We start from the raw sequence: 288,358 nt of genomic DNA on the forward strand, positions 1-288,358 counted from the left end.
GAATTTGTAGGAGTGGTGCTTTGTGAGGAGGAGCAGTGCTTTGTAGGAGAAACGGGGCATTGTTAGGAGGAGCAGGGCTTCCTAAGGATAAGCTGGGATTGTTGAAGAAGCAGGACTTCATAAGGATGAGCAGGGCTCTGTCAGAGGAGAAGTGATTTGTAGTAGGAGGAATGCTTTGTGTGAAGAACATTGCTTTGCAGGAGAAGCAGAGCTTTGTAGGTAGAGTGGGGTTTTGTAGGGGAAGCAAAGCTTTTTAAGGAAGATCAGGGCTTTGCAGGAGGAGCAGGACTTCACAGGAAGAGTAGGGTTTGCTGAAGGAGCAGGACTTTATATGACAGCAAAGCTGTGAAGGAGGAAAAGGCCTCTGTAAGGAGAAAGAGGCCTTTGTGAGGAAGAAGAGGTATCTGTAGAAACAAGGTTTTGTAAGATGGAGTAGGGCTTCGTAGGAGCAGTGGGATCTGTAGAGAGGAGCAGGGCGCTCTAAGAAGGAGCAGGACTTTGCAGGAGGAGCAAGACTTCCAAGGTTTCCTTGGGAGGACTAGAGATTCTTTGGAGGAGCTGGGATTCCTACAAACCCTACCCTTAGGGTTTGTAAGAGTAGGGTTTGTAGGAGGAGCAGGATAAGGATAAGCAGAGCTTTTGAGGAGGAGCAAGGCACTACATGCAGAAACAGGGCTTGTAGGAGGAGCAGGGCTTCCTACGAGGACCAAAATTTCTTTGCAGGAACAGGTCTTTTTAGGGAGGAGAGGCTTTTGCAGTGGAGGTGCTTCCTGAGGAGCAGCTGGGCTTTGAAGAGGGAGCAGGCTCTGTAGGGATGAGTGGGGCTTTGTAAGGAGGAGCAGGGCTTCCTAGAAGGATGGCTGTGTGAGAAAGGCTGGGCTTTGCTGGTTTCTACTGGTAGTGAGCGCTGCATATTTGACCTCTCCAGGCATTATTCTCTATTTGATTGCTAGGGGCAAATCCTGGCACTGCAAAGTCCACGACAAGGGTTGGAATGCCAAGTGGGGTGGTATATGGCTTTCAGCAAAATACTACCTGCACGTTCCCCAGCCACATGAAGAGCAGAGTGACTCCCAAGCTTCTCACGCCTGGCCTGGGTGCAAGACCCTTCTTTCTCTTTCCAAACTAGTGAAACTATAAGTGCTGAGTCTGTGTGGACAACACCCTTCTAAGACCTAAGGCAACTGTGACCTCTTTTGGCAAATGTAGGGCGTGGCAGACATTAGGAGGTCACAAAATTTTCCTCTTTCTCCTTGGGATGTGGCTTCACTAGGTCCTCCAGCTTTGCTTGCAGTTAGGTGAGGCCATGCTCTGGCCAGTGACATGTGATGAAAGCAATGTGTGCTATATGTTCCAGCACTTCCCATGTGCAGTCCTCCACATTCTTTCCCGTTCTGCAGCCTTGAAGAGAGTGGAGCTCAAATACAGAAGCAAGCCAAATTCTGCTCAGAGGAAAGCTGCTTTCCCTGTCTCACTGAAGGACTGGGGTTTCTAGCTACCTCCATGATTTCACTAACATAAGACAGAGCTTCAGGCATCAAAATCACAATGGGGCCGAGCTAGAAACCATCGCAGTGTTCCTGACATAAATGTCTTGCTTTGGCCTAATGAATTCCTGAGGCAAGTGTACACGGAAAGTATTAATAAACAACGCTTAGCTATCTAACTGGCTGAATGAAACAGTCTTTCTTTCAAGTCACTTGGGCCTGCCTTTGATTCCTAATTACTTTCAAAAGGCTTTTTTTGGATTTGATTAATCTAACAAAACAAAAAATTCTTTAAGGGTGTGTGTGTATACACTTTAAGTAGTATTTGAGGAACAGTGTGCCATTTTAAAATAAATAGCTGAAGAATCCTTAGAAAATATTTATGATCTCAAACACTCAATAAATTTCAATAAAATTTGCTACAGGACTAGTACTTAAAGGAGATATTTTTAATGAAGGCTGCAAGCTACAGCGACTAATATTAAAGATGACAAACAACAATAAATTATGCAATTTAATTTTTAATAACAAAGATACTATATTTTAACATGGTGAAATATACTTGGCTAAGTCCAGATTAAAAAAAAAAAAGTATCTAGCCCAACAGTACAATCATAAAGCTTTGTACAGAACATTCCATAGATCAACAGAAAATACAATTGAGCACAAAAATAAAAAATATTTAAAGAGAATCTCTAAGCAGCATTTTATTTCTGCAAAAGACATATCTTGTACTGATTAAATATCTACAAGTGCTTTTCCTTTACAAAAATACATATATTCTTAATAGACTAAGTCATTAACAATGACCTGGTAATTCTTTCACTTCAATTTGAATGATTTATAAGCTAAATCTTACAACCACAAAAAGGTTTTTATTTGTATTAAGATGTTACCACTTTTGACAAAAAGCTTAAAATATTTTATATTTCAAAGGAAAATTAGCAACATAACTTTACAATATATCCTATGATATTCTGATTGTGAGGGCTACTCTATTTAAAACTGATGATCTCTGTTGTGTTGCTCAGATGCAGGAAAGCAGCAGAACCCTGGTACTCCCCCAACAAGCTCCTGTCGCGGACCACAGCTTCATAAGGACACTTAGGCCCCCACCCCCATTCTAAAAAATACAACAAAAGAAAACCGACCCCAAACAATGCTAGGCTGATCCCATTACATTTTTAATGTGTAGAACTCCTGCTCCAGTGGACTGATGTGCAGAGGATGGATAAATAAATTTGTTGACTATCTCTCCATCACCCAGAAATATTTAATCTTCATTTGCACTAGATTAGTTTCTTATTCCATGAAGCTCCATAGATGGAAGAAAACTAGACTCAGTATTTAACATATCTGTTTCACTTGATTCTAGATTTAAAATTATCAAAATTAAAAATCTCTGAAAAATCAGTCTCAGTTTGGAACTATAGAAAAAGGGGCATAATGAGTATACAGACACATTTAAATGAGCATTTAAAATAATTATTTTTAATTTTATAACTTTCTGAAAGGAAGTGCTCAAGCATTTTAATTCTATTCCGAAATATAAGGAAAGCAAGTTAACATTATTTATGAAAACTGTATTACACTAGGAAGAGAATTACTTAAATTATTGGAAAAACATCACTGCAATAAAAACTACTGAAAATTGTATTGTACATTTAAGTATATCTGAATTAACTTTCGGTCTGACGTTCTCCATCAAAATGCTACTCAACTAGGTTTGTCAAGTAAATCCAGAAACAGTTATTGTGTGCCTTGAAAGGGTTTGAGTCTCTGGTGTATTTAATATTTTTCACTTTTTCATAAACTAGATCTAGCAGACATGTTCCTTATTTTTACCCAAACTGTGGGAATATATGTTACAAAATATTGATAATTGCATTTCAAGTTTTCATGTTTCTAATCCAGAAAATTAAAGTTATGGCAAATTCATTCATTTTTGAAGTTCCTACTACCAACCAATATCTTACTAGTATAAAGCTCAGCTTTCTGGAAAATTCCTTATGATAAACCAGAATATGTAATAGAGTGTGCATCCATTTTTACCCTATCCAAGGAGATTTACCTAGTGACCTATCAGAAAGACTTCATGAGTTTTACCTTTAAGGTAGCCCATAGCATGAATTCCCAAGGAAAATGGTACAAGGGGGATATGGAACTTCCTCTTGATGTACATGCTTGTTCTGTGACCCATTTTGTCAAAGTTGTCTGTATGGCTAAATTCTAATAATAATAAACTAAGTGCTGAGAAATAAGACAAAGAGTTGCATTTTTTTGGAGATGGAGACTCGCTCTGTCACCCAGGCTGGAGTGCAGTGGTGTAATCTCGGCTCACTGCAACCTCCACCTCCTGGGTTCAAGAGATTCTCCTGCCTCAGCCTCCCATGTAGCTTGGATTACAGGTGTGTGCCACCACACCTGGCTAATTTTTGTATTTTTAGTAGAGAGGAGGTTTCACCATGTTGACCAGGCTGGTCTCGAACTCCTGACTTCAAGTGATCCACCTGCCGCGGCCTCCCAAAGTGCTGGGATTACAGGCGTGAGCCACTGTGCCCGGTCTAGAGTTGCTTTTTAAGGGGGAAAAACCACAGGCTCTTATGAAATATTTTGAATACAGAGAAAGCCCTTACTTATATAAATTCCATAGAAGGAACTCTTTTCTATATAAGTAAGGGTGTTGGCACTTTTACCAAAGTCTGCCTTTAATAAAATTTCTCATATTATGAAGAATACAGGAGCTAAATCTAAGCTTAATTTTAGTTTACACTGCCTCCATGAAATAAAAAGCCTCTCAAATTAAAAATCTCAACTTTCTTTTCAAAGTATGTATTTCTCTCACTTTTCATGCAGAGGAAGGCTATTTGTTGTGTTTATTTCTTTCTCACCTTTGAGGATTTCCTAAGATCTGTTAGATGACGCTGAAAAACAATAAACATATTTGAAAGGAAGTGTGTCCTGATTATTGCAAGAAAAGCCTGCATTTGACTGATCTCACCAAGAAAATTCAGTTTAAAGCCTTTCTTTGGTGATATTTTAGCAATTAATCAAGGTTATTGCCTAACTATATAAAATTAAATTGCAATCTAAAAATTTCCAACCTCCAAACTGTTAAAACCGTCTCTCCAACATGGTTATTAATTTACTGTAAAATGTCTTTGGTGATATCTATATTTTTATGAAAATCTTCCAAAAAATTAACTTACAAGAGCCTATTTAGATATGAAACCATTCATAAGAGACAGGTACAGATAACTCAAACTTTATGCAGTAAATTTAAAACAGAAATGCACTTTAGCAATGAGGCACTTTCTCTTAAATATTTCAGTAAAGCTAAACAGTTCACAATATTATATAACACACTTTTTTTTTCTTGAAGAATCAGTTTAAATTTAGATTACATTTGAGTGTGTAATGTAGTTGAGCAAAATCATTACATTTATAAAATGTGGCACATTAGTATGGGATAGATGTTTAATGTATAAAGAAATAATATACTTCTCTAAGAGTAGTTAAAAGGCATTACCCAAGTTACCTGTACTCCAGACTGAGTATTACCTCATCAATGAGCATTTTAGTTTATTTTTTCAAACTTTGTAAAGGTGTTTTGCTAATCTAGAGAAAAGGCCATACATATTTTGATTTCTCTATTAACTGATGTGATTACTTCAATTAAAGTAATGTTTATAAACCACAGTCATTCTTTATATCTAAGTTCCTTGACCCTTTTATATTTATAATTTCTAAGGCAGATAAAAGAGATAACAAAATCTTTTATGGAAGTAAAGGTCTTTCAGTTTATTGCTTAAGAAACAACAGATTAAAGAAAACTTTTAGTTTTAGTCTCTGATTTTACAGATTCAGATGATTCCTATAGGTTATTTATATAAAGAATTCATTTTATAAGCACCCTAAATTTATAAAGCTAACCACAAAAGTTGCCTGTACATTTTTTTTCTACACCTAGTTTCTTGCAAATTCTACAACCTGACTTAAGGGGTAATTAACGGGGAATACAGTGTATTACTAGACATGAAAGTAGTCCTATCCTTAGAAAGCTGTAGTTGAATATACCAAAATAAGTCAGTTGAAGAAATCTGTGATTCTAGTAGTAATACTATATAACTTAGGACCATAAAAAAAATGTGTACCTTCCTCCAAACGACAATTGATGCCTTTCTTTTTGTAAGCTTTTCACATGTTTTGGCACATATTCCATTGCATTTCAATAAAAATGTTAATGCATTATCAGTAAATAAAAGAATTCTATATAAAACTATTCTGTTTCATAATTGTTTCCTATATATTTCCTTGGAAAATAGTGAAATTAATATGACAAGGCAACTGGCCAAATTTAAAGAGATTTTGTAAATAAAATTCATTTATGGCCATTAAGTTTTGGCTGCAGGGCCAAAACATCAAAGTCTCACTTGTGATTTTTAAAAATGCACTCAATTCGTTTTGAGTTAATTAAAATTCTATTTGCAAAACACTATTTTAATCACTGACCTAGGTGTGACAAATTTATAATAATTTGTAAAAGTTCTTAGGGATGTCTAGGAACTGAGTTTCACAGCACAGAAAAATAATTTCTGTAGCTAGATAGTAAATTCAGTTTTTTCAGCCATTTGTAGTTAACGAAAATCTGCCTTTTAAATTCTTTTAAGTGCTTGTGAGCCATTGCAAGAACAAAAACAATCTATCAAAACAAAGTTAAGAAAGTATTGCCTTAACCTTTTTCACCAAAGGTAGAACAACAGAAAAATTTAATAGACTTTTTGACTCAAAAAAAGATACAAGGAAAAGATAATTATGAAGTTTCAGCCTTTTACATAGTGAAACATATTAAGATTTAGCTGTATTTTGTATGTTTGCTAGAGTTGTACAATATCTTATTTCTAAGAATCATTTTGAAATTCAGAAGGCATTGATTTCTGATACATTTTACTGGAAAAGGTGGCACATTTACCACATATGCAGTATAAAAACTAAATGTGTGTAACACACAGGTTGTGCTCATGTCATATTTCTCAAATATTTTCCCTAACTTTAAAGATTTTTTCCTAAGTTTCAAAGGTTAGCTTGTTTGTTTCAAAGCAATTTCCAAATAAGTTTTTTGAAAATTGTAAATTTTAAAAGATTTAAAATGACAGTTTTCGTATAATTTAAGGTAACAAGACTTTCTTTGACTTGCAGACTAATCCTAAAATGAATGGAAGACTTAACAAAACTGCAAAATACATTTTGTATTTCTGATCTTAATGAACTCGTGTATAAAATAATAATCTCATTTCCCCAATTACTACAGGACTTAAAATAAAATACCCTTAACCTATTAATTTTGGTTAGCATAGTTCTATACTGCATTTATTCTATTTTATGCCCATAGTTTGGAAATGTGAAAGGTAACTAACAGTTTTAATCTACAACTGTTTTGCGACTTTTGAAATCCATAAAATAGCTAATGTTATGTGCTCTAAACATCCTAATATTTAAAATCATCATAACCCTCTGCATGCCACAATGACATATACCTAAGGCCAACTTAAAAAGAGAAATAATGCACTCATTAAATGACAGCAACAATGTAATGATACATGAAATGGGCTATACAATGACATTTCCATGAAGCAGCACCTGCTTGTCATAAGGCATTATGAAAGAAGATTAACCTTACTTACACATTAATTTTATCAAAAGTAAATGTGATCAGCTGCCAACATTTTGAATGGTTGGGATTCTAACTTCAGTTCAAGAGGTCACATACATTTTCAGTCTGGAGGGCTAACATGCCTTCCTTGTGCAATTGGTAGACTACACGGACAGATGCTTAGAATGTCTACAATTATGTTGTGCTCTAATGTTACAGAATAACTGGAATTCTTGGCAAAAGGACTTGCACACTCAATGAACTTTTTCACACAAAAAGCTTACCAAGAACAAGACAGTGGCTCAAAAACCACTTTTCTAAATATATTTCCATACAAAATAATTTCAAGATATAATTATTAGTTTCTTGTACAGTACGCTACTTAAACAAGAATAAAATAGTAAGTATGTGAAAACTGCAACACCACAAAAATTGAGCCATTTTACTAGTGTAATTAAACATTAGAACAATCTTGGAACAGGCAAGCAAAATATTCAGAAGGTTGAATCATGGCGGCACACCTAACTGATTTTAACCATGACTTGCACACTTTGAGACAACACAAATACCTTATGCAGATGGTTCAGTAGCAGAATGGCACTTGGTTTGCTCCTAATAGAAACAACATGAATGCAACTGACAATTGAGAGATAGACAATGGCCTTATTTGCATGCTGAAAATCTGGTTGTGTTCCTCTAGTCCACACACCGTTAACTGTGCAATCTGTTGACGAGTAAACAAATAGTGCAGGATTCATCTCAGTGAGGTCTGGGCCCCTTCGTCTAACCAAAATCAATTCTTGGTCGATACTGCAATACCATAGGGTATGACTACAAAATAAAGACAGATAATGAATAAGACTGTACTTGGATAAAAACAATACAGTTTATATACAAAGATTTTAAGAATTTGGGGTTATAATTTACAATATTTCCTGGTACTAGAGATTACAACAGTTAAAATTTGAGTTATCATTAAAACTCTATTTCTTTTGATTGCCATTATTTTTCTGTAATCAGTCAAGTTTTCAATAATATGCAGCAGAGGTCAAGTTTAAAGGTCTACAGACATGATGCAGATTGTACATATGACTAGTACTAGCACAACACTTAGGAGAGGCAAGACCTGGGGAGGACTGAAAGTTACATACCCTGCTTATAGGCATTCAGTTAGTAACCCTATGAGGCGAACAAGACAAGTCAGCAGCCTGGATTCCACTACAGCTTAGGCTGGTGAGAGCCTACTAAATCACAAATCAATGAAGAGACCCCCTCTGCTAGGAACCTGTAAAACTGGAGTAGTGTTCACAAATCACATTTCTTACAAGTTTGACACATTTTTTTAATTTAAAATTTATTTTAATGATCCTTTTAAAATATTGAAAAAGTAGCTAATTGTTACATGAAACATTTAGGTCACTGCCTCCTTTCAACAGTTGATACTAATAAACATTTGGATTTGACTATAACATAAAATAACCAAATGGTTCATATTGTTCTTCATGTCACTATGAAGAAAAGGTCTCATACATCTGGCTATTATACAGAACTAGAGAGAAAACAGCTTCTTTGGGATAAAGGCATATGGCATATGCCACGCTACCTCTGCGTTTGTTTTTACCTTGTACCATATCTTATAGAACCAAAACATCAGTGGTTTTTCCTTTCCTTAAATCTGCAGATACTCCCTCTTAAAATGAAATTTGAGGAGCTAATTTTATGGAATCAAGAAGGGGCTGAGATGGCCACTGAATGATGTTTCTCCATCTTAGTATACATGAATATAAAAATACAGTATAGAGAACTTTGTATTCTTTCATATAGATAAATGGGCTAGACTGAGACATAACAATCCTGAAAAAAGACCATTTCAGTGCTTACTATAGCTATGCTACACATTGGGATGACTCAATGTTGGAATCTGTAACCATTCAGCTCAGGATGGAACTAGAGGGTAGGAACACAAATGTCCTAGGTCTTGCTCTCCTAGCTGAAGTACAGCAGATGCTACTACAGCTGTCTAAGGGCTGAAGTAAAGGTCTCAGACAGTCTCTCAGGGTTTCCAGGATCTAAAACTTCTAAATCTGTTTTGGTTTTACTTGTTTTTATTTTAAACTTTATTTTGTTCCCCCTGAATCAGAATACCTGGGAAGGAGCAAGACACAGATATCTCCATTTTACTAAACTCTGGATGTTTCTGAAGCCCAGAGAGATTCTGAGATGACCAACATCCTTTCCATTCTACCTCACCTAACCCACAGCTTGCCCTTCACTATAATAACTGCTCTAGTTTTGTGTTTGATTCCCGATTCTATTGAATCTGCACACTCTGCAAATACATAAGCCACTCATTTTAGAATGCATTCATCATATATAGAAGTATCCATCATCAATTCTACTAGGGATAAAGGTACAGAGGGAAGTAAAATGGCTTGACTGGTAATGCTTGGGATTTTCTCAGTTTCGGGCTGAAAATAATTTTCTTTTCTCCCCCAAGTAGCCATTTGTGTGTGTTCTATAAGAACATATGAAGTTTAATAATTTTATTGAAATGTGTCACAACACTGAAAATTGTAAAGGTATATTTTAAGCTCTATTTGTGTTTCGGTTTGTTTTCTGAAATAAAATGGCACCACACTAACAATAATGAAATGTGGCATATAATTACCTCTTAGTGTTAAGTGACTGCACTAAATAGACCTACATTTCAGTTTCTAGTCCTCAAGTCTCATTACATAATAAAAATAAAGAACAGATACTTTCAGAGAATACATTTCAAATAATTTTAGAAAATGATAAAACTGTCTTTGATATACTTTTTTCCTTAAAGAATGAATTATTTTTGTCAAAACTTGTTTTTATTGTAGATTTGGAAAATACAGAATGGTATCAAGAAAAAAAAAGAAACATATTTAAATCCTACCATCCAAAGGTAACTACCAAAATAATTTCAGTGTATATTCCTCTACTCATTTTATCTACATTCGTTTTTTTTTTTTTTTCAAAACTGGAATCATGCTAAACATATTGTTTGGTATCATTTAAAATTTTTATCCATTTAGCAATTCCACAAACCTATTTCCATACCATTTGATATGGTCCTACATAATTTTTAACAGCTGTATATTATGCTGTTATAGAAATGAATTGTGAGTTATTAGTAAGTTTCCTTTTGCTGTACATTTGAGTTTAGTCCTTTTCTCCTTTGCTATTATAACTTAATCTTAACCCACCAATCTATTTCTTTTGCCCCAGGATAGATTCCTAAAAGTGGAACTGCTAGTTCAAACAGCATACACATTTTAAAGAGCTTTTTGATAAATACTGTTACACTGGTCTTCAAGAAGGTAGTTCTGGATGGGCGCGGTGGCTCACGCCTGTAATCCCAGCACTTTGGGAGGCTGAGGCGGGTGGATCACGAGGTCAAGAGATCAAGAACATCGTGGCCAAAATGGTGAAACCCCGTCTCTACTAAAAATATAAAAACAAAACAAAACAAAAAACCCTAGCTGGGCATGGTGGCACGTGCCTGTAATCCCAGCCACTCAGGAGCCTGAGGCAGGAGAATCACTTGAACCTGGGAGACGGAGGTTGCAGTGAGCCAAGATCGCACCACTGCATTCCAGCCTGGCAACAGAGCAAGACTCCATCTCAAAAAGAAAAAAACAAAAAAACAAAATAAGTAGTTTCATTTTTCTACATTTTTAAAAGAAATTTGAATGCCCATTCCTCTATTGCCTCATCAATAATGATTACTATCTTGTCCCACCTCTTAATTTAGCAATCTAATAAGCATAAAATAGTATTTTTTTTTCATTTCTTGACTTCTAAGAAAGTTACTCATTTTTATATGTTTATTAGCCCACTGTGTTTCCTTCTTATGTATCTTGCCTGATCATGTCCTTTGCTCATTTTTATGAAAAGTTGGGATTTTTCTTACATATTTGTATGAATTCTTTATGTATTAAAAACATTAAACCTTTCTCATACATTGCAAATATATTTTATGATATTTTTGCCATGTGCTTTTAATATTAATGTCAATTCAATTTTTTTAGGTACACTGTGAAAGGCCATCCCCACTCTGAGATCAGTTCTTCAACTATATTTTCTTCTTGATCTTTTATAGTATCATTTAAAATATTTACCATCTTGAGCCATCATAAACCTCTACTGATGTAAAATGTGAGGTGGAATTGAATTCCCCACCCACAGTCTCAGTATAATTAATTGAAAACAAATCTTACTAGATCTGCACCCTACATTACATTCCTGAGTGCACTATTATCAATCAGCCCCTTATGCACTGTCATGTTCCAGCCCCACTGTCCTCCTTGCTATTCTCAAACAACCAGATACAATCAATTCTTAGGGCCTTTGCAGTGTGTTCCCTCAGCCTTCAGTGCTCTACCTCAGATATTCATATGGCAACATCTCTCAATTTCTTTTGATCAACAATCACCACATCAAAGAGGGCTTCTCTTGGCTATCTTATCAAAACTATTCTATTTATCTATTTTACTTTTTCTTCTAACACTATACATTTTAACCTGTTTATATTTTTTGTCTGTTACCATCATTAGTGTAAGTTCCATGAAAGAAAATTTCATGTTCATTTTTACTTCTGTACCCTCAAAGGCCTAGAAGAGTGCCCAATGCATAATACTCAATAGATATCTGTTAATCATTTTACTGCATTAATTTGAAATACCCTCTTTAGAGACTCATACATACTAGGGTCTGTTGCTGAGCTATTCTTTTTATTCATGTGTCTATATTTAAGGCAAGACCCTATTTTAATTACTTCAACTTTAAAATATGCTTTAGTATGTGGTAGTACACATTCCCTCTCATTACTCTTTGTAAAAACATGACTGATCAGAAGCACCTGTTGATATTTCCTTATGAGCTTTAGAATGACTGACTTTGTCATCTTAAACAAAGATCTGGTAAAAGTGTTTGGAATTACATTTAACTTTATAATTTAATTGAGGGGTGAACTGGCATGTCTATAAAATGTAATGTACTATTTAAATTTCTTAGGTATAAAATGGAATTCTGGATATATATGAGAAGGTCTCTGTTCTTAAGAAATATATGCTGAAGTGTTTAGTGGTCAATTTTCCTGATACCTGCAATTTACTTTTAAATGATTAAATTATATGTATACACACACACACACACACACACACACACAGATTGATTAATTAATAAGGAGATGAGAAGAGAAAGAGAGGGGAAGAGGAGGCAAAAAATGTGGTAAAATGTTAACTGATGAATCTAGGTAATCGTAAAGAATATTCCTTTGTATAATCATTGCAATTTTCTGTTGTTTTGAAAAACTTTTCAATAGGAAAACATCAGGACTTCACATTGAATTTTATCAAATACCTTTTCAGTATCTACTGATGATTTTTAACCTAGAGTATATATGTATAAAAGATATGTATATTATATATATATATTTAAACCCCTTCTCCCAATATTAAATCATTCCTTCATTTCTGATAAAAATGATATTAGGCCTTGGTTTACTATTATCTTACTATATTAGTGTATTATTTATCATTTATTTATATTCAAAATAAGATTTGGTACCAGTTTTCTAATTGTGGGTTCTCTGTCAGTTTTTGCTATTAAGAATGGCAAACTGGAAGGTTTCCACCTTTTCTAATGATTAACAATAGATACAGCATAGGAATGATTTATTCCTTGAAAATTAGAGAGAATTCTGACCATAAAACCATTTAGGTATCCTTTCAGGAAGTTAAGAGTGCATCCTATTAACTACAAGTTCAATTTTCTTACAGGACTATAAGCCATTAATGAGGTGTTGAAGGAAGAAAAGGAAATTTGTATGGATTTAGGAATTTGGTCTCACTCCAGTTTTTCCCTAATACTTTGGATCATGGTTTAAGGACATCTTCATTTCTAAGGAAATACATAGACATTAACACCAAGAGTAAAAGCAGAAAGCCACGTATTGCACATGTTATAGCTACAGGCAGTGTTATCGTTACATTTCAGCATCCCCAAATCAGCCATGAAGCTAAAGCAGCTAAAACATCTATATACCTCGGATATACACAAATCTCAGCAGCTCAGTTAAACTATTTACCCCAGACCCTTATCTGCATAAAGAGAAGAATGATCTTTCTCCCTCAATGACTTGGCCTTCAGAGATGTTAAATTTACTTACTACATTGCTGAAAAGCTAGGACTTAAACAGTATGTATCAAAAAGCATACATTTTAATGAAGGCATGAGAATTCCCATGTCATAGCACTGACAAAAGGCTGAAGAAAATTCTAGATAACTGCTAATTAAATATTTTCCATTAGCAATTTCAAGTGATTCTTTTAATGCTTAACATACATTCATTTGTCCCAACTCCAAAACTGTAACACTGGAGGTAAGTATGCCAGTTAAGTTTGTTATATAATTACAATTATCCTTTCTCCCTGGCTCCAAGGAAATAAAGATGAAGACTACTTTAATTACTGAAATAAAAGAACGTTGGATTTTATTATTTTATTATTTATTTGTTTGAAACAGAGTCTTGCTCTGTCACCCAGGCTGGAGTGCAGTGGCACAATCTCAGTTCACTGCAACCTCCACCTCCTGGGGTCAAGTGACTCTCCTGCCTCAACCTCCTTAGTAGCTGGGACTACAGGGGTGTGCCACCACACCCAGCTAATTTTTGTTTTTTTTGTAGGAACAGGGTTTCGCCATGTTGTCAAGGCTGGTCTCAAACTCCTGGACACAAGAGATCTGCCCGCCTCAGCCTCCCAAAGTGCTGAGATTACAGAGGTGAGCCACCATGTCTGGCCTAAAGTTTATTTAAAAAATATTTTTTTATCTTGCTATATTGCCCAGACTGTTCTTGAACCCCTGGCCTCAAGCAATCCTACATCCCCAGCCTCACAAAGTGCTGGGATTACAGGCATGAGCCACCATGCCTGGCCCAACAACGGATATTTTAAAGAAATAGTATGATTAATTCACAGGATTAAGGTTGATCTTCAATCATGTCTGTACCCAACAATAATCTCTACTATCCCCTTGTCTGTTTCCCAAATTTTTAAAATGTATTTATCAGATAAACTTTCCTCAGACACATGTTCAAGTTTTCTTAATGCATTATTAAATCAGCTCACTATCATTTTTAAAGAGGTAACCCAAGTAAAGTACTAGGGAAGGGCTAATAAGCAAGCTCATAATTAGAATCAGCTGTTGCTGTTATTTAGCGTCACCTAATTTGGCATTTTATATTTCACTTGTGGTTGAATGATTCACTAAAAAATAACATTCATACAAAGAAAGTAACATCTCAAAATCCAATATGGAGCAGAGATTTCTCAAGGACTGAAAGTAGTAATTATTAAAAACTCTTGATTCATAAATGATAGCCTTAACATTTCCAATTTTTTAGTCCAGTAAAATTAAATAGACAACCCAGGAGAACTAAAATAATGGGAAATCTTGGGTTTTTAAGTTGAAAAGATAACTTTTTGTAGCTCCAGTAACAATTAGTTTTACAAAGTTAAATGTCTTAGGAATTGAGTTTGGGATGAATGTGCTCACCGCCATGGTGTCATGATGGTCATATGTACAGTCGTGAGTGCCTCTTACCTGATACAAAGGGCCATCCTGAGAGCAGACTTGCGAAGCTGAGCAGTTCAGACACCGAAACTGCGGAGGAGATGAACTCATCAGATAAGAGGCATCCACAACTGGACACATATTTAAAATTGATTATTTAAAATAGTTTAACGTCAAACACAAGAGTCAACATGATTAATGGTAAATAAACACTTTCCAAAAAAATGGTAGTTGTTTTTGAAAAAAAGATTTTAATAACTTAGTAACTGGTAAAATTTAGCTTGAAGTAATTTTAGCATCTAGATAGGAGTTTTAATATTCTGCAAATGCAAAAATGGTGGCCTCTTCTTTCTATATCCTTTAAAAATACTATTTCCTGGGAAAACCTCACTTCTTGCATACACGAGGGACATCCTCGTTCTTCCATCCCTTCCTCTGATCAGTCTCTCCCAGATCTCTTCTTCAGCTTCCCCTGAAAGTAATACTGTTCAAGGAAATCAGAGCTCTGAGAGGGACACGGAACTCCGCTCAACCTATAAGGCATCTACTTTCTGTTATATAGTAGGTTCTTTACATTGCTTTATATTGCTGATTATATTAGCATTAGATTGTGAGCTCCTTGAATCTATATTTTAGTCACATTTGTGGTCTTAATAGCTAAGGCCCAGAACTGGCATATATCAGCCATCAGATTTATGAGTAAAACAATGAGTGAACACACTTTAAAACTACTGAGTAGATTCATTTGTTAACCTACTACTTTAAAACAGTTTATTCACATTAAAAAACTCATTCCCAAATCCTAATTCTTCAATATTATGCTAAACTCTTATTAAATATAATTTTAATTGTAATTGGACTATAAAATAAAATGTATACTTTAAAATTATGCATATATGAATTCAACATTGCATACTTTTCAAAATGGAAAAATTAAATACATAAAAAATTAGGTACAAATTAACCAGGATATTTCTAACATAGCAAAGCAGGTTTTTAAAAGATATACTTTGAAAGATTTAAATAAGCATTGATTAAAATAAATATATTTTTAGGCTTTTAAATAAAAATTAAGGAATTTTCTATTTTCCCAAAATACTTTAGTGATTTTTTTCTCTAACAGTCAGTCCTTGATTTTGGGTACAGTGTGCATCAACATGCTGTAAGGCGGGCACAGCTCGGCTCTCCTTTAGCAACCTTCTCCTTTTGCTCTGAAGAGTCCCCAAGCTCTGGTCTATCAGACTTTGCGTAACATTGAAAATCCTAAACAGGGTTCAACAAGAGTAAGTTGGAAAGTGGCAATTTCACTAAGTGATTCTTTTTTTTTTTTCTATTGATCTCTTTGGTATCAGTCAAGATGTATATACTTGCTTTTCTTACAATTGCCTGCTAATGCAAATAAAGCAAAGGAAGACAAGCATGGTGTAGTAACTTTAGGTGCTGGACTGGCAGAGGATAAAACTAAATCAGAATGAGCTGGGAAAGGGGGGCTGTACTGAGAACTACCCAAGAAAAGGGGAGCAGGAAGAATGTGAGTCCATGATGAAAGCTAAGGCTAGATAGAGATATTGACAATAAACTCTCAGGGATGAAACTAAGTGAAGGAAGAGGGAATTATAATCATAATAAAGGTTAATATGCATAAGCTATTAATAAAATAATATTTATCATGTCAGACACTCTGCTAACACTTTAGTATGTAATATTTCATTAATTCTTAGTTTTACCCAAATTTTAAAGAATCAAAAAATTGAGGCAAAACTAGGAAGCAGGACACAATTGGAAGAAGATAGCTGTAACACATAACAGCAAAAGATTCACATTCAGAACACATAAAGAGATCCTAGAAGTCAATAAGAAAAAGACAATGATGAAAAAGAACCAAGGCAATGAATATGATAGGTAAGTTCACAGGAGAAATACAAAATAGATGATATGCAGTGTTGGTGAGGATGTCAGAAAATGGATGCTCTCATACATTATTGATATGTTTGTAAATTTCAAATAATATCCACTAAAACCTTTTCAGAGGACAATTTGTATCTACCAAAATTTAAAACATGCATACTCTGTTGAAAATCCACTTCTAAGAATCTAGCCAATGGATATGCTTGCATATGTGTAGTAGGTACTGGAACACCTTGCTTGTAATGTCAAAATACTTGAAAAAAATCTACATGTCCACCAAACGAGTGTGTTAATCAAATTATGCTACAGCCACACAAAAGGAATACTATTAATGTACTAAAAAATTGTTTCAAAGTTTACTGATTCTGCACAAGACATTATCAAATTTTTAAAAAGTTGTAAAACAATACATATGATTCCACTTATGTTTCAAAAAATGTGATGACCCCTGGGTATGAATAGGGTGAAGAAAGTCCAAGTATTAGATGGATGACAGATCAGACGACATAAGTCCCTTCCAAACTGAGATCTGATTCTGTAATTCTGCATTCTCAATTTATAGATGTGGAAACCACAGGGAAAGTCAGTAGTCACAGATCACATCTCTTGAAACACTATTACTCAAAGGATGGTTCAAAGATCAGATGCATTAGCATCTCCTGGGAGTTTGCTAGAAATACAGTAACCTGAGTCTCATTCCCAGACCTACTGAGTCAGAATCTGCATTTTACCAAGATCCTTAGATGATTTAAATTTGCATTAAAGATCAAGAAGCGTTTTTTTTTTTTCTTTTTTCTCCCACTAATAAGAAAAAGATTAATGCCAAGCTTGAGTATAGAATCGTGAGGTGGCAATACTGATATGAACTGAAAAAATTTTAAGAGCTAAGTCTGACTAGCTGTTTGTTTTGATTCCTAAAGATAAAAATCTTTCAAAAATGCATAACAATGGAGACAAGGGTCTAGGGAGGGCAGGGACTATAGAAGACAGGCTTAGCCTGAAGTGGAATTGCCCCAAGATAAGGAGAGCAGTGGCACAGAATCCGTGTGGTGCAGGGAAACACCCCACTATACTTGAGAAGTTGAGGCAAAACCAATTATCCTGAGATTCTTCCTAAGAGGCTAGAAGTAGAGCAAGGTAGAGGGGTAATCTGAATATGGAGTACCCTTGTCGGAGATGAAAGACTCCAGGGGTCTGAGAGTGGTATCCAATATGAGGAGGAAAGAAAATGACAGATCTATTCCCGTGTGTAGAATAGATGAGGAGACATCCCACAGCACCAAATAGAATAAAAAACCCGCAAAGATGCCAATTCCAGCCAAATCAATCTAGAAATATAACCCAGTGCCAGTCGCAATCCTATTCTAAAGCTTATCTGGAAGAATAAATGGGTAAAGTTAGTCAACACAATTTTCAAAAGAATTGGGGATTTTGCCCTAATAGGTACTAATACACATCATAAAGCAACCTAGAAGGCCCAACTATTTGCCTTATAAAACATGTTTAAACTTCATCCAAATTTATCCCAAAGAAAGTAGACAACTGGAGGGTTTCAGAGAGGGGTGTTACGTGATCAGATCTTCATAGAAGGTAGATGATGTGTAATGCTGGTACAGAGTAAGACCTGCTCACAAGAACAAAACAATGTCTAGGAACACACACACACACACACACACACACATATATGCGCACACACATATATACACACATATGCACAGACATGGTGACATCTCAAAACAATAAGGTTAAATATGGATTATTCAACATTCAATATACTGTATTTCCGATGTAAAAACAATTTGAAATAAATTAGAATCTTAACCTTGTGTTTTTGTATAAATAAATTAATCTCAGGTAGCCTTAAATGTTTAATACAGAAAAGCAATAGAAACAAGTAAAAGAACCACATAGTGGTCATTAGTTTAGGAAATAAGCTGACTCCAGCCCAAGGCAGAGCTAGTTAGCCAATAGGTAGACTAATAAGAGCTCTTCAGACATCCTGGCATCCTGCTGGCAGTGGATGATGAAATAAGAAGGGATGTGATCACAACAATATGCTTCAGGAGTTTAATCAGGAAATGATTGTTTTAGTGATACGGTTGCGTTCGTCCATGTCACTCAACTGTCAGAATTCATCTATTAATATTATAATAATTTGTAATTGGAAGCTGAAAATTGAAAATTTAACAGAAAGAAAGGAAGCTGAGATTCAGATAAATAAAAATTATCTTTAGGATATATTTCACATAATCATTACCTTATAAAAGATAACATTTTCATTCAATTTACTCTTTGAACAAGTATTGAGTATATATGCTGGGCACTGCCCTAGGTGCTGGAGATTTAGCAGTGAACAAACAAAAATTCCTGTCCTCAGATTATATTTTACTTAGGGACAAACAATAAACATATAAATAAGAGGCATAATATGTCAGAGGTGAAATATTGTGGAAAACAATAAGGCATGAAAAGGGAATAAGAATGCCATAGGGAGAGGGGGTTGTAGTTTTAGAGGAGGTCAGAGGCCTCATTGAGAAGGTGACATAGAAGCAAACTTATTTAGGTGAAGGGGGTAAAGGAAATGAGTTAGCTGGATACCGGGGGAGGTGAGGGTAAGTGGGGTGTGGTTGAGAAAACAGGCCAGTGTGGCTGGAGTGCTGTGGGGCCAGGGAGACAGAATAAATGAGGAGAGAGAGCATCTGGGGAAGGCTGTATGGGGGCCATATATGTAGGTCTCTAGAAAGATTCTGGATTTTATGCAAATTAAACATCATTTAATCATCTGAGGAATCAGAGAACGGGGTGGGCATGTTCTAACCTGTTTTAAGAGGATCGTGCTGGCGGCTGTGTGAGATGAAGATGGAGGTGGGGCAAGGGTGGTGGCACGGAGCCTTGCTAGGAGAATGGTGATGGTGGGCTGGACCAGTAGTGAAGTGGACGAAGTGAGACATAGCTGGATTCTGAATGTATATTTTGATGGTGAAGGTTACAGAATGTGCTAAGAAAGGATGGATGAAAGAAAAAGGCAGCAATCAGTGCTAACATCAGGCATTTTGGTCTGAGTAACTGGAAAAACGGAGCTACCAATCTTAGAACTACTGAGGTTGTGATGACTGAGGGTGAAACAGGTTTGGAGAAGGACAGCAACTAAAAAACAGGTTTGTCACACCAAGAAATGAAATGGGCTAATATATTATTTTACTGTTGCACTAAATGTAAAGGTAGTGATTTTTCTGTTTATTGGTTTAGTTTCTACCTGAATGATAAACCATAGCTTCTGAAGCACTTTTTGAACTTTTATTAAAATATGCCTTAAACAACCAAAAAATTTAAACTATTCACAAATATGTAATCAGAAATGTAATTACAATAAGGACTGATTTAAATCGTAGTCTCTTACTAAAAATGTCTATAAATTATCTCTTTCATATTTTGACATTAAAATAATGGCAGTTGGGGGAACTTTGGGAGGAGATCTTGTAAAGAACAAGTGAGCCACTTGTAGAGGTCATGCAGTGGATGACCACTTACATCTCTTTAACCTTAAGGCAAGTCTATTCATCATGGTGATTTCAATCACTAAAACACACTGCAATGCCCGCTAAACTATCAAAGAAAGCTGAAGTTACATTCAATACAATATTATGTGTAATATCATAATATCCATTCCTCAACAGTGGTGGGTAAGAAAGAATTTACTACCTGTGCAATCTGTACCTGGTACCTGGAACATTTTGATCGTAAGGATTAACTGAGGGTGACTGATATATGTACAGTCATTTAAAACATAAAATGTTACAGAAAGGCAGGTTGTAATGTACCAAATACAAAGGTAGTTAGATTTTTAAAAATATGAGCCACAAAGATGTTTGATGAGTTCTTCAAGGGCACACACTATTTGGTGGCTGGTATTAGAATGTAATTTTTTCTTCCTGCTTTCCGCTGTTAGCAAAAGTGTTCAGTCTCACAAGGAAGGCTTTAACCAGGGCTTTTACTACATCTCAAGAAGGAAAAAACTGCTGATTTACAAATGTAGGTGCTTCATTTATTATTATATAATATCAAGACATTTCTTCTGCAAAAGAACCAAATATCTTACCCATAAGGCAACAGGCAATGAGTTTTTGAGGCTTGTTTTGTAATAATTCCACAAATGTTTACATTTAATATAAATATGTTTTGGAAATACTGTAACATGACAACCCGCATTATATCTGGATTCTATATTGCTTATTACTGTGTGAGGTCAAATTTCTTAATTTTGTGTTTTTTTTTATAATTTACATTTTCATAAGAAAATGTAACAACCCTAGTTTACAGAATAAATTACACAGAGTATGGCATATTATATCATAAACACCACAGAATCTTAATGTCCAAAAGATAATCTTAGACATTATCTACTCCAAGCTTCTAGTCAATCTTAATTTATGTTTATTTATGCACTCAGATTATGAAGATAATTTCTGATAGCATTATTGCCATATTCCTTAGTTTCATATATCAGTCCTATAATCCCTAGTACCTCAAATTTGCCTAATACCCCATGCTTGAACCTAAGTTATAGTTACTACTATAGAACTTAGTAGAACCTAAGTTACTATTGTATTCCTTAGTCTCATATCTCAGTCTCATATATCAGTCCTACAAAATTAACCAGAATCAAAGATACAGTTCAAAATACAAAGTTCGCCTTTTGGGTTTTTTGGGTTTTTTGGGTTTTCTCCTTTGAATCATTTCTCCCATATGTTTAGGGCCTAAGGCACAATAATCTAATTCTGGCATCAGAAAGCACTGCAAACTCACTTACCCTTAAGTCCGAGTTTATATTTTCAATGAAAAGGAGGTACCTGAAAGAAGTTTATTTAGATTCCACCCTATCTGTCCCCTCTACCACAACCAAAAATATACACCCTTATCAACTATTAATCATATTAGTCAGGAGAGAACTTAGTTTCCCCCACTCCCATTCCATATACATAAATGTTCCAACAATTTATTGGGTTTAAAAAATATGTTATCTTCTCTGTCTTGGTTAGTAGAGTCCTGAACATATTTAGACAGGGTTTTAATCTCACTTTAAATCTAATACAATCACATTTACTACAGACCTTGATTTATACATAGGACCAATTTTCAGAGTGCTAGGAGAAACAGTAGCAAGAAGAACCAGTTTTTTCTCCTTCTCAAGCTAGTTTGTCTTTTTTAGTTTCTAATATTGTTAAATTTGAGTAACATAATGGTATACAACTAAATAAACACATAGGTAAATATAAAAGCAATTTACGTTTTCGCCTCTTAGTCGCCATCTTGTCATGTAGATGAATTCCATAGTATGATCCTTCCCCATAATTTCACCATTGCACAGCACATCCAACTTTAAAAAGAATAATTGTAGATCTATTAACATAATGTTGAATTCAAAAGTATTTTGCATATTTTTTGAAATTTCAAAAAATATTCAAATAGTTGGAACAAAAGTATTATCATTATTTTCAATAGGAAGCATTTATTCTTCTCCTAAAGCATTAACAATTTGGATGTGTTACTTATATGGTGTTACTATGCTGTATACTATATACAAGATACTGTTTATCTTGTGCCATATACCTGTATCTCAAGTTCATACACATAATTTACAAATGCAATGTAATCTTTCTTAGTCCAAATCTGTCATGTCTCTTAGCGGTTTAAGGTATAGTTCTGTGACTGCCCCTTTCTGAACAAGAACCTGCAGAAACCTCACAGTTCCTCTCAGCTCCTTTGGCTTCTCAATTTCTCTCTCAGAATTCTTTTACCTTCCCAAGATTTGAAGGGGTTACTTTTTTCTTATCAGTTTGGGGTTGAAGAGGGAAATGAATGAATGTAAATACAGTGATTTATGGGGCCTTAAAGGTATATGAGAATTTTCAGTAATTACCAAAAGTTATTAATTTGATACAAAGGTTAGGACTATGCCACAGGTCTGTGTCTCTTAGGGCTGTCTGGCTTCTCTGGTTTGCCTGGTTGGTAATTTGCACAATACTTACAGGATCCTCTTCCCACTTTGCACAAAGCTTCGAAAAAGCATACTTATCAGCGTTAACTTTTGCTCCAAGTTGCAGGAACTGAAAAACCCCTAAATCTTTAGGAAGGCTACAGGAACTGTGGCTATAATTCACTAATTCAAGAAAGCATAATTAAGCAAATGTTTATCATCGATCCCTATAAATAAAATAATATTTTAGTTCTCTAGCTATTAAAAACAAACTGGAAAGATTTCATTTGAAGTGTGGGAGGGGAAGAAGAATGAGTTTTAAATAATTCTGCATCTGGCTAGACAGAGACTACAGTTCTGAACTTTAAGATGAATATAGTTTCAGTTAATTGCATTAGACATGTAAAGCAAAATTATTAATTTTTTGATGATTTATGACTCATATGGACCTCAAAATGTTTTTCAGGCATTATTTTATTAACTTTTGAAAGAATAAAGGAGATAATTTCATTTTTTAAATCTTTTTTGTAAATTAATTCATAAGCAAAGTAAAGGGTCTTACTTAGGACGCATTTTGCTAATCAGGTATACTGCATCTGTTAGTGTCATTTAACAACTAAACTATCTTGCCTCAGTTAGCAATGCTGTTACAAAAGCTTCAGCTGTCGGGTATTTCATTAAACTATCCCCCTGCATGCTAGGCAGCAAAGTAAGTGGGGAACTGAAAAAGATTCCCAAAAGTCATAGGAAAAGTCCTTTGAATTGGGATAAATAAGGAGGAGTCAGTGTACTGAATCTCTCCCCCTTCCATCTTTGTTTAAAGGGAAATATATACATGCCAGAAGTAAGACTATGTAAGAGTAATAGTTCTGTTAGTAATAACAGCTTCCTAAAAATTAGAAAATGTTAACTCAATGAATCAGACTTAAAAGGAAATAAAACCACACATGGTATTTTGCGTGAAGAAAATAAAGTGCAAACCAAATCATAAAAACAATTTATTGTCTATTTTTCACTGTAGTTGTATCCATACATTGTCACTATCATTTATTTTTACCAAATACATTGGGCTTTGATACTTAACTTCCATAATATTTTCCTAAAAGTTGATGTCTCCAGAATTTTAAAAAATATTTGTAGAACCATGCCATAATAACAATTTTCAACCCATAGACTAGTTATCTGAAAGACATTTTCAAATAAGCTCAGGATCAGAGGCTTCCTCAAAACATGGACATAATACCTGTTAATGTCTATCACATTTTATTTCTCCTCTGATGACTCTTCATGATATTCATATTACTGCAGATAAGCCAGAAAAACTATGCTGTCTTTCCTTTGATGTCTTTGTTTATACAGGAAACTAGTCCTGGTCTTTAATTTTCTTTTCTTTTCTTTTCTTTTTGAGATGGAGTCTCACTCTGTTGCCCAGGTTGAAGTGCAGTGGCATGATCTCGGGTCACTGCAACCTCTGCCTCCCAGGTTCAAGTAAGTGATTATTGCCTTGTCCTCCTGAGTAGCTGAGATTACAGGCGTCCACCACCACACCTGGCTAATTTTTATATTTTTAGTAGACACGGGGTTTTACCATGTTGGCCAGGTTGGTCTCAAACTCTTGACCTGATGTGACCCACCAGCCTCAGCCTCCCCAAGTGCTGGGATTACAGGCATGAGCCACCATGCCCGGCCAGGTCTTGAGTTTTCTAGCTGCTACTATCAGAACTCGAAAGGGAAGAAGGGGAAATTAATGAGTTGTAAGATCATCATTTAGGCAGGTTGGAAATGATAGCCATATTTCCTTACTATGTTGTAGTCATAACTCTAGGATTAAAAACATTCTCTAAACATGGAACACATGACAAGCTTTGCTGTGATCAATATCACGGCAGTTTACCTCTTCTGTAAATAAACTGGCAAATTACATTTATGCAGCTATAATATGTTAGTTTCATCTAGTGCTAAACAAAACCACTTCTGCATTTCATGGAACTGTGATTACTTATGAAATTCCTTGTGATAAAAAGACAATGTTTTACATTCTGAAGAAGTCTATAAAGAATTGGTAATAATGGATCTCAAAGATCTCACATAAAAAATGACATACCCTAAAGCATGAATACATTTAGCTGGTATATTTATTTTGGGAGTACTTAATGTTAAGTTCTTTAAGTATCTCTTCCAATTATAAAACACTAAATGTATTAGTATCATAGTTTATTCAGGATATGTTCAATTAGAAAATACATATTACCTAGGTAGAATAGTACATTCTGAAAATTAAATTTTTAACATGAAAATATCCAATGTTTCCACAAAAATTAATTTGAATATATTCTCAGTTTTCACTTTTGTTAGAATTTTACTTCAAATCAGAATTATCACAATGATCAAGCTTAGATATTATTTAACTTACCTCATAAGAACTTGGAAGTTTTAGTTTTAAACTTAGAAATTTTTTAATAGTTCCCACAGTTACACGTGTAGAACATCGAATGAATTTCTTCATTAAACCCTAAAGGAAATAAAGATTACCAGTTAAAATGTTCTATCTTGCTTCTGGTGAAATCATAGCTACCATTTCCACTATCATTTTGAGTATTTTTAAAATGTATTGTGAAAACATTTCAATTTATAGCCTTTTAGTACTTGCGAGCAAAAATATTCCTAATTATTGGATACTTACATGGCATTCTTCAAGAATGTATTATCATGTGTACTAGGAATATCCTGGAAAATAGGCAATCTGCTTACCTCTAGACATTTTAGTAAAGAAAACATAAGTTTAAACTAAAATGAAAAAAAAGGTCACAAAAAGCATAAAATATTTTATTATAAAGTATAACTTCTGAAACATGAGGGATATTTTCTAAAATATGGTATCACAGCTTTTAAATAATTTTAGAAAGAGCAGTGATTTCAAATGGTACTCTGAAGAGCCATAGGGTTCAACAGAGAGAGGCTGGTTAGGCCACAGCATGCCCCAGAAATTAGAAGTTGCATAGTGTGGACCTCGTGTTGGGAAGAATCACGTCTGGTCAGTGTCTGATAGGCTGTGCCAGTACTTTACTGGAAGAACAAACTTCTATGTGCCTTGATGTGTCTAATTTGTAAAATGTGCAGAGCAGTACTAATTCACTCTTAAAGCCTGAATATCACTAAAATATAAGAACCAATCCAGAAGGGACACCCAAGCTGAAAATGAAGCAAAATGAGGTTGCAGACATAATAAATACAAACCAATATGTGAAACAAAATTACATTCCACAACCTCAAAAGTTATCAGAATACTAAAACACAGAAAACAATAGAATCTTTTAAAGATATTACTCCTATTTGTATGTATAGGAAATGAGGTCAGCATCTGGAACAACATCTCAGTGTTCTTAAATTCACTAAGTCATAACTATTCAATGTTTATTTCCTAGCAGATGTTTTCCTAGCAAAACATATTCCCTGGCCAAGACCAACAGAAATAAATTAACAAATAATAACCTGGTCACAATACAGATGATAAAGTATCCATTAAAAGAAAACAGAAAAGTTACATTTAAATCAACACATATTCTACCCATTTCAAATGTGAAGACGGATATTCTAGACAGCATGAAAGCAAAGGGATAAATGTACAAGTCTATCTTCCCTGTTAGCTGTTCACCTTCTCAACTATCCCAAGGTTTCCTGTCAATTTTCTTCTTGCCCCAAACAGCTTATAAAGAATCATTAGCACATTTTTACAAGCCTAAGTCAGAGAAGAATATAGGGGTGTAGGTTGATCATCCCAGTCTGAAATCTGAAATGTCCCAAAATCTGAAACTGAGGGCTGACATGACACTAACTCATTTCAGATTTGGAAGCTTCAGCTTTAAGTATATACAATGCAAATATTCCAAAATCCAAAAAACTTTTGGTCCCAACCATTTTGGATAAGGGATACTCAACCTGTACTGGAAGACTCTTAATTTGTGTATTTTTCATCTGCCAAGAAATCAGGAAGAATCTCCAGAAATGATGTTGGTATCACTACTCATAATCTTTCAGAGATTAATAATAGTTTTTATATTATTGACAAAGTTGTACAACCATTACTATGATCTAATTCGAAAACATTTTTATCATCCTTAAAAGTAACCCAAATCCATTCACAGTCACTCCCCAACGTTCCCTCTTCCCAGTCCCTGACAACCCTAATCTACTTTCTGTCTTTATCCTTGTCTGGACATTTTGTATAAATGGAATCACATAATATGTGACCTTTTGTATCTGGCTTCTTTCACTTAGCATGAAGTTGTCAAGGTTCATCCATTTTGTAGCATGTATCAGTACTTCATTGCAGTTTATGACTGAATAGTATCACATTTTCTTTCATTTTGCTTTTCATCAGTTCATAGACATTTTGGTTGTTTTTCACTTTCTGACTATTATGAATAATGCTATTATGAATATACATATACAAGATTTTGTGTGAACATGTTTTCAATTCTTTTATACAGTAGTCCCTCCTTATCTGCAGTTTCACTTTCCTTGATTTCAGTTACCCAGTCAATGTATCACTGTCCAAAAATACAAAATGGAAAATTCTAGAAATAAACGATTCATAAGTTTTAAGCTGCATACAATTCTGAGTAACATGTTAAAATCTTGCAGCATCGTACTCTGTCCTGCGCAGGTTGTGAATCCTCCTTTTGCCCAGTATATTCATGCTGCATAGGCTACCTGTCCATTAGTGACTTAGCTATCTCAGTTATCAAATAAAAAAAACCAGTATATACAGGATTATTTGGTACTATCTGTGGTTGCAGCATCCATTGGGGGTCTTGGAACATATGCTCCACAGATAAGGGGGGACTACTGGATATGATCACATACTTAGAAGTGGAATTACCACGTCAACTCTTTGAGGAACGGCTAAACTGTTTTCTGCAGTAGCTGCACTTTCACCTTCCCACTAGCAATGTATCAGGTTTCAATTGTCCACATTCTCTAACATTTATTATTTTCCTTAAAAAAAATTTCTGGCCATCCTAGTAGGTATAAAATGATACCTCATTGTGGTTTTGATTTGCAGAGCCCCAGTGACTAGTGATGTTTAGCAACTTTTCCTGTGCTTATTGGTCATTTTTATAACTTCTTTAGAGGAATGTCTGTTCAAGCCTTTAGCCTACTTTTTTCCAAATTGGGCCATCTTTTCATTGTTGATTTATAAGAGTTCTTCATATACCTGTATATTAAAGGTTTATCAGATACGATTTGTAAATATTTTTCCCATTCTATAACCTTTTCACTTTCTTAAGTGTCCTTTGATACACGAGAGTTTTATATTTTAATGAAGTCCAATTTATCTATTACTTTTCTTTTGTTGCTTGTGCTTTTGGTGTCATTTCTAAGAATCCACTGCCAAATCCAAGGTCATGGGAATATCTTAATTTCTCCTTCCTTTTGGAAAGTTATAGATTTTTGATGAATATAGATTTACTAGTTGACAGTTTTCTGTCTTTGAGCACTCTGCATATATTATCCTATTGCCTTCTATCCTCCACAGCTCTCTGTGAGAAATTGGCTACTAACCCTACTGGGGGTCCTTTGTGCATGAGTCACCTTTATATTGTTGCTTTCAAGATTTTCTCTTTGTCTTTCAATAGTTTATGATGTGCCCAGGTATGAATTTCTTTGAATTTATCATACCTGAAGTTTGTAAGCTTCTCAGATGCTTAATGATTTTCATCAAATTTAGTTGGTTTTTTTGGGGCCATTATTTCTTCAGATACACTTTCTGTCCTTTTTTCTCCAGTTCCTCTCCTTCTGGAACTTCCATTATGTGTATGCTGATAAGCCTGATGATGTCTACAGGTCTCTGAGGACCTGGTCATTTTTCTTTATTCTATTTTCTGTTTCTCAGACTGAATAATTTCAATTCATTTAACTTCAATTTTATAGGTTTTTTTTTTCTTTGGCTCAAGTCTGCTGTTGAGCCTCACCAGTAAAATTTTCATTTCAGTTGCTATACTTTTCAACTCCAGAATATTTAAAAATATTTAATATGCTGTATTTGGTGAGACCATTCTTGTATTTTCATATAGGTGCTCAGACCATGGTTTTGGTTCTTTGTACATATTTAAACAGATAATTTCAAATCTATGCCTAATAAGTACAATGTCTAGGCTTCCTCAGGGACAGTTTCTATTGACTGCTCATTTTCCTGTGTATGGGTCATACAATCAACTCTCTGTAACTGCAGTCCTGCATTTGGAAATTAATCAATCACAGATCAAAAATATTTTTAAAAACAATAAAAATAACAATACAATAAAAATAACATAGTATTAACAACTATTAACATAGTATTTACATTATATTAGGTATTAAAAGTAATCTAGAGATGACTTAAAGTATATAGCAGGTTGTGCACAGGTTATGTACAAATACTACACCATTTTATATAAGGGACATGGGATCTACAGATTTTATTATCCATGAAGGGTCCTGGAATTAATCCCCAACATATACTGAGGGACCACTGTATTTGTTAGTATCTCTCATATTTTGTTGTTGTTGAAACTAGACATTTTAAATGATACAATGTTGCAATACTGGAAATCAGATTCCTGCCTGCTCTTCAGTCCTAAACTAATTCCATAAAGTCTGTATTCTTTACCATATGTAGTCATGAAAGTTTCTGCCTAGAGGTCAGCTAATAATTGAACAGAGATTTCTTTACACATCTGGAGCTGTTAAGTTGCTCAGTCTTTGCCAACGGTCTGGGTATGTGTTTGGTGGCATACCACCAATATTCAACCAAGGTGTTGACAACTCTGCCTTAATCTTCACTTCCTACTCGTGCAGAGCACTTCAAGGTCAGGCAGAGGTGAGAGCTTAGGGCCTTCTCAGGTCTTCCCTGAACATACATACAACTCTACATATGCACATGGCCCTCTAGATTTCAAGGAATATGTCACATCTTTTTGAAGCTCCTAGGGACATCTCGCTCTCCAGCTTTTCCATTTAAGCTTTTTGGATAGCCTCTTGTTTGCTCCAAATGTTATCGATACCTCAGGCAGCTGTAAAGTTGAAACATTTGTCTGTAATTGTTTTTGACAAATGCTCCTTTCCCCCACCCACAGAGAAGGCTTTTTCCATGGGGGCAAGCTCCAAGTCAAGTTGAATACTGACAATCCTGTCAGTGGGGTCTCCTAGGAAACAACCAGACAGGTCAAATGATGGCCATTCTTTGGCAATGCGGCTTTGAAAGAGCTCTACCTCTGTTCTTTCCCTTTGGTCCCTGAGAGACTGCAATGGGAAAGCAGGCTGTTATTTTCAAGGCTACTGCAGAATTTGAGCAGGGGCTGGAACTAAAGCAAGTTAAAATGCCACAAAGCTCACCTTTTATACTGAGAGTTAGTCATCTTTTTGATAAAATGCTCTATAGGCATCTATAAGCCTTTGTTTAATATCAGATCTTTGAAAAAGCTGATACTGAACATTTTTGCCAGTAGTTTTATACTTTTATGGAAAAGTGAATTTTCAGAGATACTTACCCTACTCTTTTTATTGACATCCCACTGTTAACTTTGACTTCTGTATTACAAAAGCAGTAGGTATTCTGTATAAACGCTACATGCAACTACTGCCCCACCACACTTGTGAATCACACCCTACTGCAGAGGAATGAGATGGCTGAAAAGGCTATAAAGCAATACAGACATTGTGTCTCTGCCACTAAGGGATTTACAGTCTAGTATCAAGGACAACACACACATAAAAAAAGACAGTATCAGTGCCTAGAACTCTTAGGCACATCCTTAATAGATAACAAACTAATCCCTAATTGAGGGATAAATGTAAGTACTACAGAATTTCAGAAAAGGGATTCACTAGGTTGGGAAAAGCATCACAAAGAATAAAAATCTCTGGGTCTTGACAGAAGCATAGGATGGTGGAAGAGGAAAGAACACGCCAAACAGGAAGGGTTGTTCAAAGTTTTAGAGGTCTTAAATATTCGTAACACAAACTTTTATATATTCTAGATACAGATCTTTTGTCAGATATATGGTCTCCAACACACACACACACACACACACACACATGAGGTCGGGGGGAAGACAGAGAGAGAGAGAGAGAGAGAGAGAGAGAGAATGAACACATACATAAAGGAATAAAGGAATAATCACTTGTTTTGAAAGGAGGATTTACTAATGGGTTTAATGGGAGATAAACTTATTAAAAGAGGTGCTTGTTAATGAAGGGCCTTGAATGCTAATGTAAGGAGTTATGACTTAATTGTACAGGCCAAAAGGTGGCAAACTTTTGGCCTGTACAATGGCCATGTCCTCAGGCCAAATCTGGCTGGCCATCAATTTCTATAAGTAATGTTTTATTGAAACATAACCATGCCCATTCATTTACTATTGTCTGTGCTGCTTTAGTGCTATAATGAATAAGTTGAGTAAATTGCAACAGAGACCATACGGCCTACAGAGTCTAAAACATTTACCATCTGACCCTGAGATTGGTCACGGCCCTTACTCTGGGCCTTACACACACTCAGGCAAGTGGTCCTAGCCCTGGATAACAAAATAAAAATTAAGGGCACAGAAAACACTTAATAACTACTTTAAAAAATGTAGATATAAGGGTGAGCAGCACTAAAGTGGGGGGAATTTTGCAGGACTTGGTGACTGGCTGAAAGAAAACAGTAACAGGTCAAAGATGACGCCAAGCTTTGGAACTTATTTGATTGGCTGAAAGACAGTAGTCATAACTAAAACTGCATGTCTGGACCAAAATTAGATGAAAGTGTAATGAATTAGACAACTTAGATGAGTCAAGTTTCTGGTGTTAGTGAAACTCTCAACTGGTCTATTTAAAAACAGAGATATAATATTTGAGCTTGGGAAAAAAAGCAGGGTTGGAAATGAGGTCTTAAAAGTCCTTTGCATCAAGAAGAGAACAACACACACGAGGCTCTACTTGAAGGCGGAATGGTAGGCGGAGAGACAGGATTGAAAAACTACCTATTGAGTATTATACTTATTACCTGGGTGACAAAATAACCTTATACCACACCTGTGACATGCAATTTACCTATGTAAGAAACCTGCACATGTACCCTGAACCTAAAATAAAAGTTAAAAAATCCTTTGCGTAGTTGAAGCCACATAGAAAATGGAGAAGACTTTCTAAAATAGATATACGGAAAGTATTAGGACATACTCATATATATCAAGTAGAAGGCAAGAAGTAGAGCCAGTGGAGACAAAGCAGGAATGGCCCAGGAAAAAAAGGAAGAACCAGGGTAGCTTAGTAAAAGTAATTTATAAACTAAGAATGAAGGTACAAGGATGAAGAAAAGTTCATAAAGGAAAGACTGAATGGATAAAAGGTCGACTAGAACAGCAAAGTGTCAAAGATGTCAAAATGGAAAACAACAAGCAGGGGTAGTTAATTTTTCAAATAAATTTCTAAAGTTCAATATTTTGTACTTTCATATGAGAAATGATGCAGAGAAGTGGACTTTACATTTGTTTATGAGAAGATATTCAGCCTTTCCATTGATTTAACTTTCACTATGAGCTAACTCATGTATTAGAGAGCTAAAGGATGACCATGAACTCTATGAAAAAGAACTTTCCAAAAAGGGAGATGACTTTTGGGAAAGACCACAAGAAACAACTGAAAGTATTATAAGGATAAACAGGTACAGTGGTCATTTCTGTAAATACAGATGCACTTTATTACATGACCTGTCCAATAAATTCCCCTTAACAAAATGAATTACCTTATTTTAACTATTTGTATGTATAAGACCTAACCAAGTTCCTTGAGTGAAAGATGTTTTTTTCTTACTACTTACATCTTCACTGCCTACTATTCACATAGTGGATAAATACTCATTGAATTACTATGCTCATTAATATTGCTATAAGATGCTAGGAAAACTTAATCTGAAGTGAAAAATTGTTTTTCACTTCCTAATGGGAAAATGCCATTAAACATATTAGTAAAAAATTCAACCTACTAGCTTATAGATTTACACAGAAGAAGTAAAAGAAAATTAGAGACAATGAATATAGGCATTTGAATAAAACACAGAATACAGAGAGAGAAACAATATTCTCAGTGGCTGACATTTGCTAGGATAAAGTGGCAAAAATCTAACAGCTAAAGTAGTGAATATGTGTAATAAAAAGAAAAGCTGCTTGCAATAAAAAGGTAGAAAACATTATTAAAGTAACACCATTTAAAGACCAAAGAAAATCAATAAAAGCAGAGTGTTTTAAACTTTCTATAAAGATCCTCTAAGGAAAGATTCAATTAGCAGAGGCAGAGGAGAACAGTACCAGAAATGGAGATTCTATAGGAAATAACTGAAGGCCTTCAAGGAATTTAAAAGTTCAGAGGCATTTTACAACATCTAATTTTACTTCAAAACTAGTTGATTAAATTATTCACAAAGTATGTTAGCTCTGACATGGAAATCTTGTTGAGTTGCAAATAAAAATAGAGAAATAAAGGATAAAATTAGAAGAGAATGAATAGAATGGCTAGAACTACTAGTGACATGAAATTCTCTAAGTTGGTCACCACTCTAAAAAACAGAAATCATGCATATGAATTCCCAACAAAGGTATAAAAGGAGGTGGAGAAAGAGAGGTGTGATTCTGGGCATTAGCCACTAGATGGTGGCATTGGCCCAGGACGGTTCAGTTGTGGGACTTGTAACCATTTGTAAGCACAGGATTGTCAAAGAATGGTATTTTATTTAATTATGTTAATTAAAACTTTGAAAACAAACATTTTGAAGCGTTAGAAAATTTGTCAACAAATTATCAAGGGTTTACTATAAACTGATCATAAAAATACCACAGAACTTGTTCACTCACCTTTACTACATTGTCCCCTGATTGCCCATTATTTCGTAAACAATCTAGACAGATAGCAATTTGTGGGTCACTTCTGTGATAATCTTTATCATCTTCATTTTCATCACCTTCTTCATCTACTTTCGGTTTGTCAGCTTTTGAAGTATCATCTGTATAATTTAAACAAACCTAAGTTAGCTATAAACCAAAGTTGATTTTAAAGTTAAACAATCATACATTGATCATCGAAACAAAAACCAACTTAAAATAATTTCCTAGCAGTTTTTCAAGAACTTAGTATCTTTAAAATGTTCCAACCAACTCAACAACGGAAATATTTTGTAAAAAAAGAAAAAAAATTGGAAACTTACTAACATAGCTTAAGATTTCTAGGCTCATTGAGACATCCAAATGAAAGATTCAGGACTAGCTGAATTTAGCCAAAAGATTACAATTAGTAATTAGACTATGTTAGAAAGTGGACAGGATATATAAAAATACTTCCAAATTATATGTGTATATATAAATTATACTCAAGTTTATATATAAGTATATATTCAAATTAAAACCAAATACTTTTCAAATGTTAAAAGTTCTCAAAATTTCCAGCCAGTGAAAAAAACGAGCATAATGAATTAGTTTTTTTAACATGTATATAGCTATTAATATATAACGTTACAACTCCATTAAAGAAATCTGAATGGCATACTTTATATTATATACAAATGTATTTCACCTATTACATACCTGTAGCCTATAAATAATGCAGCTATATTTACCATTCATCTGTGGAGTAGCTTTAACTGTGTGTTGGATACACATCGTACAAGGCCTGAGGGAACAATACTGAAACTAGAGCTATCATCCTCTCTCTCACAGTGGTCAGGGTATGGAATGAAATAAAAGCAAATTAAAGAAAAAAAAAAAAAAAAGGAAAAAAACCAGACAAATATACGATGGGAGAGGTAAAATGGACTATGCATGCACATATAAAAGAGACAATAAACCCAAACTTTGGGAGTGAAGCAGAGCTTCAGGGACGATTTCCAGATGAGATATCTCTAAGCTAAAACTTGAAAAAATTAGCCAGCCAAACATTACATTGTAGAAAAGCCCCCCCTGCAAAGTGACAGGCCTGATCCTCCTCGATGACTGTAGTAAAAGCACTACAGGTGTATCATAGAGCGGGGAGATGGGTTCTCTTTTTTCTACATGTTTTCTTCTCCCTATTTATAGAGAATGTACATAGATAGGAGTTTGCCTTCTATGAACCAAACTCCCAGCTCCAACAAAAAATCCAAATTCTCCACCCAAGCTAAAGACCAAATACCATAAATACTTTAAAAAGGGAGAAACAATAGAAAAAGGGAGTTAAATTCACAAGGTAGGCTACAGCCCTTCACAAGTCAAGCTGTGATACATATAATCATAGGGTAAACCTACCACATAACTTCTGATGACAATCCCTCAGGCTCCTGTCCTCTTGAACAGGTAGTCAAAAACTGGAATATTTAATTAGCCTTATCTATATTTTTACTATACCACGACTATAATTGGTTGTTATTGTTTAATTGCAGTATACACACGGGTAAAACAAGCCCTAGTTAAGTCATTTTTTTGGTCAGGCTTAGCTTCTTTGCCATTTTTTTTTTTTTTTGTTATAGGTAAAAATAGTCTCTTGCTACCTTATTCTAGTCATCAAAACTATTCTCAAACTTCCCCGGCTCTAACAGCCTTGCACAGTTAAGTTGAACTAGTAAAATGATAATCTCCATTTTACAGATTAAAAAAGAGAGATCTCATCCACCTTAACCATGTAAAATTGACAATCCTATGATCTTATGGGAAAACCAAGACTGGGAGGCTGAACTCACAATTGACCCTATAAGAACCCACACACATTCCTGAATAACTTTAAATGATATTTAGGATATCCTAAATTAAATCTCATATTTAAAAAACAATGGGAATGATACTTTCTTATAATTTTAGATATCCCTTTGTGTGGATTATATATATATATGTATGTATGTATACTAAAAGCCTTTTATCTGCTCAGTAATGTTTGCCCCTTTGCTGAAATTATTATTAAAAATTACTAATTGCTGAGTCTCTTGGGACCCAGAGGAGAAATATGGACATGCAGCATAGGTGATGGGGAAAATTCCCATAAACACCCAGAAATACTTTCTAAATTTCCATGACATATAAGTTTGTATCACCTGAGCTCTACTTATAAAAACTTCATTCCAGAGTATCAGAGCATAGTAAAATCTCCTGATCTGGCTCTCAGCCACATCTTAGCTCCCTCTCCTATAGAGACAAACATACAAAATAAACAGAACAAAAAACTCTTCACTGTTTAGTTGCAAGCTGTGGCTATTTCTTACTTCAGCTTCCTTTAGCTCCCTAGAAATTACTACTATAAATATCTAGTCAATTTTCTTTTATCTCCCTTTTCTCTTCCCAAAGTTCAATTTCCTCTATTTCCAATTACCTTCAATTAAAGTGGCTTCAGATTTACATTCATTTATATAAAATCTCATATAGAAAAAGGTTCATAATGTAAATAGAAGGGTGCATGAATTTGGTGCAGGAAAAATGTGAGCCTGAAGAGAGATATTAGTTCACCTAAACTATGAAAAGCTGACCAATTTAAGAGATGCTATCAGAAACAGACATAAGAAAAAGTCACCTTGTCCATTTTCTTGAGGCTTATTTTTCTTCCAAAATTCAGATTCGCGCTCAAGTTCTTCTAATTTAAGAGAAAGAGTATAAAAGTCAAGAAATCTTTAATAGAAATGTTGATTTCATAAAACACAAACATCTGCAAGAACCTAAAGAGCCACTTACGTTCTCGTAGTCCAGGGACCAGCTTAAATATAATTTCCTCTAATGTATTGTCCAACCTTCGAAAGTGGGGAGAAAGAAAATACTAACAATGAAGACACAAAAATCTGACATGTAAATAGTCTGAGATGTGTATCTTACATATATATATATTATGAAATACATACACAATTTTAGCACATCTACTATACCACACTCTTCCATCCACGGAACACACCTATTTACAGCCTTCCCCAGTAGTAGACTGATAACAAAAATGGTCCCAGTCCCCAGCTGTATATCCACACTCTTGAGCATGACTTTGAAATTCCTCCCTTGACTAAGGATGGAGTCTATTTCCCTGCCTTGGAAATATGGTCTGGCTTTAAAACTTGTTGAGGCCAGCAGAATGTGGTACAAGTGACTGCTTGGTTCTAAGCCTAAGCCTTAAGAGGCATCAAATGCTTGTTTCTACTTCTCTCTCTCACAGAATCCTGCTGCCATGAGAACAAGGCTGGAGGATGAGAGACCACATAGAAGAGAGCGAAGCTGCCCTGAGGAGGCCATTTTAGACTAGTCCACAGACAGCCTATCCCCCAAGATCAGCACAGCAGACTACCCAATGCGCAGCTAACTGCATAAGTGAGCCCAGTCAAAACCAGAAGAACCACGCAGCTAACCCAGGAAACCAGGAGTAATAATAAATGCTTGCTTTTTCAAGTGTCAGTTTAGGGGTTGTCTGTTATGCAGCAACAGCTGATACACCCATTCTCAAAATCTCTACCACAGTTCTGGCTCTTTCCCCTAAAGGAAATAATCTCCATTCCTCTCTTCTGAGAAATTTAGACCACTTTATTGTTCTACCTTCTGAAATGAAAACTTTAAATATTTATCTTGACATTTTTCTTATTTTCTTTCCTGCCATATAACTCATCTTTTTCATGGCTTTTTGTCTTCAATCCCATTCTCTTGCCCCCACAACACCCGCTTCCCGCCTCATCTCCTTCATCCTGCTCAACAACATTACTCTTCTACAAGACTACAAACACACAAGAGGTTTCCCACATCTTAAAGAAAAAAAAAAAAACAAAACCTTTCTTAACTCATTAACTCTTTTCAAATTATCATTCTGTTTCTCAATCTTTTCTTCTAACTGGAAAAAAAATGTGAAAATAAAACCTACATTATTTCTGTCACATACTCTGTTTTGCTTCTTTTACTCTACTGAACTCTCCAAATCATTCAAAATTTCCATACTGAATAGGTTTAAATTTTTTTTTTTTTTTTTTTGATACGGAGTCTTGCTCTGTCACCCAGGCTGGAGTGCAGTGGCCGGATCTCAGCTCACTGCAAGCTCTGCCTCCCGGGTTTATGCCATTCTCCTGCCTCAGCCTCCCGAGTAGCTGGGACTACAGGCGCCCGCCACCTCGCCCGGCTAGTTTTTTGTATTTTTTAGTAGAGACAGGGTTTCACAGTGTTAGCCAGGATGGTCTCGATCTCCTGACCTCGTGATCCGCCTGTCTCGGCCTCCCAAAGTGCTGGGATTACAGGCTTGAGCCACCACGCCCGGCCAGGTTTAAATTTTTTAGAATTAAAATTTAAACTTAAAAATTCTTTTTTAAGTTTATATTTCTTCTATATTGCTCTGCAGCAGTTTGACAGTGTTGTCTAACACTGCCTGCCTCCCTGAAAATTTCCTTTTTTTTATTTTTTTAATTTTCAAGTCTGTTCTTTCTTTATTACTGAGTATTTTTCTTTTTCCCAGCTACTTTTAAATCTGATATTCTCCCTTGCTTTATACTCTGCACTCTTTGACCTTTTCTAAGTTCTGTCTTCCTTAGGGATTTCATCTGCTTTTGTGGCTTCAAAACTAACATATAGGCAGATTATCTATCTATCTATCTGTCTATCTATTTATCTATCTATCTATCTATCTATCTATCTATCTATCTATCTATCTATCTATCTATCTGCCTATATATCACATCTCTCTGCTGAGTTCAAGTTCCATATTTCTAACAGATGCTGAACATTTCAAGTACCTCCTTTTATTAATCTATGTCAAGATTGTCTCATCTATCCTCCTCCAAGAAAATACTAAGTATCCCAGTCATTGTCTCGCTTTTTTTAAATTAAATTTTTAAGTGATACCATAATTCTCCCAAATCAGCTCAAAATACGACAATGATCTTAACTTCTCTCCTTCCCTTCATTTACACATTTAGAGCTTCCCTCTCAGTATCTGTCCCACCTATTCCCCCATCAATTCTTCCATTCCTTCAATTAATTACCATTCTACTTTGAGCAGAGCAGAGATGTGCTCATAATGAATCTTCCTAAAGTACTAATCTGATTGTGTTAGTTCCCTGCTCAAGGACTAATTTCTCCCTATTACCTGGCTTCATGTGTTTATATAACTTGAGTTCAACCTACAAACCATAACTGGTACTATTTGCTCACTGTCTCTCTTCTCTAGCCAACTGGCTTATTCAATTATCCCAAGAATTCCTTATCTTTTCCAATTCATTTTTCTCCCTCATGTTTTACATCCTGGCTCAAATACTCTCTGTACTCTCCAATCAAACCAAATGCTACCTTATTCTCAAGACAAGGTCATTCGTAAAGTTTTCCCAGACTATTTAATAGTAGGAGTGCATAAAAAATAGCACTTCTTACTACGTACAAACAGATCAGGAACCAACTTAGTTTCATTTCGTTTCCTCTGAAACATTACTTACGACTTTGATGTCCTTTCTGTCCTTCCAGCCCAATTTAGGACTAATCTGTTCTACGGTCAGTCATTAAATCACTTCCTTACATGTACCCTTGATTTGTCTCTCTTACTTGCTCAAAATTATTTAGTACAACTCAGGTTAAATCCAACTTTCCATCAACTCTGCACTGGCACCCATGGCTAGATAAAAACACAACCACACTCCTTCAAATTCCTCTAACTACAACCCAAACATGCCTTTAAGTTTGCCAGGAATCACACTACACTCACAAGTGCACTGATTCTCTCACTCCCCTGGACAATATGCTTTTTTTCTCTCCCCAACTCTCCAAATCCCTTTCCTCTATCCTTAATTTTGGCCGACAAACACTTTCTTCTCAATGAAAAATATCAAAGCAATGAAAAACAAACTTCCACAGGCCCCGGCCACCATACCTACCTACAGCATCTGCACCATGTACTCGCTGTCTGTCTGCCTGTTGCTACAATTTTTTTGTCAATGCTCCCATTGAAAACCAGTGTCTCCTCTTATGCTGTGAGATTCCATTTCCTACTCTCCAACATGATTAACTCTCTGCTTTCTATGGATCATTCCCTTCAAATATGCCATTATTTCTCCCATATCAAAACAAAATAAAGAACCTTCTTGGCTGCACTTGACAGCAACCACCCCCCACCCCATTTCTTTTCTCCCATTTGTCGTAAAACTCCTTGAAAGAGTTGTCAATACTATACTCACTGTTGCTAATTCCTCTCCCTCCTTTCCTCTCTTAAAACAATCCAGTTAGGTTTTTGGCCTCACAGCTCTAAAGAAAGTGCTCTTTTCAAGGCTAATGACCTCCATTGTGCTAAATCCAACCATCAATTCTCAGTCTTCACCTTACTTGTAGCCATGAACAACAAATGACACAGGTGGATCACTCTGTGTCCTTTGACATACACACTATCTTCACTTAACTTCTAGGGCACCACACACTCCTGGATTTTACTCTACCTCACTGGTTGTGCCTTCTCAGTTTCTTGTGCTGGCTCCTCCTCTTCTCTCTGAACACTTAATGCTGGAGTTCTCCAGGGCTCAATCCTTGGTCCTTGACTCATGTCTCTTTGTACTCACTCCCTGAAGTGATCTCATCCTGCCTCACAACTTGAAAGATCTTCTATAAGTTGAAGACTACTAAATGTTTTTCTCCAGCCCAGACCTCTCCCTTTGAGTTCCAGACCCCATATATCCGCTTACCAACTTTCTCTCTTCTCTGAAATAACTCAACATGTCCACAATCGAAGTCCTGATCTACCCCTTCCTTGCTCTATTATTAATCTTCCCAACTCAGTTAACGGCAACTCCATTCTTCCAATTGCTCAGGTCAGAAATCTTAAAGTCATGTTCAGCTCTTCTTTATCTCATATCCTATATCCAATCCATCAGCAAACCTTGCTGGATCTACTTTCGAAATATATTCAGAACACGAGCATTTCTTGTCCCCTCTACTGCTACCTCCTCTCACCAGGGTCATCGCAATTACTTTCTAACTGTTCTCCCTGCTTCTACCCTTGCCTTGTTATCTGCAGGGTGTTCTCAATACAGTCATCAAAATGTTCACATCAGATCAATCCTCCAACCAAAATCCTGCAGGGGCTTCTCATTTCATTCAGAGTGAAAGATAAAATGTTTACAGTGGCCTAGATGGCTCTTCACAATCTGGAATCTCATGATCTCTCTGCTCTTGTTGCCCAGTATTCTGTCCTTCACTCACTATTCCCCAGCTGCCCAGGTCTCCTTGCTGGTCGTCCAACAAGGCATAGATACACTCCTGACTTAGGCACTCTGCACTGGCTGCTTCCTTTACCTGGAATAGGCATGCTTTCCCAGACCTACCCATGGTTAACCTCTCACAGTCTCCAAGTCTTTGATTAAATCTCACCTTCTCACAGAAGCCTATCATCACCATCTTATTTAAAATTGCCATCTGCCCCTCCCTTCACACTCTTGACCTCCTCACCCCACAACACTTTCCCCTTTCTTGCCTTTGCAATTTTCACTTTCTAACATACCATATAAGTTACTTATTATATGGTTTATTGAATGTCTCTCACTACAAAAATATTAAATCTACAAGGGCAAAGACCTTTATTTTGTCTGTGAATGGACCTCAAGCACCTAGAATAGTGCCCAGACATAGCAGGCATCCAGTAAATATTTGCTGATGAATGATTCCCCTCATGGAGCTCTCCATATTCCTTCTATTGTCTATATCAGTGATGTCCAATAGAAATATAATGTGAGTCAAATATGTAATTTTAAATTTTTAGTAGGCACATTAACACCAGTACTTTATACTTTTTATGTAAAACTAACTTTAATGTTTTGCTATATATTAAAATATATTTAATAATACATTTGGTAATTTTTATTTATTGAACATTAAAGTTATACTTAGTGGAAAAATATTTACACTGCTTCAGGTTTTAATTGAAATTAAATTAGAAATTCCATTCCTCAGTTGCACTAGCAACATCGAAAGTGCTTAACAGCCACATGTGGCTAATTGCTACCATACTGGACAGTACAAATACAGACTGCTTGTTCCCCAGGTCTGCTGCACAATTGTCATATCCCTTCACCTCTCTACTATGTTAGAGTCATTTATTCTTTCTTGGTTTATGCTCCAGCACATCTCCCAATAACTTACTGTGAACAAGTACATAGAAGGTAAATTTTTTCCTACATGTGTCACAGGCAATTTAGGCTTCTAATGAAGGAGCCTAAATTCCCCTTATTTCTGGCTAACAAAATCCAATTATGTTCTGGCTGCAATGTGGCCACCTTCAGGGATAATTCATGATTTGTTAAAGCATTTCAAAACTCACCATATCACTTTACCTAGAGACTGTCATGTAATCTAGTTTTGGCTAAGAAGAAGCAGCCTGCTGTAGGAAACTTTGGTAAAGATCTTCCGCTCCCTACAACCTCCTTACTCTCCTGGTATCCTCAGGCCTCTGACGTTTGCTCAACTATCACCACCACCAGTCTGCTTTCTAGCTTTCAGTTTCTGCTGACATCTCTTCTGCTACCATTTCTTCTTATCCTTTAAAAAGTGTTTATTGAGAACCTATCATGTTTCCGGAGCTATCCTAGGTGTCAAAGATACAGGATATCTTGTTTTTATTATATCTGAGTTTATGTCTTTAAAAAAATTCCTTTGTGGTAATTTCGGTGGAATTTTAGGAAGAAAAGATCTCTATAAAGGACATCATTAGATAAATTAAGAAAACTGGAATATGGAAGTTAGGTTAAAGTATTATACCAACGCAATCATACTGTGGTTACATAATATAATATCCTTATTCTTAGGAAATATACAGTGAAGCATTTAAGAGTAAGGGGCCATGATACATGTAACTTACCCTCAAATAGTGCAGAAAAAATAAAGCATGCAATGCACATATGCACATGATAAAGCAAATGAGAGAAAATGTTAATAAGAGGCTAATCTGGGTAAACAGAATGCACGTAGCTCTTGTACTACTTTTATTTGGGGGATTCTAAGTTTGAAATTATTTCCAAATAAAAAGTTTAAAAATGTATGATGTTATACTTTAGCCCAGGGAGCAGGTTTCATTAAACAGCGGCTGGATTCCTTCAGGTATCTAATGGTCAGAATCAAAAGATTAAGATAAATTGCCTTATGATGTGGTCCTTTAAGAACAGAAAAGGTAATAATTATTAACTGTTTGTTTTTATTAACCTTTTTATATTTTAAGAAAAATAAGTTATTATAGTTTTTATTAACAGTTGGTAATAATTTTTCATTACAACTGGATATTAACAGTTTTTTATTTTAAAATTAAAAAAAACATTATTTGAGAGAAAATGTTTGCTTTATTCAGTTTCCTTACTCCAGTACTACTAACATTTTAGGCTGGATAAATTTTGCTGTGTGGGGCCTATCCTGTGCATTGTAGGATGCTTAGTAGCATCCCTGGCCCCTGCCTACTAGATTCCAGGAGCACTCACCCAGATCTGACAATCAAAAATGTCTCCAGATATTGCTAAATGTATCCCAGGGGCAAAATCACCCCCAGCTGAGAGGCACTGATACAAATCCAACCAGAACAAGCCTTGCTCAGAATTACAGACCAGAGTTGACCAGTGGTTCCCACATGTTAGCATATATTAGCATCACCTAGAGAGCTTGCTAAACTCAGTGATCTCCAATCCCAAAGTTTCTGAGTTAGCATATCTGATGTGTGGTCTGAGAACTGTCACTTCTAACATGATACTAATGGTTTGGGGACCACACTTTGAAAACTACAGGGCTAGACATTTACCTGTAGACAAATGATCCCAAACAGGCATTAAAATTGAAAAACAAAAGGCTGAAATGTAAGATTTGCAAATCCAGATTTATAGAATGATGGCAAATATCACACAGATAAGAGAGTTATGAAAGATTCCAGAGACTATCTAGCTCTATCTTTAGACGAGTAGCTTTTTTTTTTTTTTTTTTAAGTTCAAAAGTACTAAAAAGCTAACTCTGGAATTGACCCCTTCTGTGCTTTTCACTGGATTTGAGACGAGTAGCTTCTTAAAGATCCCACAGGTGATCCACCTTAGAGCTATGGTGGGAACAATGAAATGAAAATGGGTCTAGTGGTGGGGACACATGGACTGTAGCTGGGAAGTGACATTTCAGGTATTCTGTGAAACCTTAAGTCAAGTCATATCACTTCTCTAGATTTCAATTTCCTAATTGGGAAAAAAGGGATTTGGATTAGAATCTCATAGACTACTTCTAGTTTTAAAAATATATGATTAGGCCAGGTGTGGTGGCTCATGCCTTTATCCCAGCACTTTGGGAGGCTGAGGCAGGCAGATCACCTGAGGTCGGGAGTTCGAGACCAGCCTGACCAATATGGAGAAACCCCGTCTGTACTAAAAATACAAAATTAGCATGATGGTGCATGCCTGTAATCCCAGCTACTCAGGAGGCTGAGGCAGGAGAATCATCTGACCCTGGGAGGCGGAGGCTGTGGTGAGCTGAGATCGCACCATTGCACTCCAGCCTGGGCAACAAGAGTAAAACTCTGTCTCAAACTAAATAAATAAATAAATATTTTTTATATATGTATATATATGGTTATACTGCTAAAGTTGAGGGATAAGTAAATGGTAGTCTTAAAAAAATCTTTTAAGTTTTACATAAATGTTTATGTACTTTTTTGAATATACGGTAAATTAAAAAATTAATAGTCCTAATATTAGTCTTTCTGTGAGTTCTCCCTCTTTCTACTACCATGTAGCTCAACATAATGTAGACTATTAAAATACTAAAAATAGGCCGGGCGCGGTGGCTCAAGCCTGTAATCCCAGCACTTTGGGAGGCCGAGACGGGCGGATCACGAGGTCAGGAGATCGAGACCATCTTGGCTAACATGGTGAAACCCCGTCTCTACTAAAAAAAACTACAAAAAACTATCCGGGCGAGGTGGCGGCACCTGTAGTCCCAGCTACTCGGGAGGCTGAGGCAGGAGAATGGCGTGAACCCGGGAGGCGGAGCTTGCAGTGAGCTGAGATCCGGCCACAGCACTCCAGCCTGGGTGACAGAGCAAGACTCCGTCTCAAAAAAAATATATATATATAAATAAATAAAATAAATAAAAATAAAATAAAATAAAATACTAAAAATACCTGTAACCTAAAGTCACTCTTACAGCCTAAGAGAAAGTTATACTTTTAGTTTGGAAATGTATTTCTTAAATATTTAAGATGTAAAACCTTATTTTTAATACTCCTTAATAAAATACTTTAAAATAAAATGCTTTAAAATAAAAATCATAAGACCTATATTAACTGAGTCAAGACAACATGAAATATTATGACATATAATAAAAATTAAGAGCCTATTCAATTTATGTAAATTAGATGAACTGTAAAATATAACATCCTTACCTCAACATTTCTAATGGATTTGTCTCATGAACTTGGTTGCCACACCTTGGGCAATCATTGCTATCTTCAAAGTGCTGAACAATACAAGTCTTACAGACTAAGAAGAAAGAAGACATTAGGTTAAAATGCATCATATGAATGCTCATTTAATGTTAAACTAAGTGTAATTAGAAACAGACCTTAAAATTACCTACTACAAGTAGAATATCATTATTTAATTAAACTTCAAAAACCTTACAACTGTTAATACTGTAATAAAACCCAACTGAAATAAAAGTCAACTGCCACAAATAAAAAGTATACACTATTTTGCTTATTGTTTTTCTTAAATACATTCACTCACCAAATACTACTCTAATCATCATCATATTAAACTAAAAAAGCTGGTATATTTACACAAAATAGGTTTTTCTCATTTAAGGAAGGACAGAAAAAGGTAAAAACTAAGTCTGCATTCATTTCCTTTGCTAAACATTTATTTAAATGCAACATAAATAACTCTTAATACAACTTGAGAGTTTTCAACCTGTTTGCATTACTTTTATTGGCAGGGTGCACCAGGGACAAACCGGGAGTTACAATGGACTTTGCTGGCCTTGGCAGAGTGTAATGAGTTTCTGCTCATAGGTACTATAATTCCACGGAGCACAAAGTATGAATAATGGTATCAAGTTTGGACAAAGGCATGAGGTAAATTGGAAGAATGACTGAAAAACTGACAGGGATAAATAAAATTTCAAATAAAGATTCTAAACAAAGACAATGGAAATATGACTTGTGGATTTGGGGCCACAAGGCTATATAGCCCACATTTCCTACAAATACTACTAATCTCTCTGGCTATAAATTTCTCTCAACTAAGCTTCTACTACATATTATGCCAATGTTTTGCCCCAAAATTTTAGACAGTATTTACCATACCTGAGCTATAAAATATTAATTCAATTCCTCATCCCAATACTCCTTCTCCATTCTATTAACCTGTATAACCTGAAATTTTCACATGGCATAGATTGGCTCTCCTACTCCCCATTCACAGCTGCATTTCAAGTTACTTCTTTCTCACTCCTCATGATTGACACTATCTAAAAGTTTACCAAAATGATTGGTCAAAACTAAACACTAGGATTCTTACAAGTGAGATTGTTTGAAAATCCGAATGTATCACATATACTGGCCAAAGCAACAATGGCCATGGAAGAACTCTGACCAGGTATCTAATTTTAAAATCATTTAGTACATACAGAGATTAGCAGAATTTCCTTTTGTTTATTTATTCATTGATTCAATAGGAATTTATTGAATGCTAGGCATTATATTAGGAGTTGGGGATGCAGGGGCCAACAAAACAAAGCCCAAATTCTTATGGAGCCTATACTTTATTTAGGAAGGCAAACAAATAATTTTAGTTAGTGGTAAGTGATATTTTTACCTGCCTGTCCCTCTGCCTCCAAAAAAGAAGGTAGAGACTGGGTGCTGGGAGGTGGCGGCTATTTTAAATAAAGTGATCAGGATAGGACCTCAAAGCAACCCCTAAGTTGGTGACATTTGAGCAGTGTTTTGTTGGATGAATGTACTTGAATCCCGTACTCTCTACCTCTTTTCACCATTACACACAGCTATTAGGATAACATTGCCTTCACGACAGTTCTCACAAAATGTGGGTAAAAGACAGTATAAAAATAAATAAATACCTTAAAAAATAAAACCTTAAAAACCTTAAAAAAATAAAAAGCTTAGATATAAAAAGCTTAGCCTAGACCTATTATGTACAACTGAATACTTCGCCTTCTTCCCAAATGTCTTGTCCCCAAAAGAGTTTCTAAATGTCTTCTCAAGTCAAAATAATCTTTGGGAAGAGAGGACTGCCTTATTATGCCATGTTGAAGTAGAAAACAGAGAAGCTGCATTCCTTCAGAAGATTGCTGGTATTTGCTCTTTTCCCAGGGATGCTAGATAAGTCTCTGAAATTTGGGAAAAAGGCAAATGAAAGAAAAGGAAAGAAAGAGAGAGAGAGAGAGAGGAGAGAGAGAGGAGAGAGAGAGAGAGAGAGAGAGAAAGAGAGAGAGAGAGAGAGAGAGAGAAACAAGAGTGGAGGGATTTTAAAAGCCTCCATTCTGACATGGAGCTCTGATCCTTGTGGTTCAAAAGGTTTATCATACTCAATGGGTTGGCAATCTTTGGTTGTCTACCAGGCTTGACCAAATAGAGAGGTATGTGACATGCCCAGAACAAGTCCTCACCTGGATCAGCCAAAAGGCTAAGGGTAGGACCCTAGCATCCTCTCAGAAGCTATACTAAGCTAGGCTGCTCATGAAAGAGTTGTAGGGCTCAAGCATCCAAAGGGGCACACATTAAAGAGTAAAGTTATGCTAATTGCTTAAGGTCAAAGCAGCCCCAGTACCCAAGAACAGTGATGGGAATACTAATCTATATTCTAGATCTGGACTGCCCAATACAGTAGTCACAAGCCACATGCGGCTACTAAGCATATGAAATGTGGCTAGTTTAAGTTCAGATGTAATGTAAGTATAAGATACACACTAGATTTCAGACATAACAAGAAAAGGTAATCTCAATAATTTTTATATTAATTACATGTTGAAATGACAATATTTTAGACATTGGATTAAATATATTATTAAAATTAATTTTACTTGTTTCTTTTTTAGTGTGGCTACTAGAAAATTTTAAATTATACACATGGCTCACATTTTATCTCTACTGAAGGGTGCTATTCTAGATGGAGACAGAATCCCTCCTATCAAGAGGTGAATTTATTTTCATACCAACAACTGAGATAGGGTATCTTATTCCACTTTTGCTGGTGAAAAAGAGGTTTCAATAGGCCCAGTCACCTGCCTATTCTGGTGAATGGCAGCACAAAGACCTAAATCCAGGTTTTCTGATATGAATTTTTGTTTGTTTTTATTTTTTAGATGGAGTCTCACTCTGTCACGTAGGCTAGAGTGCAGTGATATGATCTCGGCGCACTGCAACCTCTGTCTCCCGGGTTCAAGTGATTCTCCTGCCTCAGCCTCCCTAGTAGCTGGGATTACAGGTGCCCACCACCACGCCTGGCTAATTATTTGTATTTTTAGTAGAGATGGGGTTTTGCCACGTTGGCCAGGCTGGTCTCGAACTCCTGGCCTCAAGTAATCCGCCCATCTTGGCCTCCCAAAGTGCTGAAATTACAGGTGTGAGCCACTGCGCCCAGCCTTAATGTGAATTTTTGAAAACTTTTTTTTTCAGAGGCCAATACCAAAAACTGTTTTTCCTGACAATGTTTTTTTTTCAGATAGTTTTAGTAAAAGACAACTTTAAGATGCTAAACAATGTAATATTCTGACTTGCTTTCTTTTTCATTTGGATGATTTGGTGGTAGTTGTTAATTATTGTTATTATCATAGTTAACACTTAATGGGTTTATGTACCAGGCATTATCTTAAATATGCACATGTATTCAACCTATTATATCCATGTATATCCTAATCAACATATATTTAATTCAATACAATTTAATAATCTAATCCTTACTACATTCCTATTAATTAGCATTTGGCCTCTTATAAAAAATTGAGTAGAGAATTTGAGCAAGTTGTCTAAAATTATGAAGCCAGTAAGTGGTTAAACCCAATATTTGAATCCATTTTCTTAACCAAAGTATGTGTGATACATTTTCTTCACACTTTATTTACATAGATCTACAATATATAGAAAAAGAATGTCTTATCCCTTATTTTAGGAGCCTTAAACATGTCTAGTTGTACAATTAGATATCCTTTTAAACAGTCTATAGCCCTTTTCATAGCTTATTTGTTCCTTTAAAGAAAAAATCTCTAGAAGATACATCTCCCACATGGCTTTTAAGAACTGTTAAATAAAGCACAACCTTATGTAAATTAGAACCTGAGGAAATCCAGGCTTGAAGTTCAGTGAAACTGGGAAAAAGTAAAATGAAGATTTGGTTTCCCTTAGATGCTTAAAAAACTTCTCATTACTACAAAACTCACCTCTAATTCTTAGTTTATAATTTGAAGTCCATACTAGCAGTACAGCACATTTTAAAAATTTCTTAAAGATTTAACACCAGGCCGGGCGCGGTGGCTCAAGCCTGTAATTCCAGCACTTTGGGAGGCCGAGACGGGCGGATCACAAGGTCAGGAGATCAAGACCATCCTGGCTAACACAGTGAAACCCCGTCTCTACTAAAAAATACAAAAAAACTAGCCGGACGAGGTGGCAGGCGCCTGTAGTCCCAGCTACTCGGGAGGCTGAGGCAGGAGAATGGCCTGAACCCAGGAGGCGGAGCTTGCAGTGAGCTGAGATCCGGCCACTGCACTCCACCCTGGGCGACAGAGCAAGACTCCGTCTCAAAAAAAAAAAAAAAAAAAAAAAGATTTAACACCAAACTCTCTAACTGCTCAACCGCTGTAGTGGTTAACCCAATTGGTCCAAGAATGATGTTAAAGAGGTCCTAGTCTAAGGTTAAGACTCTGTATACAGACCAGGTACAGTCTTCGTTCTCAACAGCTACTCCACACAGATTCTATAGCCATAAGAAACACCTGGGTCAGAAAGGGAGTTAGGCTCACCAAAGATGTCCTCAGGTGGGAAAACACTTAAGCAACAACTTAGCTAACATTTAATGAGCACTAACCAAATATCAGGCTTGGGCTCAGGACTCTGTATGGATTATAGTATGGACAGTTACTATCCTCCTTTGGCAAATGAGGAATGTAGTGCTGGACAACCTGAGTAGGCTGCTCCCAGCTGCACAGCTGTGCAGCAGAGATAGTATCCATCCCTGGGCTGCGCAGCTCCAGGCCTAAAATCCAAGCCACTATGCAATGCATCTTAGAATTAATAACATTTGGTCCCTGGCATCAAAATAAAAAATTCATATAATATATATACTTATTATTTATTATTCTTTCTTTCTTTGAGACAGGGTCTTACTCTGGTCATCCAGGCTGGAGTGCAGTGGTATGATCATGGTTCACTGCAACCTCAAACTCCTGGGCTCAAGTGATCCTCCTGCCTCAGCCTCCTGAGTAGTTGGGACTACAGGCATGGGCCACTGTATTAGTCCGTTTTCACGCTGCTGATAAACACATTATCTGAGACTGGGCAATTCACAAAAGAAAGAGGTTTATTGGACTTACAATTCCAAATGGCTGGGGAGGCCTCACAATCATGGCAGAAGGCAAGGAGGAGCAAGTTACATCTTACGTGGATGGCAGCAGGCAAAAAGAAAGAGTTTGTGCAAGGGAACTCCTCTTTTTAAAACCACCAGATCTCATGAGACTTATTCACTATTCATGAAAGACCTGCCCCCATGATTCAATTACCTCCCACTGGGTTCCTCCCGCAACATATGGAAACTGTGGGAGTTACACTTCAATTTGAGATTTGGGTGGGGACACAGCCAAACCGTATCGGCCACCACACCTGGCTAATTTTTTAAATTTTTGTAGAGACAGGATCTCACCACATTGCCCAGGCTGGTCTCAAACTCCCGCAATAAAGGGATCCTCCTGCCTCAGTCGCTCAAAGTCCTGGGATTAGCCAGCACGCCTGGCCCTTTATATTTACCTAATCATGGATATCATTAAACTTTCACCTCATGTTTACTAAGTGAATTCCCTACTTTTACTACTTCTTAGATTTGAACTAGGTTGTTGGACAAATTAATAGAGAAATGGCCACTGCATTATCTAAAGCAGTGGTTCTAAAATTTAAATAGGCATCATGATCACTAATTAGAATTTTTAAAGAATTGACTCACAGGCTCCATCCCAGACCAATTAATTCAGAATATCTAGGAGATTAGCACCAGGACTATAACTCTACAAAACCCTCTCATGGATGCAGCCAAAAGATAACTAGGAAACACTGGCCAAGGGAGCCTAGGAGGTAGTCACAAAAATCTGACTGACTAGTACCATTGTTAGGCTGCCGATTCCAGGATTTGGCTCTCTGCTAAACCATCATTAGAAGTCACTTTATTATCACCATTAAGAAATCACTATGACAGGACAAAAAATAATTAAAGAATTTGTGATCAATGTACTCTCTCCCTATAATGCAGATATACATGAAAAACCAAGGTAGTATAGCATAGTTGTTCCAGATAATCTTGAGGCAGACTGCCTAGATCTGAATCCCAGTTCTGCCATTAGGCAAACTACTTTGTGTTTCTGTGTACAAAGGAGATAACAAAGGTACCTATCTCACAGGATTCTTGTGAGGCTTAAAGGAGACTATATATAAAGTTTACTGGTTTACAGTGTCTAGTAACTTCTAAGTATTCAATAAATGTGAGCTTTACCATAAATTAGATTACTGGATGAGCATAAAATGATAAGAAGAATCAGCATCAGAATACTGAATAATATCAGACTGTGATTAGTTTGATGCACTAATCATAAAAAACAGATATCGTGCTGATGGAACTTGAAATGCCTATCATTCACTGGTATTAATTCCCTGCCTCCATTTCTACCCCAGTGATAGTCTTGCAACTCAGGTTTGAAGTTTAAGACACATTGCTTCACCTGAATAGGAAGAGCCTATCTTTTGTATGTAAGACACTTCTTTTACTGGGATAGGGTGAGGTGTGTGTCCAAGATTGACCAATGCTTTTCTATTATGCATTCTTTCCTTCGCTTTATGTTTATGTTAAAAGTAAACATATGTTTAAATTCAAGTACACTCCCACTGGTCTAGAAGCTATCTTGCTTTGTCTCTTCCCAATTACTTAGCATATACCTGTTCTGATGCACTATTACATGTTGATTTCATAGCTGAACTATTATAGAGTTATCCTATTTCCTATTTTCAAGTTCTTGAGGGTGTCTACACAAAAGGTACAAGGTCATTTGTTGTTGCTATCTTAGATGTATATGTGGTCCCCCCAGGTCTCTTATGTATCACAGAGAGTGAGCCTCCCAGCTTTGATGTCAAAATATGCAAATTTCTACTCTTGAGTGCTAATTCTGCTATCACTGGCGATAAAACAATAATAATATTTTCTCTCATGTATTTAAGTGTCTTCATTCATTAGTAATGCTCTGTTTATTAAAACTGACCAAAGGCTGACTTCCTTTGCTAAAATCTTTTGGATGTGTTGTTATCTGTCAACTTAGAATATTTTTTCTTCCTTCCTTAAGCAATTCACAATCTTCATACACATTTCTTGATAATGCTCATTTTATATACATTTTTGTCTTGAAAACTCTTATCTGTTAACAGTTTGTAAGTAAACTGTGGTCATGTTCAAAGAGAAGAGGCATCAGTTTCCTGCTTTTGATACCTATTCTTACACGTGAAACTAACACTAATTTTAAAAATCCAGAATAGCTGTAATTTGCTTCCATGCATCTTCTTGTTTTATTTATATAATGAACTAATTTTTCTCTTATGTTATGTATATGTATGTATATATATTTTTTCTCTTATGTATGTGTATGTATTATATAATGTGCCATATATTGGCCCATTTCTTTCAAAGGCCTACATGAGTTGCAATTTTACAGAGAACCCTAAGGACAGCATTATCTTCTACTGAGTAGAACACTTTATTCTTTTTTTTGCTAAGACAAAGCAACAGGCAGTGAAGCACACCTTGCCTGAACAGGGTTAGGAAACAGCCTGGGGGGTTAAGCATGGTCTAGGGATCTTAGACTGACGAAGCCAGGAGACCCTGAAAGGTCTATGAAGGTAGAAAAGGTTACCCTACTTCTGTAGGTTGACTTGTAGAGTCGAGTGGGGCCCCCAAGGTCATAGAGGCTGGTAGTTCAGTGAGTGCTGCAATGGCCTCATTCCCCTTCTTACCAATATAAATTCCATGATCAATCAAAATAATCAACTCCTCACACATACCCTTGATAGCATCACTCTTTTGTACTTTGACTCCCCTTCCCCTCTCTTCTTTGGCCATACTTGCTTAACTAAACTCTACTCCTGGCTAACTCTATCTAACTCTCTATTTACTCTGCCTCTACAAGATTACAGTGGAACTTTGTGGAAGAAAAGCATGCAACCATGCTGACTGGTCTTTCACCTTACATTCATGACCATGAACCTCAAGTGAATCCTTCATCTGCCAGGCTGTCATACTCAATGCCCCAAGTCCATTACACTTCTTGCCAGTGTTTCATATCTTCTCCTCTGTCTTCAAACCCCCAACATATCCTCCTCCATCCTCACTCTCCACTGAGGACCTCACTTTCTACTTTACTGAAAACAAGAGGAAATAAAATAACTGAAACAAACAGAACTTTTACCACCACACCTATTCACCTACTAGCATCTATACTTTGTGTTTTTGCCTATTTCCAGAACTTCATGTACCTATCTAAAGCCATCCTCCACCCTATATGCCAGATCCTGTCACCATGACCTGAGAACATTGATCCAGTCCCCTTTCACTTACATCTTTTGCCATCTACTGAAGATTCTTAATGACATTTAAACATATTTCCCCAGCTCAAAAAGAACCCTATAAAACCACTTCTGTTGACCCTACTTCCCTTATTAGCTATTTATTTGCTTTCTTTTGCAGTAAAACTCCTTGAGATACTGGCACTTATTCTCTTTAATTCATCTTTTCCCATTCTTTTTCACTTTTTCTTTACTTTATTAAGATTAAATACTTATGTCTTCATAGTACAATATTCAAAACCAGAAAATAAAAAATTTTCCGTTTGCTGACATTATCCAGACTTTTGCTCCTACCACTCCATTGAAACTGCACTTGAAAAGACCACCATGACCTATGCATTACTATATTTAGGGGTCTATTCTCAACCCCACCTTACTCAACCCACTTAACACAGTTGATCCCACCTCTTCAACACTATGTGTTTACTTTGCCTTCCAGGACCCACTCTTCCTATTGTCCTCCTATCTCACTCATTTCTCCTTTTCATCCTGATAGGTAGTTGACACAGTGGTACCCCAGGGCTCAGTCCTTGGTCCTCCCTTCAAACTTTCATTGTTTAAATAATGATCCATATGCTGTTCATTCCAGGAGTCATAAGTCCAACTCTCAAATGGACATCTCCATTTTAATATGTTATAGCTTACATTCCTTTTTCTTTTCATGACCCACATACAATTCATTAGCAAATATGAATTTACCTTCAAAACCTATTAAGATTCTGATCACTTTTTACCACCACCTTGATGCAAGCCATTACCATCTCCTGCCTGGATTACTGCAGTGGCCTCCTAACAGGTCTGCTTTCAACACAGTAGTCTGAGTGATTCTTTTAAACATAAATCAGATCATATAATTCTTCTACTCAAAACCCTGCCTGAAATGGATCTTCATTTCTCTCAGAGTAAAAGCAAAATCCTTAAGATGGCTCTACAAGAACTGCATCATGTGCCTGTGGCCATGCCCATCCCCATCACCTCTAATACTCCTTCACTCACTGCTGTCCAGCCATATGGGACTCAGGTCATTTCTCAACAAGTCAGTCACACTCCTGCTTTAGAGTCTTTAATCTTGCTATTCCCTCTACCAGAAACACCTCTCCCCTCACATATCTGGCTAACTCCTTTACCTGGTCTTTGTTCAAAAGTCACTCTCTTAATGAGGCCTACCCTGAACACAAGTTTACTTGAAATTATAACACCTCACTGGCCAATTTCCTTTACTCAGCTTGACTTTCCCCTTTTCTACAGTATTTATCACCTAATATAATACACACTATGATTTGTTTATTGCCTACAAGGTTGCTTGATGAGTCTCAAGTGCCTAGAATTGTATCTGGAAGACAAAATGCTTAGTAATGATTTATAATATAAATGAGAACACAATGGTTAGGAACACTAAAGGGAACCAAAATTGTAGACCCTACACATGTTACTATTGCAGTCAAGTCAGAAAGCAGCTTACATTTTCAACTAAAGCAAGGGAGGAGACTGAGTTTACTAGTAATTTTTTTGACAAAGTAAATTAGGCCAGGCACTGGTGGCTCATGCCTGTAATTACAACACTATGGGAGGCTGAGGTGGGAGGATTGCTTGAGTCCAGGAGTTCAAGACCAGCCTGGGCAACATGGTGAGATCCCATCTCTAAAATAAAAAGGCTGGGCACGGTGGCTGACACCTATAATCCTAGCACTTTGGGAGGTTGAGGCAGATTGATTACTTGAGCCCAGGAGCTCAAGACCAGCCTGGGCAACATGTTCAAATCCTGTCTCTACAAAAAAAAAATACAAAAAAAATAGCTGGGCATGGTGGTGCACACCTGTAACACAGCTACTCAGAAAGCTGAGGTAGGAAGATCACTTGAGCCTGTGGGGGATGGAAGCGGGGTAGGGAGGTTACAGTGAGCCGAGATTTTGCCACTGCACTCCAGCCTGGGCAACAGAGTGAGACCTTGTCTCTAAATAAATAAATAAATAAGTTCAATATAAACTAAAACATAACATTGATCATTTTCTATTAATTGAGTGTCAGTGGTTCTGACATTATATATTCATATATATATATGAATACATGTATATTCTGAGAAAATATAGCTTTGCTCACTGGCTTTAACATTTTTGATATAATACTGGTAAAAACCAGTACATATAAAACATCAGTAGTTGTGAAGTCTTCAGAATATCCAAATGAAAATTATCTTTTGTCTTTTTTACGAAGTTAGACTAATTGTTTATAATGCTTATATTGAACCCTTGTGCTAGACTCTTAAACATACCTGTATACTGATGATTTCTAACCATGAATATTTGCATTTTAGGTTACATACTTTTTCTCAACCCAACACTGATATCAGTCCCAACTCATTCTGACCAAGATATATTCTCATAAGTCAATATAGAAGATTTTACTTTTTTACTTCTGTTATCCTTTGGTTTTGTGCTGTAGCGTCCACTGTGACGCTTTGCTCGACTATTTAAACATTCCCTGCTATCTAATTCATAGTTTCAAAAGCTAAAAGAACTATACACATAATTCTTCTTTAACATTATTACTAATAATAGATGACACCGAGATTAAGACCTATAATTATTATTTTTAAAAAGTCATCAAAATGAACACTATAATCACTTTCATGAATGAATGACTAGTTTCTGCCAAAATACTGTTTGAAATATGTAACATCAGTACACCAATGACATCATTTCTAGTATATCTTAAAATATTATATTGGCACCTACTGAGAGTATAAATATAATTTCTATTTTGGCCTTTTTTATTCCAAAATACGTTTTTTATTCTTATTAAGAATACATTATTGGAAATTCAATTTATATCTTTTTTTCATTAAAATGGCTATTCATTCAGAATAAATGCAGATCAGTATTGGGTATATAACAGTTACATAGTCAGGAAAACACAGAAGAGGTTTATTTTATAAACATTAACTAGAATTTTAAATTAACATGTTGCTTAAAAAAATTTTAGAAAATAAAGCTAAGCAGAAAGAAGAAAAATAAAATTAGGAAAATGTCATAACATATATGATGTTAGATGTACCTGAGTCACATATCCAGGATTCAGAACTCAACTTTAGCACTTACTGGCTGTTACTTAACCTTTCTCAGTCTTACCTCCGGAATAAGAATCTGAAATACTCTTAACCTTAAACCTTTTCATAGATTGATCCTATTATTTTAGTTCTTGCTTAGATGGCCACTCCCAAGAAAGACCTTTCTGTTTTTAACTCATAGCATTTGTCATGCATAGCACCTGAAATTCCACTTTACTTGCTTATTATCTGTCTGTCCTATTAGAACGTTAAGTTCTAGGAGGGCACAGACTATGCCTGTTCTATTTACTGCTGTGTTGCAGTGGCTAGAATAATGACCGGCACATGTAAAAGTTAATGAATATTTGTTGATGCTTAAATAATACCACCTAACTAGAAGGGTTCTTGGTTGGGTAAAATAAAACAATGAATGTAAAGCTCATGATGCCCCATATAACAAACATTCAATAAAACAATAGCTAATATTTCATTCCTTTATTAGCATTTATTTTAACAACTCTATGATTAAAAGTACAAACTGCCTACTTTAAAGGATGTCTGGTCCAGAGCAGTGCTTCTTAAACTTTAGTGTACCAGAGAATCACCTGCAGGGCTCGTAACTAAAGATTTCTGCCCTTCTCTCCAGAGATTCTGATTCAGTAAGTCTACAGTGAAGCCCAAAAATTTGTGCTTCTATCTAATAAGTTCCCAGGTGATGTTGCTGATGGTGGATGCAGCTAATTCAGAGATTTCACTTTGAGTAGCATGTGTATGTAGTGCAAGATTTTTAAATATTGAATATCAGAGCATCATGAGTTCTCTGTACCTTAAGTACTTGTATATTTATATTTGTTCAAAAACAATAAATGGTTGGTAGTACTTAAATTCTGTCATCTTATGGTTAAGTTATTCCTTCTTACATATTACCACATAAAATCGCTGAGTCTTTTATCACATCAACTATATTATCAATTAATCTTTCTTTGTAGAAGTTAAAAAATAAGTATAACAATGTGTTTTTGCAAAGAATTTATTCTTAGGTTAGGGATTACTGCCATAATCTCTGAAGAGCAGAAAGAGGAAAGAAAGCTTTCCTTTTCTGTACCACAGAATTCTGTCTATAAACATCCTTTTTTTTTCTGAGGAAAGAATCACTAGATTCTTATAGGGGCCTCTGACCACAAAAGGGTTAAGAACCAATACACTGTATTGGTCACATTTGAGCTGCTGGAACAAAGCTTCTTTGTCCTTAGTTTAAGTAAAAAGTCTTTCATTTTAAATCAACAACCTATACCACACCCAGCAGATACACTCTAAGCAGCTTTGAAGTTTCTCTTTTCACCAGGGTCACCTGGTGAAAGAGACAGAACATCCCTTAATCTAGGGCCATCAATTTCTAATCCCAGTCCAGAGTCTCTCCCTCTCCCTAAGACCCCAAAGATTCCTATGCAGATCCTAGGAGACAGTTTTTCTAAATTTGTAATTCCAAACCAACATTGCCTATATGCGTTTCAAGTTACCTATCACTGCATTTGAATCTTTGAAAGGAAAAATACACAATAAAATAACTTATTAGCCATGCATTTATTCATTTAAGATTTTATTGAGACACTTAACCCAAATCTGCACGTGGTATGGCATGTCTTAAAGGGGATGAGTTTTAAAGGATGGGTAACTGCTAGCTGGGCACAGAGGAGGCATTCATTTCAAGGAGAGCAAACAGTTGAACCAAGTATTTGTATGTGTGAGTGTTAGGTGGTAGGGGAGGAAGTGGTAGGCAGAAACCAGTCACCACTAAGTAGCTTTAATGTATCCTGAGGTCAACAGGATACCTTTAGGAAATTTTAGGGTAGGTTAAGAGTGATAATGATAAAGACAGTAAGCTGTTTTTAATTATTACCACTTGGACACAGTTAAGAATGTGCTGCAGTGGCTTTGGTGAGATGTAATAAGAACATGAATGAGAACAGTAACAGAGGGATGAAACTAAAGGGACAGATTTGAGAACTATTAAAGAGAGAGACCAGCAGGATTTTGCCCAGTTTTGTGAGGGTAGAGTCAAGCACGTAGCATATTTCTTGCTTGGATGACTGAGTGCTGGCATCCCATTTGATCATTCGTAGATATGCTGAGTTTCAGGTGGCTTCAGGACATCCAAGTGGACATCCAGTAGGATTCTGCAGCTGAGAAGAAAAGTGTAAGCCAAAAATAAAGATTTGAGAGTCCTCAGCATAGGTAGCTGAAGTCTCAGAATACATGAGTTTACACAGGAAAAAAAAATACATCTAAATACATGTGTTAGAAATTTCTTCTTGGCGTATAAGTTTGCTCAATAGTGTACACATTTCACATTTATCTTATTTACCACTGTACCCCCAGTGGCTAGCAAAGTGCTGATATGTAATTACTTAAATAATGAAATAATTATTTGTGCAAAAATTATGTGTTTATTTCCTTTGGTTTGTTAGGCTATTAAAATTATCTCACAGCCATGTAAACCATGGTTAATGTGGATTTAGTTCATCTAGTATTAAGTGATCATTTAAAGCTAAAACTCATTTGTGTTTGAAAATTTTAACTCATTTAAAAATTTTATCTATTTATCAAATGTCCCTGGCCTACTGAAGGGAAGAAGTATTAGTAGGTGAAAAGAGTCTAAAGATGTGGTTTTTATGATGCTGATTTGATCATGTGATCAAATGTGATCATGTGATATGATGACGTGATTTTTTGCATCTCCTGGCTGCCCCACCATCTCTACCTCCTATTTCCTTTTGACGAGCTCACTTTTCGGGCCCTTCTTTCTACATCTACCTACATCTACTGGGCAGCCCAGCAGTGCTGGCTCCAGAATTTCTCTCTGAGAGAATGGGGAAGCACCAACCTATCTGGTTTGAGATGGAGAAGAGAGTTGAAATGCACTTGCATAGTCATCTGAAAGAAGATTGAAGTAACTTCATTTACCCCTACCAAAGCAGAGGGATTATTAGTAGCTCCTGCCTCCAGCCCATATGTAGTCCTCTGCACCACTACTCAAGGGTTACTATCTGTCTGAGATGGCATATGATCTGTAGCTTTAGGAATTTCACAAAACACGAGTTTCTTCTGCATATCATTCTGCTCCAGTATCCTGATACACATCTGCTATTATATCACCCTCTGTCATTCCTCATTGCACTTAACAGCATCTTTTGTTTGTTTGTTTGTTTTGTTTGTTTGTTTTTACATTTCTTAACTTGATTACTCTTTCTTCACTTGACCAGAGAGTCCAGAAGAGCAGGTTCTATGTCTGGTTTTGCACACCAATAATAAAGCTTCATTTACGTATTTCACACTTGAATAGTAAGAACACCTTATATTTTCTTATGAGTCTCCATAAAAACTAGCATTTACTCATTCTTAACTCATTCTTTATAGCATCATAATATTGTAGACTTTGTATAAGATAAGTAAGATACTCTTTGTATATGCCTAAGTCAAGATGTAAAATATTATACAGTACTACAATGTCACTTAACATTTCTCACTTTCTGCCTTTCCCATTTGGTTATTTAATTTTATACCCATCCCAAATCACAGAACAACTGTATCTATCCTACATTATATATGAGAAAACCTTGTAGAAAAGTTGAAACCCAGGATATCACCACATATCAAAGACCCAACCAAAGGCTGAGGAATACTGCTTTGCAGTACAATTTATGTTATCAATATTTGTTTGTATTTATATTGAGGCTTATAGGCAAAAACTATCCCACTTGCAAGTGGGATATATTTGTATAAATATAGATTTGTATTTGTTTGTATATAAATATTTCTAATAAGGGATACCTTGCAAGTGGGATAGTTTTCGCCTATAAGCTTCAATATAAATACAAACAACATAGAAATCAAAGGACCTGACAGTATATAAAGATTAGTGCTACCGGAATCCTCAGATCTCCTCAGAGACGCAATGGAGTACCTGACTCCATCATTTACTCTACTTTTTGTGTTCTCTGTTGATGATAAAGGCCACATTTGGGACTTACCATTGTATTTAAATCACATTTCTACAATGTTCATTCTCTCTCAGTAAAGGGGCTTGATGGCTACCAAGGGATCTTTCAGGCCAGGACAACATGTGCAGTTAAACTGTCATTTAATTTACCCCTTTAGGCTTTAAATTGCTGTTGAGAATATATATATATCGTCTGATCTCGGAAGCTAAGCAGGGTCGGGCCTGGTTAGTCCTTGGATGGGAGAATATATATATATACACATACACCTTTCTTATAAGCTAATTGTTTATACTTCTATAATCTTTTGTTTTCCTTTTTTTAAAAAAAAGTTACAGTTAAATTGGGATTTCACTATGACCCAAAGAAAATTTTCTTCCAAAGGACATATATAAAATTTGTAGTATATAGATAGAAATGGGAGAGTTTTTGCTTTCTTTTCATCATCCAGAGTTGGCAGTTTTTGCTGGATGAATCCAAAAATTAAAAACAATGAACAAATGTTCAAAGAAGCAAAACAAAACACACTGTGGACTGGGTCCAGGTTCCACGCTTGGTGCAATGGGAAACAGGGAAGTAGAAGATAAAGTCCCCACTCTAGGGTAGCCAATTGTTTCTTCCTTCAAAATATGTCCACAACACAACCACCATTCTCCACCTCCATTTCATATCTTATAGCCTTGGTTGAAGGCCCTATAATCTTTTAGCTTTCCTACAGTAATAGGCTTCTAACTGATTTGCTGTTCCTTGACCTGGCCAAGTGTATTTCCATCTCAAGGCCTCTGTACTTGATTTTCCCTTTACACAGACTGCTCTTCCCATATATCCACAGAGCCCTTCATTCCCTTCAGGTTTCTGTTCAAATGTCATCATATCAAAGAGACTGACCCACTATAAAATAACTCCATGTCTCCTATCTACAATCGGGCTTTGTTCCTTTTCATACTACTTATCACTAACATGGCATTTTTTAAAATTAGTTTTCCTATTAGAATTATACTTCTTGAGCAGAGACTTTTTTACTATCTTGTGCCCTTCTGTATCCTCTGTACCCCAGCACAGTGCCTGACACACAGAAAGTACTCAATAAATGTCTGTTCAATGGTAGTTAATTATTAATTATTCAAGTTAAATAACAATACAGGGCAACAGCAAACTAGTAATACAAGATAGTTCATAGTTAACTGCTAATTGAATAAGATGTGCCAGTAACACCCCCAAAGGAGTATACATCAGCATCACTTGGGGAGCTTTTCCAAAATATACATGCCCAGACCTTACCACAAGACCCACTTTATCTCCCCAGGCAGGGTCCTGAGCATGTGTATGCTTAAATAGCTTCCCAGATGATTCTATTTTTTATTGTGGTAAAATAAATATAACATAAAAGTTGCCATTTCAACCATTTCCAGATTATTCCATCTAGCATCCATTTAAAACTACTGGTATAACATTATGTCAGTTCAGCAGAGCAAAAACAGCTGAAAAAAAGGCTTACCAAAAAAAAAAAAAAAAAAAGGTACCATGGTATATTAAAGAACATGGGTTCTGGAGTTGAATATAAGTCCACCACTCATTAGCTATGAGACTAGACAAGTTACTTAACTGTTAGTTTCCACATCTATAAAATGAAGATAATCTCTATACCTTCTCTCTCCCCCTACATCTACTCCAAACTGCTCCCAGGTCATTGTAAAGCTAAGATGAAATCAAGTATATCTCTATTTTGGTGCACATACTAGGCATTAAACTAGAACTTACTGGAATTACTTTCACTGAAATAAAAAATGAAATCATGCTGGCAGAAACACATAGAGTATGTGTAATCTTGGCATAAGTGGCAGTAAAAAATGTCTCTTCCTCTTCCAATGGGACAAGTGAGAATGAAATCTGCTAGGAGCTCCACAGGTAAGACACTACTAGAACAGTGATTCTCAAACTTAAGCATGCTTCAGAATCACCTGGAGGGCTTGTTAAAACAGATTGCTGGGCCCACTCTCAGAGTCTCTGGTTCATTAAGTCTAGGGTAGGGCCTGATAATCTGCATTTCTAACAAGTTCCTAGAACTTGTGATGACGCTAGTGCTGCTAGTCTAGGAATCACACTTGGAGAACCAGCGAATTAGAGTCTGCATATCCTAAAAGAATCTCTGAGATTAAATCCTTGAGTATAATTTTTTTAAATAAAAAACCTGAAATAGTTCACCTAAAAAAACCATAACTGATAATATGCTTATGATTTTTAGAATATTTTACAATGTGATAAAAGTCAACTACTGAGATTCAAATAACAAAAGCAAAATTTCATGCCACTGGCATCCCGATGACAACTATTCTGAAAATTAACTCAAAGTTAAAATAATTCTTAGAATACTCATTTCTTAAAAGTTACAACATAGATAAAAACAAAACATGGCAATTTTAAAGGAACAAATGTACATATAAACTTTGACGCATATAATAACCTAAACGAAAACTTACATGTATGGAGGCATTCCGTCACTGTTGTTGGCTTGATCAGATACCCTTTACAGATATAGCAGGTAATGTAAGGATTAAAATCTTTCACCAAGTGTTTCCTTTGGGTAGCCATTCGTGGCTAGTGAAGTCTGGCTTTATTAGTTCGGGCAAAGAGGGGTCCTAAGTAGATGAAAGTCTGATCCCAGGAGCTGGTATGTCGTTCCCAGTAGGATGTCCTGAGGCATGAGAATTAGCATCCAGATTTATCAGGAGATCGCTGATCATCACTCCTTTTGGTGGTTCTGCTTTCCCATGTCTGTTTCCAAAATCATTTCAAAAAGATGAGAGAAAAAGGCGTCAAACTCCTCATAATGTATTAATGTCATTCTATTAACAGCAAGTGTTACATGTTCCCAATTAGGTGACTAGGTGAATAGAACATAATCTTCATTGTATCATTAACTTGCAAATTTGCTATAATTTAATTCAGAATAATGACAAATTCATCCAGTTCTGGAACCTCAACTATCACCTCTATATTAATGACACCCCAAGCTATTAACTACAGTTTGGTATCTTTACCTCTTCGCTAATGCATTTTAACTATCTGCTTGACTGCTCTATTAGGAGTCCCTGCCAATACAAGTTAGAAGATTAAAAAGTGAAGTCATTATCCTCCCTTTCAAAATGGTCCCCACTTCCATTTTGAACCCTACATCCAGTTACGAGTCAAATCAAGTTGATACAAGTTGCTCCACTTGTATATCACCTTTCCACCTGCAGTCCATCTTATATTCTGTTACCAGACACATTTTATTCTGTGACACTTGGGTCTTCTTATCAACGAATGTCAGCGTCTTCTCTTTACAAACAGAAAAACGTTTCTCATTCTGTCACATAAGACCTTCTACAGGTTAACCTTAATATACCCTTCAACAACTTTCTTCAACCTGAAGGGATCACTCCTCTCCCACCGTCTCCTCTGCAGGTTCTACGCACTCTATCCAACACGCCCTTTCTCTCCTCTGTCTCCATGCCTCCTACCCTTCAAGCCCTTCTCCAATGCTATCCTCAGCGCAATCTTCCCCTAGTTTTTAATGCTTCTTTCCCGTTACATCTGCCTTTTATTTTGATTTATAGTTACATTCATTCTTTACAGTCTTTATTAGATCAAAAACTCTTCAACAGAAACTGGTCACATTTAGTAGATACATAACCTGGGTAATGTTGCCTTTCCTGTCTCAGTTTTTTTTTTTAAACTGTAAAATATGTATCCTCTCAGAAAACACAACATGAAAGGTGTTGATTTTCCTAAGTGCATTCTATAAACAGGAACTTCCCCCCATCTTAGCTGTTAACTCATTGGTAAGTATAAAGCAACCGGAAAGGTAAAAGGCATTCCATCAACACATAGCCACTGCGAATGTGCAGGGAATGCGTGTAATCATCCTATTCTCTTGGGAAATCACATTCGTGGGTATAACAGAAAGCAAGCATAATTAAAAGACAGGGAATCAGGGTTCTGGCCCTTAGCTCTGTATGACCTTCAGCAAAGCGTTTCATATCCTGTGCCTGGGTCTCAGCTTCCTCCTCTGTAAGTTGGGATTAACTGCCTTGCCTTTCCCACAGGTTTGCCATGAAGCTCCAAAGTAAGAGAGTCCTCTGGAAGAGGAAATACACGGTCCCGACCTGGGGTGGTGCTAAGATCCTAAGGCACAGAGCCCTGTGACCAAGACAGTTAAGGGAAGCAAGAACTTGCAATGACGGGGCGGGGGTGAAGGGGAACTTTTCTGCCTTCTCCGGCAGGACCCAGCGGCACAGCCCAGTGCCTTCCCAGCACCGCCGCGCCCGCCCGGCAGGTGCGCGGGCCCAGGCCCCAGAGGCGCGCTGCTCAGGCCGTGGAGAACGAGCAGCCTTTCCCGGGGCCGGCGTCCGCAGCCGGCCGCTCTCCCCGCCAAGCGAGGCACGGCTCCGAAGCCCCCGCCCCGGCCGGTCGCCCCCTGCACCCGAAGGGCCCTCCCGGCTCCAGGCGGGGCCGGCCAGGGCAGGTGTCTGGAGGTGTCGCTCCCGCCTGAGGCGCAAACTTGGGCGAGGAGTCTGGCGTCCTTGCCGCTCCTCAGCCTGCCCGGTACCTACCCAGCGGCCACCACCGCCGCTGCTCCTCGCCCGCCAGCGCGCCGGCCTCAGAGTGAAGGAAAGTGAAACAGAAACAGCACCCGCCGCGGCCTGGCCGGTCCCCGCGCCCCGTCCGCTCTCCCCCTGCAGGCGGGAGCGCGCCGGCTCTGTGGGGCCACTCGGCTCAGGCCCGATAGGGCGCGGCGGGCCTCGGGGCCCAGGTCCGGTGCCGCCTCCAAGGGCAACTCCACCCACTTCCAACCGGCGGCACCGCCCGCCCCGCCGCCCGGCCACGCCCCCACCGCCCGGCCACGCCCACCACCACGCCCGGAGGCCGCGCCTGCTGCCTGCGCTCCTCGCAGGTGCAGCTGCCGCCCTGGCTCCTGTGCTACACGTAGCTCTGGCCAAATATTATCTCGGTTCTTCTTATTCCACCATCCACCCCTTCGGTTGTTTTCATCATAACAATGACTGGCATATTTTTCCTGGAGGGTTTAAAAGCAACGGTCAGTGATGAGACTGACTCACCCTGAGAATTTGTCTCCTGAGCTGCGTCTTCCCCAAGTCTGTACCACCTGCGCCGAAGTGGGGACAAAGCCATCCCTTGATTTGCACCTTATTTGAAAATCACTAACAAACTTGTTACTGTAGCGTGCGTCCAGAGATCATGGTCGTTGACAACTATAAGCAAACGGGAACGTTGTGGAGGGTAAGGGTGGGGGGAGGGTGAGTGGTAAAGAAGCATTACTGTTTGCAAGGTTCAAAACAAACAAAAGCCCAGTACTCTTTCTAGTGGACTTTGAGACCTACAAGAGACCATTCACTGCAAAAACCTTCATTCAAAAACGTGTATTTTAGAAGCCAGAGCAGTGATGGCTTAAGAAAATGACAATAATAGAGGGTATGGGGAGATTGTCAATGCAAAGTAGTTGCTTTTTCTCCAACTGATAGGCGTTAGCTTCTTACTATAGTGATAGATGACTCTAAGTGGCAAACCAACAAACAACCGCTAGTCCAGCAGTCATACAGGTGTTCAAAGATCCATTTCAAGTTTAAAATGCATCAAGCAGTAGACCAAGGCAGCTTTTGAAACTATCCATTTTATAATCAAACTTTGACATAAGTTTAAAAATTGTCATTTCTAATATCACAGTAGGAGCAATACATTTTCTGAAACAGCTTTAAATGATCACATTCTTATAGTCCTTTAAAGAACCATTTTGCAAAATCATATATGCCAACGTCCAAGCTGGGATCAACTTCATAAGTCACAGCAATCACAATGAGTAAGAGAAAACAAGCGAGGTCAAATGACTTCATGGCAGTAAAATTACTCTTTACCCTTCATATCTTTCATTTCAGAGACTAAATAGAACAATGTGTGAAAAATCACCCCATTTCTAGTGTGTTTAAAATATGCATCGGAGGATATTACTGTATATATACCACAATATATAAAAATGACTTGTTATTTTCCTATTTTGTGTCTGAAACTATTTTAAATATATTTGAAAAGAATAAACATGAAGTCCAGGGGGCTTAAATGTGATTGGTGACCAATCACAAGTGCAGTTAATCAGTATTCATGAAGGAAACGAGTTTGAAGGCCGGTTTTAGGATGACATATGTTAGCAATGAAGGAAGCGGTCACAAACATGTGATAGAGCAGTACCTGAGGATGAATGTGGAGGTGGGGTTGCCAGATTGGACTTGGGATGAGTGAGAACTACAACCTTTGTAAGGCAATCTGTGCTTTGTATCTGGAGAGGCAGTAATAGTTTGTAGTAAAGTGTTATGTGGCTTTGCCTCTGCCCTCTTCAGCAACCATTCCATCTCTTCCACCCCAATTTAAAAATATGCACACATACACAAAATAAAAACAAGTTTAAAAACTCAAACATTTGGTTAAAAAAAAAAAACAGGCCTGGCACGGTGGCTCATGCCTGTAATTTCAGCACTTTGAGAGGCCGAGGTGGGTGGATCATGAAGTCAGAAGTTTGAGACCAGACTGGCCAATATGGTGAAACCCCATCTCTACTAAAAATAGAAAAATTAGGCGGGCATGGTGGCGGGTGCCTGTAGTCCCAGCTACTCGGGAGGCAGAGGCAGGAGAATCGCTTGAACCTAGGAGGTGGAGGTTGCAGTGAGCCGAGACAGCACCACTGCACTCAGCCTGGGCAACAGACAAGGCTCCGTCTCAAAATAATAATAATAAAATAATAATAATAACAAAAGTAATGGTAAGAGGGAATGTTGTGACATGGCAACTTTCCTGTGTGATGTGTATGCAGATTGTAAGTATTAAAACATGGGACTTTCAGCTGCTGTGCTGCCTCTCCTCTTCCCCTGGGGCTCCTTACCAGTTACTCATCCTAGTCTAGTCCCTTGGTACTGCCAGTGGGGGCAGAGGACAAATGATGGAAGCTATAACATGAGGGGGTAGCTCTGATAACAAATCTCAAGTACCAGGAGGACCCTCAAGTAAACAAAGGCCTGGAAGCAACTGGATATATAGGGCCCGGGGGGAAAATAAAAAGGCAGGATAAAGGAATCATAGCTGGGAGTCCCCTTATCAATAATGTACTCCAGCTTTCTCATTTTACAGATGTAGAAACTAAGATCCTGAGACGTGGCAAATTCATAATTACAGAGCTAATCCTGGTAGAGCCAAGACCAAAACAAAGGTGCCAGGTTCAGTTTTCTTTAACACCTCTTGAGAGTACTTCTCAAGTCCAAGAACTTAAGGGAGGTCTGGAAAGAAACAGATTAGGGCCGGGCACGGTGGCTCATGCCTGTAACACCAGCACTTTGGGAGGCCAAGGCGGGCAGATCGACTGCGGTCAGGAGTTCAAGACCAGCCTGGCCAACATGGTGAAACCTCGTCTCTACTAAAAATATCAAAATTAGCCGGGCTTGGTGGCAGGTGGCTGTAATCTCAGCTACTAGGGAGGCTGAGGCAGGAGAATCGCTAGAACCCGGGATGTGGAGGTTGCAGTGAGCTGAGATCGTGCCATTGCATTCCAGTCTGGGGGACAAGAGCGAGAATACATCTAAAAACAAAACAAAAAAACCACAGATTAAATTTTTTGTTGTTGTTAAAAAAGGAAGAAAGAAAGGGAAGAATGGATGAGGAGAGGGAGGGAAATAACTGTCTAGATGGCACTTAGGAGTGAAGTGGCCACTGGTGATTCCCTATCAAAGAAGCATAATCCCAAAGTGGTAACTGTTGCATTTGAGTATTGGCCCAGACTCTTTCAGAGAACCACAAATGGCTCTTAATAACTCCTAGAACTACTTGGAGCTATCTGTATATCTAACAAATGTTTTCATTACTTTATATGTTATGTCTAGATTTTTATTTCATTTATGGCTGGGCAATGGATGGGTAGGTAGTTCTATACTAAAAGTTCACATTCCTTTCCTGCCTAATAAATACATCATTAATTAACTGAATTTTAATGACATAATGTGGTTGAAAAATGTGGTTATATATTTACATTTCCCTGAAATATTAAATAAGATGAATTTTTCAGCCGGGCGTGGTGGCTCATGCCTGTAATCCCAGCACTTTGGGAGGCTGAGGCAGATGGATCACAAGGTCAGGAGATCAAGACCATCCTGCCTAACACAGTGAAACCCTGTCTCTACAAAAAATACAAAAAATTAGCCGGGCGTGGTGGTGGGTGCCTGTAGTCCCAGCTACTCAGGAGGCTGAGGCAGGAGAATGGCGGGAACCCAGGAGGCAGGAACTTGCAGTGAGCCAAGATGACGCCACTGCACTCTAGCCTGGGCGACAGAGCGAGAGACTCTGTCTCAAAAACAAAAAAAAAGTGAAATTTTCATTATTACAAATTATGTACGTAAGAATACTGTTTAATATTTTAACACAGAGAGCCTTTAACATGTAAACTACTCTCCATAATATAAAGGTCTTCCTATAGAGATTAGAGAAAATATTACAATTGAACATAAATGTCCTATAAGGCCCACATATATTTATTTTATGACCATGAATATTATAACTATAAATCTATGGTTGCCTAAAATCAACGATGGAGGAATGGCAGGGGGAATAGAGAATTGAAGAAAACTTTCAATCACCCTTGACCATGTCTTTCTCTTACTGCACCCCTCTCCCACAATCCAATAATTTTCAAGGACATCCCGTGCTAAATGTCTCTTAAATCCCTCCATTTAGCCACCCAGTTCAGATCACTATCATCTCTACTCTCTATAACTCAATGAACTCCTAAGTAGTCTTCCTATAGCTCTTTTCCGCCAAAGCATCTTCCACAGAACGGCCAGAAGACTCTTTCTAACTATATAAATTTGATCATGCTGTTCTCTGGCTTTAAAAAACCTCATTTCTAGAATAATGCCCAAACACTTAATAAGGCCATTTCAGATCCCTTTCACTTCTACAGCCTCCCCACCCCTACTTGAACTCTGTGCTCCAGCCATAATGTACCCCTTTACTCTCTAGTTAGCTAGACAGGTCTTCTTCCAAATGAACACCCTGTCTTTATCCCCTCACCCTTCCCCACCTCTGCTAAGTCTGACCAACCCTTATATATCCTTTCAGGTATCAGCTGATTTCAAAGGTCACCTCCCCAGGCACCTCAAAGCTGCCAAAGAGCCTCCTCTATACACACAGACCATATTCATACAAAACAACTCACATTTATCCTCTCAAATCAAATACCCCACTCTTAGATTATCTGATTTACTCATCTGTATCTCCCACTAGAGTGTAAGCCCAGTGGATCCATTGCTTGGCTATGCATATCCCTAGCAGAGTGGATGGCAGAAAGCAAGTGTTCAAATAAATATTTATTGAAAAACTGAATAATTGCACACATTCTAAGAACTGATCCTATGTGTTCTTTCTTGGGTTTCTTCTTGAAGGGATCTTTACAAAGGATGTGTAAAGACATAATCCCTGCCTTCTTGGGTTATTAATTAAAATCACACCAGGGAGTAGAGACTTATCCACAAGAAACAATTATGGCACAATATATCAAAATTTATTAATAAAGTGTTAAATGGAACATGATCAAGTGACAAAAACTCCAGTTGAAAGCAGCAGCACTATGGGTAGACAAGAAATTAGTCCCACATGCCTTCTCTGCCAGTTACAAATGAATGGTAATGGCATATGGTTGGTAAATAAGAAGGCCAGGAAAAAAAGTGTGTTAGCTGTCAACTCCAGCCTCACCATGGCCAGCATCAGCAGCTTGGATTGTGGTCTGAAAAGAGGCCCTGAAGGGCTGGGTGGTGAGACTTCCCCATCCCATCTCTTTTCAAAGACAGCAAACTCAGCAAAAGAGGGCACATTTGAAAATAAGAATATTGCAGCTATGGGAACTAGATCAGACCTGACAACTTCCTAAGGAGAAGGAGGTATGTCTTTATTTCTATGACGTTAAACAAGGGAATTTAAGCTGCTGACAGGTATTCTCCCTTTCTAGCTTTTTGAATGATTATTATATGCATATTAAGAATAATCTGTGAACAGGGAGTTTCAAAGTGCTTTTCACACAAGTCATCAAGGCCGAGGTCTGTTCACTAACTATATTACTGAATTATAAAAGAGGAGGCTTTGATACCAGATCATTTCAATATCACCATTTTAATTTATTAAATTAAGAAAACTGCAGAAAAATCCAAGGAAGAGAAGTAATTACATGTATTCATTTATGCTTTTAAAAAGCAAGTTCTGTCAAGAACTGTTGTTCCTGATTTGAACAACTTACAATGATATTTCACTTCCCAAAAATATTAGGAGGGTGATGCTTATTACAAGTACTGATGAGGAAGTTAATTAGAACTTCATGATTATAAATTCATAGATCACCATTTCCTTTACAATATTTCCATAACTATTGACTCTTTAATCCTTTTTACAAGTGAAGTCTGAAATTTTAAGTAGAACACTCATTTCTACTAGAAAAGGGAAGACTTTCTGTAATTAGAGCCTGAACTTATAAGCATAAATTGATTTTAAAATAACTATATTCTGGCTTATATCCCCATTTAGGGATTCTCTGCTCCTTCCTTTCAATTTAGTTTAATCAACCTTTCTCTGGATCCATTTCCTTCCTTGTCTTCCTCAGACCCAGTGCAATCATCATTAACTTTCTCCCTGTTTTGGTTATATTTTATCTGCAGTTCTTTAGCCTTTTGTTTATTCATCTGTTTGTCCTGCTCCTCTATCAGTGTGCTTGTCTGCAAATCAGTACTACTAAAAATATGCTATCCCAGTCAACTGGGTTATTAATGCTGCATTTTGTTTTGCTTTGTTCTTATAATTACTCCTGTATATGCCTGGACAAATTCTCTCCTATTTCTCATAGCCATGATTTTGAATTTGATCAGTTCCCTTAAATTCTCTAACCCAGAGATAGCTAAGTATAGTCCCTTCTTCTGGTAGCGACCTCCTTGGAGGAAATTTCCCCTCACCTACAACATGCAATTGTGCTGTTACTCCAGCAGTCCCATGGCCATCTTCTCTCTGTGCATCTATCTTTACATGATGTTCTCCTTGTCTGTATCTCTCTCCTTTTTATTTTTTTTAACATATATTTTTTAAGACAAAGTCTCTGTCTCCCAGGCCAGAATGCAGTGGTGCAATCACGCCTCATTGCAGCCTCGACCTCTCAGGCTGAAGTGATCCTCCCACCTCAACCTCCAGAGTAGCTGGGACCAAAGGTACACACCACCATGCTCAGATAATTTTTGTATTTTTTGTAGTGACAGGACTTCACCATGTTTCCCAGGCTGGTCTCGAACTTCTGGGCTCAAGCAATACACCCACCTTGGCCTCCCAAAGGGCTGGGATTACAGGCATGAGCCACCAGGCCTGGCCTTTTCCTCTTCTTATAAGGACACGAGTCTTATTGAATTAAGAGCCCAAATTGATTATACCTTCAAAGAATATGACTTTACCAAATAAGTTCATATTCACAGGCAGCAGAGGCTATGACTTCACCAGTTCTTTTTGAGAGACTCAATTCAACCCATAGCAGGCATTTAGAATAAATCTGTTTAATGTTTAACAGGTAGTACACAACACTTAACGTGGCACATTAAAATAATGAAGTGGCTGGGCATGGTGGCTCACACCTGTAATCCCAGCACTTTGGGAGGCCAAGGTGGGGGGGTCATCCGAGGTCAGGAGTTCAAGACCAGCCTGACCAACATGGAGAAATCCCATCTCTACTAAAAATACAAAAAAAAAAAAAAAAAAAAAAAAAAGGCCAGGTGTGGTGGTGCATGCCTATAATCCCAGCTACTCGGGAGGCTGAGGCAGGAGAATTGCTTGAACCTGGGAGGCGGAAGTTGCGGCAAGCTGAGATCGTGCCATTACACTCCAGCCTGGGCAACGAGAGCAAAACTTCATCTCAAAAAAAATTTTTTTAATAAAATAAAATAATGAAGTTAATGAACAAAGTACAGAGACATAATATCTGACACAGAACTAATTTGTGCTACATGTAGGCAAATAGAGATTACTTATACATTTATGCATACGTGTATACAAATACGTACATATATAACCACACATATATAGAGTATATTTTAAGGACTGCACAGACTAAGAAACAGACGTGTTCCTTCAAATACTAGTCATACTTTTGATTCATCTCTCTTACATTTTCTAAAACACAAATAGCATTAATACTAATTAATAACTATTCATGCCAGTAAATGCATGGCATTTTATTTGGAGTGCCACACAAGAAACTATTAGCATTTACAAACTTTGACCCTTGAAAACACTTAAATTGCGCATAAGAACACTCTCCATACCAGATATGGAAGCATCTATAATATTCAGAATTAAGATATAGACGAGCAGCACTTAGGAACTATAACTTATTGTGATTAAAATGTGAGTGTTTGTAATATTATCCTTTGAAGATGCTATTTCTTCATATAGTATAGCACACATGCCGTATAATTTTTCATAGTTTCTACCATGAAGATGAGTCTGAAGTACAACTTATTCAGATCTTTACAAAGAGAGAAGACATCAAGCTTAATAAAAATCCAAACGCCCCACTAGATGAATTAAACTTACTTCCAGCTAAGAAAAAAATCTTAAGATTTAAGAAAAACTTTAAGGAAGGGTATTAAAACAGAACTCTTGTTTTTATAGAGAGCTGCCTACCATTTTCTTACCTACCCTAAGTGTGAACACAATAAACAGAATTAGCAGGCATGCGTTATAGAAGTTAAGTTCTACAATTCTTCTAGGGATATTCATAGTTATTTTCCAGTTTGATTTATTCAGATTCAATTCTCTATCTCATTCCTGTCAGTACAGTAACCTCTGAGTATACAATATAAAATATTAATCAGGAAAAAAAAGCAAACCAAACTTCCAGCTGCTTCTGGTCAAATAAGTTGTTTCCTCTAACTGACCAGAATAAGAGTTATGTGACTATTAAGGGACACTCCAAATTACTCTGATCTAATTATTTCTCAATGACTTTTAAGCATGTTCATCAAATCTGTGAAATGGGGATGTAGTGAAAACAGAATGGCCTCATGCAATACATCACTTCATGTATCTTCCCACGCCTTCTTGAACAGTCTGGAAATTATGGTGACACCTCTAACATCCCATTTTCAACTGCCTGAAGGCAAAAAGCAACTCTATATAAAGTTTTCTCAAGCTTCAATTAACCTATTCTGAGTATCAGCTTTATTTCTCTCCCTTGCCTAATAACTAACAATGGAATGGGCTCTTCCAAGTACAGAGTACTTTGCTAAGCATTTTATATCATTATTGTTTCATTTATTATTTACAGCAACCCTGTAAGATAAATGAAATCATTGTCCTCATCTTGTAAATGAGGAAACCATGGCACAGAGAGTGTGTGCAACAACCAGTATCACACTGCTCCTGACAATGGAGGCAAGAGCGGAACCTGGTGGTGCAGCTCCTGAACCATTCTAGTGCTGCTCAACCACCTTCCAGACCACTTTGCTCTGCAGCACTGCAACACCTCTGGGGCCTGGTTCCAGATAAGCTCTATAACCTTGTCTCCACTCTTTCCAAGATAAAACCTCTACTTCAACAACTAGACCAGGCTTCTCACTATCCCTCGAACACAGTGTGAATGCCAACCTCTAGCTTCTGCTTACACTGAGCCCTACTAACTGGAATGCTCTCCCTCCTCCTCTTCCTCTTCTTCACCATTCAGTTGCAATTCTACATCTTCTTAAACTGTTCATTCTTCCAGCCTTTCTACCTCATAGGAATCTCTTCCTATGAAGATAGAAGAACGGCTAGAGACCCATGAACCTGATACCTAAGTTGGTTTTGTGTCAGTACTGACGTTTCACATTTATGCAGATCAGGTCTGATAGTAAATGACCTGAAGGCAGGGACAAGTATGGCCCCTGCAAAGGTCTGGGAACCTGGCAGGAGCTCAACAAATGCTGGCTGAATTTACAACAACCTCTATAGCAATACAGTAAGAGTAACACAGTACACTGTCTGGGAGTAACACTCTAAGAAATCACTTCAAGACTTTCAGACATTAAAGGCACCACCTAACTTTCCAGAATATTCTTTAACTTAACAACTAATTCCCCCAGCTAATCACATCAACTAAGTATGCATTTCTGTGTCTGGATAGAGCCAAGTCAGTATTATACATATGTGCATAAACAGCCAGGGACTGACATTTGAGCAATGTTCAAACACAGTATTGGAAATCTAATGAGGAATTTAAGTTTGCTGTAATCAAAATAATGCTTTCAAAAAGCTGATAAGATGGGAAATAAAAATAAAATGCACTCCATTACCATTCTTTTTTGCTTTGGACCACTTATTTAACAAATACCTTCTGGTACCTAATGCATGGTAAACACTGCTTTAGGCACTGTGAAGGATGCTACTACAGTCCTTCTGGGTTTTTGTGTGAAGCAGTTCACCTGAGAATTTTTTTGTGTCAGAAAACATAAGATATTCTTCTACATTTAAATGAGAGAATAGGTGAAACTTGCTCTCCTACTTACTATCTCCACAATACATACACATTTTTGAGACATTACAAACAGAGTTTTGGGTTAAAACTGGAAACATTTCTGATTTTCAGTGATTATTTTTAAATGTGGCTCACAGGAGAGAGAAAGGGAGAGACCAAACAGCAGAAAGCAGGTGTGGTCTAATTGGCACCAGGTGTCTAGCACTAGAGGCACTGAAACAGCCTTTCTGCTTTCCACCAGGTGTTGGCACCCAGCCATGACAAAGCGCCTGAATACTGTGCTAGTGGCCTCCACAGACCACAGGTTCTGCTGGCCCTGTGCTTCTATAGCAACCACTGAACCTCTGTGGGCCAATGATCTCTTACCAAGCTAAGCCAATTATCCAGTTTAACATTAGAGATCTTCAGGTGGCATCCTCTAACAAAGATGACTGAAAAGGTACCTACTTGTGTATCTTACTAGATTTGCAGGTTAGCATTTAGAAGTAATGTTTTCATAGTGTGGCTATGTTAAACAATCTTCTGTAACATATACATAATTGAGAGACGGAGAATAAAATTCATACTAACTCCACATCGTTCAATGAACACAAGTGTGTGCTGTGACCAGGAAGCACAAGAGCTGTAGCACTCTCTGGCAGAAGAAGGATCTCAAGCAGCAGGTGGACTGTGCGCAATAAGGGGAAGGGCATCCAAGTCTCCCAGCAGACAGGTGGGGTCCCAGCCCTCTAGGAAGAAGGAAGCGTTAAGGGAGAGCAGTGGGGCATATGAAGTTGCAAATCATTTATATGTCAGAAATTGTCCAAGCTTTACAGATGTCTAATGCTCTGATCTGCTACCCATCTAAATGCCAGAAGTGGCAAAAGACACAAATGGTAGAGATTAAAAGGAACAAATAAACAACAAACAAAAACACCCATTTGGAAATCTCAGTTTCCAACATGTCAATCTCATTGAGTTGACATGTGCATATTGGTTCCACAATCATTCATTCCCCAAGGCCCACTGGTAGCTACTAAACTAGAAGACTCTACTCCTATCAGCAGATATCCTCCAATTCCTTTTTCTTTTTAATCTAATTTTTCGTAAAGACAAAGTCTCACTATGCTGTCCAGGCTGGTCTCAAACTCCTGGTCTCAAATGATCCTCCTGTCTTAGCCTCCCAAAAGTTCTGGGATTACAGGTATGTGCCACTGTGCCCAGCCCCATCCTCCGACTTCTGACAGATGTCTAGAAGAGGAAGTCCCTCACTTGTAAAGTTCTCTTCTTCTACAAGGAAGATCCCATCAATTAACATAATTAACAGACTAAGGGAAAATATTAGTTAGATGACAGATGAGTAAATGAAATTATGTCAGAAAAAAGGATTAATGATTAAATGTAAATAGATTAAACGAAGTTACTAAGCAACACAAAATACTATGTATATTGGTAATTCTGAATAAATGAATTGAATGTAACAGTAACAAACTACAAATGGCCAGAGTGCCAATGATTTCTAAAGGGGAAAAAAAAGTATTTGACTAAAAGCCACTGAAACCTGCCAATGGCAGAAAGCTCACACTCCTGTAGAGCAAGAAAAATAAGAATTTACCTTTTGATTAGGAGAGCTCAAATTGCCTAACCTCCCGTGGTACCAACAGAGAAAACCAGTAGAGACACATCCAACACTGAAGGTGTCACTATTTCCCATGGTCCCAGAAACCAGGAACTGAAGCCAGCTCCCTGAAAGGTCAGGATTTCAAGAGAAATGCAAAATAAGCATGAGTGTGAGGCCAGCATTTCTCATTATCATGATTTCTGGGACTCAAGCAGGTGGGGTGCATGTCTTCTCTCCCCTATGCCTACCAGAGCTCATACATTTTCCAAGAGATGATTCTCTTCTATGATAATGAGGTGAATTTTTCATACTAATATAGGGAGAGCAATGTGTTTTGGCTCTTCCCGATGAGCCCATAGATGCCTGCAGCTTTGCTACTTCAGCCAGGGTTCACAGATCAGCATCAGCATCACCAGGAAGCTTGTTAGGAATGCAGAATCTGGGCCCTCAGGTGATTCATACGCAATTAGAATTGAAGCGGCACTGTGAATGGACTAAAAATGTTTCTTACTCCTAGGATTAGGTATTTATGTCCCCAGATGCCAAGGATCAGTGCAGTTAGGCCAACTCTAGGACAATCTGAGCATCAAAATGAGCAAGAGGAATGGATCACACACACTGAATTTAAAGAAAATACTCCATGAGTCCATATTTACAACAAGTAAGCAAATAACCAACTGGGAGAAAAAGAAGACTCCTTCTTTTCAAGAGAATGTCAACTTAGGAATGAAAGAATCATAAAATCACTATTTTATAACCATGTTATTAATTGATTCAGGCAAGAATCTCCAGGGATCCTAAAACTATTAAGAAAAAAGTGTTGGGGAGCAGGATATTTACATAGTTGTACAATGTCTCTCCATAGAGATAGTCTAATTTCATGTAATTAAAATTGATACTATAAATTTATGAATTACAAAGGGGAAAAGTTACCTTTACAATGGAGAAATCCACTGGATGCTCCCTAGACAGTGACTGCATTTAACAGCACTAATGATGGGATAATCCGACATTATGTACCTGCTGAGATGATGCTCTTAGGAGGATACATTATCACCTATGTAGTATTTCTGTCCAAAATGTCTATCCTGACTATAATCATTTGGAAACATAAAATAAGTCCACACTGAGGGCCATTTTACAAAACAAATGGCCTACACTTTTCAAAAATATTAATGTAATGAAAGACAAAGAAAAATTGGGAAAGATAAAAGAAACTTGATAACTAAATATAATGTGTGATTTTAGACTGTTGCCTGAATTGGGACTTCATTATTGTTATGGTTATAAAGGATATCATTGGGACAGGTCTGCACATTAGACACTATTATCATATTTCCTGAATATGGTAACTGTATCTCCTTTCTTAGGTGATACAAACTGAAGTATTTAGAGGTAAAGGGTCATATCTGCAACTACTCTTAAATGGTTCATTGAAAATTGTAGTAACATGTATATAGAGAGATAAAGCAAATGTGGCAAAATGCTAAACAGTGAATCTAAGTGAGAGATATATGGATGTTCATTGAAATATTTTGGCAACTTTTCTGTAGATTTTGAATTTCTCAAGAAGCTGAAAGTAGAAAAAAATGTGAAAGATCAAAAGCAATGCAATGACAAATGGCTCATCTCACAACTCTCTAGTAGAAGAATACTACCACCAGCTGCACATCCCTCATCAAAGTGGTCTTAAACTTAAATACAAGCAAATGACAGGCTGAAAAATTCCTCTTTAAAAGGTTTTTAGAAAAAGGGTCTTTCTATGCTAAAAGTTCCTTCTTAGAAAATGCGCCTCCTAATTCCTTCTACAGTGGGCCAGGCTATGTTCTCAGCACAGGAAATACAGTAGTGAACCAGACAAAGCCCCTGCTCTCACAGACCTTGCATACTAGTAGAAGGAAATAGGCAATAAACAAATAAATAACGTCATGTAGTGATCAGTGCTGTAAAAGAAAATAAAGCCAAGAGGGACTCTGGAGCAGTGCTATTTAAAACAGGGAGGTGAGAGAAGGACTTAATTAGGTGACATTTAGCACAGACCTGAATGAGGTAAGGGACTAAACTGTGCAGGTAACTGGGGGAAGAGCATACCAGGCAGAGAATACAGAATGTAAGGCAAAGGCATGGAGGCAGGATCACGCTCAGGTGCAGCAGAGAGAGCACAGGAAAGGAGGTCAGAGACCATGCAGTCCCCCACAGGCTGTTACTGAGACTTCACCCTTTACTCTAAGTTGATTGCTATCTCCTACCATTTCTACCTACCCAGTGTTCTTGTTCCAGACTGGCAAGGATGCAGTTGCATAATGAAGGGACCACTGTGGGGAAATGCAGCCAAGTGTACTCTCCTAAGTGCGTTGAGGCTTCATGCAGGCTTTTCTTGTCTGATAGTTCCATCCCAGGTGATATCTTCCTCATACTCTGCCTAATTCCTTTCTTCCTCCCACTCTCTTTTATTCCTCAAAGGCATCAAAAATTGTCTCTTTGGTTTGAGAGATTAAAAAAAAAGTGGTTTATCATTGCTGACATATTGAAGAGTCTTATTTATAACACCTAGTGCTTGTTTTCACAGAAGTCACCATCCTTTTCAAATGTTACGTTTGTACCTACCTTTCCATTCTCCTTTAATCAAACCTGCTTTTTCTCTGAGTTCTGCTGTTCAGCTCCTTGACAGCAGGGGCTACTCTGTTTACTCTTTCATTCCTAGTGACAAGCACAGACTTTGGCACATAGTAGTTCTCTGATAAATATTTGTGGCACTATTTTATAGATAAAAGATTAAAAAGCCAATTTCTTGTTAGGCTGTTGCTAAAATTTGCCAAAATGTTGGTATATCATCTCTTTTAGTTTTTTTTTTTTTTTTTTTTTTTGAGACAGAGTCTCAGTCTGTCATCCAGGCTGAAGTACAGTGGTGTGATCTCAGCTCACTGAAACCTCTGCCTCCCGGGCTCAAGCAATTTTCCCACCTCAGCCTCCCAAGTAGCTGGGATTACAGGTGCCTGCTGCCACACCTGGCTAATTTTTGTATTTTTAGTAGAGATGGGGTTTTGCCATGTTGCCCAGGCTTGTCTCGAACTCCTGACTGCAAGTGATCCACCTGCCTCAGCCTTCCAAAGTGCTGGGATTATAGGCTGAGCCACCGTGCCCAGCCTCAGTTTTATTAACTGTAAATACACCGTTGATGATTCTGATGGGTCCAATGCAGGGCAAGGAATTTGGCATAAAGTAGAAACTCTCTAGGTGTTTGATGGATAAATGAATAGTTAGATGGACAAACACAGATTAGATAGGACTTGTGTGGGCTGGCCGGAGAAATTCATCATTTATAATGTTCAAAACATTGTTTCTTCAGGAAAAATGTACTTTGAGCTTGGCACAAACAGTTTATGAATGAACACTGGAATATAGCTTTGTCACTTAAAATACTAATATCTAAGTCTGTGGGTGTGTAAAAACACAGATAATTCACAGATTATCTGTGAGATTTAGAGTGCCAGGTGTGACTTGGGGAAGGGTGGCGGATAATTTGCTCCATGTTAGCTGAGCTGTGCGTGTGTGTGTGTGTGTGTATTTAAAATGTCTAGTCATTTAGAAACCCAGAAAAAAGAAAAATCATTCCATAGTAGCCTTTCAAAATGTTTGGGAACAATTGTGCTCAAGGCTGGATGACAGGGAAAAATCAAAGAAATGAAGATTTTGCCCAATTTAGTGACTCTAGTGAGAGAGATAAATATATTTTAGGCATTTAAAATAATTGTATTTACATATCTAATCTCACTGGACCATAAGAATTAGGATCCTAAATTATGTTACATATAACTTAGTTTACTCATAAAATTTTAGAAAATTGTTTATGTAGATAAAAATTATAAGTTTACTAGATAGTTTATAGATATATTTCAATTTAAAAATAGCTATGTATTCCAAACTTTAAGAAACATTATTTCTGGTATTTTATGAGAAAGAAGTTCAAACTTGAACATCAAGGAAATCTCTCACCATTGTGCCCAGATAAAGGCATTTATTACATTTCTTGATCTTGGTGACCTACACAGAATCAAAACAATACCCAAAGTACTCATTTTCACAAAAGACAGTGAGGCAGTGAATGGAGGAAGGAATCTGAAGAAGAGAGAAAAAAGGGCAGGACACGGCAATAATGAGTTGGCAGTGGGGAACTTTTGCTATGTACAACTATTTTTATCCTCGGAGCTCTCCTTCTTCACATTTTCTGGGTTCTCATGTTTATCATCTTCCAAGACTTGAGAACCAAACATCTGTCTGGAAAGGAATGGCTCTACCATTTCATATCCACTTATTCTGTGTTATAGTAACTTCCAAACAGGTTGTTTGTAAAAATGTGCCTGGAATACAACAGTAAATAAAATAGACCTGGTCCAGTCATCATAGAGTCTGCATTCTAGAAGAATTAAATTAATACCCATGAAGTATTAGTTAAAAGTATACAAGACAGTTACTTGAGTGCAAACATCTAACAAAAGGAGGAAAGACCAATGTAAGGTTTTTAAAAATGAAAACCTTAATTCAGATTAAGGTTTAATTAAAACCTAATCCAATAAATTCAATTTATTATCCAACGCTGGAATCCTATCTAAGACATCCCTAACAGCCCACTTCCCTATCGCAAAGTTTGTCAGAATATTTTATGAGAGTAGACATAAACTTATGCAAATTAAACATTATATTCATAATTCTAAAAGTTTCATCTTTATAAAAGCAAATAACTATTCAACAACATGTTCTCTAAATTTTATCACTACCTTATCTGTAGTTCTGGTTACAGGAATTAGAACACTTTTATGATTTTGTGGTGTCATGCTTCGCAAACAATAAACAGCAAATAGTTGTACACTTATGAAAACTGCATAAAAGTGTTAAATTAGCTTACATTGACATAACACTCATTTCAGAAATGTGGGCCTGACTGAAATCATTAGGTTCACAAAAATTAAACAGTCTAAAACAATCAGGTTTAAAACTTTTAAATATATACAATTGTTTTTGTTGTTGAGAGATTTCCTATATTAAAAGAATAAAAGATCTATAAAATTTATTTCAATTTCAAAATTACAATGGAAATCAAAAATGTTAGAGAAAGGAGAAAACTACAGGAAAGAAAATTTCCATTAATATAGGTAATTGGTTTGTCAGGATGTAGCGTTCAAGAAATTAAAAACATGACTCTTGTACAAATATATATTAAGCAAATGTCAAAAATTTATTTTAACTCAGCAGAATGGTACATCTGGTTCAGTGTAACACAGGAAAGACTGAAGTGCATACAGTCAATGAAATACAGAATACTGAAATAAGATTGCTAATTTAGATATAAAACCAGTTACTATCCTATAGGGCAATAAAACTAAAATCTTTGGGGTTATCTTGTTTATCAGACAGAAATCATTTGCAGGTGATCAATCTACAAATTAACATCTAACTTCATAGAATCTGGATCCTAATAAAAAGTAAATTAAACAAAGGAACACTTTCCTAGAGAATTACGTGATCCTTGGCTGGTGTCTTAAGTGTTCCAAGAAAACACTAAAAAGACATGCAATCATCCTTGTGCCTTATTCCCAAATGTTGGATACTTTTTCTAAACATTTTAATATGCAACAAAACCTTGGCTACACAAAGCCCTCATGAATGGGTTAGTCTTGATAGTGGCATGCTCTAGAGACCTAAATTAGCCCTTAAAATCCTTAGTACCAAAGGGTTTGCTGGTAGATTGTGGCTGAACACTTCCCCTGCCCCTACCTCCATCAAGGCTGCAAAATCACCATTTTTGTTTGTTTGCTTTCTTGCTTTTTTAAATCATGTTTGGCCTATATTCTGCATCAGAAAATTTGCCGCTTACCCTCTATTGTTTTTAGTCATTTTCACCAACACATTTCTTTACTGTTTTTCCTCCTTTGAAAATATCCCCTCATCTGAACATTAATCATGTCAACCTTTTAAGCAAAGAATGATCTAACTCCTTCAACATAAATACATCTAAAAGTTGAGTCACAGTGATAATAAGCATTGTATTATATAGCATAAATGGCCAATCTCTTCGCCCAACTACCCCTTGCCCCAACATTAAGAAGCACATTGAAAATAACTTACTATTTAAGATCAATAATTAGTTAATAACCTCTATTTACTGAAATCAATTGGGTACAAGAAGGAAGTTTTCAAGGCTTCTAAGGAGTCAAATATAGTAAAAACTTCTGGCTGTATATTATAGTATCCCTCATTTAGACTCTTAATAATTAACAATAATGATTACTATGCAATGACTACTTACTATGTGCCAAATACTGTGCTAAGAGCTTACAAATTTATCCTATTAAATCCTCACAACAATCCTGTTAACTACTTTCTATTATTTGCCTCATTTTTCAGAAGAATAAACTGAATCACAGGGAATTAAATTAACTCTCTCAAGGTCACAACGGTGGGTTTTACTGAAATCATTAGGTTCACAAAAATGAATCAGCTTAAAACAATCAGATCACAATGGTGGTATATTCAAATCCAGGTTATTTTGCTTCAGAGTCTGTAGGCTTAACCACTGCACTACATCAAAAAAGACAGAAGAACTATAAAAACAGATACATTTACCATCATCATCATAGCACTTATATAGCTTATTTTATATGAAGGCATGGTTCTAAGCAATAATAAAAACATTTATTTCTCACAATAATCCTACGAGGTGAGTACAATTATTCTTCTCAATTTGGGGAAGAAATTGAGGCAAAGAGTGGTTACCAGCAGGTCACAATGCTAACAAAATGCAAGGCTTGGATATAATCCTGGACAGTGTAGCTCCCAAGTCCAGGACCCTCCCTTGATGCCATCCTGCTTCTTTTAACAATTTCAAAAGCACAGTACCAGTAAACAGTCCTAACTCTTCAGAACCTCTGAGGTTGGAAATCACCACATTAAAGCACACAACCTTCACTAAATGTTCATTACTATAATCAAAAGTCATCAAGAACAGATTACAAGGTTTTCATTCAGCCTTGTTAAGAAGGCAAAAAGTAACACACTTAAGCAAAATTTCATCCAAGATGGGTTTCTTAAAAAAAAAAACAACAACAACAACAAAAAAAAAACCCAAGGTTTTCTGGAAAATGAACTCAAAACATAACAAATGAGGTGTTACAGTAGTGTTAAAAAATCCTTCTGCAGACATTGTTTTTGTTCTTGCTGCCTTGGGGTTTCTCAGAATTCCTTCAAGGGCTGTGGGTGGAGGGAGGAGGAGAGAAGATAGTTCTCCACTCCACCTTCAAACACATAGCTCTATTGACGTATTTTTTTTACATACTGGGCTTCCCGGTAAGCTTTCACTTTGATGGGACCTAGGCTCCTGTTTATGATTTGAATGTGTTCCCCAGATTTCATGTGCTGAAAACTTAATCTTCAAATTCATATGTTGATGGCATTTAGAGATGGGGCTTTGGGAGGTAATTAAGATTAGTAATCTCACTGGGGGGAACCATGATAGGACTGGTGGCTTTATATGAAGAGAGACCTGAGCTGACACACTCAGCCCCTCACCATGTGATGCCCAGCTCAGAACGTTGCAGAGGGTCTCCACCAGCAAGAAGGCCCTCACCAGATATTTCGACCTTGGATGTCCCAGCCTCCAGATATGTAAGCAATACATTTCTTTCCTTTATAAATTACCCAGTCTCAGGTATTCTGCTGTAGCAACAGAAAACTAAGACAGCTCCCATGAATATGTGGTCTAAGTGGGCGGCTCTTCTCACTTTTATAAAACTTTCCCCATCACCTCCCTGGTGTCTCAGGAGTTCCACTTCACACTATTTTTCCATTTACTTCTTGAATCTTGTGCTTGCCCAAGCTCTGACCATTCTCCCACCTGATCCTCCCTTTCCACTTCCCTCTGTCAACAGTAATCACGAACACAGCTAATGTTATCAACCTCCTACACAGCAAGTTCTAGGTTAATATTTTTACATCAATTACTTCACTGAATGCTCTCAACACCCTTATGAATTGGGTTCTATAACTGGACCCATTGTATACAGGAAGAAACAAAAGCTTAATTTGCCACTGTCCGATGACCACTAAGTGATGAATATAGAATAAACCAGACGGCCACTAGAAAGGCCCCCACTCTTCACCAGTATACAGTCCTGCCTCTCAGTCTCTGTCAATTATGTTCAAATCTCCCACTGAGACTGTGTTCAAGACTCAATAGCTTAAAAACAAAACAACAAATCAAAAAGCACCTTCCCTTCTGGAACAGTCCCTTATAGCAGCACCTCAACAATGACAAATGAAAAGCACAGCTTTCAACGCAATCTCATCCATACCTGTTGATATTAATGCTTATAAAATCTCTTCTTCTTTCAAACATATATGTGCACTTCCCAGAAAGGGGCAACATCCCCTGTTCTTTCTATACCCTCACTCTCTCTTAACTAGATTACTTGAACAATTTTGGGCACTGAGTAGGAAGACATTAATAATCAGCATAAAGAACCTTGGTCAGTAGTCAGGATACCAGAGTTCTGGTTCAGTTTCAGGCAATCCCCTATAGCAGACACTGTCACTGTCTCCTCCTCCCGCCTATCTCCTCCACGCTCATCACTACATGCTGAAGGCAGCATTCTTGAATACCTGTGGCTTTTATTCTGACTCTGGGAGCAGGTTGGGCCCTCTCCCAGGGTAAGGCAAAAATGCAGGGAACTTACCATCTCCAGGAAACAGCCCTCAGTCAAGGAGGATGGATAGTTGATGGGAAAGTAACCAAATTTCTCTGTCCTTTGGGTAGGATAGCCTGAAGCATGTAGACTAGTTCCCAGAGTTACTTAAAGGGATTGAGCTCCAGTTGCCCAGAGCAGCAATTCTCTTGAAACTATACCCTTTACTGCCTTCTTTTTCCTCCCTGTCCCACTTCTCTACTTCCCTGCTGATATTTCCTGGAAGAACCTCTCATATAAACCACTTACTCTCAAATTCTTGTCTTGAGGTCTGTTTCTGGGGAAACTACACTAAAATTTATTCTCCCTTATTTATTCCACTTCCCTATCTGTCAAACAAGAGAGTTGCATAAAGGATTTTTATGGCTTCTTTGGACTCTAACATCCTAGGATTTCAATGAACTCAATCAAATTTCAGTATTAAACTAAAACTGGCCTTGGTTACTTCTTAACTAAAATACTGCATCATATCTTGGCGCTGTTGCTGAATTTCACATACATTAATGTGGAAGATGCTGGGAAGCAGAGATCAGATCCCCCTTCAGAGAAGCCTTTGGGCTGCACTTGATGGGAATATTGTTGGCCTCTTGCAGAGATGGCCTCAGCTGCAAAGATCCTCTTTGCCCAAGATCACTTTCCCAAGGATGCAAGGACTGAGGGATGCTGGAGTATAAAGGCCTGGCCATCTTGGCCCAAGTCAAGACAACTCTGAGGAGTCATTCTAGTTCCAGAGCTCCCTGGCATGCTGGCTCTACAGCTCAACTCCTCTTCTGCCCCTCTTGCTTCCTTCCCACCCTTCAAAGAGCATTCCCTAATAAACATGCTGGATACAAAACTATACCTGAGAGTCAGCTTCCCAGGGAACCCAACCTGTGTCAAGTACATTTTCAATCTTGTTTATTATGTCATAAAATTCACAGACTCTGGAACTTTGCTTGTGGAAGCACAAATGATCCTTTGAATGCTGTAAGACCCAGAAAGTAGTACAGACACAGAAGAAAAAACTAGGCTTTTAATGAAATGGGAGAGGCAGATAGAAACCAGCATGTATGTGATGCAGTTTCAGTTTCTGAAGAAAAACAACAGATACGTAAAAGGTCAGCATGGTCAGTGAAACTGAAAGCTAAGAACTCAGATGAGGCAATCACAGAGGGTGATGAAACACAGGAACATCTGAGACAGGAGGAGAACAAGAATGGCTTGGTGAGAAAAGGAAGAAGACTAATACCAAACACACGCAGCCAAAGATCCTGGGGTAGAAATCACCCATCTGAAGGCAGGCTCTTTATCGCACAAAACTACATCCAATCCCTAAGAGGTACTGCCCCATGGTATGACAAGGCCAAAATGTCATCCTGGGAATTGCCGCTAATTAAACTCAGGATTGAATCAACGCTACTGAAGAGGCCAGGGAGATTCCCATGGTGCTGCCACTAATCAGGGCCTTTACAGAAAACTCCCAACAAGATGGGAGGACAAAGACAAGCTTGAACTCTGCATCTGCCTTCTAGACAGAAAGCCAGTGATGCTGCTTTGCTAATGGTTATGCTGAAATGGTGGTTCCGGGTGACCTCCAGGAGAGTAGGGGTACTAGGGGTAGGTAAGGAGGGTGACTGAAATTTAAAACAAGGTGTCAGCAAAGGCATTACTGAGAAGATGGCATCTGGGTAAAGACCACAAAACAGGTAAGGAAGTTGGTCTTATAGTTATCAAAAGGATGAGTGACTACACAGAGAGAAAGGAAAGTGTCCTAAGCAGGAACGATGCCGATGTACAAGGTTCCCCCAGCAAGGAGGCCAGTGTGATTGAGAATGAGCAGATGGGACTGAGGTCAGGGAGACAGGATGGGTCATGCAGGTTCTTCTGGGCCACTGTAAGGACTGTGGGTTCAATTGAGAGAAGATGGAAATCCAAGGAAACATAATTATGTAAAGTGACGTGATCTGACACTTCTATTCCCCTTCTCTGGGTTTACTTTTCTCCATAGTATTTCTCATTGTCTGAAAAAGTAAAAATGTTATATATTTATCTCTACCCATTAGAATGTAAGCTCTTTGAGGGCAGGTATTTTTTGTCTGTTTTGTTCCCTGATGTAGATTCATTTCCCCAATGTCTGGCACTTAGTAGATAATAAATATTTATTGAATGAATGAAACATCTTGAGAACCAGGAGAACTCTTTCCTAAATGGCAAAATGAATGCAGACAAAGAAAATCTTGTTTCTATTTCCTCGGCAGGTCTGTTTTTAAATAAGTGTTATGAGGCTGAAACAAAAAACATTTACTATCTCTTTTAGGTACTTGGGAGGGGCCCTAAAACTAAATATGTTTCTAATTTCTAATAATTGGATGCCACGGTTCAGGGGGAAACCACAGAAGCATGAACAGTTTGAGAGATGTTACATTTATGGGATTCATTCATTAAACACATATTAAGTAACAGAATCTAAGAGATCCTCAATACTGAGATTCAAAATGCACCAAATTCCAGAGCTACTGCCTTTCTGGGTGGGGCTGCCAGGTCATTCTCAAAGCAGGAAGAAAGATGTGGTGGTGGGGAGGGGAGCATTTACTAAATACACTTGTTCCCTCCCTATCAGGATGAGGACTCTCCTTTGAAAACCACTGAACCAGGTGATTCTCAGAGTACCCCGACTGCAAAAAGTTTGGGATTCACTGGTAAAAGAAAATGTGTCATTTTTTTCATATAAAAGTTTCCAACATACCCATAGTTTAGGATCCAGAAAGTTTTTTGTAACCGGTTTAGATGTCTTTTCATGATACTTATGTTTCCAGATCAATCTGGACTCAATACATGACAAAAATGATTTCTGTTCACAATGGAAAAGGATGCAGGTAAAATACAATCGAAATTTAATACAACAAAATGAAAATGTATTGAAAATAGGAAGGAAAAAGGGGGATATGGTGGGAGAGGATGATGTCCAGTACCTGTTGACAGAGGAGTCAGTAAAGAAACCCATTTTCCCTCTGGAAGTAAGGCTCCCACGCACTCTACCACCATTAGCCCTTTCCCCAGTAAATTCAAAAGTTCTTTGTGAGCTCACACCAGTCATTTAACTTCGGTGAGTCCCTATTGCTTCACTGTACAAAAGGGCTACCTTACAAATCCCACTCATCGGGGGTTAGATAATATAATACACGGAGAACACTTAGCACAATGCCTGGACTACAGGAAGCCCTCACCCTCAATAAACGTTAGCAGTGGTGATAACACTGCCCATGGAGATTTTATTTTCCAAAGATATATGTCTGTGCAGTCATCCTCAGAAAATAATACATCACGGAACAGTCACACAAGAGAGAGGGACGTGCCCGAGGAGCCCAGGAGTCTCAGACTAGACCCAGCACATGAGAGTCAGCTCGCGAGCCTCCAGACGATTCCCCTAGACTTCCAGCCTCCCCTGCTGATGCCAAGTGGAATGGAGACAGGCTACGCTGCTTATCAGATTCCAAATTCCTGACTCACAGAAACTGTGAGAGATAAACGAATACTGTTGTTTGAAATCATTAAGTTTTGGAGTAGTTTGTCACTCAGCTTTAGACAACCAGGACATGCCATTAACTGGCTCGCTTGTTCACATCTAATATAAAAACCACATCATGTTAATTTTTTTGTTGTTTAAAAAGAGATTTGAATGGTTCCACATCAAGCACAGGATAAAAAGAACCTGGAGGCTCCTTGACAGACTGTGAGACTCAAGGCAGGGATTATATCTTGTCCACCAGTGAATTCCCAGTACCTCAGCAGTTCCTCATCTAGTAAGTGACTTCACTGGCTAGGATGAAACCAGATGACAGGGAAAGAGCAAACAAAGAAGATGAACTATGACAACCAGATATTCAACAAGTATAGACAAGGCTCCTTCCATGCAGTGCTGGGGATACTATTGTCCAGCTGCCCTCATAGAGTCTGTGAGGGGAACCAACAATAAATACATAAATAGCATTTGTCACCCTCTGAAATTCTGAAAAAACACATCCATGTAATGGAAAGGAGCTGGGTGAGTGTGTGTCAGAGGTGGGGGACAGGGTGGGATATTTTGTTAAGGTAGTAAGGAAACTCTCTGAAGATACAACATTTCTGCTGAAACCTGCATGGCTGTGAAGCCATGGAAAGATCTGGGAGAATAAAGGAACAAGAATGGCTTAGCAAGTGCAAAAACCCTAGGGTGAGAAGGGACATAAAACTCTGCTTTGTGCTTCCATGATGCTGTGGGGCTTGGGTGGTTCAATGTGCATGCACAGATTTCTTGCTTAGAAAGTCTAATATATAAACATTTGAACTTTGTAAACTGAAATTAGGGTCTGATTATGGTTTATTGGCCAACATTTTAACAGATACTTTTGTAATTAGTACATTTCTGCATTGGACATCTTTGCCCCACATCACTCCTCTTGGCACTGACATTCTAGCCCTTGCTGACAGAATCTCACTTCAACTGCACCGTCATCATGTGCTTTCCACTCTGGGCCTTCTCTGCCACCATGTGGAATATCTGTAGGAAACCCGTGAGCCATTCTGACAAATGATAGACTTAACTCCCCATGGGGCAACATTTGACCAGTAGGGCATGGGAGAAAGTGGACAAATAATGAATATCACCCACCCCAATTTATCTAGTAGCCAATTTTAAGGCACATTCTTGGAGGGTGTCCTGTGGGAACAAGTCCCAGTTGCCCACAATGGTGACCAAGTTGATGAACAAACCTTGGATTGGGTTTCCTTCGTTCCCTATTAACTCTTACCAGTCTCAAATGCTGTTCTTTGGGATTATTCCTCAAAATAAACTAATTGCCCCTAAGCCCCTGTCTAGGCTCTGCTACTTTAAAGAACCAGTCTAAGACAGCATTTAAATTTCATTTACAAAAATACGATTTAGGCTGGGCATGGTGACTCATACCTGTAATCTCAGCACTTTGGGAGGCCAAGGCAGGAGAACTGCTTGAGCCCATGGGTTTGAGACTAGCCTGGGTAACATAGTGAGAACCTCATCTCTACAAAAAAATTAAAAAACGAGGTGGAGGATTGCTTGAGGCCAGGAGGCCAAGGCTGCAGTGAGCTGTGACTGCACCAATGCACTCCCATCTGAGTGACAGAGACCCTGTCTCTCTCTCTCTACATATATATATATATATGCATGCATATATATGCATATATATACACATATAATTTATATTCAATTATTTAAGAATATTATTAACCCTCTAAAGCAAGTGATCTTCTAGGAGTCTAGACAAGGGTAGAAAGGCTAACAGAATACTGGGCTTTTCCTGTCTAATTCCACCCTAAATTTTCTTTTAATATTTGACTTTTTTTTTTTTGAAGGAGGTGATAGCTAATGTTCAGAGGCACTTTTCTCAAAGGTGTATGGTGGCATTTACTCCTGTAAATTCATAACCACAAACTTTAAGTGGGCCTTTAATGCTGCAGGCAATCTATGTGTCCCTCTTCTATTAATCTCCCAATTTCCTGATGGACTATTTCTCATCTTTTCTCTCTCTTAAACCCTGAAACCACCTTCCCCATCCTCACTCTCAGCTGCTTCCTATTCCACAGAGAAAACAGGCATCAGAAGAGAACTCACACACACTCTCACCGTATCTACTCCCCCTATACTCTCTGCTTTCTCTACGGGCACCATAGTGAACCACAGATGTCCCCACACATGATCTGCATCCCATTCTTCATTGCCCTACTTGAGGATAACACCCCAGACATTCTTTTCTTTCCCTTATAACATCAACTTTTGCTCTCTGATGGACAGCTCTCATTAGCACACAAAAATATCCTTAATACTATCTTTTTTAAAAATGAAGACAATGCAAGTTCTCTTGACCCTCACCTGATCCTCTTCTCTTCTCTGTCTCTACTCATGCTCTTGGTGATCTCATTCAGTCTGTGGCTTTAGACCATCTCTATACTTTTGAATTTGAGACCTTTTTCTCCTCACCTCCAGTCTCATATCCAACTGCTTACTCTGTGTATTCATTTTATATTGCTGTGGTAACAAATTATGACAGACTTAATGGCTGAAAACAACACAAATGTATTATCTTATCGCTCTGCAGGTCAAATATCCATCTCCCTGGGTAGAAATCAAGGGGTTTGCAGGGTTGTGTTCCCTTCTTGAGGTTATAGGGGAGAAGTTGTTGCCTTGCCATTTCCACCTTCTAGTAGCCAGCCACTTTCCTTGGCCAGTGGCCCCCTTCCCCCATCTTCAAATCCAGCAACGTTGCATCTCTCTGGCCATTCTCCCATAGTCACTTTGGCCTTTGACCACCATGGGAAAGACTCTACTTCTAAGGACTTGTGTGACTAGGTTGGGCCCACTCGATAATCCAGGATCATCTCTCCATCTCAAAGTTGTTAACTTAAGCATCACAATCACAATGTCCCTCTGGCTACCAAAAGTGACATATTCACAGGTTCTGGGGATTAGGCTATGAACATCTTTACGGGTCATTATTCTGCCTACCACACTCTGCATCTTCAACTGGATGTTTAACAGACATGGCACACTCAGTATGTCCACCCTGACCTCCAATTCTCCCTCCACCACAGATCTCTCCACCCAAAGTTTTCTGCATCTTGGTTGATAACAACTCCATTTTTCTAGCTATTCAGGCCTGAACCCAAGGAATCATCCTTAACTCCTCTCCCTCTTCCATCCCGAATCTAAGTCACAAAGAAATGGACTTTGTCTTTAACACATATCTAGAATCTGATCACTTCTCACCATCTCCACTACTGCTGGTCTGAGTCATCAACATATTAGGATTCTTGCTATCACTTCCTAACTGGTCTCCCTGCTTCTCCCCTTCCTCTTTACAGTCTACTACAGTCTATTTTCTGAGCAGCCTTCAGCCAGTTTAAGCATGATCCTTTTAAAAAATATGTCAAATAATATTGCTTCTCTGATCAAAATGCTGCAGTGACTCCCTGGCTCACTTGGAACAAAAGCCAAAGCCCTTCATGGTCTCCACCCTCCACCCAGGGTAGAGGGCCTATCTGACCCTATCTCCTACTCATCTCCCTGCTCTCTCCCCTCTAGCTACCCCTCACCACCCCTCAAACACTCAGGTGTACCTCCCCTTAGGACTTGGCTCTCGCTATTCTCTCTGTCTAGAACACATTCTTACTCCACTATCAGCTTAATGTCCCTTTTAGTTTTCTATTGCTGCCATGACAAATTATCACTAATAAAGTAGCTTAAAGACTTAGCATCCCACAGTTGTGTAGGTTAGAAGTCTAGGTACAATTTGGCTCAGCTGGGTCCTCTGCTTAGTCTCACAAGACCAGAATCGAAGTGCCAGCAGGGATGTATTCCTTTTGGAGGCTCTAGCGATGGCTCTCCTTCCAAGCTCCTTTGGGTCTTTGGTCGGATTCAGTTTCTTACAGCTGCAGGACTGATGCCCCATTTCCTTGGAGGCCGTTCTTTGCTCTTCAAGGCTACATGCCTTCCTTGCGTTTGCCATGCACCCTCAGCATGGGTGAGTGGAGTCTCACATTTCGGATCACTCCAACTGCCGCCACATCTCTCCAACTCTAGCCAGTATAATTTCTCTACTTTCAAGGGCTGATTGATTAGATTAGGCCACCCAGATAATCCAGGTTAACCTCTATATTTTAATATTTGTAACCATAATTAGAGCTGGAAAGTCCCCTTTGCCATGTAATTTAACCTAAATATTTACAGGTCCCAAGGATTAAGGTATGGACTTTTAGGGGTCACTCTGTCTACCACATCTCCTTTCCTGACCATGGTATTTATACCACAACCCAGCTCCCTACTTCCTACCCACTTTTGATTTCTCCTTTCTCTGCTCTATTTTTTAAATTTTTCCACCACTGCTCTTACCACTTTATAACAAACCATATAATAAATATTTACTATGCCTGTTTTATTGTCTATCTTCTCCTGATAGAAAACAGACTCCATTAGGTCAAGAATCATTGTTTTGTTTATTGATATTCCAAAGACTATCTGGTAGGCATTCAATAGGTATTTCTTGAATAAATAAATGAACTTACCCTTCCATAGAATTATTTTTACTTTCAACAGTTTGAAAATGCTAATTAGAATAAAGATTTTTAAAAAAATTTTTTTTTATTATACTTTAAGTTCTAGGGTACATGTGCATAACGTGCAGGTTTGTTACATATGTATACTTGTGCCATGTTGGTGTGCTGCACCCATCAACTTGTCAGCACCCATCAATTCATCATTTATATCAGGTATAACTCCCAATGCAATCCCTCCCCCCGCCCCCCTCCCCATGATAGGCCCCGGTGTGTGATGTTCCCCTTCCTGAGTCCAAGTGATCTCATTGTTCAGTTCCCACCTATGAGTGAGAACATGCGGTGTTTGGTTTTCTCTTCTTGTGATAGTTTGCTAAGAATGATGGTTTCCAGCTGCATCCATGTCCCTACAAAGGACGCAAACTCATCCTTTTTTATGGCTGCATAGTATTCCATGGTGTATATGTGCCACATTTTCTTAATCCAGTCTGTCACAGATGGACATTTGGGTTGATTCCAAATCTTTGCTATTGTGAATAGTGCCGCAATAAACATACGTGTGCATGTGTCTTTATAGCAGTATGATTTATAATCCTTTGGGTATATACCCAGTAGTGGGATGGCTGGGTCATATGGTACATCTAGTTCTAGATCCTTGAGGAATTGCCATACTGTTTTCCATAATGGTTGAACTAGTTTACAGTCCCACCAACAGTGTAAAAGTGTTCCTATTTCTCCACATCCTCTCCAACAGCTGTTGTTTCCTGACTTTTTAATGATTGCCATTCTAACTGGTGTGAGATGGTATCTCATTGTGGTTTTGATTTGCATTTCTCTGATGGTGAGTGATGATGAGCATTTTTTCATGTGTCTGTTGGCTGTATGAATGTCTTCTTTTGAGAAATGTCTGTTCATATCCTTTGCCCACTTTTTGATGGGGTTGTTTTTTTTTTTCTTGTATATTTGTTTGAGTTCTTTGTAGATTCTGGATATTAGCCCTTTGTCAGATGAGTAGATTGCAAAAATTTTCTCCCATTCTCTAGGTTGCCTGTTCACTCTGATGGTAGTTTGTTTTGCTGTGCAGAAGCTCTTTAGTTTAATTAGATCCCATTTGTCAATTTTGGCTTTTGCTGCCGTTGCTTTTGGTGTTTTAGACATGAAGTCCTTGCCCATGCCTATGTCCTGAATGGTATTACCTAGGTTTTCTTCTAGGATTTTTATGGTATTAGGTCTAACATTTAAGTCTCTAATCCATCTTGAATTAATCTTCGTATAACAAGTAAGGAAAGGATCCAGTTTCAGCTTTCTACTTATGGCTAGCCAATTTTCCCAGCACCATTTATTACATGGGGAATCCTTTCCCCATTTCTTGTTTCTCTCAGGTTTGTCAAAGATCAGATGGCTGTGACAGAGAGCCAAATCATGAATGAACTTCCATTCACAATTGCTTCAAAGAGAATAAAATACCTAGGAATCCAACTTACAAGGGATGTAAAGGACCTCTTCAAGGAGGACTACAAACCACTGCTCAGTGAAATAAAAGAGGACACAAACAAATGGAAGAACATACCATGCTCATGGATAGGAAGAATCAATATCGTGAAAATGGCCATACTGCCCAAGGTTATTTATAGATTCAATGCCATCCCCATCAAGCTACCAATGAGTTTCTTCACAGAATTGGAAAAAACTGCTTTAAAGTTCATATGGAACCAAAAAAGAGCCCACATTGCCAAGACAATCCTAAGTCAAAAGGACAAAGCTGGAGGTGTCACACTACCTGACTTCAAACTATACTACAAGGCTACAGTAACCAAAACAGCATGGTACTGGTACCAAAACAGAGATATAGACCAATGGAACAGAACAGAGTCCTCAGAAATAATAGAATAAAGATTCTTAACTGACGATGAGGAAGATGGATAAATATCAAAAAATTGCTTTCTTAATATTTTCCCATGGCTGTGGTCAATAGCATCTGACTAGCTTAGTTCTTATTAATGAAGACTCACAGCAATGTATTTAATTATTGTTTTTATGAAAATAAGAACACTTAATTTTTAGACTATTATCCAGGTATACAAGCAAAACAAATTGAGTTGTTGAGTTAATCTTATCTCAAATGTATGGAAAAATAAACTAAAATGGTCATAAATACTTTTTAAAAAAAATTCTACAAATGCCTCTGGGATGGAAAACTGAACCATTTTTGTTTAAGGAAGTACTATCAGAAATGAGTGAGACTTGCTTAAGTTTAAGACTACCAATTGCCTTCGCAAGTTTAAGGCTGGAAAGAGGATGACAAAACTATAAAGAAAAAAAAGAATTTTGGAGCCAAAAGCACTTTAGAAATAAAATCCACACTTTATAGAGGAGGAACCTGAGGCTCAGAGAGAGTAAGTAACTTGTCTAATCTCACAGCTCACCAGTGATGTGATACTTTGGATAAAGATTATTATAGGGGAGACAGAGTGAAAACTAAACTTCTGTTATTCCTTTAAGCATTTAAAATATTCACTTAATGAGCTGATTCTCTACTTCAAAGGGCTGGAACCAACAAGAATGCTCACAGATAGTGAGACTTTGCCTACCAGCCTTGTTCTTGTCCCAACTAGGTCAAAATGTCTCATTTTGGGTGGACTGTTCTGGACAGGGGACAATCGCAAAGAAGTATGGCCAAGGATCTTGCAATCAGAGTGATTCTCAGAGGGCTACATAGGACATCACTGTACTGAGGACAAGCTTATGATAACATACACCAAGAAACCCGAAAGCTTATGGGGTAAAACACAATGGTGTCTGACTAGATTATCTACATGTTAGTAGGAAAAAGTGCAGTACTCCCTTCTTATCTGGGATTTGCTTTCTGTGGTTTCAGTTACCCATGGTCAACCTCAATCCAAAAATATTAAATGGAAAGTTCCAGAAATAAACAATTCACAAGTTTTAAATTGTGTGCCATCTGAGTAGTGTGATGATATCTCATGCGGTCCCTCTCTGTCGTGAATCATCCCTTTGTCCAGCGCATCAACGCTGTCTGTGCCACCATTCTTAGTCACTTAGTAGCCATCTCAGTTATCAGATTGACTGTCACAGCATCGCAGTGCTTGTGTTCAACTAACCCTTATTTTACTTAATGGCCCCAAAGCATAAGAGTAGTGATGCCGGCATACTGTTATACCAGTTCTATTTTATTAGTTGTTGTTGTTGTTAATCATTTACTGTGCCTAATTTGTAAATTAAACTTTATCATATGTATGTATACACAGGAATAAAATATAGCATATATGGGGTTCAGTACTATCCACGGTATCAGGCATCCACTAGGAGCCTTGGAATGTATTCCCTGTGGATCAGAGAGAACTACTGTAACTGTCAGCATAAGGATTTTGACAAAACCTGTAAGTACTTATGGATCTGGACTCGTTGCCAGCAGAAAGGCAAAAATGAAGTGAAGCATATTTTAAGGGAAGAATAAATAAGATATATTTTGAATAGGGTTCTCACACAAACACAAAAGACAGCAGGAACTGATGTGAAATCGTTTCTAAATTTACCCCATCACAACCTTCTGATTTTTGAATACCTACAACAGGAATGAAAACCAGCACAATAATCCAGATCTATATTTAAAGCAACAGCTCGTCTGTGTGGTATTTAAGACAATATTTCATTCACTTTTGAGCACTTAGCATTAAGGGGAAAAAATCAAGAAATTGGTTTATTTAGGCAACATCCAGAGAGTGATTCAATGGGAGAGCATCAATGTTACACAGAAGGAGAAAATAAGTCTATTTCTGGAGCCACCAATCAACTTTCCTCACCATGGTTACAGGCTGTGTTTCATAACTTTCCAGAATCACAGATGATTCAAAATGACCTTGGTAATAATTTAGACCAAATCTCATGTTTTATACATGGGGGAAACTAAAGCTTAGAGAGGTGGGGCAGATTGTCTGACACCACAGATCTTTAGTGACACATCACAACCAGAACTCAAGTCTCCTCACTCCTAAGGAAAACTGTGACATCACTTACTGCTGTAGCCTGAATGTTTGAATTCCCCCAAAATTTGTATGTTGAAATCTTAACCCCCAAGGTGATGGAATTAAGAGGTCAGACCTTTGGAAAGTGACTGGATCATGAGAACATGATTGGGGTTAGTGCCCTTATAAAAGAGATGTCAGAGAGACTGCGACTCCCTTCCACCGTGTGAGGTCACAGGGATCAGGTGCCATCTGGAAACCAGGAAGTAGGTCCTCACCAGAGACCAATCTGCCCATACCTTGATGTTGGGTTTTCTAGCCTTAAAAACAGTGAGAAGTAAATTTCTATTGTATATAAACTACACAGTTTGTGGTGCTTTGTTGTAGCAGCACAAACAGACTAAGATACTAACCTTAGGAAAAAAGGTACACTTTAATTTCTGTCTGGCTTTTATTGATTTGTAAACTATTTGAAATTGTTTCAGCAGTTAAAATCTCTATATGTTTCCACATAGTTGAGGAAAACCTTTCAAAACTACATTTTTATACTCATAACTTCAGTGCAACTTGAAAATATAGATGTGTTCAATATGAAAATAGGAATGTGCTCAATACTGGCTCAGATGCTTCTTAGGATTTTAACTGTTTCCTACTAGGCAAGAAGGCCTAAGTGATAAAGAACAGATAAACTCCATGCACTGTTTAGGGCTCTATGAAGTGTGTTATCCTAGCTATTTAATATTTATGTATATTTTTTGGTCTTTTTAACTTTCTTCCATTTTCATGTACATATGTATGTATATATGGAAAGATCTTATTAACTTGGATATTTGGTAAGTGTATCTCAGAATAGAAATTAAAGCAATACAGTTTTTTATGTCATATTTTACTAAGTAGAATTCATCTTGAACCTCAAACAGCAGGTGTAGATTTTCAGTACTTTACAGAGAAATCTTATATTCATTTATCTAGCATATATTATTATGTGTGTCTACTGTGTGCCAGGCACCAGGTTATAAACTGGGATTTCAAAACATCACCTCCCTGCCTTCGCTGAGTGCACTGTCTAGCGGAGATAGGTAAGAACAGATACCTTTCACGGCATGGAAAAATGGGGATAAAACAGAGGGAGATGACCAAGAATCATGAGGGTCAAGAGAGGATGTCTAGAAAAAGGAGAAAATGATCAATCAGGGTCATAAAAGAAGATTTTGCCAGGCAAAGAAGAGAAGGAATGTGTTTCAGATGGAGGCCATAGCCATTATGCAGAAGCAGAGATGAGAAGTGGAATGTCTTAGTCAGGCCCTGGCAGAATGCAAGACTCCACCTTCTCCACACCTGTATTCCTGTAGCCACATGCTAGCTAACCTCATTTCCCCTCCCCCCTCCCCATGATAGGCCCCAGTGCGTGATGTTCCCCTTCCCGAGTCCAAGTGATCTCATTGTTCAGTTCCCACCTATGAGTGAGAACATGCGGTGTTTGGTTTTCTGTTCTTGTGATAGTTTGCTAAGAATGATGGTTTCCAGCTGCATCCATGTCCCTACAAAGGACGCAAACTCATCCTTTTTTATGGCTGCATAGTATTCCATGGTGTATATGTGCCACATTTTCTTAATCCAGTCTGTCGCAGATGGACATTTGGGTTGATTCCAAGTCTTTGCTATTGTGAATAGTGCCGCAATAAACATACGTGTGCATGTGTCTTTGTAGTAGAATAATTTATAATCCTTTGGGTATATACCCAGTAGTGGGATGGCTGGGTCATATGGTACATCTAGTTCTAGATCCTTGAGGAATTGCCATACTGTTTTCCATAATGGTTGAACTAGTTTACAATCCCACCAACAGTGTAAAAGTGTTCCTATTTCTCCACATCCTCTCCAACACCTGTTGTTTCCTGACTTCTTAATGATTGCCATTCTAACTGGTGTGAGATGGTATCTCATTGTGGCTAACCTCATTTTAAATTCATAATCACCTATCTCAGTAGACCTTAAATGCTGCCTAGCAATCAAATTTCATTTCCCTAGTGCAATCTACTCTCCCTTTCTCCCAAACCACTCTGTATGCCTCTTTACCTTTCTCTTCAAGCCTCCAATATTTCTTTCCTGATCCTTCATCTCAGCCAAGAAATGAATAAACTGCTCTCTAGGGAAATGACAAGTGATAAGGGTGGAAAAAAGCTTGGGTAGGTCAGCAGGATCCAAATGACACTCTGTAGATTTGGACTTTTTTTCTCAGACAAGGAGGAGCCAAAGACCTACTACCTCCACAAGAGAGGACTCTGGCAGAAGATTCCTAAGGGGCAAGAAGGGAGGTAGTGAGGGTCAGTGAGGAAATGAACGTGAATGAGAATCCAAATGAAGGCAGTGGCCATGAAGTAGACAAGATAACGTTAAGGAAATAAAATCGAAGTCTACTTTATGAAATAGTGGGTACATAAGGGAGAAGATTCCAATTTCTTAGCAGGAAAATTATATTTAATTTTAATCCACTGGTTTTAAAGTTTGTTTCTAAGAAATTGCAATTAGCATAATTTTAATATAAATAAAATTGTATTTTCTGCTTCTAGGGTCTTTCTTGTAATAATAATAAAACAATTAACATTTGAACTGACCTAAAGGCCTACGATTTATAGCCAATAGAATCATTCATCTGCCCTTAGCATTGAAAGATCTTAGGAATAACAGTTCTTTCATCAAGATGTTAAGTCACTCAGTTTTTAGGACAAGTAACTGTATATAAAATACTTTAATATTTTTTCTAAATAATTGGCAAAGGAAAAATAAATACTAGAATTCTGGCTACACAGAACTTTTTCAGGTACATATGTTTATAGGTAAACATATACATACAGATAGTAAGAAGTAAATATATAGACTTCTCTGAAGAAAACATGAAGCATTGAAGTTGTGTATATAACATACTTTCCCCAGGATCTCTTACTGAAAGGATGTAGAAAACAGAAGGACCCCGTGAATCAAGAGATACCAACTTTGCATTCATTTATCACTTCAAACCTCCTTCCCATATCAAGTGATAGCTGTGGGGTTTTTTAATGAAAAGACGATTTTTTTCTTCTTAGGTGTGCTTCTCTGATAGCAACCTCTACTTCACCTCTGGGAATCTAGTAGTGAAGAGGAATCCCTCCTCTATGGACTGTATCCACAAAGCAGGTGCATTCACATCATAAAAGCGCAGTAAGGTGCCTGTCAGATCACTACAAAATCTGCACATGAAGATCTTTATCTATCACAGCAAAAGTGTGCAGAACTTGTAACAGTGGTTCCCAAACCGATTTGCACATTAGTGTCAAATGTTATATATCTATCTTATATATGTATATATCATGCCTTGGCCCCATCCTAGACCAGTTAAATCAGAATCACTACAGATACCAGTATTTTTTAAAAGTCCCCAGATAATTCTAATATGAAACCAGGGTTGAGAACCACTAGCCAGGAGCTTCTCTAATGTGGTCTGCAGACCAGCTGCCTCTCCTGGGAAACTTAGAAATGCAGCATCTCAGACCCCACCTGAGACTAACTGAACCAGAATCTGCAATGTAATGCCATTCCCAGTAATTCTGTGCACATTCAAGTATGAGAATCACTGGCCTAGCGATTCTAACTGGTCTTGCATTGAGTGGGCAAGTTCTAAATAATACTCATTAGATGAAGTAAACCCTCACCTTGAAGATCACACTTTGATCCAGCAGTATAAATGTAAATGTAAAGCAGTCCCCCAGAAACCATCTGGGACAGCTCCCTATACATGGAAAGAATGTTAGAGGCAAGTCCTATCAATATATGGAGCAGGGCATTGGCTTGATGTGAAACAGTTACTAGTATATCCCTAGTTGAATCTAGGGAGGCAGGGAATGGAACTGGTGAAAGGTACAAAAGAAACTTTGTAACTTGACATTTTAAATGTTTTAATTTGTTATATATATATTTATATATAAAATAAGTTTTTCCCTGAGGTCTAAAATATTTATTTCATCTACACAATAAACATTTCTTTTAGGTATACAAAATTTCTTTCACTGAAAGTTCAATGCAACAAGACTTCTAACCTTGTGAAATCATGCAGTTTTTATATTCCTTCATCTCTTGCTTGCTAATCACCTTTCTAAGAATTCTCGCCATAGACAACTAGTGAGCTATGAAAACTGCTGGTGATCCCAGTTGCAACCTGGCAATGCCGCTACTGGTGAATGAACGCCTGGTGGACCACGGCTGTGAGAGTCGGAGCAAAATCCAGGTGCGATCAAATAACTTGAGGGCAACCTGAGTGTACAGCTGATTTAGCCCAAGAGGTAACGTTAAAAGTAAAGAAATAACAAAATGGTTTTAAGTTAAAATTTGCTTGAACTTGAGCTCTAAAATTACTCCACAGGCAATTCAAGGTAAGGTCATCAATTTAACTACTGTCTGCCAAACATAAAGAAATAAATATTGAAGCAGGGAGTGACCAAGAGGGCTGACTAGAAGCAGCTAGGGTGTGTGGCTCTCAAAGACAGGAATGAAAGGGGCGAGTAAATACAGTACGGTCAACTGAAACATCCAGGTGCCTGCACTGGGACTAATCAAGGAAACAACCTGACCCACAGACAACAGAGAAAAGCAAGGCAAAATGATGGCCCACCTGGGAGCCACACAGAGTCAAGGGAATCTGCCCTGCCCAGGGAAGCAGTGAGTGAATGTGTGACCCAAGGAAACCACGCTTGCCCCACCAATCTTTGCAACCCTCAGGTCAGGAGAACCCCTCATGAAACCACTCCACTAGGGCCTTCAGTTCGACACACAGAACTATCTGTGTGTCCAGAACTATCTGGAGTCTTGGCAGAGCAGCCACTCAGGCACACACAGAAACCCGGCAGCTTTACATAATCCAGCTCCGGGTTTCCTGGCAAAAGTAACTACAACTTAGGCAAAGAGGCAGGTTAGACCTCCATACATACCCCTAGGAAAGAGGCTGAATCCAGGGTGCTCAGCAGTGATGGTCAGCGGGCCCCACTTCCACAGCACCTCACAGGATGACACACTGGCTTGGAATTCCAGCCAGGCACAGACAACAGTGTTGCATAGAGCTGTGACACAGTTCCTGGGAAAAGGGGTGGCTGCCATTTTTGCTGTTCTAGCCTCGGGCTTTGGGGAGTCCAAACCCACGGGGGCAGAAGGGATCCCCCAGCACAGCACAGCTGCTCTACCAAAACATGGCCACACTGCTTCTTTAAGCAAATCTCCGATCTATTCCTCCTCACTGGGTGGGAGCTCCCAACCCAGGCCTCCAGCCACCCCCCACTGATGTTTTCTGGCTGACAGAAATTTGAAAACCTCCGGGAAAGAGCACCCAAAAGGACGGGTGGGCCGCCATCTTTGCTGTCTGGGTGACTTAGCTGTTCCAGCCTCATGCTTGGAGAGCCCAAGCCAACTGGGGGCAGAGGCGGTACCCCAGAACAGTACAGCCGTTCTAAAAAATGTGGCCAAACTGCTTCTGTAAGCGGGTCTCCTATCTTGTTCCTCCTGACTGGGTGAGACCTCACAACTGGGGTTTCCAGGTACCTCCTACCTCTGCGTTCAGGCTGGCAACAGGTCCATACCTCCCTGGGATGGGGCTCCCACAGGAAGGGGTACACTGCCATCTTTGTTGCTTTGCAGCCTTCACTGGTGATACCTCCAGGTACTGAAAAGTCCAAGGCCACTAGGGACTGGAGCAGACCCCTAGCAAACCACAGCAGCACTACAGAAAAGTAGCCAGATTTAAAAAAGAAAAAAACAAAACAAAGGTCAGCAACCTCAAAAACTGAAAGTAGATAAGCCCACAAAGACGAGAAAGAATTAACACAAGAACACTGAAAACTCAAAAAGCCAGAGTGCCTTCTTTCCTCCAAATGACTGTATCACCTCTCCAGCAAGGGTTCAGAACTGGGCTGAGGACAACATGGCTGAAATGACAGAAGTAGAATTCAGAATACAGATAAAAGCAAACTGTCTGAGCTAAAGGAGTACATTAAAACCCAAGCAAAGAAGCTAAAAATCATGCTAAAATATTGCAGGAGCTGACAGACAAAACAGTCAGGAGAGTACTGTAAACAACCTGACAGAGATGAAAAACACACTATAAGAATTTCATAATGGATTCACAAGTATTAATACCAGAATAGACCAGGTAGAGGAATCTCAGAGCTTAAAGACTGTGTTTCTGAAATAAGACAGATGGAGAAGAATAGAGAAAAAAAGAATGAAAAGGAATGAACAAAACCTCCAAGAAATATGAATTATGTAAAGAGACTGAATCTACCACTGACTGGTGTACTTGAAAGAGATGGGGAGAATGGAACCAATTTGGAAAACATGGTTTAGATATCATCCATGAGAATGTCTCCAACCTAGCTAGACAGGCCAACCTTCAAATTCAGGAAATGCAGAGAACCCAGTAAGATACTCCATGAGAAGAACATCCCCAAGACACATAATCATCAGATTCTCCAAGGTCAAAATGAAAGAAAACATGTTAAAGGCAGCGAGAAAGAAAGGCCAGGTCACTTTCAAAGGGAAGACAATCAGACTAATAATGGACCTATCAGCAGAAATCCCACAAGCCAGAAGAGATTGGGGGCCAATATTCAACATTCTTAAAGAAAAGAAATTCCAACCCAGAATTTCACATCCAGTCAAACTAAGCTTCAAGTAAAGGAGAAATAGATTCTTTCAGACAAGCGAATGCTAAGGGAATTCATTACCACCAGACCTGCCTTACAAGACTCCTGATGGACACACTAAATATGGAAAAGAAAGCCTATTACCAGCCACTACAAAAATACACTGAAGTACACAGACCAGTGACACAATAAAGCAACCACATAAACATGTCTGCAAAATAATCAGCTAACATCATGATGACAGGATCAGATCCACACATATCAATACTAACCTTAAATGTAAATGGGCTGAGTGACCCAATTAAAAGACACAGAATGGCAAGCTGGAAAAAGAGTCAAAATCCATTGATGTGCTGTATTCAAGAGACCTACTTCACACACAAAGACACATATAGACTCAAAATAAAAGGATGGAGGAAAATCTACCAAGCAAGTGGAACGCAGAAAAAAAAAGAAAAAAAAAAAAAAAAGGGAAGGTTGCAATCCTAGTTTCTGCCAAAACAGACTTGAAACCAACAAAGATTACAAAAGACAAAGGGTATTACATAATGGTAAAGGGTTTGATTCAACAAGATCTAACTATCCTAAATATGTATGTACCCAACACAGGAGCATCCAGATTCATAAAGCAAGTTCTTAGAGACCCTCAAAGAAACTTAAGACTCCCACACAATAATAGTGGGAGATTTTAACACCCCACCGACAATGTTAGACAGATCATTGAGACAGAAAATTAACAAAGATATTCAGGACCTGAACTCAGCACTGGATCAAATATATACACAACACTGGATCACAGAATATACACTCTTCTCATTTCCACAAAGCATGTACTCTTAAAATTGATCACATAATTGGAAGTAAAACACTCTTCAGCAAAAGCAAAAGAACCTGAAATAGTAACAAACAGTCTCTTGGACCACACAGCACAATCAAATTAGAACTCAAGACTAAGAAATTCACTCAAAACCATACAATTTTATGGAAATTGAAGAACCTGTTCCTGAATGACTTTGGAGTAAATAATGAAATTAAGGCAGAAATCAAGAAGTTATTTGAAACTAATGACAGCAAAGATACAACGTACCAGAGTCTCAAATAATGAAATTAAGGCAGAAATAAAGTTCTTTGAAACTAATGAAAGCAAAGATACAATGTAACAGAGTCTCCAGGACACTGCTAAGGCACTGTTAAGAGGGAAATTTATAGCACTAAATGCCCATATCAAAAAGGTAGAAAGATCTCAAGTTAACAACTTAACATCACAACTAAAAGAACTGAAGAACCAAGAGCAAACAAATTCCAAAGCTAGCAGAAGACAAGAAATAACAAAAATCAGAGCTGAACTGAAGGAGACTGTGACATGAAAAACCATTGAAAAGATCAATGAATCCAGGAGCTTGCTTTTGAAAAAAATAACAAAATATATAGACAACTAGCTAAACTAATAAGAAAAGAGAAGATGCAAACAAACACAATCAGATATAAGGGGAGCATTACCGCTGACCTCACAGAAATACAAACAACCATCAGAGAATATTACAAACACATCTATCCTTACAAACTAGAAAATCTGGAAGAAATGGACAAATTCCTGGACACATACATCCTCTGAATACTGAACTAGGAAGAAACTGAATCCCTGAGCAAACCAATAACGAGTTCTGAAATTGTACAAAGAAGAGCTGTGACCATCTCTACAAGAACTATTCCAAAAAATTGAAAAGGTCAAACAAACACAATCAGAAATGATAAGGAGGACATTACCACTGACCTCACAGAAATATAAACAACCATCAGAGAATATTATAAACACCTCTATGCTTATAAAGCAGAAAATCTTGAAGAAACTGATAAATTCCTAGACACATACACCCTCCAAAGACTGAACTAGGAAGAAACTGAATCCCTGAACAGACCAATAATGAGTTCTGAAATTGTACAAAGAATAGCTGCTACCATTCCTACTGGAAATATTCCAAAAAACTGAAAAGGAGGGACTTCTCCCTAATTCATTCTATGAGACCAGCATCATTCTGCTACCAAAACCCAGCAGAAAAACAACAGAAAAGGAATTCAGGCCAATATCCTTCATGAACATTGACACAAAAATCCTCAACAAAATATTGGCAAACCAAATCCAGCAGCACATCAAAAAGCTTATCTATCACCATCAAGTGGGCTTCATCCCTGGGATGCAAGGTTGGTTCAACATACACAAATCAGTAAGTGTGATTCACCACATAAACAGAACTAAACACAAACTAAAGACAAAAACCGTGATTATCTCAATAGATGCAGAAAAGGCTTTCAATAAAATTCAACATCCATTCATGTTTAAAACTCTCAGTAAACTAGGTATTGAAGGAATATACCTCAAAATAATAAAAGCCATATATGACAAACCCACAGCCAACATCATACTGAATGAGCAAAAGATGAAAGCATTCCCCTTGAAAACCAGCACAAGACAAGGATGCCGTCTTGCTACTCCTATTCAACATAGTATTCAAAGTTCTGGCGTGGTGGCTCACGCCTGTAATCCCAGCACTTTGGGAGGCCAAGGTGGGCGGATCATGAGGTCAGGAGATCAAGACCATCCTGGCTAACATGGAGAAACCCCATCTCTACTAAAAATACAAAAAATTGGCCAGGCGTGGTGGTGGGTGCCTGTAGTCCCAGCTACTTGGGAGGCTGAGGCAGGAGAATGGCATGAACCTGGGAGGTGGAGCTTGCAGTGAGCCAAGATTGTGCCACTGCACTCCAGTCTGGGCGACAGAGTGAGACTCTGTCTCAAAAAAATAAAAATAAAAAATAAAAAAATCAAAATCAAAAAAATCTGGCCAGGGCAACTAGGGAAGAGAAAGAAATAAAGGGCCTTCAAATAAGAAAAGAGGAAGTCAAACTGTCCTTGTTTTTAGATGATAGGCACCTATATCTAGAAAACCCCACTGTTTCGGCCCCAAAGCTTCTCGAACTGACAAATAACTTCAGCAAATCTCAGAATACAAAATCAATAAGCAAAAATCACTAGCCTAAAATCAAATTCCTATATACCAACAAAGGTCAGGCCAAGAGCCAAATCACAAATGAACTCCCATGCACAACTGCCACAAAAATAATAAAATAGCTAAAAATACAGCTAACTAGGGAGGTAAATGATATCTACAAGGAGAACGACAAATCACTGCTCAAAAAAATCAGAGATGATACAAACTGAAAAACATTCCATGGTCATAGATAGGAAGAATCAATATTGTGAAAATGGCCATACTGCCCAAAGCAATTTATAGATTCAATGCTATTCCCATTAAACTACCATTGACATTCTTCACAGAACCAGAAGAAACTATCTTAAAATTCATATGGAACCAAAGAAGAGCCTGAATAGCCAAGGCAATCCTAAGCAAAAAGAACAAAGCAGGAGGCATCATGCTACCCAACTTCAAACTATACTACAGGGCTATGGTAACCAAAACAGCCTGGTACTGGTATAAGAACAGACACATAGACCAATGGAACACAACAGAGAATGCAGAAATAAGACCACACACCTACAACTATCCAATCTTTGACAAACCTGACAAAAATAAGCAATAGGGAAAGGATTCCCTATTCAATAAATGGTGCTGTGATAACTGGCTAACCATATGCAGAAGATTGAAACTGGACCCCTTCCTTACACCATATACAAAAATTAACTCAAGATGGATTGAAGACTTAAATGTAAAACAAAAAACTGTAAAAACCCTGGAAGACAACCTATCATTCAGGGCATAGAAATGGGCAAAGATTTCATAATGAAGACACCAAAAGTAACTGCAACAAAAGCAAAAGTTGACAAGTGGGATCTAATTAAAGAGCATCTGTACAGCAAAAGAAACTACCAGCAGAATAAACAGACAACCTACAGAATGGGAGAAAAATTTTGCAAACTATGCATCTGACAAAGGTCTAATATCCAGCATCTATAAGGAACTTAAACAAATTTACAGGAAACAAACCGCTCCATTAAAAAGTGGGCAAAGCACATGAACAAATTTCAAAACAAGACATACATGCTGCCAATAATGTAATGAAAAAAAGCTCAACATCACTGATCATTAGAGAAATGCAAATCAAAACCACAATGTGATACCATCTCACACCAGTCAGAATGGCTATTAAAAAGTAAAAAAATAATAGGTACTAGTGAGGTTGTGTAGAAAAAGAAACGTTAGTAGGGGTGTGAATTATTTCAGCCACCATGGAAAACAGTGTGGCGATTCCTCAAAGACCTAAACATAGAAATACCATTCAACCCAGCAATCCTATTACTGGATATATACCCAAAGGAATATAAATAGTTCTACAAAAAAGACACAGGCATGCATATGTTATCACAGCACTATTCACAATAACAAAGACATGGAATCAAACTAAATGCCTATCAATGATAGATTGGATAAACAAAATGTGGCACATACACACCATGGAATACTATGCAGTCATAAAAAAGAACAAGATCATGTACTTTGCAGGGACATGGTTGGAGCTGGAGGCCCTTATCCTTAGCAAACTAACATGGGAACAGAATACTAACATGGGAACAGAATACCAAATGCCACATGTTGTCACTTATAAGTGGGAGCTAAATGATGAGAATATATGGACACACCGAGGGAAACAACACACACTGGGGCCTTTTGGAGGGTGGAGGGTAGAAGGAGAGAGAGGATCAAGAAAAACAACTAATGCCTACTAGGCTTAATTCCTGGATGGTGAAATAATCTGTACAATAAACCCCATGACACAAGTTTCCTGATGCAACAAACCTGCACTTGTACCCCTAAAGTTAAAATAAAATTTTAAAAGACTAAATTTGTATTTAAAAAAAGAAACAAACACTGGCTCTCTGACAGCCACTCTCATTATTCATGGGTAATCTAACTCACCTCTCCCATGTCTCTCCCTTGCTTTCCTCCTATTCCTCTGACTTAAAAGAGACCACACTAGTTCAGATCTGAGGACCGAGAGGACCTGACTTGAAACTGAAGTAGTGAGAGAGGACAGGATGGGAAGAATACAAAAGATGTTTAGGAAGCAAGCAAAGATGCTTAATCTACCTGGGCTAGATGAATTAGCCCTAGCTCTTTATCAGAAGCAGCTAGCAAGCGTTTAAAAACTACTAATTCCCTAGGGCTTACCCAAAGCCAAGTAAGTCAGAATCTTGAGATAGGAGAGTCATTTGAATTTTCTAAAAGCTCCCCTCAAAGATGCTGAGACAGAGTGAGTGCTGAAATCACAGTTGTGGGGTGTGAATCTAACTTCCAAATAATGATGCTTCACGTATTAGTTGGTGCAAAAGTAATTGCAGTTTTTGCCATTGAAAGGAATGGCTCTGGACACAAGTAAGTCATTTTCCAAACTACTTATTACCATTCCTTTTTTTTTTTTTTTTTTTTTTTTTTTTTTTACTATTTTTAATCAAAGTAACCCATGAAAATTATTTTTAAACTCAAAGTGTACTACTAGGTTTAAAATGAGAAACAGCGGGCCAGGTACAGGGGCTCACACCTGTAATCCCAGTACTTTGGGAGGTCGAGGTGGGAGGACTGCCTGGCCCAGAGGTTTGAGACCAGCCTGGACAATGTGGTGAAACCCTGTCTCTACAAAAATTAAAAAAACTAGCCAGGTGTGGTGGATTGCATCTGTGGTTCCAGCTACTCAGGAGGCTGAGGTGGGGGTATTGCTTGAGCCTGGGAAGTCAAGGCTGCTGTGAGCTGTAATCACATCACTGCAATCCAGCCTGGGCAACACAGCAAGACCCTGTCTCAAAAAAAAAAAAAAAAAAGGAAGAGAAACAGCAATACCCTGCCTCACCTCTCCAGTCACTCCCAAAGGCAAACTACTTAAAATTTTAGCTATTTCTTCTGATATTTAATTGCATATTCCTAAATGTTTAAACTGCTGTCTTGATTTATTAATTTTAGACATTTATCGATATAATTATGGCTGCCCCATTGTACACTAACTTAGTTTTTTTCCATCTCATGATACTGTATAGTTATGCCAATGTTTTTTTCCCAGCCTACCTTGCAGTCAGGTGTGGCCAGGGTCAACATTTTGTCTGTGTCTTTTGGTACAGCTACACCAATTGTTATTAAAATACTTCTAAACTAGCTGGAAAATAGCTGTCAACCAAGCCTTTCCATTTACCAGCTTTTAAAAATCAATAATTCAACCCAAATGCTAGTTCCTGGGGAATTAGAACCCCCTTCTGAAGAATATTTTACACTTGGCCAAATGTATCAGATCATTTATCAGTTTTGTATTTGTTTTTGTTGAGTAATCCTTCCTCCTATTCTGATCTGGACTGGCTTCTCGATAGGCCTGCTGCACTAATATCATCTGAGGTTTCTCTTCACCATCATCCCAGAATTTTCTTTTGTTTTTCTCCTGTGTTTGACTACCTGTTTCCGGAATTCCATATATTACTGTTTCTTGGTTTATACCCACATTTTGATAAAACATACCATCCATTAGCTTACTGTGAAATGATGCATAGAGAATAAATTTTTGAGATCTTTCATGCCCTCAACATGTCTTTATTCTATCTCCCACTTAATAGCTTGTCTTTGAAATTCTAGACTGAAAATCATGTCCCTCAGAATTCTGAAGGAATTCATTCATAGTCCTTAGATTCCAGTGTTGCCATTAAGAAATCTAGTGCCATTCGACCTCTCAATCTTTTTGCATGTGACCTCTTCTTCTTTTTCTTTTCTTTTTTTTTTGAGACATGGTCTCCCCCTGTCACCCAGGTTGGGGTGCAGTGGTGTGGTATGACCTCGGCTCACTGTAACCTTTGCCTCCTGGGCTTAGGCAATCCTTCTACCTCAGCTCCAAGCAGCTGAGACTACAGGCATGCACACCATACCCAGCTAATTTTTTTGTATTTTTTGTAGAGATGGGGCTTTGCCATGTTGTCCACACTGGTCTTTAACTCCTAGACTTAAGAGATCCATTCACCTCAGCCTTCCAAAGTGCTAGGATTATAGGCATGATCCACCACACCCAGCTATGACCTGTTTGTCTTCAGGAATTTAAGATATTCTCATTTGCCTTAGTATTTTCAAATTTTACAATGATTTGTTTTGTAACCTGCATATCTTTTGTGGTCTTTTTTTCTTTTATTCTACTGGCTAATCTACAAATGCATGTCTTCCTGTTCTGGGAAATTTTTGTATTACTTTTCTGGTAATTTTTTTCTCCCTTACTTTTCCCTGTAATCTCTTTCTGGAACTCTTATTAGTATGATATTATACCTGCTGAACCAGTCCTCTAATTCTGTTTTTCCTTTCCTATTTTCCATCTTTTTGCTTTTAATTTCTATTTCATATTCTGGTCCACCCAATGAAAGTTTTTGCCATTTAATTTTTAAAATCTAAGATTCATTATTCTCTGATTACTTTTTCACAGCCCCCATTTTTATTTTATAGAAATAATACATTCTCTCTTAACATATTAATTATAGGTGTTACGGCCTTGATTATTTTCATTTCCTTTTCCTTGCATTTCTGCTTTCTCTGTGATTTTTTTGTTGTTGTTCATTTGTTTTGGGTTTTGCCTTTTTTACTGAAGGCCTTCTTCAAATGTCTCATATTCATTTACATTTAAGAACAAAGCATCAAAAAACTGACTGCAAGTTCCATGTTCACAGGGGTAGGCGGAAGAGGGAGGAGGGTTATAGGGTTGTTGGATGATGAGCTCACCGTAGAAAGAATGGGTGTTAAGCCATTTTTTTCACTGTTGGACCTCAAATGTCAGTTTCTGCAAGTCCTTCTAAGGCTGCTTATTTTACCCAGAGAAGAGTCCTCCAGTCCTGACTGAATTACCTATCCTAGGATTGGGCTTGGGGAAGAGTATGGAGTTTCACTGTTTAGTGAGCCGAATTTCATTAAATTCCTTTTTCAGTTGATCATTTTACCTTTCTCCTCTTTTTTGTCTGGCATCCCTAAATCCAGAACCTCTATTTTACTTTAATTTCTTCCGAGAAAACATGCCCAGTCTCTGTCAAAGACTTAATCTTGCTGTATGACATAGGAGAAGTGAAGTGAGGGTCTAGTTCCCTTACAGATTTTCCACCTATCCCTCATTTTCAGGCTTACGTCCCACTCCAAAGCCTCTAATTCCAGAAACTTGAATTGGAAACTTTCTGGAATTATAGGGGATATAGTGGCTGTTTCTTCTCAGCATCTCCTCTCAACATCAGTTAAAGGCACTTAGGTATCAACTTCCTCCGTTATACTAAGGCAGTTGTCACAGGTCTATTTGCTTTCAATCTTCCAAAAATTTGCTGATGCCTCTTCTCTACTGTTGCCTCTTCTCATATTTACCATGACTGTAATGGTGTTGCAGGAGAGACTGACAGTAAACACATGGGTTCCAACCACCAAGTTCTAATCTGAAGTCTCATTAACTAAATCTCAAAACCACAGAGACTGCCACCAAAGATGAATCCTTATCAATTTCTTTTAACAGCCATAATTTTTCTGTATTTTACAGACATGCCTGATTAGATACTTTCCCTATTATTTTAATGTTTATTACTCTTTATTTTTTAATCATTAAAAATATTCAAGAGAATCCTTCTAGATGCCACAAGACTTGTAATCTATTTTTAATCTATTAATTCATTAACTTAGTCTTAAAGCATGATAGGATTTATTACAGTAGATTATAATCAAACAAATAAAAACGCATTTTGTTTTTTTGAGACACAGTCTCATTCTGTTGCCTATGCTGCAGTACAGTGGCGTGATCTCAGCTCACTACAATGTCTACCTCCTGGGTTCAAGTGATTCTCATGCCTCAGCCTCCCCAGTAGCTGAGATATAGGCATGCACCACCACACCTGTCTAATTTATGTATTTTTAATAAAGACGGGGTTTCACCATGTTGGCCAGGCTGGTCTCCGCCTCCTGGCCTCAAGTGATCCATCCACCTCAGCTTCCCAAAGTGATGGGATTACAGGCATGAGCCACCATGCCCAGTCTAAAAATATAGATTTTTTTTTTAATGCAGTGAAGCTTTTTCACTGAATCCTTCATGCCACTTCATATCTAACCTACAGTGGCCCTAAGTTGAAAGGTATTTACCTTGATAACTATCAAGTATTTTCCAAGACCTTTGCTGCCCAAAATCATCATCAACACTGGAGTCTTAGCTGTTTTACTTCTAAAGACAGGCAAAGGAAGGAAGATCAGAACTTTTAACAAATAATCAAGCATAAGGACTTTTCTCACATATGAGTATTACAATTTCTTTTACTTCCATCCAAAGGACACAAATCTGAAGATGCTTAGTCTGAAGAATGTAATCTTTAAGGCTGAAAACCTAGCACTTTTTCTCACATATGAGTATTACAATTTCTTTTACTTCCATCCAAAGGACACAAATCTGAAGATTTAGTCTTAGTCGGAAGAATGTAATCTTTAAGGCTGAAAACCTAGCACTTGTCCTAAATACTAAATTCACAGTTTTAGAAATAAGAAATGTTACAAGATTAACTACAGAATAAAACATTAATATTACACTTTTGATCTTGTTCCACTTGAAAGAAGTGCATATTTTGGACTTGCCAAAACTTATAATTGCCTCCTGCTACGACTCATGACTTCTGTGGAAAAAAAAAAAAAAGCCAACCATCTAGCAGAAGAATAAAAGATGCCCATGAGGAAAAACAAATTAAATTGGTCTATTTCTTGAGCTGGGTGGTAGTTACATGGATGTTCACTTTTTAAAATTTATTAAACTGTGTATTTACATTTCAAAAATTTTCTGTATATGTGTTATATTTTACAATACAAAAACTTTTTTTTTTTTTTTTTTTTTTTGAGACTTGCTCTGCCGCCCAGGCTGGAGTGCAGTGGCCGGCTCTCAGCTCCGCCTCCCGGGTTCACGCCATTCTCCTGTCTCAGCCTCCCAAGTAGCTGGGACTACAGGCGCCCGCCTCGTCGCCCGGCTAGTTTTTTGTATTTTTTAGTAGAGACGGGGTTTCACCGTATTAGCCAGGATGGTCTCGATCTCCTGACCTCGTGATCCGCCCGTCTCGGCCTCCCAAAGTGCTGGGATTACAGGCTTGAGCCACCGCGCCCGGCACAAAAACTTTTTTTAAGGTTAAAGGAAATAAATTACGAAGGCAGAAATTTCATTTGTCATGAAACACACTGCCTTAATCTCACTTGGCCAGAATTATTATACACTATGACAGGGATAACAAGAGAAAAGCTGTCATAATTTACTTTAAAGGCCTAAACCAGTCCCCCACCAAATTTCAATAGTAATCTTTGTTGTTTTATTCAAAACACTTTAAAACTTAAGCTCTTGGCCGGGCATGGTGGCTCACGCCTGTAATATCAGCACTTTGGGAGGCCGAGGCAGGCAAATCACGAGGTCAGGAGACTGAGACCATCCTGACTAACAGGGTGAAACCCCGTCTCTACAAAAAATACAAAAAATTAGCTGGGTGTGGTGGTGGGCGCCTATAGTCCCAGTTACTCGGGAGGCTGAGGCAGGAGAATGGCATGAACCGGAAGGCAGAGCTTGAAGTGAGCAGAGATGGCGCCACTGCACTCCAGCCTGGGCGACAGAGTGAGACTCCATCTCAATAATAATAATAATAATAATAATAATTATTATTATTATTATTATTTAGCTTTTAAACATCACAGTGCGTGTTGCATCCCATATGGTAATAGTGATAACTTACATTTGCATAACACTATTTACTTGCAAAGAGTTTTCGCATTGAATACCTCGGAGATAGACCAGATATAATTTTTTCCTACACTACAGATGAGGAAACTTACGCACTTATTATTGATTAGCAAGATCACAAATAGTGACAGAATCAGGATTAATTTCAACTTCCATACATCTAATTAAGGGTTCCTTTAACATTTTATGAGGAGAAAGAACTTTCTACTTTTCAAAGTTCTGAGTTCAAAAATAGGATCTCAAAGCTGGTAGTCCCTGTCATGGCATTTGTGAGTTTCCTGACGTTCCCAGTGAGGAAGGAGAAATCCACTAAATATGACTGTGAAAACAATAAACTAAGGACCTATGCGCAAATCTTTTTCAGTCATTTAATTCACTTCTAGTTGACATAACAATGTGTCTGCTGCCACAAAGGTTAGTTTAACTTGGGTGCAAACATAAAAGTTATGAGCATTCAATAACCTATGTTCAAGGGTAACCAACACCTTTTTGCCATTGAGGAAGTGTATAAAGGAGAAATATGACCCATCCATTCCTGGCTTCTCATCCGAAACCATACTATTCCCCATAGACGTGGAGTAATTTGGTTGGTGTATGACAGTCATGTGTCTACTTCTCAGTATGGTGAGGAAGTGTTCTAAGATTTTGTTCAGTGGATACTTTAATTACTTCTTCTGCCCTAGAGGGTTTTTTTTTTTCTTTCTGAAGTGGAGTTTCATTCTGTGGCCCAGGCTGGAGTGCAGTGGCACAATCCCGGTTTACTACAATCTCCACCTCCCAGGTTTAAATGATTCTTCTGCTTCACCCTCCGGAGTAGCAGAGATTACAGGCACATGCCACCATGCCCAGCTAATTTCTGTATTTTTAATAGGGTTTCATCATGTTTGCCAGGCTGGTTTCAAACTCCTGACCTCAAGTAATCTGCCTGCCTCCACCTCCCAAAGTGCTGGGATTACAGGCGTGAGCCACCGTGCCTGGCCCTATAGGGCAATATTAACTGAGATTCAGAGATCCCAGTTTTTTTGAGAGCTAGCTCTGCCACACATGTCTGTAATCCTGAGCAAATCACATATATCTAAGAATGTTTAAAGAATTTTAAAGCTTCTTTATCTTTAAAATAAAGGAACAACTTCCTTATCTTTAAGGTACTTTCCATCTCTATGGACTAAATGATCAGAAAGGCTTTAGGAGGTATACTCCATAGTTTTAAAGACAGACACTGACACTAATATAAAATCATGTTGATACTTTGGCCTCATAGTTCCTGAAGACCAATGATCTTCTACCTCCATTGGCCTGTGTCACTTAACATCCTCAAGCTCAGCCACACTTTGAATTTTTGTCATTACTCAGAACTGATCCCTCCACAATAACCCTGAATGTTCCTCATGCCCTTCACCACTACCTTCAGATCCTCCCTCCACATTCCAATTTTTCCCTTTCCTTCACTCTTGCTGAATCAGCCATTACACACTCATATCCCTTGCTATTCTCCCAACCCATCGACACTCTAGTGTCACTTGCCTTCCTACTCAACCAAGGGCCCATATGGAGTTGGCAGTTTCAGTGATACTCACAGCATCTCTACTTCCAATTTTCTGAGCATTGCTGGAGAAAATCATGAAATACAGGAGTGATTCATCCTATCACCAGGCTAAGGCCTTCCAGCAACTTGTCAAGCCCTCATCACCTTTGGCTCCCCACTGCGCAGACCCAAAGTTTTCCAAACCTTTTCAACTCCTCCACTTCAACTTTACGCTTCACTCCCCACTTACTTTTGGCAAATCAATAAAAAAGAATCAACCCATTTCAAATGCAGCCACCTCCCAGCCATCAACTTTCCTCCTCAGAACTCAAAATTTCCTTTTGCTTTCATCTAACTTCTTTCTTCCTCCATGCCACATCTGCATTTTGTATTCTTCTACATTCTACGGATTTGGACAAATGTATAATACCATGTATACACCGTTGTATCACAGAGTAGTTTCACTACCCTAAAAATCGTCTGTGCTCTGCCTGTTCATCCCTCCTCCAACCTAACCCTTGGCAACCACTGATCTTTTTACTCTCTCTATGGCTTTGCTCGCCCAGAGTGTTGTGTACTTGGAATCATACAGTATGAAGCTTTTTCAGATTGGCTTCTTTGACTTAGGAATATGCATTTAAGCTTCCTCCATGTCTTTTCATGGCTTGATAGCTATTTATTTTTAGCACTAATAATCCATTACCTGGATGTACCACAGTTTATCCTGAATGACATCTTGGTTGCTTCCAAGTTTTGGCAATTATGAAGAAAGCTACTATAAACATCAGTGTGGAGGTTTTTGTGTGGCCACAAGTTTTCAACTCCTTTGGGTAAATACCAAAGAACACAACTGCTGGATTGTGCAGAAAGAGTATGTTTGTTTTGTAAGAAACCACCAAGCTGTCTTCCAAAGTAGCTGTACTATTTGACATTCCCACCAGTAATAAATGAGAGCTCCTGTTGCTCCACATCCTTGTCAGCATTTGCTGTTGTCAGAGTTCTGAATTTTGGCCATTTCAATTGTGTACAGTGGTATATACCATTGTTGTTTTGATTTGCATTTTCCTGATGACATATGATATGCAGTATCTTTTCATATGCTTATTTGCCAACTCTGTATCTTCTGGTGAGGTGTCTGTTAAGGTCTTTGGCCCATTTTTTAAATGGGTTGCATATTGCTCAGTTTTAAGAGTTCTTTGTATATTTTAGATAACAGACTTTTATTTGATATGTCTTTTGCAAATATTTTCTCCCAGTCTGTGGCTCATCTTTTTATTCTCTTGATAATGTCTTCTGCAGAGCAGAAATTTTTAAATTTTTATGAAGTCCAGCTTATCAATTCTTTCATGGCTGTGCCTATGATGTCATATCTAAAAAGTCATCACCAAACCCAAGGTCATCCAGATTTTCTCCCATGTTATCTTCTAGGAGATTTACAGTTTTACATTCAGGTCTGTGGTCCATTTTGAATTAATTTTTGTGACAAGGGTGAAGTCTGTGTCTAGATTAACTTTTTTTGTTTTGTTTTGCATATGGATGTCCAGTTGTTTCAGCCCCATTTGCTGAAAAGACTATCTTTTCTCCACTGTATTACCTTTGCCCCTTTGTCAAAGATCACTTGACTGTATTTATTTGGGTCTATTTATGGGCTCTCTATTCTGTTCCATGATCCATTTGTTTAATTTTTTGCCAATACTACTGTCTTGATTACTATAGGTTTATAGTAAGCCTTGAGGCTAGGTAGTGTCAGTCCTTCAACTTTATTCTTCTCCTTCAATATTGTGCGATTTTAGGTCTTTAGCCTCTGCATATAAACTTTAGAGTCAGTTTGTCAATATCTACAAAGTAACTTGCTGGGATTTTGATTGAGATTACATTAAATATATGAATACAGTTGCAAAGTCCTGACAATATTGAGTCTTTCCACATGGAATATATTTCCATTTACTTAATTCTTCCTTATCAAAATTTGATAGTTTTCCTCACATAGATTTTATACATATATTTTTAGATGTATATCTAAGTATTCCATTTTGTCTGAGGTGCTAAGGTAAATGGGATTGTTTTTAATTTCAAATTCCACTTGTTAATTCCTGGTATATAGAAAAGTGATGAACTTTCATATATTAGCCTTGTCTCTTACAACCTTGCTGTAATTGCTTATTAGTTTCAGGAGGTTTTTTATGTTGTTGTTGAGTCTTTCAGTTTTCTACATAAACAATCATGTCATCTTCAAACAAAGGTTTATTTCTTCCTTTCCAATCGGCCTATCATTTATTTCTTTATTTTTTGCCATATTTTCCCACAAGCGACTTCTTTATGTGCATCATGATCAGGGTAATCAATTCAATTATTCAAAAATAGGCTCTCTATTAAGATTAAAAGTGGGCATTATTATCCACTTTTATCCTGTATCCTGTATCCAGATATTACAATGTAATTAAACTGGTGTGAACTGGCACTGCCCTGGGCAATTGCATGTATGGTTACCCTATCCTATCTCTACTACTTGAGGAGAGCCTAGTGTATTAATTGCCCTCCTATGTCCTCCCCCTGATCTGCATTCCTTTCCTCTCCACTTGCAACCACTCTACGCACAACGCACAAATGTTCTCAAACCTTCCTTATGGTGTTTTGTTTGTTTGTTTGTTTTTTGTTTTTTGAGATGGAGTCTCTCACTGTCACTCAGGCTGGAGTCCAACGGTGCAATCTTGGCTCACTGCAACCTCAGCCTCCTGGGTTCATGTGATTCTCCTGCCTCAGCATCCCTAGTAGCTGGGATTACAGGCGCACACCACCACATTTGGCTAAGTTTTCATATTTTTAGTACAGATGGGGTTTCACTATGTTGGCCAGACTGGTCTGGAACTCCTGACCTCATGATCTGCCCGCCTCGGCATCCCAAAGTTCTAGGATTACAGGTGTGAGCCACCGTGCCCAGTGGTTATTAAGAAAGTTTCATTGACACTTTGCATGCCTCAAATCATTGCCTCCTCCCTACCCCCAGCCTCTGATTTTCATAGCCCAGTCACAATTTATATTTGCTTTCCCCGTTTCCTTCCCAAGTCAGCATCCTTCAGGTAACTAGCTGACTTGTCCCCAGTAACCGCCACTGCCCAACTGACTGTTCCTTGAAGGCTATTGACTATGGTCTCACTGACAAATCTAATGCCCTTTTCCCAGTCTTCAACTCAGCCCATCCTCTACCCTATCAGGCTCCTCCGAAATCTCCTTCCTCATCTTTCTTTGCCCTATCTTGTCCTCATCCTCCTCCTGCTTCTTTCTTCTCAGCATCCTGTCTACCTCTTCCTGTCTACCTCAAGCCTATGAATACTGGGGTTTATAAGGCTCTATCCTAGCCTTTTATTCTGCTCACCACACTCTGAACTGTTCTGACAGGTTCACCATCCCCCTCCATAAGGATGCCCCAAATCTTTCTCTATTTTTAATGGCTCTCATCCATCTGGATGTTCCATAGGCACATACAAGTTAACACATCCAAACCCAAACCAATAATCACCTCCATTAATTAGACAAATATTTATTGATTGCACACTACTTGCAGGTGCTTAACTAGTGTCCCTTCCTATTTCAATCCTTGCCAACATCAACTTAAGTGACTCAGCTTCTGTCTTTGATTTCTTCCTCAATTCCTACATCCAATTGCCAACAAGTTCTGTTTCACTTACTTCTACAGTATCTTGCCCAACTCATCTGCCTCTAACTTAGGTTCTAACTTAGGTTCTCATCACTTCTCTTCTGGAGAATATTTCAATAGCTACTTAAATGGACTACCTGTGGCTCCTGCAATGAAGATTAATCTCTTAAAGCATGGTCTTGATCACATCATTCCCCCATTTAAAATATTTCTGATACTTATCTACTGCCTACTAAACAGTCTCCTTAGCCCGGCATTCAAGATGCTTCACAATATAGTCCTAATTTCCCCTCCCCATGCAGCATTCTCTCCCATTATACTGCCTCCAGGCTCCTCAACCTCCAGTTTAACCACATTCTTCTCCAACCCTGGATATGCTCATATATTCTTACCTTCAAGTCTTAGCACAGACTGGTCTCTACATCTCTGCCGGTTGAAGTCATCTCAATTTTTTTAAGGCCTTGTTCAAAATTCCCTAATTAAGTCTTACCCATTTTTTTTTTCCTGGCTAGAAAGTCTTTTCCTCCTCTGAATTCACAAAGTATTTTCTTTATGCCTCTCTAACAGTTCTCCCATGTAAAACAGCCTTTAGTTATCTGTCTTATGTGCGCTACATGACTCTTAAGCCTCTTAAAGAAAGAATATCTATGTCTAATTAACCAATATACTCCTTATATTGCTTTATATGTAAAGTAAGCTGGATGAGAGGTTGAGATATTCAAATTAACTTCATATCTATCATATAGCATATAAAATAATGAAAATGTACTTATAAAAGTTAATTTAGACAAATTTTTAAGAAGGTCTAGAAACTAATCATTTTTGTAGTTCTTGTTGGATCAAGGATATATGAATTACCTTAAACTAAAATTGCAGAACTATATATTTCTTTATTGGTTCCTGAAACCATAGAGCTGGACAAGATCTTAGAGATCAGTAATTCCCCTCCCCTATCCTGACCACCAATTCTCCGATTGAAAAAACTGAAACTTCTGAGGGATTAAGCTGCCCCCTTGGTCACACAAGTCTGTAGTCATAACTATAGCAGTTACCATTTATTAAGAGCCTTTTATACACCACACACATTATAAATATACATTATCTCAGTCTCACATAATCCTTCAAGGTAGATGGCATTATCCCCACTTTAGAAATAACAGAATGTTCCAAAAAGTTAAGTAACCTGCTGTGGAAAGCTCTGCTTATTAGGGGCAGAGCTGTGTTTTAGCCCCAAATCTGACTGGCTGCAAAGTCTAGGCTTTTCTATTGGACGCTGTGACAGAGGCAAGACCTATCAGATGTCCTGACTCTTGTCTCCTACTGTTCCTCCAGTAATTATACCAAGTAAGCAAACATGCACACTTACAAGTTTTAAGCTTTAAAAAAAAAACTGGAGGCATAAAAATTAAACAGTTTCATTATTATAAAAGTTCTAAGGTTAATTATAAGGTTATTTACTGAAAACATCTAATTCTCTTGTCAGAAAACTTCTTCAATGTGGAAAGGAGATATGTTTTCCTGCTTTTTCACTTCCTAAATATATTTTCAACTTAAAACCCATTTATCCAACTGCTTTCAATAAGCATTTGTTGAGCCCCTAGATGTTCCAGGCACATGGGAGGATACAAAGGTGAATAAGATGTTATTTTTTCCTGAGAGTTCAGAAGCAAAAGGCAGACAATCAACTAATGATAGAAACCATTCTTCTCCACCTACAGCAGCTCTGGCTAATTCAGGAACTTCCAACCACTTAAGCTCTTTATGGTACCCTGTACCTTAGGCAAGTCATCTCACTATGCCTTAGTTTCTTTAGTAAAGGGATTGATTAAAAAGGAATGAACTGCGTCAAGTAATTTCAAGGTCTCCTTTGGGTTTAAAATTCTATCGTCTCTGAGCTTACTCTTGAGATTATGCTTCTGCAAGTGATCACAGCTACTATTATGGAAAGTGAACTGCTAGAAGCCCATTCTTCTTCAGCAGTAACTTCAGAAGTATCAAGTTCTGAAAATATTGCTACAAGACTGGGACTAATTAACCTGCCTCCAAAGTTTATTTATAATATAAATTTTATCAAAGTTTATCCTCTAAAGGGATATTAAACATGACATTCAAATCCTTCTTACATTATATCACTGACTTATTATAGCTGTAATTCTTTAGAATCCATTTAAGATGTTTAAAATATAATTTTAAATAACTCCTTTTATCTACTCTTCTGTGGCATTACCGACATGAACAACAACAAATCAGAGTTAAGGCCTCTGCAGCATAAATCCTGTTTTCATTTGATTAAATTAATACTTCATATTGGATCACTTGAGCCTGGGAGGTTGAGGCTATGATTGTGCCACTGCACTCCAGCTTGGGCAACAGAGTGAGATTCTGTCTCAAACAAAAAACCTTCATATTAAGTGGTATCTATTATGAACCGTCCCAAACTGCAGCTAAACTTCAGGCTGTTTTCCAGGCAATGGGGAGGGAAGATATGGAAATATTAGTATTCCATATGAGTGGAGACATAGGACTGTGGGATTTGACTTTGCTGATTCCATTTCAATATCCTGCACTTTTTCTTCAAGTAGCACAGACAATATTTTTAATCATCCAGAGGTTACATAGTAACATACTTTCTCTTGACAGGGCTCCACATGCTTTATCTTTCTTCTTACTAAGTGTCTTAGGATATGATGCTTAAACCCTTCTTGCGCTGTAGGTTAACATCGCAGAGGAGAAAATCAATCAAAAGAAAACCAGGAGGTAAAAAGAAGAAAATTAGAACTGCACCAATTTGGTGACTTCTCCCCCACCAAAAAAAAAAAAAAAAAAGAAAAAAAGCACTGAATGTCAACTGTCAAAAACAGTCCTACCAAGAAATCTGGAAAAGAGTTTATTCATTCACGAGTCAACAAATATTAAGTGTTTCATGTATGCCAGGCACTGTTCTAGGTACTAGGGTTATAGCAGTGAACAAAACAGCCCAAATCCCTGCTGCAGTGGAGCTTACATTCCAATAAGAAGAGATCAGACTTAAACAACTCCTAAACAAAAGTTAAGATCAGATAGCGATTTAGCGCTGTGAAGAAAATAAAACAGTACTATGGGTGGCTCCTTGGGGGGAGGGGACAGGAGATAATGAAGGCGATCAAGAGGCCCTCGCTGAGTAGATGCCGTTTGAGGTGAGTCTTAAATGATGAGAAAACTTTATTCAGTCTTACTAATGTGAGGTGGGAATGAGTCAAGTTAATCTTCGAGAGTGATCACAGTGGGAAAAAATCTGTATCCATGAATGGCAAACCAGGTTCCTTTTAGGATCTGGCTTTTAAAAACCCTCAAAAAACTAGTCTTAAGAAGTCACATTTTTCTTTTAAGATCCACTTTTTAAATTTTTCTAATTACTTTAGAGCTACTTAGGTAGACGCAATTACTAGGAGGATTCCTTCAGAGTCTGATACCTCCCTTACTTGACACCAAATACTGAATGAGACAGGACCCAGCACTGCAGCGAACCAGCGCTCCTCGACCGATTAATGTAGCCAGGTGGAATTTTGTAACTCTTTCAAGAACACGAAACAAGCCTTGCGGATTGTGCGGAGCCTGACCCCACAAAAGTTAGTATGGAAGAGGGGACCCCGCTGCCCTTTTGCACTAAGTCTCCCCCACCCCTCCGGGCGTCCCTGAACCCCCCCGAAGTTATTGTGGAAGGGGGGACCCCGCTGTCCTTTTGCACTAAGTCTCCCCCACCCCTCCGGGCGTCATCACTGCAGAGGGGCCGCTCTCCCTGGGTCAGAGGCACACAGCGAGTACGCGCGCGTGTGTACCCCGCATGAATCATCGGGGCCCGGTCCGCGGGGCGATGATTCATTCACCGCCCTGGAGCTCACGGCCACACGTTCCGGGTGTACTATGACGGCCGTACACGCAGCTTCCTTAATATTAAACAAATGTTTCAAAGTACAAACGCCTGGAGTCAGAAACGTGTAGACCCAGGAGAGGTGGCGGCGAAAAAATAGCACGTTTCGGCCGCTGCTCGAGTGTTGGCGGGGAGGGGAGGGGAGCACCGGGCACGACCGTCAGTGCCCCCCAACCCCACCACCCTGGCACGCGCGCGGGCAGCGCCCGCAGGGGGCGCGGAGGGCGTACAGGTGGGTGCCGCCGGGTCCTGCCTCCTGTCCCTCCCTGCCACTCAAGGAAGGCCACCGCGCCCTCCCCAACGCGCCTCTCGGTCGCCCCTTTCCTCTCCGTGACATCTTATATAATAACCTGAGCTAATCAAAACGGAAGCGACGCGCGCAGCCGGGAGCAGATGCTCGCGCCCCGAGCCAGCGGCCCCCAAACTAGGCGCCCGGGCGCGCGGCTGCCGGCGGGGGAAGGGCCCGAGCGCCGACTCAGGTCGTCCCTCCTCGGCGGAGGCGCCGCTGCAACCGGTCCCCGTCAGGAAGCCGCGAGCGTCACAAACTGCGTCAGCTTCTTCAAACACATTTCATGGTCTCCCTCCAGCCAGGGAGCCGCTGCTCCCGCGGCGGGGCCGCGGCCAGGACTGGAAGGCGCCCCTCTGGGGAAGAGAAAGTTCCTCGGGGCCCTCCCCTTGCCCGCCCGGCGCCCGGCCCCGCCGCGCCTCCAGCCTCTCTCCGCGCGCCGCCAGCCCGGCCGCGCCGCCCACCGACCCGCACCGAGGTCAGGTTAGGCAACTTGTGACCTCGGGGCGCCAGGCGGCCCCCTCCCGCCCGCCGGGCTCGCTCGGCTCCCGGGGCCTCCCCCCGGCCCCGCGGAAAATAGCCACGCCAGAAACTTCCCTGGGCCGCTTCGGGCGGGGAAGTCGCCTGGGTCCCCGCGCATCGCCCTTACCTTGCTCTCGAGAGGCCACGATCCGGGCGGGCCGCGCGGGGCGCGTGGTGCGCGAGCGCGCGCGCGTGGGGCGGTAGGTGAGGGAGCCCGCGCCGGCGGGGGCGGGGCGGGGCAGCGGGGGTGCGAGCGGCGCGGGGCGGGGGCTGGGCCGGCCCGGCGGGCGGGCGCGAGGAGAGCAGAGCCCGCGGCGGCGGCGGCGCTGGCGGCGGCGGGCGCGGGGCGAGCGCGCCGAGGGGGCGGAGGAGTTACCGTGGGTTTGTTTACGCATTGCTGCCCGGCTCGGGGCACAGCCCGCACTCCCTGATTGGACACAAACTGGGGCACAGCCTCTCGCAGCCGCCGGCCAGGCCTCCTCCAGCCGCCGCCGCGCAGCTCCCGGAGCGCCCTGCCGGGCACGGCCCACGGCAGTGCCCAGGCCTGGAGGGGACGAACCGCGGCGGCTGCCCCGGGCGGGCGTGGAGCCAAGCGTTCGATCGGGGCTCGCAATCGCCCACCTGTAGTGGCCCGACCTTGGCAAGGAGAAATTCGAAACTTCTCAGGCTGGAGACTTCCAATTGTACAGCCGCTGAGGGGGCACCTTCTTCCCCCACAGACGGAGTAAGAGTGCCCTTGAACAGATGGAAGGCAGCTCGAACGTCTGTATGCCTCCCTGGCGATGGTCAAGTCCAGGCTTCCTGTATAAGCTGCCCTCCACCCCAGAGCTCGCAGTTTCTTTTCCTGTCTCCAGCTTCTTTGCTTCTAATCACAAAGTCCCCCCACCCCTCTGCCACCCCACCAGAAGTGACCTTGCCGCCCTGATGCTGAAGATCCTCCAATGACTCACCATGGCCTCAAGCCTTAATGCCTCATTCTCAGAGTCGTCAATAGCTGGGCCTCCATTTTTCAGTTTCCTCTCCACTTCCCTACCCTCACCCCAAAGCCTCCGTTTACAGACAACACCTGAAATGTGTCTGCCCTTTGACACTTGATTTTGATCCTGCTCTGTTCTCTGCCAGAAAACCCCTTAGCTGCCTCCACCTGTCAAACTTTCTTGGCCACAGCTCCTGTAGCCATCTCCTTCCATCTCTCTGCAGTCTTCCTGCTCCCCCAGGCAGAATCCCCCCTTGTGGCTGGCATCATTCTGACTTGGGGGTCAATTGTGTGCCTGTGCTGTATCCTCTCTGATCTGTGGATTCCTTGAAGAGGAGTCTGCTTTTAACAGAACTCTGGGGATGGGAGACATGAAAGCTGTAAGACTAGTATTGCCTCCGAGTGTCTGTAGCTCTGGTGGGATTGGAAAAGTTCGGGAGTCTTTATCAAGAGGGTCTCCTGATAGGTCCACAAACCTCATCTTGAAAAAAGCAAACACTTCCAAAAACTGAGCATGCCCTCCATTTTTCCTGCGTCTCTATATCTCTTCCCTACCACACCTAGCTATGTGCCCTCCGTACTCATAATGGGCACTTAAGTAACCCTTGAGGAATAAAATTGAATTCTACAGAGATGTTCCTTAAGCCAAGGCTGGCGGTGATCAAAGAGAATAGAGTAAATAATGAAAAAATAGACATGAACCCAGTCATTTTACAGCTAATTCCTAGGCTAAAAGCCCTCCACCCTATTAGGTAGTGTGGATTTGTCGCTGTCTGATCAAACACTAAAGTAGACCCTGACCCTTCTTGACTCCTGGGACTGCTAGATTTTTTTCTCTGATGCGCTGCTAGCAGTCCCATTAGGAAAAGTGTCTTTGAACTCTGCAAGTGAATCCAAGTGAAAGTGAAGTTTTCTTTCCCAAGTGATTCCATAGCAACAATTTAATGCAGCAAATTAGTTACAAGTGTTGAAAGAACTGGACGTTCAACTAGGGTAAGGTGAGGCAATCCTGAGATTAGCCATTGCTGGACGTGCCTTCTCCCCTGAGAAGTTTCCGTCAGGAAGGGGCAAAGCTAGGAGACAGCCAGAACCCTGAAGGGCTTGTCCAATAGGAGTTGGAGCCACAAAGGAAGTGCAACTACTGCGGAAGACATATTCCAAAGTAGGGGATGAGAGTCCCCCTGGCTTCTCCCTTCCTCCCACCCTCCAGGGCCACCCAGTGGTGGAAAGCAGGAGAAGCCAGTGGACAAGACCACAGAGGGCAGGGGTCAGAATTCCTACAGAATACGTGAGAGCAGCAAAAGGAGGATCTGAGAGCCCCGCGGCAAATGACTGGCACCTGGGCTTGGGTGCTGCTGCGCTTGGTTACCTCTTCCTTTAGGCCGCATTCCGCAGTGCAGCAGGAACTTTCTCTTCCTGAGTCCTAGAATTCTCCCCTTCTTACTTGTCCCTCTTTGCCCTTCTGCTTCCATTACCCTTCTATCCTCTTCTTCGCCGTCACTCCCTTACATTTCTTTTTTCTCTCTCGTCTTGTGTACTCTGGCTCTCGTTTTTCCTTTGTGTTCCCATATATCCCCTCCTGACTTCTTTTTCCCCCAGAGTCTCTTCTCCCGTCTTCTTGTCCTACTCCTCCCTGGGCAGGATGGCAACTTTCTTCAGCATGAAGGAGGTGACCAGGTTCCTATGGAAGGAAGAGATTAGGAACTATCATGTTGCTGCCCTTCCAGAGAGTGTACTAGATATTTTACACGCGTTATCTCATTTAATCTTCATCTCCTACTAGCTGGGCAACATTTAATATAATCTGGTGGCTTTGCTATTGCCTGTCACAAGGAAGGCTTTGTGCTGGTCACCAACAACACTGCTGACAGTTCTCTTACCTTTCATGGTTCCCTGCACCCTTTCTTCTTCTTAGCCTACATCTTTTCCTTTCATTTGCACAGATACTTCACCCCAATCCCAACCCCCAACAGTCTAATACATCCCCACTTTAAATCTCCAAAGACTGAGAATAGCTATTTAGAGGAGGTAGCATTTCAGCTGTTACTTGAAGGATGGATAGATTTTCAATAGATGGAAATGGAGGAAGGGTATTCTTGGTGGACAGTATATTATATGGTTTACCTTGATTGAAACAAGGGATAACTGGGAAATGAAGCCATATTTCAGAAACTTGTCTTCAGCTCTCAGTTCTGAGACTGTTCAGAAACACAGATTAACCATGAGCATATTAAATATAGGTATGGTTTATATAATTAGAATCATAGTGTTTAAAGGCAGAAAGAATTTTCAACATTGTCTGGTGCAACGTGTCCAGTTTTAAGTGAGGGAACTGAAGCCTAAAAGACTTAATACCTGGAATATCATAATGATTAAACATGGCCATTAGAGTTTGACTATCTGTATTCAAATCCCTACTTTAACAAATTTTAGTTTATCTGAACTTGAATTATCTGTAGTTAAGTTTCCTCATCTATAAAATAGAGAAAAACGATAGAATCTACTTAAGTGAGTTGTCATGAAAATGAAATATCATCATGTAAAACACTCTTGCCCAGTTTGGACTGCCATAACAAACTACCATAAACTGGGTGGCTTAAACAACAAACATTCATTTCTCATGGTTCTGGAGGCTGGAAGTATGACATCAGAGTGCCAGCATGGCCAAGGGTTGGCTGAGGGCCTTTCTTCCTCCTCTGGAGTGCTGACTTCTCATGGTATCCTTACAAAGTGAAAAGACACTGAGCCTCGGAGCTCTCTGGGGTTCCTTTTATGAGGGCAGTCATCCCATTAATGAGAACTCCACCCTCATGACTTAATTACTTCCCAAAGGCCCCACTTCCCAATACTATCACACTGGGGGGTAGGATTTCAACATATGAATTGGAGGGGAGACGTGAACATTCAGTCAATTATAGACATGTTATAGGGTGCCTGGCATATAGACAGTACTCATTAAATATAGGCAAAAAATATTATGACTTCCCGTGGCTATCCAGCTAGTAAATACCAGAACTAGAACTGGTTCCCCAAGTTTTTGTGGCCCTAATTGTATGTTCCCTACATTATTTGAAGTTATGTCTTATGATGCTTGTTTAACACCATGTATGAAGATATGGTGCTCCTCTAGTCTGCTGTTTAAATAAGTGCTCAGTTATCTTTCTAGCTCCAATTTCTCTACATTTCCTGCTTCCTGCTTCTGCCAGCCCTGGTTGCCCCCACCAGTCCTCAGCAATCTTAGTATACTGTGAAGTTCCAGCGGAGGAAGGGAGCAGGAAAAATTATCAGTAAACCTGTATTTTATAGTCAACTGTTTAGGTTACAAGTTCTGATATAGTAAACTTTTACTAATTTAAATTTCAAAGGGCCAAAAAATATTGAATTAAAGATATTTGAATTATCTGTTATTCTTCAGCCTATAGGGTGTCAACTCTACCAGCTTAAATTTTAGTAGTTCCTTAGGGGGATTCACTGGGACCAAGAAAAAGCATTGTTTGGGGTATCTAATTCTTCAACAAAGTTGTGATGGAAGAGAACAAATTTCTTTGTCCCTCATCCGTTTCTTTCTTAGTCACTGGTTCCACTTTTCAAAACTCCTCCAGGCCCATGACCTTTATGTAGTCTACTCTCTTTGGACCATAAGCATCTTGAGGCAATGAACCACAACTTACTTGCCTTTTAATGTCTAGAACCTCGCTCAATATAATAGGCAGCCACATGTTGTTGAACTGACTGACTTGAGCAATGCTGCACATACCAAAGGAATCCCTTCCTCCTCCCCCTTCAAATCTTTGTCTCCTCAGTTGACTGTAGCTAGTTGTCATCCTGCTACCCTAATGCACCGGAAAGCATGGTAACAGCTGAATGTGAAATAAATGTGCATTTTATATTATGAAGTACATTTAAAGAGGTTTATTTTAATGGTGTAAAGCCAGGCAGTATTTTAAGAAGATCAGGAAGAATTTTTGGGGCAGCTGGACTTTCCCAACACCTTCACATCACACCACACAAACTAAAGCTTATCTCTCCTATAAATAAAGGCTACTTGACTTTCATTGTTACACATTTTACTTTAGATTTCTTAGGTTAATTGTCGACAGCCTGTATTCTACATATGGGTGTATTAATTATCCTGCCTAACTCATTTCTTAAAAGGCACCATTTGTCTTAGTCTTAAAAAGTAAGTAATTGTCCCACTTCTCTCTTACTTCAAGGCAGACTAATGACCCAATACCTTGATCACTTACTGCCTCTCAAATTCCTGAAATCTACTTTCTACTTCCTCTAATTCATTTACATGCTTCCTCTAGGAAGTTGGAAGGAATCCAAAGGATTAATTCTAGATCAACTTCTCATTTTATGAAAGAGGAAACTGAGGAACTAAAATGCTAGTGGCAGAATCTCCAGTTCCCACAGGACTCTTCCCATGCACTATCCTCTTATCATGTGTCCTTAAAACACAGCTAAAAGTGAACTTTCCATTGTCAGCTCCCCTCCTGACTTCCCTGTTTATGCCAAGCACCACCATCTATTGGGCTTTTTAGGATTAAAATGGGTGATCTTTAATGACTTCACCTCTTTAGGCCTCTACTTCCACTTCGGGATGTCTCTCTTGCTCGTCTTTTTTGTCTGAATTGCCCCATGGTTCAGAGCATTTTCTCTTTACAACTGTTATTACAATAGGTTGCTAATGGTTTCACTGTCTCCAAATTCTTCCTCTTATAGAGTGAACCTAGCAGAAGAACCAACTTAATATTAAGTCAAAAATTTTATAGTTGTAGTAAAATGGTGCCATTTTGCTCTATAAAATCAAATTCAACTTGCATTCGGACTACCAACAAAATATGAGTTTATATTATCAAGGCTTTCTGGTTCTCAAATATGTAGTAATAACTAGCTATGTGATCTTGGGCACATTTAAATTCTATGAACTGCAATGTCCTCAGTCTGTTAACTGGTAATATTGTTAGTATATGTGCCTAACTCAAAGGGTTGTTTGAAAATTAAATGGGATAACAAATGTAAAGTACTTAATAGTAATAGTTGCAATAACTATTTGTTGAGGTCTTACTATTGACCAGACATTAGTCTAAGCTGTTTAAATGAATTATGTCACATCAACCCTATAACATGGATACCATTATTGTTTCTAGATGAGAAAACTGAGGGCCAGAGAAGTTTAAAAACTTGCTTAAGGTCAACTAGCTAAGAAGTGGCTAAACCAGAATTCAAAACTGGGCAGTCATACCTGGATAAACCTGTCCACCAGTCTATTACTTGGAAATAACTTAGTATATAGTAGTTAATTTGTTATTTATTATCATTATTACCACTTTAAAGAGAGGAGTAAACCATTTTTCTGCTTTCCTTTAAGATATGTTTCTGAAGTTGAGCCTTAGCATCATTTTTGGAAGAGATGGATAATTCTTGATAATTAAATGTGCTAGGTACCACTTGTTTCTGCTTCCCAAAGAAAGGCAGGAAGGATGGTTAGTGGTTCTTGCACTGCCTGGACCTTGTAATCATCCTGGTCCTCCCCATCTCCACTTTGCCTTTTATAATATCCTTAATATTATAAAATGGGAATGACACAGGCAATCTCTGACTTAGGCATAGTTCATAGTGACAGACCAAAGATTTATTCTCTGATTGTCCCTTATAGTTCCTTTAGGGCTTTCTCATGGATAGAACCAGAAAATTCTCTGTGTGTTGCTCTGCTTATTCTACCTCAGACATTTCTGCCTCAGAAGGCAATTTAAGAAAGGGAATCTCCCCAGTGGCCTCCCAGCAGATAATACTTTTGGTTCCTACTATAGTTATTTTATTTCTTGCCCTTAGGGTATCTTTTGCACCACGATCATCAAATGGTCTTATCTAACCACTTCTGCCTGCTGATGATGCTCAAAATAGAATAAAATGCCTTATTACTGGTTTTAAAGTTCATTTCCAGGTGCCCATGAATTATTATATTTCTGCCTTGTATGTGGCACACCATACCCTCCCTGTTCCTTTCCTTTCCTCAATGGTATGTTTTTCCCTGAGCATCTAGCTGTTTATATTTGAACATCTAGTCTTTTGGATTCATAGGAACAATTGACCTTGCCCTTCTAATAATGAAATTTTCATAGATCCTAGAATCATAAAATGCCAACTCTGGAAGGACTTTTGTAGATAACCGAGGCCAACAGATTCCTTTTCTAGTGAGGAACCAAGACCCAGAGAAGCCAAGGGTCAGGTGCAAGCTATAAAGCCTATGATAGAGGAAGCCAGAACCAGACCCAAGACATCTGCTCCATTTGTTTCTTATGAGTTGGAGTAGGAGACCTGGAAATAATGAGGAATTCACAAGTGTCTTTCCCCCAAATGTTTTAAGTTTTTGTATCAGTGGTTTTCTTAATACATTTTCAGGAGACCTAGAGGAATAGAATTCCATGATTTAAAAAATTGAGGCATAGGGAGACAAGAATTACAGAGCTGGGACTGTGTCCCTTAAGGATCATCTTTCTTTCCCAGTGGTACTTTGTACAGTGCCTTGCCCACAGCCAACCCTCAACAATGTTTATGACAATGATGCTTAAGGATGACTATGTCTCATATTTCTCTGTTCTCAGTCCTTTTCTACCATTTTGTTCTCCATAGCCCCAGCTATTTCTGTGTTTCAAGCCTTCTAGAAACCTGCCTCATCTTGTTTGGAGTTTAATGAGGGCATTGGGTATGTATTCTGTAACTGCCTTCCATAGTTATGATGATGGTAATAACTTCAAATGATTAGGGATCTACCCTCAATCAGACATACATTTTGAAAGCTTTCTAAACTTGAGGAAGTATGTTCCTAATATGTTACCATTTATTGCAAAAAAGAAACATTCTCTGGTTAGAATGTTTCTAACCAGATAATGGAAATACTGGATGAAACAAAATTAAACAGCTTAATATTGATTTGTGTTTATAGGAATTTTCAGGATCTTTAGAACACTAATGTGAATCCTGAATTTCTAAGGGGCAGGGTGATAAAATATGTAGAATTCCCCAAACATATTTGACCAGAAAATCATTTACTAATTGAACATCCTTCTAATGGGACTGTTTCAAATGATCAGATACCTTTCCCTAGGGCTTGTTTCCTTCTGAGTAATGACTAAGACGGTGCCTCTTCTCATTATTTATCATTTCAGGACAGATGCTGTTATTTCTCAGCCCGAATTTCTGTTATTTCTTATCCTGATTTTCTCTGACCATAAGCTGTTTAACTCTGACCTCATATGTGAGCTGCTCAGTTCCCATAATCATCTCAGCTGTCCTGTTCTAATCTACAGTTTTCAAGGTGCAGAATCAAAAAAAGTTAATGATAATTACAGTGATGACAACTAATATTTATTGAGTTTATGCTGTGGACCAGACATTGAGCTAACACGTGTTATAACATCCTACTTAATTGTCACCACAGCCCTATGAGGCAGTTATTAATATTTTCATTTTACACATGAGGAACCTGAAGAGAGCTTATGTAACTTCCCCCAAGAAAGTGGCATGTGGAGGAATTGGAGCTGGGTTTTTAACCTGTGTTCAACGTTTACCTCATACCTGGCATTGCCCTTTCAGTGCTAGTTCTCTCTCTCTCTTTCTGTGTCTCTGTCTCTCTCTCTCTCTATATATATATATTTTTTTTTTATTTTTTTATTTTTGAGATGGAGTCTCGCTCAGTTGCCCAGGCTGGGGTGCAGTGGTGCGATCTCAACTCACTGCAAGCTCTGCCTCCCGGGTTCACATCATTCTCTTGCCTCAGCCTCCCGAGTAGCTGGGACTACAGGCGCCCGCCACTATGCCCGGCTAATTTTTTTTTTTTTTTTTTTGTATTTTTAGTAAAGACGGGGTTTCACCGTGTTAGCCAGGATGGTCTCCATCTCCTGACCTCGTGATCTGCCGGTCTTGCCCTCCCAAAGTGCTGGGATTACAGGCGTGAGTCACTGTGTCCAGCTATTTTTTTAAATTAAATAAAATCTGCTGCCTTTCCAAGCAGAATGCTTTTAAAAGCAAAGGGCCTGTGGTCCAGCCTTCAGTTCACTCTTTTGTGCTTGGCACAGCACTTGGCATTCTGTAGCAAATACTCCTTTGGAAAGAGAGATTAAGCAACTTGCCAAAGCCATTCAGGTAGTAAATGATAGACCCACGTTTTGAACACATACCCTGCTCATTACACCCTCTCATGGAGTTCTCATCAGCACCACGCTCAGTGCACCAGGTGAGTCCCCCTTCTTTTTTGAGGTCACCCCCACTCAGCTTCGGAACGTCCCAAACAGGGAGTTTTGTCCACTCCTACCCCCACGTTCATTCTGCCCTCTCCCTAACAGACAGCATCCTAAACCTGGTGAACTACATTTACTGGTAAATGGCTAGTGGGCTAATGGGACTTTGGTGATTGTCCTTCGCTAATTTTATTGTTGTTAGGAAGATGTTCTCAACCCCAGCACTTTCCATTTGGGAGCTTTTTCAGAGGTCAAAATCCCTCTATTTACAACCAAAACACCAGGGTGGCAGCGAGAGGGCGCAGTCCAGTCGTGGTACGCCCCTGGCCACTCCGCGGCACCGTTACCCCCACGCCCGAGCCACGGGCGCGCCCCGTTGTAGCCATTGGAAACACCACACGGTCTTTTAGGAGAGCGGGCCATTAACCGGTGTTCAGGAAAGAAACGTGGCCACCTCCCCACGGGCGGGTGCTGATCTGCGGTGGAGACCTCGTTCCCCCCAGAGAGCGACCGAAATCCCCTCGGGCCGCTGGGTCTTGAATGGCTGGATGCCTGGATGCTGCCTGTCCAAGGCTTTAGCGACCGTATCTTCATGACCTTGGTCTCTGTGACAGGCAGGCACAGCAGCTGCCCCAACATCCCGGTCAGCTGGAGCCTGTTTTCCTGACATGGGTTTTCTCTAAACTTCATGTCAGATTGGAAGCGCACTGCTGAGAAGCCCCCACGAAAAGGCCCGGACATCTCAGTATCCTGGCTCCAAGGCGAAGCGAAGCCTGGTTCCCCATGAGGAAGTGAGCTGGCTGGCCGAGTGACGAGAGTAATGCCCCTCGAGTACACTGCCAGCTCTGTCTTGGACGGGCCCGTGTGGGCAGATCCTCAAGTGGGTGAAAGCAACTTCTCTCCTAAGTTTAAGGAAAAGGATGGGCGTGTGGAGAGAAGGAGCCAGCATGGCTTGTATGAGATTGAGAAAGGCAGACTTAGAACTCCTGCACGTCAGACAAGACTGGTTGGCCCAGGGCTTTTGGGGTGTTGAGGCCCCAATCATGCTGTAGATCCCATCTTAACCAGATGGAAAAGGGATAGCAAGGGAAACTAAATTACCCACCCTATTTCTGGGAAAAATATCCCGCAATTTGTAGCCATCAAAAGGAAGGACTGTGGAGAATAGGCAATCCCAGGGTGGGTGGTGGATGCAGGAGAGAAAATTAGTGCTACATGGGAGAGAGAATTTGGCTAGGAAGCCACGAAGTCTTTACAGAAATCTAGAGAAGAAATGCAGGAGTTGAAGAGACAATTGCACAAATTCTTCAGCCAGGAACATTTTGTGGTCTATAAAGGCTACGTGGACGATTCTCGGAACACAGATAACTCCTGGATAGAGACAGAGGCTGTGAACTACCATGATGAAACTGGTGAAATAACGGACCATCTTCCTCTGGAAGCTGGCAATGATGCCAAGAAAGTGAAATGGGTGGACATCAATGATAAATTTGAGCTTTATGCCAGCCACTCCCAATTTATTCAACTTGTGTCTGAGAAACAAGGTGCCCACTGGAGTGAGAACATGTATCCTGATTGCCAGGGATAGTGGCTTGGAGTCTCGTGTGAGCCAAAGGCCTTCAAATGATCAAGAGTGGATAAGAGGCAAACAGCACATAACTCCCACTAAATAGGACAGGGAGGGTCACCTCTTTAGTGATTAATTCCAAAACTGTGTTGTATGAAGGCTTTGTAGTAGGGAATAATATTAGACAAATATGGGGAAATTGGATCATAGAATTTTTGGCTTTCCTGTTAGAAGAATATACTCACATGCTGTGTATATTGTATACATGGTTTAAGCTAACTTACACAACTACTGCTCTTTGGAGAATTGTAAGAAAGACAATGACATCTTCCTTAACAACCATAGCCTCTACTTTTCAGCCAGTTTGGATTTGTCAATTCTTCTTCCTCCTGATGTTTTAATGTGGCATAATCTAATGTATAATCTGACTTTTGAGTTAACATTTATTTTTAAAATTTAGCATTATGTGGTCTTGTTTTCCTTGCTTTTGAGTATGGGAGCTTTCTGGCTTTTCTTTTTTTTTCTTTTTTTTTTTTTTAGAGCTTCAGTTTATGGGAAAAGTTCAATCTCTATTTTGGTCCACAAGGATCAAGTGCTTATGAACCAGACCAAAAAAAAAAAAAAAAAAAAAAAAAAAAAAAATGCAGTGACAAAATGAGCTTAGATCCAGCCCTCTGGTTATCAGAACGCTTTCTGTCTGAACAGAATAAACTAAGCTAAAGATAATGGTTTCTTCTCATCTCAGAAGAAGACCCTACAAGTGTAGATTCTTGTCATGCAGATGGCTTTATCAGGACATGCATGTAATCCAAGCCTAATGAAAATACAATAATTCACATCTACCTTTTCTCAATTAAAATAAAAACCCAATATGCAAACAGAGAAGATGCTTATAGTCAGCTTGCGAACACAGAGACAGCCTCTCTGACAAGAATGTGGGGATTCCAATAGCAACAAATAGGTCAGAAACCTGTTTTCTTCTTTCATTTCTCATCACCTAAAACAAATCAGTTAAATTTATTTGCAACATATGGAAAATTAACTCAAACCACTATAATGAGCCTTTTATGACTGAGGGAAAAATAAAGACAATTGCAGGAGTTGATAGCATCATAAGAGGATTGCTTCAATAATAATAGCTGACACATTCCACTTACTATGTGCAAGCACCCTTTCACATGCTTTATGTATGGTGACTTATTGATTCCTAAAGATCACCCTATAAGGAAGGTACTCTTATGTTGCAGGTCAGACTCCCTGGGAAGCAGATTCCAAGAGGGAGATTAGATTACAAGATGTTTACTAGGGAGTGGTCTTGGGATCAACACCTGGGAAAAGAAGAAGAAAGGAGGATTGAGCAAAGTGAGCAGCTGAGCTGGAATGCAGGCCCAATGGAAGCCTCAGCCAACTCCATCTAGAACTCTGGAGCTGGGAAGGCCCTTCTAGCTTCCCTGAATTGGAGTGATAGGGCCAGGCCTTTATACCCTGTATTGATCAGTCATTGGATATGGCTGTCCCTGGAAGGAGGTGTGACCTCGAGGGAGAGAATTTCTTCAGCCAAGACAATCCCAAAAAGGACTGACAGCTAAGGGACATTTCTGGTAATATTCCCAGCCACTGAGAAGTGGAATCTGGGAGGAGGGTGTGTGGGGTGCATTGCAGGGTCTACCACATATTATTATCTCGGTTTATGGATGATGTAACTGAGGCATAGAAAGGTTACAGAACTTGAACAAAGTTATACAACCAGTAAGTGGTGGAGATAAGAGTAGAGCATAGATCACGGGGCTCCACAGTCCACACTCTTGACCGCAATACCATAGTCTTTCAATAATTACCCTCCTATTGTTCCTGTATACTGTTCCTTTAAAGAAAAAGAAAGATAAGTTGTCATACCATTTTATCTCTTTCTACATGCACATTTGAGCAGAGTTCCCTTTTCTAAACTTGAAGGATATTTGCATGATTTTATTTTTCTTTTGAAAAATGTTGTATTTATGTGGGTGATGATACATGTAAAAAGTTCACCTATGGATGCTCATCATTGTTCACGCCCAGGAACAAATTTAATACATCACTTTTACTTGTGCATTCTATAAGTGCTACTTTTTGGGATGGAGCCTTTTGTCCTATATATTAGTCTCCTCTCAATCACTTTTCCAGGTGAGATATACCCCTGTCTTTATTTAAATAATTTTAGCACCCAGTTTGCCTAACATTTTTGAATGTTCCCAAAACCTACTTCATTGTTTCCCAAAATGGAAAGCTCCTAAAAAAATACATTTACATATATTCATTAATCATTACAAAAACATAAAATAATGGTCTTTAAAAAGTCTCAAATTTAATGTATCCAGAACAAAATTCTTGATTTTTCCCCCAGAAAACTGTTCCTCCATCACTCTTTCCTGGTAAGTGGCACCAAAATCCACCCAAATTGGACAAGAAAACAAGGAATTATCCTAGATTCCTTGCTTTCCCTGTACCAGAACATTCAGTCCATCTGTAAAATTTACTCAGCTCTACCTCCAACAAAATACATCCAGGGCCAGTTGCAACTCTGCCACTTCACTGACCACCCTAGTCAAGCCACCAACTCTCCTTCTCTAGACTCCTGCAATGGCCTCCCAACAGACCTTACTTCTGTTGCCCTCCTCCTCTTGCAGGTCGTTTCCCACAAAAAATGAAATGACATTAAAAAAAAATCCCAGTCACATCGTGTCCCACTCTCTTAAAACCACCTGATCACTTCCTTTTGTACATAAAATGCAAACTCCTGACCCTAGCTACCTGTTCTGGACGATGCACACTGCTCCAGTCTTATTTGGAAAGCTAGTAACATTCCACTTTTGACTAGGCTGGCCTTCCTCTTCTTAACACACTTCATACTTGCTCCTGCCCCAGGGCCTCTGCTTTGCTTTTAACCTGCCCAAAATGTCCTTTCCATACAGAGTCAGTTCCTTAGGTCACTCAGGTCTCATTCAGTTAACAGCCCCTCAAAGAGAGGTGTCCTGACCACTTCAGCTAAAGTGACCCATACAGTCTGTTCCTACTGCCTTACCCTGATTTACTTTCTACACAGTATTTAACACGAGCTCAAATGATCTTGCATAGATTCTGTTTACCTTATGAAGAAGAGAACCTTGCATAAGAACAGGGATTTTTCTGTCTCATTGATTGCTGTAGCCCTAGTACCAAAATAATGTCTGGCATGTCAACAAATTATTTGTGGAAAATAGCTACTGTTAACATTTTTCTATATACTCTTTCCCCCTTTCTAAAAAATTATAAATGTGGCCCAACTTTAAAAAAAAATTTAGATTTCCAAAAACATTGCAGAACAGTGCACATGGTTCTTATATAACCCTGAGCCCAGCTTCCCCAAATGTTGACAACTTATTTATTCATAGTAGTGTTATTGAAACCAGAAAATGAACACTGATTTAATACTTTTTTACTATTAATTAACCTATAGATCTTATTCAAAATTTTCCAATTATTCCACTAATGTCCCTTTTCTATTCCAAAATCCAATGATTCCACATTTCATTTAATTGTATCTCTTTTATTTTCTCTAATCTTGGAAAGTTCCTCAATCTTTTTTGTCTTTCAGGAACTTGACAGTTTTGAGAGTACTGGTCAGTTTTTTAGTAGACTGTCCCACTACTGACATTTTCTCATGAATAAAATAAAGTTATATATTTTTCACAGATGCGATTTGCTTGGGTAAAGTTGTATATTTAAAAAATTGGCCAGGTGCGGTGGCTAATGCCTGTAATCCCAGCACTTTGGGAGGCTGAGGCAGGCGGATCACAAGGTCAGGAGATTGAGACCATCCTGGCCAACATAGTGAAGCCCCGTCTTTACTAAAAATACAAAAAAAATTACCCGGGTGTTGTGGCGTGCACCTGTAGTCCCAGCTACTCGGGAGGCTGAGGCAGGAGAATAGCTTGAACCAGGAGGTGGAGATTGCAGTAAGCCTAGATTGCACCACTGCACTCCAGCCTGGCGACAGAGCAAGACTACGTCTAAAAAAAAAATTAAGGTGAATTTTTTTTTTTAGTGTAATCACTACTAGACAGTAAATAGAATATGCTATATATTTTTAAATGTCAACCGTGGAATTTCCAATCACCTTGTATTACTTTTGACTCACATTTTTATATTTTTATGCATGCACACAATATTTAACTTTCCAAGTTCCTTCTCTGTAAGGGACTTGAGGTCTAGGAAGTGCTAAATTTCATTACCTTTCCTCTCTATTCCTTCAAGTTCCTGAGATGGCAATGAATGCTGTGTTATCCTGCCGTATCAGTTACCTATTTTCACACAAATACTTCAATCCCAAAACACACGGGCTTGAAACAACAAACATGTAATTAGTCTGTAAGTTTAAAGTTTGAGAATTAGGGTTTGACTGGGTGGTTTTTCTGGTCACCGCTGGGCTCATTCACATGCTTGGGAACTGGGTGGCTACTGACTGACCTAGGATGACCTTAGATGGGATGATTGAAGAGAAGCTTCTCTGTGTCACGTCTCTCATTCTCTATCAGACTAATCCAGGGATATTGTCATGGCAATGGCAGAGGAGCAAAGGTCAAATGGAAACATGCAAGAGTTCTTAAGTTCCAGGCTTGGAAGTGACATCAAGTCATTTCCCTGCACTCTATTGGACAAAGTGACAACATCAACCTAGATTCAGTGAATAGGGAAATGACTCCATGATATAGTTTGGATATCTGTGTCTCCACCACATCTCATGTTGAAATGTAATCCCTAGTGATGAAGGTGGGGAGGTGTTCCGATCATGGGGGTGTATCCCTTGTGAATGGCTTAGTGCCATCCCCTTGGTAATAAGGAGTTCTCATGAGATCTGATTGTTTAAAAGTATGTGGCACCTCCCCCAACTCTCTCTCTCTCTCTCTCTCTGGCCATGTGACATGCCTGCTCCCGCTTCACCTTCTGCCATGAGTAAAATCTCCCTGAGGCCTCCCCGGAAGCCAAGCAAATGTCAGCAACATGCTTGCACAGCCTGCAGAACCGTGAGCCAATTGAACCTCTTTTCTTACAAATTACTCAGTCTCAGGTATTTGTTTATGCAGTGCAAGAATAGCCCAACCCACCCCACATCTTTAGAGAGAGAAAGTAGAGAGTCACATGGCAAAGGGCGTAGATACAGAGGGAGTGAAGAATTGGGGCCATTTGCACAGCCAATAACCCCACATCCATTGTGCCTTTTTTTTTCCTAACAGCTTTGAGATATAATTCACAACTATACAATTCCCCCAATTAAATTTTTCAGTTCAGGCCAGGCCTGGTGGCTTATGCCTGTAATCCCAGCACTTTGGGAGGCCGAGGTGAGAGGATCACTTGAGGAGTTCAAGACCAGCTTGGGCAACACAGCAAAACCCTGTCTCTACAAAACAACAACAACAACAACAACAAAACAACATTAGCCAAGCATGGTGGCACACACCTGTAGTCCAGCTACTAGGGAGGCTGAGTTGGGATGATCACTTGAGCCCAGGAGTTTGAGGCTGCAGTGAACTATGACATGCTACTGTACTCCAACATGGGTGACAGAGTGAGACCTTGTCTCTAGAAAAAAAAAAAAATTTAAATGCAGTGTTCAGTTCAGTAGTTTTTACTATACTCACAGGTTGTGCCACAAAGACCACAATCTCTTTTTTAGAACATTTTCAAACCCCAGAAAGAAACCCCACACCTATTATTAGTCACCCCCATTTTTCTCCCTCCATACCCTCCAGTCTTGGCAATCACCAATCTGCTTTCTGTCTCCATGGATTTGCCTTTTCTGGACATTTAAAATAAATGGAATCATACAACGAATGGTCTTTTGTGACTGGCTTCTTTTTCTTAGCATGTTTTCAAAGGCTTTTCCATGTTGTCACATGTATCAGTACTTCATTGCTTTTTATTGCTAAATAATATTTATCTGTATTGCTATATCACATATTTATGCATTCATTAATTGGTGGACATTTGAGTTGTTTCCACTTTTGGCTATTATTAATAATGCTGTTATGAATATTTACATGCATGTTTTTGTTTAGACATATGTTTTCTTTTCTCTTGGGTATACACTTATACCTAGGAGTGGAATTGCTAGGTCATATGATAACTCTATGTTTAACCTTGAGGAACTGCCAAATTGTTATTCCAAAGTGATTGCTCCATTTTACATTTTCACAGTTGTGTATAAGGGTTCTAATTTCTCCACATTCTTGTCAACACTTGTTATTGTCTGTCTTTTTTATTAGAGTTATGCTAGTGGGCAAGAAGTGGTGTCTCATTGTGGTTTTGTTTTACATTCCCATATGGCTAATGATGTTGAGCATCTTTTCAAGTGCTTATTGACCATTTATATATCTTCTTTGGAGAAATGTCTATTCTGATTTTTTGTCCATATTTAATTTGTTAATTATCTTTTAACTATTGAGTTGTAAGAGTTTTTGTTAGTATATTCTGGATACAAGCCTGTTATTAAATATATGATTTGCAAATATTTTCTCCCATTCTGTAGGCTGTCTTTCCACTTGCCTAATGGTATGTCTGAGAAAGCACAACAGTTTTTAATTTTGGTGACATACAATTTTTAAAAATATTTTTGGTCAATTTTGCTTTCAGTTTCATATCTAAGAAAGTGTTGCATAATCTACAATCACAAAAATTTACCCCCATATTTTCATCCAAAAGTTGTAAAGTTTTAACTCTTACATTTTAGGTCTTCAGTCCATTTTGAGTTGATTTCTGTATATGGTATCAAGCAGAGGTCCAATTCTTTCTTTTTTCATGTGGCCATCTGGTTGTCCCAGAACCACTTGTTGAAAGATTGTTCTTTCTCCCATTAAATTGTCTTGGCATCCTTGTCAAAAATCGATTCTCTAAATGTGAGGGTTTATTTCTGGACTCTCAATTCGATTCCATTGATCTATTTTGTTTATCCTTAATGCCTATACCACACTGTATTAATTACTGTGGTAAGTTTTGAAATTGGAAAGAATCTGTTGTGCTTTTGCACTTGGTTGTTCTTTATTTTTTTTTCTGATAATTTTCCTATTCTTCCCATAAAACTCAACTCCAGACATCTCCTTCTCAAAGAAGCTTTCTCTAACTCCCATTGGTAGAGTTAATCTTTTATTCCTTTATGTGTCATCATATATTTCTCTATTGTAGAATTCCATTATAATTTATTTTTATTGAAGTCAAAGGCTGTGTCTCACTCATTTTTACATTCCCAGTGTCTAGTGTAGTGTCTGATCCACAGTAAGTGCTCAATAAATGTCTACCAAAAAGCATAAAAGAGATAGAGGTTTTGTCTCAACACTGCAGTTTATCTGTTAACATTTCTGGGGCTTTTTAGCATAAGTCCAAGAGTATTTGTTCATATTGGTGCAACTTTCTGCCACTTTTCTCATCTAGCAATGGTTGGGCAATTGTTCACTTTGATGAATCATTCCAGTTATTCTCAGCATGCTGCTGAACGTTCTCTTCTTTTTATCAGGGCCTTTATCTAATAGGATGACAAACTGATGAAAGTAAAATTATGGGAATTACAAAGTAATAGGGTAGTGTGGTTTGCTTCATCACTTGCTTAAAGTTTGGTACACACTGTCCCTGTGCACCTCCCTTTTCATTGCTGCATGATAAAAACAATAACATACATTTACTGCATGTCAGGCACCATGCAGGCATTATCATGAATGCTTTCTTATCCAGACCAAAGGAAACATTTTAAGACTGCTTTTTGTTTAGCGAAGAAAAATCTGTGTGTGCCACTTCAAACTAGCGACTTTGTGAGTCCAGAAACTGTTTTCCTTCTTTCTTGGCATCTTCTATGGCTGCATGTATATGTAGTAAGAACCTGAATGAAATAGAAAAGCCAAGAAACATTTTTCCTTTATCATTAAATAATTTAGAGTGAATGAAGGAGTCAAATACAAATAAAAGCCATTTGATTCAGCTCTGATGAGTTTTATAATGCTAACATTTACATATGGCAGTATACTTTCTAGGTGAGAAAATTGTTGCCTTTTAGGAGTTCTTGAAAGGTTTTGATAGTATACACTTTAAGAAATGGAAGATTGTCAAGACTTTCTCCATGGTTATATGTCACTTGAATGCTAAAACCACATTTCAGTGTGGTAAGTTTTGTTCCTGGATTTGTCACTAGCTGTAGGAACTTGAGCAAGCTGCTTCACCTATCCAAGTTTCCTTATAACTTATAATTCCATAAGTGTTACATTGACAGATATATGCAACAATTTTATGCATTCATAATTGGAGAGAGTATATAGACTTACACTTTTATAAATATTATACATTTATAAAAAGCAACCTTTTCAAAACAGGAATAAGGATTTATATATGTGAGAAACCTGAATCATATTATAACTATAATTTCTTTTAAGAAAGTATTTTAAGAAAATTGGTATATTAGTTATCTATTGCTGCTTAGCACTATTATCAAAACAACGCACATTGATTATCTCACCATTCCTGTGGATCAGGAGTTCAGGGGTAACTTAGCTGCTTCAGGGTAGCAAAAGGATGCAATCGAGATGTTGACTGGGGCTGCTGTCTGACCTGAGGCTTGACTGGGGAGGGATCTGCTTCCAAGTTCATGTGGTTGTTGGCCACATTTAGTTCCTTGCAGGATGTTGCACTAAGGGCCTTGGTTTCTTGCTGGCCACTAATCAGAGGCTATCCTCAGTTGTTTGCCACTTGGCCCTCTTTGTAGGCCAGCTCACAACATGGCAGCTTGCTCCATTTGTCAGAAACAAGTCACAGATCCCATCCCTACTCAAGGGAGAGGATTCACAAGGCATGAGCACCAGGAAGTTAGGATCATGGGGGCCACCAGAGCATCTGTCTACTGTAATCTGAAAACTACAAAAGGTACAAGAGCAGTGGAGTAGGATAATATTCTAGAAGGCACACCATCTCCAACAAACACACACACGCACACACACACACATAGAAAGAGAGAGAAAGAAAGAGATAGAAAAAGAGAAACTTTTGCAACAGGGGGAGCATTTGGTTTTTCCCTTATTCTCTATTTCAGGAAATGCTGCCATCCATTGCTCAGTCCTCAAACCTGGGAGATACCTCTGACTCTGTTCTCTAGCCAGCCAACCCCCTAATCCAATCCACCAATAAGATATAAAAAATGACCCTTCTCGGCCGGGTGCGGTGGCTCAAGCCTGTAATCCCAGCACTTTGGGAGGCCGAGGCGGGCGGATCACGAGGTCAGGAGATCGAGACCATCCTGGCTAACATGGTGAAACCCCGTCTCTACTAAAAGCTACAAAAAACTAGCCGGGCGAGGTGGCGGGCGCCTGTAGTCCCAGCTACCCGGGAGGCTGAGGCAGGAGAATGGCATGAACCCGGGAGGCGGAGCTTGCAGTGAGCTGAGATCCGGCCACAGCACTCCAGCCTGGGTGACAGAGCGAGACTTCGTCTCAAAAAAAAAAAAAAAAAAAAAAAAAAGACCCTTCTCTTTATTTTCACCATTCCTTACCATTCCCAGTCACCACTGTCTTTCCCCAAGATATTGTTCCACCACATCTCTCAACTGGCCTCATGGATGACACTCTTGCCCTCCCTTTATAACCCACCCTTCCTTCATATAGCAGCCAGGGTGCTTTTCTTAAAACATAAACCAGAGGATGTTATTCTCCTGTTTAAAATCATCCATTGGCTTCCCATTGAATATAAATCCAAGCTTTTAAATCCGACCTATAGGACCCTATATAAACTGATACCTGCCTATTTCTCTAACCTCATCTGTTCTATTAAATTTTTCTTTATACTCAATTACATTTTTTGATTTGTTATTACATAAATTTATTTCAGTCTAAAAATAATTTTAAATAAATAAAATTAGTATTATTAAGTAATCTAACAAATAATATGGTGTTACCAATATCACTTGAACAGGGTAAAGTAAATTTTTAAAAAGTCAAGCATTTGAGGCAGAGTTGTTGTTGTTGTTGTTTTTTGAGATGGAGTCTCGCTCTGTCACCTAGGCTGGAGTGCAGTTGTGACATCTTGGCTCATTGCAAACTCTGCCTCCTGGGTTCAAGCAATTCCCCCGCCTCAACCTCCCAAGTAGCTGGGATTACAGGCATGCACCACCACGCCCAGCTAATTTTTTGTATTTTTAGTAGGGACAGGGTTTTACCATGTTGGCCAGGCTGGTCTTGAACTCCTGACCTCTGATGATCCACCCGCTTCAGCATCCCAAAGTGCTGAGATTACAGGTGTGAGCCACTGCACCCAGCTAAAAGTTTTTTGTTTTGTTTGTTTTGAGATAGTCTTACTCTGTTGCCCAGGCTAGAGTGCAGTGGTACGATCTTGGTTCACTGCAACTTCCACCTCCCAGGTTCAAGTGATTCTCCTGCCTCAGCCTCCCAAGTAGCTGGGATTACAGGTGCACACCACCATGGCTGGCTAATTTTTGTATTTTTAGTAGAGACAGGGTTTTGCCATGTTGGCCAGGCTGGTCTCGAACTCCTGACCTCAGGTGATTCAACTGCCTTGGCCTCCCAAAGTGCTAGGATTATAGGCATGAGCCACCATGCCTGGCCAAAGGTTTATTTTTAGTGTAAGAAACATTTAGCAGTTGTGGCTTTGTGGTTCATGCATTGCATCATGTGTTACATAATTTGATGTGAAATGAGATAACCTAAGTCAGATGAAGTTTTGAAATAAGATAAAAGCCCAACTGAAATTACTAATATACATTGAAGGTACAATAAGAGAACAGGTTTATCTACAAAGTGGTGAGTTTTATTCTTTTGAAGGGGACAGGCAAAGTTTATATTATATATGACATTATCTGAGGTTAATAAAATTTGAAGTTAAAAACCATGTCTGACATAAAATCTAAAATTGATTACACATTTACACAAGTTAATTTTCTTATATTGCATATTTGTTAAAAGCCAGAAATATTCACTTTTCAATGATCTGGGTCCAAATCACTTATTTATTATAGTCTACTCAAACCATCTTGGAGTATCCACTGGAATGAGATACAGCAGGAGAGCACATCCTCTGGAGGTAGACTGAAGTTGAATCTGAACTCTGTAGATCAGTAGCTGAATGAACTTGCTCAATATGTTCAAACTTATTGCACCTCAGTTTCCTCGTAAGTAAACACAGACATTAATACCTACCTCTCAGAGTTACTTTAAAGATTAAATTAGACAACTTATTTAGTAGCATGTTGTGGAGACTTAGTATGTGTTATTTTTTTTTTTCTTTTTCCATCACTGCTTGGCTAATCCATCCAAAGTACCCTAAATTTATCGGCTTTCTATTTCCATTCCCATCATATCAGACGTAGAATCAACATAGGCAGAAGAAAAGAATTAGAAAAGTATTACAAAGGTAGAGTCATCAAGACGTGTCTAACATAGAGGAAGTTTGAGACAGAAGCCACAAATGAAATAAACATTTCAGCTGGAATTGATAAGTCCCATGTGGATGTTGTAAAGATACAGGAAAAACTAATGTGCTTTTTCTACTCATAAACCACTCACCACTTCTGACACCAAAATGGGCGTTGGGAATGTTTCTCTGTACACAAAGCAATCAGTGACAGGAAAAACCGAATTGTTTTTTCCTACTCTGTTACATAGGTATAAATGTAATACTCAAGACAGAACACTTCTGTGACCAGATGTGTGGGGATATTCCCCTACACATGAAGCAATTCTGCAGCAGACATCAGCTGGGTGTCCTATAATTAGGTTCAGTTCTGACACTATGTACAACATGGAGATAGCATCAAATCCCACAAGTTGAGGACTCTGTCCCACCAGACTGCCCCCCACTTTAGATGCCAATTTCAAGCCACAGTTGTGGTCTATGCTTCTGACTGACCAGCTCTCTAAGTTGGAGTTCCCATGAGCACCTCCGTGGGTTCAATTTGCTAGAGTGGCTCACGAAAACTCAGGGAAACACTTTAGTTATGTTTATCATTTATTATAAAAGATACTACAGAGGATATAGGTGAACAGCCAGATGGAAAAGATGCATAGGGCAAAGTATATGGGAATGCATTTGGAGCTTCCATGCAGTGAGCCGCCCTCTGGAACCTCCATGTGTTCAGCCTGTTTTTTGGGATTTTTATGGAAGCTTCATTACATAGACATGGTTGATTAAATCACTGGCCATTGGTGATCAACTTAACCTTCATCCCCTCTCTTCTCCCTGGATTTTGGGGTTGGGGATGAAAGTCCCAGCACTGTTATACTGTCTTGATCTTCTAATGACTGATCTCCATCCTGAAGCTATCTAGGAGCCCCAATCACCAGTGATATCATCAGCATACGAAAGACACTCTTACCACTCCAGAGATGTCAAGTGTTTTTAGGAGCTGTATGTCAGGAAACAGGGATGAAAACCAAATAAATGTTTCACAGTATCACAGATGCTGAAGAAATTTGTGTTTATTTGTGAATAGGTAAGTCATGGAAAATGACAGGACAATTTTTTGGTAAGCAATATTGTCTTAGTCTGTTCCTGATGCTATAACAAAATACTTTAGACTGGGTAATTTGTAGACAACAGAATTTTATTTTGCAGGCTAGGCACAGTGGCACCCACTAGTAATCCTGGCACTTTGGGAGGACAAGGTGGGAGTATTACTTGAGCCCAGGAGTTTGAGATCAGCCTGGGCAACATGGTGAGACCCTGTCTTAAAAAAATATTTGTTTTCCACAATTCTGGAGGCTGGGAAGTCCAAGATAAGGCTTTGGTAGGTTCAATTGGTGGTAAAAGCTCATTCTCTGCTTCCAGGATGGTGCTTTGTTGCTGTGTCCTCAGATAGCAGAAGAGACAGAAGGGCCAGGAAGCTCTCTGAAGCCTCTTTTGTTAGGGCATTAATCCCATTAATAAGGGTGGGATTAGTCTCTGATGGCCTAATCACCTCCCATAGCGCCACCATCTTGGGGGTTAAGTTCCAATATATGAATTTTGGAGGGACACATACATTCAAACCATAGCAATATTATTTATTTATTGAATAGTCTATGTCACTGTTTCCCTTCTCTGCACTTTGAATGTAATGAATAGTAATATGAAATAGAAACTCTGTACTGTTCTTGAAGGTGTTTTAGAAAAAATAATTTTCAGGTATTAAATGTAATAGAAATTAATTATCTTTCTCATCAGAGTAGTTGTTTGATCAGACAAATATTATTTCACTATTATTTTCAGAGTAGCAGGGCCTTTTGCTTTTTTCAGGTTCTTTTGGGAGAAAAGATATTACAGTTACTTGCAATTTGATGAAGACAATTCTTTTATGGCTTCTCACTTTGGAATGCTGTTAGATTGTGTTAGAATGGTGTAGGAAGAATCATATTTATAAGCTCTACATGACCTTGGTGGTTTTAATGGTGTCATAGATTCCAAAATATCAGCATACAAGTTTTATTATAGGGAGGCACTGTTTCGTATCCGACTCATTCGCTTTAGTCTGATTTGGTTAATAACCCATTAACCCAAAATTCATTCACTTTCTTTCTTTGTTAACCCCGAAAGCAACAACTTATTCCTTGTTTAACCATAGACACTCAGATTTTTCCATTTGGATTTTATTGACAGGTAGGGTGACCAATGGTTTTAGCACTGAAATTTCCATGTCCTGGGAAGCCCTCCGTCCAGGGAAATCCAGGTCAGTGGTCACCCCATCAGCTTTGTTGGTCACAAATATGTATTGAGTATCCTCTATGTGCCAGGCATTAGAGTCACAGTGGTGAACAACACAGATACCATTCCTGCCTTCATAGAACTTAGAAATATGCAACTAGTCCATCCGGATCACCTGGGAAGGTTGACTGGGGTAGACCGGGCTTTGTGATGATTATTATTCAAAAAACCTTTTTTTTCTAATTAGTTGCTGTTGTTATTCAAGAAGGTCCCATTGATTTCTATATGCTGGTTTTGTATCCTGCCAACACATTTATATCTTTTAAACTTTTAATGATTTTAGATGCTCTTGGATTTTTCTATATTATGTAATCATATTGTCTGTGAATGACAAGTTTTCTTTCTGTCAAATTTTTTACATATCCTTTTGGTCTTATTGCTCTGACTAGGACTTCTAGAATACTATTGAATAGAAGCGGTGATAACAAACATCCTAATCTTATTACTCAAAGGGAAAGTTCTGAGTTTTACCATTAACTCTGATATTTGATGTGAGTTTTTGGGAAGATAATCATTATAACATTAAAGTTTCCTTCTGTTCCTATTTGCTAAAAGTTGTATTAGAAATTGCTTTTGAATTTCATTGAATATTTTTTCTGTATCTATTAAGAGAATTAGAAACATTTTCCCATTTTGCTGTTAATAGAATGATTTATGTGACAAATCTGTATTCCTCCACCTGCCTCAGCCTCCTGAGTAGCTAGAACCATATGCATGCACCACCACACCTGGCCAATTTATATATTTTTTGTAGAGAGGGGGTTTAGCCATGTTGTCCAGGTTGGTCTCAAATCATGTATTTGTAAGATAACCCAAGTTGTTCATGATGCCATGTGTGTGAGCACGTGTTTGTATTGTTGGATTCAGTTTGCTAATGTTTATGTATGTTTATGTTTTTTGTATTTTTGTCCAGATATGAGGTTAATCTAAAATTATTCTATCTCATGCCATTTGTTTCCAGGAAATTCTTGTGTATCAGTTAGTTTTTGCTGCATAAAAAACACTTCAAAACTTAGTCGCTTGAAATATAAACAAATATTATTTCATATAATTCTTTGCCAGCTGTGGGTGGTTTTTCTGGTCTGAGCTCAGTCAAGTGGCAGCTTGGCTGGGGTTCATATGACCTCAGGTAATGGTACTAATATGTCTGGTGCTTGATTGGATGATTGATTTAGGGGGCCTTTGTTGAGAAGCTTTTCTCTATTCCATTTGGTCTCTAAACCTCCAATAAGCTAGTCCAAAGTTTAGCTTTTTCACATGGTGGTCCAGGGTTCCCAAGATCAGCTAGAAAAATCAAGCCAAAATATGTAAACTTCTCAAGTCTCTGCTTGTGTCACATTTGCTAGTGTCCCATTGGCCAAAGCAAGTTACATGGCCAAGCCCAGAGACACCTGAGAAGATAACACAAAGAATGGGAATTATGGTGGTCCTTTTTGCAAATAATTTACCACATCTTGACTCTTCCTTGATCCTGAGATAGTTCTAGGCCTTCTAAGGACAATGACAGAAATTTCTTACAATACTTTCCATCCCTTCATAGCCTGGCTCCTAAACCAAACTAAGATCTCTTTAAGCAGCCTGCATTCATGCAGAGTGGTAGAAAAGTCACATTAAAGATATACAAATAGCAGTTAATAAAACAAAGACTGCCTGGAAGTACCTGCTTCCCTCCCTGTCCCCCATTCCCCTCAGATTTTGGGCATGGTTCAGATTTTGGGCAAACAAAGGAACAGAGACTACCAGGCTATGAAAAACTCTTGATGAAGGATGGGAGCAGGCATATAGAAGGGGTTGACATATCATATGTGAGGAGCAGCATGATTGGTAAGAATCTTAAAATCTTGTGATTTTGGAATTATCTATTTTAAATAGATATTTTAAATAAATATATGTATATACATAATTGGTCATACAAGATATTCACTGTAGTATTATTTGAAAAAGTGGGCACAATATAAATATATTTGAGTGAAGGAAGGATTATATAAGTTATGGTACTTCCATATTATGAAATTCCACAAATTGGGTGTGGGTGTGGTGGCTCATGTCTGTAATCCTGGCACTTTGAGAGGCTGAGGTGGGTGGATCACCTGAGGTCAGGACTTTGAGACCAGCCTGGCCAACATGGTGAAACCCTGTCTTCACTAAAAATGGAAAAATTAGCCAGGCAAGGTAGCAGTGAGCCGAGATCCTGCCACTGCACTCCAGCCTGGGCGACAGAGCCAGACTTCGTCTCAAAAAAAAAAAAAAGTAGAATGATATGAATTGACATGGTAAGAGAGTAACGTATTATTACTGGAAAAAGAAAAGTTTTAAAACAATATGCATATATTATTTTGTTTAAAAATATGTGAATATATATGTGCATGTGTGTGTGTAGTGAGTGTGTGTGCATGCGTGTGAAAATAGAAAAAAACAAACAAACAAACAAAACCCCACCAAATTTGAAATAGTAGCTATCTCTAAAACTCCGAGGAGTGAGATTAGTGGGAGGATGTGATGGGACCTTTTTTTTCACTTTTACTTTATATATAATTTGAGTACAATTTGAATTTTGAAAAAGAACATATATTACTTTTTTGGTAACTTTAAAAATAAACTCTATTTTAGATTTACAGAAAAATTGAGAAGCTGGTACACAGAGTTCTCCTACACCCCATAGCTAGTACTCCCTATTAACATCTTTCATCCATATGGCAAATTTGCTGCAATTGATGAACCAGGACTGACACATTATTACTAACTAAAGTCCTGATAATTGAAAAATCTTACTAGAAAAGTACAGAGAGGACGGGGTGGGGGCCTAATCCGAATGCCTGCCTCAGAAACGCTGGGATAGTCAGGCATCCCTCAAGACACCTATTAGCATGGGGACCTGGGATACATGTGAAGGCCTTTGAAGCTGATGATCAGATCCTGGGACCCCTGCGTCATACAGCTCCACCGAGAGGACATAAAAAGGTTCACAACCTCAGGGATCAGTATGGCTCCAAGAAGGCAGAGAATTTACCCTGAGAAAAAAATATATTTCTGAGTGCTAAACACATGGATGTGGTTGGCGACACTTAAGCCAGCTCTCCCACTCCATCCCCACTCTCCAGAGCTCGTTTCAAGTTCTTCTACAAAGTAGGCTAAGCAAGAGAGGCAGGGCATCCTAAGAGCATAAGAATAACTGTAATCAACGGCTGTGTCAGACCTCAAAGACTGGATGAAAATACTGTCCCAGCTTCGAGAACTTCTTCAGTGATGGCAGCAAGGGCAGCAGAGCCCAGCACCACAGGCTCTGGCAGGCTTGGCCACAATGTGAGTGTGCAGTGGGATCCAGGCACGTGTTAGAAGAGGCAGTGCAGACAACAAAACAATCAAAGTGCTCACCAGAAGAGGGTACGCTGGGAAGTTCAGGGCGCCAGATATAACCTTTTGAGATGGTTGGATGCAAGTGTCTTTGCACTTTTTACCCACGCCTCATAGATGCCAAGACTGGTGTAGCTCAGGGAAACAAGGACTAGACAGAGATTGATAGAGGAGCTTAAGGGACAAGCCGTCACCTTCAATAATGCAGCCACGGTAACAGGAATTCCTGCACCCTCCCCTGTGCTCCCCAAAGCATTGGGTATGTGCCAATTGGAGTTGCTCATGTCGGCCTCTGTTTCTCCTATTAGGCTGAACTCCTGAAGGTTAAAGCCAAAGCATGTTCAGTCTTTTATATTGTCTTCTATATTTGTATTTCCTACAGCATTTATTCCAGTATGTGCTTGACACAGGTTTATTGAATTCAGCAATGAGCCTGCACTGATATAATAAGGAGGGAAGCTACAAAATTAGACCAAGTGATAAGAGCCAGGAACTTACCCCCAAAGAAGGATTTAAACAAATTGTAACAATTCTTCTTGAATCAGGACCACATACAGAAATAAAAAGTTTGGGATAATACTAATTCTTTCTTAGAAAAGCTAGCCTTTAAATCCACAAGGAAAGAAATATACTGCATTTTATCCTGAGTGGTGATCAGGAATAGCTACAGAAAGTGGCTGTGGGTGAACTGTTACATAACAATGACAACATGATTGAATTCAGAATCTGGCAGGCGGGGGGTGGGGGGGGGAAGTTTTTTTAAAATCCCATTAAGATGCTTAAGTTTTAAAAGGAAATAAAGCTAAAGTGCTAGATTGAAATAAATACCTGTAGTTACATTTTTAAAATAATACAAAGAGAATCTGAAGACTTTTCAAATACTTTTGTGAAAAATGAATGTCACCAATTTTACAAATTAGATGTTGGAGAAAAAATCACATTTTGTTCACTAAAGGAAATCACTGGAGGTAAAAATAAAAGGGTTTCATGGGAGAAGGGAAAGATTCCACAAATGAAAGAAACAGAAAAGCATATAACTTCTGTCGGATCAAGTTCATATTAGCAATTAGGCAGAAATTAAAGAATCACGTAGAACAAAGAATACCATTTTTAATATGAACCAGCTGTGAGTGACTAGGACCCTACGGAATAAGTCACTTGAGCTGTGAGATCAAGGACTACTAAATCAAGCATAAACTACTTGGGGGAAGTTTTTTCTGAAAGGAGAAATCATATTTGAAAAATCCCTTAGGAATCCTCAAGGGGTTACATCTACGTATAGTGAAGGGAAACTATGGATGTAGATTTGGTCTATTATCAGCCTTTGTCTAGATCCACACACTATAGACATGTTGAGATTTTGTGAAACTGACGGCAATGTTTACTCAAGGGCAGATAGTTGTCTTTGCGACAGGAAACACATAAAGCTAAATAAATAGATGACTTTTAGGGGTAATAAATACAGATGGCAATCCTACTCAATTTCTTTATGAATGAACTGGAAAGGCAAAACTTCCAAGTTTTCAAATAACAGTTACTCTGTGAAAATGAAACCTAGGAGGTTCTTCAGTTGAGCCCTTGTAACCTGGTGCAAGCACACCACAGGGGCCTCAGGGTAAGCAAGGGTTAGATATGCACATGGGCCAAATAATCTGGTTTATTCTTTGAGGATGTTGGGTTTGTGCTTTAAAGATGTTACTCCCTGCCTGTTAGTCTGATCAAAGGAGACCTACAAATTAAAGTCTCCTAGATAAGTAGTTCTCAAACTTTTTGGTCCCAGAACCAAAACATTAAAATTTATTGAGGACTCCAAATAGCTATTTATTAGTTTATTTAAGAATCACAATAAACTCATTACCTGTTAAAGTAAATAAAACAATTTTAATTAACTATATTTTTCAAATAAAAAATAGAAGAATGGTATTGTTTTTTATTTCTATCTTTTGAGACAGGGTTTCACTCTGTCACCCAGCTTAGAATTTAGTGACACAATCTTGCCTCACTGCAGCCTGGACCTCCTGGGTTCAAGAGATCCTCCCAACTCAGCCTCCCAAGTAGCTGGGACTATAGGAGTGCACCACGCCCTGCTAATTTTTTATTTTTGGTAGAGACAGAGTCTTGCCATGTTGCTCAGGCTGGTCTTGAATGCCTGAGCTCAAGCAATCCACCCACCTCAGCCTCCCAAAGTGCTGGGATTACAGGCATGAGCCACTGCGCCAGGCCCTGTATTGTTTATTTTTGTAAGTCTCTTTAGTGTATGACATGAGTTGTATTTTTGTAGATTTCTTTAATGTATGTAAGAATTGGATGAATACATTTGCTTCTACATTCAAGCTGTTGTGATGCTGTTTTAAATGAAGTGTATGAAGAAAATCTGGCCTCATAGAAATGTGTAGTTGGAAAAGGAGTTTATTTTCATAGCCTTTTGAGATAATTGTGGATATTCTTCTTTGATATACACCAAAACTCAACAAGTGGTAGTTTTTTAGTTGCAATGTAGAATCTGTAATCATATCAATTAATTTTTCATGTTCTGTTATACTGAAATGTATTGGTTTATCTTTCATTTTGAATTTTTAAAAAAATATTTAAATGTGTACATAATTTATGTAACATAGTGAATTATTCATTTGGAAATTATTGATTACTGAGTTCTGTAGGTGTTGCAAATGTTAATATGTTTCATTCTACAATATCAAAAAAAGGCATTTGTTACTACCGTGGATCTCATTAGGAAAGTCTTCAGATATTCAGAAGCTGTTCAGTTGTCAGTGAAGAATACAAGTTTTTCAAAACTCTAATTTTTGCTTGAAAACTAGAATTTTGTCATTGCCAACAAATTCCTTCAGTTTTATTTTTTTCGAAGTGATAGGCTCACTTCCTTCATTCTGGAAAAAATGTGTGCCAGCTCCTATAGTAATATTTTGTTTTTCTTTCAAGTAAAACTTGTGTTCCATGAAGAAAAGCAACCAGTGTAGCTCACAATTCAATTGCACGAGTGCATTTTCTCAAGACAACCTTCATATTTCTAATGATGCAGAAGTGATTTATGAGTAGTTCTCATTTTGTCAGCCAGGATATTAAAAAGACATGTTCTCAAGGTCAAAACTTAATAAAATTAATTATTTTTACACTTAATCAAGGACATCTTAAATGAAATTAGATTTTTTTGAAAAAACTATGAGTGTATGGTGGTGAATACCATGACTACTAGTGCTAAGGCACCAGCAGTTTTATCCACCATTGCTTTTGCACCATCTGTATTAATCCAGCACAGCAACAAATGCAAATGATTTCTTAGTATTATTATGAAAATACTTTGTGCTTTAGTGATATCTGAGAGGGTCTCAGGGACCTGAAGTGTTGTGTACCACACTTTAAACCCTGTGTACATTGCTTCACCTAAGATAGACAAGAAAATGTTCAGTCTCATCAGACTAGTATTAGAAACCAAATACAAGGAATTTCATCAAAAAAACCTGCTCCTCTAAAAATGTCTCTTCTGTAGTTGACATATCTGTGTTTACACACAGGATAATTATTTGGAGAATAGTAACTATAGTTATTCAGGGTTGGAGGAACCACCTATAAGAGAGGAAAGATGAAAATAATTAGAATGTTACTTCAGAAAGAGAGGGGGTTTGTAGTTTAAAAGGTCATGATTTAATTTGTCTGGTATTTTTCAAGCACTTGTAGAGTTCTATGTATTATATAAAGAGGTGTATCCCTAGGGTCCTGCTCTTATAAGAGAACTTGAGTGTAGTTGGTAAGGCAGGATATATAACCGTAATAAGGGAAATGAGAATCCAAGAACTAAATAGAGACATAAGACAACAATATCAAAATTTGCTGCAAGCCAACATGTGATTCAAAGCTTAATGAATGGTACAGACGATCAGAGCTCTGCAGTCCCAGGTGAATCTCACCAGTCCTAGCCTCAAGCTAGAGCTGCTGTCTTACTGCCAAGAGCCTGCCCTTGCCTTCAACCTCCCTTCCACCCAACTCTGCCACCAGTGAGGTTTCAGACGAGCAAGACAGAAGCTTTCTCATGACTAGTGTGGCAGGGTAATTAGGGAGCTCTGAACATGTGTTTGTTCCTGCTAGGCCTTCCTTGATGGTCCCAGCCTCTAGTGTGTGTGCAGTGCTATACCTCAGAAGCTTCTTGTACGTAATTTATGTAACATAGTGAATTATTCATTTGGAAATTATTGATTACTGAGTTCTGTAGGTGTTGCAAATGTTAATATGTTTCATTCTACAATATCAAAAAAATGCATTTGTTACTACCGTGGATCTCATCAGGAAAGCCTTTAGATATTCACAAGCAGTTCAGTTGTCAGTGAAGAATACAAGTTTTCCAAAACTCTAATTTGGAAACTCTAATCACACTCTTTTCCTTACTTTTGTGAAAGCCTAAATGTTTAAATTGAGAGGATGATGCCAAGTGGCGTACATAGGGAAGGATGAAGCCAAAGCAGGTGAGAGGAAGCAGTTCCTGAAGATGGAACAGGGCTTTAGTTGGTGAGGCAGAGCTCCAGGCAGAGGGTGCGACCCCAGAGGGGCTGGCTGTGGGGGCACCGAGGGAGGCTGCCTTGTGTCTGTTACTGAACCAACATTCATGGAGCGACCACTATGAGTCAGGCTCTGTGTGGAGAGAACCCTGGTGATGAGGGTCTAGTGGCTGCCCTGAGAACCTGCTTAAACTGTTCCTAAACTTGGTTTTTTAGCTTTCTCACTCCAGATGTCTTTATGTACTGACAAGCTAGAAAGCTCTTTTAATCCTCTGCATACTCTGCAGTGGCTATACAGCCTCTCCCACCTAGATGGCACTCCCCATATTGCTTTCTAAAAATATTGTGGGTTCATGGAGAGTTGGTGAGCTTTTAGAGGTAAAGGAGAAAAACCTAAGAATACTCCAAGGTGACCCTGAAGGTCTGCTTGGGAAGGTTCAGAAGGAGATAGAGTATAATGTTCCTTCTGTTGAACATGAAGGAGAAAATAAACAAAACGAGATTACAGACAGGTACTTTCCCAAAAGCAATGCTTTGAAAAGGCCTAAGTGAAGGCAGACCAGCAGGCATGTCAAAACCTGCTCAAAAATTCCCACCAAGGTTTTGGTTGGACACTTCGTTATTTGTCAATGTGATGGAAAAATGCCTTATGCCAGGCTGTTGGGGGTTTGCCATGAAGAAGAAACAGGACTACCCTAATAAAGAGACAGAGAAAAACAAAAACAAAAACAATGGAGACTGAAGAGTGGGAGAGAGAGGTGGTTTTCCAGTGTAGGTACCAAACCCATACTTCATCCTTCCAGCTCTCTGCAGTTTGTTGGTCTCCTCATCACTCCAGTTGTGGCACTGGGAGGCCTTCTCTTTCACTCACACCATTCGTGGCTTGTTTGGCCCATTCATAGTGGCACAACTTGCAGAACTAAGGGTGTTTTCCAAGAAACAAGGATTCATAACTTTCCGGGCATGTTGCAGAATGAGTGAACCTACTGGGAGTCTATTTGAATAAGTGTCTCTAGCCCGATGGAAATGAATTTTTCCCAAGAAAGGGAGTTGAGGTGTACAAACTTGGTTCCAAGACAAGAGATTGGGTTTGGAGAAGTGGGATCATTCTCAATATAATTAGATGTATACCAGGATGATTTAGGGAAAGAATTTAGCAAGTGTAAAAAGATGAGCCATTAACTGGGAGAGAAGTTATTTTCAATACACATAACTAAGGACAGATTCCTGATTATGTAAAGAATTGTTAAAAATAATAAAAATTCAGCAGAGTTGGTTAAAATATATTCACAGACATTTCACAGAAGAATAAACAGAAAGGATTAATAAGCTTAAGAAAATATTAGCAACTCCATTAATGAGTAAAATGCCCATTAAATCCATAATGAGATAATAATTAATGATCAGCAAATTGGAAAAAATTAGCTCAATGATGTCACATGTTGACCCAGATATGGAGCAATGAGACTTTTCATACAATACTAGAAAGAGGGTAAATTGGAAAATAGTTTGGTATTGCCTAGTAAAGCTGAACATTGTGTACACCATGACCCAGAATTATTTCAGGAGTAGGAATATACCCTAGATGAACTCTTGTGTATGCATACCCGAGAAGATGTTAAAAAATAGTCCATGGCAGCATTGCTCATAATAGTTTTTTAATAAATTGGAAAAACTTAAAGTCTAGTAGCAGTAAAATGTATAAATAAATTAATATATATTCACACAATGGAAAACTCTATATAAATGAAAATGAAAAAGCTACAGCTATACACATTAATATGAATGAATGTAAAAAGCAATACTGAGTGATGAAATCAAACTACTGAATGATTTATTTTATGTGAAGTTCAACAAACAGGCAAAACTAAGTAATACATAGTTAGGCATACCAACTCCTGTGGTAAAAACTCTAGAGAACACAAGGGCCAGGCACAGTGGCTCATTCCTGTAATCCCGGCACTTTGGAAGGCCAAGGTGGGCAGATCCCTTGAGCTCAGGAGTTTGGAAGCAGCCTGAGCAATATGGTGAAACCCCGTCTTTACAAAAAATACAAAAATTATCCAGGTGTGGTGGCACATACCTGTAGTCCCACCTACCCGGGAGGCCGAGGTGGGAGGATTGCTTGAGGCCAGGAGACTGAGGTTATATGACCACAGCAGTGAGCTGTGGTCACAAAAACAAGAACACAAGGGAATAACAAGCATGAAATATAGGGTCGTGGTTACCACTAGAGAGGACTGGAGAGAGGGGGCATTTATTGTGAAGCATCTAGGTGACTTTCAAGGTATTGGGAATGCTATATTTCTTAAGATAGGTTAGTTTAATTTTAAAATTATTATTATTTTAAAATTATACATTATGTATACTCTTACACAATATATCATGGTAAAATTATAACTGGGAAAAACAATTTGATTAAGAAATTAATAGTATCTTTCTTTGTTGACTAGAGGTTTATCATGAAAAATTAAGAGATATTTTATATCCCCCCTCCTCTCTGGTAGATTGCTTCCAAACATGGCACAATGCTTTCTATTTTGCATGTCGTTTTGCAATATGACTTTGCCATGTCACTCATCAAAAGGTGGAGTCTAGGCCGGGCGTGGTGGCTCATGCCTGTAATCCCAGCACTTTGGGAGGCCAAGGCGGGCAGATCACAAAGTCAGGAGATCGAGACCATCCTGGCTAACCCCAGAGACGGGGTGAGACCCCATCTCTGCTAAAAATACAAAAAATTAGCCAGGTGTGGTGGCAGGCGCCTGTAGTCCTAGCTACTCAGGAGGCTGAGGCAGGAGAGTGGCGTGAACCCAGGAGGCAGAGGTTGCAGTGAGCCAAGATTGCACCACTGCACCCCAGCCTGGGCGACAGAGCGAGAATCCATCTCAAAAAAAAAAAAAAAAAGAAAGATGGAGTCCATTTTCTTGCCCCTGGAATCTGGGTTGACCCTGCGACTTCATTTTTTCAACAGGATGTGGTGAAAATAACATTGTGCAACTTCCGAGGCTAAGCCTTAAAAGAACACACAGCTTCTGTTCTCACCCTCTTGGAATCCTGAGTCCACCATGCCATGAAGACAGCCAGAGGGAAGATCATGTGGGAAAAGAGGCCCAGTCATCCCAGCTCTCTCATCTGAGCCAGCCCCTAGCCAATGCACCTGCTGAATATAGCCACATGAATCAGCCCAGGCAAGACCAGCAGAAGAATAATTTAGCCAACCTCCAAAATCGTGAGATATAAGAAAATCATTGTTTTCAGCTATTAAGTTTTGGGGAGGTTTATTAAATAATAATAGATAACGAATACAGTACCCTATAGTAGAACCTGCGATTGGTGAAGTTCCCCGTAAAAGAACATGAAGCCAGTCCACCCAGAGGAGTGCCTTGTGCCAGGCAGACATTGGAGAATCAGCACTGGACAGAGGCATCGCATTGTAGAAAGACCAATGATAATTATAACAACTACATGGAATTAGATCCAAGTACTGCCCCCATTTTCCAGGTGCTTTATGAGCTTAAGGGTTGTTATATGAGCCTACTAAATGGAAGCTACCACCACTCACTTATAACAGACACCTCTAGCCTCAGGATATGTAGACTTAGAGTCATATTTCATTCATTTAGAAAAAGTGAGCAAAAGTGCTATTTCTTTAAGTGAGTGTCATGAACAATTCACATGTCATATACCAGCATATATGGCTGGGATTATCCCTGATTCCTCTCCTACTTCCTGCCACATCCCAACCCCTTCAGGATGTAGGCCATTACCTTCATAGAGACGATGACAAGAAGAGGTATCACAACCTCTGAACTAAATGGAGAAACTAGGAGCACAAGACAAAACTGCTTATGAGCTGGACACATTAATTGGGGTTGAGGAAATTTTCTTCAATCCAGGAGTTGACTGTTGCCAAAGCTTGGATTTGGGGATTAAGAACAAAAGTGAACAATGTCTTATTTGATGGAAAGGAAAAAGGAACAGTGGTGAAATATCTGGGGTGTCACTGCAGTCTGGGCAGTGGGCCCACATTGGGGCAGCCCTCGGAAAGAGATAATATGGAACCTGTGAGAGCCCTCATTCTGATCCCAAGGATAGATGTCTAGGGGGAAATTAAGTCTGATGAGGCCTGAGGAATTGCAGGAGTCAGCTATGCTTGTGGTAAGGATACTATTGTGGGAGAGCCCTGGAGAGTCAGTAGGATTAATGTAAACAGGTAGTGAGTACTAAGGGCCACGATGTGTACAGCAACGTGAGTATCTGTCTGTCCATGACTCAGCAGGAAACAGATGGCCCACTCAAGCTGGGCAATTAAAGAGAGTTTAATAAAAGGTTGATTTCAGTGGTGTGGACAGGGCTTAGGGAATGTGACAAGGGATGGTGCGGAATCCTGGAGCAGTGAGAGAACAGGGAGCCTTTACCAGCCTGAAGGGGAAAGGGGAAAAACCAATTACAAGGGCTTAAGGAATGAGAAGTACAGAGAAAGCTGCCTGACAGGAGCTGTGAAGCTATGGCTTTCCAGAGACCCTGCTGATACACACCACACCTTGGCCAAATCCAACTGATGCCAGAGGGCAGAGGAGCCTGGTTAACGCAGACCTCTACAGATCAGTCTACAGGGCCATGGAGTGGAGTGAAGGGGAGAATGGAACTGGGGAATCAAGTAGAAGATATCAGCACAGAGTACATAGCAGGGCCGGATAGTATGGCTTTGCATCTTCCTTCAATGAGGCTCTACTTTCCCCAAATAAAAACAGAGAAAAGGCAGGGTGGAGATGTGGGGATGGGTGGTGGCTTGGGGCCTGGTATGGTCAAGATTATTACTTACTTTTTGTAAAAAAATACTAATACTTGTATCTTTTTTAAAAATTTACTGTTTATTATTATAAAAAATGCATGCTCGTTTGTAGATGCAACCAATCAACAAAATATAGAAAAATCGGAAGAAGGAAACAAAATACAATGGTAATCTTTAATTTCAGCACCTAGAGATAATAACCATTTGCATTTTGGTGTTCCTCCTTCTAGTGTTTTTGTCTGTGTGTATGTATATGTGTGTGTGTGCAAAGGTGTATACGTGCATTTGTGTTATATATCTTCAGGTTACTTAAAAAATAATTGAACACATTACAAAATTCATTGTACTATACAACTTCTACTTGTAGATATATGTCAAAAACCTTATGTTTGTACTGCCTTTTCTTCTTAGCCTTAAGGAAACAAAGGAACAAATCCTGGCTATCACTGGTGGTGGCAATATGCTGGGATGAAGAGACCACAGAACTGATGAGTGACATGTGGCAGGAGGGGCACGTATGAAACGTTTGTAAGAGGAGAGAAATAACTCTGAGAATTTTGTTACAAATAGATTTTGATTACATGTTCACATATAACTTAGTTACTGAATAAGTCATTTTGGTAAATATCTATTTCTTTATGAATAACTATTTTCAAAGTTAAGATCTATCATATGTACAGCTTATAGCTTGCTCTTCTCGTCTGCCATTATAGTGTGACTGTTTTCCTGTGTCATTAAATATTATTGTGTGAAAAGTGTTATCACTCTATTCACAGTCCCCTAAAGGGACCACCCTGATTACCACAAGACCCTGCTCCTCTCCTAACCCTTTCAGTCTTAGCTGTTTGGACCAGAGATAGGCCAAAGGGAGAAAAAACATGGGCCCGATTATGCCAATCAGTTAGTTTCAAGATTTTAGCCTGAGGGACACAGGCTGTGGTGAACATCTTGCTCATAAATTTTTGTGTTATATGTATGACTATATCCTTAGGGCACATTCTCGGAAGGTTAATTACCTGGTCAAAAAGAATGGTGACGTTAAAAATCTTGATATATATTGCCAAGTAACTCTCCAGGAAAAATGTAGAGTGCATATATTTACGTGTTATAAAATGCCTTGCTGATACCCCTTGCTGTTAATTTATTTGAGAAGTCATCCATTAACACGGCTCTGATAAAAAGGCCGTAATAAAAAGCTCACAAAAGGGGCTTTTTCAGGCTGTGTTTCCCTATATTGATCAATTTATACTTTTCTAACTTTAATGGAGCCTGTTGCTTGAAAGCAAGTTGCTTCAAGCAAGTTGCCATGGGATCTAGATTGGGGAGAGAATCTTGCAGCACTGGGAAGAAAACAACGGAGTGTGCAGATGCCCTAGTGAGGAGGCAGCCAGGTTCTGACGGATGTGTGTGGAGGGTGGGAGACAGCGTGCTTCTGCAGGCTTTGGCCATCAACTTTCCATCGGTTTGTTCCTTGCCTCTTACCAGGGTTGAAACTGCCAAAGGGGCAGTCTATTTTCCTTGCAAGATTCAGCACAGTAGGGACACTTAGCAAAGACTTTTTTTTTTTTTTTTCATTTTGTAGCTGAAGAGAGAAAATGAGATATTAGAGAGGAAAGGGTATTCTTCTGGGGACAAGGTCTATGGCCTGAGAAGCCTGCCTTGTGGCTATTGTGGAGTGGAGGCAAAGGTTTTTTGAATGCTGTCATGGGGTCAGCAAACTACGACTCTCAGACTGTGAGCTAAGAATGTTTTTTATATTTTTATATAGTTAAAAAAAAGAAGAATCTTTTGTGATATGTGAAACTTTTATTACATTCATATTTCATTGTCTATAAATGAAGTACTTGGGCAGTTGAGTAGTTGTGACAGAGACTGTATGGCTCACAAATCCTCAAATATTTACTATCTGGCACCTCGAAGAAAACATTTGTCTACCCCTGTGATAGAAGAGTAGCTCCTGTGCCTTGAGCACTTACTGCGTGCCAGGTATTGTAGTCGTCACTTTACATGCATTTCCTCATTTAGTTTTCCTAACTTTTCCTGTGAAATAGTGGGTATGTAATTTATTGATGTTTTACATCTTGAAAAATGAAAAGTTTAAGAAGTTAAGTTTTTGAAACCTGGTAAAATGGTGAAGCTGAGTTTCAAAGCCAGGTTTCTGACCAGAGAACCTGAAGGTTTAATTGCGTGATCTGATGAATAGTCAATGGACATCTTTCTACAATGATCTTTAGGCTTTCGTCTCTTCTCAGATTCCTAAACTGTAGTGAATCTGTAGCTGGTGTAGAACAGGATAGAGTATAGAAAATGCCTGATGTGGCTCCTGTCACTGAGCAGGGATTAATAGATGTTAGCTAAGACTATTATAAAAATATAATATAATGATTAATACTAATGAAGTGTCCAAACAATTTACTTTGTCCTTGATATCCTTAGGTCAAATTATCATTGTTTGTTTCTCTCTCTCTTTCTACACACACACACACACACACACACACACACACACACGCCTACATCTTCGAAGGCAAGAGTCTTGAGATAAAACTTTGTTCACCATTTCCCCTTCTTAAAGTGCAGCTTAGTAATGTTTTCTTTCTCTGCTCAGCGTATCCATTCCTTTTAATTTCTATTGTGGCTCTAATGTCTTCCAGCTGTTGCCACAAATCTTTCCCTTCCTTCTCCCTCCACCTCACTTCCCTAATCCATCTCCATTTCTGATCTCTCTGTAGAACTCAAAGGGCTTTCTGTCCCAGGAAGAAAGGCGGCTTTCAGCATAGGAGGTTTGCAATGCCGATGGTCCAGTAAGTGGGGCAATCTAACAACACAATTACGTTTTTGACATTTAGATGCCTTTTATGAGCCATCTAGCTTTGTGAACTCTGTTTTCTGAAATCAGAGGTTTTCAAAGGTGGAAGAGATTTTATACATTCTTTAAGTCAACCTCATGACTATTGTTAAAATTCTTCTAGCACCTCCTTGACCCATGGGCACCCAGGTTCATTTGGATGCTTCCAGTGTCTAGGGGCTCACTTTTCTCCCAAGGTAATCTATTCCTTTGTGAGAAAAGCCAATTATTAGAAAAAGCTCTTCCTTAAGAGTTTGCCACTCTGTTACATCTATCCAGCGGTCTCAGGAGTCAAATAAAAAACCCTACTCCTTCTTCCACGGGATAGTCATTCATACATTTGCAGGTTGCTATGTCTTCCTAAACCCTCCCTTTTGCCCTTCCACATAGACATTTTTGTCCAGTCCTCAGGACAGTTCTGATAGCTGTCATTGGAAGGAGTTCAGTTCATTGTCATGATCTCTTTTAAAGCACCTGGAGCAGTGCTGGACAGAAAATACTTTACATGGTCTGCCCAGCACCAAATTACATGGATTTGGACTATTGGCAGTGTGACCTTGCAGATTGGGATGAAAAGCAAGGCAAAACCTGGAGAGATACCCGGAATTTAGTTGCAAACACAAATTGCAAAAGTTGTGTGATCCTAAAGCAATCACCAGTACGTGAAAAAAAAATTAGAATGTTCCACCAAGTATAAGGACTTTTAGAGTTAGATGGAAAAGCACTTATTTATCTTAAGAACCAAAGAAATGCAAACTCCAGTCAAATAATCAGTTTGGGTAGGAACTGCAGATATCTAGGCGAAGAATAAAAATGAGGGATAGTATAGAACTTGGATCCAGGGAAATGGGTTTCTTGTCCTCCCTTCTCCCTCTTCTCTCATCTCATAAACACTCTGACATTACATAGTATTACGATAAAAACTAATTGGGTACAAAGCATTTCATCGAGTTTTCCAAAAAAGAAAATACAAATGGCTCCCCACTAAAATCTCTGATCATTTTGTAATCTCATTCTGAGAAGGTCATTTTCCACATTATACACATTATATGAGTGGGTAATCCCAAAATTTGTACAGGATAATAAAATAATTAACTTAAAGGCTAAACCGTTTCCTATCTTGGAAGATTTGGAATTGTGTAGATATGTTTTAAGAAGAATCAAACGTAGCATATTAATATTTTTATATCATGAAATTGGTGTATAGTTAGCAATTTGTGTATTTGAAATAATTAGAAAAATTTTTGAGGGTCATTCTTGTTAACCCAATTTAAAATGTGTAATTGAGAACTTGACTTAGACTTACAATTTTAACTGAAAATCTTACTAAATTTATATACAGTATTAGAACATTTAGGAAAATTTGGGACATCATATTTATAAATATATTATTTTAATATTAAGTGCCTGGGAAGTTTTGTCTTGTAAGTCAGTGGTTAAAGAGATTTGCCAAAATATAAAAGCTATGTTAAATTTATAAATACAGTTCAAATGTTTTAAGGTCTTTAAGTTCATAGGTAGGGCCAAGTATTATTTCAAAGTCCTTTTAAAAATGATTGTTAAGGCCGGGCGCGGCTCACACCTGTAATCCCAGCACTTTGGGAGGGCGAGGCAGGCAGATCACGGGGTCAGGAGTTCGAGACTAGTCTGGCCAGCATGGTAAAACCCCATCTCTACTAAAAATACAATATATATATGAGATTGTTACATGAGCTTACCTGTATAACAAACATGCACATGTACCCCTGAACCTAAAATAAAAGTGTTAAAAAAGATTGTTTAAATTTGCTATAATTGAGTGATAGGCTTTGTCACCTTAACTTAAAAGCTTAAGAAATCAATTTTTAAAATACATATCTTAAAGTATCACATATTAAAATTTAAAACCAAACCTAATCCCTTGAATAGTCTTTTCAAAAGTCACTTCAAGGGTACTGAAAAACCTCACACTGAACAATGATCTCCCTGATGGTCAGCAGCCTCCTAGGTTGGGTTGGTAATTTCAGCCCAGGCTGAAAAATTCTTATTCATACCAAGCTTGTAATCAATTGATCCCTAATTTACCATTTCCTGAATTTTTCTCATATGAACTACTATCATGTTAGGGTTACCCAGTTCTGAACTTGTGCAGTTCACATTTTGGACATGAGAACAGGACTTTGCATTTATCCTTATCAATTGTCGTCTTGCTGGCTTGGGACCATTATTCCTTTCTTGCTAAGATTAAATGCTGGCTGACTGAGTTAGTTTTGTTTCTCTCATCAACCTAATTTTCTATACTAGCTCTTCTTCCCCAGATACTATGGCTGTGGGTGATATGAAAGCTTCCCTGTGTTTAGCTCCTCCCACATTTATCCAAATCAAATTTTCCTTTACAGCATAGCTCAGTTTCCTAGGCCTCAGTCCTCACTGCTTTCCCCTTTTCTAACTTCCTGTAACTTCCTTTCTAACCAATCATTTTGTCCCTTAATAGCATGCGCTGACTTAACTTTCCCTTTCAGGGTGTTAGCTCCTAGAGTATAAGAGCTTTGACTTATTTGTTCTTCAACAGCTAGCACAGAGCCAGTGGTTGATCCATAGGCATTTGTTCAATGAAAGAATTTCCATAGAAATGGCATACAGTTTCATTACCACCTGTGTGCAGATAACTTTTCAACCATACAGATATGACTGACTTCTCAGACTCTTGCCAGGGCATCTCTCTAGTTATGTTAGTCGTATTAGCAGCAGCAGCAGCAACAGCAGCAGCAGCAATCACAGCAAATAATTCCTAAATACTTAACATGTGATAGACATTGCTCTAAGTGCTTTATCTGCATTAACTCATTTATTCCTCACAATATGCTTATAAGACAGGTACTATTATTATTTCCACTTAGCCAAGGAATGGATGAGTAACATGCCCAAGATCACACACTAGTAATTGGTGGAATACACTGGTATCTGCATGCAGATTCATTCCAGAACTTGCACTTCACAGGGTGCCCAGATAGTGCCTTAAATGTGAATTACATGGAATTTTATATTGAAAAGAATTTCAAGTATCTTCTAGTCCAGTGATCTTCAAACTGGAGCATTTGTATTTCTAGAGGAGTAGAAGTATTTTTCAAAGGGTACTTGAGCACAGATATTTGAAGAGGATCCATTTCTAGATCCTGAACTTCCATATTATTATTATTATTAAACTTTGTGTTTTATTAAATGAGGTCTGCCTAAGAAGTGGTTCCTGTTCACAGTAGTCATTTTCCCACTTCACAAAAGAAAGACATGTTCCTCACCCACCTAAGATCTTACTTTGGTGCCTTATTACAAGTTGTGAGGCTCCCTGGGCACTAAGCAAAAGGGAAGCCTTAATTAACAATAGCACCACGAATCCCAGGAAATTTGATCTTTGGGGAGCATTTCTATATAAGCATTTTCAGTAACTTGCCTAAACAGATGGAAATTGAGGATTTATCTGTGATTCCAAACTAGCTAATGATAGAGCTGAGAGAAAAGCTACATCTCAAATCATGAAAAACGAATTTCAAAGTAGGGGTTTATAGGGAAAGGAAAAGTTTTGAGGGAAAGGCTTGGAGAAGGGATTTCAGCTGGGAGGAGAGTAGTATAAAAGAAAATTTGGGGAAGAAATTAGTAAGCCCTATATCAGAGACCTATGGATTTTTCTAGTTTAGGTGTGGTTTTGAAAAGAATGAGAAAATGGGCTATTTCAATGACGATGAAGGGATTTCAAAACTATCCTTAAAGAAACATAATGCTGCAGTAAATTACAAAACAAAAGAATCCTGAATGCTTTTATAGGAGAACTGGGTGGGACAGAGATCTTAAAGAGAATGTATTCAAGAGGCTTTTGCAATAATTTAGGGGTCACATAAAAGTGTCTGGACTCAATAGAGGCTACACAACTGGAAAAGAAAGAGTTGGTCTGAAATAGATTGCAGATAAAATAATCAACAAGACTTTGGGGTAAGTACTGAAGAAAAATCAAAGATGGCGCCTGAGTTGTGAGCCTGGTGACTGAAGATATGGTGGCACATTATACTGACTTTAATAAGGAATGAGTGGGGAGGCAAGAAGAATGATTCATTCACTTTTAAAATCCATGCAACAAGTATTTATTGGGCAAATACTATGCAACAGTCACTACTAGATGGTGAGGTGAATATACAGCTGGGAAATAAAACATTTTGTTACTATCCTCATGGAGCTTGGTCCAGGAAGGAAGAAAGAAAGACAATAAGCAACACGAATACCCAAATTCCAGATAATTGCTATTGAGGAAACAAATTGTGTGTGGATGATAGGGAATAACAAAGGAGGGGTTTCCACTTAGAGCAAGTGGTCAGATAAAACCTATTTAGGTGATATTTAAGATAACATATCTAAAGCATAATCTCTTTTTTGCTGTCCAAAGAGCAATAAAAGAGGCAAGTAACATTTCTTAAGCACCGAAGACTACCAGAAGTTTGATACCATATGACCACATTCTCATTTTACAGATGAGGAAAACTGAAGCTCAGTAACAAGCTGATCGATGTCACACAGAATTCAACACCATGAACCCAAACAATGTCAATACCTTGTAAGTGCTTCTAAGGAGAATGAATCATCAAAGAAAATAATCTTTAGCAAAGAAGTTGGACTTGATCTGGAAGGACTATAGCAGACATTATAAAGAAAGAGGACATGTAGCTACTTCAGATGAATTCAGACCACTGGATTGAGACGAGTCCTAGACACTGAAGGAAATTTGGGACTGTAATAGACAGCCACTGTCAGAACCCTCTGAAAACATGGGGAAAACATCAGTGATGAACAAATGTACCCCCTTTTAACATGGAGATAGGAGTGGTAGCTTATGAAAAGAATAGGCCAGTGGAACTGATGTTGATCTCCCTGCCAAATTCTGGACCAGTGTGCTAACAGAGAGGTTAGGAACCCAAGCCTGGTGTCAGACACACTGTAAAGGAGCATATTTCAGTTCCTTCACTTCCTAGCTGTCTGGGCTCAGGTTCTTCATCTGCAAACAGATGAAAATGACCATTTTATAGGGATGTGAAGGTGCAGTGAACTCATGTATATACAGCACTTAGTACAGTGCACAGTAGATGGAGAGCATTCAATAAACAGCAACAATTACAGTTACAATTTCTCAAATTGCTTATTAAGCACATGACTGGCAAGCACTTAGAAAAGGAAGTGGTAATAGCCAATCAGTCCTTCATTCTACAAATAATTCTTGAGTGTCTGCTAGGGGTCTTTCCTAGGGAGAAAAGAAAAGATGCAAAAAGGAATTATGTTTTATATTCTGCCTGAAATGGAAAGATTTGGCTTATTCATTAACTATCCTATTTCCATCACTAGTTATACCGTACACAGTTCTTTCTGCCTGATCTGGCAGGGAGGTTGTAATTCTGCATTTTTGTGTGTGGCGTTGCAATCTATCTGTTGCCATGGAGAGATAAAGTGAAAAGAAGGCAAACCCTGGCTTCAATACAAACAGTGTCAAAGAACAAATATAGAAAAAAAGTAATGAAAACAAATGGAAAAAGCGAAATGGCTTTCTGCTTGAATGTGTATATGACAGCATGAAATCTGTTCTGGCATGAGGGAAAACAGGAAATAGAACCAATACCTTATGTTTTAAATATTTGTTTAAATTCATATTTTTAAATGTAAAAGTAGCCATGAAGATATCATAAGAAGAATGCAGAAAATATCAATTGCAAATCATTTTTATACTTTATTTTCTTTGTGGTTAGAGCTAATTTTATAGCGATTTTTTACTCTGAAGACCTGACACCTAGGTTGTTTGAATTGCAAAGATGATATAAGGATACATGGCTCCTTTTCATTTAGACTTGCAAAAAATAATTTAAGAAATTTTAGTTACATCATTTAATTTCACATTCTCTTTCCCTAACACATACTCTCCTAGTAGAAAGGCATACTTCTTGGGATGGCATTGGAGACGAGGCAATTGATACTTATTAAGCACCTACTACATTGTATACATTTTCATATATATTATTTCACTTAATGTACTCAACAACAAGGGGTCGAGAATACTCTCTCTGTTTTTAATTAGGAGCTAAGGTTCAGAGAAGCCGTGGGACTTGCCCAAGATCTCACTGCTAACAAGGCAGGTTAGGGATTTTTATCTCAAATTTTTTGACTCTAAGCTTGGAGCTCTGACCACTTTCTGATACTACCTCCTATCAAACTCAGTGGTTTAGAGGCCAGAACACAGGCTGGGAAGAGGAGATCTGGGTTCTCATTCCCAATGTTAAAAACTGTGGGATAGTGGAGAAACTACTTTTCTGGGGTCATTTTTTTATTTGTAAAAGAAAAAATGCAGGGCTACAAAACCTGGGGTCACCCTCCAACTCCATCCCACAGGCCTACAATCTGTGGTCAGAGGTGGATTCGCTGTGAAGCTAATAAAGTTTGAGCTCCAGAAATCCTCACTTGCACAGCTCCTGTGAATGATAGTTGCTGCAAGGAGCTGTAGAATGTTCTAGGTGGAGAGAAATGCTACATTGCCATCAGGAAACATTCCTATGTACTCATTTCTGGAAAACCACCTAAAAACCATTCTCAGAGGAATGGTTCTGAATTTCTAAGATTACAGGAGTTTGAAAGTCTAAATAAATATTCACTTTTGTACCTGATGTGTTTTCACATTTTTTAATCCTTTTTTTCTAATGAAGGCCTTACAAATTGTATAAGGATCAGGGTCTGTCTCCCTCTGTTTTGGTTCTGTGGAGCAGTGGGAAAGGGAGCAGGAAAAGGAGGAAAACTGAGGCAGAAGACTTCAGAAGCTTCCTTAAGCTGCCCAAGTGCCCTCAAAGCTGCCAACCTGCTTTGTATCCCATAGTTCTTCCCTGGAGAGGAAAGTCATATTCTACAGAGATTGTGGGGCCTATGCACCCTCCTGGTCCTTCCTCAGACACATGACTACTTTGGACAGCTGCTGTCCTGACTTGTGGGCACCCTGAGATGCCACTCATGCCCAGCAAGCATAAGCTCAGATCCTCCCCAAGTAAAAGTTTTTATTGTATAAGCATCAGGGTCTGTCTCTCTCTGTCTTGGTTCTGTGGAGCAGTAGGAAAGGGTGCACAAAAAGGAGGGAAACTGAGGCAGGAGATTTCAGAAGCATCTGCCTCAGTTTGTTTTACTTAAAAAAATTTTTAAAATAATAATTTAAAAAATGCCCTACAAAGAAAAGGACAGAAGTCCCCACCCATCAGCTCTGTGTGTGGAAACTTCTGAGGGACAGTGGCAAAGAAAGGCCTCCAGGCAGGAGACCCTGTGGAGGAAAGAATGCCTTTGACAGTCAGTGTTTCAGCAGCCTTGGGAACCTCTCAAGAACCAACTGATACTGAGATCTTCAACCACATTCTGCCACCTGCCTGGCCCACGTCTGCTAGCCTGTCTTCCCTGCTGTCTTTGCCACTCCCACCGCTTACGGTTCTCACTTCACAGTGTGAAGAAATCACAAGCAAGGGTGGGCAACAAGTTCTCAGTCTGTGTCTACATGGGAATCAAAGCAGCAGTCTGGATAATTCAGGGCAGAAGACTTTCTTTTGCATCAATCTTGTTGATCACTTATTTCAGGCATTTTTCTTTTTGAAATGTCCTAATGATTACTTCTAATTTCCACTTCAATTTAAAAGGCAATAAATAACCTCTGAGCTCCTTTCCCAAGCAGTTTAGTTACAAGAGGTGGAATGGCTGAGGGCAGAATAAATCTTTTTGAGGCCTCTTGCCTTGTTTCTTGGGAGACCCATTTTGATCTTAAGTAGACCAGATATTGCAGAATGTACATGCAGGGCCTGTGTTTGTCCTCATACTCCTTCCTACCATCTTGACTGCCATCCTCACCTTCGCCCTAACTTCCAGTTCCAATGATCCTGAACCTCTGGGGGCTCAGCCTTTTTTGTAGGCACGGCCTAGAGGCTTAGGAAGGCCTGAAATGAGGTTCTGTGAATACGCAAGTCAAGCTGTGTTGATCTCTCTAGAGACTGGCACTGCCCAATACAACATCCTGCTGTATCGAGAATATTCCATGTCTGTGCTGTCCAATGGAGTGACAATGGACTGAAGTGTACCAGTGACATGTAGCTATTGAGCACTTAACATGTGCCGCTAAGAAAATGAAGTTTTAATATTATTTGATTTTAATTAATTTAAATTTAAATTGGCTCATGTGGCTGGTGGCTATCATGTTGGACAGCACAATTCTAGGTCTCAGACGGCATGTGCCCCACCCCCGTGGATCCACTTATGTTCCTGGTTTCAGACCAAAGTCATTGGGCAGGCAAATTAATACACTGTTAATCAGGAGGAATTGGTGGTATCAGACTTTCCATAAATATCTGAAATGGGTCGCTTTGCCCTTGTTCAGTAATGGACATTAAAGTGAGAAGCAGACTCATATTACAGAGTGCCCACCAGGTGAAAGCATCATAATTATATTATGCTTATATGTATGTGTCTGAGACAAAAACATTCCATAACCTTCTGCCTCCCCAACCCCTTGATAACCTCTGTTAGGCTGATAGGAGCCAAGGTTGCTTACTAAAGAAATAAGAAAAGTGGAGACCAGGTAAACTATATTATATATGAAAGAGCCTGAGCTCACAGGGATGAGAAATGTGAAGAAGATACCTGAAGGGCAGGTAGAGGGTATCAGCAAAGGAGTCAGGAGTGTGAAGGAGAGAAAGAGATGAGAGGTTGGGACACCTGCCACCCAATGTGGGACTTTGGGGACTTGGTTGTGTCAAGAGTTTTAAGGATATTTTGCTCTGTATTAGGTACTTCAATAATAATTTTCATAGCATACACTTTTAGTACTATGTCCCAGCGCTGTTCTTTATATCTATTAATATATTGAATCTTGAGCCTCTAGGCCTTGGCTTTAAGAGAAGCTGAGTCCTCGGAGGTTAAGGACCATTGGGACTGAATGTTAGGGCAGAAGTGAGGGTGGTTGTCAGGGTGGTAGGAGGAAGAATGGGCACAGACACAGGTCTTGCATCTAAATTCTGAAGCTCTAGCCTACCTAAAATCAAGATAGGTCTCCAAGAAACAATGCAGCAGGCCTCAAAAACATTTGTCCTAACTTGGCCATTCCACCTCTTGTCATTTCCAGTCCTACAGAGTAAATACTATCATTACCTCCATTTTACAGATGAAGAAACAGAGGCACAGAGATGACCTTGGTAACCTGCTCAACGGAACACAAACAGTAAGTGGGAAAAGCAGGATTTGAACTTAGGCAATCTGACTCTTAAGTCCATGGCTTAATCATACATGTGTTGCCCCTTCTAAGTCTCGTTTGGCATCCTTAAAGACACTTCCTAGTATATATGTGTTACTTTTCAAAGTATTTTGGAACTGATTTCTGTTTCCTTTGAGTGTGACACCCTGGCTAGGCAGGATGGGAGGATGGTGGCCTAGATTTATTTGAGACCCATACATGACCTCCCAACAGCTCAAAGAGGTTTCTATGATTATCCTTATTTTACAGGTTTGAGAGGATAAATGGCTTAACCAAAATCATGTCACAAGGATTTGAATAAAAGTCTGTGTCAAGGCAGCCAGATCACCTGAGGTCAGGAGTTCGAGACGAGTTTGGCCAACATTGTGAAACCCAGTCTCTACTAAAATTAGCTGGGCATGGTGGCACACGCCTGTAATCGCAGCTACTTGGGAGGCTGAGGCAGGAGAATTGCTTCAACCCGGGAGGCGGAGGTTGCAGTAAGTGGAGATTGCGCCACTGCACTCTAGCTTGGGCAACAGAGTGAGACTCTGTCTCAAAACAAAAACAAAAATAAAAACAAAAACAAAAACGTCTTTGGGACTTTTCTTCATGTTCTTCCAATTACCAATATTTTTGACTCCACAGTTATACTTACTGCTTCTTAGCTTTAGGAAAAATGTCACTGGCTTTTTCACCTAAATTTGAGTAAGTGAGAAGATATTGAGTAAGTTTGACAGAAAGGAAGCAAGCCACAATTCTATCATTCTGTCTCCTGGAGCTGGTAGTTTCTTACAGGGCTACTCCACATTAATTATGAGGGATGGATCCCAAAGGGAATAACAGCAAAATGAAGATGGTTTGCAGAAAATGAGATTTATGAGCAGAGGCCAAAGGAATTGGATTCATAGATTTGTAAGCATGTTTCGCAACTCCTTCTACATGAAAATGACTTGAAAAGCTTTTAAAATACAAATGCCCAGGGCACAAGGCAAGGATTCTGCTATGATTTGAATGGTTGTCCCCTCCCAACTCATGTGAAATTTAACTGCCACTGTAACAGTACAGTCTTACGAGGTAGGACCTTTAAGAGGTGATTAGGCTGTGAGTATTCGGCTCTCATATATGGATTAATGCTGTTATGGTGGGAGTGGGTTCATTATCATGGGAGTGGATTCCTTATAAAAGGACAAATTCAGCCTCCTTTTGTCTCTCTCTTACACTCTCACTTTCTCACCTTCTGCCATGGGATCACACAGCAATAAGGCCCTCAACAGATGCTGGTGTCTTGATCTTGGACTTTTCGGGCTCCAGAACTCTGAGAAATAAATTTCTATTCATTATAAATTACCCTGTCTCAGGTATTCTGCTACAGCAGCACAGAAGGGATTTGGATTCCAATCAGTAGGTTTAGGAACTTTCACCTAAGCCCTGGCATAGAGATGAGGAAAAAAGAAGGGATGGGCATGTATGTGGCTGTGCAACTGGTCACATTTCCACAGCAGCCCCTTAACAAAGTGGGTGTATATTTGGACACTACAGGCTGAAGGTCTGGGTTCAAATTCTGGTTCTGATCCTTATTAGCTGAATGACTTTAGCCTTGTAAATTAATTTTCCCAAAGTATAATTTTTATCATCTGGAAAATGAGGATGTTTTTCTCCTTTACTACTGCCTGTTATGTGGAATTGGGTTTGAGGATTATTTAAAACAATGAGGGACAAATTAACCTAGCACACAGCAGGTGCTCAATGCTTTTGACAGATCTGATTTAAGAATGAATGGAGAACATTTGGAACAAAAATATCTGTCAAACATAGGGATATACTACTAGGAGCAAACGAATTTCACTCTGGGGATTTTAAATACTTGGTGATTTTCTGAGCACTGATTACCGAGTACTGCCATATACTTTAAAGTTTCCTTATAATTAAGCACACTGGCCATGGAATTATTTTTTGATGAATTATAAGACATATCGTTCATTTTTAAAGGAATTTTTAAAATTAATAGTACACTTATATCAGTGAATAATTATATTTTTAATTGCACAAATGTCCATCAAACATGTTCCTTTTCAAATGCTACAAAGCACTGGGCATTTCCAGAAAAGTCTGTTATCTGTTAAATGGCTGCCATGGAAATTCTTTTAAAGGCTGAGTACAAACCAGACCTGCATTAAAGCACTTTAGAAGTATCAACACAAGAGCTAATTAATTTTCTTCAAAGACATTAAACTAGTTTAGAGTTATGACTATAGCATTGAAGGAAATGAATAACTGAAGTACTAGCAAATAACTGTCTCTCTTTTAAGGCAAGAGTAAAGTTATAGAGTGCTAATCCTCCAACTCTTATAGCAGAAATACCAAAATCTGCAAGTGGGCACATACACTCTCTGGTTTCATTCTCAGAAGAAAAAAGAATTCCTAACATGGAATAATTGTTTGTCCTGCTCTTTCAGAATGTGATCAGCCAATGCCTGTGAGTGACCACAGGGAAATTCACCTGTTTTACCCTGAATTTTTACAGAAAATAGAAGAGACCCTTTTGCGAAGAAGAATATAAATTTAATAGACCCTGAGTGTATTTGCTTGGCATTCCCTGAAGTCCACTGTAGGGCTGGCATTGTTGCCAATCATCTTCAGTCAGCAGAGCCCGGGTTAAAAATAATCTGCCTGCTGTACCAAGAAGGCAAAGACAGTATTGCCTTTTAATGAGTCTGCTTGGCTGCCTGTTTCCCCAGTCTCCTCCTTGCTCCAACAAGCATACTATTGCAGGTTGGGTTGTTTAAGAGTAGGCTCAGTTCTCAGCCTTATTACCATCTTTTTAGACACCTTTGCTCCATGAGAGCCATGTGGAGGAAGAAGCGAATACGCAGATTGAAGCGCAAAAGAAGAAAGATGAGGCAGAGGTCCAGGTAAACTGCTGGCATGTGCACTGTGGAGGCCACAGGAGCAGAAACATGGAATGTCAGAGGCTGGGGATGCTGGTACAAGTTGTTGGACTGTGTGCCACTGTCTGGAACTTACCTCTCAATGGATCTAGAACTTCCATCACCAACTGATCACCAAGACCACTTCTGTGAGACCCACTCTGCTCACACCAAAACAGCTCCTGTTGGTCTGGACCTGTGACATTCTAGACTAGTTCTGCTCTCAGATGTGGCTGAGTATAACATCTATATAAGTCATCTCTTCTGCTATCTTTGCTGAATAATTTTTTAAAAAGGTAGGCTCATCAGTAGAGACTAAGATCCTAGGATTGACCTTCTGTATGAGCCTTCATCAGAGACATTCACACCAAATGCTGCAGATGGGCCTCATGATAATGGTGGACATGTTCTTTAACTATCTAAATCACATTATCATGTCTGGGCGCGGTGGCTCACGCCTATAATCCCAACACTTTGGGAGGCTGAGGCAGGTGGATCACCTGAGGTCAGGAGTTCACGACCAGCCTGGCCAACATGGTGAATCTTGGTCTCTACTAAAATTACAAAAATTAGCTGGGTGTGGTGGCATGTGCCTGTAATCCCAGCTACTTGGGGGGCTGAGGAAGGAGAATTGCTTGAACCTGGGAGGTAGAGGTTGCAGTGAGCCAAGCTGGCACCACTGCACTCTAGCCTGGGCAACAGAGGGAGACTCTGTCTCAAAAAATAAAAAATAAAAAATAAAAATAAATGTAAAAAATCACATTATCAGTATTGCTAGCCCCTTCTCCTGCTCACCCCAAGTCAAATTCTATTTCACTGATAGATAGGCAAGTTGGAAAGAGCTAGATTTTGATGTCAGAGAGACCTGAATGGATTTGCTGCTTTTCAGCTATGTGACCTTGGGTGGGTTAATTAACCTCTTAAGCCTGGTTTCCTTATCTATATGATGAAAGTAATAAAATCAACCTAACGTAAGGATTAAAGGAAATGATTCATGTACAGCTGCCAGTACATAATAGGCAGACCTTTGGTCAGAAACATAATTTAAAAAAATTGATTCTTCTTGCTCCTGACCCACCCATAGTAACTTGTTTGGTCAATGATGCATCAAATTATTATACAAAAAGTTAAGGAAGCATAATATAGAGAAATTTGCATTTCTGGAAAATTATTGAACTATACCAAGCCATAATAATCAATCCCTTAGAAAAGCAGATTATAAAACTGTATATGCTTGTTATAAAAATACATGCGTACACACACACATTCACATTAATGGAAAAAGCTTTGGGACGATGCAATAAGAGGTTATCAAAGGTTCCCTGCATGGTTGGTAAGATTTCATCGTTTTGCACAAATGGATTTTCTAATTTTCTTCAATGAATATGCATTAATTATGAAATTAAAAATCCATTTCTAAAACCATTTTGTAGCACTTAAATGGCATTGTTAATTTAAAATATATCTTTATCCCAGTTCCATCTTTTGCATCAGGACATTGGCAGCCTGGTGCCCTGGAAGCCTTCCTATTTGCACAGTGGCACAGGAATAGCAGGTGCTGAGGCCTGTGTCTTAAGGTCCACAGTCTGAGAGATAAGGGAGAGAAGACCTAGTGAAGAACCAATGAGGAGTGCCTCTTTATTTTGCAAATGGGGGAAATTGCATTGCTAGATTAAGCACTGACTGGATGTTCAAGATGCAAAACACAGGAACTGTTTCTGAAGAGCATCAGGCAGGAAAAGGAAATGCTAACCTGGGGAATGGTCTTCCAGGCAGGAAATCTATCTGGAAGAAACATAAAGTGTACAAGGGCATCCAGTCAGCATCTGTCACTCCTAGATTTTCTCCCATATCTCTCTTAATTACTCTGTCCCAATAGGACTGCCCCATCCCATGCACCTCTGTGCCATTTCACACCGCTAGATCTCCACTTATACTTGCGCAAATATGTACATGCACACACAAGCACACATGTGAGTCCATATAAACACATACTTGTATTTTCCTGTTGTTCAGATCCCGTTCATAGAAAAGGGGCAAATCTTCCAAGATCCAAAGACCTCCTACAGGCTAGGTTGGATTAGGTGGGGGATCTTCCTTGGGAAAGCTAAAGGCAGCATGGAAAGAGAGATTCCTAAATATGGTTGATCAGAAAATCAAAGGTCTGAGTCAGGGAAGAGATACCCAGTACCCCAACCTAGGGAATGAGCCAAGGTCAGAAACTATAGATCCCAGGCCAGAAACTAAGAAAATTGGGAAACTGACCAGAAAGAAACAAAGTGGGTGTGCAGATCAGTAAAGGACAAGTGCTTGAAGTCAGGCAAACCTGGACTTATCCGTGCTTCACCACTGCCTAGTGTGATATTGGGAAAGTCTCCTCACCTCCCTAAGCCTTGGTTCCTCGTCTGAAAAATGAGCTTGATTATACAACCTTACAGTGTTGTTGGGAAGATTCAATCAGGGGCAGACATGCATGTTACTGTAGGCCTGGCTTAATAACAGGCTCAGCTGTGTGGCTCTAGCCTGACCATCCAGCTTCAATGTAATGGAGACTGCAATGGAGAGTGGGGAACCCCAAGAGCACATCAAGTGGGGATGGGCCATGGCTTTGCTACCCTGGGTGCCCTTTATGTAGAAAATTTAAAAGTAGTGATAAAATGAAATAAAAAGTGTTGTTGCACCAGCAAGCCGAGAGCCAAATCATGAATGAACTCCCATTCACAATTGCCACAAAAAGAATGAAATACCTAAAAATACAGCTAACAAGGGAAGTGAAGGACCTCTTCAAGGAGAACGACAAACCACTGCTCAGAGAAATCAGAGATGACAAAAACAAACGGAAAAATATTCCATGCTCATGGATGGGGGAATCAATATCGTGAAAATGGCCATAATGCCCAAAGCATTTTATACATTCAGTGCTATTCCCATTAAACCACCATTGACATTCTTCACAGAATTAGAAAAAAACTATTTAAAAATTCATATGAAACCAAAAGAGAGCCTGAATAGCCAAGGTAATCCTAAACAAAAAGAACAAAGCTGGAGGCATCATGCTACCCAACTTCAAACTATGCTACAAAACTACAGTAACCCAAACAGCATGGTACTGGTACAAGGACAGACACATAGACAAACGGAACAGAATAGAAAACCAGAAATAACATTGCACACCTACAACCATCTGATCTTTGACAAACTTGACAAAAACAAGCAATGGAGAAAGGATTCCCTGTTTAATAAATGGTGCTGGGAGAACTGGCTAGACACATGCAGAAAATTGAAACTGGACCCCTTCCTTAAACCATGTACAAAAATAAACTCAAGATGGATTAAAGACTTAAATGCAAAACCCAAAACTATAAAAATCCTAGAAGAAAATCTAGGCAGTACCATTCAGGACATAGGCACAGGCAAAGAAGTCATAACAAAGATGCCAAAAGCAATTGAAACAAAAGCAAAAATTGACAAATGGGATCTAATTAAACTAAAGAGCTTCTGCACACCAAAAGAAACTATCATCAGAGTGAACAGACAACCTACAGAAGGTCTAATATCCAGCATCTACAAGGAACTTAAATTTACAATAAAAACTCAAACAACACCGTTAAAAAGTGGGCAAAGGACATAACAGATACTTCTCAAAGGAAAACATACATGCGGCCAACAAACATATGAAAAAAACCTCAATACCACTGCTCATTAGAGAAATACAAATCAAAACCACAATGAGATACCATCTCACACCAGTCAGAAAGGCTATTATTAAAAAGTCAAAAAACAACAGATGGCTGGTGAGGTTGTGGCGAAAAAGCAACACTTTTACACAACTGGGAGTGTAAATTAGTTCAACTATTGTGGAAGATAGTGTGGCGATTCCTCAGAGACCTAGAGGAAGAAATACCATTTGACCCAGCAATACCTTTACTGGGTATATACCCAAAAGAATATAAATCATTTCATTATAAAGACATATGCACATGTATGTTCATTGTAGCAGTATTCACAATAGCAAAGACATGGAATCAACCCAAATGCCCATCAATAATAGACTGGATAAAGAAAGTGGTACATATACACCATGGAATACTATGCAGCTATAAAAAGGAACAAGACCGTGTCATTTGCAGGGACATAGTTTGAGCTGGAAGCCATTATCCTTAGCAAACTAGTGCAGGAACAGAAAACCAAACACTGCATGTTCTCACTTATAAATGGGAGCTGAACAATGAGAATACATAGACAAATGGGAGGAACAACACACCCTGGACACGGGCCTGTCAAAGGGTTGGTGAGGAGAGAGAGCACCAGGAAGAACAGCTAATGAATGCTGGGCTTAATACCTAGATAACCTGTGCAGCAAACCACCATGGCACACATTTACCTGTGTAACATACCTGCACATCCTGCACATGTACCCCTGAACTTAAAATAAAAATTGGAAATCAAAAAGAAGAAGAAGAATAAGGGAGAAGGGAGAAAGGAGAAGGGGAAGGGAAAGAAGAAGAAGAAGGAGGAGGAAGAGGAGGAGGAGGAGAAGGAGGAGGAGGAGGAGAAGGAGAAGGAGGAGGAGGAGAAGGAAGAGGAGGAGGAAGAGGAGGAGGAGGAGGAGGAGGAGGAGGAGGAGGATAAATGTGTTGTTGCAACTACTGAATCAATTCAGTGTTCACTGAATACTGAATTGTGCCAGCAATTCTAAACAATGTCAGTGCTAACACTCCTCCCTGCTAGGGAGCTGCTCCACTCCCACACCCCCTCTCACTCCTACCCCAGCCTATAGAATACTCTGGCCTGAAGAATTAGCAAAGGAAATGGCCACCACCAGATTCTTATCTCTTTCCCAAATGGGCTGCTGCTCCTCTGAGTGGAGAGAGGAAACTACACAGGGCCAGCACTGCAGAGGTGCCCCCTGACTTCAATGTTTTCAGGGTCTCTTCCCACTTGGCCCAGTTCATCTGTTCTGCCTGTAGCATCCTGTTATTCTTCCACACTGGGCAGGCAGGCCTTGGTCCACACTCGCAGGTACCACACAGGAGACCATTTCTGGGAAACCGGGGGGCTCCAAATTTCTCCAGAGAAGAAGCCTCAGACAAAATCCTGGGGGAAGCGCAGGGAGAACTTCAGCAGAAAGGCCCTGATCACAAAGGAGGTGTTATTCTTTTGCTTCAGGTGCCCCTCTCTCTTCCTCTCCTCTGTTGACACCCACACACCCAGTCTAGACCATGCCTTACTATTAAAGATACCAAGAATTAGAGTCAGCTTGTGAATTATTCTTCCTTCTCATTCAGAAGCACTGGGAGGTAAACAAATGGTGCTGGCCCTGTGCAGGGAGGGAGAAGGTGTAGTTTCCTCTCTCCACTCAGAGGAGCAGCAGCCCATTTGGGAAAGAGATGAGAATCTGGTGGTGGCCGTTTCCTTTGCTAATTCTTCAAGCCAGAGTATTCTACAGGATGGGGTAGGAGTGAGGGGGGGTGTGGGAGTGGAGCAGCTCCCTAGCAGGGAGGAGTGTTAGCAAAAAAAATAATTCACAAGCCGACTCTAATTCTTGGTATCTTTAATAGTAAGGCATGGTCTAGACTGGGTGTGTGGGTGTCAACAGAGGAGAGGAAGAGAGAGGGGCACCTGAAGCGAAAGAGTAACATCTCCTTTGTGATCAGGGCCTTTCTGCTGAAGTTCTCTCTGCACTTCCCCAGGATTTTGTCTGAGGCTTCTTCTCTGGAGAAAACTGGAGCCCCCCGGTTTCCCAGAAATGGTCTCCCGTGTGGTACCTGCGAGTGTGGACCAAGGCCTGCCTGCCTAGTGTGGAAGAATGACGAGGTGCTGCAGGCAGAACAGATGAACTGGGCCAAGTGGGAAGAGCAACTGAGACCCTGAAAACATTGAAGTCAGGGGGCACAAACTCAGACACGCAAACTAAATAAACAAAGCTGGCTGGTGTCAGAGGGAAAATACTATAGAATCTTTCGCATTTATTTAGAAATTCTGACTCTTTGAATGTAGCATTGCATTTTCCCACTTATGGCGGGAATATGGGTACAGATAAATATTTCTATGCCCGTGTTAGGAAAACAAAACTCTTGGCTTCCGTACTGTGGATCCAAATCCCCAGGGTGAGGAGGTACTGTGTAGCTTGGAGCAGGCTTGTCCCGAGCAAAGTGTGGGTGGCTGCTGCTGGGCTCTGATCCCTGCAGAAATGGGGGTGAACTGAAGCCGGGGCTCCTGATTTGATGAGGGAACCTAGCAGTCTGGACTGTCATGGGAACTCTTCTAATATTTGAATGTTGGTTCAATTAAAAACAAGAGCACAGCATTGGAGACCAAAGAAAATACACCAGATGTGGCCCTTAGGCCACTCTTTTTTGAAGTCTGCATCAAACAAAGTTTCTCCTTTGTTCCCCAAGGGAGGTAAGATAACAATTTCCTGTGTAGGCTGAGCCGTCCTAGAGTGTGGTGGTGCGGACACCTCTCCCTCACCAGGGCTGGTCATACCCCACAGCTGCTCTTGTGAGATAATAAACCAATACAGTCCCCTGGGCAGTCCCTAAGGAGAAGTCCAAGGCTGCAGATGGTTCTGCCATTTCATGCATCCCTTCCACTTCTGCCTGGTTGAAAATCCTTCTTGTCCTGAAGGTACTCATGGCCAAAGGCAGCTCCAGAATTTCTATTTAGAAAGGATTTAGAGCTGATAATCTGGTTGCATGGAAGGTGGAACTTGAAGCTGCCTTTGCACAGTGCTTTATAATACTGATTGAGAAAAGGGTGTAAATTGTCCTTATCACACTATGAAGAGAAAGCTTGAGTGCCTGAGGCCCTCATAATGTCTCTTTCTCCCCAGTGGAAACATTCTTAGCGTGAGATTAGAGACACAGCTCTTCCCACAAAGGCATCAATAAATGAGCAGGTTTTATTGTGGTATCTTTTTCTCAAGAATAGTTGTATCCTTGCAATTCTTTTAAGCCAAACAAATTCATCTTTATTAGTGAAATGCTGCTCATGGCACCCTCTGTTTAAAGCCTTTTAGCATTAAATACAAAGACCGGAGATCACTCACAAAGCCAGTTAGATCCAGCCTCTGCTGCTTGCCTTGCTGCTCCGATCTCACACAGCTCATCTTCCCTTACACCGAGTGGTTTTTAGTTTCTTGAGGGTGTGACACTTTCTCTTTTTAGTGTCCCTTGATTTAGCTGGCTCCTGCCATCATTCAGGCCACTTGAGATGTCACTTGCTCTAGATTGTCTTCCCTGCCCCTCTACCCTCTGCCTTGGGGCTAGATGCCCTTCCTCCATGCCCTTTCAACCATACCCTCTCATTGTGTTACATCCTACTGCTGCAAGTCAGGTTGCCTCAAGAAGCAGATGCAGAGTCATAGTTAGGAGGAGAAAAGGTTGAGGAGAGACTCTGAAAAGAAAAGGGGAGTGCATCCATTTTCTAGGGCTGCCACAACAGATCACTATCACCTTGGTGTCAGAAAACAAGAAAAGCTATTATCTTGAAGTTCTAGAGGCCAGATGTCCATTATCAAGGTATCAGCAGGGCTGCATTTCCTCCTAAGGCTAGGGGTAGGGTGGAGAATCTCTTCCTTTCACTTCTGGCTGCTCCAGGCACTCTTTAGCTTGTGGCTGCATCACTCCAGTCTCTGCTTCCATGGTCGCATGGCTTTTTCCTCTTCTCTTTGTCTGTCTTTTTCCTCTGTGTGTTTATCTTATTAGAATGCACGTGATTACATTTAGGGCTCACCTGGGTAATCCAGGATGGTTTCCTCATCTCAAATCCTCAACTTCATCACATCTGTAAAGAATACCCTTTTCTGAAATACGGTAATGTTCACAGATTCCAGAAATTAGGATTCAGACATATCTTTTTAGGGGGGGCACTGTTCACCCGGTGGAGGGAGGCAACTAGAAACAGCTGCCAGACCATGCGGCAGATCCCTGCCAACCAACAGGGATCTCTGGAGTAGACTACACACTAGAGTTTTAGATGGCATTGGCCAGGCCTTGCTCTGTCTTTTGCTAGGGGCTACCGTGAAAACAGAATCGACTCTAAAGAAGCTAAGAGCTGCCACTCAATGACAGTCCTTAAAGCCTAGCTTGTTTTTTTTGAATGGGGATCTGAGCAGCACATCTCTGCCACATTTCTGCCCCAGTCCATCCCTTAAACTGTGCAAGGGGCAGCTTTCCAGGGCTCTGGTGGGCCCTTCTTCCTAAGGAAAAACCTAGAAGAAGGAGGGACAAACTGCAGCCTGTCATTGCTGCAGCTGGTCTTGGGGCTACAAACATTCTCACTGTCCCCTCTTTCACCAACCATTCTAAATTATCTTTACCCTCAGCTACTAGCTCTGCTGGTCTGGGTAGCCTACCCAATGGTGAGCCCGAGACTCTGAGCCCCTGGTAACGATACCTGTTTTAGACCAGGGTTGCTACTTTTGTCCATTCATAGTCACAACTGATCGAGGGAGTACTAACAGATCCCCTGGTCCATCAGGAATATGGGTTCCACACATATTGCCCATTCTAGTTGAATGTGAACTGTTTCTGATGGCCTTTTCTATTTGGGATTGAAAAGCATGCATTTGCCAAATTGGTGGTTGGGTACCATAAACCCAAGGCCACATTTATCTGCTCCCACAATGGCACTGTGTTGGGCACAGCAGATATGATCAAGGTCATTACTTGGTTGTACTTGTGGTAGTCTACAGTCATTTTCTAGGATTCATTCAGTTTCTGTGGGGACCGGACTAGGGTATTCAATGCAGATATGACAGGGATGACCATCGCTGCATCCTTGCTTCTTTAATCTCCACTACTCCCCCAGGATGCAATACTGTTTTTGATTTACTTATCATAGCCAGCAATTTCTGAGATCTCCACTTGGCCTTCTCCAATATGACAACTCTTGTCTAAAAGCCAAGGACCTAGTGAAGGAGTTACATCAACTGCCAAGTATAATAATACCAATAATACATTTTTGAACAGGAAAAATGACCACTATGTGGGCCCATGGATCAGTGGACTCACTATAAACCATACTTCGGCCAGGAATCTATTTATTGCCTGACATTCATGTCCTCCACTTCTCAAAGGAACCCATGATGATGCTTCAGGTCTTTACGTATCAATGACGATTCAGACCCTGCCTCCAACAGTTGTTGGAAAGTTTGGCTATTTTTCTTTTCTCAGTGTAAAGTCAATCAAGTCAATGGCAATAGGTTCCTTTGGAGAAGAACATTGGGAATCATCACAGTGTGGATTTGCCAATGTATTGTAGGGTCCTTCCCCTTGCAGACCTAGTCACCTAGTCACCTAGTCACCTTGCAGACCTAGCCAACAGGTTTTAAATCTGAAAATCAGCTCAGGCCTGGAAATTTGTCAAAGTTATTATGACTTTTTATTGAGGCAATTGCCCTCAGCCTCATGCTCACCCGTTCTTCCTGTCTTCTGATTACATATAATAACATACATGTTACATATGTCAAACATATGACAGACAGCACTCTTGCTGGCTATCTAGTTTGTTCCTAAGAGTGCTAAGTTCTATTCACTATCTCTGTGATGATCTATAGGTTAGGCCCTCCTGACTGCCACTCTGTTTTTTTGGTTGTTATGATAATTACAGTCTCCTGGCTTCTGGTGTTTAAGTACCACCACCTGGTTATCAATTGCTTTGGGAAAGCCCAAGAGTTCCACTGTCATCAGCAAGCCAAGTTCTGTGTCAGACTCTTCTATTGTCAACTCTGGCCCACATTCCTGATGGCTTTGGTAAATGGTGTGTCCTCTGATTGGTTTTTTGGCCTCTCCTAATACACCCATTCCTGCAATCCTACTTCCCTGAGCCTTATGTCTTAACCACTTCCTGTATGTCTTCCATGGCAAGCAGGCATTTCAACCTTTCAGTGGGGTGGGGGCCATCACTTTCTCTAGGCTTCTGGGAGCTACCCTAGCAGCAAGTTCGCAGAAGCAAGTTCGCATCATTTCCTGGGATGTTAAATCCTGTATCTCAACAAAGTGACCCCAAGTAAAAAAAACAAAAACAAAAAGCAACTCTCCTTTATCCAGACTTATGTTCCAGCCATCTTGATCAAGTACCCTGGTCCCTGATGACTCACTCTGATGCCATCTTGCAGCTCATTTGTGCTATACTCCTTATCAGGCCCAGCATATTCCTGGCTCAGATGTGTTGTGATGTGTGCTGATGTCCAGGAGTGGAGGAGGGAGCCACCTATTGCCTTTTAGAGGAAAACCCCTTGTATCATCTTTTTACACAAGGAATGTGCTAGCTCTTAATTGAGAAGGGTGAGCCATCCCTATAGGCTCAGAAGGTTCAGAGGAATCTAGGAACATCCATCCAAATGTTTCAGTCCCATGTGTTAAGAGTCTCAGGTGTTGCCACCTGGGGCCCTGACTTTGGTCTAACAGCCCTGCTTTTTTGAGTATTCAAATGTCTTTCAAATTCAGTAGCTGTATTAAATCCTGTGCTTCATCTTCAGCTTTTTCTGCTCACTCACAGTAAGACGGATTCTTTGTAGAAACTCTTTGCACACTTAGTTTTAGTGGTTTGTTAACTATTCTCAGCTTTTCATTATCCTCCTGTAGGGCATCAATGTAACTTAGTAATAATCAGCAAATTCTATTATTTTCATACATAGAGATTCCCCTACATTCTAATGCTTGAAACAATACATTCCTCTCTTCCTACCTGCCATCCCAGTCTACCATTGGTGAACCTTTTTAACAACTGGACCTCCATCTCATGCCATGGGCTGTCTGTACACTACCTACAACCAGGCATTATGTCCTTACAACCAGCAAAGTCGTGAGTGATCTAGTTCCCAAGTCTTTATCTTACTACATGCTTTCTCAAACCATTCTTGGTACCAACTGTTGCAAGTTGGATGGAGTATAGTTCTCAGCTCACTGCAACCTCTGCCCCAGGCTCAAGTAATCCTCCTGCCTCAGCCTCCCGAGTATCTGGGACTACAGGAGTACTCCACTACACCAAGCTGTTTTTTAAATTTTTTTTTGTAGAAATGGGGTTTCACCATGCTGTCCAGGCTGGCCTTGAACTCCTGGGCTCAAGTGATCTGCCTGCCTCAGTCTCCTAGTGTGCTTGGATTACAGATGTGAACCACTGCACCCAGCCAACAATGAATTTTTTTAAAGTATGTCTTTCTCATGCCATATTTGGGACACAATTATAGTAAAAAAAAGTTCATTGTTTATCTGCAGTGCAAATTTAACTGGGTGCCCTGTGTTTTTATTTGCTAAATCTGGCAACTCTAGCTGGGGGTCACTCCAAGATGTACATGCTCTCAGATACCACTGCTTTGCCCAGCCATTGTATAGGAGTCACTGTAAGAATAGTATGGTCTTGGCTTGAAAGCCAGGGTAGACCCAAAAGTGCTAAGTACTGGGGGCTGTCAGCTAGCCACACTCTTGATAGCTGGTAGCAAGTACTTACTTGAAGGGATAACTGCATCTGCCACATTTATTTTCAGTTTAACTGTTGTCTCCTTTGCTAGATGTTAGCCCAATGAGGTTGAGAATTTTCTTGTTTATTGTCATATCCCTAGTGCCTAACAGTGCTTGGCTTATGGTAGATGTCCATTGTTACTTCTTAAAGTGAACTGTAATTAAGGCTTCAAGGAGCTGTGGGCATTTAGGGAGAACAGAAAGATGTCCTCTTGTTGTGTCCCCAGAATCACACTCCGAGTTCTGCTGACTCTTCAATGGCCTTTCCTGCTGAGTGTACAATAAACACAGATGATATGGTTTGGCTGCGTCCCCACCCAAATCTCATCTTGAATTGTAGTTCCCATAATCCCCACGCATTGTTGGAGGGACCTGGTGGGAGGTAATTGAATCATGGGGATGGTTACCTCCATGCCGTTCTCGTGATAGTGAGTGAATTCTCATGAGATCTGATGGTTTCATAAGGGGTTTTTCCCCAACTTCACTCTATTTCTTTCTGCTCCCACCACATGAAGAAGGACATGTCTCTTTCCCCTTCTGCCACAATTGTAAGTTCCCTGAGGCTTTCCCAGCCATGCTGAACTGTGAGTCCATTAAACTTCTTTTCTTTATAAATTGCCCAGTCTTCGGTATGTTTTTATTAGCAGCATGAGAATGGGCTAATATAGTAAATTGGTACCAGGAATGGGGTGTTGCTGTAAAGATACCCAAAAATGTGGAAGTGACTTTGGAACTGGATAACAGACAGAGGTTGGAACAGTTTGGAGGGCTCAGAAGAAGAAAGAAAAATGTGGGAAAGTTTAGAATTTCGTAGAGACTTGGAGGGCTCAGAAGACAGGAAGATTTGGGAAAGTTTGGAACTTCCTAAAGACTTGTTGAATGGCTATGACCAAAATGCTGACAGTAATATGGACAATAAAGTCCAGGCAGAGATGGTCTCAGATGGAGATGAGGAACTTGTTGGGAACTGGAGTAAAGGTCCCTTTTTCTATGCAAAGAGACTGGTGGCATTTTGTCCCTACCCTAGAGATCTGTGGAAATTTGAACTTGAGAGATATGATTTAGGGTATCTGACGGATGAAATTTCTGAGCAGCGAAGCATTCAAGAAGTGATAGAGCATAAAAGTTTGGAAAATTTGCAGCCTGACAATGCAGTAGAAAAGAAAAACTCATTTTCTGCAGAGAAATTCAAGCAGACTGCAGAAATTTGTATAAGTAACAAGGAGCCAAATGTTAATCACCAAGACAATGGGGGAAATGTCTCCAGGGCATGTCAGAAACCTTCACAAAAGTCCTTTCCATCACAGGCCCAGAGGCCTAGAAGGAAAAAATGGTTTCTGGGGCTGGGTGCAGGCCCCCCTTGCTGTGTGCAGCCTTGGGACTTGGTGCCCTGCATTCTAGCGCCTCTAGTGGTGGCTAAAAGGGGCAAAGATACAGCCTGTGCCATGGCTTCAGAAGGTGCAAGCCCCAAGCCTTGGCAGCTTCCACGTGGTGTTGGTCCTGCAGGTACTTAGAAGACAGAATTGAGGTTTAGGAAAATCTGCCTAGATTTCAGAGGATGTATGGAAAAGCCTGGATGTCCAGGCAGAGGTGTGGTATGGGGGCAGAGCCTTCATGGATAACCTCTGCTAGGGCAGTGTGGAGGGAAAATGTGGAGTTGGAGCCCACAAACAGAGTCCCCACCGGGGCACTGCCTTGTGGAGCTGTGAGAAGAGAACTATTGTCCTCCAGACTCCAGAATGGTAGATCCACTGACAGCTTGCACTGTGCATCTGGAAAAGGTGCAGACACTCGATTCCAGCCTGTGAAAGCAGCCAGGATGGGGCCGCACCCTGCAAAGCCACAGGAGCAGAGCTGCCCAAAGTCATGGGAGCCTACCTCTTGCATCGGCATGACCTGGATATAAGACATAGAGTCAAAGGAGATTATTTCAGAGCTTTAAGATTTAACTACTGCCCTGTTGGATTCTGGACTTGCATGGGGCCTGTAGCTCTTTTTTTCAGCCAGTTTCTTCCATTTGAAATAAGTGTATTTACCCAATGCCTGTAGCCCCATTGTATCTAGGAAGTAACTAACTTACTTTTGATTTTACAGGCTTATAGGCAGAAGGGACTTGCCTTGTCTCAGATGAGACTGGACTTGAACTTTTGAGTTAATGCTGGAATGAGTTAAGTCTTTGGGGGACTGTTGAAAAAAGCATGATTATATTTTGAAATGTGAGAACATGAGATTGGGAGGGGCTGGGGGTGGAATGATATCGTTTGACTGTGTCCCCACCCAAACCTCATCTTGAATTGTAGTTCCCATAATCCCCGTGTGTCAATGGAGGGATCTGGTGGGTGGTAATTTAATCATGGGGGTGGTTACCTCCATGCTGTTCTCATGATAGTGAGTTCTCGTGAGATCTGATAGTTTTATAAGGGGCTTTCCCCTGCCTTCACTCTGAACTTCTCCTTGCTCCCACCATGTGAAGAAGGACTTGTTTGCTTCTCCTTTTGTCATGATTATTAGTTTCCTGAGGCCTCCCTAGCTATGCTGAACTGTGAGTCAATTAAACCTCTTCCTTTAAAAGTTACCCAGTCTTGGTTATGTCTTTATTAGCAGTATGAGAATGGACTAATACAACAGGTAACAGGTGGAAGATCAGCTCTAGGTTGTATGGTCTGAGTTCACAGTCATTGAATTCTTCATCAGAGTTAATTCTTTTTAAAATTAGCTAGATGGTTTCTAGGAAAACACAGTTGTTTCTAGTTGAGGAATTTCAAGAGATACCTTGTATGTGAGGTTAGTGTTTGTTGCTAATGTGTCCATGTCTGCTTTCCTGTGGGAAAGTTGAATCCCACAGGGGATTCAACTCAATAGACCCTGAGCAGAACTTGCTTTCTGTTGTTCCACTATGGACTCTTCTATTTTGTCTCTTCTATCATATATGCCAGATTTCCTTGCCCCACTTAGCTGCCATATACAGCTTCCAGTTTTTGAGTAAGGTCTTCAGATTCTGTCCCATTTTCTCTCTGATAGCCACTCTTCTTCTCCATTCCTGCTGCACTTTTGTAGTTTTGATCATCTCTTACCAGTATATGACTATGCCAGTTGGTCTCCCTGCCTTTGGTATTGCCCTCTCTCCAATCCATCTTCCACACTGTTGTCAGGCATTTAGCTTTGAAACATTAAGATAAATTGCATCAAATCAAAATCAATCAAATCATATTATTCTTTCCCCTCAAATCTCCCTTTTATCCGAGATCATGTCCAAACTTCATCTTATTACTCTGCTTGCCAGAAATGTTTTTACTCTACTTTTAAATATAAAATCTGATTATATCAAACTTTTACTTTACTGGTTCCTCATTACTGGTCGGATAAAGTCCAGTCCTTTCTGCATCGATTACAAGGCTCTCTGTGGTCTGGACTTGCTATAATTTGTGCTGTATCCTCCCTCACATCATCTGCTATGACTTACAATCTCATGAACACATCATGCTCTATCACGTCTGCCAGCCTTTGTTCAAACTAGTCCCTCCGTCTGAAATTACTCTTCCTCTATCCTTCTTGTTGTCTGGATCAGCACTTCTCAAACTTTAATGTGGTACCAACCACTTGAAGATTTTTTTTTTTTTTTTTTTTTTTTTTTTAAGATGGAGTCTCGCTCTATGGCCCAGGCTGGAGTGCAGTGGCCGGATCTCAGCTCACTGCAAGCTCCGCCTCCTGGGTTCCCACCATTCTCCTGCCTCAGCCTCCCTAGTAGCTGGGACTACAGGCGCCCGCCACCTCGCCCGGCTAGTTTTTTGTATTTTTTAGTAGAGATGGGGCTTCACGGTGTTAGCCAGGATGGTCTCGATCTCCTGACCTAGTGATCCACCCGTCTCGGCCTCCCAAAGTGCTGGGATTACAGGCTTGAGCCACCGCGCCCGGCCGAAGATTTTTTTAAATTCGGATGCTGATTCATTACATCTGGAGTGGGGCCCCTATTCTGTATTTCTAACAGGTAATGCTGATGCTGCTGGTTCACAGACCACACTTTGAATAGCAAAGGCCTAGATAACACTTACCATTCAAATGTCAACAAAGGATTATCACCTCTCTGAAGACTTCCCTGAACCTTCCAGAAATAATTGACTATTTATTTCTTCCTGTACCTACAGTTTCCTATGACCTTTATAAAAACGCTGGTGACATTTTATTGCATTTTTATCAGTGTCCGTCTTCGTCTTCTAGACTGGGAACAGGAACCATATTTTATTCATCCTTGAATTGCACACTCTCAGCACAGTGCCTGACATGTAACAGGTATTCAGTAAGAGTGTTGAATGAATGAGTGTTGGGTCATCCTCAGAAAAATGAAAGTATATATATAATACATTTAGGATTCTCATTCTCCTCAACTTTCTGATGCAAGACTTAAGTATGCCAAATTAGAACATTTTTGGTTGCAAATATCAGAGACTGATATGGTTTGAATCTATATCCCTACTTAAATCTCACGTTGAATTGTAATCCCACCCAAATGGTGGGGGTGGGTCCTGGTGGGAAGTGATTTGATTATGGGGGTGAATCCTTCATGAACAGTTTAGCTCCATTTCTTTGGTGCTGTTCTTGTGACAAAGTTCTTATGAGATCTGGTTGTTTAAAAGTGAGTGGCAACTACCCCTCTCTCTCTTCCTTCTTCTCTGGCCATGTAATATGGCTGCTCCTGCTTTGCCTTCTGTCATGAGTAAAAGCTCCCCGAGTCCTCCCCAGAAGCAGAAACTGCCATGCTTTCTGTACAGCCTGCTGAACTGTGAGTGAATTAAACCCTTTCTCTTTATAAATTATTCAGTCTCAGGTATTTTTTATAGCAATGCAAGAATGGACTAATACCAAAAATTGGTACCAAGGAATGGGGCATTGCTATAAAGATATCTGAAAATGTGACATGACTTTGGAACTGGGTAACAAGCAGAAGTTGGAAGAGTGTGGAGGGCTCAGAAGACAGGAAGATGAAGGAAAATTTGGAACTTCCTAGAGGCTTGTTAAATTGTTGTGACCAAAATGGTGGTAGTGATATGGACAATGAAGGCCAGGTTGAGAGGGCTTCAGATGGAGATGAGGAATTAATTGGGAACTGGAGCAAAGGTCATGTTTGTTATGCATTAGCAAAGAACCTGGCAACATTGTGCCCCTGCCCAAGAGATCTATGGAACTTTGTCCTTGAGAGTGATGATTTAGGGTATCTGGCAGAAGAAATTTCTAAGTGGCAGTGTTCAAGATGTTGCCTGGCTGCTTCTAACAGCCTATGCTCATATGCATGAACAAAGAAATGGCATAAAACTGATGCTTATATTTAAAGAAGCAGAGCATAAAAGTTTGGAAAATTTGAAGCCTGGCCATGTGATAGAAAAAAAAGTCCATTTCCAGGGGATCAATTCAAGCCAGCTGCAGAAATCTGTATAACTAAAAGGAAGGCAAATAACGATAGCCAAGACAATGGGGAAAAGGCCTCAAAGGCATTTTAGAGACCTTTGTGGCAGCCCCTCCCATCCCATCACAGGCCTGAAGGCCTAGGAGCAAAGAATGGTTTCTTGGGCTAGGCCCAGGGGCCTGATACCCTGTGCAGCCTTGGGACACTGCTCCCTGCAACCCAGCTGCTCCAACTCCAGATGTGGCTCAAAATGGTCCAGGTAGAGCTTGGGCCACTGCTTCAGAGGTGCAAGCATAAGCCTTTGCAATTTCCATATGGCATTAAGCCAGCAAGTGCACAGCATGCAAGAGCTGAGGCTTAGTAGCCTCTATATAGATTTCAGAAGATGTATGGAAAAGTGTGGACATCCAGGCAGAAGCCTGTTGAGGGGTGGAGGCTGCATGGAAAGCCTCTACTAGGGCAGTGCAGAGGGAAAACATAGGATTGGAGCTGCCACTGAGGCACTGCCTAGTGGAGCTGTGAGAAGAGGGCCACCATCCTCCAGACTCTGAAATTGTAGAGCCACTGATGGTTTGTACTGTGAACCAGGAAAAACTACAGGGACTCATGCCAGCCCATGAGAGCAGCCCTGGGAGCGCAACCCTGCAAAACTACAGATATGGAGCTGCCCAAGGCCTTGGGTACCCATTTCTTGCATCATTGTGCCCTGTATGTGGGACATGGAGACAAAGGAGATTACTTTGGAGCTTTCAGATTCAACGACTGCCCTACTGGGTTTTAGATTTTCATGGGGCCTGTAGCCCTTTCTTTTGGTTGATTTCTCCCTTTTGGAACAAGTATTTAACCAATGCCTATACACCCATTGTATCTTGGAAGTAACTAACTTGCTTTTGATTTTATAGGCTCATAGGCAGAAGAGACTTGCATTGTCTCAGACGAGACTTTGGACTTTTGAGTTAATGCTGAAATGAGTTAAGACTTTGGAGACTATGGAGAAGTGATGATTGTATTTTGCAATGGGAGGACATGAGATTTGGGAAGGGTCAGGGACAGAATGATATGGTTTGGATCTGTGTTCCCACCCAAATCTCATGTTGAATTGTAATCCCCAGTGATGGAGGTGGGACTTTGTGGGAAGTAGTTGGATCATAGGGATGGATCCTGAATGAATAGTTTGGCACCATCCCTTTGGTGCTGTTCTCATGATAGAGTTCTCATGAGATCTGGTTGTTTAAAAGTATATAGCACATCCCCCCTTCTCTCTTCCTCCTACTCCAGACATGTAAGATGCCTGCTCCTGCTTTGCCTTCCACTGTGAGTAAAACCTCCCTGAGGCCTCCCCAGAAGCAAAAGCCACCATGCATCCTGTACAGCCTGTAGAACTATGAGTCTATTAAACCTCTCTTCTTTTTAAATTACCCAGTCTCAGGTATTTTTTTTATAGCAATGCAAGCATGGACTCATACAGAGACCCAACTCACATTTGCCTTCTCAGACTGGTTCAGGTAGCTGGAAGGGATATTGAGAAGCTCACAGAATTGAAGAAAGAGATGAACAATCAGGATATTGGAAGGGGAAGGTTGGGCCCAGAGACACCAGAGATATCAGAAACAGGCACTTCTTGGCCTTTTCCTTAGGAGGTGCTATTGGTTGGCTCACGTGAGTTGCCTTCTGTGCATCTCTCATTTCTGCTGGTCTCTGCTTCTTTTTGTGTTGATCTTTTAATTTCCTACTACAGACAGGCCTATTTCAGGTTGTTGGACTTTGGGTTTTCAGCAGGCCAAATTTAGTATCACAGCAAAGAAAAGTCATGTGTCCACTCCTGTGGCCATGACAGAGTATGAATGGTAAGAAGTTGCGTGTGTATGGATGTGTGTATGCATGTGTGTGTATGTACATATGTGCCTTTGTGGGGTGTGAAGGAGAAGGTCTATTAACAGAAGAAATGAGGTGGATATGTTACTACTTTAATCCCAGCACTTTGGGAGTCTGAGGCGGGTGGATCACGAGATCAGGAGTTCGAGAACAGTTATTCCAATATGGCAAAACCCCATCTCTACTAAAAATGCAAAAATTAGCTGAGTGTGGTGGCATGTGCCTGTAATTCCAGCTACTCAGGAGGCTGAGGCAGAAGAATTGCTTGAAGTTGGAGGTGGAGGTTGCAATAAGGCAAGATTGCACCACTGCACTCTAGCCTAGGTGACAGAGTGAGACTCCGTCTAAAAAAAAAAAAAGAATAGCCACTCTAGGCAACTAAATTACCTACAGGTCAGAAAAATTGTTATTAACATAGAGTGGGGAAAAGGGAGAGAGACAGATGGACTGAGAGGAGTACAAATGCAGGGGCGCTAAATCCATCTTCTGCTGTCTGCTCCCACTAGTGGCAAATACCGGTGCAGTCTGTTTAGAGTATCTGTGAACCAAATCTCCATGCATGTCAGTATCCTCTCATGAGGGCCATTCACACCACGTGCAGTATTCATTAGTAGCACTATAGAAGGCTTACAGTAGCAAAGCATGACTTTTGAATCACTTACTAGCTTTGGTTTTCTCATCTATAAAACGTGACTAATAATAATGCCCACCTCACAGAGGTGTCACAAAGCTTAAAAAGAATCTTGCATGCAAAGCACTAACTTTTACTGAGCTAAAAGCAAGCAATGCAAAGTAGGACCACAGCTCTTGTTAAAAAGTTCTGAGGAGTTAAGGAATTCATCCTAGGTCACATAACTTGTGGTTTAGAGAACAGGGTTTTAAACTCAAAGTATGTCTGATTTCTGGGCCTGTGCTCCTTTCACTAGCTCCATAAACATGCAACCTTTTCATATGGAGGTTTGAGGTTGGACAGGAGCAATTTCTCCCTACTTGTTTGTCGCAGCCCATTATTATACAACAGCATAGCTTGATTGCAACTCCCCTGAGAATCATGGGGAGCGTGGAAAGATCTATAGTGATAAGTGTTTGCTGAGGACCACACACTGTAACTCTCTCATTAGAATTAAGTCTTTAGAAACAGATCAGGAAAAACTGCGAGTTTTTTTTTTTTGAGACGGAGTCTCGCTCTGTCGCCCAGGCTGGAGTGCAGTGGCCAAAACTGGGAGTTTTTAATACAAGCAATGGTTTACCTAAAAGAAGTGCTTTTTTATGAAAAGAAAATAATCTAGCAATATTCAACCTTAAATAAGGAATTTCCTCCTGATTTCTGTTTTTAGATTATTTGCTTTTAGCTGTTCTGCTGCCACTTTTAAAAGTCTGAGCTAAATCCCTCTCCATGTCACTATCTTACTCCAGTTGCTTGGCTACCTCAGGAAATGCAAACTAATTTTAATGTTAGTCCAAGCAAAAACAGAGCAGGATCAATTGGCTGCTGAAAAGAAATACCATGACACATGCTTAAATGAATGAGAACATGGGGGATTATCCCATAGTGTATATTAGCCCGGCAGGGCTTTCTTAGGGACATGTCATCTACAGAGAAATAATACTCCATTTTTACTTGTCTCTGTTATTATGTATGTCTGCCAAGGGTCTTTGGACTAGAATAGCAGCATAGCCAGTCCACTTGGGCTAATCACTCTATCTCACTCTCACCCTTGTGATTAACTCTGAGATAAAAACAAACAAAACCCAAACAAACAAGGTGAAACCCTCAAAGCAAAACCCAGAAACAAGACAAAGGAAATGTTCCTTTTCTCTCTTGAACCCTATTTCATGGTTATTTTAATATATTTTATATATTTATATATTTTGTAGCCATTTTGTATTTATCATTACCTTACTCTCTGTTGCCATCAAGAAAAAATACTGAAAATGAACAGCACACATCTGCTCAATGTCTTTAGCCACTCTGAAATTGTCTTTGGAAAAATCTGAGTGGTTTGCAAGCAGTTGTGATTGCTGAGTGAAGAGTTTCTTAAGCACCTGAAGAAATAACAAGAGGAACTGCCACACTCTGGGCACACACAAGGACCAGGCAAAAGCCAGGAGCTTTATACCTTTCAATTCATTTGATCCTAACGGCAACTTTATGAGGTAGGACTTTTACTTATGCCCATTTTGCAGACGAAGAAATCTAGGCTTAGGTCCTTCAACTAGTAAATGGGAACTGTGATTTCAATCCGTATAACAATAATAAAACAATGGCCAACATTTGTATTAGGCTATTTTTGTGTCATTATAAAGGAATAACCAAGACTGAGTAATTTACAAAGAAAAGAGGTTTAACTGGCTCATGGTTCTGCAGGCTGTATAGGAAGCATAGTGCCAGCATCTCCTTGGCTTCTGGTGATGGCCTCAGGAAGTTTACAATCATAGTAGAAGGGGAAACAGAGCTGGCACACCACATGGTGAGAGCAGGAGCCAGGAGGTAGGGGGGTGGGGTGGGGAGGTGCTAGACTCTTTAAACAACCAGTTCTCACGTGAACTAACAGAGCGAGAAGTCACTTATTACCATGGGGAAGGCACAAACCAACCATTCATGAGGGATCCACCCCCATGATCCAAGCACCTCCCACCAGGCCCCACCTCCAACATTTGGGATTACATTTCAATATGATATTTGGAGGGGACAAACATCCAAATTATACCAACATTTATTAAGCATTATCTAAGAGCTCTTCTAACAGTTTGGCATGCATTAACTCATTTAAACTCCATAAAATCTCTGAGAGGTAGGAACTATATATAAACACTTCAATTTAGCAGATGAGGATACTGAGGGACAGTATAGCTTAAAGCCTGATCTCTCAGTGGGGGTTGGAGCAGCTTCCTCCTTTGTGATTTTCCTCTGCTTCAGTTATATTCACCTCCCAGAGACTATCATCTGCCCCTGCCAGTTGTAGAGCAGATAGGATTCAGAGGGTTGGTTGTATAAGCCTATTGTGACCTCTCCTGGCAATTAGATTAGAAAACAATTACATTTAGCTATGGCATATTCATTGGGGGACAGGGTGTTTCAGGAGTTGAATTTTAAAAAAAGCATTTTTTAGGAAGACAAAATAGTATCATACACAATATTTCCTTCTAAAACTTCATTCTTAGCTCTGCTGCCTGAGAGTTACACTGTTGAGAAAAAATGACTGAGGCTGCACCTGCCTTAAGGGCTGCAGAATGTTGCTACCTTTGTTGTGGCAATTTTCTGTCCAAAGACATGGAAAAGGTCATGCTCTGGGCAGGGGGTCAGGCCAAGAGATCTCCAAGGTCACTTCCAAGGAAAATTAATATATCTGGGAGACACAGGGGACTAAGGACCCAGGAAGTTCAGTCAATACAGGGCTAGTGTAGGCACTTCTCTGGCTGTTGCAGGACATCATTGACCCTTGTGAATGTTAAAGGCCAGTGCATACCAGTGCTGGTTATATTTACACAACGGGCTAAAATTAGCTGGCATGCTCTCCTGGCAACTGGAAAGATATAAGTCTCCCAATTTATCTAGCAATGCTAATTTGGGCAAAACCAAAAATGGTTCTCTTGCTGTTCTCAGTGCATAGGCATTCCACAACAACAGCCTTTTCCTTCCTCTTCCTCTTCTCTACATTTAAGGAAATTTCAAATATAAATCCAGGCTGACTTTGGTTCTGGACAAATACTACAAATATGGAAAGCTAAAAGGGGTCCTATAAACAGAAGGGCTTAGGGATTTCTCTGTGTTAGAAGTAGAACAAACATAAGGTAAAAACATGTTACTATTTTCCATTAACACTGGAAGACATGAACTTAGAAGGGCGCCAGTTAGCACATCAGCATTGTGCAGCTGGAACCTTCAGGGGAGGGGTAAATGAAGACCTTGAATGTCATGGTAAATGCCACTCGAGATGTAAGCAGACCTAGATCCACCCCTGGCTGGAATTGTAAACGTCTTCACCTCTTTGAAGTGCCTGTAATCTGTCTTGAAGAAGAGTGCAGCTCCACATGTATAGGCTGAACATGAAAGGGTGATAGAATCAATTATTCATGCCCACTAAAGAGTAATACTAGGACATGGGGCAGGTATATGTGATGCATCCAACAGACCTGCTGATTGGAAGAGAGAGCAGAGAAATGAGAAGAACCCAGGTTTAGGTGTTAAAGAGACTTGAGTTCAACTCCATGGTCTCCATGGGTAGCAGGTAGTTGACCTGAAATTACTGTTCAAGCCTAGACTTGTCTTTAAAGGGTTATCAGGGAAGCCAGTGATAGTGAAATTTAAATTGAGTATCTGGTGTCTGAGGATGGCTAAATGAAAAAAACAGGGAATATATAGAAGGAAAAGCATTTGAAAGAATAAGTAAGTTTTCAATAAAGTGTAACAACTATTATATTAAAGGTGTTATAGAAAGAGACCAGAAAATGAAAAAAAATTTTTCATTACAGAATTTAAAAATATAAGTCCAATTTACAGAACATTCTACCTAACAGCTGCAGAATATACATTATTTTCATCAGAACATGGAACATTCTCCAAGATAGAACATATGTTAGGCCACAAAACAAGTCTCAACAAATTTTTAAAAATTGAAATCATATCAAGAATCTTCTCAGATCACAGTAGAATAAAGTTAGAGAAACTTCAGAAACTATATAAATACATAGAAATTAAACAACATGCTCTTGAATGACCACTGAGTCAATGAATAAATTAAAACAGAGATGAAAACATTTTGAAGCAAATGAAAATGGAAGCACAACATAACAAAACCTGTAAGATATGGCAGAAACTATGCTAGGAAGGGAGTTTATAGCATTAAATGCCTACATTAATAAAGTGGAAAGATTATAAATTAACAATCTGATGATGTCCCTCAAGGAATTAAGGGCAAATCAAACTCATATTAGCAGAAGAAAAGAAATAACAAAGATCAGAGCAGAATTAAATGAAGTAGAGACTAAAAAAATACAAAGGATCAATGAAATGAAAAGTTGGTTCTTCAGAAAGATAAAATTGTAAACCACTAACTAGACTAACCAAGAAAAGGTGAAGACCCAAATAAACAAAATCAGAAATGATAGAGGAGACATTAAAACTAATACTAAAGAAATAGAAAAAAATCAATAGATACTATTATGAACAACTATACACTTACAAACTAGAACACCTAGAGGAAATGGCCACATTCCTAGAAACATACAACCTCCCAAGATTGAACCAGGAAGAAATAGAAAACCTGAACAGGTCAATAAAAAGCAGCGAGACTGAATCAATATTCAAAATAAAACAAAAACAAAAACAAAAACAAAGCAAAAAAACCTCTCAACAAAGAAAAGCCCAGGGCCAGCTGAATTCACAGTTAAAGTCTACCAAATGTATAAAGAATAACTAGTACCAATCCTCCTGAAACTATTCCAAATAATTGAGGAGAAGGGATTCTACTGTAACTCATTCTATGAGGCCAGTATCTCTCTGATACCAAAACAAGAAAATGACATAACAAAAATAGAAAACTACAGGCCAATATCCCTGATGAGCATAGACACAAAAATCTTCAACTAAATACTAGCAAACAAAATCCAACAACACAACAAAAAGATAATATACCATTATCAAGTGGGATTTATATCAGGGATGCAAGGAAGATTCAACATATGTAAATCAATACATATGATACATAAACATAAACAGAATCAAGGACAAAACCTATATCATTATCTCAATAGACACAGAAAAAGAATTTGATAAAATTCAGCATCCCTTCATGATAAAAACTGTCAACCATCTGGTACAGAAGGAACATACCTCAAAAATAATAAAGGCTATATTCAGCAAACCTACAACTAACATCATACTGAAATAGGGAAAAGTTGAAAGCATTTTCTCTAAGAACTGGAACAAAATGAGGATTTTCACAATTCCTATTCAACACAGTACTGGAATTCCTAGCCTGAGCAATCGGGGGGAGAAGGAAATAAAAGGCATCCAAGTCAGAAAAGAGGAAGCCAAATTATCCCTGTTTGTTGATGATATATTCTTTTATATAGGAAACCTAAATACTCCCCTCAAAAAAACTTTAAGATTTGATAAATGAATTCAGTAAAGTTGAAGGATACAAAATCAATATACAAAACCAGTTGCATTTCTGTACACCAGTAATGACCTACCTGTGAAAGAAATCAAGAAGGCAAGCTCACTTACAATAGCTACAAAAAATACCTAGAAATAAATTTAAGGAGGTGGAAGATCTCTACAAGAAAAACAACAAAACACTGATGAAATAAATGACCGATTACACAAACACATGGATAAGAAACATCCCATGCTCATGGATCAGAAAAATTAATGTTGTTAAAATGACCATACTGCTCAAAGCAACCTACAGATTCAATGCAATCTATCAAAATACCAAGGTCGCCAGGCGGGGTGGTGCATGCCTGTAATCCCAGCACTATGGGAGGCCAAGGCAGGAGGATCACTTGAGGTCAGGAGTTTGAGAGCAGCCTGGCCAACGTGGTGAAACCATGTCTCTAGTAAAAATACAAAAATTAGCCAAGTGTGGCAGTGGTCACTTGTAATCCCAGCTACTCGGGAAGCTGAGGCAGGAGAATCATGTGAACCTGTGAGGCAGAGTTTGCTGTGAGCTGAGATTGTGCCACTGGCAATTCAGCCTGGGCAGCAGTGTGAGACTCCATCTAAAACAAAACAAAACAGAACAGAATAAAACAAAATATGAATGTCACTTTCCACAGAATTAGAAAAAAAAAAAAAATCCTAAATTCATATGGATCCAAAAAAGAGCCAGAATAGCCAAAGCAATCCTAAGCAAAAAGAACGAAGCTAGAAGTACCACATTACAAGTTCAAACTATGTTACAAGGCTACAGGAACCAAAACAGTAGTATGGTGCTGGTATAAAAATAGACACATAGATCAATGAAATAGAAAAGAAAACTCAAAATAATGCCATTTTTTTTTTTAGCCAACTGATCTTTGATAAAACTGACAAAAACATACACTATGGAAAGAACACCCTTTTCAATGAATGCTGCTGGAAAAATTAGATTGCCATATGAAGAAAAATGAAACTATGTACAAAAATCAATGCAAGATTGATTAAAGACTTAAATATAAGACTTGAAACTGTAAAAATACTAGAAGGGGCATGGTACAGTGGCTCACATCTGCAATCCTAGCACTTTGGGAGCGTGCACCAAGAGGATCACTTGAGACCAGGAGTTCAAGACCAGTCTGGGCTACACAATGAGACTCTGACTCTACAAAAAATAAATTAAAAAAAGATTAGCCAGGCATGGTGGTGTATGCCTGTAGTCCCGGTTAATCAGAAGGCTGAGGCAGAAGGACTGCTTGAGCCCTGGAGTTTGGGGCTGCAACAAGCTATGATTCCGCCATTGCACTCCACACTGCCTTTAAACAAAAACAAAAACAAACTGAAAATAACAACAACCAAAACTGAAATACTAGAAGAAAACCTAGGGAAAACTTTTATGGACATTGGTCTAGGCAAAGAATTTCTGACCAAGACCTCAAAAGCACAGGCAAAAAAACAAAAAATAGACAAATGGTACTTACTTAAACTAAAAAGCTTCTGCACCGCAAAAGAAATAGAAGAGTGACCAGATAGCCTATAGAATGGGAGAAAATATTTGCAAAGTGTTCATACAACAGGGAACTAATATCCAGAATATACAAGGAACTCAAGCAACTTAATAAAAACAACAAAAACAAAGAATACCATTAAAAAGTGAGCAAAGGACACTAATAGACACTTTTCAAAACAGGACAAATGACCGACAGAAAAATTGCTCAACATCAGTAATCATCAGAGAAATGCAAATTAAAACCACAATGGGATATCATCTTGCCTAAATCAGAATGATTGTTATTAAAAGGACAAAAATAATACAAATTATTTTCAAATAGTACAACCTCTATGAAAAACAGTATGGAGATTTCTCAAAGGACTAAAAATTAAACTACCATTTGTTTCAATCCAGCAATCCCACGACCAGGTACCCACCCAAAGGAAAAGAAAACAATACATCAAAAAGATACCCATACTGCTATGTTTATTGCAGCACTATTTACAACAGTAAAGATATGGAATCAACCTAAGTGTCCATCAATGGAAGACTGGATAAATGTCGTATGTCTGCACAATTAAGTACCATTCAGCTATAAAAAAGAATGAAATCACATCTTTTGCAGCAACGTAGATGAAACTGGAGGCCATTATCTTAAGTGAAACAAGCCAGGCATAGAAAGTCAAATGTCACATGTTCTCACTCATAAATGGGTGGTAAAAAAGAAAATGTGTACACGTGGATCTAGAGAGTGGAATGATAGACAATGGAGACTTGGAAGGGTGAGGAAATGGGAGGAAGGTGGATGAGAAAATAGTTGGTACAATTTTTGTTACTTGGGTGATGGGCAATCTAAAAGCCCTGACTTGACCATGTACACAATCTATGCAGGTGACAAAATTGCACATATATCCCATAAATTTGTACAAATAAAAAAAACTTTAAAAAATAAAATATACATCTACAAAAGAAAATGTTATCCACTTTTCTATTGTTGGCCCCTTTTTAAACTAATACTTACTGATATGAAATCAAGACTGTTGGCTGGGTGCGGTGGCTCATCCCTGTAATCCCAGCACTTTGGGAGGCCAATACTGGAGAATCACTTGAGGTCAGGAGATCGAGACCAGCCTGGCCAACACGGCAAAATCCCGTCTCTACAAAAATACAAAAATTAGCCAGGGATGGTGGTGCGTGCCTGTAATCCCAGCTACTTGGGAGGCTGAGGCAGGAGAATCACTTGAACCCAGTGGGGGTGGAGGTTGCAGTGGGCCAAGACTGCACCACTGTACTTCAGCCTGTGTGACAGAGTGAGACTCTGTCTCAAAAAATAAAATAAAATCAAGACTGTTAGCCTTTGTCTAAATATGGTTTTCTTTTTTCCTGCAACTTTGCTATTTATATGTTCTTTATGGCAGTGTCTCTTGATATATAAATATACATGTATGTGCTTACATGCATGTTTTTAAAGAGTTAAGAACCTACTGTTCATGGTTGGGTTTCTTATCAAACTTACAAAAGTATTTTTCTAGTACTTTCATGAATTCATTTTCTCTTTCAAATCTTTCAGCTCTGTGGAATTTATTTTGGTGTATGGTATGAGGTCCATGGGTCAACTTTATTTTTTCCAGGTAGCCACCCATTTGTCTGAACATTATTTGTTGACTAATAGGTTTTTTTTCTACTAATTTGAAATGGTCCTTTAACAATTTACTAAATCTCTCAATTTATTTGGACCCATATCTTGCTTCCTATTCTAATCCACTGTTTATTAATTCATGCATCACACTGCTTAAATTATTGTCATTTCATAATATGCATTAACATCTACTCATTAATTTTCTTTTTTTTAAATGTCTTTGGCTATTTTAGATTTATTTTCCCATGCGAACTTTAGAATTTGCTTGTCTAGTTTCAAATGATTCCTATTGGTAATTTTATTGAAGAGTATTTCAAAATTATAAATTAAACTTTGGGAGAGTTGACATTTTTATAACCTGAGGATTCCTATCCAAGAATAGGCATGTAGCTCATTTGTTCAAGTCTTCTTTCGTTTCCTCTGTAAAATGTTTCTTACAAACAACATATAGTTGGATTTTTCTCTGAGGACCAATTTGATATAATAGATTATTTTAGCCCATTTCCAGTTTATATTAGTCTGTTCTCACGCTGCTATTAAAAAACAAAAAAAACACAAAAAACAAAAAAACAAAAAAACACAACTGCCTGAGAGTAGGTAATTTACAAAAGAAAGAGGCTTACTTGACTCACAGTTCCACATGGCTGGGGAGGCCTCAGAAAACTTACAATTATGGCAGAAGACGAAGCAAACACATCCTTTTTCACATCGAGGCAGGGAGAAGTGCGGAGCAAAGACGGAAGACCCCCTTATCAGAAGAGCCCAGCATCAGATCTCATAAGAACTCACTCACTATCACGAGAACAGCATGGGGATAACTGCCCCTATGATTCAATTACCTCCTGCTGGGCCCCTCCCACAACATGTGAGGATTATGGGAACTACGATTCAAAATGAAATTTGGGTAGGGACGCAGCCAAACCACATCACAGTTGTTATGACTGACATGTTTGAAAGGAGATCCATCATTCTATTTTATATGTGGTAGGCAAGATGACTGTATGCTTTTCCATCCTAGAGCTTAAGTAAAATCTTGCACTGTATGAACTCTGTTTACTTTGCATTACTCTGTCTGTCTTTATAATAATGCCACACTGTTTTGATTAAACTCATCAATAAGTTTTGATATCTGGTACTGTGAGTCCTCCAACTTGCTGTATTATTTTTATTTTCTGTTAAATAGCTAATGGATTACATCTTAGTTCAAGTGATAGATACATACATGCATGCATACACACATCCATACAAACATAAATGTATCCTGAGTCCCTACTCACAAGATTGTTATCATGGTTCTGTGAGTTAATGTAGTTAGGATATTTTGCATACACTTGATCTACATTGATTTTCACCTCATGTCCTTACCCCTAATCAAAATAAACTATGGCCAAAGACAGAACAGAGACTCTTTCTCTCCAAAGTTCTGGGCTTCTGAAGAGTTGGAGGAACAGAAGAATAGCAGATGGGACAGGAGAACTCTCCTGATTGTGAAAAAGAATCAGCCTCCTAGAAATTTCCCATGAGAGGTACAATCTAAAGAAGAGTCAGAGTTTTAAAACTCACCCATGAGTGTGGTCATTGCCATCATCTCCACTGCTTTGGTGTCATGAAATCATTTACAGCCAGAACACCTGGGCTTAAATCCCAAGCTTTTCCACTTACTATGTGACCTTGGGTAAATCATCTGACCTCACTCAATCTTGTTATTGGTAAATGGGGATATTATTTTCTTGGCATATATCATAGGATCATTTTAGTATAATTAACAGGAACAAGAAAGAAGACCATGGCTGCAGATAGAATGTGCGTGATATCGGTGAGATTCAGAACTATAGTCAAAATAGCTAGTAGTTAAAGGACAGGGTTAGCACTCAACAGGAAACCAAGGAGCAAGATTGGCCACAAAATTGGGTCTGCATGGCAAGGGTTAGAAGGAGATTTATCCTGGCCGGGAGTGGTGGCTCAGGCCTGTAATCCCAGCACTTTGGGAAGCCAAGGCGGGCAGATCACCTGAGATCAGGAGTTCAAGACCAGCCTGGCCAAAATGGTGAAACCCTGTCTATGGTGAAACCCTGTCTTTACTAAAAATACAAAAAAATTCCCTGGGCATGATTGCGTGCGCCTGTTATCCCAGCTACTCGGGAGGCTGAGGCAGGTGAATCGCTTGAACCCGGGAGGTGGAGGTTGCAGTGAGTGGAGATCGAGCCATTGCACTCCAGCTTGGACAACAAGAGCAAAACTCCATCTCAAAACAATAAAAACAAACAAAAAAGGAGGTTTAGCCCATGGTTATGTGGTGGGAAGCAGGGTGCAGAGGAACAATAGACCACACATCTGTGCCACAAAGAATGATCTGTTAATGAGGAAGAGACCATGATACAAAAGAAAGAGACAAAGTCCTGGGTAAGATGAGGAGGAGAAAGAGGGTGGATATTTTTTCATAAGAACCAGGAGGCAGGAAGCAGCAGTTAGGAGCAGATGTAGCAGGTTGGTAGAACTGCTCATATGTAGATCAGAGAGTTCCTGCCCAGTGTTGCTATCTTTTTCAATGTCTTATGAGATAAAGTTAGCAGTGAAATGTAGGGGTAGGGCAGGATTGAGAAATGAGGAAAGATGTAGTGATTAACTTTTTTTTTTTTTTTGTATAATCCAAGGGCAAGTTTTTGTCATTTTTTAATGGTAAAGCATAGAAGGTGTCTCAAGACCCTCTTTCTTGACCTTCCATCGCCCTAATTTTACTTGCATTCTCCCCAGCTTTTTCTATACCCTTCCATTCTATTCAGCATCTCTGTTCAGCATTCTCTTCTGTCAGTTGATTGCTGGACACTATTACCTCTAATCCTTTCAGGTGATTCCTTCCCCAGCCTCACGTGGTTTCTTCACATGCTTGCACTGATCATTGTTCAGCTGAATACTAGAGGGGGACTCTCTTGAGATGTTCAGTGTGCTCTCAGCATGCTGGTCTCTCCTCCCCAATATTCTGTCCAACAAATCCTAACTGCCTTGGTCTCTCAGACTCTCAATTTAGGGAGACCACCATACTCTGCCTGTGTTTTCCCTCCCTGAATTGCAACCTGAAGTCTCTCAAGTCAATCATAGTGCTCATCTTGTTTGCTTCTCAGTTCTCAGAGATCCTCTATTGCCTGCTGTTTGGTGTTTATTTCATAAATTGTGTCCATATTTTTGTTTTGTTTTTATGTAGGAGAGTAAATCTGATCTCTGTTATTCCATCTTGGCTAGAATCAGAAGTGCAGATCTAATTTTAAAAGATTTCCAAGAGGCAGTTATCATGGCATCTAAATGGCTAAGAACTGTCTCAGATAAAGGTTTGAAGGAGCTCTTAGCAGCATTTGTTGGGAGAGGCAACTAATGGTTGTTCCAAACCCTTCTCTTAAAGAACTTTGTTTTCCCATATAAGCCATCTCTCTTTTGTGTTCGTTCTGAGCTGGGCTTGGATGAAGGTGATGCCCCAGCTGAGTTGCTGCTTTATTTATAAATGGCAAATTACTGCAGATTTACAGCAATGCACTCTACGAACCACCTTGGGGATTTAAAGGGAATGATAAGATCCAAAGACCATCAGCTGACTTCAATCAGCAAAGCTCTGAGCCATCTCTGGTGTATTGAACTACAAGAGTTGGAAATTCATAGGCTTCTGAGCCAAAATGAGATTCGCATTCAATGTAAATAAGATATAGTCTGTGATTCTGCAGTTTTGTTTCCTGACCCAGCATGTCCTGCAAAAATAGAAATGTCAGTGCCTGGCAGTGGTGGAGCATGCCATCTGAGATTGTGACCTGAAAGACCAGGAAGGCGCTGGCTCTACAGCCAGCTGGCAGGCTGCCATTGCCAATGGGAAAATCATTCCTGTGTGATAAGACAGCGGCAAATGCTTTCCCTGTGGCTGTGATTAAAGCGGGCTCTGCATTATGACAACAGTGCTTCAAGCTTTGCATAGCAGTCATTTTTGCTAAATATTCATATGCTTATTTATACTCTTCGAGGCCTTGCCTGAAATCAGGGAGTTTAGAATTTCAGGCACAAACTATTTCCCTTTTTGGGAAGAAAGATTAGTGGACACAGGCATTGAGGAGTTGAGAAAGGGATGGGAAAAGGGAAAGACGATTTTGTAATCAGTCTTTAGAACTGTGTATTTCTCTGGATGCTTAGTAGAAGGGAGTTACTAATTGTGTAGGGTGTGTATCTGCGTAAGCCTCAATCCCAGGGGTGCGTATTTGTCCTAACCCAGCAACTCATAAATGTGTGTTGAATAAATAAATGAATAATCTATAAAAATGGTACAATGTCCTCTGGGGCAGAGACTAAAGGTTGTCTTTGTAACCATAGAATCTAATCAGGGTTCCTGGCTAATGGAATAAACTCAAATACATGTTTTTGGATTAGTTAACGAGTGAGAAAAGGAAGGGAGGAAAAGTAGGATGGAGGGAAGAAGGGGGAGATGGTGAAAGGAAGAGAGGAAGGAAGAGTTTGAGAACAGACAGGTGGGCTGGCTACTTCACTTCTCTGGACCAGTGCACCTGGGTGCCAAGAAGCAGCTTTGTTTGCCTTCTCCAGCTGTTTGTTACACCTGACTTAGGGCCATAAAATCTCAGGCCTTTTTGGTGAGCGTCTTCACAGTTTGTTAGCCCTTTGTAATTTACAAAGCATCTCAGAGGTTTCCAGGAGGCACTGCCACTAGAAAAATTCTTGTCTTTATTAACTCTAGCTCCTCTTGTACCCCTCCCCTAGCTAGGAAAGATGTGCATGTCTGTCATTCAGGAAGACAGAAGGGAGAAAGGGAGAGAAGGGACAGAGGGGAGGAGTAAAGGGGGAAGGAAAGAGGGATGGAGGGGGACAGAGGGAGGGAGGAAGAGAATGAAAGAGAGATACTGGAACACAGCTGGAAGACAGCTCTCCCATGAGTCCTCCAGAAGCCCACCTGTCAGCATTCTTTTGTCTTCCACATGCCCTTCTGCATTCACGTGGAATTTTGTTCCTGCTTATGTCCATTTAAGAACTTATGGGCTTAAGGCTTCAAGTGTTGAAATAAATACTGAGAATTTATGGCACCTTGGCAGGACTATGGAAGGGGAATATGGACATTTCATCCTCCTTTAAGTTGCCCCCAGTGAAAGCAGTGGACAAAATTTTCTCCAGGTTCCTCCTAGGTGTAACAAATTAGAAACTAGTCTGAGAATCCAGACCATTGGTCCCTGTCTCATCTATGCCTCCGACTATCTGTGTAAATGTGGGCAAGTCCATTCTCTCTGGGTCCTGGTTTGCTCATGTGGGTAAAGGACTGGTTGTATTGTAGGATCTCTAGAGTCTTTCTCGGCTATAGCTCATCTGCAATTCTAAGGAAGGCGCAAAGACTCCCATCTCCTTGTGATGCTTATACCCAGGAATTCACTGTTTCTAAGGAGCTTTAGATGAAGGAGACTGAGTAATCACTGTCCCCAAGCTACCTCTATTTGATTTTGTCAAGCTCAGTACTGTGGTAGAGAGAAAGATAACCTGGTAGGCATTAGAGGCACCCAGATATAGAGCCATAGTCGTTTGAGAGCATGAAGTTGCCTCGTGCCTTGCCTCCCCTGTTCTCCTCACTGGAGGCATAAATGCCTTCACTCTGCAGCTCAGGCTTAGATAGTCCCCAAGCCAAGGCAGGGATTACCCTTGTATAGATACAAAACCTGGTGAGACTCTTGGGTAAAACAGCAACAACAATGATGATGTATTTGATTGAGTCTATACCCACAAACTTTGGAGTGCCGGAAATACCATACTTCTGTGTTTATTTAAAAGTAAATTCTATCTCAGTGTTTCCATCCTTCCAGGCTAATGGGAAATCCATCCTACTTACTATTGAGGCTCCACGCTGATAGCTATTGGATTAAATGTTCCTGGATTTTCCAATGGTAGAGCATTAGCATGCCCTCTTTGTTAATTGATGGGCTGGTTATTGCTAAGCCTTTCTTTGTTCCAGTTCAAATTCTCCCCTCGCATCTGGCATCTCTGCCCCCACCACCCCCAAACATGGTATTGTATGATGACACTTGGAGCTTTCCTGGGGCACAATGCAGTAGTTCCCCCTGTGATATACTATTCCTGGGACTCTGCCAGAGAGCAGAGAGAGGGTCCCCACTGTTCATGGGTTCTGAAATAATCCCTTTTCTTTCCTCTTGTCCAAAATTCATTTCTTATTCTCTCTTCCTCTCCCAGGAACATCTTTTCAATAAGTTTAGGTATTGAAGTCTAGGAGAGACTTCAAGCAGTTTGTGCTTTAGGCCTTCAGAAGAAGACCTTAGATGCAAGAAAAGAGCATGAGTTTTAGTTAGGGTATTAGGCTAAGTAACTGTGTCAAGAGACACAAAAGTAAGATGGCTCAAAAAGCAGCCAGTCACTGAGCTGATCAGCATGGCTGAGGCGTCTCTGCTCCATGTGGTCCTGCAGGGACTCAGGGCTCCTTCCACCTTCTAGTTCTGCCGTGTCCCCATCTGCATGGCCAAACCTGTGTCACCTTCATATCTGTGGCACAGCCTGCAGAAAGGGAAAACTTGTCTTTAATGAGATGATCTAGAAGCTGTTGTGTCACTTTTGTTCTTGAACCATTGACTGAACTAGTTGACAAGGCCACACCTAGCTCAAAAGAAATACGGTATTGGAGGGAATTCTAGTACTAAGGAGTATCTGTTGGGGGACAATTAGGGCAGTTTTAAAGGATCAGGGGAAGTATAAGGAAAAGAAATCATAAGTTAACATTTTAACAAATTATTCTATTATTTGCATCAACAGCGTTATCATTCCCCTCCCATTATTGAGAGCCAGTTATGTGCATGTCTCTGTGTCAGATTTACTTGCATTATCTCTAGTCCTTTACAATAATTCTGCAAGGAAATTATAGCCCTAGTGTTATTTTGGGGACTCTGTGGTGGCTTTTTATTGTGTACATTTAGATAAGCAAAATTACATCTTTATATGATTTGGGATTAGGGTTGGCCACAAGAGAAATTTGGATGAGATCTGGAAGATAGAAGCGAAGCAGCCATTTCTACACCAGGCTTGGTGGCAGCTCACACACATCGTCACTGATCTGCTGGCTCCCTTGTGGGCACGGGTGGCATCCAGGCTCCCAGCTCCTCCATCTCCCACTGGATTTCCTCCTTCAGTTTCTCTGAAGCCTGGGCGAGGCATGTGTGCAGCACCATCGCTAAGGGCACTGACTTCTCCCACAGGTCACTCGTGCCGCCAAGGTTGGAGGTGGTTTGTCCTTGTGTATTCCAGTTTGTCCTCATGAGTTCCATTTGTCTCCATGGGTTCTAGTTTGTCCTTACTCTCCCCCATTTCCTGTGCAGCTTTCCTTCCTGCCAGCCTGGCTGATCTATAGTGGCTTAGGTCCAACGTCAGAAGCAGAGGCAACAGCCTTACATAGACTTCACACATCCCACTATTGTGTAAGATCTAAATCCTATAATAAATCCCTTATCCTACAGCACTCATAGTAGACTGCTTCTCTGATCATATCCTCACTGATAGAGACATTTTTGTTGCAAGTAATAAGAAACCACCTTCACATAGCCTAAGCCTAGAAAGGGTAATTATTTTAAGGATGTGGGACTGTCTCATTGAATCCAAGTGTGGGAAGGCAGTTCGGTCACAGGGAGGGAGAAGATCTTTCATATGAAAACAACAACACCACAAAAACACTTACCTTATCCCACATTCCATTTTCTAGTCTCTACCCCATTTTTGAGCTTCCCTTCAAATGCAAAGGTGGTCACACCCTCCTGCATTCCCTCACTTCCAGGGCTCCTGAAACCCACTGAAACCGAGTTCTAGCCCATAATGCCACCAAACTAGATTGTCAAGAGCAGCGTATGTCTTCACACTCTCAATGTACCTGAGCCTCAGCACTACTAATGACTTGCTGTCTGGCTGGACACTGTGACTCACCACCAAGATCCCCCTTAGGTGAGGGGCTGTTGCCCCAGTGACTGAGGGTAAGGAGGGCTGTGCGCCTGTTTAGGGATGACCCCAGCCGCAGACATCCCCTCAGCCAAGATCATGTTTCACCTCAGGCAGACTACATCCAATATGACTGCGTGTGGGAGGGTAAAGGCCTGGCCACCCCAGCTAATCTCTGAACAGCCATTCTAGCTCCAGACAACCTGTAGGTGGGCCAAAGTGCCTTTAGTTCTGCATCGCAACTCAACTTCTCTTTCTACCTACGCCTGTCTTCTTCCCTTCCTTTCCATGATGTTGAACCCAAAGACACCCCTGAATAAGGATCCTGGGACACCAAACTTGTCTCAGAGTCTGCTTCCTGAGGAAGCCAGCCCAGACAGCTTCCAGTGCTCCTCTTTTGGCATCTGTGACTCCACTTTCTTTTGGTCCTTCTCCGGCTTCTCGTCCAGTCCATATCTGTTTCTTTGCAGGCTTTCACTCTTCTCTCTGCCTTTTCTAAATAGGAGTTTCTCATTTTTCTACCCAGGCAAATTTATTTGCTCCTATGTTTTCAAATGGAATCTCTATGTTGATGACCCCTCAACTTAAGTATTTAGCTAACACTTCTCTTTAGGGTTCTGGTCTCTTATGTCCAATATCCAATTTCCTCCCTGACAACTGCACTTTGCTAACTTATAAGCATCTCAAAATTGATGTTTCCAAAACTAGACAATGTTCTTTCCTCTGAATTTTGTTTCTGTCCTCAGAATTGTCCAATTCAGTCAACTATATTCATCCCATGGTTCGGTCAGACACCTGGCTCCATCTATGGTCCTCCCTGTCTTTCATCCCCTATGTATCATTCAGCATGTGCTGTCACTCACGTCTAGTCATAGCCATGCAGCTGGTACAAAGGATCCAGGGTTTCTTTAGGCTTCCTGCTTCTTGACTCCACTCTAAGAACAGTATGGGAAGATCTGTCTGGAGGCAGGCAGGTGTTGAACAATTAGTCATGCATACAGCCTAGGTCAACTCCCAAAGTGCCCTTTGTGGGCTGCTGAGTTTCTAACAAAGGCACAGAGAGATGCAACGGGTCTGAGGATCCTGAATGCATTCTTATCATTTTGATAAAGCTATATTCTTTATTCTAGGGCATTGTCTAGGAATTGTTGCCATTAACCACTTTTATTAAAGAAATATATCCCTATATGTACGCACTTCATATTGATATAAATAGCATACATTCCTGTTGATGAGTGCAAGTGTTGCTTTGCTTTGTCCACAGTTCTTAGTCCCTGGCAATCAAGAATAGGAAAATATTACAGATTTGCAACAAGAAAGCAAGAAAACAAAGTAGAGTTCAAAACTTTTCTATAAAGAACATAGTCAATCAAATGTTTACTGAATAACCACTTCATACCAGGTACTCTGCTAAGTGCTGTGAAAGGGCTTGCTGATAAATAAGGCATGGATCCTGTGATTCCACAAAGCATAATAAGTGAACAGTTAAATAATAAGGAGGAATTTAGTATTATGACTTTTTTATACAAAGTAATACAGAGAAATTGTATATTGGGATTGTTTCTAAACAATGCTTTGCAAACAATTATAAGAGTAAGGACTGAGAAGTGTTAAAAGATCCTTCAATTGTTTTGGGTCCAGTGGAGTATGTATCTAGGTGAGCATCAGCCCCTCAGCTATTCATTTCCATGGTAACTGAAAAGTCTAGGGGAGTAATACCATTAATAGTTAACAGGGGAATTAGAATAATAATAGCATATGCTGAGGCTACCTATGTTTTAGGCACAGGCAATGCACTTTGCTCATGTTATGTCATTTAAATCTCACAACAACCCTATAAAGGAACAACTATTCCAGAGGCTCAGAGAGCATATCTTGTAAGTGGTAAGAGCTGGCACTTGAACCCAGGTCTCTGGCTATGGCTCATGCTTCTAACCAGTAAGTGAGATACCAAAGTCAGGATAGGAACTTTCCTCATCCCTTAGTAGCTCCTTCTAAGAAGAAAGAATGAAGAAAGACAGTGGAATTATATGGAGGAACAGGTTGACTGGAGACAGAGGAAGCAGCATAAATTCTCTCAGGTACATTCTTCCAACAAACTTAAGGGGAGAAAGACTTTGTAGGTGGGTATTTACACACAGATCGCTAGAAAGTCAACTTCTCACTTGAAAGCACTCCTGGATATAGGACTGGAGTGTGTTCTAGAACGTGGATAAAGAAAGAAACATGGAGGTTATTATTCCTGACCCTTGTAGGGAGAATGTGTATAAGAGTGGTCTAATTTTTAAAGATGAGCTCACAAATTCGAGAAATAATCCAGAAAACTGAACTTTAGTTTGAAAAAAGAAAAAAAAGCAAAACTCTTCCATAGGGGACCCCATTATCCTTCTAGCAGAAAGTCTTAGGAATCCCTGGAACACTGGGGACTTGCACTATCATGGAGAACTAACTGTTAAATTTTCAGGAACGTCCCAAACAGATTGACATCTCATTGGTGGTTGAAAATCAACATGTTGAGAATATTTACACTATGAAAATCAGTAAATGTGTAAATCCCCCAGAGAGCCCATTGTTAAATATTTACCAGCACACCATAGCCTAGAAGCAACAAGGGTTCTGATTAGCACCTCTTCACCTGTACCAGGGACCTTAGTGGAACTAATGTGGTGAAAACTAGGGGAAGAGTAGGTGCGGAGAAGGAAGTTGGGGAATACAGAAATAGAGTTAGAGCAAGTAATAAACATGCTACAGATTATGATTCCCACATCTGACTGCATGTGAGAATTACCTGCGGAACTTTTTTTTTTTTTTTTTTCTTGCTGGAGTTTCACCCGTTGCCCAGGCTGGAGTGCAATGGCACGATCTCGGCTCACCCAACTTCTGCCTCTCGGGTTCAAGTGATTCTCCTGCCTCAGCCTCCCAAGTAGCTGGGATTACAGGCATGTGCCGCCACGCCCAGCTAATTTTGTATTTTTAGTAGAGATGGGGTTTCACCACGTTGGCCAGGCTAGTCTCGAACTCCCAACCTCAGGCGATCTGCCTGCTTCGGCCTCCCAAAGTGCTAGGATTACAGGCATGAGCCACCGCACTCGGCTTACCTGTGGAACTTTTAAAAAGATAAGGACCCCTAGTACTTAGCACATTTGACACTTGGAGCAGATAAACACTTTTTTTCCTCTATGTGACAAAATTATTTAATAGTAATTATGCAATCATCGGTAACCATTAGTTATATAAAGACATATAAATATTATATGTAATGTGTGTATGTGTTATACACCATGTATATATAATAAAAACAACGTAAGTAATGTTATATATAAAATAACATTTCCCTAACTCATTTTTAGTTTATAAATAATTAAAATAAAAGTGAGGGAACAACTGTTATGTAGAAATATTATTCAATAAAATAGTTAATGTATGAAATAAAATTCATTCTTTCCAAAATATAATATACATCATAATTTATGCCTTATTTTGTTATTTTAAATGTGAAACACAAATAAATCCTCCAGATAATTACACAGAATAACAGAATGGAAGTAACTCAAATTCTGTTTCTTAGTCTGTAATAAGACTGAGACTATTACCACGTGTTATTCTTGTTTATTTAGAACCTACTGTTTGAATGCAAGAAAATGTTGTACCACAGATGTTGAAGACACAAATTAAACCCAAAGCAAACTCAAACTCCCAACCATTAAAAACCTTCTCTTCAAATGAACATGTGTAGGTGAGACCATGTGGCTGACTGTATATATTAAATACATAATACTGGAATTTCCTCAAATTCATTCCATGTTAAATATGATGTTTATGAAAGGATAAGTAATAATGATGTGCAATTTAAAACTTGAATATGTATTACTGAAACTCAATAGTAGCAGCTTAGAACATAGATTCCCCACCAAAAAAAAATTTAAAAAAAGATTTTCAGAGCTGGGTGTGGTGGCTCAGGTCTGTAATCCTAGTGCTTTGGGAGGCCGAGGCAGGAGGATCTTTTGAGCCCAGGAGAATGAGACCAACCTGGGTAACATAGAGGGATCCCATCTCTAAAAAAAACAGAAAAATTAGCCAGGGGTGGATTTATGTGCCTGTAGTCCCAGCTACACTACTCAGGAGTCTGAGTTGGGAGAATCACTTGAGTCCAGGAGATGGAGGCTGCAGAGTCATAATTGTACCACTGCACTCCAACCTGGGTGACAGAGTGAGTCCCTATCTCAAAGAAAAAAAACTAAAACACAGTTTTTGGCAGGGGAGGGGAGAAGTATTTCATCACTGATATCATTTAGAACTGCTAGCACATAGTGGTAATAAAAAGCAGACTGACTTCAATTGGTTCTATGATTGTTCTTTTAATTCTCAGAGAATGCACCCATTTATTGCCTGCACCTGTGTGTACTAATCCCATCATCTCTACCCTTGGCATGTCACTGCCTGGATCCCACCTCAAACCATAATATTCAGAATCTTCTCAGGGGTGAGGCCCAGGAGTCTATTTTCATAAAAAACTCTTGCATGTGATTCTAATGATCAGCCAATTTTGGGAGCTGCTGACGTGGGAACAACAGGGACACAAATAGCTATGACTCAAAGTCAAGAGTAGAGGCCGGGATATCCAAGGAACTGCTCAACTCTTCAAACCCATTCTTAGTTGTAATCTCTGGTAGATGGACTATCACTGAAAACAACCCTATAAAAGGAACATCCAAGGGCGACTATAGGAAGCTCTCCTATTGTGTCATGAAAAATACTTAGCACGTAGATATTTACATGTTAAAACAAGAAAACACACCTTTTAATTTAGTAATAAATTAGGAGAGTGTTTTTTAACTTCACTTCTTTATAATTTAAAAAATTCTTATCAATGAGTCTTCATCCTTATTGATTCCTCTGCTCCGTCTTCAGACCATTTCAGAAAAGTCTATCCTCAAAAAAGGCAGAATTTTAAAACAAACGCAAAACTTAGTTGCTATTCCTTTGCCCTTTAATGGCTTTCTGCCTCACTCAGACTGAAGACCAACTCTGGCTACAGCTACAAAGCCTTATGCCAAGTGGCCTCCCCTCCATCCCGCCACCACCACCTCTCTCAACGTGACTCCTCACTCAGTGTCTTCCAGCCATATTGGCCTCTTGCTGTTCCTCAAACTCACTGGGCACTCCCACCTCAGGGCCTTTGCACTGTCTGTTGCCTCTGCCTGGAGTACTCTTCCCTCAGGAATCCACAAGGCTTCCTCCCTTACCGCCTTCAAGTCTGTGTCCAAATCTCTCACCTGATATAAAAGAGCATTATTTTTCTTCATTGCACCTAACACCATCTAACATATCATATATTAATATTTTACTTGTTTCTTTATTTCCTCTACTACATTTTTGAGGGCAGGATTTTTGTTAAGTTTAGATGTTTAATCTCTTTCGTTTGTTTTTCTTTTTTTTTTTCTTTATCGAGGTGACATCTTGCTCTGTCACCCAGGCTGGAGTGCAGTGGTGCAATTTCAGCTCACTGCAGCCTGGACCTCCCAGTGTCAAGTGATCCTGCCACCTCGGCTTTCCAAGTAGCTGGGACAGGCATTTACCACCATACCTAGCTTATGTTTAGTGTTATATTTCTAGAACCTATCTTCTGCCTTGCCCATAGTAATACTTAACAAATATTTGTTGAACAAATGAATAAATCAAAATGCAGATGATCAAAAATCAAATAATAAAGAAATGATAATAATAATAAATGACTTACAAAAAACCTCTTTTTCCCCAAACCTTCTAAATCACACTTCTAAAGATAACCACTTGGAACTTTTTAAGCTATGCCTTCTGCTAGTTGTCCTGAGATCTCTAAATGACATACTTTTACTTACATTTCTTGATTTATCAGCCGCCAGCATTATCTATTGATGCCCTGCTATGATAGAGCTGAATGTGACACACTTGCACCTCCACTTTTCTCAACTTCCCAGTGTAATCACTATGCCTATTTTTAGTTGCTTTGATTTTATTTGTACCTTAGTTATATTCTCCGTGTTGATTTTCATGTCTGTGAGACAGTGTCTATTGTCTACTCAGTTTCTGAGATAAGGATATCAGCCCCTCTTTCTTTCCTTCCACCCTTCTCCTTCCTGGCCACCTCCCAGTTTTCCTTGTCTTTCATGAGCCATTCGTTTATATCATGGCATGTGACTAGGATTTCGAGTCTCATCACTAAATTTTTCAAAAAGATCTCTAGGAGTCTATGACTGTTTCTAACAGACATTTCACTTTCCCCCGATCTCCATTTTAAATTTGGAAAAGAAGTAGTGTAGAGCAAGATTTGGAATGTTGTCTGGAGCATCTGGAGGGCAAAAAATTCTTGGAAGCTTGCCAGGGCGGCCTTCTGTAGGGGAGGCTCCGGCTTCCGGCTGGCCTCAGCTGTACATGCTTTGACACCTGACTCTTGCTGTCTGCCTAGCGAGGTGAACCACTCAGGGGAGAACTCAGGTTAACCAAGTTTCCAAGACTGATGTACCAGTGCATGTCTTCCCAATCAGAAACAAAATAGTGATGCCAGCAGGGAAGTGCACACTGGCAAGATGAACATACCCCCTTCCAGTAGACAGATGCATGTAAGAAACCAAATTATAATCAAAGGTAGCTTGGTGAGCATAGAGTCAAAGCAGGGGGTTAGATAAAATGGATGTTAAACCTCCATAGACACAGATAGTGATCAATTCACTCATGAGGGAAGAAAAAGTGTTGCCAATGTGACCACAGTCCCTCAAGTTCTGTTGCCTGTGACTTCCTCTGCCAGTATTTGTTTCTTCCTTTTCATGTCTGCATCACTGATCAATCCCCTTTGGACCAACATACATTTTACAGTTTTCTGTCATTCTCATTACAGTCAAGTCTACTGTTTTGCGAGCCATGCTCTTTAAGGTAAGCTAGCGCATCTCTGTATTAAAATAATCATCTGAGAGCCTTCTTATTTCCTTCACTCCCAAATTCACAGCCAGTCATATTACTATTGCCTTCAGGTAAGAATATAATGTCTATTTTCTATTGATTGAAGGCCTCCTGAAAATTCAGTGTCTCATAAATACAGCAAGCTTAGCATCGTATTTCTGTAGTAAGCACATTTCTAAAATGGATGCAGGCATTTCTGTGACAGCCAGAAGACTGATTGGATGTCAGACCAGGTTCATGCTGGGGCTTAACATGTTTATAGCTGCTGTGACTTAAGTGATATACCACCAGATGGTCTATCAGAACTTAAGGGGAACTGAACGAGGAATATTAGAGTTAATCAACTGTGTACAGGGCTTAGGAGTTTTTTTAGTTGTTTACCATTGTATAGGACTGTATAATAGTATGGCTTATGATACAGAAAAATGGAAGAAAGGGAGGAATTAGATAAATAAAGCTAAAGTGAAACATTTATTCATTTATTGAACATTTAATTAGTATTTATTGAGCATCTACTATTTGCTGGGTATTGTATTACATCCTGGGGACATAGTACTGTGATGAATAAGGCAGATCACAACATCTGAACCAAAGTATTCATGGGGCTCACAATCCAGAGAGTAAGATAAAATTAAATAGTAAAGACACAAATAATTCAGTAATTATAACTGTAAAAAAGGGCCATGAAAGAGAAGAACAGGGTACTATGAAAACATAAAACAGGAACGACTGATCTAATCTGACAGGAAGGGTGGGTTGGAGATGACATTCGTAAGGATGGTAAGATGAGACCTGGAAGATGTGCACAAGTTAACTCAGCAAGAGTTTGGGAAGAGCGTTTCACGTGCAGGGGACAGCATGGGCAAAGACTAAGAGGCAGGCAGGAGCACAGCATATTGAAAGAACTGCGAGGCCAGCATTAGTGAAGGGTATCCATCAAGAGACTGAAATGGATAATATGAGCACTGGAAAGCAAATCATAATATTTCTAGCTGTTAACAATGATACCACTTTCTGGATGGAGGAATTGTTGTTTAGTTCATATGGGTAGAATTCAGTTACCTGTTCAATAGGGAAAAAGTTAATATTATAGTCCATGAATTGGTATAACTTTTAGGTAAACTAATAATTTTGACAACTGGAAATTCATCTATTCCATCTCATACAGTTTTAATAACTTTGGAATAAGTACTTCTCCTGGAAACAAGAGTGCCGAAAATGTTTTGGCAAATGAATATCATTTAGAGAATTTGGTCATCCTTGTTAAGAAGTGCTTTCTTCCCTTTCTATCTATGCCCTTTGGAGTTCCTCCCAGTTGTCAGGGCCATCCTTGACAGTCAAGTCCACCTTTGAAGGATGTATGTCATTTGTAAAGGCCTTTTGCTGAAAGATTAAAAGATCAATAAATCTTTTTTATTTATTGGAATAAAAAGGAAATAAAGCTGCTTGTATTCCTAAACCACTGGTGGTCTCACAGAATTTTCTTCTCTTCATTTTTTGTTATCAAAGCATCATCCCAAATTCATCATGTTGTCCAACACACCCATGTACTTCTTGCTCCAATTCTTCTTGTGTCAAATCTCCCTACACAGACACGTGCAATATTTCCAATTTCAATTTTTATTCTTTTTATCTTTCCACAAGACTGGGTGTCTTGTTTGTGCAATTGTGTCTAGTTGTGTCTATATGTATATTCTTGAGATATGAGGGTATATAATTATGTGCAAACACAAAACTATGCAGGTAGGTGTCCATACATGTATAAACAAATAGATAGATATGTCTTGTGATTAAGCACTACAGGCCTGCACTGTTCAATATGGGTAGCCAATAGCCACATTTGCCTATTTAAATTAGCTAAAATCAACAAAACGTGAAAATTCAGTACCTCTGTTGTACTAGCCACATTTTGAGTGCTCCAGTGGTGGACCTGCCCACTCAGCTCATTCATGCAACTCACATAAAGGCATGACCCTGCCATCCTGTCCAGGGGGTGGTTAGAGTTCAGTAGCATGGCCTATACAGCAGGTTTAGTCTTTATACTTCACACTCTCAAAAACATGCAAATGAATCCAGACACTTAGTCCTTAGAAATTCATTAAAATCTCTTGTCTGCTTCTATCTTTAGCACCCCTGTATTCCTTTGGGCTTCTCTTTCTTCTGCCATGTCTCTGCCCCCTTGGTCCCTTGATCCTCTCTCTTCTCTGGGCCATGTGTAAGTCGACACAGGCTCTAGATGAATCACATCCCCAGCTCCACGAAGCACCCTGAAGATTGAGGTTGGTTCTATGCTAATTGCTCACCAGCATCCTATTTTTTCCCTTTTATTAATAGAAAGTGAAGGAGAAATAAGGAGCTTAGTGGGTAAAGATGGAGGGAGAATGCTGTGAACCTCCAAACATTAACAATTTTATCCCATCGAGTGTAAATTAAGGTGTGTACATTAAACTTTGTAGAGTTCATCTATGGAATGGCTTCAGTTCCCAAATAGTCTTACTGTCACCGTTCTTATAAAGAATTACACTAAAGCGTTCCCTTTAGGTAGTAAGGGGATAGCTTAAGCAAGACAGTGCAAAAAAGCATTTTTTTTTTCTTATTTTCCTAGTGCCCCAACTATATAGAGTAAATAATGAGGACTTATAAAATTGCTTCCCTTCCAGGGTGTAGGCTGGGCCATGGAAAATGAATAAGATAACATTTTACATCAGTAAATTAAAGGAAAAGACATTGCTCCATATAACACCTGGCACATAGTAAGGCTCAATGAGAGGAAGAATCTAGAGCAGTGGTTCTCAGCCTTGGCTGCACGGTGGAAGCACTAGGGGTACTTGAAGAAAAAAAAAAACCTTCCCTGTTTCACTTCCCTAGAAATTCTGATGTAATTGGTCTTAGGTGTGGTCTGAGTGTTGGCATTTTTACAAGCCCACCAGGTGATTCTGTTGTACAGCCAAAGTTTAGAAACATACCCTGGTGTAGAGGGAAACTCTGGGTTCTTCTCTACTGTTTTCCTTCTGATCTTTACAGGAATGCCATATCATCTTTGACTCAGTCACGGGTTTGGAGGGTCAGGAGTTGATCATTTGAGATGAAATTTTATATTATTCTAGATGTGGTAGATGTGGTCTACTGCATGTTACAAAGTTGAATGTGTGTGCCATGTGCATGTGCACACACATGTGTGATGAATTTCTTGTGAGCCCTTTGAAGCTCCATGTCCTTAGCAGGGTACACTACACTTAGAAATCTGGAAGCCTTCCTTTAAGTAACACTCTTGTTTTGTGCACAAATCCAAAATAAAAGTGACAGTAATTAGTAGCATAAATCAATAAGCAGAATGTAGCAACCAGTATAGAGAGGCTGGCCTGACAGTCCTCAATGATACTTTTATATTTATATATCCACTATGCTCAAGATTAGTTTATTAATTCTGTGGCAGGTTAAGGGAGTGGAAGCAGCTGGTAATCATTCATTCATTTATATATTTTCATTCAACAGCCATCTGCTGAATGTCTTGTATGTGCCAGGCCCTGGTTAGGGTTGGGGACTCAATATTGAATATGACTGCACAGCCCCTGTTCTCAGCCTAGTGGGAGAAAAGATAAGTAAATGAGCGATTGCGCTCAGTGTGAATGTGCAGTAATGGGGGAGCACAGGATGCTGTGAGAGCACATAGTTGGGACATCCAATCCAGGCATGGTTGGTAAGTTAGGGAGTGGTTATGGGGAAAGTCTCTTGGGAAACATAACTTTGAGGAGAGTGGCAGCCATGGAAATAAACCGCTTGGATTTCCCTTCAAGAAAGAACGTGCTGCTCAGCTTCTAGAAATGCAGCTATCTGATAGCATCCAGCTGTTAGGCTTTCAGGATTAGCCTTAGCTTTCAAGCTGACCCCACATTCTTATAGGCAGGGGGAACAGCTTTGTTCCAGTCTCAGACATTGTGTGCAGAGAGTGGAGTGGATAGTAGAAGGAAAGGGAGGAGAGAGAGGTAAGCAAGGAGTATTGTAGCCCAGATCGTGGGGGACCTCATAGGCCATCATAAGAACACTAGCTTCTACTCAAAGTGATATGGGGTTAGAGGAGGGCATTGAGTGGGCGCTGGCATAAGCTAATTCATGTTCGATTCAAGTTCTTAGCCTTTGATTTTGCTCCAGCCCACTTCCTTCCCTTCTGTCAATGACATCCATCCCTCCAGGGGACTGCCAGCCCTCCAGGGCCTTGCACCTAGCAAAGCAATACATCTTCAGAGTGACTCCTAGTCTGACAGATTAGAGCAGCTTCTGTGCAGTGGGAGTTTCAAAGAAGCAGAAGATTTCATTTCTAAGTTCAAGAGTGTGATGTTCTTATAGATGAGACTATGTGAATTTTTTGTGTGCCCAAAAGTTGTAGAGGTTATGAAACATCAAGGCTAGGACATAGTGCCAGATGACATCCCAGAAACTTTTTAGGGTGACAGGTAAAATAACTGGTTTTTCTCCTTGGGGAAAGATCCAACATCTCTAATTGTCCTCCAAGTTAGACTGGCCTTCCCTGACTTGTGAAACCTGGTTATCAGTGAGCTTGGCAGGAAGGTGGCCATGAAAAGGTCCTGGTTGGTGTACAAGCCCAAATTTGGAGCATGAGTATTTATTTTCTATTCTCTCTCCTCTGAAGATTTCCATGTAGAGAGTTGACCTGGGGCAAGGTAACAATCCAGGCAAAAAGGGAATAATTTAGAAGAAAATTAATTCCTCCCTTGAGGAACAATTTCTGTTTATAAATTTTAAAATATGTTTTGTGTTTTATGTCACTATTTCCTAGGATTTCATTCCTCTAGCTGAACTTAAAACTGTCTTCAGAAGGCCCGTGACTTGCTAACTTCTCATTCAACTGCAGAATACACACCAGGACTGGATGTGCTTGGAAGTCCACTTTCCAATAGATTTCTGTGACATCAAAAACAACTATTTTCAACACCACCTGGTCCCAGAGTTTCGGGAAGCTCAGTGCTGGGAATGAAATCAGATCTGTTCTTGTCTGCAATTATCTTCTTCACCTGGGTCTCTGAACTAACCTGGCCTTGACAATTCCTGGTCCCCAAGTGCCACAGTGAAGACCGTGATTATGGCTACCACCATCATTATAAAAATAAATAAAAGAGATACTTAAAATGGTCAAAACTGATGATTCACACATGTTAATGGTGAATAAACATAGAAAAGTATTTTAGCATCGCTAATAGTCAAAGAGGAAGAAGGAGAAGGAATGTAGGGCAGGCAAAAGCAATAAAGTTGCAAACAACCAAAATGGCCCCCAACAGGCAATTGGTTAAATCTGGATACTATGGAGTATCTTGGAAATTTCTGTAAACAAAAAAATTGTATCGGCATCATAAAATATCAAGAAACCAGGTCACAAACTATATATGCAAATATGTTCTTAGCTTTCAAAATAAAAGCATTTAAAAAGAATACTCTCCAAATATCAACAATATTTATTTTTGGAAGTGTAACTACGAATAATTTTAATTTTTCCAAATATTTTCCCGTAATTTCCAATTTTCTAGAATAAACATGAAACAGGAAAGCCAAATCAAAGTAAATTTTAAGAAAAAATAAAAGAGAAATTTAAATTATACACAGTTTTTTTCCTATAGTATAATTTTCACAGAAAAAAATGTTTGAGAAAATATTTTTAGGAAGTCATCTAATATTGCTGTTGGCTTTTCCTCACAAGAATATGATGTGATGGCAATAAAAAGTTGTTCAGAAAGTTATGATTTAAATGGTTAGACTGGTTTCAGTGAACTTCAGGGTCAGCTCTATAGTTTAATCATTTTGTTTTTACTGGCTACCAAGGCTAAAGAAGTATAGGTACAACTGCTATAATTTCTTAGTTAGTGGGAAGTGGCACATTTAAAGTACACAAATCCATTCTCTTTGCAGCCCTCTATCACTTTCACTGCAAATGGAGAAAAATAGAGGAAAACTGAAGAATCATTTAGTTAAGATGATAGAAAAGAAGAAAGGAAATAAGGGTGGTGGGGGGGCAGGGTGGGCAGGGGCCTTTGGAGAGCACGCAGCACTTGCTAGATCCTATAAATGAGAGAAAAGCAATGATGGGGACAGACATTTACTAAAACTTTCCCTGTGTTTTGTAACCTGAAATTTCCAAGACATTCCACTGTGTCCAGATATAACCAATTGCCTATTGTGCATTTTGGTTTTTTACAATTTTACTGATATTGCCTGCCCTACATTCCTGCTCCTTCAAACTCTTTGATTATTAGTGATGCTAAAATACTTTTGGATGTTTATTCACCGTTAATATTTGTGAATCATCCTTTCTCTGAGCCTGGACTCAGTTCTAAGTCCTTCTCCCACATGATTTCATTCCCTACTCATAGAACATAGAAATAGGTGTCATCTTCTCCACTTCACAGATGAAGAAACCGAGACTCAGAGAACTAACTTGCCCACGATTATACATTCTAGTAAACAATGAAGCTGGAAATGCAAACTACCTTCCTAACTCATTCTGAAATTACATGTGTGTGTGTGTTTGCATGTGAGTGCCCAATGAACATGCCTTTGTCAAAGATGGAGTTTTCCTCATCCAGTCACCTGGAGCCAGAGAAGTGAATTGACTCACTCGTGGCCATGGAGGCATCATGAGAACACAAGCCACCAATTAACAGTTTAAATCAATAAAGTGTAATTTGTGTTGGAGTTTCAAACTGACTGGGCAAAAGCTTTGAGATGGAATGCAGGCTTTGGGTGCTGGCAGCCATTATGGGAAAGAGAGAATCATGAAAAACAACAGAAGGTATGGAAGATGATGCCTTTGAGAACCTAGTCTATGGGAAAATTTTGGGGTGTGCTGACAAGGGAGTATCATCATCCAATTAGCAGCTCCTCACAGCACCCAAGATTCCCATTTTCCTAGGATCTGGGGAGTGGGAATTCCGAAGGGCAGATCAGAGAGTCTTACTGCTTCAGGACAAGGACAGCTGAGGGAAAGTCTTCAGTATTTGGAGAGATACAGAATCAAGTGGAATTAAGAAGAAAAATTCAGATTTAGAAAGCCAGACAGAAGAAGGAAGGGGCTGGACTCTAATAACTGCCCTCATCCTAAGATGGGCATTCTTTAAAAATGTCCCAGTACTCCTCACACTCTTGTAAAGTCACTTCTCCATATCAATGACTTGAGAGTAGCGCTAGTGGTGGTCAGCCTGTAGGCAGGGAGATGAAAAATTATAGAGCAAGAACTTCAGTAGCAAGAACATGGTCTCAAAGAGGGTCTTCATGGTCCCCTTTTGTGTCTTTCTGATGATTTATTATAAGACTTAGGGCTCTTCCATGTGAAAGCATGGCATTTGATATCAGCTAATGGTAGAAGCATTACAGAGAACACTTTCCAGGGAAGCTATTTAATGATGATTACAATCAGTGCATTTGAATCTTAGATGACCTGGTGAGTCACTGTCTTCTGTAATTTTATGAGACTCATTTTTAGACTATGAGTCTTTAAACCTCCTATAGGACCTAAGGTGGTGTGTTGCTCACAAATACGAGGTAAATGAAAGACAGACATCCAGGTGTCTTTCCAGGGGTATGTTGGAGAATCCAAAACCTATCTTTCTACAAATGCAGTTTGTTTTCGTTCCTTTCAAGTGTCTTCTTTGGATTTGCACATTGGAACTCCTCAGTCACCAGCGTGTGCCTGTTATTCAGTAAGTACCAAGAAATTTCCCTTTGGTTGGTTTTCACTCTCCATGGCCAAGTCTAGTCATCAGAGAAATGTTTCAAAGAAATTTAATAGATTGTGTCATCTCTGTTTGATGCAGAATGTCTGAGAAGATGCCAGAGCTAGACACCTTTAATTGCAAACATGGCTCATTTACAAATAAATCTACAAATGAATCACTTTCTAGTTTTTGCATGTTGGGTGTTTCATATGTGGAGTTGACACTATTGGCTCTTCCTCAGTAAGATATACATCTCAAGTAGTTTTTGCAGTGTGATGGATTGACCTGGCCTGATAGATAATATGATGGAGTGACTATACCATGGACAGAATCATCACTATCTCCTGCCAATCTTCCACAATTCTAAGTTTTCTTATTTGTTCACTACAAATGTCAATATAGATTAAAAATCATTTACACTTTTTTATTAGCCTAGGAATTTTTGACCACCTTCCATGAGCCAGGTATTATGCGATGCCCTTTACATATAACCTTTCATCTCTCTATTATTCTATTTTATAGTAGAGGGAGCAGGGTTTCAGAGACACTAAGTAGATTGTCTGAGGCCAAACCTCTCTTAAATAGCAGTTAGGATGTGAATAAAAGTCTGTCAAAATTCAAATTTTTGTTATTTCTACTACACCATCATTCCTTGGTCACATTCCCAGTTGGATGGAAGGAGTTTGCTATGTAGGCTATTCATCCCCAAACTGCCTTTATTATGGAACCATATCATAGACTTGTACAAAAATCTAAATAAATAACGAAGACTGCATTCTCCTTTTTTTTTTTTGAGGTTATTATTTAATGACACAGGAAAATAACATGTTATGAAACAAGCTGGTTACAAGTAGTAGGTAGATGATTTCATTTTTGATAAAAAATTAAAAAGCATGAACTTGCATATAAAAATTAGATTAGGTACAAAATGCCAACAGTATTTACTTTTGCTCAGTAATTAAATATTCCTCCCTTTGTTTTTGTCTTTTAAAAAACATTACTTCTGGAATTGAAAAACAAAAAGGAAAACATGATCCTGGAGAGAGTTACTAAACACGAGGAATTAGGAATCCAAGAAGCCAAACCAGGAGCCCAGCAGTCAAGGTTGGAAGCCCAGAACAGGTCTCACCAGGGTGATAACGGCCAAACCTGGAAATGGAAGATTGTTCTTTTCTTTTCCTACTGGAATATTCTTTACCAAACAGTTTCCTCTACATTAGATATTAGCACACTTACATTCAATGGGATTCTATGATTAACTGGCACAACGGCAAAGTGATGCTAGAAATTTTCATTTTGAATTGTTACAAAATCTATTATTTTGTAGTTATATATTATACAAAACACACTAGAAATCAAGTGCTCCTACGACAAAAAACCCATCTGACTTTGCTGTTTTTTTCTGACTTTGTTCATTTTCAATCTTCACAACAAATGTGTTTTTTTGTTTCAGGGACTGGAAGAGGTAATTTTTCTCAGAAAGAGGCAAACATTAATATGTGCTAGGCACTGTCTGATGGCTTGGCTCTAAGACAAGGCAGTTGCCCGTGTCTTCTAAGTACTGTACAGAGCAAAAAGGCTTACCAAAATCCAAACCACCTTGAGTTAAAGAAATCTGAATGAGGAGCATCACCATTCTTTGTATGTGTTTTTAAAGTCTTTGCTGTGTTACCGAATGAAGAAATGCGTGTATTATACCTCTATTGATGTAAACGACGCTCAAACATCTCAATTCCACCCTCTTCCTACCCCACACCCATCAGATGTTATGACTGCTAGTGACACTTTATTCAAATTACAACCCGTAGTTTTTGCTCTAAAAAACAAAACACCTGAGAAAGGCTCATTGCTTTAAAATCAAGAATCTATAAAAGCAATGCCACCCTAATCCTAAGGTGCTTCTTAGGTATTTTCCAAAGCTCTTTACTCTTTCATACTACAGCATTTTCAGGAGGAGTCATTAGGTACTCTCAATGTCCAAGAAATAACTAAAAACAAAAAAAAACCTGAGACTCTTTTCTGCATTACCACCAGCTTCCCAGTACACCAGGTCACCTATTACAGCAGTGAGCAAAGCAACCCATGCTACAGAAATCTTCACAAACCAAGAAGGAAAAGTACAAAAAGAATTATAGTGAAACAATAACATACATTCATGTATATGAGGGAGAGAGATTTAAAATTAAAATATTATATCATCACAAGAAACAGCAGACATTCCTTGCTCTGTGCTTGGGCAACCAAGAAAATTAAAGCCTGTTTTATGTCCCAAAAATAAAAGAGACTTGATAGAAGTAACAGTGCTCAGTGCTTGCAACCCAAGTCAATGTATACTCTTGTCAGACCAGTCCAAATTCCAAAGGCTACAAAAATCCTGTTAGATCAAGGGGTAAAAATTCATTTTAGGACAAAGTTACTCAAGATAAAGAAAGGCATGTCTTGAGTGAGAGAACTGCCTGCTGCAGATGACTTTTTGCTAATGTGTTTAAAGATTATGGACTTCTCAACTTTCTTAGTTTTCTGGTAGCAAAATCCTCCTTGCTTTTTTTGCTTGCCTTCATGGCTGTTCATGTTCAGACCAACAAAGGGAGGCACCTTGAAACCAAATGACAGAGCAACTTGAGGCAAATTTAAGTTATTGACATTAAAGATCTGTTTCAGAGAATAGGAATCATAGGCTCATATGTATGACTTATATGCTTCCTCCGCTGACTTATGAAGAAAGTAGTTCTTTTCAATCAGTTTCTCAAGCTGAGACTGAGTGTCCTAAATTTTAGACCAGGAAAAGTCAAATTCACTTAATGGAACCTTGGATTGTTTCAAGTAATGAAGGAAACCCAATTCTTCTGAGTGCAAAATGAGCAAGGCATGGCCTCCCCCATTTAGGTCTCTGGCTGTTCTCCCCACACAATGAATATATTTCAGGGTCATCTGGAGGGTCATACTGAAGAATCCAGTTGACCTCAGGAATGTCCAGTCCTCTTGCTGCCTTACACAATAGTGTTCCCGAATCTGCGTTGCAGAACTAGAAGAATGTGGTTGTATGCTTATTTTGCTTTTGCTTTCCATGAATGGCCAAGACAGCAAATCAATGTAGTTCAGCAGCTCGTAGTGGTATTTCACGGATATACACGATGAAAAGAAGACCATGAGCTTCTTCTTTTGGTTCTTCTTAAAGAGTGTAAAGAGCAGAAGAATCTCTTTTCAAAGGGACAAATGACGTATCCCTGCTCAAGACCATCCACTGTCACATTAGCTTATTAGCTTTATCATCATCAACATCAACATACAGTGGCTCCTTTTTCAGAGAAATCCTTGCCTGGTCCTCAACTTTTTGAGTTTAGGTGGCAGAACAGAGCATAGTCTGTCTGCGTGTTGGCAAAAGTTTAATAATTTGCTTTAATTTATCTTCAAACCTAACATCCAAGATACAATCAGCTTCATCAATAGCCAGACACTGCAGGTTTTTATACATAAACCCCAGGGTATTCTGCATATGGTCCAGCAGACGGCCTGGTGTGACCACAATGATGTAGATCCCATTAGCAAGTTTCTATGCTTCAGCAGATCTGTTACTGCCACCTATTATCAAGCCATAGGTGTGCACATGGTGAGTCATTAGTTCCTTAAGAACACCAAAAATTTGCATGGCTAATTGTCTAGTAGGTGACAGAATAAGGACCCCTGTTCCATTCTTGGGCATGAACTTTAACTTAACAATGAGTTCAACTGCAGAGAAGAAAAAAGCCAGGGCTTTACCACCGCCTGTTTTTACAGCTGCTAGAAGATCCCTGCCTTCTAGAAGTGGTTTGATACTTTTATGTTGAATTTCAGCCATGTTTGTAAAGCCCGTTTCTTTTATTGCCTTCAGAATGTTTCATTGACAAGATTACATAGAGAAGCAAATGAAGTATCCTCAAAAGCTCCTGTCAGTCCCAGGGGCAGGCTGGGCACCTCACTGTCATCTTCATCATTATCTAGCTTTTCCACATTATTTTCTGTTTCTTTAGGAGTCTTGGCACTTTCTTCTTCAGATTCCCCTTTGTTTTCAGTTTTTGCTTTTTTTTGTATCAGGCCCAGCATCATTCACCAGTTTTCTCTGTTTCTTCTTCTTTTTCTTTTTTGATTCTGAATTGGGAGACTGCATTTCTGCATCTCCATTGGTTAATACAGTGGATTTCTGGGGAGACTTTTTAACTTTTACATTTTCCAGTATTTCTTGAGAAACGTCTGCATTTTGAGTTTCTGATAAGGCCACATTTATAGAATGTTTTGATTTTTTAACCTTTCTATCTCCCGTTGTTTCTTTAGACACATCTCCATTTTGAGTTTCTGATAGGGTCAGATTTGAGGCCCCCTACAACTTTAGATTTTGCTGCCACAGTTTGAGGTTCCGCTTCTCCATCTTCTTGCTCAGGAGTTTCATCATCTGGTGAGACATGCTGTCCAAGAAGTGCCTAGACTGCCGGGCCACACAGTACGGCTCTGCATTCCCATTTTTTACATATTTATTTTGCTCCTCAAAGAACTCCATGAACCCAAGGTGTTGGCTGATGGAAGCCTCTGGTCATCCCAACTGAATCTCCATTCCATCTGGGAGCAAGGGCCCCCAAAAAGCATTAAGTAGAAAGTTGCTTCCCCAAGACTCAAATACCAAGCAGCTATTTTCTTCCAGAGTTGAGGAAGGTTTTCCGAATGTTTCTTTAAAATTGCTCTGAAAATCTGAATCCAGTGGAATAAACTAGATAGGGCTGTTGATTGTGGAGAACATCTATCACCGACTTTAAACCTTTTCTCTTTCTAAAAATTCTTTTTGACATTGTAAAAACAATATATGCTTATTATAAAACATTAAAACAATACAGAGGTGCATAGATATAAAAGTGAACGTTCTCAGTAGCTTCTTTCACTCACTCCCATTTTAGAAGGTAACTGTTAGGAGGTAACATTACCACCTTAGGAAGTAACTAGATTGTATATCACAAGATCTTTTGCGAGCTTTTATATCCCACCTCTATACACACCCGCATATGCATGCACACACGTACACAGTTACATGCCTTTTCTTTTATACCAAAAAATGAGAGCATACTCTAAATTTCATTATGCAGCTTGCAACTTAATACACCACACATAGATTTGTATGTCCATCAGTCATAATTCCGTCAGTTTATCACTCATAATGGGAGTAACACTGTTGTCCCCTTTCTTACCTTGTAAGTTTGCCATGAGGATTAATCGTATGTTCAAAGGTACGCAAGGACAGTGGTACTAAAAAATGACACAGAAGGCTTTGAGATGGCCATTGATGTATTATTTTACAGAGACATAATACAGATTATGTGATGAGCTTCAAGAGTAAGGATGAAGAAGTAATTTCTTGTTTTCCCCCTCTGAATGGGACACTTCGTGATCTGCATATTATAAAAAACATGAAAGTGAGGTCAGACTTGGCAGGGAAATTGCTGGCTACAAGCTTTTAGGACAATTAAAAAACAGCAGGATCATTCTGGCACAAGCTTCAACCAGTTGGCAGAAAAATGCCTCTTCTGCTCCTACGGTGACTGGCAATTCTAAGTAAATGGCTAAAATTGCCTTTCATGTCTGCCTGCAACTTCTTTCCTGAAGTCTTTGAGTCTTGTTGAATTTGCTTTGATAATGAGTATCTTCTCTATTAGGGTAAATTTGACATGCATAAGGATTATTTCAACTCTGACAGGACAGAAATTCACTTGTTTCCAGAATTAGGAATACTTGAAAATTTGCTCAAGTCTAAAAATGAATTTTTCCCTAAAAGTTTTCTTCTTTAAGACTCTGTTGCCATACACAAACCCTGTATTTTATATGATTAGTGACATACTAATAGGCCTTTTGAAATATTAAAAATAGCTCTCAAACCCCTGTGATTTTCTTTGGTGAAGTCCAAGGACTTAGAACCCCAGTTAGGGCATTATTAACTTAAAATATTCCTACTCACTTAAATTATAAGCTGTCAATAAATATCACTTCTCTTTTAACTTCAATTCACAGTTTGCCCTGAGACTACATTACTGACCATACGCCTTCTACCCCTGATATCTAGCCAAGGCAGCATCCATAATTGCCTGTTGGCTTGCCTCTGAGAGCCCATCGTTGGACAGCCTGTATAGTAGAATGGTTGAAAGCAGTCTTTGGAGCTCCAGGGGCTCTGCACATTTGCTTGAGTTTCCATAACGTGGTGGAGATGGTAGCACCTACCTCAAAAGGTTGTTAAATTAATTAATGAGCCCATATAATAAAGCACCTAGAATACTGCCTGGCCCATAAAGTGTCATTATTACTGTATCTTTTGTATGTAAAGTCATTCTCTTTAACTGTTGTTATTGGGATGAGGTCAGTAGCTTTTTATGCTTCTGGAAGAGGAAAACCTCTTCATCTTGTTCCCTGAGTCATAACAGAAACAAAGAGGAAGAAGATGATATAAGTTCAGTAAATCTTCCCTTCATATTTGGTCAGATAAGAGCAGGGGCTTGGAGCCAGGCTGCCTGGCTTGACCACTTAACACTAGCAAGTTTCTTAACCTCTCCAGCCTCAGTGACTTTATCTGTATAAAGGGGATAACAATTGCCCCTGATCACAGGGCTGTTGGGAAAACCAAGACAGTGTGAATAACAGATTTACACATAGTGAGTGCACAATATAGATAGCAAGTAAGTTAATTCTGAGGCAACAGATTCAAGTCTACTACTACTGAGCTCCGACTATGTGTCTATTCTATATAGGGACTGCATTTAACAATATTCCCACAAGGAACACATATTATCTTCACTTAACTGATAAGGAGACTAAAGCTTTGAAAGGTTAAATGGCATGCAGCAGTTCTCCTGTTAGAAGGCGATAGAGCTGAAATGTGATGCCAGGTCTTCTGATTCACAGGCTAGTGTTCTTTATTCTAAACCCCTGGATATCTCTGTGAGCCATGAATATCTGATTACCCCAAGGATTCTCAGGGTCAGCAGTAAATAGGGTAGAGAGACCATCAGTCCCTGCCTTCTGCTTACTGCCCGAAACCTTTTCAATTATTTTTGTATGACCAACACATATGTAAATGCCCAACATGCTTTAAACAGTTAAACAATAAAATATAATTTTCCCACAATCCTACTCTTGGATTCTTTTCTTTCAAAGTTTCATGGACTTTCTTAGAAGGTCTAAATGACCCTCAGAATGTTTTTCACCAGAAAGGTTTTGTTGTTTTTTTCCCCCACTGATTCCAAAACAGTGAGTTGATTCCTCTTCTTCCTGGAAGTCTTTCTAGGTCATTACAAATAGCATTTTTCTTTATAGTTCTCAAGTGACCTTTAGTGCAAACATTTCTTTCTTCTTCCTGGGGTGGGTTCTGACATCATTCTCCAGGAACACAAAGGCCTCCACAAGGTTGATTTATCCTGCTGAGACTCTGGAAAGGGTCTCTTCTCCTCTGACCACGTCTTAATTCACAATTGAGGGAAAAATATTTAGCAATGAGTCTCTTTCCCTATTTTCTTTGAGCTTGGTTTTTAAAAGTCAGTTATTCTAACATCTGCTTGGAACATTTTATTGTCCCTAGTCAGAAGTATGGTTTTGTATTTTTTTAGCCAATTATTTCTTATCTTTGGTTACTTTTGCTCTTTTTTAATTCAAATCAGCCAGCATCTGTTCCCAGGATTCAGTGCCAAGGTGCCACCCAGTTTAGGAAAGCTAATCTTTGATCTTTTTCTTTTGCCTCTTCTTGGTACCACACACTAGTTTTCATCCCCAATTCCCCCACATTCTTATACCTCCCTTTGCAAATTCACTTGAGATTTTAAAAAGAAAAGAAAACTTTAAAAGGAGAGCTAAGATGATTGTTCAGATAAAATGCTGAATCCAGACAGCCAAAAGCTGTGTGGTTTTCTCTGAGTTTGCTCTGTTCTGCCTGGATGTTGTGTGGCTTAATGGGGAGAGAAGCTGCCAGCTTGGAACAGAGCAGAAGGATTTTCAGCATCAGCTCCTCCCATGTCGTGGGTCTCTGGTAAGTTTCCCAGTCTTTTGTTACCCAGGTAGCTTTTTCATGTCATGGGCATAATGGTAAAAACCACCTCCATAGGCCAAATGGAAGGCACAACATTAATGTCAGGAGAGAGGCCCAGGTGGCTGTTTCCTTACTAAGACCAGTCTCTGATATTTGCAGTTACTTTTCTTTCACTTCTTGGTGCAAACAGGTTTTCTTTTAAACATAGCTAACAATGATTTTGCAGTTTCACACTGACATAAAATTTTTGTCCAGTTTTTGAAGGAAATCTATTTATGCATGATGAGTCTTCTGAATTCTAAATCACTGTTACAGACATTTTTAAAGTGAGAGTTGTATAACACATGTAAGATGGAGTAACAAAACAGTTTTTTAAAGTGCTTAGGCCAGGCACGGTGGCTCACGTCTGTAATCCCAGCACTTTGAGAGGCTGAGGCGGATGGATCACCTGAGGTCAGGAGTTCAAGACCAGCCTGGCCAACGTGGGAAAACCTCATCTCTACTAAAAACTACAAAAATTAGTCAGGCGTAGTGGCAGGCGCCTGTAATCCCAGCTACTTGGTAGGCTGAGGCAGGAGAATCACTTGAACTTGGGAGGCAGAGATTCCAGTGAGCTGAGATCATGCCACTGCACTCCAGCCTGGGCAAGACAATGGGATTTCATCTCAAAAACAAAAACCAAAACACACACACACACACACACAAAAGTGCTTTAAAAGTACTTTTTAATCACTTAGTCATTCAATCAACAAACATTTATTTAGTGCCTTACTCTGTCAGATGCTACATTAGATCCCAGCAATATAGTAGCAAGGAAAAAGACACACAGTCCCTGTCTTTCTGGGGCTTAGAGCCCACGTGTCTTCTGCCACTGCAGTAGGAGTTTGAATATGAGTTGTGGCTTTTCTAAGTCAAATGTAAAGATTGACACTTGTCTTGAAACCACGTGAAAAGCCACAGGACAATGGAAGAGAAAAAGATGTTTAAAAAAAAAAAGATTCTGTAATTCCCAGGAGGATTTTATCTCCTGACCACTTTCCTAAGCCGGTGGACTTTTTTTATCCGGGGCCATGAGCCTGAATACAATAATTCCTTCTATGGTGTGGAGATCAGTGACCAGCCAAAAATAAGGGCTAGTAAACTACTTCCAGTAGTCAAATCCAGTCTACCACCTGTGTTTGCATGGCCTATGAGCTAAGAATAGTTTTTACATTTTTATATACTTGAAAGAAATCAAAAGAATAATAATATTTTGTGAAACAGGAAAATGATATAAAATTCATATTTCAGTTTTCATAAATAAAATTTAATGGGAACATAGCCTGGCCCATTCATTTAAGTATTGTGTTATAAGGGCAGAGTTGAAGAGTTGCAACAGAGACTGTATAGTTGGCAAAGCCTAAAATATTCATTTAAAGAAAATGTTTTTTGACCTCTGGTGTAGAAAACTTTCTGGTGCTGTCACTTCACACTTGGCTGCAGCCATCTCCTTAATTGTTAAGAGACACAGCAACCCCAAACAGCCATCTTCCTTTGTATTGCATGAAATACAGGGTAAGCCGTAGGAACAACAGAGAATGGGACATTGATAAGCAGGTTTGAATTTTCTTAAGCTACAAACTTGAGTGTGCAAACTAGACAATATTATTTTGTATAATGTAACTTAATTTACTTAACATTATAACATGCAACGTTAATCATTTCTAGAAAACCTCTGTGTTTTCTCAGTCTTTTCATGTTAAAATTCAGTTAATTCTGGATTTTCTCTGTTGTCTTCCATCTCCTTTAGACGGCACCTGTGTGGGGTAGCCTACGTGGCATTCCAGCAGAGCCTGCCTCTCCTGAGAGGTCTCCCGCCTCTGGTTACTAGCACTCCAGCAACGTTCTTTACCTCACCTGGTCTTGCGGCTTTCTCTTGCTTTTGTCACTTCTGCCAGATACCTGGGTTTATCAGTGCTCTGCTACTCTTGAACTGTTCTCGAGTGTGTGGAAACTTTGCACTGCTCTTCCACATTTTTCTCTGCGGTACCATCTGGCCTTCTCTGACCCTTCCCACCCGCCCCCAACAATCCAGGATTCTGGGATAGGAACCAGGTCTGTCTGACAATGTTCTTGCATTTAATACTGCCATCCTGCCTCTTCCCATAGCCAGCTTCTTGAGTGGAAAACGCCCCCAAGCCTGCTACTGCTCCCCCTGCAGTGGTGTCTCTTGAGTTGGAAAAACAGGATGTCTTCTCTTTCAGGGCCGTGATCTGAGGCAGGCTGGGAGGAGGGAGGAGGAGGCATCTGGTTGATAGCCCTTTACAAAAGGAACATACTTGTGCTTCCCAGCTCTGTGCATGCTCCAGCCAGCTTAAGTCCAACCTATTGGCTCTGCTTGATTCAGCAACTTCAGACTCTGGTTAGGCCAGATGGAAAATCAGTCCTGGAAAAACGAAAATGTGAAAAACTGTGGCAGAGAAGGTCATTCACTCCCTCATAAATCTAAACACACTAAGCCCATTGAAGGACTTGCCAGGAAAATGTGATTTTCAGTTTTCTCTTCGGGTTCAATTTATCTTTACTGCTAAGTAGTCAAGTTGAATTAGATCCAGAACCAGATACAATTCTACCCTTTTTCTTAGAAGGGAGGGACCCCCACCTTCTTGTCAGTGAACTAGCTACCCCATCCTAAAGACTGGTATTTCCTAAGTTAGAAATTCTAGCAGATCTTCTTTTAGGTTTCTGAACTGGGTGCACCCTAGGTTTCATTTTCTCAGATGAATGAGTAATTGCATCTTTTCTGCAATGCCTCACTAAAGATGAGAAACAGTTACTCAGGATTGCATTTCACTTCATTGGGTTTTGCTTTTTGCAGATGGCAATTTTTTCTGCATCTTATGATCTCCCTTGACCTGAAGCATAGCCCCATCTATCATCCTGCCCATTCAAGTTTGTAGTTTTGAAAGATGCATAATAGAATGGAATACATGAAAGAGCACACTTGTCCAGGCGACTTGACCAAATGAACCCTCATGTCAATGAAGGCATTAGAATAGGCCCTGGAATACCTTTACTTCCATGATATTACCACAATTGCATGTAAATATAAAACACGCAAAGCATTCCCCAGGCTGTTATTGGCAAGAATCATAGTTCCTATCCTATGAAGATAGGAGCAGAATAGAAGAGAGTAGTCCAGGTGTATTTCCTACCTGAATGGCAAAGTGGAAATTGATGTATAATTTTCCATATGGAAACAACTTGTTTCCCCACATTCATTTCTTCAATAAGGACAGATACCCTAAGGCAGATTCCTTCAGGATGGAGTGAGAAGCTGTTCTTCAACTGCCTGTGGTAGTCTTACTACATCATCACAGAGTCTTTGCTATGCCTCCCTTCAAGAGATGGAGCTTGATGTCTTTTGCCTGGAATGTGAGTGGGACTTAGTAACTCACTTTCTAATGTAGAGAATATGGTAAAGGTGACAGCATGTCACTTATAAAGACTAGGACATAAAAGATACCTCTGGCTTCCTCCTTGCTCTCTTTGGGATCTCTTACTCTGGAAGAAGCTGGTTGTCATGTCATGAGAACACTCAAGCAGTCCTATGGAGAAGTCCACATGGTAGGACCTGGAGCCTCTTGCCAACAGCCATGAGAGTGAGTCATGTTGGAAACAGCTCCTTCAGCCCCAGTCAAGCCTTCAGATGACATAGTTCTAGACAATATCTTAACTGAAACTGCATGAGAGACCCTGAGGCAGAGCCACCGAGTTAAACTATTCACAAATTTCTGACCCACAGAAACTGTGAGATAATAAATGTTTGTTGTTTTAAATCTACAAAGCCAGAAATTATAGAGTAATTTGCTGTGCAGCAATAGATAATGGAGTCCCCCTTGGAATATTTCGTTTGTGGTGAAAATTTCATTCTATGAGCTATTTATGATGTTTACCTTTATGTTGATTGGTCATTTTTATAAAACTAGTCTGCTTTCACAAGGAATAGGATTGATAAAATAAATATTCTTATTAGTTTATAATCTGAGCTGCTATAACTTGATCAAACATGTTCCCAGACAATTTAGTGGATACACTTAAATGTTCCCTCTATGGATTACTTGAGTAAACAAAGAGAAAGTGGGGTCCAGACTTATCAGCCCACTTCATTGTAACAACAGAGTTAAAAGGATATTGTGGGGGTTTTAAAATATGCATGAAAATTCTTTGACACCCTTCCCATTGAGAGGTGGGAGTCTGTACCCTCTCCCTGGGAATCTGAGCCAACTATAGGGACTTGATTGTAATGAGTGGACGACTCTGTAGACAGCCCCAGCTGAAGTGTCAGTCAAGAGCCAGTATCAACAACCAGGCACGGGAGTGAATACACCTTCCAATGAGTTTTGTCCCAGTCATCAAGTAAGTTACTCCCCACTGTCAAGTTACCCCCAAGTTGTGACCCCATATATCATGGAACAGAGACAAAGTATCCCCACTGTATTCTGTCCAAATTCTTACCCCACACAGTCCATGAACCTAATAAAATTGTTGTTTTATGCCATTACATTTTGGGGTAGTTTGTTACATGGAATACCAACCTGAAGAGATGTATGGAGACAACTTTTCTTCATCTTTCAGATTAGTTGAAAACAATACAATTTGGAGACAAGAGCTAATTAGCAATTGAGTTAAGCTATGATCATTAAAAAGACTTAACTTGAGGGCAAAATATAAGTTCAGTAGAAAGGTGGCAAGATGAGAGCCCAAGCAGAGAGACATCCGTATGGTTTTTGCTCTGTTGTTGTTTTCTTTTGCAAATTGTATATCTCTAAGGAGAACATTAGAGAGCTCGTTAGGCAGTATAAATAGAGCTAGACACAGTAAGCATAAATTTTACCTTTGAGTTTTTCCCCCACTTAAACAACATTTGCAATTACAAAAAAATTCAAACAGAGAAATACAGAAAGTAATGAGACATCTAAGTTTTCTCCCCTACCACCCAGAATTCACCCAAAGTTAACATTTTGGGACATTTTGTAGATTTTATTTATTTATTTATTTTTGAGACAGGGTCTCACTCTGTTGCCCAGGCTGAAGTGCAGTATGTTATCTTAGCTCACTGTAACCTCTGCCTCCTGGATTCAAATGATCCTCCTGCCTCAGCCTCCTAAGTAGCTGGGATTACAAGCATGTGCCAGCCCACTTGGCTAATTTTTGTATTTTTAGTAGAGACGGGCTTTCACCACATTGGCCAGGCTGGTCTCGAACTCCTGTGATTCACCCGCCTCATGTGATTCACCCGCCTCGTGTGGCCTCAAGTGATTCACCTGCCTCATGCTGGGATTCCAGGCATGAACCACCGCCTATTCTTAAGTACGAAATAAGCTGCCAGATACATTTGGAGTTTCCTCCTTCTATCCAATTCCAATTTATTCCATTCCCAGAGGTAGCCACTATCCTGAAGTTAATGTTTCTCCTTTGCTTTCACCTTTTCATTACTTTAAGCATAAATAATTCTGAGGCTGGGCGCAGTGGCTCATGCCTGTAATCCCAACACTTTGGGAGGCTGAGGCAGGTGGATTACTTGAGCCCAGGAATTCGAGACCAGCCTGGGCAACATGGCAAAACCTGTCTCTACAAAAAATACAAAAAAAATTTAGCTGAGAGTGGTGGCATGCAACTGTAGTCTCAGCTACTCTGGAGGATAATGTGGGAGGATCATGTGAGCCCACGAGGTCAAGGCTGCAGTGAGCATTGATAGCACCACTGCACTCCAGCCTGAGTGACAGAGTGAGACACTCCCAAAAAAAGAAGAAAAAAAAAAGAAGAAGAAGAAATAGTTCTGAAAGTTATAAAGTTACCTTATAATTGCATTTATTGAGAACTAGTTTTAATGATGCTGTCATCATTCAATAAGTTGATTTGGTGAAGACAAGACAGACAAATGTTTGCTCTCTCACTTACTAATGGATTAAAACTTCTAGGATACATGCTCTCCATCTAGTGGTAAAAATGGGATAACCATAGGTGCACTTATGTCTGATGTAGAGGAATGAACACACAACAAGGGCCTTCTGTGGACAGGACACTCCTCTGGTCTCTGTGTGGGAGACATAAATGAAGAGAAGACAGACTCTGGCCCTCAGGGTGCTAAATCTATGGAACATTGACCACGTGGTCAACAACCACATGAGGGACACAGAGGCCCTAAGAGGTCAAAGAACTTGATCCAGGTCCAACAACAAGTAATTGACAAAGCCGCAAACCAAACTCTGACCTTTCTGACTTTGAAGCTCATTCTCTAAACTGTGATGCTTGATAGTACGTTTAAACATTATTTCTACATTGAAACAAGTATAGATTTCTTGTGAAGCAGAATATAAATTTTCATGAATTGTAAGGATTTAAGAGAAGAGCTTTCAAATAAATTCAGCCTGTTTCTTGGATGGCTCTAAACCCTCAAATCCAGGAGTTTCAGCCTTTAAAGGTCCCAGGGAGGAAAATGTTGAGAAGCCCTTCTTGGGGATGACCTTCTAGCATACAGCAAGGGAAAGTTCAGAGGGGGAAGCATGGCAGTTGAAAGAGCACTAGTAGCTGTGATATTGAAAACTGTTAACACCTGGATCAGCTGAGCACTGACTAATAGAAAAGAGCATTGGCTAAATAGACCAGACACAGAGCATAGCAACCAGCTTAGCTTTAACTATGCCTACCATCTTCTTCCTGAAAAAAGAAGGCTACATGTCCTAGGTAAGGGACAGGAATCTAAAGAAGGGTGAAGATTTAATAAACTATCCACTGGAAATTTCTTTCACAGGTTCTAAACCGGCTCTTTCTCTTTTATGTTCCAGCCTTCATTAGTCTCCCAAATTAGAAACCTTAATGTCATTCTCGACTTAATTTCTCGATTGGACTAGAATCCAATCTTGATTTCTCCTGCTTATCTCATTGGTCCCCCGGTTGTACTTCGAGGGATAGAGAGAGAATTAGGTGTGCCTGGAGCAAAAAGACCAGAAAATATGAGTCCATTGAAAAGGAAATTTTCTAGATGGAAGAGCAGGTAGAATTAGTTGGGATATGGTTTGGGCAAAGAAGTGGTAAGAGCATAGTGAGTGAGGACGAGAACACACTCCCGCACACACCCAATCTGTGAGGTCAGAGAGCACAGGAGGAAAGGTCAGGTTATGGCGGGCATGGAAGGCCACCTGTGCAGCTTATGGTGTCTTCTGAGGGCAGTTGGAAGCTGTTGGAGGATTTTAGGTTGGGGGGAGGCATGTAGAAAGATATGATTCGTATTTTCAAAAGATTACTCTGACTGCAATAATGAATTCTAGGATAGCAAGACTGGAAGCAGGCTAGGAAATTTTACAGATGTAGAGAAACAAGAGAGTGGTAGTTTGGATGGGAGCAGTGGTGAAGATGGAGACAAGAGAAGATATTTTGAATATGATCATAGGTAGAGGCCATAGGGAGCCCTCTGATACTATCTAGTTCAACTTCACCTTACAGATGAAAATTTTGGGGTTTGGAGAAGTAAAGAAATGTTGAGTTACCATCTATAGATGGCAGAACTACTACTCTGATGTGAGCTTTTAAATTCCAGCCTAAAACACTTCCCGTTGTACCATACTACTTTATGTATTGTTTTGTGTGTGCTTGCTGTTATCTCTTCTGCCAGATTATAAATTTTCTGAAAGCAGAGAAGTTGCCTTAAACGTGAACAACTGATAAACTTTGGTTTGCCGAGGCTATGGCCAAGGTACATTGTAAATGAAATGTAGACACAGTCCTACAGTCCCAGGATCACTCAAACCCAGGCACATAGAGGAAGCTCATTGACATTTCTTAAATCAAAATGAAGTTGAATTACATACAAAGGTTCCAATCTGCGGAAAACCAAATCCCACTGAGATTCAGACTCCAAGAGAAAGTTCAGATTCTTGACTGAGTTATGAGAAGGGAACATTTTAGAGGAAATCCACATTAGTTCTTTATGGAGGAGAAGATAATTGCCCTTGCAGAAACTGTCCCAACTGACCCCAAATTGGGAAAGCATTTGCACATTCCCTTCCCTCAACTCAGGGAGGAGTTTCACATGGGCTTAGTGGAGGGTCCACATACCCTTCTTCGAGACCTGGCAATAGAGACTCTGATGGAAAGGGCAAATGGATGACAAATAGCTCCAGGGGACTCTCTTTTCACTTCTGCCTCTAGGCTGATAAAACAGCATTGGCTGAGCCATCATTTTGGGTGTTGTTTTTATCCAGAGGAATATGCAGAGCCAAGTAGAAGCCCAGGGGAAAGCAACCCTGGGGACTGGCTTCTCATACCTAGCTGTGGCTTAGGCTTCTGGCTAAAATAAAGGAAAATGGGAGAGAAACATTGAGTTTATAAATCATTTGATCTGATTCACTAAGGTAAATGAACAGAAAGGGATTAAGGATAAAACCAGATAGAAATCATTATCAGGGATTAAGTCATAACTGGAAATAACAAGTGTTCATTTAACTCAACCATTTCCAGTGTTATCTCATTCAGGAGTCCAAGCTTGACAGGAAACAACTGGAGAGAGGTACAGATTGGGTGCAGGTGAGGAAACCCTCTCCATCTGGGATAGTTGGCAGCATCAAACACAGCCATCTGGAAAATCTCTAATAAAAAGATGCCGCTTGATTTCAGAGAAAATGCCAAACATTTGTGTCTGTTATTAATCATGAAGTTATTGAAAATTAGCTTTGAGTAGCTTGGGTACTAATGACCAATGAATTAAAGATCATTCCCTATACCTTATATTTGCCCTTTGTCTAGGTATGTGCAGCGTTGGGTAAAGTCCTCCTTAGGACAGATCTATTTCCTTGTGTTCTCAGCCTCTCATTTTGTGTCCCTCTCCCTCTCTCTCTGGCACCTGGTGCTTTCTCGCTACAGTGAGGATGTTTGGAACTCCTAACCAGGTCTGCCCACCAATTGATGTCCTACGTTCCTTTACTTTTCATTGATTCCATAAATCCTCCCACTTCCTCAGCACACTGATCTCATGAACCCACTTGGAGGGAAACAATCTGATTGACCTTATTTATGCTATGAGTTGGGCGATTTATGCCCTAAGATATGCGTTTTTCAAATGGATAGATCTTAATGGTGGGACAATGTAGGAACAAGAGCCACCCCTTGCACTTCTAATATTGTCATGTACTTTTTTGTTCATTGCCCTTATATAGTTTGTAGTCACATAATTGTATAGTGAACTAGTTCATTTCTTTCTTTGAATTCGATGACAAGTTTAGGAGAGTAAGACCCATGACTGTGTGCATTTCTCAGCCCAAAGCCGCATGACTAGGCCAAAAAGGAGATGAGGGAATACTTCTTGTGTGAATAAATGAATGACAAATGAATGAATTGAATTTTCAAGTACAGGTAAGACAAGCCTTTTTCATATCTGCTCCAAAGCACAAAGACCAATCAAACAAAGAAGACCCTGAAATCGTGAAAATTGAAAGATTCTTGTAGGGAGCTAAACAATTACTAAGTTTTTTTAAAATCATAGCATTGTGCAGAGATTTATTTAAATTAAAAAAGGAGGAGAGACTTCATTGGGGCTGACAGGTAGGTTCAAGGAAGCAAGGCCCAATTACTCAATAACCTTTGCTTTCAGGGCATCTTTCTCCTCAGATAAGAAAATAAATCAATATCATTAATTCCCACCTCCTTCCCCACTGCTCTGATGAGATGAATGATTTGGAAACAGAACCTCCAGCCTGAGCCCTGTGTTTCCAGCTCCCCAACTGGCAGTCCTGCCACCCACCCCTCCCACTCCTACCCCTTCCCCGATGCAGACCCTCTTTTTCTCTGGCTTCCTTGGTGATGAGATATGGGAGTGGGATGTTGTACATAAAATTTGCCATTTTAGCATGAGCTCAGCCTGTGCTGCAGAGGTGTCCTTGTTCTGTCTGGGTTTCTATGAAAAGGAGATAATTTAGGTAAAAGTGCCTGGTGCATAGTAGGCACTCCTAACATGAGACTTCTTTTCCTCCTACCTTCTTAGTTCATTAAAACACTTCTGAACCACTGTTGTGCAGCAAGCATCTCTCTTTATCTTCTGGCCTAAAAAAAGAGGTTAAAATGTTTATAATTAATTAAACTGAAAGACAGTAAACTGGGATTAGAAATGTACATATTTCTATATGTGAAAATGAACTAAGAAATTCTAAGTTGCGGTAGCCTGTATTCCCTAGGGTGGAGGACTCTGAAAGAGGGTGATTTATCTTTGAGCATCGCTCAGGTGCCTTTTTTATAGAGTCCTGCTGTTGCTATGGAAATTGCATCTGTAGAAATGTGTGCAAATCTAGAATGGATTGCCAGTTGCATGAATAGGGAAGTGTGGGCGAGGGGCAGGCAGGCTGACACCTGTCAGTCTCCAGCACTGGTCCTGAAGAGAAAGAATTAGAATGTGATTGAGGAACATGGAGAGAGTGCTGTGAGGCAGGCACCACCATAGATAGCTCAGTGCCTGAGAGACTCCAAGACCATCTAGAATCTCCAATCTCCACTCTACCACTTAGGGTGACCATTATATCTGTTATCTTAGTGTTTCTAATGGAATACCAAATAAGTAATGCTATTAATATAGCATCCCCTTTCACTGTCAGTGTTACCCTGGTTTAGTTGATAAACCGAATAGTCACATGATCACTACAGAATATAGTTTCCCCCATAAAATGAAAAAAAACCAACTGGAAAGGATCCTGTCACACCTTTGACAATATTTTATGCACAGGACTTAAGTCATTTATAAAGTTACTTTCTAGGTAAGAACTATGTCTCCCTTTCTCTGCACTTCTCCCACAGCTTCAATTGAACAGTTATGCTTCATGCCCATCCCAAAAGGAATATATATCTTTTATCATCTCACAGGGAAAAACTAAAGTTGTACTGAGTCACAGAACTGGGGATCTGCTAGGCTCACTCACTAGTGAAGTGACCAGCTCTTAATATCAGCCTTCCAGACTACCTATTTCAAAATTTGCACCACAAGGAAAAACTAAATGACTGCCTATAGTGAACCCTACAAGGGTGGACCATTCCAGGTTTCTTGCTATGAGCAACATAAATAAAAAAGTGATGTGTTGAAAGGACACGGGAGACATACAGAATCCTTGCGGGGAGGCTGGAGAACCAGATTTAGACAGTGGCGGGCAAAAAGTGGGCCTGGGCAGCCAGACCACAGTCAAGATCAATGTCACAGTTGTCCCGTTCAGACACTGCTGCCTCTGCCGGTGGGCACTGGACCCCACTGGTCCACCATGGTGGGCACCGTGGCCATGACTGTCCCACAGACTGGATGTTGTTGCCACTTTTGCTGCCACTAACAGATGGAGAATCCATGATTCCTCCTTCTTTGCCTAATTAGCTTCTGATTCTAAGCCCCAGATGTGTGCCTCTGATGGGCCAAGCCTACTCTGGGTGTGTAGGTTCTAGTAGCAAGTAAGGCTGGAAAAGTGAATATCAGCATTTTCGGCTTCTACAGGAGAAAGTGAATTTTGTCTACAGCCACAGGAAATAAATTCTTTTTTTTATTTTTTATTTTTATTATTTTTATTATTTTTAAAGACAGGGTCTCACTGTGTCACTCAGTCTGGAGTGCGGTGGCACGATCATAGCTCACTGCAACTTGGAACTCCCGGGCTTAAGCAATCCTCCTGCCTCAGCCTCCCAAGTCACTGGGACTACAGGCACACATTACCACACCTGGCTATTTATTTTTATTTTTTATTTTTGTAGATACAGGATCTTGCTATGCTGCCCAGGCTGGCCTCGAACTCCTGGCTTCAGGCATTCCTCCCACCTTAGCATCTCCATGTATTGGGACTACAGGCAGGAACCACTGAGCCCACCCAGAAAGAAATTCAAATGCTCTGCAGCCTAAAATATATCTGCTACATGGGGAGATGATGAGAATTAAATCTGAGAATGTCAAGGGCCTCTATATATAGATTTTAGAAATAAGATCTCTTAATGTCTATCGAAATCAATGTCAAATGTTTCAAAATAAGGTCTTAAAGTAGGAGTCTCTCAGATTTCTAGAAAGGGGAGATAATTTTTAATTGTCCATGGCTTCAGGTCTAATGCTAAAAGAGGAAAGGGAAAGGAGGAAGAAAGGCTACTACTTAAAATTCCTGGGGACAGGGAAGTTCACAATCCTTGATTGAAGACGGGGAACATCTGCCAGTTTTGCACCATCATCTGCCAGAAATTGCAAGCAACCACAGAGAAAGGATGTAATAGGATGGAAAGGTATTGAACCAAGGTCCAGAATTCTAATCACAGAGAGAAGGTAAGAATGTGGGCCATAGCAGAGGAGAATTCCAGTGAGCTGAGTGTCACAAGGGAGTGGAGTCTCCAGGAATCTTGAGCACCTGGGTGGTTCATGCACCAGGCTGTGACTCAGAGGCAGCCTTTAGGAAAGAGGGACACATGGATGATTTGAGCCAAAAAACATAGGAAGGGTCATTTAATTATGGGACAGGCCAGCCGTCAGGGCAAGAAAATTTGCCAATGTGTCGCTTTGCCTGCAAGTTATAGCAAATGTTAATTAGCTCAGGCAAAAAGAGAATTTATTGGAGGAATAAGGGGGTACCTCATATAACTGCCAATAAAGCGTGGAAGGGGCAGCTCTGACCCAGTGATCAAATGACCCAGTGATCAAATGTCCCCAGGGCTCTCTGTCTCGGTCTCTCATCTCTACTTCTCTCTGAAGAGCAGAGGCATCACTGCCTTGAAGCGGGACCAGCATTCAGCCCATCGGGGAACAGGATTGTTCACAGAGTTAAAGTCTTATGTCCTGTTGCTTCTACCCCCAGAGGGGAGATGCTCCTCTTCTTTTAATTCCAACTCTGTGGAAATAATCTAATGAGTCTGGCCTTCCCAGATCAGGTGTCCCAGTTGAAGTTTCTGACCATTTTAAAGGGCAATTGCTAGTTGCAGGGAAATAGCTAACATTGTTACCTACTCCTGGGGTGATCGATTGTGGATAGAGAGGTGAAGTCTTGATCAATCCACCCTGGGTTCATTCTCCTCTGGATCTGTCAGATATGCATGGAACAGGGTCGTGTAAAACAGGCACAGCCCTGGAGTTCCATCTCGCTGAGTCCTTGCTGTTCTCAGTTAAGGAAAAGTCACTGCGAGCTTCAGTTGGTGTCTGTTACATCCAAGAATCTGGATGGGAATTGGAGCACAGAGTTTTTTCCTGGGAGAAAACAGGTATGAGTCCCAATATTATAACCCTGTTTTGCCATTCCTGATAATAAGGCAGTTGGCTTGAGAGAACAGTATTGCCGGGAGCTCCTGAAGGGCTGGGACAATGTCTCATCGCTGCTGGGTATATTCCAGGATGCTTGTGAGCAATCCACGATGGTGGAGTTGAAGGGGGCTTGTTACAAACTTGAACTTATAAAGTGCTGGTGAGCATGGGCAAGTGCCCACTGTGCTGACCTGACAATGGGGAGGACTTGAGCTTAAGGAGGGCCTGTGGCAGGGACAACAGGCACCAAAGCCACATAAGAGCCAAGGATGTTGGTTTTTGCTTGGAATTGTCAAAATGTAAAGGTAGCTTACCTTTCCTGCCTGCTGGTCACTCCTAGATAACACATCTAAGGCTACCCAATTCACATTTGAAAAGGAAAAATGTGGTCAGTCTCTGTTTACATCCCAAGCAACTGCCATGAGGGATTCTTGATGGAACTGACTTAATCGTACAATTGTTTTGATATCACACAAACAACCACAGTTTGTAGTTTGGAAAAAAATGTCTGTGTGCATTGACCTGACGCCAGCTGATGGCAGCTTCATCTCCTGGCCTGGCTGGGTTTTGCTGAAACCAGACCCTAAAAAGTATACTTATGATATTAAACTTGTATTTCTTAGTGTTGGAAGAATTTTCACTTTCTAAACAGAGCTGGATAATTGGAAAAGGACAGGGGAAACTCCTGAAAAACTGTAGTTGAGTTTATGCTTCACTGCTCGTGAGAGCAGGGACTGGCATCCGCCCCCTAACTTACATGTGCCACTGAACATTTTATATGAAGTTCTGTTTCAGGGACTCAATTAACTCTATGTTTCACCCAGCTCTCTCCATATGATAAGTCATGGTCTAACAGCCTTCTTCCACGGCAAAATAAAGCTCCACGAGTGAATTCAACCATCATCTGCTACTTGAAAATGCCTCAGAGTCATCCTTTTCTGTTTCTGCTTTTACTTAAGTTTCTGTCTTTTGGACACGTTCTTAATTTTTTTTAATTAAAGCTCTATCCTTTTAGGGATATATGTCAACATATCAACTGCTTTGTCACATTCTTTGCTAATGCCAGTGTCATCAGAATTTAAAAAGCTGAAGTGAGGAATTGCGTTTTGGAATGAAAGCCACGTGAGCAGTAAGGGCAGCCAGCCAGAACCTTCTGGGGAAGAGAATGAAAGCAGAACTGTGGTGGAAGCGTTTAAATCCCCTTTACAGTTCCCGTCATCCTCCCCTATTCCCAGCCTCTAGGGCCGACTGGAACAAAAGTGGTGTCATATTCCCTGGGCACACTGCCTGCCACTGCACTTTTGTTTTTTGGGGGTTTTTCTTTTTTTCTTTTTTTTTTTTTTTTAAGACTTTTCTCTCTCTCTCTCTCTCTCTCTTTTTTTTTTTTTGTTAGTGCAGTTTTAGGTTCACAGTAAAATTGAGACGAAGGTACAGAGACTTGTTTCCTGTATACTCCCTGCCCCAACACATGCACAACCTCCCCCATGACCAGTACTCCCCACCAGAGTGGTGCATCTGTGACATTGACACGTCGTTATCATCCAAAGTCCACAGTTTACACTTGGGTTCATTCTTAGTGTCGTCCATTCCACGGTTTGGACAAATACATGATAACATGTATCCTCCATTGTAATATCACACAGAATAGCTTCTTCCACTGCTCTCAAAATCCTCTCTGGGTCGCCTATTCAACCCTCTCTTCTCTTAACCTCTGGCTTCCATTGATGTTTTCATTGTCTCTACAGTTTTGCCTTTTCCAGAAGATTCTACGGTTGGAATCATGCAGTATGGACCCTTATTGGATTGGCTTCTTTCACTTGATCATGCGCATTTAAGTTTCCCCATGTCTTTCCATGGCTTGAAATGACAGCTCATTTCCTGCCACCATACTTTTAGTGTAAGCACCAAGTTTTTGCTCTTCCTGTCCCCACCTTGACAAAGCATACATCTTAGCATCATTTCCTTGCCACCAACTTCCCCTGTGTGGGTGAGAGAAAATCAGACTACACACCAAAGTCTAAACATCGTGCTTCTCCACTGGTTTTCTCGTACCCAGTGTCCTCCTGGGCTTTGAGATTTCCTGTTTGAAAACCAAATGTGTTTGCCACCTTGTGGTCTGTATTTTAAAATTTGTTTTTAGCCAGATATTGTTATCAATAAATTCATTGCCTAGGACCATGAGTGTAAGTGAGCGCCACGTATTTGTCCTTGTTTGGGATTTCCCTTCCGTTTCGCAATGATGGTTAAAGTTACGAGGCTATTCGTATTGGACATTTGTACATCAGAAGTACAGAAATCTCTCTCAAAACCCTGCATATCAGAATAGTTAGCAGCATGTGGAAAAGTATCCAAGAAGCTATTTCATTTCCATGGCAGCCAGGACCCAGACGCGAAAGCTTTATAGATTAAAATCAATGCCTGAATTGCATTCAGAAAGCCTGAATTGCCTGTCAGACTTCAGGACCAGCGGCTCAATGTGATAAATGAGGTGGAGGGCTGCATCCAGGCAAGGGAGTGCGTGCTGCATTAGCCAGCACTTTGGATCCTTTTTCAAGGCAAATACCAAATGGAATGAATTACTGGGAAACAGCAAATGAATGTCAAGAATTTGAGATGCGGGGGTTATAATTTACTAATTACTAGGAAAAGATGAACACAAAGTCAATGTGTGAAAGAATGTGGTAGGGGGAAGGCTAGATCAGGGAGACAAAGAGAGTTAGCTGCACAGAAGGCTGCTCCTGTTTTCTGTTTTGATAAAAAGAGATGGATTTTAGAGGCGTAGATACCTGCTTGAACTCTCTCAGCTTGGTCATTACCAGACTGTGTCATAAATTGTAATTAACATGAAAAGATAAGTATATGAACACCAAGCCTCATGCCTGGCACATGGGGGCAGTCAACAAATATTAAATCTGCCTTTCCCCAGATCCCATTTTATTCTTTTCTTATTTAGTAAGCAATCTCAGCAGTAAATGATAACGGACTTTGCATGATGATTCAGTGTTGGAGAATGAGCCTACCTTCCTCCCATGGCAGGTCACTGATATTCGAAGACACTGAAGCAAAGATGAAGAATTGAGAAACTCACAGAAATGCTATCACAAAGACTGGGTTCACTATAAAACTGCATACATATAATAACTTTTTGATGCCTGTACAGATGTGTACAAAATAATGGACCATGGTTTTATTCTCCAGTGCTCTTGACTGTCTTTTGTGACACTAATGCATGCTCTGAGCCCAATGGGAGCCAGGCAGAGTAGTCTATCAATCAGGTGCTCCCGACAGGGCTACAGCTCTCAAACAGCCAAGACAGGGACTTCCTAGGGTCTCCTCTCGGCCACCAGGGATAGGAAGGATGTCATCTGAAGAGGAACCATGGAGTAATTGAGCAAGATGTGGAAGAGCAGCTAAGAGACTCAGATGCTTATATGGACATTTGCCAACCAGTTGTGCAAAATGAAGGGGTCAGACCAGAGCATCACTTCTTTCCCTATTTTTACTAGTTCTTTAAGAGACCGTGTAAGGGGAATATGCACTCCCCTTCCTTTCTCGGTACTAGTGCCCTCGATTTTTGGATGTGGATATGGGTACTCAGAATGCAGACCACATTGGCCAGTCTTCCTTGTACCTGTGCCATGTGATGAGTTTCTGGACAATGATACGAAAGCATAGGTAGTGTGTGCAACTCTTTGCAAGTATCATTGGAAAGGAGAGTGCATATGTCCTTCTGCTGTCTTTCTTTGTTCTTGCTGTGTTTGTAATGGCTGAAACTGGAGCAGCCATCTTGGATATGGATGTGGAAGCTACAAGCTGTGGAAGGCAGAACAATGCAACAGAAGGAGACGGGGTTCCTGAGGCCGTCTGGGGCCATGGCCAACCCTAGACTATCTAGATTTCTTTTATGTGTAAAGGAAAAATGTCAGCTACTCTGGATTTTATGTTACTCAAAATTAAACCTTAATCTTAATTAACTAATAGAGGTTTGAATAGATGTTCTACTAAAATAGGTCCCTTGGGCAAATAAATCCTGGAAATGTTATGTATTACAGACATTTTAAAGATTTGCAATGCACCTTAACACATTACAGGCTCGTATCCGTGGACTCTTGCAACTCAGAATGTAATCCCTGGGTCAGCAGCATCAATATCACCCAGAAGCTTCTTACAAATACAGAATCTGGCCAGGCTCAGTGGCTCATGCCTGTAATCCCAACACTTTGAAAGGTTGAGGTAGGAAGATCCTAGAGCCCAAGAGTTTAAGACCAGCCTGGGCAACATCGCAAGACCTTATCTCTATTTTTTTAAAATGCAGAATCTCAGGCAACCCCAAACCTACTGGGTCAGAATCTACATTTTTAACAAGACTCCCAGGTTATTTGTCTGCACATTTGGTTGAGAAGCACTACCATAGATTACAATATGGAAATGGCATCCTATGGTCTTTGAATCTGGAACAGAAGTGGCAGCATACTGCCAGTGGGTATGTCTGGAGCTCCTGGGGCAGAGGAATGAGCATGGGTGGTTTTCACAGCCATAGAATGGCCATGTGCTCTTCAAGGCTGAGGCTGCTTCTGTCAACTCCATGAATCCTCCAAAAAATTTCAACTCTGAGTTTTGAGGCATTTTCAGGACCAAACCATCTTGGTTGTCATCGACCGAGCTAGGAGTTTGTGGCAGACATCCTCTTCCTCCGCTTCTGGAGACTTTTGCTTCTGCAGGGATCTGGATCTCTGGCCAGGGTGTCTCCCTGCTGCTGCACACATTTGTGTCCTACAATTGCTTTTCTTGGCAAGTTACATCTAGATCTACAGGAGAGGTGAGAAGGGGCCTTCAGGAGACCCAGCACTACCTGCCAGAGGCCACAGGAGCAGCTGGGTGGGCAAAAACTCTGTCAGTCATTTTTACTCTCACACAGACTCACATATGGGCACCTGGAGATCTAACTAACCAGAACATCAGTTGAACTAGGTTATTTTGTGTGTGTGAATCAGTAACCAATTAGATCATTTCCATTAACTTTTTGCTTTCTGGTTTATCTGGTGATAGTATGTCAAAGTCATTACTCGCTAGTGGTAAGAATCTTCTTCTCCAGAGCCAGAATTCCTGGGTTTGGCTCCAGGCGCACCAGGTGCCAGCTGCAAGACTTTAGTCAAATCACTTAACCTTCATCCCTCCAAGCCTCAGTTCCTTCATCTGTAAAGTGGGGATTAGGGTGGTATCTACCTCCTAGGGTGGTTGTAAGATTTATACATGAAATGTATGTGAAGCACTTACACTTCTTCCTGACTAATAGGAAACCCTATATAACTACAATAAAATTTAAATATATATATATATATATATACACACACACACACACACACACACAAGTAATAAGTTATTACCACTATATCATAATTTGGGGGGTCAAAATCTAAATCATATGAGTAAAAATCTAAAAATGAGGAATGTAAAGAAGTACAGGTATGAACTGACAAAGTTTTCAGGCCTGTCTCTCCTATGGGTTATTAGCTAAGCAAATGACTGTCCGTTTCATTACAGCAAAGCAGACAATTTAAACAAAAACACACACTTAATAAATGTCCACTGAGTGCCAAAGTACGAGGTCCATGCAGGGCACTGTGGAAATGCAATGATGTAACAGATGACAGCCCAGTGCTGTGATTCAGTGGAGGAGGAAGAGAGATGCACAAATATCATATTAAAAGACAAATGTAGAAAGTGCTATACAATATTCTGTGAAAGAAGCAAAGCATGCCTGCAATTCCAGCACTTTTGGAAGGCAAGGTGGGTGGATTGCTTGAGGCCAGGGGTTTGAGACTGGCCTGAGAAACATGATGAAACTGCATCTCTACTAGCCAGGTGTGGTGGTGGTCACCTGTGGTCCCAGCTACTCGGGAGGCTGAGGCAGGAGAATCGCTTGAACCCAGGAGTCGTAGGTTGCAGTGAGCCGAGATTGCTCACTGCACTCCAGGCTGGGCAACAGAAAAAAGAAAAAGAAAAGAAGGAGCAAAGCACATAATGATAATAATAAGTACCTGCAGTATAAATCACTCTCATTTTACAAATCAATAGGTGGAGCTTCAAAGATATTAAGAAAATAGCTAAGCTCTTGGACCTGATAAAGGAAAGAGGTAGGATTCAAACTCAGGTCTGCCTGATGTCAGAGTCCTTGCTTTCTCTGCTACACTAGATTGACTACAAAACATAACAGACACTTCATAGAGAAGGTAACATTTCAACTTGACCTCGAAAGATGAGTTGGATTTTCTTTTTCTTTTCTTTTCTTTCTTTCTTTCTTTTTTTTTTTTTTTATTATACTTTAAGTTCTGGGATACATGTGCAGAAGAATGTGGAGGTTTGTTACATAGATATACATGTGCCATGGTGGCTTGCTGCACCCATCAACTCGTTGTCTACATTACGTATTTCTCCTAATGCTATCTCTCTGCTAGCTCCCCACCCCTGTCAGGTTCTGGTGTGTGAGGTTCTCCTCCCTGTGTCCATGTGTTCTCATTGTTCAACTCCCACTTATGAGTGAGAACATGTGGTGTTTGGTTTTCTGTTTCTGTGTTAGTTTGCTGAGAATTATGGTTTCCAGCTTCATCCATGTCCCTGCAAAGGACATGAACTCATCCTTTTTCATGGCTCCATAGTATTCCATGGTATATATGTGCCATATTTTCTTTATCAAGTCTATCACTGATGGGCATTTGGGTTGATTCCAAGTCTTTGTTACTGTGAATAGTGCTTCATTAAACATACATGTGCATGTGTCTTTATAGTAGAACAATTTATAATTCTTTGGGTATATACCCAGTAATAGGATTGCTGGGTCAAATGGTATTTCTGGATCTAGATCCTTGAAGAATTGCCACACTGTCTTCCACAATGGTTGAACTAATTTACACTCCTACCAACAGTGTAAAAGCGTTCCTATTTCTCCACATACTCTCCAGCATCTCTTGTTTCCTGACTTTTTAATAATCGCCATTCTAACTGGCATGAGATGATATCTCGTTGTGGTTTCTATTTGCATTTCTCTGATGACCAGTGATGAAGAGCTTTTCTTCCTGTTTGTGGGCTGCATAAATGTCTTCTTTTGAGAGTGTCTGTTCATATCCTTCACCAACTTTTTGATGGCTTTGTTTGTTTTTTTTTCTTGTAAATTTAAGTTACTTGTACTCTGGATATTAGCCCTTTGTCAGATGGATGGATTGCAAAACTTTTCCCCCATTCTGTAGATTGCCTGTTCACTCTGATGATAGTTTCTTCTGCTGTGCAGAATCTCTTTAGTTTAATTAGATCCCATTTATCAATTTTGGTTTTTGTTGCCATTGCTTTTGGTGTTTTAGTCATGAAATCTTTGCCCATGCCTATGTACTGAATGGTATTGCCTAGGTTTTCTTCAATAGTTTTTATGGTTTTAGGTCTTACTTTTAAGTCTTTAATCCATCTTAGGTTAATTTTTGTATAAGGTGTAAGAAAGGGGTCTAGTTTCAGTTTTCTGCATATGGCTAGCCAGTTTTCCCAACACCATTTATTAAATAGGGAATCCTTTCTCCATTGCTTGCTTTTGTCAGGTTTGTCAAAGATCAGATGGATGTGGATGTGTGGTGCTTTTTCTGAGCTTCTGTTCTGTTCCATTGGTCTGTATATTTGTTTTGGTACCACCACCATGCTGTTTTGATTACCGTAGCCTTGTAGTAGAGTTTGAAGTCAGGTAGCATGATGTGTCCAGCTTTGTTCTTTTTGCTTAGTATTGTCTTGGCTATATGAGCTCTTTTTTGGTTCCATATGAAAATTAAAGTAGTTTTTTCTAATTCTGTGAAGAAAGTCATTGGTAGCTTGATGGGGATAGCTTTGAATCTGTAAATTACTTTGGGCAGTATGGCCATTTTCACGATATTGATTCTTTCTATCCATGAGCATGGAATGTTCTTCCATTTGTTTGTTTCCTCTCTTATTTCCTTGAGCAGTGGTTTGTAGTTCTCCTTGAAGAGGTCCTTCACATCCCTTGTAAGTTGTATTGCTAGGTATTTTATTCTGTTTGTAGCAATTGTGAATGGAAGTTCACTCATGATTTGGTTCTCTGTTTTTCTATTATTGGTGTATAGAAATGCTTGTGATTTTTGCACATTGATTTTGTATCCCAAGACTTTGCTGAAGTTGCTTATCAGCTTAAGGAGATTTGGGGCTGAGATGATGGGGTTTTTTAAATATACAATCATGTCATCTGCAAACAGAGACAATTTGACTTCCTCTCTTCCTATTTGAATGCGCTTTATTTCATTCTCTTGTCTGATTGCCCTGGCCAGAACTTCCAATACTATGTTGAATAGGAATGGTGAGAGAAGGCATCCTTGCCTTGTGGTGGCTTTCAAAGGGAATGCTTCCAACTTTTGCCCATTCAGTATGATGTTGGCTGTGGGTTTGTCATAAAAAGCTCTTATTATTTTGAGATATGTTCCATCAATACCTAGTTTATTGAGAGTTTTTAGCATGAAGGGGTGTTGAATTTTATCGAAGGCCTTTTCTGCATCTATTGAGATAATCAAGTGGTTTTTGTCATTAGATTTCAAGCAGAGCTAGGAAAGGCCAGGGACTTGTGGTGGGCTGAAGAGCACTTCCTGCCCAATGCATAGATGGCCAAGGCTGGCAGAAGGGACCAGAGGCCACAGAAGCAAAGGAACTGTGACACATCAAGATGCATAAGTGACGGGGGTCACGTGGTGGAGGATCTCGTATAAGAGATTGCAGGTGGAACACTGAGGAGGCTGTGTAGCAAGCACACTAAACTCATTTAAAGGCTTTGCAAATCTAAAAAGCCAAACCAAACCAAAAAACCCACTGTACTTACAAACAAGTCTGCAGTGATTCTGGCCCTCCAATGACCGGTTTTCATATTCTGCCCAGCAGTAATGTCCCCACGAAATAGCGGCTTAAAGCTAGAGGCAAGGAGACCAATTAGGAGGCTGTGTGGGGAGAACAATGAGGGTCAGGACTAAGAGAGTGGCAGTGGGGCAGAATCTGATGGGCAGTTAAGACATCAACAAATTCTGTGAATTACTAAACAGTTGGAATTTAAATCTGCTCATATCACTTCCTTAATTATCACTTGTCATGGGGGCAAAGAGACACATCAACTAAGCATTATCCACAGGTCTGCTTCTGAAGCTTCTAAAATTCAAATGGATGAAATTACTTTCTGTAATCCTTGTGATTTAACTGCATGCAGCCTCACAGCCAGAAAGGGAGGGGGCGGGGAGGAATGAGGATGGTTAAATAAAAACAGTTCTATTTCTGGCATGCTTTAATGACAACCTTGTCTTAGAAATATTTCTTTTGTGCAATGTCTTTTCTCTTCAGTATCATTGAAAGTGTTTTTAATTTCAAAGAGAGGCTGTGGCACGGGATGTTAATCAATGAAATTCTGGCATGCTTTTCTATGAACAGGGCTCATTATTTATATTTACCAGTGACAGAGATGAGTTCTTCAACCCAGGCAATATTATCATTCATGCCTGGTTAATTAAAGAAGAAACAAATGCCTTAGGAAACTCATCCTGATATTAGAGGGAGAGAGAAGGACCTATTTTAGGTCTTGGGATATTTCATTTCCCCAAAGCCCTCCCTGTGAGTCACAGGACAGAAATTGGAGGCAGAGAAAGCAGAATAGCATAGTCGTCCAGACTAAAAAATAAGTTTTGGCTGAAAGACTGGATAATGGCATTTATGTATTCCTTGCTTGCGAGGCTCTGCAGTGCTTTCTGTTATGTATGCATGGGATGCAGCAGGCAATGCCAGCGTTTTTGTTCCTCTGAATTCCTGTCGTTGGACACTGCCAGGATTTAGGGTGGGGTCAGCTCTGGGCCATTTTAGCCCCAATAAAGGTCTGTTTTATTAAAGGCCTGCTTGTCCCTTGCCTGTTTACTGCTGCCTAATACAACACGTTCTTTATCTCTTTTTGGCTCTGCCCCAAAGAAAGCAGGGAGGCTTGTTGCTGCTTGGATTCCAGTTTCTGTCTCGTCTGGTCTTGTGGGGTTTAGGGACTGGAAATGGGGAAGAGCTAGAGCACAGCATTTAGGATTAAGTTTTATACTATTCTGTACTCCAATTATTAAAACAACAATGATGATGATGCTTCTGACCTGCCCTGTTGGGCTTTTTCTTTCCCATCCTTTTGGTGAGTAGCTGTGCTGTGTCATTCTCATGCTCCCCTGTCCTTCTGGTGATGATGAGGCCCATGTTAGAAGGCCCACAGAGGTGAGAAGTGAAGACTGTGACCATGGAGGGTGTTGCACTGGGAAAACTAGCTGGTATATTGGGAATGTGAGCTATGAGTGTATCTGAATTTTAACCATGTTCTCACTAACTTATCTGGTCCTGAGAGTCACCAAGCTAACAGGCTGGGTCAACCACCAGCAGAGCCGGCTTTCTGAACGTGTGATCTATGCAGTTACACAGCCTCTGCACTTAAAAATAAAAAGCCCTGCCCCTGGCTTAAATTTTGCTACCGTCATCTGGAAATTTCTTAAGACCTTTTAAACAAAGGGTCCACATTTTCTTTTTGCACTGGCCCTTGCACACCATGTAGCCAGTCCTGACTTAAAGATCAGACCTTCAAACAATCCTAATACAATCAATTGTGAAGATCATTTAGCTTTTAGGCTTCCCTAGCAGTATTACAATTTCCAGAGGGTTAAAGGAAGCACCTGAGGCAGTGAGAAGGAACACCTGCTAAATCCTGAGATCTATCTACAGTAGAGGAGCCAGGCTCATTGATTCTGTCGAAAGGCAAAGTGTGGTGCAGCCTTGAACATGCCCATCCCAGCGGTGCTAGGGTGTTCAGAGAAGAGGGTGATTGGCAGTGGCAGATGCAGCTGTGCGGTCAAGGAGGCGAAGTATAAAGAGGCTTTTTATTATGCCCTCAAAGAAGTAATTGGAGACCTGGAGAAACTGTAGAAGAGAAGAGTACAAGCTGGATGGAATCCAGAGGAGAATTCCAAAAGTGGAATTGGAGATAGCAAGAAAGAGACCATGTTAGAGGAATTTAGAGTGGGTGAGAGTTGGTGAGGGATGAATATTTGTGGATGGGTAGCCTGTACCTGTCTGAAGGTCATTGGAAGGTAGTGAGCGCAGAGGGAAAGAGTGATGAAGGAGTGGGGAAGAAGAACACAGTCTGGAAAAGTAACGTTGCAAAGGAGAAGTTAGAGAGGGAGTAGATATTACAAAGGATGCAGCATGTATCTGAGAGCCTCCACATCCTCACCTCTCAATTGGTGAGACCCTGAGCAGCAAAGGACTGGGGCAGAAGGAAGGCTGCTTCTGCAAATCTAGTCTGGAAACATCTGCAGCAAAATCACATATGGTGCTTATTACAAATGTATTTTCTAGATCCCATCCTGGACCTTCACTATCAGGTCCCTTGAGGACTTGGAGGTAGGAGGGCAAGATTCAGCCTTTTAAACAAGAGTTTCAGAGAAATCCTGATGAAATTCAACCTTTAAAAGCAAAGAGGATGGAGGAATACAGCTAAGGCAGATTTTGGAGGCCTGACCATATGGCACAGTGAGGCAGAGGCTGAGCGAAGAAGGAAGAGGTGTAAGCACAGGTAGCCTGGGCCTGCTAGTATGGAGGCCAGCCTAGCCTGAGATAACGGCAATGCCCAGCTGTCACAGAGGGAGGTTCTTGTCTGCAAAGTCCCCAAAGGGACCTCCTGCCAACCACATTCCTACCACCCTTTACCTTGCTGGAATTAACTGTTTCCTGCAATCACCAAGTGGGATAAAAAGTTTCCATTAAAGACTATGCTCCTCAAAGTTGAGGTCTGGTCTATCTTGCTTTTGTAAGATTTTGCTTGGTTCTTAGATTCAGCCTCTTACTCAGTTTCCCTAGCTGCCAGGTTCCTGTTCTCTTTCAAATCCTTCTTGATTAATCCCTGATTGATGTTTCACTAATCAACTGATGATTTCTTCCAGACAGACTAGTTTTGCTCCTCTGCTGTCTGATCCCTAGAGAACTTCTCAAAGTATCAGTCATGTCACAATTCCTGAATGTTTTTGACAACTCTCCTTCTCAAACTTGAACATGCAGACAAATCACCTAGGAAGGCACATTTTGGTTTAGTGGATGTGGGATGGGATCTGAGATTCTGCTTTTCTCATTCTAACAAGCTCCCGGATGATGCTTATGCTGCTGGTCCATGGACCACACTCTGAGTAGCAAGGTTTTCATAATTTTTTCACTTGTATTAAGGGCTTGAAAGCAACATCCATTGCTTATGACACATTTTAAATGCAAATGTTATTTCTTTTTATTCTAGGTGGGTGAATTGAGTGAATTAACTTTCTAAAAATAAAGCTTTTGGATTATGGCAAATATTTTACAATAGTAATACTTAAGGATGGAGAAGATGGTCATTATTAAACATACATCCTAGGATTTTCTGTCAGTAAATCCTTCCACTTTTTCCTCATGGTCCTCCTCACACCCTTCCTGCATTTCTCAGCTTTACACAGCAAAATTCTTGGAATGATCTATATTTATTCAGAGCTGTCTTCATCTCCACTCTCCCTTTACATGTCTAAAGTGGAATTCTGTTTCCACAATTTTACTGAAATTACACATTTTAGGACATCAGCAATCTCTCAGTCACTGGATCTAATGACTCCTCAGCCTCAATTTGCTTTTCTTCTCTAAGGTATGTGATGCTATTTGCCTTACTCTTTCTTCCCTTGGCTTCCTGACCATTAGTGTATACTAATTCACCACCTGCCTCACCACGGTTAGATCTTCTTTACTATCTCCTTTTTCTGCACCCATCTCAATTGCACAGGCCAAGGAAGGGACCTACATCCAGGGCTGTTCTTTGTCTACCCTCATTCTTTTGGAGATCTCATCTATTCACATGGTCTTAACTATTTGCACCAGGCAAATGTCCACCAAAGCCTCAACCTCCAGTGCTGACCTCTCCTTGAAGCTCTAGCCCTCATGTTTAATTGCCCACTCCATGTTTCCACTGTTACCTTTAAACTCTTTCTTCCACCCAAATGTCCCTAGCTGCTTGTAGCAAGTATGAATTTTCAATCATAAACTCAAAAGGTCAAGAAACATCACATTACTTATTTTTCTTTAAATTAACGTAAATCTGACTCTGCAATCCCTTTCTCCCAAGCTGGCAGGAAGTTCAATTCATATATCATAGGGGCAAAGCCCAACACTTTTTTTTTTTTTTTTTTTTTTTGAGATGGAGTCTCACTCTGTCACCCAGGCTGGAATGCAATGGTGCGATCTCGGCTCACTGCAACTTCTACCTCCTGGGCTCAAGCAATTCTCCTGTCTCAGCTTCCCGAGTAGCTGGGACTACAGGTGCATGCCACCACGCCCGGCTAATTTTTATGTTTTTAGTAGAGATGAGGTTTCACCATGTTGGCCAGTCTGGTTGCGAACTCCTGACCTCAAGTGACCTGCCCTCCTTGGCCTCCCAAAGTACTGGGAATACAGGCATGAGAAAATACCAAATGCCAGATCTCCTCAAAAGGGGCATGAGGAAAATTTTCGGGGTGATAGATATGTTCGCTATGTTTATTAACATGATGGTTTCTTCACTTATGCTTAAAAAGAACTGTTAAAATAATTTAAAAATACTTTTGTAAAATATTTCAAAAATGCAGATAAACAAAGGATATTTTAATAAACATCGATGTACCCACTACTAAGTTTTGACAGATCTTAACATTTTTCTATGGTTCCTTTAGATTTAAATCATGAGATATACTTGAAGCTTCTAGGATCCTTCCTAATCCAATTTCCTTTCTACCTCCCTTACTCCAAATGCAAGCATTATCCTGACTTTAATGATTGTGGACCTCATGTGGGTTTGAGATGTTTTGTTTGTATGCCCATAGATAATACATAGTATACTTGCATATGGTTTATATATTGGGAATCTTAACATAAATGGTAACTTCCTCCCAAAACTTCTTATTGATACTCAACACTGTTTTTTGAAATGTATCCACGTTGCTCTAGTTGATTCATTTACCAGTTCATTTTGTGAATATACACAATGTATTTAAATATCCTACTCTTGGATTTTTAAGCTGTTTCCAATTTTCTAGTCTTACAAACAACGTTGTCCTTCTACATCCTTGTACCTTTTTCCTTGGGCCTATATGTGAGTATATACCTTGATGTTTTCTGGGAACCTTCAGTTTTAGTAGCTAGAGCTAAATGACTCTCCAAAGTGGATTATATTCACATAGCAGTTAGCATTCCCATTGCTCCTCATCCCTACACACTTTTAAATGTGAGACATGGGAATCTTCAACTCCTACTCCTGGGAGAACCTATCTTCAGGTTTCTCCAGGTGCACCTTGCGGCCCTTCTCTCTGAATTTAGCCATCTTCCTGGAGGGCAACTGGGGGCTGAGATGGGTGCACATTTCTCATGGGACTCTCTTCCTAGTCTCTTCAAATCCACCTCTGCTGCCTTCTCTTCCCCTGACATTGAAAAAACTCCCTTCTCAGTTATTATTGCTCATCATTCTGGGATATCCACCATCATCCTTTGGTGAGCTTCGGGTTTTAAAAAAGACAGGTAGAGCTGCCAGCTCTTCAAACAAAGAAATAGGAAAGGCCTGCCTGCTTTTGTGGAATTAGTGGCGGGTTGGAGATGGGGAAGGAGTAACATGCAATTTGACATATCAAAAACTGTCCTCCCCATAAAAATTGTACTTTATCATCCAGAAGCCAAACTCCATGACCCATTTATACAGTTCTGACATCCAGTCTTCACTTTCTGTTAATTCTTCATTAAAATGCCCTTCTTAGTCTGTGCACTAACACTATTCTAGACCTTCATCTCACAGTCAGCACTGGGCTCCCATCTTCTCTTCCCACTCCACTCACCCTCATACTCCCCTGCCTTTCTTCAAATGAGCACCAGAGTGATTTTCTTAGAAGACCACTATGAACATTTCATTGTCTTGCTTAGAGGCTTTTAAAGGCTCCCTCTTGCCTGCAAGGTAAGGTTCTGACTTCCTAACCCGACAGTCATGGCCTGTTTCAATCTGGTCCTATCTATACTTAACTCCCTGTCTTTCCTATATGATGAACCCTCTGTTCTGGCTGGCTGGTCTCCTTCATCCTCTAGATAGGTCCGTCACTTTTCAGTGGCTTCTCCTCCTTGATGGATACTTTCCTTTTTTATCAGGCTTAGACCCAGCTCCTTCTATTCCACCCAGCTTCTATAACTCTAGACCACCACTATCTTTTAAACTCAAGCTGTTTATTACGTCCCGGTCAAGTACTTGAGCAGTTAACCCCAGTTTGCTTTATGATAGTTTTGTTTTACTATTTGACTTTTCATATATGTATTTATGTTTGTCTTGGCATTTAAGGCTATGGTTTTCCTAATGTATGTTACATAGACATGAGTTTCTGCAGCTGCCCAAAACAAAAAAGTTAATTGTGTTTGAATAATTTTAGAATTATTTGGGGTATGCTTTGGGAAAGACTGCATACCATACCCCTCTCTAGAAGGTTCACATTGCACATGAGCATAGTAAAAGATCTGAAAAGTCCTGTGCCAATTAAAACTTAGCTTAATTATTTTCTGATTCTTAATTACCAAGGAAATTGTTTTTGTCTTATATTAATATTCCTAAGATTTTGGTGCTCCTCGGAAGAGTCTTTGGAAAGCATGGAATTAAATTAGAAACTCCTTATCCGTCATTTTAATCCTACCATGGTAGCTAGCCCAGTGACTTAGTACTTAGAAGGTGCTCAGGGAATATTTGGGGATTTGGTGAATAATCACGAATGTTTTAGTCAATTACTGATCTAAACTCTTCTAAGAGTCTCTTTCTGTGCAGTCTTTATAATGCTGTAGAACAAATAAATAACCTTGCTTCCATTTCTTATTAAATTTATTGGCACTAGACACTGAAATTAATGGAATTTCTAGGTCTTCTATATGCTTCCGTGTCTGCTTGAGAAAGATAATCTGTGCTTGTACACAATGGGAACATAAAAACTTCACAGAATTTTCCACTCCCAGTACACCAGACTCAGGGTTGGCTTCTTGTCATTTAAATGCCTGCCTTATCATTTTATTTGACTCAGAGAAATCATTCAGAGAAAAGCTCAGGAACTGTCTGGACTCCTTGAAAAGGAACTGACTCAGAACTTTTCTACAGATGAAATGTACTTCCAGATCTCATTGTTTTTCACATTTGTGGGTTTGGATGTGCTTTTACCAGCATGTTGGACAGAAAAAGCAATGGAGGTTTGAATCTGAATCTGAGATAGCAAAAGAAAAATAACTGCAATTAGTTCAACAGCTAAAATTTTGGTAGACTTAGTAGTAACTCAAAAGGTTGACCTCAGAATTCAAAAGTAAGAGTAAAAATTTGAACCCAAACTTTGACCTTGGAATTCAAAAGTGAAAGGAGATTTTAGAGAGGCTTGACGATAAGTTAGTGATTTTTTAAAACGTTAATATAACTTTTTTTCTTAAAAATTTTAATGGATTAGGAGGATGAGACGGGTGGATCACCTGAGGTCACAGGTTCGAGATCAGCATGACCAACCTGATGAAACCTCATCTCTACTAAAAATGCAAAAACTAGCTGGGCGTGGTGGCGGGTGCCTGTAATTGCAGCTACTGGGGAGGCTGAGGCAGGAGAATCACTTGAACCCTGGAGGCAGAGGTTGCAGTGGGCCAAGATCACGCCATTGCACTCCAGCCTGGGTGACAGAGCAAGACTTCGTCTCAAAAAAAATAAATAAAAATAAAAACAACTTAATGAGTTAATGTAAATATAGATATAAAAATAAATTATATACATTATATTATACATATTACTGCATTATACAATACATAATGTATTATCTGCATATTATTGTGTACACATATATGGAAGAGTATAGAGCAAAACCTTTCCTTCCCATGTCTGTCTCCCACCATTCAGCCCTCCACAGAGGCAACCCTTTCTAAAAGATGCTTTTAAGCCTTCTAGAAATACACTGTGCATATCTAAGTATATGTTTATGCAATACCAAATGGCGTTATACAATTTACACTTCTTAACCTTGCTCTTAATATATATATAGGAGAGGCATTCTTTTCAGTAGGTATGGAGCTGCTTTTTTTTATTGCTTCAGTGGATGCCATTGTTTGGGTCTATTATCATTTATTTTATTTCCATATTAGTACACATTTAGATTATTTCAAATCATCTGCTATTATAAATGATGCTATAATGAATATTCTTATATACACATGTGTGTATATATATCCTTTCACGAGTATGAATAAGGGTAGGTAATTAATGCTAAGATTTAGAAATGTCTAGGTCAAGGCATATATGTATTTTTTATTTTAATGGATCCTGCCAATTTGCCCTCCTTAGCAGTCGTGCCAATTTAAAATTTCACCACCAATGTATGACAGTGCCAAGTTCCCAACACCTTTGCCTACACAGTGTATTATACATATGAAGTTCTTGTTAACTTTTCCTATATTATAGGGGAAAAACATTGTTTGTAAATTGAATTTCTCACATGCTAAGTGAAGTCAAGCATTTTTATAGGTAAAAACCTATAATATTTCCTTTTCTGAGAGTTGTGCATATTCTTTGTTCATGTTCCTTTGGATGTTGATTTATTGTTGATTCATGGGAACTCTTTATATACAGTCTGTGATACAGGTTGAAATAATTGACTTGAATTTCCAGTGCTAGTTCCTGAAAGAGACATTAGACTACCATCTTTTCCAAAGTGACTCTCTCCTGACTTCTTAAAGAAATATAATAGAAATGACTTCAGAGAAGTTCAGTTTCCTTCCTTTTAGCTGGGCTTCATAAAAATTTTCCCAATAAAGCAAAACTAGACTTACATGTCAGTGCATTCTGTATTATCTTTCCAAACTTAGCCAGTGGATTTAATGGGAATGGCTTTTCTGGGAAATGGTATCCTCCCATGACTTGTTTACATTCTAGCACAAAGTAGGCTGCATATCTACCATGGCTGGTGGGATTTATTCAAATAACCTAGCATTCCTTCTAGACCAGAGGTTATAAATTGGCCACCCAAGGGCCAAATGCAGCCACATATGTTTTATTTGGCCAGCCTGTTGTTTAGAAAAAAAATTGAATTTGTTGCCCACATTAAAGAACAGTGGATGATTTTACAGGAATATCTAGATTTCTGGCTTCTCTTGAAAAATCACAAGATCAGGAACGTTGCATTTCCACATGACAACAGTTGACTGGAGCTTGGGGGTATCTGCCCCGTTCATCAACCATGCATTTCCATGTATTTTTTTAAGTTTTTTAAAAATAAAAATAGAGACGAGGTCTCACTATATTGTCCAGGCTGATCTCAAACTTCTGAGCTCAGGTGAACCTCCCACCTCAGCGTCCCAAAGCATTAGCATTACAGGCGTGAGCCGCTGCCACCTGGCCTCCATGTTTTGTTTTGCTTTGTTTTTGTGTTTGTGTTTGTTTTTGTTTTTTTGAGACGGAATCTCGTTCTGTCACCCAGGCTGGAATACAATAGTGTGATCTCGGCTCACTGCAACCTCCACCTCCTGGGTTCAAGCCATTCTTTTGCCTCAACCTCCTGAGTAGCTGGGATTACAGGCACCCACCACCACGCCTGACTAATTTTTGTATTTTTAGTAGAGATGGGTTTTCACCATGTTGTCCAGGTTGGTCTCAAACTCCTGACCTCAGGTGATCTGCCCGCCTCGGCTTTCCATAATGCTGGGATTACAGGCCTGAGCCATGGTGCTCAGTCTGTTTTATGGGTTTTCTTTGTTTTTTGAGACAGGCTTTCATTCTGTCACCCAGGCTGGAGTGCAGTGGTGTGAACGCAGCTCACTGCCACCTTGACCTCCTAGGCTCTGTTGATCCTCGCACTTCAGCCTCCCAAATAGGTGGGACCACAGACATGTGCCATCACACCTGGCTAGTTTTTGTATTTTTTTTGTAGAGACAAAAATTTTCACCATATTGCCCAGGCTAGTCTCAAACTCCTGGGCTCAAATGATCCTCCCGCCTTGGCCTCCCAAATTGCTGGAATCACTTCCATGTTTTTAAAGCAAGCCTGCTTTATTTACTTGTCACCTGCTGCTGGCTCCTGGAGGTGTTTACCTTTGGGAACCTTTAAGCCTTTGCTTCCAGAATTTTCCTCTGTCTCTCCCCTTCAATTACAAGAATAAAGAAAAATCCTCCCCGGTGTCACATCTTTTTCAGACTCAGGTGTTTTCCACTTCTCTACCCCAGGCTTCTGCCCTTTCTTCTTTGAAAAGCTCTTTCCCTGCATCCCAGAGTGTTTACATGCACTTTGTACCATGTCCTCACACTTCCCTTTCAGCATTTTCCTTAGCAATGCAGCCTATACCTTCCGAAATAATTTGGGATGAGAAAAGTCTGCTCCATTAGGGCATGAATTTTAAAACACAGTTAAACAGACTCTAACAAAGTTTTGAGAAAGATGAATGAAAGCATAGTTTTGACGCTCCTTTTGGGCACTGATGGATGCTTTAACACGAAAGTGTTTTCCAGGATGGAGTATAACGACCCAGGATTGGTTTGCTCCTCTTCATCCCAATTGCCCCTCTCTTAGTTCAAGTTCTGGTCAGCTTCCACCCGAACTATGACCTCAGCCTCACAATGAATCTCCATGTTGCCAGTCTCTATTCTTCATTTCTATTTCTGACATAATTTTTTAAAGCATGAATGTGAATCTTATCTCATTAACCCCCATCTCTCTTAACAACCTTTGGTGATTCCCTGTTACCTAGAGGAGATGCCTCATGCCAACAAGACTCTCAAAGTATTTTAGAATCAGGCCCTAGGACCTTATTTTCAACCAGTTTGTAAACCTTGTGGACCAGCTACATCTGACTCTTCTCTATTCTCTGAGACCACCAAGAACACGATGTCCACATGCTGCTGCAAGTGGTGCTCCCTTTAATTGAAATGCTGTATTTCTGCTCTTTTATCTGCATGTCCTTATTTTTCCTTCAAAATCCAAGGCAATGTCGTGTCCTCTGTGGAATCTTCCATCTTCTCCTACTTGGTGCCTCCCTCATCTGTATTTCTGTAATACTTCTCATAATTAATTAAGATGTTTTTCTCCCTCATTAGACTGTAAGCTCTTGGAGGACATGAAGCTTATTTATCTTACAAGGATCAGTCACCGTGTCTGAAATATAGTGAGTGTTCACTAAATGTTTAGTGACTGAAAGAAGAAGCCATTAACACCTTAACTCAGGGGTCCCCAACCCCCAGGCCACGGACCAGTACTGGTCCATGACCTGTTAGGAACTGGGCCATACAGCAGGAGGTGAGTGGCAGGTGAGCTTCATCTGTATTTACTGCCACTCCTCATTGCTCACACTGCCTGAACTTCACCTCCTATCATATCAGAGGTAGCATTAGATTCTCATAGGAGCGCAAACCCTGTTGTAAACTGTACATGAGAGGGATCTAGGTTGCACACTTCCTTACGAGAATCTAATGCCTGCTGATCTGTCGTTGTCTCCCATCATCCCCAGATGGGACCGTCTAGTTGCAGGAAAACAAGCGCAGGGCTCCCACTGATTCTACATGATGGTGAGTTGTACAATTATTTCATTATATATTACAATGTAATAATAATAGAAATAAAATGCACAATAAATGTAATGTGCTTGAATCATCCTGAAACCATCCCCCACCCCAGTCCGTGGAAAAATTGTCTTCCATGAAACTGGTCTCTGGTGATAGAAAGGTTGGGAACTGCTGCCTTAACCCCTGTGACTAGGCAGTCAGTCACTTGGTAGCTTCTAGAAAGTATGTTGTCCTCCTTTTGTCAGTGAGCAGTATCTTCCTAACTGTAAACTTGATCAAGTGACTAATTTCAATGGTTTTCCACTGACTTCGATGTAAAAACATAGTCTTACATAGTTCCTCGACATGGTGTACACCATCCTTCGTGACCTTTTCCTTTACCTGTCATTCCAGCTTCAGTTGTTGTCATCCTCCAACTTTTCTCCAACTATACTGAAGCATTTCAATGCCCTGAAACAAAGCTTACTCTCTAAGTCTGAGCCTTAGCATTTGCTCCTTGCTCTGCCTAGAAGGTCTTTCCTCCCTTTTCCTTCTCCTCCATGACTGTACATGCAGGACAGACAGATTGAAGGAGGCTTCCCTGAGTTCATCTGCCTTGGACTGGACTAGGCTAAATGCTCCCTATGTGCTCTCATGGCACTTATCATGCTGTGATATCTGTCTCTGCTGTAGTCCCAGCTCTATCCCCACTCTAAGCTCCTCTGGGACAAAAATTGTCTTTTTCACCTTTTTACCAATGATAGGTACATAGGCTGTGGCATAAACTAGACGTTCAGTAAATGTCTGATGAGCAAAAATTCATGATAAAGGGAAAGAAATCTGATTATACAATTTATGCGACTGTGTATGCTTAACTCTCTCATTTGCCATTGAAAGCGATTCTCTTAAAATTAATATATGCAGTAGTCAGCATAGTCAAGAGATAGAAACTCTGCTAGGTATTTCAAACAAAGGGGATTTAATACAGGGAATTTTTTCCACAGCTGTTGGAAGACTGGACAAGCAAAACAGTAAGTTGAGACAACTGGTTATTAATACTTGTTGGAAGAAGTTATTTCCTCCAGGGCTGAGGTAAAGCAGCTACCACCCTGAGGACACTAGACAAAAAGTGAGATTACCAGAACCTAGTTGCTCAGAAGGAGAAAGGGCAAGAAATCCAACCATATTAAAGACACATGTGATTGTAAGATACATCCCAAAGCCAAAAATGTTAACATGTAAAGGGAAAAAGAGATATGGTATTAACTGATAGACTGTTAAGAATATGAAATAAATCCAGGCTGGCTAGGGGAATCTAGTATGTTTTGAAATTGTGAATATTTTTCCTTTTTGGCCTATATAAATGAGTTTCATATGTTTCAACCTAATATTTGGGGAGGCAAGAGGCTAACAGTAGGGTACTCTTGTCCTGGGCTTCCATCTCTCTGAGGTCCATTGTCCTGAGCTGTCCCTTCTCTTCACAGCTTCACCCACTCTCTTTCTGAACTTCATGGTAATAAGTTTGTATGTGCTCAGGGGCTGGAGGACTTGAGGACAGTGCAAGAACAACCATTTGAAAACATTAGTAATTTTAAAGTGAGATATTCTTAAGAACGGGTTATATAAGTACAAAAAAGAACAAGTAGCATTTTATTGAATGTTTACAGCCCTCCTATGCCAAGTGTTTACCACATTATCATATTCACTTTATTCCCCAACAAACTCAGCTGTGCAATTAGAGCTGACTCTTGTGTGGTGCTTAATATGTAACAGTCATCATTTTAAGCCTGTTGACTTAAACTTGACTCATGCACTTGCTTCTCTTTATAAGCCTGTAAGGTAGGTATTAGTTTGAGTCATTTGAAATCACTGACATTCGACTGTTTTTGACCTACAAAATAGCAGTTTAAAGTAGTTCAAGTTAATACAATCATTTTTCAAGAAATGATTACCGAAGAAGAAATTGAGGCATATGGTGGTTAAATAACTTTCCCAAAGTCGCGCAGTTGGTAGGTGGAGGAGCCAGGATTCAAACATAGGCAGCCTGTGTTCTAAACTATTACACCCTACTGCCTATCCATGCGTACCATTTTATCCTCATCCACAAATGTGGAAACTGAGGCTTAGGACAGTTAAGTTACCTTGGCCAGAGCCCCAGAGCTGGGAAATGGTATAGCTGGCCTTCTGGGTCTAACTCCAGAGTCTATGCTCTGCCCACGTATTATTCCACAGCCATGAATTCCCTGCAAGGAGTGCCCGGGATGGAAAAGGGGTGAATTCTCCTAGCTAATTACTTGGATATATTCATCATCCTGGTTGAGTAGATATTTGCAAAGCTATTTTATTAAATATAACTGAAAAATTGCCTCATAGATTCCCCCAGCCCCACCCCACAAAGGTAACAGAAATAACGCAAATAATGACATTGCAAATTGCCACTGGGGTTGTCTAGACCCTTCTTCCAAAGGCCACCATCAATACATTCTGGATTCCTTTCTGAGAACTGACTTCAAAGCAACATGCTCACATGTTGAAGATTCTCAGCAAGGAAAGATTCCCCTTTCTTCTACCCCCTTTTCATAAATCCTGGATTTATTAAGCACATCCTTTGTGATAGGCCTTGTGTTAATTGACGGGGATTCAGCAGCAAATAAAATGGACATGGTCTGCTTTCACTGTGTTTTCAGCCTATCAGGGAGGAAAGACACTACAAGAATATTAACAATAATATGTTTTGGTAGAATAATACAGGGAGCTCCAGGATCATAAAGCTGGGAGAGTTAATTCAGTCTGGGACAGTGGTACCCAAAGTGTGGCAGGCAGACCAGCACCATTGAGATTACCTGGGAGGCTGTTTAAATGCAGATTCTTGGGCCCCATCCCAGACCTACTAAATCACAATTTGGTGAAGGGGATAGAGATGGGAAGAGGGAATTTATAGTTGAAAAAGCTCTGCAGGTGATTCTCATGCATACTGAAGTGTGAGAAGCCCCACCATCGGGGTCTGCTTGGTCTAAATAGGGAAGTAAAATTTACTCAAGTGAGTAGGTCAGATGCAGGAGGGTGGGAGAAGACTGTTCTAGACTGAAGGGAAAGTCTGTGCCAAAATCAGGAAGTCCAAGAAAACCAGATCCATGGGAGGAGCTGGTGGTATGTGGGGAACACAGGGGTTAGAGCAGCCATAGAAGGAACAAAGAGAAACAGAAGGTGGGAGAATGGGATCCTATGAGCTCTCATAAAAAAATAAGGTGAGGAAGGAATAGTAAGATGAAGTGTAAGTGACCAAACTTACACTAGTCTTATAATAATCCAGCTGTAAAATCAGCATCATAAGTTAGAGAGAGCCAGCATCTCTGAGGCCACTCTTCAGAGAATTAAGGACTCCATGAACATTTGCTGTTGAACTGTGTAGTGGGAAGAACTGCCAATCAGCCCTCACTCCCTTTCCCTTTCCCACAGAAGCAGACACTCTGAACCTACATTAAACCAGTTTGAGTTAATGAGTTCTTCCTGGTCTTTCTAGGGATAGCATTTGTTAATGAGTTGCCCCAGGTGGAACTGGGGGGCGGGGGGAGCTTAGTTGTCGTGCCAGGGAGAAAACAGGTGTCTCTGAATGTGGATTCAGTCCACATTGAGAGAGTCCACGTGCCTAATTTAGCAGGTCCCTGATTAAAAGGGTTGCTATGCCTGCGGCTTGAAATTAAATAGAACTGTGGCCTGAAGGAGTCATATCTATCCATGGTGATGAAATCAAAAAACAAAACAAAACAAAAAGATCTGTGTGGCAATGGGCATTTCTGATCATCCAGCAGTGCTATTTCAGACTGAAAGCAAACTTGAGGCCTTGCATGGGGAAGAAGGATGAATCCAAAGAATGAGACTTCCCCGTGTAGATAAGAATGGGGAGTCCAGGTGCAGTGGCTCTTGCCTGTAATCCCAGCACTTTGGGAGGCCAAGGTAGAATGAGGAGAATGAGGAGTTCGAGTTTAGTCTGGGCAGCATAACGAGACCTTGACTCTACTGAAAAAATAAAAAATTAGCTCAGCATGGTGGCAAGTACCTGTAGTCCCAGCTATGTGGGAGGCTGCGGCAGGAGTATTGCTTGAGCCTGGGAGAGCGAGGCTGCAGTGAGCTATAACTGTGTCACTCTACTCCAGCCTGGGCAACAGAGTGAGAGCCTGTCTCAAAAAAAAAAAAAAAAAAAAAAAAAGAAAAGAAAGAAAAAAGAAAAGAAAAGAAAAGAAAAAAAAAACGGTGGGGAGGTGGACAAAAATTTAGACAATACTTAAGGTGCTTGGGGAGGGGGCTCAAAGTAAACTGAGTCAGGAGTGGGATAGAACCAGGGAGAGGACATCACTGAGAAGAGAAGTCTAAGTTTTCAGGTACTCACCCTGTGAAACTCAAGAAAGTTAAAAGTAAGTGAGACCTGTAGCCTTACAGAATGGCATGGTCAATGTCAGAAGAGAATTGGAAAGAAAATGGGGGTCCTTACCTGTAATTCCCTCTGACTTTGACTTACTGTTCTGTGCTTTCACATGTTAATATCTACAAAGCCTAGTGTGGAGAGTGAAAAGGCAGAAAAATGGAGCACTGACCACCTGTATCCTCACTCGATGCAGAGGAGAAGTTGCACATCTTTGCATGTCTGCACCCAGTGGATTCTGAGCAACCAGACAGTACCTTTGGAAAATATATCCCTGGCAGATGTGGTAGAAGGAGCATTCCTGGAGGGTAAACTCTGGCTAAAAGTGTGGAACCAAACCCTTTTCTTACCCCATAGTTTGGACAAAATACCCTCTGAAAGACAATAGGGGAGGTTGGACATTGGGGTAACAACTGATTGCCTTGATGTTGCCTTGCCTTTCTAAGGAGAGGACTCCTGGCATCCCAGGCCATTGCAAATGTATGTCTGAAAGCACCGAATGTATGATCCCAGAGATCTGGGACTTGCATAGCCACCTCCTCCTCAGTAGTCATTGACCATCCAGTTGGTCAGCACTCCTCACTGAGCTCTCAATATACCCAAAGCAGGAGGGCATCTAGACTCTGTAAAGATACGAAAGATAAAAAACAGGAAGAGCCGGGCGCTGTGGCTCAAGCCTGTAATCTCAGCACTTTGGGAGGCTGAGGCGGGCGGATCACAAGGTCAGGAGATGGAGACCATCCTGGCTAACACGGTGAAACCCCGTCTCTACTAAAAAATACAAAAAAAAAAAAAAAAAAAAAAAAAAAAAAAAAACTAGCCGGGCGAGGTGGCGGGCGCCTGTAGTCCCAGCTACTCGGGAGGCTGAGGCAGGAGAATGGCGTAAACCCGGGAGGCGGAGCTTGCAGTGAGCTAAGATCCGGCCACTGCACTCCAGCCTGGGTGACACAGCAAGACTCCGTCTCAAAACAAAACAAAACAAAACAAGAAGACTTAGCTTCTTGGAGGAACCTGTGCACAGGGCCTAGTGGTTTGTGGCTGTTTTGTTTTTAATCAGTGACTTTTCCAGTAACAATCCCCTTGATATATTTCAGAATCTGCTCATTTTGTACTGTTCTTCCCATCCCCCACAAGGAAGGAACAGATTCTTTACCCCCAAATAGGGCTGCCAGGTAAAATCTAGGACATACCATTACACTTAAATTCTGAATAAATATCAAATAATTTTTTCGTATAAGCGGGTCCCAAATATTGCAGAAAATGCAAATTACAGAGTGTCCTGTATTTTCATTTGTTAAACTCTACTCCCAAGGGATGCCTGTTTCTCTTCTTTTTTTTTTTTTTTTTTTTTTTTTTTTGAGGCGGAGTCTCCCTCTGTCGCCCGGACTGGAGTGCAGTGGCCGGATCTCAGCTCACTGCAAGCTCCGCCTCCCGGGTTTACGCCATTCTCCTGCCTCAGCCTCCCGAGGAGCTGGGACTACAGGCGCCCGCCACCTCGCCCGGCTAGTTTTTGTATTTTCTTTTAGTAGAGACGGGGTTTCACCGTGTTAGCCAGGATGGTCTCGATCTCCTGACCTCGTGATCCGCCCATCTCGACCTCCCAAAGTGCTGGGATTACAGGCTTGAGCCACCGCGCCCAGCCTGTTTCTCTTCTTGTGAGTGGTTCATTTGGGTTCTTTCTCTTAGGTTGAGATTACCTGCTGATCACTGGTTTTATTACATATGAAAACTTTCTCATGGTCTTTACAGAAATGGAGGAAAAAGAAGTGATTATTTCTCAAGTTCTTTGGTTAGACTATTCTATAGGCACTTTTTTGGTTCTTATCTAATATGGCAGTCTTGTAAGAAATTTGAGGAAAAATACAAGATTACTAGCTCCCCGTGAACCCCTTTCCTCCCTCTGCCCAAGTCTTAACTATACAGCATCGCGCTGTAAATGGAGGTAGACAAGGAGAGCACAGATGATACCGAAGCAATGCAATCTGAAACTACCAAAAGTTCCACTTCTCACACCACAAACTCCTTTGTTGGTTAGTTGTGAGAGGGTGTTTATAGGACTAGCACTGTACTTTCATTTTGAGACAGCAGCTTGCTTTTAGCCTGAGCAATAATTAGATAAATTACTCCCTTCACTTCAGATTATTAATGACTAAAACTCTGCCTAGAGATTTTTGAAACTTTGATCAGTATAAACTGGAAAAACAGTCACTTAAATGCTGCAGGTGATTTTCCACCTTGTAGGAAGTAGAGATCTCAATAATCCTGTCAGGGTGGACTCTCTCTTTATCAGAACCACCAGCCAGGTATCTTTTCACAAATGTAAAGCAAGTACCTACCCATTGCTTCTTGCTGGAAAAACAAAAAGAGGGAAGTGTCAACTTACCATCAAACGGGATGTTGTTCAGATTAGAAGCTCGTTGTTCTGCTTGGAAATACAAACTGTGTGTTTGCTAGAGTCAGAACTGATTCTCTGCATACTTTTTTGGTCCTGGGGCTTGCTTGCAGGAGCTGAAGAATTGGATATAGAAAAGAGAAGAAAAGCATGAGATCCAAATCTCATGCTAGAGGAACTGGATGGAGTTTGGCACAGCTTAGCCCAGACTGGACCACTGCTGTCACATGCACATTGTTATTTGAGACTGAATTACACAGAATGCACTGATGTTGGACTCTGATAATGCAGTGATCTAATTGTCATGGTGAGGCCTACAGGGCAAGGCCACCCCCTAGTGGTAGGGGTTGGGATTGCTTCTTATGGAAGAAAAAATTACCACTGTGTATCATGCGAAGAAAAACCAATTATATCATGATTAGGTTAAACCTTAAATAACAGTGGCTGAAATACATAAGGGTTTGCTTCTCTTTCTAAAAGGACGTCTAGAAGTAGGCATTCGGAGCTATTCAGGTAGATCCTTGTTTCCCAAGGACTCAGGATGCCTTCTTTCCGCTTCATTAGCCTCAAGGAATGGCTTGTTCTCAGGGTCACAGGATGGCTGCTGAAGCTCCAGCCATCATATCCCCATTGAAGCCTAGAAGGAAGAAAAATGAAAGAGGAAAAATAAATAGTGTGTGTGAGTGTATGGGTATTGGAGTGAGACCTCACTGATTCTCCCTTTAAATAGTTTTTCTGACATTCCTGCAAACACTTCCACAGCTGGCTGAGGAATTGAGAAATAAAGCCTTTTATCTGGGCATTTTACCATCCTAAGTAAATCAGGGTGTTCTTACCAAGAAAGCAGGGGAATGAACGCCAGGCAGCGGTAGTAGTTTCTGCCTCTCTGAGAAGCCAGCCTGAAACTAGAGGGACAGAGAAGTCTTTCCTTTCTCAAGGCCATTTGACAGCTGGGCCCAAACTTTCTGGTGGCAGATGTGTGCTGGACTCTTATGTGGAGCTGGACCTGCTACTGAGAATGGCTCTGGTAGGTGTGTTTCAGGTAGCTGCTTTGCCAAAAGTTGAAATTACCTTTGAGGCTGAGCTTTCCTTCCATTATCCATAAGCCTTTGAAGAAGTTTTGTTAATTGTCTGGTGGTGATATGGTTTGGCTTTGTCCCCACGCAAATCTCTATCTTGAATTGTAGCTCCCATAGTCCCCACGTGTTGTGAAAAGAACTAGGCAGGAGGTAACTGAATCATGGGGGTGAGTTTTCTTGTGCTGTTCTCATGATAGTGACTAAGTCTCATAAGATCTGATGGTTTTATAAAGGGGAGTTCCCCTGCACATGCTCTCTTGCCTGCACCATGTCAGATGTGCCTTTGCTCCTCATTCATGTTCTGCCATGATTGTGAGGCCTCCCCAGCCACGTGGGACTGTGAGTCCATTAAACTTCCTTTTCTTTATAAATTACCCAGTCTTGGGTATTTTATTAGCAGTGTGAGAACAGACTAATATAATAAATTGGTGTTGCAGAAAGTGGGGAGCTGCTGTAAAGATACCCAAAAATGTGGAAGCAACTTTGGAACGGGGTAATGGGCAGAGGTTGGAACAGTTGGGGCTCAGAAGAAGATAGAAAAATGTGGGAATGTTTGGAACTTCCTAGAGACTTGCAGGGTTCAGAAGACAGGAAGATGTGGGAAAGTTTGGAACTTCCCAGGGACTTGTTGAATGGCGCTGACCAAAATGCTGACAGTGATAGGGACAGTAAAGTCCAGGCTGAGGTGGTCTCAGATGGAGATGAGGAACTATTGGGAACTGGAGTAAAGGTCATTCTTGCTATGCAAAGAGACTGGTGGCATTTTGCCCTTGCCCTAGAGATCTGTGGAACTTTGAACTTCGGAGAGATAACTTGGGGTATCTGGTGGAAGAAATTTCTAAGCGGCAAAGCATTCAAGAGATAACAGAGCATAAAAATTTGGAAATTTTGCAGCCTGATGATGCAGTAGAAAAGAAAAACCCATTTTCTAGGGAGAAATTCAAGCTGGCTGCAGAAATTTGCATAACTAACAAGGAGTCAAATGCTATTCGCCAAGACAAGGGGGAAAATGTATCCAGGGCATGTCAGAGAACTTCATGGCAGCCCCTCCCATCACAGGCCTGGAGGAGAAAAAATGGTTTTTTGGGCTGGGCCGAGGGCCCCCCTGCTGTGTGCAGTCTAGGGTCTTGGTGCTCTGTATCCCAGCTGCTCCAGCCATGGCTGAAAGGGGTCAAGGTACGGTTCAGGCCATGGCTTCAAAGGGTGTAAGCCCCAAGCCTTGGCAGCTTTCATGTGGAGCTGGTCCTGTGGGCATGCAAATGACAAGAGTTGAGGTTTGGGAACCTCTGCCTAGATTTCAGAGGATGTACGGAAACACCTGGATGTTCAGGCAGAGGTGTGCTACAGGGGCAGAGCCCTCATGGAGAACCTCTGCCAGGGCAGTGCAGAAGGGAAATGTGGCGTTGGAGCCCACACACAGAGTCCCCACTGGGGCACTGCCTAGTGGAGCTATGAGAAGAGGGCCACTGTCCTCCAGACCCCAGAATGGCAGATCCACTGACAACTTACACTGTGAGCCTGGAAAAGCTATAGACACTCAATGCTAGCTCATAAAAGCAGCCCGGAGGGGGGCTGTACCCTGCAAAGCCACAGGAACAGAGCTTCCCAAGGTCATGGGGGCCCACCTCTTTCATCAGCATGACCTGGATGTGAGACATGAAGCCAAAGGAGATAATTGCAGAGCTTTAAGATTTGGCTACCCCGCTGGATTTTGGACTTGCATGGGGCCTGTAGCCCCTTCGTTTTTGTCAATTTCTCCCATTTGGAATGGGGCTATTTACCCAATGCCTGTACCCCATTGTATCTAGGAAGTAACTAACTTGATTTTGGTTTTACAGGCTCATAGGCAGAAGGGATTTGCCTTGTCCCAGATGAGACTTTGGACTGTAGATTTTTGAGTTAATGGTGACATGAGTTAAGACTTTGGAAGACTGTTGGGAAGGCATGGTTGGTTTTGAAATGTGAGGACATGAGATTTTGGAGGAGCCGGGGTGGAATGATATGGTTTGGCTCTCTCCCCACCAAAATCTCATCTTGAATTGTAACTCCCATAATCCCCACATGTTGTGGGAGGAACCTGGTGGGAAGTAATTGAATCATGGGGGCAGATTTTCCTGTGCTGTTCTCATGATCGTGAATAAGTCTTATGAGATCTGATGGTTTTATAAAGGGCAATTCCCCTGCACACACACTTTTGCCTGACATCATATAAGATGTGCCTTTGCTCCTCCATCACCTTCTACCATGATTGTGAGGCCTCCCCAGCCATGTGAAACTGTGAGTCCAATAAATCTCTTTTTCTTTATACATTACCTGGTCTTGGGTATGTCTTTATTAGAAATGTGAGAACAGACTAATGAAGTTGAGCTCTGGAAAGTTAACGTAGAGGGTGGGTAAGCATGTCTGGAACTCAGTGTAAGAGGGCTATGTCTCCTTCCCCAAAGCTAGAAGGGTGGCATCTGTTGCCTAACAGAGATTGGCCAGTGAGAGCTGCTAGGGGTTATCAGAGCTCCCTGGGGTGTTTGACTGAGGCAGTGGCTTGGCAGCTTGAGGATGGGCCCTGAGCAAAAACACCTGAGCAGGTCAGACATGTTTCCAAACACACTTAGGATGAGCAACCTGGTTTGCTTTGGACTGAGAGGTTCTTGGGCCACAGAACATTCAGTGGTAAAACCAGGAAAGTCCTGGACAAGCTGGGATGAGTTGGCCATCTTAATAATATGTATAAGAAAGCATCTTATAGGGATCTTTAGAATTGACTGGGGGACCAAGGACTAAGTGCCTGCCATGTGGCAGCTGGCAGCTCAGAGTCACTGGAATCTTATTTTTACTGGTATGCAATGTGGGAAATTTATTTTGATGATGCCTAAAGTTTCTGATTTTGCAAACTCTGTATCTCAGAAATAAACTATGTCTGCATTGGATAAGAGAAGAGCAACAATTTAAAAGGCCAGAATAAAAATGGCAATAAGTAAATGAAATAAAGTGGAAATGTCCAAGTCCCATGGCACTGCATACATACCTATCTCCCAGAACCCAGCTTGTGCCTTCTCTCCAAGCTCATCTCCTACCACCACCCCTCCTGTCTGACTCCCTTTTCTGCTACTACAACAGAATGCTACAGGCTGGGGTAATTTATAAAGAAAAGAGATTTGTTTGACTCAGACTTCTGGAGGCTGGGAATCCAAAATTGAATAGCCATATCTGGTGAGGTTTTCTTGTTGCATCAAAACATGGTGGAAAGCACCCCATGGCTAGGAAGTGTACACACAAGATGACACAGGAAATTGGGCCAAACTCATCCTTTTATCAGGAACACACTCTCTCGTTAACTAACCCACTCTCTTGATAATGGCATTAGTCTATTCATGAGGGCAGAGCCTTCATGACCTCATCACGTTTTAAAGGCACTATTGTGATATCATCACAATGGCAATTCAATTTCAACATGAGTTTTGAAGGGGACATTCAAACCATAGCACCTGGCAAACATCACCTTGCCAGCCCTGTCATGTCCTGAATGCATTATGCTATTATGCACATCTCTGCCTGGAATGCCTTTCCCTCCTTCATGAACCTGGTGAACTCCAACTGTTCCCTCTAATTTGCAGCTTAAGAGTCATTTCTGTGGAGCCTTCTCTGGCCCTCCCCAGGTAAAGCTGAGTACCACCTCCCTTCAGCCCCCTGTGCACCCTGGCATTCTGATGACACTGCATCCCAGTGGCAGGCTTGGAAATGGTCTGCCTCTTTCATGGACCAATTAGCTCCCTAAGCCTAGGCAGTCCTTACCATGTAGCAGAACTTCAGGAACATGGTATATATAATAGACACTTACTAGTGTTAGTTTAGAGTCAATCAGTGTGTGTGTGTGTGTGTACATATTTATTTACATTTATATTTATTGACTCTTTCCTATTCAGGGCATCAGAATACTGACTGAAATTCTCAGTTGGATCTACTGTGTTCAGATTCACTTGTTAAAATACTCAAATGGTTCATTTAAGCTGAGACTTTTTAAATACACAAGAAAAATTCATTAGAAATTTTATCCTGATAGTAACTAAAACTTACAAACCCAAGAAAAGAATTCATTAGAGATATTATTATTGAAAATAACCAAATCTGTGATGTAGGATGAACTGCTATTTTTCCCCAACAGTTAAACCTAAGAAGATACATATAAAAAATAACTAATATTTCAAAGTATGTTCAGATACTAACTTTTGGTTGCTTCATACTCTGGAATTAGAAAAATATTTAAATGAACATGACTAATGCATTAGAAAAGACAGAATAAGTTAGGCTTTGTTAAGAAAATAAAACCAAAACCAAAACCCAAATCTCAGAGATTTAACACAGTGAAGACTTATTTTCTCCTCCGTGCTGTATGGGACCACTTTACACATATTGCCTTCAAGGGCACCATAACAGGAGGAGAGCCCAGGATGATCCCACAGACAAGTTCCCTTCCCGTTGGCCAGAGCCCTGTCATACGGCCTCAACCTACGCAGTAAGAAATGCAGAGCAGCCCATGGCTGATGAGTTGAGAGTCACAGTACCCCCGGGAAGGAGATTCTGACGTGCAGATTAGCACGCAGCTCATCTACCAGAGAGTGCTGTCGGAGCTATACTGTGGAAGGGAGGAGAAGGAAGCAGGATCGGGCAGAGGGAGAGGTCAAGCCTCAGGGTCATCTCAAGGGCCTTAGCTGCTATTGTGGGGAGTTCTGAAGATGAGATAACTTCAGGGCTATTCTGAGTTGGAACAAAAGGGCTGGACCTTGGTATCCCTAAGTTGGTCGGTCAGTCATTGGAAAGGATGTGACCCTGACTGAAGCAGCTCAACTAAAGCAGTTTCAGAGGGGATTCACACCTGAGGGCTAAGCACCAGCAGCTGGGGAGTAAGTCCTGCTCACACCCCTGATGGAGGATCAGGAGGCTCATCTCAGCACTCCACAGTGTGCATGACAGTGTCTTCTGAGCAGATAGCTCTGAACAGATTACATCTGAATGTGGCCACGTATGAATCCTCTTTCATCATTCTGGGTTGACATCAATTTCTGGGTTTGGCCTGTGAACCACACCAGTCGTCTTGCTAGCAATTCCACTACACTCTGGCTTAAAGTATCTTCTTCATCCCTAACTGCTGTAGCTGTCCCTACTGATTACTGCACAGATTCAGGCACTGCTGAGCTCCAAAACAAAATAAAACAAAATGTCCCACAAAATTCCTGCTGGCCACTTCATCAAAGGATGGTCTCTCTTCATCTATCTCTGCTGAGCTCACTATAAATCATGGATATCTGTCTCTCTTTGAGCTGTCTCTGGCTACAATGGGCCAGGCGCCTTCAAAGAGCCTCTTTCAGGTTGGACTTCCTAATCAGCATCATGGAACACCCACTCCTCCAGTGATAGAAACCATATTTGATTTTTCTGTTTAACCATTTCGTGACCACTACACACCAGTTACACTGGAAACAGTGTAACTCTGTAGAGAAACACCTGTGCAAATTCAGCATTTGTTTACTGGGTCTCCAGTAGGAGAGGATGTTGAGCTCAATCCTCATGTTCAAGAGGATGCTACTAGGACCTCACTTTTACTTGGTCTAACCACTTTCTTTCTGTGGAGGCAATAATAATGACTGGCATTTACTGCAAAGCATTTTATACACGATAACTTAATTTTCACAACTACTCTAGGCAGAAGCACTATTTCCTGATTTACATCTAAGAAAGTCAAGGCACAGATAGCTTCAGATACTTCCCCAAGGTCACATGAGGCATAAATGGGGGAATTAGCATTTTGACCCAGGTAGTCTTACTACACAGTTCCGGCTCTTAATTACTATGTTATACAGCTTGTCAATCAATATCCAGGATTTCTTAAAACTCAGGGATTTATGTGTCCTGGATGCAGGCCCATAAGTCAGCAATGCATATTTCTATGGAATCCCTCATAAGGGTCATTTAATGCTTTAGATCTAAACGTTGCATGGAAAACCCAACAGGGAACTAAGCCCTAGCCAGGAACTCCCCCTTGTAAGCCAGAAAAATAGAAGTGAGTAAATTTAGAGAGGGAGATTCCCCATTAAAAAAATGACATGCAAATTTGTGAGGCATTCCATTTAAAAAATGGAGATATGTATTAAAATATAAACTTATAGAATTTAGCATTTTTAGCATGGGACAACTTAGGACTAGCTTTTGTGAATATGCATTGTTGTACCATAAGGCAATAAGGTAGTAAAATACATTTAGACTTGGAGGAGAGACAGCAACCACTCTTTGTGGGTGGGGTGGGACAAGAAGATGGGACTGTCCCCTACCAGCATTGAGTCTGCTCATTTCTCTCCCTGCACAGACAGGTAACTATAGCCCTGTCCACTCCCATTTGCAAAGGAAGCCTAACTGTCTACACAGAGAGTCTCTGGCATCCTCTATATTCAATTATCTGGCGAGAATGGGGAGACACTTTATAAACCTGTTCTAAATGCTGGACAAACCGCTCCTTTGTCTTTAGGAGTAACAATTTGATGGACTTTCTCCACACCACATTACCTGGGAAATGGGGCTAGAAGGAAGTTTTGTGTCACGTTCCTCTGATAGGAATGCTAACCTGTCACATTGGCCCCAGTATTAGGATACAAATAGCCAAACGAGGCCATCCACCAAGCTTAGCAAGCCCTGCCTAGTGATAACATGTGCTTGCAATAGGCAATATCTGGGGGTGATTTGGTCCTGACAACTCAGCCTCCAAACCACATTTTGCATGTGTCAGGAAAATGAACGCCATGTCCACTCCATGTGGTTTTAGCAATTAGACCTTTATTAATACCATGGAGCAGCTGGAACTAGAAATAGTCTCAAGTGCTCACATTCTCTGAACATACCAATTTCCAGAGTGGGCGGCAGCTGTTGAGGCCCAGGTTTATCCATCTTGGGCCGAAATTCTCATACTCTTGACCCTATGTGTTGGGCCTGGATTTTGTGGCTCCCTGAAACATGGCTACAAAGCTCTGTTCTGAAAAATCAAAGCCTCCTCATTAGAGTAAGAATCTTCTCCCCCAATCCTTTGTCCACTCCATTGTCATTGGTTCGGATTTAGAAAAGAACTACTCTTCCTGTGCTTGAGGTTTTGTTTCTCCCGGAGTGGGAGTGTTGCTGGTTCATAACACTCTTACACCTGTCCTCTACCCAAGGCTTCTCCCTGTAAACTTGGGCCAGGCTGGACTTTACAAGAAGACAAGAATTGGTCTAATCTAATTGCCTTTCCAGTGAAACGGCCTCAGTTTCCCCCAGGCATCACTTACTTATGGGATGGCCAATTTCCATGCCAGTCCAGCTCTGGGTATTTTGATGTTCTTTCTTGTATTCCACTTAGATCTACTCCCTTAATCTGGCCTCCTCAGTTCTGTCTCATGTTATGTTCACTGAACTGAATGAAACATTGATTTTCAAGCAGACAGGTTTCTTGAGTGTACTGGTCATATGTAATCTTCATTTCCAACCACACATTTCCTCATGTTGCTCCAGGGAAAGAGGGGAAAGGGTTATTGAAATAACGACTTCTCTCTAGTCCAGGATAAAGGCCAATTTATCCTTCAAGACTGAAGTCCAATGCTACCTTCTCCAGAAAAATAAGGTATTTCTTTTCTGTATTTCTATGAATTTTTGTCATATTAGGTATACTTGTGGGTTAAATTGTATTCCTTCCATAAAAGATATGTTAGTGTCCTAACTCCCAGTGCCCCAGAATGCAACCTTATCTGGAGATGGAATCTGTATGGATGTAATCAAATTAACATGAGGACATCAGGACAGGCCCTAATTCAATGTGATCGGTGTCCTTCTAAAAAGAAGAAATTTGGATAGAGACAGATGCACACAGAGGGAAGATGATGGGAAGAGACACGGGAAGAAGATGGTCATCTACACACCAAGGAAGGAGGCCTGGAACAAATTCCGCTTCACAGCACTCAGAAGAAACCAGCCCTGATGACACTTTGAGTTCAGACTTTTAGCCTCCAGAACTGTGAGACTATACAGTTTTGTTAAGACCTCCTGTTTGTAGTACTTTGTTACAGCAGTCCTAGCCAATGAATACAGGTATATTATGAGGACTTTAGTCTTTTACTTCTTTTTTTCTTTACAAGTTTTTTAAATAGAAAAGCACAAGAAAATAAAGCAGAAAAAAATCGATGTTCAGTGTCCCTGTTGTGAAAACTCCTGCTGATATATACATATATATAGTATATATGATATCTCAAATATATATACACATGCATACATATACAACATACATACACATATATGTGTATATAGTATTATATATGCTGAGTTACACCATTCAAAAAACATTTTTTTTGAAACAGGGTCTTGCTCTGTCACCCAGGCCGGAGTGCAGTGGCATGATCTCGGCCCACTGCAACCTCCACCTCCTGGGTTCAAATGATTCTCCTGCCTCGGCCTCCCAAGTAGCTGGGATTACAGGCACCTGCTACTATGCCTGGCTAATTTTTATATTTTTAGTGGAGATGGGGTATTGCCATGTTGGCCAGGCTGGTCTCAAACTTCTGACCCCAAGTGATCCACCTGCCTCAGCCTCCCAAAGTGCTAGGATTACAGGTGTGAGCCATCACTCCCGGCCTCAAATATTTTTAAAAGTGCAAAGAAAAAAGAGAGTGACTAAGAGCAAGCTTCCATGCCTTAACTTCTCTTCCCATAACTGTCAACCATTCTTAACAGTTAATCACTAAATCTCTGTACCTCAAAACTGTTTATACCAGCAACTCCATATCCATTTATCCATCTGTTCTTTTTTTAAAGAAACATATACAAAAGGGATCCCATTTTACATACTCTTCTTTGCTTTGCTGTTTTCTTTAAACAATACATTGGAACTCCATCCAGACCAGCACATACTGAGTGTCCTCATTTCTTCATGGCTGCACAGTATTCCACTATGTGCGTGCGCAATTATTCATGTAACAGGATCTACCCAAAAGCCTGCGTTTTCTGCTGGGCTCTGCTAGGGCAGGTTAGGAATGCATCTGAGCACCTTAGGGCTGGTAGGACATTCAGAGCTCATCTGCCAGCCCTCTTGTTTCTCAGATGAGGAAAACTGGCACACAAAATGGAAGCATTTTGCCTAAAGTGACACAGAGACATAACAAAAGTAGTTCCCGCTGTTAGGGATGTCAAATATTTTCTGTAATTATGTGATTTTTTTGGTCACCAAAACAATGTAAGGGTGTCACAGACCTCATGTTTGCATATATTTCTTAAAATGTTTTATTTCCATAGGTTTTTAAGGAACAGGTGGTGTTTGGTTACATGAGTAAGTCATTTAGTGGTGATTTGTGAGATTGTGGTGCACCCATCATCTAAGCAGTATACACTGAACCCAATTTGTATTCTTTTATCCCTCAATCCCCTCCCACCCTTTCCCCCAAGTCCCCAAAACCCATTGTATCATTCATATGCTTTTGCATCCTCATAGCTTAGCTCCCACTTATGAGTGAGAGCATACAATGTTTGGTTTTCCATTCCGGAGTTACTTCATTTAGAAAAATAGTCTCCAGTTCCATCCAGGTTGCTGAGAATGCCATTAATTAGTTCCTTTTTATGGCTGAGTAATATTCACCATAACTTCTTTAGCCATTTGTTGACTGATGGGCATTTGGGCTGGTTCCATATTTTTGCAATTGCAAATTGTGCTGCCGTGGACATGTGTGCGCAAATATCTTTTACAAATAATGGCTTCTTTTCCTCTGGGTAGATACCCAGTAGTGGGATTGCTGGATCAAATGGTAGATCTACGTTTAATTCTTTAAGGAATCTCCACACTGTTTTCCATACTGGTTGTACTAGTTTCCATTCCCACCAGCAGTGTAGAAGTGTCCCCTTTTCACTACATCCACACCAACATCTTTTTTATTATTATTATTTTTTGATAATGGCCATTCTTGCAGGAAAAGGGTGATATCACATTGTGGTTTTGATTTGCATTTTCCTGATCATTAGTGATGTTGAGCATTTTTTCATATTTACAAAAAAGAAGAACACAACAAAATTTAGAAACAGAATTTTCTAATCTGTCTCTAATGCTTCTAAATGTTTCAGAATTTTAGTGGGTTGAACACATTTTTTAAATATGTAAAAATGCAACAAATTCCAAATTGTTTGTTGCAAGAACTGATTGACATAAAGGGAAACAGAAATATAATAGCTGACTTTAAACAAGAACTTTGGTACAGTTGGTAAATGGGATTTTAAAAAATAAGCATCATGATTTAGTAAGCGCAGTTATCACTTTTCTTATTTGTATTCACATGCCTTTGTGAGGTAATTAAGCTTTTTGTTTTTAGCAATTATTGCCACTGAAATCAAGCATCAAAATAAGCCAAACATAAAACCAGATCTTCCTACTGCTTTATGTTAAAGCAGTGTCAAATTAAATGTTAAATCAAGATATTTTAAAATCAATGAAGCATTAATATCTACATTTAACTCTTTAAAATATTATTAATTATAGCTAACAACAATTTAGCAAAAGCAAATGCTTTTCATTTTGATTTTTAAACTTTTTCATATATGTAATTTATGTTTTTATTTTACAGATATTGTGTACATATTAGTATATTAATACACAGATAAATTTATGTGTAAAATATTTACTTATGCTAGAGGACAAACACAAAGTTGGTTTTACTTATGTGAATGTAAAATCAAACAAAGTTTGTAAAACTGTAAATTAAACTGCCAGCTGATCTCTTCACAGCAACAATAGAAACAAGTAACGAGACAACTTCAAAGTGCTGAGGAAAAATAACTGACACCCTAGAATTCTATTCTCAGCTAAACCAAAATTCAAGACTGAGAGCAAAATAAGGACATCATCAGGCAAGCAAGCACAGATTTAAATAAATTACTACTCAC

At 39.8% G+C, this 288,358-nt stretch overlaps 1 protein-coding gene, 1 long non-coding RNA gene and 2 pseudogenes across 4 annotated transcripts; 1 reads left to right on the forward strand and 3 right to left on the reverse strand.

Annotated features, from left to right (window-relative positions):
• Nucleotides 1–1,921: 1,921 nt before the first annotated feature.
• Nucleotides 1,922–125,006, reverse strand: PCGF5 (polycomb group ring finger 5). 3 transcript variants are annotated; one of them, XM_030940533.1, is made up of 10 exons: nt 124,879–125,006; nt 62,966–63,260; nt 44,997–45,093; nt 36,337–36,392; nt 36,179–36,238; nt 33,505–33,653; nt 25,041–25,139; nt 21,938–22,027; nt 14,773–14,832; nt 1,922–7,971 (listed from the first exon to the last, which is right to left on the reverse strand). In XM_030940533.1, the coding sequence occupies exons 2-10, from the start codon at nt 63,075–63,077 to the stop codon at nt 7,924–7,926; spliced, it is 771 nt and encodes a 256-aa protein (XP_030796393.1). In that variant the 5' UTR covers nt 63,078–63,260; nt 124,879–125,006; the 3' UTR covers nt 1,922–7,923. The 3 variants fall into 3 exon arrangements, with proteins under 3 accessions (XP_030796393.1, XP_010361820.1, XP_010361822.1); XM_010363518.2 differs by lacking the exon at nt 124,879–125,006 and adding an exon at nt 65,081–65,343 and having other exon boundaries at nt 1,989–7,971; XM_010363520.2 differs by lacking the exons at nt 14,773–14,832; nt 124,879–125,006 and adding an exon at nt 65,081–65,343 and having other exon boundaries at nt 1,989–7,971.
• Nucleotides 125,007–128,830: 3,824 nt separating this feature from the next.
• Nucleotides 128,831–135,561, forward strand: LOC104662506 (annotated as a pseudogene).
• A 94,468-nt stretch (nt 135,562–230,029) lies between these two features.
• LOC104662505 lies at nt 230,030–232,057 on the reverse strand (annotated as a pseudogene).
• A 7,983-nt stretch (nt 232,058–240,040) lies between these two features.
• LOC115900486 lies at nt 240,041–257,846 on the reverse strand. Its single transcript, XR_004060165.1, has 3 exons — nt 257,788–257,846; nt 245,662–245,728; nt 240,041–240,455 (listed from the first exon to the last, which is right to left on the reverse strand). It is a non-coding gene; the product is annotated as an uncharacterized LOC115900486 (long non-coding RNA).
• Nucleotides 257,847–288,358: the final 30,512 nt, after the last annotated feature.

Source organism: Rhinopithecus roxellana, chromosome 11 (genome assembly GCF_007565055.1).
Source record: "Rhinopithecus roxellana isolate Shanxi Qingling chromosome 11, ASM756505v1, whole genome shotgun sequence".
Taxonomy (NCBI): domain Eukaryota; kingdom Metazoa; phylum Chordata; class Mammalia; order Primates; family Cercopithecidae; genus Rhinopithecus; species Rhinopithecus roxellana.

Excerpts from the sequence above, each read along its gene's own strand:
- PCGF5 (XM_030940533.1), bottom strand. The coding sequence starts at position 63,077 with ATGGCTACCCAAAGGAAACACTTGGTGAAAGATTTTAATCCTTACATT. Across the intron at positions 25,140-33,504 it reads CAGGGGACAATGTAGTAAAG|GGTTTAATGAAGAAATTCAT; the intron begins GTGAGTGAACAA and ends TATTTCCTTTAG. Across the intron at positions 22,028-25,040 it reads AACTTCCAAGTTCTTATGAG|TTGGATGTGCTGTGCAATGG; the intron begins GTAAGTTAAATA and ends TTCTTTTTAAAG.